This window comes from Nasonia vitripennis, chromosome 1 (assembly GCF_009193385.2).
Source record: "Nasonia vitripennis strain AsymCx chromosome 1, Nvit_psr_1.1, whole genome shotgun sequence".
Lineage (NCBI taxonomy): Eukaryota > Metazoa > Arthropoda > Insecta > Hymenoptera > Pteromalidae > Nasonia > Nasonia vitripennis.
This window is the reverse complement of record NC_045757.1, coordinates 11818055-12105586: the sequence shown is the minus strand read 5'-3', so window position 1 is coordinate 12105586 and position 287532 is coordinate 11818055. Positions and strand designations below refer to the sequence as shown.

At 42.9% G+C, this 287532-nt stretch overlaps 13 protein-coding genes, 1 long non-coding RNA gene and 1 other non-coding gene across 36 annotated transcripts in view; 6 read left to right on the top strand and 9 right to left on the bottom strand.

The window, feature by feature from the left end:
* Positions 1–3180, bottom strand: part of LOC100114326 — a 246066-nt gene extending 242886 nt beyond the window's left edge. Inside the window, exon 1 of one of the 2 annotated variants that reach the window (XM_031929427.2) lies at positions 2214–3180. In XM_031929427.2, the coding sequence (XP_031785287.1) occupies positions 2214–2297 (84 nt within the window). In that variant the 5' untranslated portion in view covers positions 2298–3180. The remainder of the gene's footprint in view (positions 1–2213) is intronic. The other variant, XM_031929430.1, reaches the window with a different exon arrangement.
* Positions 3181–29768: 26588 nt separating this feature from the next.
* LOC100114914 (probable cytochrome P450 6d5) lies at positions 29769–34614 on the top strand. The gene is made up of 2 exons (XM_008215969.3): positions 29769–29856; positions 31464–34614. The coding sequence occupies exon 2, from the start codon at positions 31986–31988 to the stop codon at positions 33483–33485; it is 1500 nt and encodes a 499-aa protein (XP_008214191.1). The 5' UTR covers positions 29769–29856; positions 31464–31985; the 3' UTR covers positions 33486–34614.
* Positions 34615–36355: 1741 nt separating this feature from the next.
* LOC100114962 (DNA fragmentation factor subunit beta) lies at positions 36356–47861 on the bottom strand. The gene is made up of 7 exons (XM_001599758.6): positions 47412–47861; positions 46257–46358; positions 39843–39972; positions 39072–39283; positions 38601–38917; positions 37799–38152; positions 36356–37697 (listed from the first exon to the last, which is right to left on the bottom strand). The coding sequence occupies exons 1-7, from the start codon at positions 47472–47474 to the stop codon at positions 37538–37540; spliced, it is 1338 nt and encodes a 445-aa protein (XP_001599808.1). The 5' UTR covers positions 47475–47861; the 3' UTR covers positions 36356–37537.
* Positions 47862–65304: 17443 nt separating this feature from the next.
* On the top strand, positions 65305–77326 carry LOC100114999 (elongation of very long chain fatty acids protein AAEL008004). Of its 3 annotated transcripts, XM_008215967.4 has the most exons (6): positions 65344–65799; positions 65983–66054; positions 74410–74485; positions 74581–74852; positions 74931–75266; positions 75347–77326. In XM_008215967.4, the coding sequence occupies exons 3-6, from the start codon at positions 74437–74439 to the stop codon at positions 75677–75679; spliced, it is 990 nt and encodes a 329-aa protein (XP_008214189.1). In that variant the 5' UTR covers positions 65344–65799; positions 65983–66054; positions 74410–74436; the 3' UTR covers positions 75680–77326. The 3 variants fall into 3 exon arrangements, with proteins under 3 accessions (XP_001599838.1, XP_008214189.1, XP_016845887.1); XM_001599788.5 differs by lacking the exon at positions 65983–66054 and having other exon boundaries at positions 65305–65799; XM_016990398.3 differs by lacking the exons at positions 65344–65799; positions 65983–66054 and adding an exon at positions 66293–66541.
* A 4767-nt stretch (positions 77327–82093) lies between these two features.
* Positions 82094–87370, top strand: LOC100115035 (elongation of very long chain fatty acids protein AAEL008004). Its single transcript, XM_001599817.6, has 5 exons — positions 82094–82582; positions 83507–83697; positions 83783–83863; positions 84140–84323; positions 85188–87370. Exons 1-5 carry the CDS (start codon positions 82522–82524, stop codon positions 85526–85528), a joined length of 858 nt encoding a protein of 285 aa, XP_001599867.1. The 5' UTR covers positions 82094–82521; the 3' UTR covers positions 85529–87370.
* Positions 87371–90719: 3349 nt separating this feature from the next.
* On the top strand, positions 90720–97773 carry LOC100115068 (elongation of very long chain fatty acids protein AAEL008004). Its single transcript, XM_003427958.5, has 7 exons — positions 90720–90912; positions 91610–91707; positions 94907–95097; positions 95212–95301; positions 95842–95898; positions 96345–96587; positions 96886–97773. Exons 2-7 carry the CDS (start codon positions 91647–91649, stop codon positions 97045–97047), a joined length of 804 nt encoding a protein of 267 aa, XP_003428006.1. The 5' UTR covers positions 90720–90912; positions 91610–91646; the 3' UTR covers positions 97048–97773.
* Positions 97774–98444: 671 nt separating this feature from the next.
* On the bottom strand, positions 98445–161903 carry LOC100115103 (elongation of very long chain fatty acids protein AAEL008004). Of its 5 annotated transcripts, none has more exons than XM_008215971.4 (7): positions 161795–161903; positions 114747–115057; positions 102131–102244; positions 101788–102059; positions 101460–101643; positions 101060–101175; positions 98445–100600 (listed from the first exon to the last, which is right to left on the bottom strand). In XM_008215971.4, the coding sequence occupies exons 3-7, from the start codon at positions 102222–102224 to the stop codon at positions 100271–100273; spliced, it is 996 nt and encodes a 331-aa protein (XP_008214193.1). In that variant the 5' UTR covers positions 102225–102244; positions 114747–115057; positions 161795–161903; the 3' UTR covers positions 98445–100270. The 5 variants fall into 5 exon arrangements, with proteins under 5 accessions (XP_008214193.1, XP_001599914.2, XP_016845633.1 ...); XM_001599864.6 differs by lacking the exon at positions 161795–161903 and adding an exon at positions 115287–115539; XM_016990144.3 differs by lacking the exons at positions 114747–115057; positions 161795–161903 and adding an exon at positions 108658–108679.
* On the top strand, positions 134608–164466 carry LOC100115131 (elongation of very long chain fatty acids protein 7). Its single transcript, XM_001599892.6, has 5 exons — positions 134608–135040; positions 151188–151568; positions 154801–154938; positions 156564–156806; positions 161818–164466. The coding sequence occupies exons 2-5, from the start codon at positions 151218–151220 to the stop codon at positions 162001–162003; spliced, it is 918 nt and encodes a 305-aa protein (XP_001599942.1). The 5' UTR covers positions 134608–135040; positions 151188–151217; the 3' UTR covers positions 162004–164466.
* Positions 164467–165683: 1217 nt separating this feature from the next.
* Positions 165684–169034, bottom strand: Ndufb7 (NADH dehydrogenase (ubiquinone) 1 beta subcomplex, 7, 18kDa). 3 transcript variants are annotated; one of them, XR_004344497.1, is made up of 5 exons: positions 168825–169034; positions 168666–168706; positions 166633–168495; positions 165990–166158; positions 165684–165914 (listed from the first exon to the last, which is right to left on the bottom strand). XR_004344497.1 is itself a non-coding variant. In XM_001599343.5 (4 exons), exons 1-4 carry the CDS (start codon positions 168904–168906, stop codon positions 167405–167407), a joined length of 744 nt encoding a protein of 247 aa, XP_001599393.3. In that variant the 5' UTR covers positions 168907–169019; the 3' UTR covers positions 167079–167404. The 3 variants fall into 3 exon arrangements, 2 of the variants coding, with proteins under 2 accessions (NP_001165791.1, XP_001599393.3); XM_001599343.5 differs by lacking the exons at positions 165684–165914; positions 165990–166158 and having other exon boundaries at positions 167079–167445; positions 167916–168495; positions 168825–169019; NM_001172320.1 differs by lacking the exons at positions 168666–168706; positions 168825–169034 and having other exon boundaries at positions 166633–166825.
* A 463-nt stretch (positions 169035–169497) lies between these two features.
* On the bottom strand, positions 169498–173539 carry LOC100114794 (ADP-ribosylation factor-like protein 8B-A). Of its 2 annotated transcripts, none has more exons than XM_001599266.5 (3): positions 172408–173539; positions 170770–171086; positions 169498–170691 (listed from the first exon to the last, which is right to left on the bottom strand). In XM_001599266.5, exons 1-3 carry the CDS (start codon positions 172528–172530, stop codon positions 170571–170573), a joined length of 561 nt encoding a protein of 186 aa, XP_001599316.1. In that variant the 5' UTR covers positions 172531–173539; the 3' UTR covers positions 169498–170570. The 2 variants fall into 2 exon arrangements, with proteins under 2 accessions (XP_001599316.1, XP_016836722.1); XM_016981233.3 differs by having other exon boundaries at positions 171821–172607.
* A 281-nt stretch (positions 173540–173820) lies between these two features.
* LOC100115199 (elongation of very long chain fatty acids protein AAEL008004) lies at positions 173821–220352 on the bottom strand. Of its 10 annotated transcripts, XM_016983137.3 has the most exons (10): positions 219794–220352; positions 216957–217062; positions 189915–190055; positions 186307–186497; positions 185494–185574; positions 182956–183039; positions 180045–180101; positions 179856–179961; positions 178962–179264; positions 173821–178538 (listed from the first exon to the last, which is right to left on the bottom strand). In XM_016983137.3, exons 3-10 carry the CDS (start codon positions 189970–189972, stop codon positions 178342–178344), a joined length of 1077 nt encoding a protein of 358 aa, XP_016838626.1. In that variant the 5' UTR covers positions 189973–190055; positions 216957–217062; positions 219794–220352; the 3' UTR covers positions 173821–178341. The 10 variants fall into 10 exon arrangements, with proteins under 10 accessions (XP_016838626.1, XP_016838624.1, XP_032457310.1 ...); XM_016983135.3 differs by lacking the exon at positions 216957–217062; XM_032601419.1 differs by lacking the exon at positions 182956–183039 and having other exon boundaries at positions 219794–220351.
* Positions 220353–224506: 4154 nt separating this feature from the next.
* On the bottom strand, positions 224507–224627 carry LOC116417669. Its single transcript, XR_004227917.1, has one exon. It is a non-coding gene; the product is annotated as a 5S ribosomal RNA (ribosomal RNA).
* A 2645-nt stretch (positions 224628–227272) lies between these two features.
* LOC100115239 (elongation of very long chain fatty acids protein AAEL008004) lies at positions 227273–258999 on the bottom strand. Of its 2 annotated transcripts, none has more exons than XM_001599967.6 (6): positions 257989–258999; positions 245188–245260; positions 239103–239293; positions 231373–231510; positions 229910–230152; positions 227273–229819 (listed from the first exon to the last, which is right to left on the bottom strand). In XM_001599967.6, the coding sequence occupies exons 2-6, from the start codon at positions 245246–245248 to the stop codon at positions 229454–229456; spliced, it is 999 nt and encodes a 332-aa protein (XP_001600017.1). In that variant the 5' UTR covers positions 245249–245260; positions 257989–258999; the 3' UTR covers positions 227273–229453. The 2 variants fall into 2 exon arrangements, with proteins under 2 accessions (XP_001600017.1, XP_016838697.1); XM_016983208.2 differs by lacking the exon at positions 257989–258999 and adding an exon at positions 256685–256708.
* A 2616-nt stretch (positions 259000–261615) lies between these two features.
* LOC116416650 lies at positions 261616–262698 on the top strand. Of its 2 annotated transcripts, none has more exons than XR_004226987.2 (2): positions 261616–261889; positions 261992–262698. It is a non-coding gene; the product is annotated as an uncharacterized LOC116416650 (long non-coding RNA). The 2 variants fall into 2 exon arrangements; XR_004226988.2 differs by having other exon boundaries at positions 261972–262698.
* A 15385-nt stretch (positions 262699–278083) lies between these two features.
* Positions 278084–287303, bottom strand: LOC100115278 (elongation of very long chain fatty acids protein AAEL008004). The gene is made up of 4 exons (XM_001599998.6): positions 284379–287303; positions 280325–280576; positions 279994–280237; positions 278084–279871 (listed from the first exon to the last, which is right to left on the bottom strand). Exons 2-4 carry the CDS (start codon positions 280574–280576, stop codon positions 279360–279362), a joined length of 1008 nt encoding a protein of 335 aa, XP_001600048.1. The 5' UTR covers positions 284379–287303; the 3' UTR covers positions 278084–279359.
* Between the last annotated feature and the right edge of the window lie 229 nt (positions 287304–287532).

Sequence of the window (287532 nt, the reverse complement as noted above, 5' to 3'; positions counted from 1 at the left end):
TAAAACGATAGAAGTGACATGTATTTATTTATCGTTATTATCAATCGATAAAAAGTCTCTCTCTCTCTCTCTCTCTCTCTCTCTCGACGTCGCTCTGAATTTCACTCGAACACGTACACCAAATATACACACGTGCAAGCAAAGCGCGCGAACGTATACACCGCGCGCGCAGCGGCGGCAGGAGCGACGGATGAGAAAAATATATACCGGCGAGTTAAATTAGCATGACAAATTCTTGAATTTAAACTGCAGTGTGTAACAGCGCAACAGAGCGACGATAAAAGCACTCTATAATGCACTTGACAACGCCGTTTACCCGCTATAATTTATTTGCACACAATGCAAATGCGCGTATACAGCTATATACAAAACGCGCGCGTGTACGAGCACCGACTCGGTGCCGGAGGAATTATCGATTTTCAAGTTGACGCGCGTGTGATTAGAAAGCTGCATACGCGCTTATTGTGACGTCCTTTTCACCGAGCATCGGGCGAAAATCATTGACGAGTAAAGAATACTTCTCCGCTGATTGTCAATTAATCATCACACCCCCGTAATCCTCAGCCTGAGAATAAAATCGTAACTTCTCGCAGTTCATCCGCCTTCACAGCGCAGCGAAAGAAAACAATTTTTTATCGAAAATCCGTGTCTCGCCGCCGCCGTGGCGACGTCTATATTTAAAGCGGGAAGCGAACTCTCGGGCGCGCGAGCCCATACACACGCAAAGTCCGTATTTACACTTCGATCAGCGTAATCGCCTTTAAGCACCCTCGGGGGCTTGCGGCGCGTCGGTGAGAGTGAGAGAGAGAGAAAGCCTGTCATCTCGTCATCTTAAATTTAGTCGAGACGTCGGGGCTTTTATATTTCTTCCCCCCCCCCCTCTCTCTCTCTGTAACTCGACATTGGCAGCCTGGCGCCCAAGGAGAGGAGAGAACCGCAAGTTGACACACTCGGGGGATTTTTTGGGCTTTATTGTGATGATACCGACTCTCTGCGTTTGATTTGCACGCGTATGTAGGACGCGAGAAGTCGGTGGTTAATTTTATTAGGAGGAGGCGTCTCCTATTGGAGGCCGATGGTTGGATAGGAAAAATGTTCATCTCGCCTTTATTCGCATAAATTCGCGCTATCAATTTTCCGTTTAAGGAAAAAATTTAACGCTATATTTGAATATATTTATCGAACACCATTATCATTATCGTGCGACTCATATTGGTTTCACAAAACGTTAGCGGATACCCGATAGAAATCAACGGGAGCATTGTAGATGATGTCATGGATATAATGACTTATTAGAGCCGTGCCATGATGCGCTAAGTTATGCACGCTCACAACGGGTGTATTATCTAATTACGCGTCTCGACGAGGCCGTATTCCGCATAAAGGCCAGAATAGATTTTTATTAACTTTATGAGGTTTCGCATTAAAACAACGATTTTAAACAGATGTAATATATTCCATCCAACAGCGTAACGCTTTTATCGGCTTTTATCATTGTTGCGCTGCTCAGGCTGTATTTTGCGAGCGAACTTTGTGCTCTGAATGTCAAAATAACGCTCTTTCCGAGTTTTATTCCAACTATATATTTTTCATACAGCTTTCAACAAATCTATGCCTATATTATGCGTCAATATTAAATAACGGCTTTAATCTCCGCATGCGGGTATTCAATATTTAATTCAATCATTAATTAACCTCCGCACACAACACAAGAGACCGTCGTATGAAAAAACTTTTAAAATTGCACTTGTCGAATTTTTAAAAATATAACGTAATGCGAGTGGCTTTGATCAAAGCGTTCGCCTGAAAATTCAAAGTTTTAGAGCACAAAGGAAAAACTTTTCAAACGATATAGCTTTTGTCAAACGTTACACTTGTTCGTCGACAGCGCTCTTACGACCATTGGCAAAGTAATCATCGGACCCGCTCGTACTTGCACTCGTAACGCTAAAAAACCTCCCCGCGCATATATAGTTACGTTTATATAAATGCAATGCAAGCTCGCGCGCAAACCATACAACACTCGAGAAGCAGATAAAATATACAACAATGTATAGGCTCGAGGCGCCTCCTCCAACAACTCTACACCGTGCGTGCGTTTGTCAAAGTTCGCACGCAGCTCCGGGGAGAGAGAAAGACTGCTCTGCACGTGCTTGCAGACGTGCCATACATCTCGCAAATGCGGGTATGTATATATACGTAAATAATCCTACCTGTTTGGTTGACGATGCGCGCAGCTTCTCCGACGCGTCCTCCTCGTGGCAGTTCACGTGTGGCGCCGACCGCAGCAGTATCATATACTCGTATACGGAGACAAACCAACAGAAGCACGCACTTATCACTCGTCTCGGGCCAGTGTGTTCGTGTGTGTATTATCGGGCCCGGACTTTCTCTCTCCAATCCACAAAAACCAACAAACTGTTATCTCGCGAAGGTCCACTTTAAGCGTAAGTACACAGAGGTATGTAAGCAGTATTACATCCGGGCTGCAGAGTAGAGCGTAATACCGTCGGCGAAAGTAGGAGGAGAGGGTGTGAAGACGAAAAGGTCCTCTCGGCGTTGACTTGGTTCTATCGATTCCGCAGGGCGCACGACACTCGCCGCCCGGAGACTAGCACACTCTAGCTGCAGCGACTCGCCTCGGCTTTTTCCCAGCCAGCGCACACCATTCGCCGGCTCCCGTTTGCGAAACTCGCTTTCTCGGAAAATCCTCAGCTTTCTCGCGTGTATACAGCTTAACCCGCCGCACAGCGCGTATATACGTTACACAGAGAGTCGCGACCTCTGCTTCGCTACAGCGTATACGACGATTCGCGGAAGGACGACAAAACACGCACGAAGACAGTGTAGCAGTATGGGCAATAATAACACTCGCGCGCTCGCGGAGGACCGATGTGACAGTCAGGCTCTCACGCGCGACGATGCGACGTCTCGGAGCTCCGAGCGAACACTGAACCGGGATGTTCGGCGCACGCACGTACGGGGTTGCGAGAATCTCTCTTTCTCTCTCTCTCTCTCTCGCTCTCTCCACGGCGCATACGCGCTCGCGCATGGGATGAGCGAGAGGTTAGGCAGTGCTGTAGTGCGCAACGGAGTTAGAGAGCGCCCGTGTACACATATAATACGTATATACATATACAACCGCGACGTCTCGCTCGCTCGGCTGTCCGGGTCGGACTGAGTCTATACCGCGAGAGCTGCTGCTGCTGCGTCCATCTCTCTGCAGTAAGTACGACATTGGTTCGCGCGCGTGGGTGGGAGAGAGAGAGAGAGAGAGAGAGAGAGAGAGAGAGAGAGAGAGAGAGAGGTTATCCTCGTCGCTGCTGCTCATACGCGCGCAAGGTGCGCGCTGCGCGTGTGCTGGAAGGGGATGAATGCAGTGAGCGAGAGGGACGGGAGACGAGAAGGTGCAGAGGGTAAGGTAGGAGTGTGGGGCGCCGGTTGTTGGCCGGATCGCGCGGGCGAGATCGAGCTACCCGAAACCCCCACCCCTCGAGAGGAGTGCGCTGCTAGCTGTCAGATCTCAGAGCTGCGGGTTTCTTTCGCTGGGGGCGCCGTTTTTTCGGATTTTCTCGACAATCATCACTACTTTTATCATCGTCGAATATGATAGCGCACGAAATTCGAATATCGTTATAGTAAAGATTTATAGTTCAACGCTTTATGTTTATCGTGTAGGAAATTCACGCGGCAAATAATTATAGTGTTCCGAGAGCTCAGATACGCGCAGCAACCCTTGTCACATACTGCAGTATACAGATGTAGTTATTTCTCCACGTGCGCGCGCTGCAGCTCTCTGCTCTCGGGATATACGTATAGGTAGAGCAGAGAGAGAATCGAAACTATTCAGCATAAGCTACTGGCCGCTCGCGGACTATCCCGTATAATCGTATACGTCCAGTGGAATTATACCTCGAGCGCTCAATGGCCATTATAACGATATTTGTTTGCTTCTCGGTGCTTTAAACAAAGCCGCTGTGTTTGCGCGAAGATACCACCCTCTATCCGTGCACGCCCTTTGGGTCCGTTATAATCCTTATGTGCTGTACTTTGTTGCTGATGCGCCTGACAATGGGGGCGAAAAAATGGCATTGTTCAACTTTTTTGTTCGATTCCGCTGCCGCCGCGTTCGAAAGCTGAGCTTAGTCGCGTAATTACTCGAAGCGCATCTTTTTTAGTTAAAAAGCAATCAACTCTAGCAGACGGGAAAAAGAAAACACTCGCGGTGTATACACGCGCACTGCGTCAGCTCTAAAAGAGTCCAAGGCACATCCCATTTGCTCCACACACGCGCTTTCTCTCATTCAACCCTTTATCCGTTCAAAAAAAAACCTTAAAGCTCTCCTCCCGCAAACGCATGTGCACTGCCTCTCATACATCGCGACTCCCTCGACTCGACTCTGTCGTCGTCGTCGGTGCTTCAGAGTACCGAGCAAACACACTCGAGAGGATCTCTCTCTCTCTCTCTCTCTCTCTCTCTCTCTCTCTCTCGTCGCATTTTTCGAACATCACCCCTCGCGACGACGACTTCCCAATTTCGACGCTCGTGCGATATTAACGAAACGTTCTCTCCCAACTTTTGCCATACCACCGGATGTTAAATAGCGGCGGCGCAGGTTCCCTATTTTTTTCGGGTGTTTGCTTAGGCAGACGCGCTTCTGTGTCACGCAGTCGCGATTCACATCTTTTTGCGCGCGCGCAGCGGGGAGTTTTTTGATAAACGTCTCGCTCTCTCACTCGTTTGGCCGTGTACGACTCGCGCATTCAGTGCGGGAGATTTGCATTTTGATAGCCGTGCCTATGAGCTCTCCCCTCTTTTTTATTCGGGGGCGCCAGTTTTTAATTTTTCAAATGGAATACCATGCGGATTGATTCGGGTTTTTTGGGTGTGTTTATTCGAGCGAGGAAATTATTATTTCCTTACTTAGAGTGAGTAAACGGATTTTTATCATGCGGATCAACTGAAAAATCGCTCCCTCTTGAAGAGGCACACAAATCGTCGATACACCCGAACGCATCGATCTTACGATTGCAGTAGAGACTTGTGTGCAGCAGCGCTCAAAGATTATCCCGACGCAGCGTCGCGGCATACGGCATGAAATTTACGATGCAACCCGAGCTTATAATATCGAATACAAGTCGAGATCGTCGAAGGGCCATACTTATATGCGAGCGCTGAGAAATAAATCCACCGCACAAGTGAAATCGCTTCGCCGGAGAATTTTCCAACTTCCAGCTCTTTACCCAATTTGCTCGCGGTTCCTATACACCGCGAAACTCTCCTCGAAAGTTGCTCCTTCGCTCGCTTTTTCCTTACATCTGCATCTCCCAAAACTCGAAAATCCGGCGAGACGAGAAGCTAGATATTTCGAGTATATATACACGCAGGCCGTTGCACACGTGTAACGCTCGTTTATTTGCAGTTGAGACCACTGGAGAAAAGTTCGCTGCGCGAGAGAAGAAGAAGAGAGAGAGAGAGAGAGAGAGAGAGAGAGAGAGAGAGAGAGAGAGAGAGAGAGTGAGTGAGGTGGAATGCGAAATTTCGCGCGAAAGGCCCGGAAGTCTATCGCGGCTGCTCGCTACTGGTTCCACAAGTTTGTAAGGAGCTCGCGGTATTTTCGTTCTGTTCTTTTTAATGCGTGCGCCGCGCAGGAAAGAAAGTCTACGCTTTTTCGGAGGAGTTTGCCGGGGGATTGAAAGGATTTCATTGTTTGAGCTCACTCGCGCGCAGGGGCCTTCTTTTTGCCTCTGATTGAATAATTCTCCTGCGCCGGCTGTAAAGTTGAATTGGCTTACTGTGTAGCTTATACGGAATATAAGAGCTATATGATACTGTATACGAAATTCTAGAAATGTTTATCAAGACCCCTCTGCGTCTCACCCCGTTAAAAGCGAACACGCCCCGCGAAGGAGGGAAGGAAACTTTGGCGCGAGTGCGTAAAAGCGATAGAATAAAAATAAACACACTCGAGCTGGGAACGGGGAAAAAAATAAGACACACATACTAGCACCCCCAGCTCTGCGCGAGAAAATTAAATCGCGCTCTCTTATTCTCGTGGAGCAAGGGCCGCCGCGGCGACGGAAAAAAATAGGCAAGAAGGAAGTCGATAAATCGAATTACAGCACGCGTTCCCTCCTGATCGTTTTCTCTCCACTTCGAGCTGGATTCCCGAGCTTGCTCCGCTGCCAACTCCTCCGCACATACACTGCTCTCGTGTCACGGCCCCGCGCCTTAATACGGTCGCACTGCGAAATTGGCCGGTCCCCAGGCTGCGAAAAGGCCGAAGGGGGTGCGAACGGACCTCTCTCATTCTTTTCCTTCTTTTTTGTCTCGATGCCATTCGGAACTCTCCTATACGATTTTTTTTGGCGCGAGGAACAAAGGAGATTATTTCGTCTGGAGCGACAAAGGCCCGCTGCGTGCGCGCGCGCGCGTGTGTGTGTGACGCGCCCGAGGGCACGAGGACTTGTGCGGAGGGGGTCGCGCGCGCGCGTGTGTGTTATGGAAAAGGGTGCAGAAGTTTCGCTGCCTTCGAGAAGTGTAATGGGCTGTGCGAGGGTTGGGTGAGCCGTGTGTATGGGAGTCAGTTTGTTTATTTTTATGTTGGTTTTGTGGACGAGTCCTCGGCGCGGCCATGATGCGTTCTTTATGGACGACGTCTGATTGGATTCGAATGGATCGGCTGTGCTTCATCGTGATTTATCGTTATCGGAGTTTCAAACTGTAATTATCGTTTGTTTTTTCTTTCTGATTCGCGTTGCTTTTCTGTGAAGTTAAAACGTTAGAATCGACGCGGAATATCGATGGCTCCACTATACTACAGTCTCCTGAATCTCAATGTAAACATAGGCCTCAAAAGAAACATCTTCAAAGTCCGCGTAGCCGTCGAATATCTCAGGACGGGTGACAGTCCGAGGCGACAAAGTGTTCTAGCGAGAGAAGCACAGTTACGGCGCCACCAACGAAAACGAGATAAAGCGAGTCCGAGAGTCACATATCCGGCTTGGAGCGGCTGACCCTCTCCATTATGCTCTTGTCATCGTTTGAATTTCGGCTTCACGCGCCTCAAACGCCTCCGGGCGCGACGACGCGGGACAACTCAGCGCACGTGTGTGTATGTGTGTTGTATGTACGTATAGCTCTCCGATACAATGGGCGTCGAGATTATTTCTGTCGCTCGATTTTTCGCACACAGCTGGATGCGCCAACTGATTGGAAAGTCTGCGTTTGTTTTTCGAACTTTCGATTGCGCGAGCAAAGAGATCGATGGGGTCCGGTCCAAGGATTGCGATACTTTTCTGATTACGCAGATGTGGATGCTATTGTTGTGTTCCGACTGTGACTATCGAAATCACGTAATTTTTTCTTACATCGTTCTACTCTCGAATTCCGTCCGAAGGCATTTGTTCAGCTCGATATAGTATACAAGCAAGAAAAAAGGAGCTCCGATTCCAAAACAAACAGCAGGATACGCACATACCTAACGAGCTTTCTGTTTCTAACCTATCCGACCGTGAGGATTGTCACTGCATCAAAATGTTTGTCCAAACCTCAAAAATCGATTCTCGAGTACACTTCAGCGCTGTGACTCGTTTTTTCACGCTCGACAGCGCCTTTTTTTACCATTTCGTGCGCGAGCGCGCATTTATCGCATCGAGCTTTGTTGTTGTTGTTTTACGTATACGTACACGCGGGGATTCGCGGTGTGTAGGTATGCGTGTAAGCTTCGACGAGTTCGCGCGATTTCCTTTTCGCGAGACACACCGGACCATTGTTTCACGCTGCGCGCCGGCGTTTATTGCGCGCGCGGGAAAAACATTTATTTTTTTGCTGTACACCGGTATGCGATTTTGGATGGTTTCGCTGTCGAGTTTTCGAATAATAATGAAGCTTCATTGCGGTAGATGTATAAGTAACGAGATTACGCTACGTAGAGCTAACTGCCTTTTGTTCTTATTCGGTTTGATTAGTTGCAAATCGGGGCTCTTCGGCGATTCCATTTTAATTAGCCTTATTTAATCGCTCAATGAATGTTCCTCAATCCATTTCTTGCATTGACACACCCGGGAGATAACCGTAGCTTTTTATATTCCATCGCCTTATAATTAACGCGGACACTCGGATCCCGGCACGAAACAGCCAACAAAAGTTATTTACACCGACATTAATGCGAAATCGAATTAAACGAGATTTACTCTCGCGCTATATAGCTCCGCAGAACAAAATCGAAGCGATCCGCCCTTGTACGCGGCAACGTTGCATCATTGACTCGGGAGTATAAATCAGTCGCGCGCAATCAACGTGGTTTATAAACGAGACGCGCCCGCGCTTGTGCCCTCTGTGTATACATATATACTATATACGTGCGTCGATGTTGTACACAACATAACTCTCGAGAAGAACTTTGGCTCTGTGTGTGTGTATACTGTATACATACTAGCTCGGCTTTCTCGGCGAGCTGAGCCATTTATCACGTCGGGGCTCACATTGGTTTCGGATTAATCGATCACAAAAAAAGGACAATATTTTTCACTTCGGACTGGCGAGCGCGTTTTATACGGATGCTTTATTTGTTCGTTTCCCGTTGAAGGATGGATTTTTGAACGCGAACTGCGTTGGCCTAAATTCGACGGCAGACGTTTTGTGCGTGCTGTGTAATGTATAAATAAATAATATAACGTGTTCAACAGTTTTGATTTGGGGCGTAATCCGTTTTACTATACATTGATCGAACGCAGGCCATTATTATCGTTACAGCGCGCAATTAGTACATTATGCCTGTTTAGCGCAGGCGAACGTTGTTTGTTTATTATAGCTTCTATACATAATATCATTTCGTGGAATCATTTGAATATTATTTCCGGGCCGTCTCTATTGTACGCTGTAAATTATTCGATGCTCGTTTGCGGAAGCGAACGCGTCCGTTAAAATTTCTGCTTGCATTTTCCTGACTTTTCTGACTTTGTGTATTTTCAACAGCGATAAAAGTGCTTCATTCGTCCCCTCAAAAACACGAAATCCACGTTCGCGGAGTAGCGCAAAACAAGTTACTGCGGCGACCACGTACGATTCATTAATTAAACAGCCAAAATCCACAGCTAAAAGCCGAGGACTAGCATAGTGTAGCTGGTCGAATCTCCACGCGCGCAAATATCATCGACGAGAGCTGCAACGCTTCGATCGCGGCTACATTGAGCGGAATAGAACAAACGCCCCGCTCGTGCAGTGAATGCTCCGCGAAAGGGCTTGATAAAGTGCAGCGCTTCCTCGGTGCGCAGCCTCTCTCATGTTTCGCCTCGTCGCTTCTGCTCTGCGCGGGAGAGCTTTGGCTTTGAAAACGGCGCATTTCGGTGTCCTCTGGCTTTGCGATGATATTTACTCTCCCGCGATCGAATATTCGCTGTGGGATAAAAATTTTGTCTCGGAAACGAATTGATAGAGGTGTGGGTCCCCCTGGCCGTCGGCAGGAGCGCGCGAAAGTCAAATTTGCCAGCTCCGTCGAACAATGAAATTTATTCATTCGAAGCCTCTCATTCGATGCCCCTTTATCCTCCATAGATATACCAGCACTCCTCTTTCCTATCCGGGCTCTGCTCGCGCAAGTGCACTTCCGCAGCTCTTACTCTTGCCTCCCTCTTTCTGTGTTTTCCGCAGCCGCGCCGGCGGCATTTCGAATGCACCGCGACGTCGAATCGGGACGGGAATAGAAATCAAACGACTCCGAGTAGAGAAAGAGAGGCCGGCGATAGCGTGTAGTCCAAGTGCGGTTAGGTCGTTGGAGAACGAAAAGGCCGCGCAGTTTGAGCGTGAAAGAGGCCACGCGCGCGAGTACGTGTAAAAATAAAGAATTAAATGAGGAGCGACGCTCTCTCGTCGTAAAGCGCGCGAGGATAAACATTGCCGCGAGGCTTTAAGAGGGGATTAAAGGGGAATTACGCGTTGCGCTCTTTTATCCCTGCAGCCTTGCGTTTATTAGATTTTTCCTCATCCGCGTGAATAATCGCCCACGCAAGCGACGGATTCTCTCGAAAGCTCGAGAATCCCTCAATCATTTCCCGTCGAAAAATAAGAAAAATATCGCACCTGATCTATCATACCTATAGCATAGGGGCCACTTTGTACCCCCCCGATTGCGCGTCCAAAGACAGAGCGCTCTAATAACGCACGCGCGTGTGGGTCCTCTCGCTCAAAGCCGAGGCCGGTCGTCGCGCACGTATGGAGCAGAGCTTCTCTCTTCTCGCGGATTCAGAACACACGGCACGTACGTCGCCCCCCCCCCCCGTGTGCCAATCCGAGCGCCGCGGCGTAAACGCGCTCGCTCTTCTGCACCTGCGGCTCCGCTGCACTCTTTTTTTTTCTTCGCCTTCTTCTTCCTCTTGTTCTTCTATGCTGCGTCTCGTGCGTTATTTTTGTCCGATCGAATCGATTTCCGGGCTGTGGGGAGTGTTGAGTGTTTGGGGAATAATTGCAGTCCTTGGAAGTTTTCTTCGTCCGAGCGGCGATTTCTGTATATTTTTGATTTACGCGTTCGTTAATAAATCTGCGGATTTCAGAGATTTATGCGGCCGTCAGCGAAAGTTTCTCGCTCATGGTATCTAATTATGTGATTTTAGAGATGGGAGTATAGCGGTAAACTAGAGCGGATTTAACTAATACAGAAACGCGTCCTGATCACATTCGTATACATCGAGCTGGGATAAATAGATGAATCATCCCGATACATCTCAATAACCAAGCGCGAAATTTCATACCGCACGTCAAACGCTGTCCAAACGACTTTCCACTCCCCGCTTAAATCAGCCTCGAGAAACCGGGCTAAAATGAAATTTAAAGCTTCCGTCCCAGATAAAGATGGATAAGTAAAGCTCCATAAGCAAACTCTTCCTCGAGGCGCGCGTATCAGGAAATAATATCATTTACCGATCTTCCAGAAGCGAGCGAGCGCGCGCGCGCGAGTGTAGGGGGTTACGGTTCACCCCAAAGCTGCGGCCGGAAAAACCGTACATGTGTTATGCATCCCGAGGGAGGAATCCGTACGTATATCCGATCTCTCTCTCTCTCTCTCTCTCTCTCTCTCTCTCTCTCATGTAGTTATCTCCGAAGGAGTAACGTATAGCCATGATGCAAGAGATCCCGCGGACCACAGCGAAGTAAAGTGGATGAATAGACGCGCATGCGGGGGCGTAAGCACACAGGTGGAACACGATGAGCGGTGTAATAATTCGCCGAGGCTGCTGCTTGCGGTTCGGTGATCGATCCGAGCAATAGTATGTTTGGCTGCTGTATCGATGTATCTTTTTATAAAAAACTTCATTCGACTCTATCATGGCGATAATAGAACGTATACAGCTTCGATACCCCTGCAGCCCCGATTTCGAGGAATAAGAAGCAGCGAGCGTGCCTTTTTAGCGCCTATAGCAATTCCAGTCACTCGCGCCTCGGGCGGAAGCAGTTAACGTGGAAGAAGGGGACGACGACGCTATGCGTTTTGCCTCTGTCTTCTTTATGGCCCTCGGATTGTTTTATGGCTCCGCGGGCAACACACGGAATCGGGAGGCACGTTTCGCTGAATTATTTAAAGAGTAATGCGCGGAAAATGGATTTATCGAGGAGTTTGCCAGAACCCCCGGTATAAGTCATTAATGCGCCGAGCAGCCCGCCGTATAGTCGTCGCGCGTTTTTTATCGCGAGAGAAAACGCGCACCCGCCGATCGATGCGTATATCAATATATCTGCAGTTTTTTTGTTATTGCGATTTTTCTGCGGAAGTGTGTATGTATAACAGATTCGATGCTTGTTCGGAAATGGCGTGTACAAGTAAAACACGGAGGAAACTAATCAATGTTCCAGGCGCAACTGACAAAACCAGATCGGATTTCAGCTCCAAAGCAGTCGTAGCTTTGGAAACGGTTTGCGCTACGTTATGCTTCTTGTTGAGTCTTAGTCGATACGTCACTTTGCTTTATAGCGCAAAATCTGCCCGAGGTGTATATTCAGTTTGCTCAACGAAGCGCGTTTGAGATGATACACGTACACACATATGCACATATGTCAATCGGATTCTCGAACGAATCTGACGGTTTAATTCGACTTCTCACCTTTTGTATTTGATTTTCCAGATTTGAATCTTCCAAGACACCTGTGTCTACGATGCTTCTGCCGACGTGCAATCACTCATAGAGCTCGCAATCTAAGTAAGTTAAGCTCATGCATCAGTTTATATCTTCTCGCGGTATATCGGTTTCTGCAAAACAGTTTTGCATCGCACAATGTCGACGTCAAAAACACTCCAAAGTCCGAAGCTGAATATCCCGGCATCGATCGACGACACCCCATTCCGGGACACAACGCTCGGTTATATTCCACAAGTGTCAGATAGAGTCCCTGTCCAAAAAGTCGAACGAAGCCCCCTCCCTTCGCGCACCTGCGAAAAATATTCCAAAGTCTCACCGTCGGCCCACGAGTACCTGCACGCGCCCCGTGTATAAAGCTCGTAATTCTCCAGTGGCGCGCGACGGTGATCGATAAGAACGAGCAATAAGTGCGGCGTACGCAAACCAGTATACTGCAGAGCGTATAGACGGAAAATGGTCGTCGTTCCCTTTTCCCCATAGCTGTATCCTTAATGCGCCCGCGCGTGCGGTTACACGCTGTTTTTGCGCTCTTCGGACTTTGAGCTCTGGCATATATACATGATGTGTATATAACGAATACGCAGGGATCTCCCGAGAGTTTATGCGCGGACGTCGGTTCGGAGAGTTATTGAATGCGATTCGGGGAGCGATCGCCGATGGATTCCATGTCTCAATGAGGCGCCCGCGCGCGCCTGCACTTAAGGAAATGCGTATGTGTTTACGGGCGTAATGGCTTTCGGGGATTGATTGGATGTGGGCCGGCTCTGTTTTTATGCTAATGGAACTCGCTCGTTACACGGCGTGCGGGATATATATATATATATATATATATATATATATATATATATATATATATATCGCGATAAGTTTCTTCGATAATGGATAATACACGCTCTGTGTTTTCGCGGAAGTTACATCGATCTATAATGTATATATTTATGTATGTATACAGAGGCGATCGCGCGTCTCGCGCGGAGGGATCGGATTCGAAGGAGCGAGCGCGCGAGAATCAAGCACTGCACATCTCTTGCGAACATTGATTTTTAAACGTAATTACCTCTTGCATATACGCTGGCGCAGGCAGAGCCCGGGATAAAATTTTCAGAGCGAACAAGCGTATGATTTATAAGCGAGCGGATGATTAAATTTTCATGTATACACATATATATATATATATATATATATATATATATATATATATATATATAACGCTGCTACACACTTCGCAGCTCCGAAAGTTCAAAATGCCAAGCGCTAAATTACGAATGATATATTCCCGTATTTAAGATTTTCCACCCTATACTGCGGACGAGCTCCTTAATTTCGGTTCAATCTTTCAATAGTTTCATCACACCCGTCTGCACCGCCTTGCATAATTCAAAAAATTTCGAAAATTGCATAATCTTCGCACCGCTCTTCGTTATCTATTTAAAATATCATAACTCGATCACACACTGCATACGTAACGTATACATTCATCAACGCGTTCTCGCGAGAACGTTGATTTCTTCATACGCGCACAGCTGAATAGTGCACTAAATCAGCTGAGAGAATCTCGACGACGAGTCTTTCCTCAGCGCCGCCAGGCTCATTGTGCTCGCTTGCTACCGCAGGAATAATACGTCCTGCATCGGTCCTCGATTATTGGCAAGAGCCACAGCCCCTTAATGTGTTGTGCTCTAGCTCGCGGCGGCGTCGCTAAAGGTGTGCTTACGAGCATAGTCGTAATTCACCCGTAATTGCATGCGTATACGTATATACATATATACATGCGAAAGCTTCACTGGTTTATACCTTTGGATCTACGTACATACACCGATGGTACACGAGGTGCGTTGGAGCAGCTCGATGATGCGATTTCGCCTTGTAATTCCAAGGGAATATTATATCGTGTTCGGTAGGCGTCGCCGTGTCTCTATACTCATCCGCGAAAAGAAAATAGAAAAGCGGGAATTATAACCAGATACAGACACACGTACACATGCATCATCGGTCGTAGCCACTTACGACACGTTCTCTCTCTTTCCCGCTCCCGCGAGCGCGTAATTCTCCCGTCTCATCTCTCGCCGACGCTGAGAGAAGAAGCCCAAGCATCGCAAGAGGAGTCATTATGCGATACGAGAACACCGACGACGATGCCGCCGCCGCCGCCGCCGCCGCTGTTCCGCACGTAGACGATCTCCGGCGCTCGTTAAGCGTTTAGTTGCGTCTAGGGCTGACTTAGGGCTCCCGCTGTACAGTCGGTGGAGAAAGGGCTCCTTTCAGCGACTGGGAGTCGGGGGTGAAATTTTGGTCGGCTGGTTTGGTCTTTATTATGCTATAGTATTAGATTTCAAATATTTTACATTGGAGACATCTATCCGTGTACAGAGAAGGCGACGTACATTTGAATTTTCAGAGTCGATAGTATACGCGTGAGGGATAGCGTAACCCTCGAATAACCGACTCTTTCTTCGGATTGTACACCCAATACGCCCTAAAGTTTAACCTCGAGCTTCCGCCTCGGACGTAACACAGCGCTTCGACTTTTGTGTCGCAAGCAGCTAGAGCCACCGCTGGCGCGCCGCTCTGGTAATCCGCTATTATTACTTTATTGTAACTGATTTACGGCGAATTTACATTTTAGCGTTGTTCCTCCAGAAAATAAGGATTCTCAAAAATTGAATCACGTGGCTGCATTTAACCGTCCAAATGCATTCCGTCTCTCGCACTGGCTTGACTCCGGGAAAACGAGGACGGAGTTCAAATCTTGATAAGTCGCTCGTCGCACGACGTTCGAAGAAAACAAGATTCGCCACATTTTACGAATTGAGCGCGTTCTGTCATCCTCTATCCCAATTTTTAGACGAATCCTGAAACTGATCAGACATTGAATAATGAATTTGTTAATTAAATTATGCGCATGCACGTAGTGCTTATTTCTAGAACGTCAATTATTAGTGCCTTCATCCTGGTAGAAAATTGACCCTATTTCTGGGCAGAATTTCTGATCAAAATTTTGTAAAATAAAGTACTATCAAAAATTCGTTTTAGACTATTTCCTGCAGATAAATCTCATTTTAACACATTGGTAGATGAGTCCAAGACGGAGGGCAACGATGTCTTGGTTTTGCGGAATTCATTGTATTTACTTAGTTTCAAGTAATTTTCCACCTTTCAATCGTAGCATTGAATCAGTCGGTAAAATTGGGCTTCGGACCACCTTAGATATTGGCTCCATTGTTTCTTGCGAATAGAACGCAAGATCTCAAACTCGGTTACTTTTAGCTACACGAAACAGTGTTGTGAGAACTCGTCACGCGAGTTTTTGAACTATACTGTCCTTGGCCTAATACCCGACGCTCGAGGCGCACACGCACACTGATAAACCTTCATTAACGCTGATATTCGGAAGGAAAGCCAGCGAATGTTTTCCTAGCGTTATACGTGCTGTGTACGCGGAGGCGCATTAAAATAGGAGAGCGGGAAAAGCCGATAAAAAGGAGAGCAAGAAAATTAAGGAGAATTAGAGAAGGAGAAGAAAATAATGGGGCGAGTGCCCTGGGTAGAGGAAGCCCACTTAAATCGGTTCGTCGTACCTTAAGACGCGCATTTTTCTGAATTATCGTGTGATATCTTCCGCTTACACTGGGCCGTGCGTTTATTTACAGTCAATTAGCCGCGACCAAACAGTCATTGCGCTAGAATCAAAGCCACATTTGCCTGCAACTTACATTATTTTTGTGTTTATACAAAAGTACTTCAGAAGCATGCGAATAATCCTCTTTCAAAATTGTAACCCAAGCCATTATTCGTCGAATTTTCATCTGATCGTGAATTTCGCCGAAAATGCGAGTAATCGGACCATTACTTCAAACAGTTTCAGAAATTTCTGTTGGTCACACTCGCTCGAAAATCCCATCCTCTCCGTAACGAAATTCGAGGCAAAAAGGTGAACCATCAGGTCGGTAATGAGTCTCCTTGTCTACTTTCGTAAAAGTAGACCGGGTTTATTTATAGCATTACGCCAGAGTTGATTCGACTGGTAAAAAAATCAAGAGAAAGTGGTCTCCGAAATTGAGAGAGGGATAAGCGTCCCGCTTGTTTTTCTTTCCCGAAAGGCTCATCGTTGTGCTCTTACTCTAACCGCGCGCGTCTTTTCCCGCCGTAAGTGTGTGTCGCGTACTTTTTTCCGCCAGTTTTTCCTTCCTCGGTATTTTTACAGAAGAGCTTCTGCTCGAGTTACGCGTGTTATTGCGTCTTGGATAATCCATTTATGACGTTTTTTTTTCGGGGACTTACTACCGTTTTTAATCTGAAGAAGAAGCACGCTTCGAAAGCTATATGCAGAATAATAATTCGTCCGAAAAAGGTATTCTGTGACAAAGCTTTTTTTTATACGTACGTCTCTTTCACACAGCTGCCAATGAGATATCCACCGGCCGCTAGCTCTACCCGCTCGCACATCTTCATCCGTCGCTCCGGACTTTTCCACCTATTTCAACCGGCCAGTCTCGCGCTGACAAGCTTTCAAAGTCAGTTAGTCGGATTAAGCCCGTCCGCAGAAAAAATCCAGTTTGCCTGATGTGGAGCGTGCGCGCGCCGAATGGAATAATAAAAGTCTGACGCACACACACACACACACACACACATATATATATATATATATATATATATATATATATATATATATATATATATATATATATATATATATATACACAAGCGAATCGATAAAGTTATGCGAGAGACGTGCGCTGACCCTAATTTCAGTATGGGATAGTTTCAGTATAGGATAGAATAATGCTCGAGAGCTTTGTTCTTTGCGATGTACCTTCTCTATCAAATCAACTGCCAAGGACGCTACCGTCAGGACAGCGACGAGTGTCGTTGGCTCGAACTCCGCGAAAAATCAATGAACCAGCTCCCACTCGAATCCCAGGAAAAATTGAATATCCCCTTCTCGCTAAACCCGTTCGGGCATCTCCATCGCCATCGACATTAACTGCTTTCCCTTCCCACTCCCGAGCTAGTGCTCTCCCTTATCTCTCCTCATTCTTAACTTTCGTGTCCCCGGCGTCGTTAGCACCTGCTCAAGCTGGCGCCTGCTGCTCGTAAAGGGCCGCCGAAGCAGCAAGTTTCCTCCGTCTATAACTGCCTCGAACACGACGTGCAATTAGAGATCTTTCGCGTTCTCGCGTGCGAGCGAATTCGCGGCTTCGCAGCCAATTGATTGGCTGGGATACCTCCACTCCCCGCTACACACGCACACACTCATACGCTATACACCTGCTGTTTCGCAGGGGAGGTGCGGGGGACGCGAGAGGTAGGAGCAAGTTATGTAATGGTTCCTTCGTTATCGCTTAGCCCCGGGGGAGTCGGTATAGTCTGTATACGGCGAATGCCTCGAGGCTTATTTACGCCGCGCAGCTCGTCGCTGCGCACAGTTATATCGTGGCCCACGGTGTTTTTCGGTGTCCGATGAAATCCCAGCGAGCTTGTAATGGAAATCCGAGCTTTTTCCAGTGGAAAGCTCTCGTTATGCTCGAGTGCGCGTGTTCGCTTTTGTGTATTAATTACGGGAAAGAAGGTCAGGCGCGATCATGTGTATGCGTTAGGTACACGCCGGCTCTATTGTTCCCGACGCGGAAACGATATATTTTCTGGTGGATCGCCTTAGATTTTTTCATAATACGCCTAATAGACAGATCCTTGTCTCGGTCGAAGTTTGCGGATGTAGGTAAGCGGGGAGCGGGAGGCTGAACGAAATTTTTACTCTATATTCAGGACCTAAAGTTGTAGCTGAACACGCGATCGTACACCTACACTTTTTCCCTATAGCTCTCGGGGCCACTCTTTCGTTCGGTTCGATATTGCGCGGTGGCCGTGCAATTAAGTCGAGTCCGGCAGGCGCACTTTCAACGATCACAGAGCTCGAGCTTTTTTCCTAAGGTTTCACTAGCCTTGCGACTCTTTTATCGGAACTTAACTTCGATAATCGTCATATTTTTCACAAAATCTACCGGGTTACAACGAAAAACACATTACGTTTGCACGCAGCACACTATATAGCTCGCGCGCGCTGCAGGCGCACATACGAAGCATCAGCGTCATAGTCGTCAGTCCCCTTCGTATAACTCGAAAATTCTTGAATTCGTCAAAACGCATATCGTCGTATACCCTCCTCTCCATTGAACCTCCCTTTCGTCGTCGTCGTCGTTCTTCCTCCTCTTTTCACCCTTTACTTCCGCGCCGGCTCCTCCATTTCCTCCGAAAGATCGCGCGCTTTGTCGAGGGGGAGCTTGCAAAGCTCGCAGCGGCCTTCATTAGGCGGTAGCTCGAGTGCGCGAGCGAGCTTTTTATCGTGAGCACAGTCGTCGTCGCCGTTGTAAAAACGAACTTGACTGTTTTTCCACGGCTCGCACGCGCCTGCAACGCGCGTCATTCTGAATGGGGGATGATGCGACAACTGCAAGCTCAATCGGCCGCGCGCGCGCATGCAGTCGCTGGGATTTAAAAAGGATGTTTTTGTTGACGCCGCGGCGACGGCTAATGCGATATGCTCGTCGTAGTAGCGACAACTTTTTTCATCGAGGATATGGAAGATTTGTCGGTTCGGCTTTTATGAGCATGAAACGTTTTTATCATCACGATATTTGTTGAATAAACTATTCAACGCTGGGAATTTTTTTTTTAAATTTGAATGATAGGAGCTTCAAAAGCCTTCAAAGCGACAGTCGATATAATTTTCCTGCGCCACGCTTTAAATTAAATTTTAAATCTCCCAAGATAAGCAATCAAATTCCGACGACCCCCGCACTCGAGTCAAACCCGATTCCTCACGCGCAATTGCCCGAATCATAACTGCATCGCATCAAGCAGCATAATCGCCGGCTCCGCTCCCTCAGCAGCGCTGCACACGGCAGCATCTGGGCGCATCTTATAATATATTTCCCCTTTTTTCTTTCGCGCGATTCCCCTCGACGCGGCTCGGCTCCTCCTCGAGCGCGTGACATTATTCTTTTTCTCTCTCTCTCTCTCTCGCGTGCGCGCGCGTGCAAAGAGATTCGCGCAGTCGACGGGAAAATGCTCCTGTCTCTGCTGTGCAAGCGCGACGAATAAATTACGATGATTAGAAAGACGCGCCGCGAAGCGAGAGAAGAGAAACGCTCTCGTAGGAAGCTTTGTGCAGCTTTCTTTTTTGTTCGTGCTGTGTTCCGATATGCCTGTCGCGTTGGTTACGCACTTGTATTTCTACTTAATTTCGAAAGACTATATCTGAAAGCGCCACTGTTTCGAATCGTTTCGTTAAACGTCCTTATAAGAAAAATGTCGATCTCGAAAATCGAATCATATTTAACGACTCCGACAAGCAGCTTCGGCTACTGGCAATTAAAAAGTAAACCCCTGCAATATTCACCTTAAGCTCCATCCAAATATTTAAAGACCGGCCGCGCACACCGTATAATCGAATCTCATCAATTCGACTTTTGTTCGTGAAAAATCGGGGAAAAAAGAAACAGCGCGCGCCCATAACGTTCAAAACACACACGCTCTCGTTGCGCGCGGCGATCGACTAAATTTTTCATTTTAATCGCCTTAGCCTTTAATTTTATGGCGACCGATTTAACCGCGCTGCCCGGCGCTCTTCTCCCGAGACTTTAATTAATTATACTTTAATACGCGCGCGCGCCCAGGCGCTCGGACCCCTCGTATAAAAAGGATAAATTGGGACGAGGGACAGTGCGGTGGATTACAGGGACAACGTTTCGCTCGTGCGCGCGTATATACGTCGCCGAGGTAAAGGGTGAAGTCAGCTGGAGTGCGAATTTTTGGTGGTTCTTTATATGTGGCTTCCTCAACCGCTTGAACGTTCCAGTTCATCGTGTAGTGTCTAGTTAGCGAAGATAGGTGGCGCGTAGGCACTTTTCCACTTCCCTCAGCACGATTTTCGCGCGGAATGTGCCGGGTCTGCTGCTTGTATCGTTGCTATATAATGATATCTATAGTTAAATTTCAGCCATAGAAAGCTCTCTTTCATCTTGTCCAACGAATTAAAATATGCGTAATTCGCCAGTTCTCGCGGCCGCGGTGGCGGTGAAAGCTCGTCCGCGCGCTGAGGAATTTAAATTCTTGCACCTCATCAAAAATGCCTCTATCCTCTTCCACTTCGCGCATACATACCCATATCCTCCATTCAACGAACCCCACATCCCTTCCCTCATATTCTCCTTGCCCTCGCCCACACACACACACACACAGAGCCGCAGTCGCACATCCTTTGTACTCTCGCTCATTCGCCGCACGCGCGCAAACGGCATTGCCGAAGTATAACGCAAAATTAATTATTCGGCTTTATTGCCGCGTGATGAGATATCGTTGTTATCGAAGCCCTCTCCGCACCGCCAGCAGCGTCAATTCCGAAGCAATTATGAAACCCCGAAAACATTCCGACTACATAACGACGAGCGCGGGCTGGCTGTGTGTAAGCGTGTATGGGCGAGTCGTCGGAGGGTTCAAAGGGCCATCTTTCTACATGTATATATGGCATTACGTACAGTCGGCCGCGGAGCGCTGATTTTGCGCGCGCGCGCCCCGAGCTTTTAATTTAACGCCCGTCGAGCGCCTCTCTCTCTCTCTCTCTCACTCTCGTCGGTTTTAGAGCGAGATCTTTATCGGGCTGGACGCTGTGGGACTGGGTATGAAATTGAAAAATTGCGTTATCTCCGCTGTGCTGCTGCCTCGTTGCGTTTGATGTTTCGCGATGCTAGGCTCGCGATTGTCCCGATTGAATATGTTTTTTACTTTTATTTAAGTATTTGTATTTATAACATCAGCTGCGGTATCGCTAAAAGGCATATCAATTAAAACTTTCGCAAATTTTCTGCACTCGAAATCGCTCGAGTTGCTCGACTTCGAGCCAGTTAAATCCTAAAATTCAGGAAGGCTCATTACGATACAGTGTATCAAGCGCAGGCGGATTTCAAAATCACTCGACCCGTAAACTTTTCCATCTGGAAGCTCCTCTCGAAGGAAAATCTGTGCATTCGCACACAGCCTCGATTCGAAATCAGCTCGCGAAAAACCGAAGCCGAGCGTTTACGGGTACAGCGCAGACGGGCCTGTGCCGCTCTAATCGTGGACTCCCAGTGCAACGATTTTCAAAGGAACTCGAGAAAGGCTCTGCTTTTCATTCCGTTCGCCGTCCGCTGGGTACAGTAGGTTCGCGTGTACGTATGTATATATAGGTACATTTGAATTTCCCGAGTGGCGCTGCGTCGAAAATTGCTCTCGGCCCGCACGCTCACGCACCGCCTATGCTATATAATGGACCGTGTGCTATATGTATACACGTGGATGCGACGGGGATGAGACTCGTCGATGCGGGAATTCGTGCATTATTTTTCATTGGTCTTCGAGGCGCTGGTTGTCCGATGCTTGGTGAAGTACGCTGATTGCGCGAGATGAGTAAATTCTTTGCAGGAGTTGTTTGTTCTTGATTGGTATTGACGTCTATATACTCTTGTCGGAATGTAAAAGTTACTTGACTCACAAATATAGTAGTCTGAGTTATAGCTGGATTATTGTTTCTCTACATAACAGCGGCCGTCTTCGTGTAGGAAGTCAGTCGAGCGATTGTTCGACAAAATACAATTGAATTCCCTTTTCAATAAACATTACCATTCTATATATCTTGCCCATCAAACAACTCATCACACTTATTAACAATACTAGGCAATCAGACTTGTAATCACTCATATTAAGATCCAACGCGCATAATAACATCCTCCTCTTCATTATCAACAACCCTCCGAAATTCGCATAACGCACACAGAGAACACTACACTCACAACACAGACACACACACACACACACACACACACACAGCAGCTGGTAAAATTGCATTTCCAAAACGAAATCGAGTTGGGATTCGAGTCTGCGTGCGTATAAGCGCGCGTCCTCGCGAATCTTTTCGTGCCTCGCGTTCGCGTCGCTAATTGAAAGCTGGGCGCGCATAAGGGCTCTATTTGCGTTCTCTCTCCGCTGTGCGTCGCTCCTTCTAGCGGGCTGTGCTCGTGATAATAAGCGCGAAAGTACTGCAATAACGCGGCCCGTTATAAATGGAGAACTGAAATAGATGGGATTTCGTCAGATAGAGAGACACGCGCAGCGGGAGAGCTGGAGCTGGGTTGAATTAATTAAGTTTATATTGTTGCGACGACAAATTGTTAATTGACGACGGGGTTTGATGGACTGCTGCAGGCGATATTTTATAAGCGTATTTCTATAGATTTGAATAATTTGATCGTGTTGTTATCGCGGAATACTTGGAATCGAGAACCGCCTTTGAAATATTTACTCGCTACCGTTTTAGATATAGCGTATCCGGTTTGGAAAGGCATTATTCACGACGTAAGCGCGAGGTACCGCTTGTTTAATTTCGAATTTCGGGCGTTGAATAAGTAAACACGCGCTACCGGATCCCGAACGTCGGTAAACAACATTTCGGACTCTTGAAAAAATCATGCTATCATGCAGCCCGATATCCTTCATTTTGTATATCACTTCCTAATGTGAAGACCTTTCGGGAGTAGCTTCACATCGATCGCAGAGCGGTGACGTGATTATTTATACACACTCTGCTACTGCGGCCCCGGATCACAGTTGTACGAAAGCTCTCTCTTGTAAGAAGAGAGCAAGAAAAGAAAGAAGAAAAAAGGGAAATCGCGCGACATCGAGCAGTAAAATTTCAATTCACCGATAAAGGAAGCTGGAGCCAAGGAGTGTCGGTGCAGATATAGGAATACGCGCGTGTATAGAGAGTCCGATCGGAAGCTCCCTTTTATGCTGTTCTCTCTGGCCAAGGTCGTTTGCCCTTTTTTCATTCTCGCTTTGTCAGTGCTCGCGTCTATGTGGTTGGACAGCATTTAACGTCGTCTCTCGCAAAGTTACGTCGCGTTTTTTATTTCATCGTTTTTGCTACTGGGCTTTGACGCGTAAGTTTCTAACTTTCAGCGAGGAATGTTTTTATGCATGTCACGCGGAAACTGTTTCGCTACATTTTATACAGCGTGCAGTGCTTATATTTACCGAACGGAAACGAGAATCAAACATATTACCAACAGGAAATTACTCTTTACGAGATATGATAGAAATAGAGCTCAGAACATTCAGTTATATCGCCGCGACGGAGCATCCGTTATTTCGGTACAGCAGAGGCTATTTTCCTCGTTACATACCGAAGCGCACTTTGGCTGTTCGATTGAAGAAAAAAATCAAGCGCCTCACGGAAGGGTCCGCACGTCGATAACGTATACGACGCCACTCCACTTTCCTCCGATTGATTTCGTCTTCTTTCCTTCCTACACATAAGCGCGTATATACTTTCCCCCGCGCGGCGAGCGAATAAGCGCGATGCTCGATCGACTTGGACGGGGGAGGCATTGTAATAAGTGGACAAGGTGGAAGCGTGAAAGATTTACTGCGGCGGACGAGAAGAAGGGCCCGAGTGTTATTGCGGGGATACGATGTTTTCTCGCGAGGGAGGACACCGGGACGAGTGAATGGAGATCGGTATTTTGGCCATTCCTGCGCGCTATTGTCGCACTGATGCGGATTCGTTATTGTGATGGTGCACGATCGTTTGGTTCTATATACATGGGAAAGAGCTGATTCTTGAAAGTAGAAAACTCCTTCAAGAAATATAAGTGCTTCGCCTAAAAAATCGCCGCGAATAAAGCTCCATATCAGCGCGGGAGTTGTTACAAATAGCGTCCAATCTCCGCCAATAAAAGGCCTCATTTTCCACGGTATAGCCCATTCCAAAACGGAGCACACTCTTACACATATACCGGCTGACGGATCGGCGCAATCGCGCGCACGCAACTCGCTCTCTATATTACACACACACATACGCACTGCAGCCGGCGCGGCGTGTCGGGCTAGAAAGTAATGCGCGTCCAGGCGCGCATCCGTGCCTTTTATTTCTCTGGCTCTATATTTTTCACTCGCCGAACTCGATGCCCTTTCGATTATCCTCGAGAATTTCGCGATTGGTTAATCGATGCATCAACGTATAGGTATAGGCTCAATATTCATGACGAAATTTTGAATATAAAGCGGGTATAGACGCGAAAATAATGAGGATTATCCATCACTTTCTCCGTCTACTTATATTCCATTGCCTCTTCGTGCACACGTATATAGCCGGTATAATCGCCGTTACTCTCCTGCGCGCAAGTCGAGGTCATTGATTTTCATGGACGAGTCGATGGGCTTTTCTATAGCACACGGCGACTGCGGCGAGATGGAGAAAAAAGAGCTACGTACGCACGTACGAGAGTTAAATATTTCTCTCCGCGAGCGCATTGTACGGTCCGGGGCGGTTTCCCCGCGATTTACGGTCCTCCGCGCTACTTGTTCTCCCATCGCAATGTTTCGTTAAGGAGCCGGGCGATCGGAACTCGTGAATCAATTTCAAGCTCGCGGGCACGAAATAATACTCTCTCGATTCCGACCTATACCCTGAACCGCCACTTATGAGTCCATTCAAATCTCCCTCGCTCCGAAGTATATTATACCAATTCGAAAATTCTATACACGAGAGTCGCGTGGCGAGGGCGAAAGCTCGCAAAGTGGACCTCGCTTAAGGGGATTTTCGTTTTGCCGCGCGGCGGGAAGAAATAACATCTCGCGTACCTATACACGTATACGTTGCAGTCGCGGAAGAAAGCGAGGAGAGCGTTTGTCAAGGGAGTCGACAGCGCGTGGTTTCTTCGTCGTCGACGAGCTTTTGCAACGAGAGCGTATGTGTCTGCGCCACCGTCGCCGTCGTTGCTGGTCCGGTGGGAGAGACTCTCCCGCGGGTCGGATGTGGGAGGGAAAAAACTCTCTCGCGATGGAAATATTTGCCGGATCGCGCGCGGCTTGTCGTCGATGCGCTTGACGGATTGCGCTGAGATTGGAGCTTTTCTGCTTTCTCTTGAATTGCCTCGATTGATGCTTCTTGCTCGCGCGCGGCTTTCGTAACGATAAAGAATTTCCTCGATTTGTCGTTGAACCGGTCAGACTATTGGATTTATAAAATAAATTTCGAAGCTCGACGTTGTATACATGCTGGAATACTTTACCTCTGCGCTCTCGCTGTTGTAATAATAGTCGATCGACAATACCAAAAAGCCGCTTTCTCCGCAACCATATTCGGACACAGTAACCATAAAGATCATCACACGCACACACACACATGTATAGGAGGACAGCAGAGAAAATTGAAAACATTAATTACCAAGCGCGTAACTGCCGGAACTCAAGAGCGCGGCTCACATCCGAAGAAATCTACAACGTCTCATAACGCGGAGCTCGGCGCTAAACAACTCCGAATAACTTACGACGAGCAGCCTCTAGCCCCAGCTCTCACCCCATTAGATTCCTCTTGTCTCGTGCGCGCAGGTGCCGCCGCGCGACTTTATCAAGCCGCCGTTAATCCTGCCCCTAATATCGAAGAAACTCCTCTCCGGCGTACCGCGTGGCTCGTTAATATTTAGAATCCCAGAAATCGTCAAGGAGCTAGGCGAGAGAGCGTCGTGAAAGATACCGCGCATTTCTCAAACTCTCCTCCCCTCTCTGGCGTATTTTTTCCCAGTATATATATATAGCACGGTCCATTTCGTTCGGAAAAGTTATCCCGCTTCTTTTTTCCGCCTCCTGCAGCAGGCGGCGCGGCGGACCCGTTTTCGCACTTGTGAAATTTGCTGCCGCGACCCCTTGCGGAGACAGAGAGAGAGAGAGAGAGAGAGAGAGAGAGAGAGAGAGAGAGAGAGAGAGAGAGCCGCATGATTTACGGATCGGACTGCACACGTGGAGCGTGTTGATCTATACCCGCGTATAGACGCGACGCTCTGTTGTGCCTGTATGAGTCTTCCGCATGTGTGTGCGGATGTAGAGTCGCGAGTGCTTTTGGGAGAACCAATATTAAGATATACCAGGGGTGAGGGGTCGGTGTCGAACACGGCGCGTATGCACGCGTTGTTTATTATAAGACCTGAACGAAAAGCGTCAATCGAGAAAGTTCCGAAAATCCAACTTCCAGCAATAGAAAACAATCTTATTCAGCATCGAAAGTAAAAATGACTGCGGCGCGTCGCTTTTAATAATTTATAAATTCCCTCTCTCGCGACGTCGTCTCGGCGTAATTTCTCGTTACAGCATCGGTGCGGGACCTTGCGCATATTTCGCTTAGTTTCGACTGACGGATTAGCATAATTCATTTGCATACTCGCCGCGTTTTACTCCCCCGCAGAAGACCGCGTATACCGTCGGCGAATCTTCATCTTAGTCCGACTTGAAGGACTACGGAGATATGCTTCTTGAGGAAATCCGCAAAAATAATACAAAAAAGGGCAGCTCGCGCAACCCCTCGCTCGGTCTACTGCGCGGTATACTTATACGCTTTGCGCGATCGCTCAGCCGTACTCATGAATTTCAATTTTCGTTCGTCAAGGCATTCATTTATCGAAAGCGAAGAATCGTGTTTCGTGCCTCTCCATCATCGTTCCTGAAAGCGTATTTTTCGATAATTTTCGCGACAACGACGTTCCAACGTCTCGCATTATTGCTATTCAATTGTCGAGAGAGGATCTAAATTATTGCGCGCGAGTATCAATTAAACTCATCCGCAAGCCAATCTCACTGCACCGCATAATCATTCGACGTGAAATACGCCCAGTCTATACTCCTAATGGGTTAATTCATCTCTTTGCTTCCTCTCCGGCCGCCTCTTCCCCCTTTTTTTCCTTCGAACGCGCTCGTCTTACTTTCAATTACGGCACAAGCTCACCCCCCTCATATCTCCCGGAACACCGCGATGCACAAGGCCATTAGGTATTCCGCGCGCTCTCTCTTTGGCCGCGATATCTATACGCTGAGCGAGTTCTTCCACCTGCGGCGGTAAATTACTGATTAGAGGCGGAGAGGCGCCGCGCGCAATTACAGTTTAAACGCGCGTAAGCCATCGCCCGGCATTAGATCTTCCCTCGACTGCTGCTGCTGCTGCTGCTACGCTCTCGAATAATTCAAAAAGCAATTTTCATGAGACGTGCGCCGGGGAGAGCGCGTATGACGTTCTTTTCTTCTCTTCCTACTGCCTGACGGTTCTTTTCTCGTCGTCGTCTTCGTCGTCGTCGTCAAGTTTTGAGGAGAAGCTTATTCCATACGTTTTGAGTTGTTCCCGACTGGGACAGGCTGACAGGCGGGGTATACGGCAGATGATTCAGTTTTCTCTCGGTGTATCGGAATTTCGCAGGGGCGAATTTAATTCGTTCTAAGACTACTCGACGGTGATATTTTTGCATACTCCTCAAGCACGTCTCTTCCTCCCTAAAACGCAGTTGCGATAAACTCCGGCGGCATAACGACGATAAATTCGGCTCAAGCTCGAGAGTGCGTGGCATCTCTCTCCCCCGTATTATAACAACATTTTCGCGCGTAACACTCACGAGCGTGCGCATTAATTTATGCGCGTCAAGGAAAAATGCGAGTATAAATCGCGCGCGAGATAACCGCCCGTCCGCGTGTCCTTAGACTCAGGATATACACGCGTATACGCGTCCCCAGTTCCGGGCTCCTTTGAACGAGCGAGAGAGAGAGAGAGAGAGAGAGAGAGAGAGACAGAGAGAGAGAGAGCTGTATTATAAGATCCTCAGGATCAGCCGACAGGCTTTACGATGCTTTACGAGGGCCGCTGCCTCGGTGTAACTCTGAGGTATTTTAAACGTCGCGAGCTTGCGACCTTGAGAGGAAGAGCGCCAGGATATCGCTTGGGCTCTGCGTTTTAACGCTGCGGCGAGTGTCTACTCGGTGATAAGGCGAGACGAGACATGCGCTCGTATTGCAGTTATGCAGTACGTGGGTTTGAGCCGACGTGTAAAAAAATAAGTGGCAGTACTGTAAATAGAAAAGCTCGTAGTAAATCCGCGAGCGAATAACGCGACCGTTGAACAGAGCCTCGGATATAATAAAATTACGAACGAGTCGTGCGTCCAGTTGTAAACGCTTTAGAGAGACGACCGACCACCAGCTAATCACCTTTCTTCGATCAAAGCTCGTGACCGCCGATAATCCGGATGAAAATTCGCGTCGGCCAATCCGCGCTGATAAAGCTCAGGAGTTATCCAGCCTTGTCGTTGTGCGCTGCTCCGTGCGGGAGGATGACGAAAAAAAAGTCTCGAGCGGATAAAACCGCTAGTGATAAATCCTGCGTATCGTCGCACGATAAAGGGTCCGAGCGTATGCTCTGATCAAATTTCATGGCGACCGCGAGGCGATTCGAATTTAAGCGGTCGGCGAGAGGAACGAGAGAGAAAAGCTCTGGGCAAAGGGGAAAATGAGTGGCGCGTATAGTTGCGATCGCAGCTGTGCGCAGGAATTTAATCTGGCCCGACTTTACGCTGAATCCGGACGTCACGGTGTGATTTTTCTTTTTCGCGCGTTTGCCAGCTCCGATGTTTTGGAAAATAATCGTTATCGGTCAGTGCGGAGAAATATTTCGTGTAAGATGTTATCATGTGATAAGTTTTTTATGGTTTAAAAATTTTTAAAACGACTGTTGGTGAATGAAATAAAAGTTTATAATGTGGTTTTTATGCCACAGTAAACGAGAAAGCGTTTCAGGAAAGTGACGAGGGTCCAATCGAGCGCAAAGACGATCCAATCATGTGTATATTATCGTGACACGCAACAATCTTCTCCGCGTTTCAGCGGATGTAGCTAAATATTGGTTTTTCATTTGAATAACAAAAAAGCTGCACGTGAGCACATAGTCGCAGACGCTAGCCGCACAATCGTCGTGTTTTATTTCATTGGTATCGAAAGAAGGGTCGACTTGGATAAATAAAGATACCCATATGATGAATACAAGCCCTGCGTAAATGATACTAGGGGACAACCAGATTCTAATTGGGATTCACACCGAGCCTTTATAGGGTAGATATTGCAACTATACCGAAATTATAAAAGAATAAGACGCAGTGCATTTACAAAAAATGTATCCTATTTTCAAAAATTATATGTCACGTGATGCTTCTTAACTTCATCTCAATAATTCACATTGTCAAGAAGAAAAAACAAAAATACATCTAATAAAATTTCAACTTTATCTCATAAACTACCAAAATTATGCATTACAGTATAACAACCTAAACACAGCCATACACCGGAGCCGCTGAACAAAACAAAGCACCGACCCCGAACATACACGTCCAAATCAAACAGCAGCATCACCACCGCCATCAGTCCGATTGATCCGAAATAATCGCCGGCCGATTGTGTTTCCTCGCGCGCACGCGTCCATCGATTCCCCGAGTCGAACTTTTCCAAACTACGTATACAGCGGAGTATAGCCTTGCGGAATCGGCAACATATTGCGGGATAATTTGCCGCGCGCCCATAGAGACGCACTCGGCTGCGAGGGCTCGAGCCAGCGAGCCGCGAAATCAAAATTTATTTAGGAGCGCGGGAGAGCTCGAAAAAAAATCGGCTAGAGAGACGTTAGGTTATTGGCTGACGTCTGGTATTTTCCACGTTCTCGCAGCTGCCAAATTTTATCGCGACTAGACGAGCGATACTATTTTTGTTTGCTCGCCCGAACGACTGCACTGTCACTCGCTCTCTGTGTGTTCGGGGGACTCTTTCGCTGTGTCGCGTTTTCTCTGATTTTCTTTGTTTGGGTGAAAATTGGGCAAAAGTGTAAGTGTTGCGTTGACAGTGGCTTTGGGTTATTAGTTACAGTTTATCAAGAAACTAATAAGTATTTTGGCGTGAATCAAAAATTAAATTGCTTGAATTTGTTCATGCTAGATAAAACTTCTATCTAGTACACGTGTGCAGAGTATCAGTTTTATTTATAAAAGTTATTCGCGTATTATCGTGGTGTATTTAGATAATCCAAGAGCCGTCTCTGCTTTATCACTATAATTATTTAATCAAAATCAACTGATACTTTGTTTGTAGTTTGTACACGTTTTCAAATATTTTTTCCTTGTTTTGACGATTTGGTCATTCCGTGAGAATTTGTAAATAATGACAAAGCATTTTTCTTATCCTGTGATTCCCCGATCCATTATAGTTGTTTCAAACTCTTTCAAAATATAACTATAGATACAAAAACAGCGGAAATTTTTTGATAAAGCTGGTATGCGTAAGTTTATAGCAAACAGTACTTTGCTAATACTATTTTCGCGGAGAAGACTCTGTTTATAAGCAAGTAATATTCATTAACCTTTTATGCAAAGCGGTACACTCCTTTTCGTTAAACGTAGCTTGCAGCCTGAAAACGCTTGTTTTGCGCCATCTCTGTGTGGAGATGACGCACTGTGTAAGATAATGAGGTGCTACCTACGCGTAGATTTTTCTTGTACCCGTAGTAAGTGCGTAGATTTTTCTCGTGTTGAGTTGCGCGACATTTTTTTCGCGATTTCACTCCTGATATTGGCCCTACGATTAAGAAATTTTGATACTAGAGCCCTAAAAATGTAAGGGTCAATTTGAAAATCATCAAGAGTAATCAATGTAAGGCCCAGCTATGAAGATTCGTGTTGTTAACGTTTAGTGCACCTCTGCGTAGAAACATATTGCTTACTAGTGTTATGCAACCGGATGTCCTTCATATCGTCATTGAGGAGTCAGTTCCCGTTTCAGTATGTGAAATAGTACATTACGCAACTAGTGCGAGGGAAACACGATTTGACTCGCTTCGCTCGGGCGCGAACTACCACGCGTGCGTAAATCGTGTTCCCCTCGCACTAGTTGCGTATACTATTTTTCATAACAAGTGTCGCGGAGCTCGACATTATACTAAATTAGTATATTGTACAAATTTAATTTATTTCATAATGCGAAATAGGCCATGTTCCTGTGAAAGCTTATTCATACAAAAAGTTTGTTAAATTACACATTGTCGCTATATACGAGTGCAATTATACTAAACTAAAATATTTTTGCAAATTTATAAATGAATTATTTTTAATAGAAAATTATTACATCTTTTATCAAAAAATATTAAACTGAAACACAAATATAGTGTATCGTACATTGTAGTTAATTATGATGATTATGTACATTAATTGTAACATTAGAATTATTAAAATGAAAAGAAATATTTTTGTCGATGCTTTCAATAGTAAATGATTGTTCGCTTTTTTCATCACTGTTTTGTCTACGTTTTTTCAACGGCGAACCACATGTAGCTTGCTGTGTTTCGGTTAATCGATAAAATTCATCCTCAGCGTGTGGTTCATTATCATCATCTCGACCTTCTGAATCAAATCTGGTTCTTTTTAACGAAACTGTTACAGATTTTTTGGGTTTATCAACTGTAATTTCTGCTCCAGAAGTAGATGCTACTTGATTGTCACACTGCGGTATGCGATTTCGGGTGGAACTTCATTTCCATAATCGGATATATCGTCTGTATCACAAGAACTGTTATCACTCATGTTTACTTTTCGGTTAGGTACCAATAGGTTATAAACAAGACGTCTTGCTCTAATGATACATAATTTTGCAATCATATATATGTAAAACAAATGACAGCGACAGGATAGGTATCCCCACGCACGCTTCAAATGTTCCCGCGCACGCTGTGAGAGAGCGTGCCTAAGTCGATGACTTTAGCGCCAAAACAAATGACTCTAAGTCGAGCTCCGCGCTAGCTGTTATGAAAAGAATATATCGCTTTGTTTGTATAATAGATATTGAAGTATCTTATCGTCACACTCCTATCAAATATTGTGTTTACACACTGATAAAAGGAATACCACATCTGCACGTGGCAACGCAAGAAATTATTGCCAGTCTCAGTGCTCAACTCGAGCGCGATGGATACATCGTGTGCACTGTTATTTCTCGTGGCAGTTCTGAGCGTCGTCTACTATTATCTAAAATGGCCTTACACCCACTGGAAGAAACAAAAAGTAAAGTGCGTTCCTGGCACGATTCCGGCTTTCGGACATCTCTTGCCAATTCTGTTTTCGCGTGAAAGCTCATCGGATCTCTTTACCAAAGTTTACAGAGATTATGAAAAAAGTAGTATGGTCGGGATGTACTTCTTTCGAACACCCGCTGTACTGGTGCGTGAGCCGGAATTAGTGAAACGCGTACTAGTTAGTGATTTTCAAAGCTTCCAAAACAACTTATTACTCTTGAATCCGAAGATGGATCCATTCATGTCGAAGAATCCGTTCTTTTGCTGGGATGAGGACTGGAAAGCAATGCGATCTCAAATGATCAACAACATGTCGCAAAAAAAGTTGAAGATCTTTTTCGGTATCATGCACCGGGTGTCTGACAAGTTTGATGATTATCTTTCTAAACAAGTTGGAAAAGCTGCTGACCTCGAAGTAGACATTAAGTATGTCATACTAAGATTGACCGGTGAGTTGGTAGCTAATACAGCTTTTGGGATCGAAGGTGGTGGCTTCGAGAGCGAAATCAGTCCTCACAGTTTCACCGGCAGAGTGGAAAATATGTTGAAGCCGACATTCACCACCATCTACAGGCAAATGTTAGTCTTGTATCTTCCGGAATTCGCTTCGGCTCTCGGACTAGGTTTCCTCACGAATTCGTTGGACAGCTTTTTGATAAGCACAGTTGACAATATCATGCGTCACCGAAAAGAACAGGGGCTTGTCGTTGATGACTTACTTCAAATGATCATCGAAGCATCCGATGATTTGGATCCTAAAGTTGTCGCTGGCAAATTGAGTGGATACTATTTCGATGCTTACGAAACCGCAGCCACAATGGCATCCTTTGCTTGCTTCGAACTGTCTCATAATTCGCAAGCGCAAGATAAAGCCCGCTCGGAAATCAAAGAGATTCTCGATAACTACGAAGGGACGTTGAGTTACGAAGCTCTGAAAGACATGAAGTACCTGGAGCAAGTTATCCACGAAACCATAAGATTGTACCCCATTATAGGCGCTGCTTACAAAGTCTGTACTCGGAAGATTACGCTCGAGGGATCTGATGGACAAAGTTGTTGTTTGGAGCCAGGTAACATTGTGGTTGTACCCATACTCGGTCTGCATACGGATGATGAGTACTGGGAGAATCCTCACAGCTTCGATCCGGACAGGTTCAACGAAGAGAAGAAGAACGTGACGAAATTTTCTTTCTTACCCTTTAGCGAAGGGCCGAGAATGTGTGCGGGTATGAGGTACGGAATAATGACTGTAAAGACAATTTTGGCTACGATAATTAAGAGTTATACAATTGAAACTTCACAGAAGACTAGTAGACCTCCAAAACTTGAGACTGGAAGTGTGTTAACTCTTCCTGCAGAAGGATTGTATGTGAAATTGAAGAGGATTGGTTGACAAATTTTATCATCAAAAATAATTTTACAGAATCATAGGCGATTTTTAAAGCATTTTTATTGAGTTTTCACGAAGTTATTCCATTGTTACATTTCATAGTATAGTCAACATTACGATTTAAATACCAGCATTACTTTATAAATATGTAAACAAATCTTGTAAAAAGTTTATACTGTCAATCAAAGCAGTACGCTTTACAAATAAACCCAAGTATGTACGTATATGTCTCTTTGTAACATTAAAAATATCGATTGTGAGTATACATAACATTTTCGTTATCGAATAGTAGGAATATATATATATATATATATATATATATATATATATATATATATATATATATATATGTTTATCATCGAGAAAAATACGCTTAGTCATCATATCTCATCAGCGTTATCCCACTCGTTTAATATGTGCAAAACATCCATCCAGAGCAAACGCTTATCTTGTTATACAAAAGAAATGTTTCGAAATAAACGTTCAGTTCTAAACTGGTCTCTATACGAAAAAACTCGTCTGTATATAAAAATAGCCTGAACCAACGACTCCGTCTACATCTTCATCTCGGATTAAAATTGCATCAGATCCCTAACCGTGTACAAACACATCCTTCCAAAAATATCCATATTTTCATCCACGCAATTTGACGCTCTAAAATCACTTCTATATAACCTACGCAACTTTTCAGAAACGTTTACAATGCACTTTTTAAAGGTTCGTCACTCCATTGTCTAGGAGCACGCGAATGCACAGTGTTCCGACGATTTGTAATATCACGCATATTTTGATAGTAGCCTCTTTTACATGAGTATTATACGCACTACTGTTATACATAGTAAACTTACTTTACGACGTGGACTACGTGGCTATTACACATTTTATCTGAACTCAAGGATGGAAAATTGAAAAAAAAGCTACGCTACAGTATAATGAATTCATGCCTGGACACGTAGGTAATATCCTTTTGTGTCGTCTGCCACAGTTGTTTAAGCTGACCCATTAGTTTAGCCACGCGGTACATGAATAGCGCTTGCAGAAGCGCGTCGCAGCTACCTCGAAAGTTTAGTATTGCCAGAGGAACGCTTGGTTCAAATTCAATTGGCTCTAATTTACCTACGGCTTCGCAGCGTTCTACACAAATGCCTTTGACGATTATGATAGAATTGCTACATGACGGTATATTTATTATCATCGATAAGAGTAGTTTGATTATCCATTTATCAATTGTATCAACGTAAATAATGTTCACGCGTTGTTTGCCTTTTGGAGAAAGAAGAAAATTTTCCTGATTTTTTCAAAACTTAAATTCACGTACAGTGTATTGATACTGTAAGGTCAAGTTTTTTTTCTTATCACAGAATCGAGTGATAATGAGATTTCAATTTCTATTTTGTTCATGTCAACGATTAGATTCTATTTTAATCTAGCAATCTAAACACTTGGTCTTACTCTAATATGTATATATATTTTTGTAACATCAGATAATATAACGTTATCTTATATATTCGTGAAGCTCTTCTGGTAATTTCCTTTTATTATTTTTGAAGCGGCAACGTTCAAGCCTATAATCAGCATAGCGTTTCTTTTATTTATTGCAGGCGTTAAGTCTCTAAATTTTCTTTCTTCATTCTTTCATCCGCAAAAATATATTCCTTAAAAATAGAAACTGATCTACAGTAAATTCAGAATAAAGTTGCATTGCAATACCTTTGTATAATCGAAACCAGAATATAATTTTCGCAACAGTTCAAACGTAATGACATACCGACGATTATACCAATCGCCAACAGTCTCGCAACAAACCAAAAAGTAACAAACGATTACACGCGCATCGCGATTCGGACAGTGCGCCGTGCGTCACGCATCGGATAAAAAACAATAACAGTTAAAAAAAAGTCACATCGTCGCAGCGACGCTCGTTAGCGCTTTGATCATCGCAGCTCATTGCGCCTATACACCTATATATATGTGTGTGTGTGTTTCGCTAGGAGTAGCTCCGCTTACCCTGTGTGTTAACGACACAGTCCAGCACGCGGCAGCTCTGCGTTTCTTTTTCTTTTATTATATCGAACGTTCGAATGCAAGGAGGGAAATTACGCAGTGTGCTTTTATACGCTTATTATCATCGCTTGCGCTCGCCGCGTGCTTTTACACTGGATCGAGCCGAGGGTCAACTTGGTCACTACTTCGACGCTGCTCCTTTTTCTAATTCTGTCGGCAAATTATCGATTCAATAATTCGTGATTAAGTTTGCAGTTTCCATAGCGCATTCAGAGTTTGACGCGAAGCGTTGAATAATCGCAGAATTTGCATATCATTCGACCGCGTGCAAAAGCAAACTTTCCCGAAAAGCTTTCCACCGGCAAACTGCCATAAATAGTCGGTCCTTTCCCTGCAGCCCTTGGCGAAAAAGAAAATAATATACCACGCTAACCGAAGGGGTAAACTCGCAACACTCGTGCAAAGCAGCGACGCAAGCGAGGGAAAGGATCTAACGAATTTGTCTCGGTGCCTCGCGCTGCGGTAGATTAATCGGCGCTGCCTGGAGCGCAGCAGCGACGAAAAGTAACCCCCGAGTGCGCCCTCGGCTTTGGATACATATATAAGGGAAGTGAATTATCCTAGGCAACATAGATCAAGGGACGGAGGCGGTTTGGGTGTGGTGCAAGGTGTATGCTGCGGCATAAATCAATGGCGCGTTTTGCACTTGGGAACTGTTTCGCCCCTTTCGTCCTTCCTTTTTTCCGCGAGAACGTAGAACTGACCGCCTCGCAGGGATCGGGGCTGTGTATATCGCAGACGTCCATAAAACTTTGCGTGTATATCAGAACTTATATATTGTGGTACTCTATATTTCGGCTGTTATTTATTCTCTCTCTCTCTCTCTCTCTCTCTCTCTCTCTCTCTCGACATCTTATTTTCTACTCGGCCGTCGCTCTTTTACGAGCGCAGTTTTGCGGAATTACAGCGCCGAGTTCCGAAGGTACTTCGGGCTGCGATGCGCGATCTCGGGAGGAAACATTTGAGAGAGAGAGAGAGAGAGAGAGAGAGAGAGAGAGAGAGAGAGAGAGAGAGAGAGATAGACCGCTCCGCGCCACATCTTTAATGTGAAAAATATTGCAGTCGAGCTCACTGCCTTTCAAGCGTTCTTTCTCTTAGCAAAACCTAAAACTTGTTTTCGTCCCCAAAACATTTTCCGTTCAATACTTCTCATATGCCACCCGAGCTTCATATGCACGTATTTTTCACACCCTCCTTTATATCGATGCCGTAAAAAGCAAAGGCTCTCCGAAGATTCGGATCGCGCGTTAACCCGGAATCATAAACGTAACTCGCGCGTGGGCGTATACGTGTGCCAGTGCGGATGTAGCAAACTTTTCGAGCGATCTAATCGATGAACGACGGCAATTCGCGCGGAACCCAACAAGTTTAGTGTTTCCAAGAAAATTACCCGGTGACTTTTGAAAGACAGTCAGCCGGAAATCGCGCTAAGTGTCGGATAAAGCTTCTTCTCGGTTCGCTGATTTCAACTGGGTCTTTTGCAACGTATCGATGGAGAAGGTTAGAAACGTAGTCAGAGTTACCGGTTTTTTTCTTTCGTAAAGAGATTCTCTAGGATCAGTCCAGAATTCATCACACGTCGTGTAACGTCCGTAAATGTGTATAATAAAGTAGAGTTTCGCGTTCTCGATGCACTCACATTTGCAAGGTCAACATTTGCTAAACTATGCGAGATATACATGTCTAAACATAACGACTCTATGCAATGTATACATTTTTTGCAGCTACGTATAATAGTATGCGCATCGACGTTTCGATTCAAGAGGACTTGCGCGTATATAAAGTCCTCTTAAACTGATGCAATAAGCGTCGATATTATATAGTATATTTTTGCATCCTCCTTAGTGTATAAATATAATTGCTCTCTTTTCCTCGCATATAACAGAGTTTCTTTCTAGAGTATCACGCTTGCTTTCTTTCTTGAGTTTGTGTTACGATTAGTCGTAGATTCAGTATAATGTATAGATATAAGTACGTATTGCCATGTCTGCTTATTTGTGCGCGCCCTTGTCATGGCACACGATGTGCACGAGCCTTAAGTTCTGCACGGTAAAGAGATTATTGTAGAATTCCAGGACGTCCTTCTCATTCATGTCGCCCTTCTTCGAAACCTTCAGGAGCTGTGGCACCAGAGTCCTCGATCTTTCGATTCTGCGAAGAAACGAGTGATTAGAAAACCGCGTGACAGTTTGAAGCATCGAAATGAATAATGAAAAATAATGTAAATATAAAATCGACTACGCGGGGCTCACTTATGATCGAGATTCCAGGTGGAGAAGAGCACGAGCTCCTCCCTGGACCTGTAGGGATTGATCTTGTGTCTGTCGGCGTAGAGGCATTTGTCGTTCTTCCAGACGCCGCTGCAGCGGAACTCGCCAGTTTCGTCGCACAGCGCCGTCATTTCCCCTTTGCTCCTTTCCACGAGCTCGTAGGGACATTTTTCTCCCGCCTCCTCCCGCAGCGGTTCTTTGCTCTTCTTCGGATCATCGCTCAACTCGTCCTCGACTTCCTCGGCTTTCCTCTCCGTCGCCGATCGTACGAACTTTTTTGCGTCTACCTCATCGTCGTCCTCGTCTGTACAGTCGACGCTCAGACCCAAGATGTACCTAGTGACAAATGAATTACTATTAATCCGCTCGGCCTTTTTTTGACCACACAGTGTGTGGAAACTTTTTCCGAAGATTTTACGCTGGTGCAGTTGCTTTTAGCATTATTACGAACCTCGTGGGAGAGTGTCGAAAATATTTGCTCGAAGTGAAAAATTAAAACAAAAAATCTGCGTTACTTTTATCCTCAGAATAAACCATTCCGTTTATAAATTCGTCCAATTTTAAGCGTAGACCGCGTACAGACCCTGCCGCATCGGCATTTATATTCATATAAATTCTGATGAAGCCGCATAAAAGTGTTGGTGCAAACGCGGCCAAAGCCATTAAATTGTTAATACACGAGTTCGAAACAAAAGTCGCGAAGAAAAGTCGTGAAATCAAATAGGCAATAGTACCGTATCGGTAAATAGCATATTTCTCGGGAAGCATAAACAAGCCGGCGTACCTCTCGTAAGACGATATGCTCAGTTTGCAGGGGCAATGCTCGTAAGGACAGTTCTGGGCGCTATCGGTTTCGTCGTCGGACTGGCTGCTGCTAACGCCTTCCTCGGGTTTCGACTTGATAACGGAGCGGGTGCGATCGAAGTAATGACCGAAGTAGTGGTCCTTCCGCAGTTGAAGCTTGAAGAAGACTATCACGCGCTCGAGTTGCCGACGAGCTTGGGGATCGGCGTCGTACACTTCCGACGATCTGACCTGCTCGATTGTCTTGTAGAGATAGCCTCGGATCCGGTCCTGGCAACGACGGTGAAGGTAAGCCTCCTGGTACGTAGAAACGACAAACTTATCGTTAATTATTTCAAATTAGCTTGCGAGTACCCTACGAAAAGTTCTTATACAGACACCGAGTTAAATGTTGAATTTGCGAGATCAGTTGTAAATCCGGATGAAGTTAACCCCGTGCTATAACACATACCTTAGTCGGCGAGTTGGTTTCTAATCCAGCGAACCACTCGGGATGATCCTCGCGCCTGCTGCAGAGCGTCTTCTTATCGTCGTTATTCAGTGCCCTGTTGAGCACCGCTATCTTTATTTTGAGCTTATCCGTGAGAAATCCGGCGGCTCGTTCCCCACTCTTGAGAAAGCTCTCGTTCACCTTCCTCAGCATCTGGTAAAGCACATCCGCTTCTGTTACAACGACATAATTCGACATACAGAAATGTGATCATATGCAGGCGAGTTATACGAACTAGGCCAATGGCAAACGTGTATACGCGCGCGAAGGTCATAACCTCGGCAATATAACGTGAATCTCTCTTTGCGCGCATTGTCTACAGTCATTCGCTTTGTATTGTACGTTTCCAACTTTAAGCGATACTTTACTGGGTCATATACGCGGCCTCGTGGCTATTCACTATTTATAATGATATAAACGTCATCAGAGAAAAACTAATGTTTTATACTCTATTCTTTTTAGTCTATTCCGACGCTTCGGTGTATTTATGTACCGCTGATGCAGGTGATTTTATTCTTACAGGCCAGCATTGAGATAGCTTCATCTAAATGTGCTCATCTAATTATACGCAGTACCGCTTTTCCAAGCGATAAACTTTATAATTTTGCAGTAAAGAGAAGCGGTGACTATTTCTGAGTGAAGCTATAGAGCCATAAACATCTTTGAGATGTTCTTCATAAGCAACGTCGTAGCAATTTCAAAAACAAACAAAAATTTCAAGTTATACTTTACCAGTCAGAAGTTTCTCCCCAGGTCGCCGGAGTATGAGAGTGGTCTGCGGCTCGAGCGTCGCAAAGTAGTCTTCGTCGATCTCCGAGCCATCGAGCAGGAAGATCCCGATTCTGGCCAAGTCGTCCTTCACCTGTAGTCATTCAACGCGCGACTTTAATTAAAATCTCTCACCTCATCGTACGCATATTAAAAATTTCTCCACGTCGAGCTACACCGAGAGGCCTTGAAAAAACTCGCGTGCAATAATCGATGCTTCGTGTCCCGGTCGGTGAATAAAAAATAAGGCGTAAGATACACGGCACGATGCAGCCTATATTTACACGTCAGCTAAGAATTAGTTATCGGATGACAGAGTCTATTGCAAAGTAAAAAGGTCGAGGTCGCGGGGATTCTCGGAAATTAATTTCTGGATAACTTTCAAAGCCGAGCGGGGCGCGTCCTTTGTATTCTTTTCGCGCCGTGCTGGGAGATGTACAAAGTATTTTAACGAAATTATAAAGTAATCAAGCCGAGCCACAGCAGTCGCGCTGGAACATGGCGGAGATCAATTGTCGCAGTCGACTGTTTTCACCATTTTTCCAGTAACATGCTACTGTGCGCTTTCATCGATTTCATGGGACGGCTTTACCGGAGCTTTTGTTTACGTTTCAAAGTACGCAGTTAGTGCATCAACAGTAGCGCGATGCTGCATCAGGGAAGCTCGATTGCGCGCAATAAGGGATTTTAATGAAAAAAATAAATAAATAAATAAAATGCTGTACATCGACGCAGAGATTGCTCTACGTCGAATTGAATGTGGAGAATTTAGCGGAGTATTCAAAGATTTTCCATAAACCTGTAATCGATAAATTTTTCGATATAACTGGATGTACGGGAGCTTGCGTGCTTTGTGCTCTAAATAATATCACATCGCGGCTGGTGAAAATTTATTGGATATCTATATTCGATCACACTTTTAACGCGGCATTTTAAACAAATTATGAACGCAAGTTTAATTTGTGTTTCTCCGTAAAAACGTTTTTGTTAAGTTCTGCAAAGCATTTTCTCCAACTCCTCGCAATCTTTCGAAGCCACATCGCTTACGGAAACAAGCGTATAAATCAAGACTAACATAAACTTCATCGCAGTCTTCATCTTGTATCTTATCAGATCAATTTAAGTAAATTTCCGAGAACTTTCCACTTTCCTTTCTTCCGCGCTTCAAAATTGTGTTACAACTCGTGTAAACGCAGCCCCGTTTCACGCTATGCTGACTGAACAAGAGTAAAGAAAAACAATCCAAATTTCCCTACATCGATTTTTCCGCTTATTGACTCTATTTCACATATTCAACTACTTCCAAACCGCATAGCTCCTTGTCCCCTTTCCTGGAATAGTAACCAGTCCTTCAAAAACAACTCACTTCCTCGAACAAAAAAAAAAAAAATCACAGCAGAATGACGAAGACGTCATATCTAAATAAACATCAGCCGAAAATCCTGTTTAATTCCGCGACGAGCAAAAAAAGCTCTCTCCGTCCCCGACACGGAAATCCTCGCAGAAATCGCAACCTCGCAACCCCGAACTACAGCTACACGAGCCTCCTATACACACCCTCTCTCTCTCTATATATACACGCAATAACAGACTTCCGTCCCTGGCATCACGACTTTATCCTATTCGCGCACACGAGACCTTGGATCTTCATGGCTCCTGATCTCAAAATTCCGTCGTAAAGCTGGACCTACATTTCGCGCGAAATTACAGAAGGCAACCGAGGCAAAAGAGGGGAATAGAGGAAGCGAGGAATTAAGGTCGTTGATACTCCCACGGCGAGATAATGCGGATGAGAAGGCGTCGACGATAGCAGCCTTGACCCTGCGGTATTGCCGAAGGCGAAGCTTTCGAGGTTCTTTCTGGTTGGCTCAGCGCTTTTTGCCTTTCTAATTGCGGAGGCGACTAATGAGATCGGGATGTTATACGAACGGGTGAGAGGGTGTGAAGTACTTTTGTTGTTGTAGAGGGTCGGGATTTAAAAAAAGGGTGACCCGCGAGAGATTTTCTATAAGAGGATTTTCGCGTCCGCTTCAAGCGTGGCTCGAGCTCTCTGGTGTGGAAATTCCTGCCACGCTCGATATTCCATCGCGAATGGTATAGATACAATTTTTAATGCATCTCAATTACTGTAGCGTGAAACTACCAACATCGAAATTACCAGTGAGTAGCAGTTAGAAATCTGAAAAGCTTCAATATTGATTGAAGCAGCGACGTTCAGTTAATTAGCAGTCGCATCACACACATCGTCCGAGTTCTACCGTTTCCTCTCTAATTAACGCAACCTTTATTTAAAATTAAGCTTCCGCGCGTAATTACAAAACCGCTATCTCATTACTATACACGTGTGATTTTCCTTCTCGTCATCGTTGGCCATTTTTCCGCGCCTGCTGGTGCAGCACAAAGAACCCAAAAGTTCTAAACGTATGTCAAGTTTTACGCGCGGTATTCTATAATTAGTCGATGACCTGTGAAGCGCTACCCTACAGGTGGCAGAGTCGAGTTGATGCTCGAAATGCAAACTAGGAGAAATCGAGTCCAAACATTAGGTGAGCTGAGAGTGGACACTCTCGTCGAGTCAACTCAAGGGTATCATTCACTGAGTGTTAGTAAATTTGTTTACCTCCCATTGTAGCATATACAAGCTAAAAAATGCGTTTTATCAGGATCTAATAATCAAGTTCGACAGACGAGAGAAGCTTCTCAGCTGCAGCTAAGAAGATCCGCCAAGTCGATTAAGGCAAGGATGCAAGGATGCTCCCAAGTTCAAAGTCGTTATGTACGCTTGCCGCCCGCGGGGCAATCACGGACATGCAGCGTTGTAGCTGAAAGCTCGACAAAAGCACCATCCAATCCCGACCAATTAACACGCGATATCCCACGCACAAACAAAAAATCGAATCAGCAATTCAAATCGTGCGCATACGCACCAAAAAGGGCTGCTGTTAGAACCCATAAACTGTGCTAGCGAAAGGAGAGGAGCAAGCGCCAGCTAGTGGCACACGCGCGCTCTGACCGTGACATTGAAAAGCGGAAGTGGCACGGGGGCATTGATTCCCAAGGTCGGCTGCTGCAACCGGGAGGACGAGCGAGCTCCGGTGCACGACTACGTGGCCCTGGCCTGATTCGCCAGACTCCGCTTTTCCCAGGCTCGCACGGCTGCCCGTTCGATAGAGCGACGACGCGCATCAAGGACGTCCGGCGCAATCAAGCGCAGCCAACCCCCTGATGTAGGGGTGCTGCATGGATCTCTGATTGTAGCTCAGCACCGACTTGATTTCCCATATGGATACGTCTCTCCATGATCGTTGGCGATTTGTGGATCCAACTGTTTCATGGAGTGCGCAACGGGTTATCGATTTTTCGAGAGGCAAGCTGCGAGGGCTGCTGTTAAGGGGACGAGCCGAGAGCGGTACCAGTGATGGCGTCTCCGTCGCGCGTGGGAGGGGGAGGCGGCTGCGAGACCTTGAGAGAGCTTTCAAGGACTGCTGAGAGTTGGACACGTGGTTCCTTGTTTTCGTGGACGGCCGCTGAATGGGACGAGGGCTGGATTATAAAGCGACGAGGTTTCCGAGTCTTTGGTGCTTGGCTCGTTAGCGTGTAGTATCAGGGTACAGTCGAGCGATATGAGCCTCGTTAAAAGTTGCCGCGAATTCGACGAACCAAAGTGGATGTTATTTGGGCGAGAAAAATTCGAAAGAAATTGAATCTCGCAATTGCAAAGTTTGAAAGGACTGATATGTTTTTCGCACGTCAAAGAAAAGGTATACAGGCAGCGATTCCTTTGAGGACAAAGTTCTATGTCTCGTGTAGAAGACTGAACAGCTCATTAAACTTTCAGAAGCTTCGCTTTTCTACCTGGTTTACCGTCCTCTTTGATCATTTTTCAATAGTTTTTTGAAATTTTTTTGAATATAGTTTTCCCGTATTTTCACAAACAGCTGGAGAAAATTCAGCGAATCGAATGCAACTTGAGAGAGTGTTATGCCAATAAAGTAATTCACGTCTTATATTGCATCGCTCAATGGAACTGAGAATAATTTCAGTTCGAGGTCGGAGAAAAAAATTCATCAATAACGCGTACACGCGCTTTATTGAATTTAAATTGAAAATTAAATTTTTCCGGTAAACATCGTATTTCTGATCTGCTATTCGAAATGAAGTTTCCGTCGACCATACGCGACCACATACATTAACTTTCCCAGAAAATACGTGGTGTCCCATTCGAAACGAACGTGAAAGAGTTGGAATTATACTTTAGAACATCAATAAACAAGCCTATGTTGTTAATTCACTCGAGGCAACCGGTGTACGTTCAGCGAGGATTTGATTGGATTTCAGGATTATTAAACAACGAGGCGCGCTCGCTAAGTAAATTAATTTACGTAACGGATAATATAGCTCGAGCTTATTATTCGCGAATAAATAGCGAACAATGCCGGATTTACCGGCTGAACATTTCATTAAGAAACTAATTAACGAAGCCGTTATTCCGAGACGCCGAGCTTCTTAATACTCATGCGACGCGCACCTGTGCGCGAAACTTCTCTGATTTACATTGGTCTATTTCCTTTTTGCGATTTTTCTTGCGCCGAAGAAAAGAAATGCCTCGATATCATGAATAATGCATCTCGCTGTACTCTTTCTCAAGTTCAAAATCTCTTTTATCGTGCGGCACCTTCTCGTTCGCGAGATTTTTCACTCGCTCGACTTTACCTTTTTCAGCTATAACGCACGCGATTCCCCATCGAGTTAATTTTCCCATGGAGACAAAGCAAGGGCTCATTAGCATAAGAGCCGCATAGCTCCTTGTTAAATCAAGTGCAGCAGCTGATTTGCACTTGTGCAGACGTGAAATATCCCTGCTGAACTTCGCAATCGAATTAGTACCCTCTGCGTGTATTATTTTCGGACAACAACGGCAGCGGGAGATATCATGATTAACGTCGCGTCCGCGCACTGTTTTAGTTTATCAATCTGCCCGTAAGTATGCCAGCTATATACGATGAAAATTACCGCACCAGCTGCATGAAATTTATAATGCATTCGAGCGCTGTTTTGAAGTCATAAACTCGGATTTCAATTTCCTCTCGTTGCATCCATTCAACGCTACGAAATCATTACGACGCTTTAATAAATAATGCTCACTCTTCCAGGATTGTTTTATTAAAATTAACGTACACCTATAAAAACAGCTCAGCCTCAGTCGTAGGGTTCTCTTGGAACTAATTGCCTTGCGTAGGTACACGCACCGTCGGAGTTGTTATCTCAATACACAGTGGTACACACTAGCTTCAGCAGTGTCGCTTATAATTGCACTGGCCGTCTGTATGTCGGAGGGCATAATATAATATATAGGATATTCCGATGGCTCGGGGGCGATGATTGCGATGGTCTTCCAATGCGTAAACAACTTCGGCACGTGCGATCAAGTATAATGGCGCGGCTATGTGTGTGTGTGTGTGTGTTCTGGCTTTGGAGCTTCATAATAGGGCTGATTTAGTCGATACGGATGTTTGCACACTTTAACATTTGATCGGATTTGCGCTTAATGCTAACCAGATTTATATGGATGCGCGTGCCATTTTCAAGGGCTTGGAAAGTGTGCTTAGGTGAAGGTTGTCTCAAATTTGATTTTATAACGTATATCTCACTGCGTGATAAAGTTTTTTTTAGCAGAAATACGACTGATGGACAATACTTTTATAGCGATCTGTTTTTGATAGCAGCGAGTATAATATGGGTGAAATCTTATTATAGTACAGTCTCTTTGAGATTTTCAGTGGAGAGATGTTGTTAAATGTCCAATATCGCTATAAAATTATACCACCCGCAATTTCCTTTGTGCTCAAAGGCAATGAGCTTTAGCGCATAAAGGACGCGTAGAGTGTGGTACTTTGACAATTGTAGACTCAAAAAGCTCAGTGATTTTAGTATTTGAATATCCATCGAAAAAGATAACAACAACCGAATCTCTTCACTCGCTTAAACGTATTCTCGTAATTAGTACATGACTTCTTATAAATATGAGCCAAAACCAAAATTTACTTGATATCGAATTAATTTTCTATGATTAGGGAAATTCTGTTTGCATCTATTATAGAATAAAAGCATCATTGAACATCGAGTACATTTTTAGAATACATTTTTGCGAGTGAATTCCAGAAAAATGAGCACATTCCGTTTACCCAGACAGTTTGCGCAAGATAATATCTGCCGACAGATAGATAGTAACCATAAAACTGATAAACAAAAGGCAAGCCATAAAAATCTTAGAGCGTATACAATAGCCCAGGCGGGATATTCATTCAATCAGCAGTGAAAATAAAAAGTACTGTGCAATTGCGTAAGACGTAAACAAGAGCAACTCGTATAACTCACGTTGAGTTTGGCGCAGGCCTTCCGCTTGAGCTCGTGCAAGCTGCGGCAGGCGACTCCAATCTTCCTGGTTCGGTTCACGTCCGTTACTTTGTAGCCTCTTAACTGGAAAAGTTTTGTGATTTCAAGCCACTCCGTATAGCGAGAGTACGTATATACAGTGTACACATACGCGTATGAATTTTACATCGGATGCAGCCTTTACTTTTCCCGCGACTGGTGAGCTTTTAAACTACCGAGCTTTCTGAATATCAATTAGGCTTTCTGCGAGGGGATTTTTTCATCAGAATCGAGCGAGCCGAGGCTCATTTTCACCGAGTGGAATTTTTCATTGTCTCGTCCTGAGGGAGAGAGCCTTTATAAGAGTATGAAATTTTAATTACCGAGGCTTTTTAGCTTTTTGTGGAACGCGCGCGAAAGCTTGATACTTATTACGCCGTGTAAAGTAAACAAAGAGCAGCGATTAAAGTTTTTGACGAAAATATTTGCTTGCGTGATCATTTCTTGCTTTTATTTATTCAGCTTGATTTACGGTGTTTGTTACTGAAAGCGCAGAACACTTTGGAATCGCGAAAAAGAAAGACTTTACTTCAATTTACTGTTTTTATATTATTTTCAGAGCACCTGTGGGAAACGCTGTTTCCGCACCGTTACACCACTATACTCTTGATTACATCCGGCGATAAATTTTTTTATTTTCTCGAGCAATCAGGTGGAGGAGAAGAATGAAGGCTAGACGTAGTATATATTTCTTCCGTCAAGTATAACATACTAGGATTCTACTATCGAGAATTGGAAATTATGCTTTCTATTTTTCATACCAGTTTTTTGCTTCGTCAGTTAATCTAAAATTTGTATCAAAAGTTAATAGAAAACCAGGACTGCTTTGTGAATGACTTTATTTGCAAAAACTTTTTTAATAAATGTTACTTGAATTAAAAGTAGTCGTTTCAGATTATCTTATAAAAAGTCAGTCTAAAATTCATAAAAGTCAGCGAACGCGGAAAATTTGAAAAAAAGGGTAACATTTATCTAGAAAAACATGCAGCTTATTATCTCGTGTACTATTTCTAGTTCATGCTTATTTATCAATTCATTATAGTTTTACACAAAACAAAAAAACGTGCGTAAAAATAAAAAAAAAGCAATAAAAATTACCGGCTTTTCGCTGGACGTAGTATCGGTAAGCCTCCTGTAGCACTCAGCAATGAGCGACGACATCGTGTCTTTCACCAGGCACTGCTTGCAGCAGCAAAACAGCTCCAGAAACGAAAAAGGACAAAAACTCGACTCAGCTTCAGCGTATACACACACAGTCGACCTTCTCTCTTTCTGCGAGTATAGAGCGCACGGATAGTCTGTCTCCCTTCTTCTCTCCAGCTGACTGTGCCCGAAACCGGCACGGCCGGAACGCGCACAGCTCCCCCCTGTAAAATCCTCTCGCTTTACTCACATCGCCTGCACGACAGTACATACCAGCAGTACTTATCACCTCAACTTCGACGGCGTCGAGGAATGAAAAAAAAAATCACGAACTAGAGGCTCGTCGATCGAGAGCCTCGACGACGCCACGGAAGAGAGTGCGCGGGTGGACTACTGCGTGTTGCCGGAGCTGCAGCCGCTGCGTTCGCGTCGATCCCCCCACTGCTCTCTCTCTCGCCTCGTCCCTACTACCTTCTCTCTACGGTTTATATATGTATGTGCGAGAGCGGCGCTTCCGTGTGTAAGTCTATGTATATGTACCCCCTTCTTTCTGGCTCTGCGTGCGAGAGAGAGAGAGAGAGAGAGAGAGAGAGAGAGAGAGAGAGAGAGAGAGAGAATCAACCGCGGCGGATTATTCGAATTTTATAGCGCATGTCGTGCTTGTTGTTCTTGCCTGCTCATTCGCGGGTTTCGGCTAATTGGGGATGTTTTGAGTGAGGACGATTGTTTGTTGATAGCGAGGTGAGGGGTTTCGTTTTGAATTTCAGTGGGAAGGATTCTCGTTGAAAATATCACTGCTGTTGTGCTCCATACGTGTAGTCAAACCCATTACCATAGCTATCGAATGAACCTTGAGTCTTTTCCCACTTTCTTTTCATCCCGATAAATTGTTTCGCGTCCGCCTCTAAATTCATCGGAATGAATTCTATGGACGATAAATAAACGTTGAATTTAAATTCAAATCCTGCCCCTATTTCACCTCGCGATATTCCATACTTATACACGTGTACGGACCGCAACAAAAAAATGCATTATTCCATCCCCCTCTCTCTGTGCTATTCCGACTCGTCGTGCTTTGTTCTTTAGAGTATCCTCTTCCATTGTCGTCGGCTCTCTCGAGTGCGCTTCGCGCTGGCCTGCTCTGTTTCATCGTTATCACCGCCGCTCGCATATTATGCGTATACATCGCTAAAAGCGACTTCTGTCTCTCTGCGACGATTATTCGCGCGGCTATCGCGTCTTTTCTTTATAAGTACTCGGCCGCGCGCGTTCGAGGCGATGCTTTCGAGTCATTCTTCGCGCGGTGGCTTTTTCTCGCACTAAAGAGCTTCGATGAACGGCTCAGAGATGGCGGTAGTCGTGTGCTTTGGGAATTCTTTTGGATGTGTCTGCGGCGGACGCGGTTGAGTAGGCGAGAGCTACAAGTGTGCATATAGGTACTCGAGCACACGACCGATGGAATGATTTCAATTTCATCCGGGATAAGTAATGAAGCAGAGGAGAGGAATGACGGATTTAGTTTGGTATCATTTGAATCCATTTATATCAATATAAAGTTTTACAACTGATTATTTATAAAATTAATTCTACAAGTAGTATTTACATGATTTCTATCTTATCAGCTGTTGTAAATAATTTTCTCTTTGCGAAACATAAAACAGTGCTTAGTATGCACAGGAGGTAGAAGCGTGGGAGATTGCAAGGATATTAAATCGAAAATTAACGAAATACGCGCTGCACATGCTCTTGTTATAAAGCTCGCATTTTACCTTATTCTCGAGTTTAAATTTTTGAATCCTCGCATACTTTTTAACAGTTTTATGAACACCTTCTGTAAAAGGCAAATAATTTCATTTTAATCCATCACAAAACTTAAAGAGAGAGAGAGAGAGAGAGAGGGAGAGAGAGAGAGAGAGAGAGAGAGAGAGAGAGAGAGAGAGAGAGAGAGAGAGAGGAAAAAAGTAGGACCGCTCGCGAGAAAAATGCCAAGGAACGCCGTAGGAATGTCCTTCCGCACAGGGGAATTCGAGAGCCACTGATATACGGTGTTCACCTTCGCTGAGCGCCTCGAAAGGCTATTTTCGTCGTCGAGTATAGTACACTCGTGGAACGGTGGATCACCCCGATCAGAAGCTGAGATTTTCCTTACTCAAGAAATGTAACGTTATATTTTGGTAAATATAATTTGTATAGAGCTGTAAGTCTATATGGGAGATAAGAGAACAAGTAGTAATATCTTTAAATTAAATGATATTACTGCTTATAGATGCAATTTATAGAGGTGAGTTTCGTTGTTGATTAATGTCTTGTTCGGTAAGTCGATATCAGATATAAATAATTTTCTTAAGCCAAGCGAATTGGCTAATCGGGCTATTAAGAAACTCGTTTGAATTAGAAGTCATTGTAGTGTTTGAAAATACAAATAAATCTGGTATTAAAAGTTGCGCATGGAATTTCATACACATACATGTGTGTATTGTCTAGTTTTATTGATAGACGGAAACTGCTGATTTATAAAATAACGAGAATAATAAGAAAAGCTCATAATATATGAACATTTAATTTCTATATTGAAATGCACACATTATTAATGTTTTTTATTTTTTGAAAATTCACAATTACTACGATTCTATAAATAGCATATTTTAAGTAAATTTCACTTTGATTCTTCTATCATTGATAATCAATCACATGTTGACTCACGCGCCATCTATCAACTTAACGAAAAGTTCATAATTCCCAAGTCCATGGGTTCTTTCATGACACTCTCAAGGCTCGCATCGACAGGCAGCGCATTTTAAAACGTTAAATTGCAGCGCGTGGTTGTCACAATTAACGATGGCGTTCAGCGCAAAATTAGTTTCCCACCATGTGCCTCGTGTTTGCTCTAAATAGAATCGAATGTCGTACAGGCCTGTATATATACGCGGACACAATCAGCCCGAAATTGCATTGCCTGCTGTCATGGTCAGTAATGTAGGTCCTGTCGTCTCTTCGGAAAATGTATAGAGGAATTTCTCTTCCGCCATGAACGGAATATTCGTATTGCAGAACATAAACCGTAAGTTTAGCGCAACAGTTTTGAAGGTCATATCTGATAACCAATTATTTTTTAAATTTCGGGATAGAAGGTTATTTGACGAAAAATAAGTTTTATCCAGTTTGTCAGGTTGCTTGTAACTCGACGTGTGTGATTAGAAACTCGATCGCATACATGTAGTACTTAAGCGTGTGTTAGGCCTTGTGTTCGTTTGGACGAATGATTAGCTGAGTTAATTAGACCGACTTTTAAATGCATTGTTTACCTATAGAATTAATTAATACTTTCGATGTTTTCGTTTTACACGAACTGACTCTATTGTGCACTGCAGATCTTTATCAAAATTGGGTTACGTTTGGGATTTCCTTCTAGAAACGTGACGGCTCAATAACAGCTTATTGACGGTAAACTGATAGAGTTTGCTTGCGTTTGTACTCTGTGTGCCTTATGACGTTAAATTAATCGATATCGGATGGCTTCAAAAGCAGTACATCCCAAGCTATTTGTTGCAAACCACTTTTTGCATTCAAGATGAGTTGCGCCACGACAGTGTTTGACGTTAGCGATTAACCTGTAAAATCACTAATATTTCCGACTACTCGCTATCTTTGACGTTGTAAACATCGACAACTTTGGGTTTTATGAATCGGTGCAGCGCGTTTGCATTTCCCGTACGCCGCATTCAACGAGAACAAGCTAATAAAGCGTTAAGTTTTTACTCTGGCGAAGTTGTGGTTTTTTTACTGTCAAATAAAAACTCTTCGGTGCAGTGAACTCGCACCGAGTCCACGCGATGCATAAATGAATAAACAAAAACAATCGTGTTTTACTGCAACTTACTCATGTTGTATTTCAGCTATATTATCTTATCGTGGGCATCTGCGTCAACGTATTTTTTTACTGCCTTAATCTTACAAACAATCACCTGTATTTAAAAAATTACAAAACGTGCATGTGATCTCGTTGAATGCAAAAGTACACCTATGCACATTTTTCGAGTACAGTATTCGTTCTAATGCCAATTGCTCGTGTTTCGATACAAGCCGATATTTTACTACATGGCATAAGAAGTTGATTTGTATATTAACTGTTCATCTCGAAGACTTACGTAAAAAGTTATCAAGAGTTACCGAAGCAAAAAAGAAGCATGCAGAATCAATAAAGAATTGCGCAATGCTCTAAACAATACCATTTCTGACTTAGTGTTACATCCTTTTATAAGATGCAAAATTTTTTTGTCGACGACTCAAACATTTTTTTTGCGCACACACTGAAAGTATAAAAATTGCTGACTTAGAGCATAGATAAACTAGTATTCCAGTAGAACAGGTAAGAATCAATAATTCCTATTTCTTCATCATGAAAGCCATCCTACGTGCGCCGGTTCCAGTTCCGACGACAGGACGTCGTTCGTCGCATTATCGGGAGATCTCTGCACACATACCACATTGCGACGCGAGTAACACGTTTCTACTCATACAGTCGTGCTATATCACCGCTTCTTAATGAAATATCGATCAGGATTTCCGTCAATTAATTCCTTTTACCATGTTTTTTAATGAATTACAAAATTTGAGTTTCATCTAATTGGTGCTTTACAAATCCTATAAAAACGTGTAACGTTGATTTAGTAAAAAAAGTGGACGGGATATTCCCATAGTATTCGTATCAAATAGATATTAGGAACTATCATATGTCATTCACAGACAGAGTCACCAGACGTATCTCTTTGATTGATTGTTTGCGCGGTAATAAGCAAGAATTTTGCCGGTAACCGCACATCATTATATACGTGCGACTGCCAGATTTTACATGTATAGTCTGCGGTAACAAGCACGTTTTGCGACGATTTACGAATGTGTATGGAATTGTCATCGACAAAGTATGCCACGCGATGCGAGTGGAAAAATTAAACGGATAGCTTTTTAAGTCTTTTACTATAGGTTTTTGTTATTGCTGTACAAAAGTTGTGAAGTTTTCGCAATATCAATTAATTCACCAATGGGTTATAACAATGAAGTATGAGGTAATTAGAGATTTGAATCAATAAATAATGAAAAATATATTCTCATCGAATAATGAACATCAAACTGATATATTTGCCAGTTGACTATTTGTTTCATTAGAAACAATCATAGGCAGCGGATTCTCTAAAGTAATTTCACGCTGCAGATCCAATCCTGGAAGAATGAAACATTGCAAATGACGAGTCTATGATATTTGCATTGCACGCAAGGGTTTCCTCGATTTTTTTCTCCAGTTTTTTTTTTTTTTTTTTTTTTTTTTGAATGCATGACTTATTTTTCTGTCATTAATTATTGCCACAAGCACCAAGCGGAATATCAAGTTTCTTTAGGAATCCTTTGACATAGATTACCACTTGCAGCGGGAACCACATTTACGGAACAAAAAGACTCACTCGGTATATGAACGCGTGGAATCAGAGATAGTTGTACCAACCTTTAAGAAAACAAAACAGTTTTGGTCTACTGGTTGTCCCCACCACTTGAACTTGCCGGCTCTTTAGTCTCTGGATAGCGACGCTAGGTGGCGCATTGGCACTTTCCTCTTTCTTTCATTTTAATTTGCGCTCTGCGCTACACCTACCACTGCGCGATATGTGTCACCTATGCCAATTCAGCCTTGTTTTGCTTACGGTTTGAGCCGGTCATGCTATATTAGGAAATAAGTATTCAATACCTTTTTGATCACCTTTGAATTGAATGCTACAGTAGCAGCTCAATGATAATAACATTCTGAACCGTATTCATTACCTTTCCCTTCTCATTATAGATTTGCACCAAAGTCCAAAGTGTATATCGCCTTACTCGATACTACCAAATTATATTCTCCTTTGCGCGCCATGAAAATCTCTTAATCCATTAAACTTCCTAACAAATCAAGCACGATACTCCTTTCCTTTTCATCTCCCCTAAGTGCAACGATCCTCTTAGTTCGTCGCAGAATAAAAATACTCGGAGGAAAACCACAGAACGAGTATGTAGCGGAGCAACGCTCTTGTCATCTTTGTATCTCTCGCCAATGACTCACCGGAACCATGGTGCGTATCTTCTTGATCGTTTTTCCGCTTCATCCGCGCGATGCACCATATTATCCTCCCTCGTTTTACGTCGCTGACACTCGCGCGTAAACCCGTTTACCGCAACTGCAATAGCCTCTCTTACGGGGATGGTAAACCTTTTTGCGCGCATCAGAGCCGTTTACTGTGCTCGTCTTAATATATGTATATAGCAAACTTCATGAAGCTGGAATTTCGCGAGACTGACTCGGCGAACGTCTATAAATAAGGCTCGTGGGAAATGGGCGAATAATTATAAGAAAGTGTACCGTGTAGCCGAGTTGCGCTGATTATTAACGATGCGGTTACGCTGTGCGCCGGCTACAGGTTGCTCGCTCGAGATCTATAATTCAGTCTGAGTATGCGCGCAAGGAGATATTGGTTGTGCAGGCAAGATAATGCCTTCAGTGTTAAATGTATTCTTGCTCTTATTGAGGCATAATTTAGAAAAATGTTTCTACTGGAATACCTGTTTCGCATTACCGATTTTAGATTGGTAAATTCGATTGGCAACAATGTTGCTCCGCGGTGTTATGCGTACAGCTAGCAAAAAAAAAATCATAACAAAAACGCACGTTATCCCTTGTCGGCGGTTGATCGTAATGGCATAATTATTTACAAACGATCCGATGTGTTACAACCGTCAGAAAAATCGGTAAGCGCGATTTGTCTTGCGAACCACTTAGGTGATCTACTACAGCGTCGCAATGTTGCTCATAATAATTTTAGCGCAACTGCATTAGACCATAATCAATTATTCCAGTCCAATGCCTCAGATACGTATCTCATGAGCTCTATTTTACATCAAGCGTCAGAATTTCACGCAATACTCAGCACTAATTTTTTTTCTCTTCGTAACGCGTAGATTCGCGCAATAAAACGTAGAGAAAAATACATTAATCGCTGATCCATTAAATTTCCCGGCCCTTAATGGGCACAAAACGTTAATTATAAAACGTCGGCAAGCTGGGAAATAAAAAATTGTACTTGGGCAATTGCGAGATGACTAGAAGCGTGTATTTGTTTATTGGGAACAGGTTCTAGACTCTTTCAAGCACTGCCTTTTATTAATGAGAGCCTCAAGGTTGCGGAGACTGCGTGTGCTCTTAATGCCCCGCGGGAGAATCTACCTATACGAAAGACGTCTTGCAACTGTTGTTGCTGCAAAGAATGCGTGCGTGTATAAAAGGAAGATACGCTACTGCGGCAAAGGCATGAAGAAAGTGGTTATGGCTATTGTTTTTCCTTTTATTATCGGCTTGGTTCACATGAAGATGGTGTATCTTTGTAGGATTCGATAAAAATCTGCAATGAAGTATCATTAAATTATAATCAACGCAAGAGTAACATTCGAGTACTTGTGTATTCAAAAGTTGGCAAAAAGCGATGATAAAAGTTGTTGCCACCGCGTTGACACAAAATAAATAAAGCCCACTGTCTTCCTCGCAATCTGAATAACCCATCCATCTTGGAGGCGTAATTTATCGCTTGGAAAAATTACGCATTTCGGAAAATTCTCTTTCCAGAAGAAAAAAACATTGTACCACGTCAGCGGAAGTGTCTGGTAATCCTTAACCATCATCAATGCGCAATACCTCGTTACCTATAATCCTAAATTGCACAATTTTTCAAAATTTCCTTTGATTTACGTACTTTTATACTTCGGAAAATCAACGACGGAGCAACGCTCCCGAATCGCTGAATCATCTGGCGCTCGTTGAGCTCGTTCACCTACTACATAAATCCGAGTCGTCGTCCTGCAGAGCAACTTCTGGTAAACCAAAAGACGTATAAAACGCCTCACTTGGTGGAGCGTGCGCCGATTAGATCCAAAGCTTCGAGGCGCTACGCTCTTAAGTATTTTTGTTTTGTTTTGTTTGTTTACGTTGAATCGTTGGCTCGTTTACACGAGACAGATCTCTAGATCTTTGTGGCGTGCAACTTAGCTGGTTCTCTGATGCACCGAAAGTGGCAGAACGAGATTTTCAAGTTTTTAAGAATTTGTATGGGGTTGCTTGTCTTTATTGCGTGAATCACAAGTCTTTTACCGCAGCTGCGTTCCTAAATTCAAAATGAATCTTGAGGTTTGGTGGTGGATAGGGTTAACGTTAACAAAATTTGAAGTCCAAATTCGAAACTAGGTCTGGGTCAGCGCAAAAATATCGTTATCCAACACTACGTAATATTCAACAGACCGATTTTCATTGCGAAAATCATATTGCACCTATCGCTCGGCCACAGTCTTATTAACCAAAAAAAGACACCACTTCCTGGATTGCATTCAACGAAAATTTTCTGATGATTGAAAAACCTCATTATTGCAAAACAGTGATAGGCCTGCAGTAGCACCACGCTAAGTACCCCACAATCTCCAACAAATGACGCCCATTTATACATAAGAATAGGCCTGATATCTGAGACAGATTACCGTGCAAAATCAATGATTCCATAGTCGACCTGGTATAGCACGCACGTTGGTATAGCAAGAGAAAATAACAGTATAGTCATACGCGCGCGCTTTCTAATGTTACATCAATGACCGAGTGTGTCTCACGCGTAGACGTAATACAATATGTATTGAGAGGTATTGCGCGATAAGGGTGCAGACATGCGCGCGCAGTGATAGTGGATATGAGGATTTACGGGGACTCTGACACGTGTGTGGCGAAGGAACGTGAATGATTGGGATGGGTATGCTTTTGATTGGAAGATTGATTTCGAGTTGCACGTGGTTTTGATTTTTTGGAGAGACTAATTAACTTTACTTTTGTTGCTGTACGTGATCTTTCTACATTTCTTTGAGAATAATAACAATGCAAGCAGTATTATACAGATTACGAGAACTTAAATTGATAAAAATACAAATCGAGTAAACTGATTAAAAAAGGTTAATCAATTCCCTTTCATTAAAAATCAGAATTCGATAGTTCTATACATAAAGATCTTAAACTCCCACGCAAACACAACCAACAGAGCGAACGTCGTCTTTTTTGTCATCGCCGTTATTCTGATCCACACTTTTACTCCTCCCGTTCGTTTTATTGGCGCATTTAAGTGCCCCGTGAAGGAAACGTGAGTGGATCCTTGGAAAGTGTGATTTTGACACACAAAAGAATTTGATGGATCCGTTGTTTTACAGAGCATTCCTCGGCCTTCTATTGAAGCAGCAGAAACATCAAGGATACGTGGAGGGAAACACTGCAAATCAAAAGTTACGACGATTGTGTCGACTTCTCCGTAAAAAGCTGGAGACTGCACTGCTGAAGCCCAATAAGAGAAAGTATTCTACGCGAGATAAAAATGAATCCGAGAACTGGGCTGTGGTTATACATGTCTGTATGCAATCCGCGCTATATATACTTCAATCGTATGCATCGCCGAAAAGTTCTTCGAGGTCGTAATCTCACCAGCTCTCATGGAAACTTTGATTAACACCGAATGAAAATTCATCGGCAATCCTTGTTGGACTCTCAAATTTTAATGAAGTGCCGGAGAATCACTGGCATAGCCCAGAAATCGCTCGGGTCTGCTAACTACAGCATATACCGTGCGCATGTAAATTCGAACGCGGACTATAATGTTCTGTAGTCGCCAAGAGGGTCGCAAACTCCTCCACGCGTTTGGAATATATTCATTATTCTTATCATCATCTCATCGTTCTCTTTGTTGCAGCCTTTTTTGTGAGAAAAGAACCGCCTGGAAAAATCACTGTGAGTTGTAGCCTTGAGACGGTTGAGATTTTTTTACGTGTGTTGTGATGATAATTCATTAGATTCAAGAATCAACACTTTTTACGTTGTTTACCAGCACATTCATACAGTGTATTTTTCTTTGATTTAGTTCATATTCAGAGTTTATATCACATGCTTGTATTTTGTAAGTTAGCAAGAAGGTATACTATTCATGAGTGATTGATTACGCGATGAATCGCAATAATGTCTTTGACAAATCTTTGTTGGTTTTACCAACTACCAGTCGATACATCTTGTAGTTATTGCAACGATTCTTTTAAGTTTCAAATTCGTCAATGCACAAAAACTATTATTTATGCACTTCAACTATTTGACCCGCAAGTTCCGACGCAATAAAAGCGCTTTTATACCCCGGACATTAACTATATAATTAAAACTTTTTTGCGTTATATAGCAAGGAATCATTTTTAACACCATCTTTCAATAACGACTCATTCAGATGTCAACGAAGCGCATAAATCTTCATCGCAAATTTATATCACAGGAAAATAATATGAAAATTACCCTGTCCATCTCTACGGATAATACGGATTTCACGCCTGTCATCAAGTAGCAATTGTAAAAAGACGGGAAAAGAACTTTGACGGTCCATATACCCGGTAAGTACCTAATTTTCCCATTACGTCAAATAAACCAACGCGCAATTCCCTCCCGGACAATCAATCATTAGAAAAAAAGTCCACATGCAACTCTTGATCCATAATTACGTACCACTACAGCGCATGTATCTAAACAACCAAATGGTTCGCGCGTTTAAAGTGTCAATTGGCAATCCGCTACAATAAGGCTGCAGAAAAAATCCCTTGATAAAAAGTGTAAACATCGTCTAATATATCAGACAGTAACGAACCAGCTCGAGACAGTACACGTAGTCGATATACCTTGCGCTATCTCTCCTTTTTTGCGGAACGCGGACTTGCGCGAATTCCGATTCAAGGACATGCACTTCACTGCCCGACCGCTGCCTCTTTTCATTTTCTTCTTCTTTGCTGCAGCTCAACTCGCGCCTTTTCTCGAGCACGCTGCACTTATTTTCTTGGCTCAACCTTGCGAGGACGAGTTTTGTAAGGATGTACTTCTAATGGAAGCGTGTAGGCTCTTCGGGAAACGAAGCTATAACGCTGATGAGTATGCTATTAGAAAAAATTCTAAGTTTCAGCAATGATGGATTCGTGAATAATAAGCGTAACTCCGATGATCGATGTAATGGAAGAAAAAAAACGTATAGGAGCGAATTCTCATCGACCGAATAGATCAGGAAAATCGATGTGCTTTCAACGCGCCCAAAATTTATCGTTCAATTTGGTTTATCGAGGTGAAAAGTGGCTGTATATCACGAGCTGCCGCTTCGTGTGATAATAATACTTTTGCCTTTAATCTTCCACTGCGGATATTCATACATTCGCGCCCTAGTAACGAGCCAATCGCTGCGTTCGGTTTTACGTATGAACTTGAATTGTTATTATGGAGCATAAAGCGAGTCGTGCATTGTTTTCATTCGTATGCAAAGTAAAGGTCGCTGTGGCCTGTGGGTCGCATTGTTACAGTTTTTTCTTTTATCGCGAGAGAATGAGAATAATTGGAAAGTTTGTAAAAAACGTCGATTACTTTGAGTCATCGGTGTCATCGTGTAGCTACTTAAACTTCCAAATTTTTCGGCGATGAATTTTTATAGAAGCCAGACGTTTATAATCCAACAGTCATTTGTTTTTCTCGCATACGTTGTATAGTTTTCCACTTTTCATCGTATCGTAACAAGATTGTTGCCGAGTCCACACATTATCCATTATGTTTGCGAAGTTCATAAAAAACGAGGATTTTTAAACAAGAAGGAAATTGCAGTACATCAAAGAAGCAATCAGTCGAAGCGTTAATTAATCTAAAATATGTTTCAGTAAGTAATCGTCGATCCATACAAGCTTCAAAACACGAATTGAAGACGAAATACTGAGAAGTAATGCGTATAATCAGTGGTGTATACGACGACAATTAACTTGATCAGAAATGTTAATGCAAAGAAACAAATCCGAATATCCGACTGACTACACTAAGCGGAAAATAAGTTATATACGATTTCTGCTGTAGTGAAAATCTATAAGCAGTGCATGAAAAGCTGCACAGTATAGGCGAGCTGACACTTTTAGATCACTTACGGTTGAAAACAGTTACTTTCAAAGTAACTGTTCTCGATTGTCGAGAATTCATTGAGTAATACCCATAAGCTTACAAACGTTATTGTATCAGTTACTAGTTTCTGGATCAGGAAAAAAAAGTTAAATAACGTCCAAAGAATCAGAGGCAATGACTCGTTAAACGTCCCCGGCAAAACTGTTCGCACGATAAATGCCGCACGTAATGGATTTTCACGCATTCATCGGATGCCAGTCGCTTGTGTGCAATATATTTTTTCCCTCGAGGCCTTGCACCTCGATCAAGAGTGAGAGCTGCAATTTTTTTTTTACGTGACATTTGGAACTCGAAAGTTCATCGCCTCATCTACGCAAGCCTTCCACGCTGCCCTATCTTGTGTCAACCCCACCCAAGATGCACCTCTCCGATCGAAACCCACCCGTCCTATTTCTACTAGATCCGCTTTTACGTTGTCCTCCCATCTACGTCTAGGTCTACCTAGAGGTCGCGTTACCATCGGCCTGCCCTTCATGACACGCGCTGCCGTACGGTCGTCTCCCATTCTCGCTATGTGCCCTGCCCATCCCAATCTGCGCGATTTTATTATTCTGTTAATATTTGGTGACGCGTACAGATTGTGTAACTCATCATTGTGTAGTCTCCTCCATTCCCCGGTTTCCTCATATTTCTTCGGTCCGTATATTTTTCGCAAGACTTTATTTTCAAATACCCTAAAACAGTTGTCCGCCTGCTTAGTGAGAGCCCACGTTTCGCACCCGTACAGAACCACCGGCAGTATTATTGTCCTGTATATTCTTATTTTAACATTTTTAGACAACAGCCTCGACTTAAGTAAATTACTCACGGCGTAGAAGCAAGCATTACCCGAATGGAGTCTCTTATTTATTTCGACATTAATCTCGTGTCTATCATTTATGCTCGTACCCAGATACCTGAATTCGCTAACCTTTTCAAAAGTAAAATTCCCAACTCTGACATCTTCCTCCCCTCTGCAGATGCCTAGCTTATCCACAATCATGTACTTTGTTTTTGATTCACTCACTTCTAACCCTGTATACTCCACCGCTTTTATGAGGATTTCCGCGTTTCTTGCTACCGTTTCCCTACAATCCCCCAATATATCCAAATCATCTGCGTAGCCTAGTATCTGCGTTGTTCCATTAAGCGTTGCGCCCAGCTGGCTAACCTGCATTTTTCTAACGGCATACTCTAACGTTAAGTTGAACAGCACCGTAGAGAGCCCATTCCCTTGTTTTAAACCATCGCGTATCATGAAGGGTTCTGATACATTACCGCCTACTCGACCTTTCCCGTGCTTCCGTTCAGACATATTTGAATTAATCTCACGAGTTTTTTTGGTACACTGAGAAGTACTAGAATTTGATACATTTTGCTTCGCTTAATAGAGTCGTACGCTTTTTTAAAATCTATAAATAGTTGGTGTATGGTTTCGCAAAATTCCCACTTTTTCTCTAACAACTGTCTTATGGTAAACATTTGATCGTTCATCGATCTGTTGCGCCGAAATGCGCACTGATAATCTCCTACTATATCTTCCGCGAATGGAGTGAGTCTAGCTTGTATTACGTTTGACAGAACTTTGTAGCACGTTGCTAAAATTGAAATACCCCTATAGTTATTGCAGTCTGTCTTATCCCCCTTTTTAAAAATCGGTATAATGATAGATTCCTTCCAATTTTCGGGTATTGTTTCATTTTTCCAGATGGCACATACTAGTTTATAGATTTTGAAACTGAGCTCGACGCCCCCATATTTGAGTAACTCAGCTGGTATAGAGTCATTTCCCGCGGCTTTGTTGTTTTTTAGTTTTTTAATCGCGGCCTCTACTTCTTGGTAGCTCGGTTCCTCCACGTGGGGTTCAGCAGTGTGAATTTCGTCCCCTAATTCTTCGCTATTTTCGTGCACGTTTAATAATTTATCGAAATAATTTTTCCACAGCGACAGTAATTCGTTGTCATTTGTTACGAGGTCCCCGTTTTCGTCCTTCATCAATTGCGCTCTACTCCTAAAACCCTTTCTGATGGCGTTAATCCATCTGTACATTTCGCGGGGATTATTTTCCTTACTGTTAGTTTCTATTCTCCTAATAAGATTCTTTTGATACTCCCGCTTCTTATTTCTGTAGATCGTGCTCGTCTGTTTCCTTACGTTAGAATACTCTTCTACGGTCCTATCGCTTCTATTTTGTAAGCTATCTAATTTAGCCTTTTTGCGCCTTTCAAACCAGAGTTCGCACTCTTCGCCAAACCATGGTTTGCTCTTTGGCTTTTTCTTTTTACCCAGTACTTTGTTCGCGGCCTCTTTTACCGTTTTTTCGTTGTCCCTCCATAAGCTATTCGGTTCGTCATTCCCCTCCGGCGATATGTTTGCTTCTTCAAGTGCCTGAAAGCTGTTATTAATTTCTATCTGGTACCTAATTCGCTCTGTTCTATCTTGTAGCTTCTCAATATCGAAGCTTTCTACCTTGTTTGCTCGCTTACTATTTTGATTCGCTACTAGTCTAGCTCTTAATTTGGCCACTACTAGGAAGTGGTCCGAGTCGCTATCTGCCCCTCTGTAAGCCCTTACGTCAAGAACGTTAGTATGACGTCTTTTTTCAATGAGGAAATGATCAATTTGGTTCTGTGTGGCCCCATCCGGCGATGTCCACGTTGCCTTGTGTATGTCCTTGTGCTTAAAACATGTAGTTTTGATTATAAGATCTTTTGCCGCCGCGAAATTTATGACCCTAATACCGTTATCATTGCTGGCTTCATGCAGGCTTTCCTTCCCTATAGTAGGCCTAAACATTTCCTCCCTACCTATTTTAGCATTGAAATCGCCTAATACTATTCTTGTGTCGTAAGACGCGAACTGGTCGATTACCTGCTCTAAAATTTCGTAATAGAGATCCTTAGCTTCTTCTTCTTTGTTCTCCGTAGGAGAGTGTACAATATAAATACATATCTATACCATTCACCTTCGATAATGATGTACGAGAGCCTATCATTGACGGATTTGAAATTTTAACCGAATGTATGATGCTTTTGCTTACGAGAAATCCGGTGCCTAGAGATCCCCCACTCCCGGCCCCATACAGGTACGTGAAGTTACCCGATGCTAGTACTCCGCCATCTGGCCACCGCGATTCCTGTATTGCTACCAAATCTAGATTGTACTTATCAGCTTCCTTTACGAGTTCTTTAAACGCACCAGCTCTGTATAGACTGCGAACATTCCAAGTTCCGACCCCTAAGTCCCTTTTGGTTCGGATTTGATTTTTTTGAGCCATGATATGTTAAACCCGCGCGCTTCGGATCCTGTTCCGATCGCAGGTGAGTCCACCGTTCTAGAGGTGATAACCCCCATACCTCTCTAGAACTAAGTATGAGGGCTTTCCGACTTTGACGAGGACAGTGTCAACTCGTCGTCAGACACACTACGGTTTCATTCTCGCATCCTAACGCCCCCCTGCAAGGCAGTGCGCCTTCGCTGGCATCGTTACCGCGTAAGACCAGGTGACGAATCATTCTACACATCCCCTTTCGGGGCAGTTGTCATCGCTCCCGCATCCTCCTCGGCAGCAGGATTTTTGCCCATTTTTGTAATGTGTGATGAAAGAGATAGATTGAGAGATAAGAGATAATGTGAAGTGTTTTTGTTGTTGTGATGCTTGCGTAGTGTTTCTAGATGAATGCGTTCGACAGTGTGGGCTCATCACACCCACGCCTGTTCCTATCGGCTGTCCGCAGCTGCTTATTCAATTTATTCGCAGCTAACCTCTTTCTCAGGGGCTGTTCCTCTATCCGCAACCTAAGGACGCGCTGTGTAGTGGTGATAAGCACCCACCGTCCGATCTGGACGACAACGCCCAAGACCCGCTTAGGGTAGCGGCATTGTAACAGGTGAAAGCTGCAATATACGGAAAAAAGCTGCAATTGTAAATTCGTTGCTGCAAATAACCTTTGGATTATGCTACTGCTTAAGTATCGAGGTCAGAAAGCTTCAAAGCGTATTGTTCATTAGGCAAACATTCACGATGCATCAGGAAGAGGATATAACGAATTTGAATTTTGCAAATCGGCCCGACGATTATTCTTTTCGAATTATACAAGCGATTCTAATTTTTTCTTTGTTCTGCTGCTGCGACGAAAAGAACAACTGCAGGAGGAATAACTGAAGGAGATAATTATACGCCAATGGTATGAGGAATCGCTGATTATCTAAGAGTTGATCTTGATCCAAAAAGCCACATGTTTGTTTTGATACATTTATTTGTTATGACTCTCTCTTCGTTAAACAAGCCAAATACACATCACACGTCCCTGACCCAACTCCATCCCTCTAAAGCTCCTTCACGTACATCCATATAGCCTGGAGTACAGAGCATCAACGTCACGCACAAAAACATCGAGTCCTTCGCAGCGCAGCTATCTCGCGTACGGGACAAGGTCGCTCCGCATCCTCTCTCATCCCTTTCTGCGCAATAAAGCAGAGACTCGCGGCCCTTCGCTGACCTAATTACGCACAATGAACTACCTGCGCGCGATCAATCGACGAGTGCGTCTTGACAAAGTCGTAATACGCAGGCGTATGGGTGTATCGCAGCATCCGCGAGTGAACATTATTCAAATTTTGCACTGAGGTTCGACGAGAATTTTTCGGCTTGCAACCAGCTCGTCGGCGCGCGTTTTTCCTCCGTTGTCGCAAGATTAATTACTTTATTTTCTCGCATGATGAGAGAGAAAGAGTTTCGAAATTCACGACGCCGAGATTCGGAATACATTAATTTTCATTGTCAGTGTCTATATTGCATCAAGAGAGCTGATTTCGAAAGCATCAGATCAAAGTTCGTATAGGATCACGTTGAATCTATCGGGTGTACAGTAATTAATAAAAAAGAAACAAAGGGTCATCTGAGGCGTAATATGCAAAACGAAAAGCAAAGTGTCATCGTTCCACGAAAGCGATCAGCGCGCACGCAAATTTCACACTCGCAATAGCACTGATTTTTCAATCATAATCATCGCGGCTGCTCCGCACGAAAATGATGGAGATAATTGCACTTTAACCGCGGCTTCTTTCCGCGTGAGATATCAACTTTTTAAATGCAAATAAGAAATAAGAAGAAGAAGAAGGACGTAAATGACAATCACTGCCAGAGACGAAAAAATTAGACGAAGGGGAGAGAGAGAGTGAATGCAGAGCGAGGCAAGGTCGTCGGATAATTTGGCTCGGAGTGCAGTGTGATATACGCTCGCGGAATATACTATATGCGCGCGGAAATAATGGGGAAAATGCGACGCGGGCTTTCTTTTACATATAACGTCCTTCAGTTCGCAAACCGGGTGGATCGATTCTGGGAAGAAAAAGTACACGTGGTACAAGGAAACTCAGTTTTGCGCGGCGGAATAAAGAATTTGTTTACGGTGATTGATTGGACGGGTGGAAGCGGGAAAATTGAATTATACAGAGGGAGCCATTGAACTGCTGTCAAAATTATAAAGCAGGTATTGTATGCCAATAACACCGAGAAAACTGCAGACCTCTCGCAGCCGAAAGTGCACGTAATCGCAAGACATACATAAGTATGGACGGTGATGGATCAGTGACGCACGCGTTAATGCACATTATAGTATCTCTTTACCGGCTAAAAAAAGTATTTTGCTGATAAAAATATATACTATAGTCGAGACCTCTTTCAAACGGGAGAATCCATGCCCCGATAAAGATTCACAGAAAGCACTGGCAACCTCTCTCCCAACCCTCGTAGAAGCCGGTCACACAATCGTCAAAGTCCACGGCGAAATCGTTCTCGGCCTCAGCCACCCGTTATACTCACAAACCCCTACTACCGATCGCGTCCCCCAACGTATCCGCGATATAGAGTGCCGAAAGGTTAAATTCGCCTCGGTCGCCGGCAAACCGGCCAGTAGTGTCTCTCGCTCGCCTGTCGTACGCATTCGCTGACGCGTGTCGCGCTCGTAACACACAGCCTGCGCTGCACCATACACACGGTCGTGTGTGTGAATATATACGCGACATACCGCGTGGGGGACTCGTCGCGGAGAGCCTGTGTGCCGATCGCCTCCGCTCTTGCCTCCGGTGCAGTAGCAGTCAGTCAGTGGTCCAGTGCTCGGACTGTTCGGACACGGGTGCTTTGTTAACGAATAGTTTCTCTGCGTTACTCTTTTATCCGTCTCTTCGCAGTCGACCATTCGGGGGTTGCGTTCGAGGTAAAGGGGGTGCCGAGGAATCGAAGGAGGAGTCTTTCACGAGAAGAGGGAGGCGGGAGGGTGGAAGGAGCTTCTTCATCCGCAGGTGAGTTCGGGGATTTTCTAAGCAGACTCTTTGGTGTGATTGGGACGAATTTGTTATTTCTGAGTGTGGACTGTTACATTACTCTTTGTTGGAAATAAAATACGCGTGCAAAAATAAATCGCAAAAACAAAAAAAAATTATACTAGTATCCAGCAAACTAAACTATCGCAATTTTTATCATAGAACAACGAATTCGAATCATCGAGGGCACCCTTATCTCATCGATTACCGAGGAACAGCTGAGACAAGTCAAAGGTGACAGCTCGCGCGACACACGCGAGGATGCAGTTGCGATATAGGCGAAAGCTTAATTGCGGGCACACCGGTGCACGACCATGCGAGCGATAAAGCAACAATGCGACCTTTAGTCCAAACCGATTGCTTTGTGTACTTTCCTTCCCCCGCGCGCGATAAAATTAAAAAACTCTCTCGTTATATTGACTGTAAAATTTTTCACTGTTCGAATCAACTTTAAGAATCAAACGAAACGTGGAAATCGCTGTATACTCGTATACGAAAAGCTTCAAGTCGCATCGAAATGTGCTCACTTGCTGGCTGCAGCCTGTTGCAAAATTCGTTATGCATACATGCGGATACCTGCGTCTTCGTCGTTACCCTTAGAGAGCCATAGAAGCGCGTGCGCTCGGGAACAAAAGCCGAAGAATATTATTATGCCTACGCGGATGGAGACGAGCACGTGGTCAGCTGGAACGGGATGTTGTGCGCTTCTGGGAACTAACAGGTAGCCGTTGATTCGGCATTTTGTTATTAGAAATTAAATAATCGAGAAAAAAGGCCTGCATCCACTACATAGATATTAAACTCTCGCTCGAGTTCGAGATATCGATCGCCTCGTAATAACACATCCTGGAGCTATCGAGACAACGGAAATCACGGAAATGTATCCCGTGTTAAGTCGTAAGGTGAACCTCATTCCACTACTCCAGATGCTTGCCTTGTTTATCCCGAACTTCCTTATTCCCTCTCCTCCGTGTCGGCGATCTCGCGCAGTCTATACTCACCAATCGAGATTTCAAGCATACTGACCAAAGTCATGCGAAAAGTCGTGTTTTGCCAATCGCGAGCGCCATAACCACGCTGGCTTATTAATGAATATCAACGACGAGTTTTTTCTTGCCGCGTACACTGAAAAAAAACACAGCCATTTTAACTGAACTCGCACCAGTAATCCGTCATTGTACGAAGACTAGCCAAGATTACTGTAGAGTTCAGCAGTTTTAAAGAATCAGTTCGGTCGTTTTTGCTGGTGTCCCGCGTAAGCGACCAATTTTACGAGTCGCGACTCGCCAAAACTACCAGTGGCACACCGTTGTTCTTACTGAACAGTCGTTACGGTGGCAGAACGGTTAAAACTACCGGACTTTACAGCAGAAACGACTGTGTTTTTTTCAGTGTACGGTATATTGACTAATGTATGCGCGATTTGCTTGTATGTATACGCTACACGCAGCGACTAAATAAATGTTTGCCGACTCGCGGCTTTATTTAATAAGTCGCCTGCATACGCGAAATTTTTCAATAATCTCCTTATACTGCAACGATTCGCTTATTCGCGTACAAGTATATGGTAGAATAATTTGCAGTGTACACGTTAAAGACGAGAAACAATACGAGGTATAAGACAGGCGTTAAGCGAACGTGAGAACGGCTCTGTAAATAAGCAACAATCGCCATCGGCTCTGAATCACTGCACACGCGCGTATCGGCGGCGACGACTTGAGTATCTATGAAGTTTGCAAAATTCGCGAAACTGAATTTTTGAATCGCGTAAATTACACGGAATTTTTCAATTAACAAATCGGAATTGTAATTGCCGCTAACGATCACGACGCGTACACCTCTTTAGCAACACCTAGGCGCCGTTTTTTTCTTTTCACGGACGTCCGAGAAACCCAGCGATGCGTCAATATCCTCGAGCTCACGCTCGTGCCTATCTATGCAATTACGCGCGTCTCGCGGAATAAGACGCGCGCTCGCTCACGGAAACTTATAAGAGAAGCCCAATTACTCGATCCCCAGCGATTTTCTGGAAGTTTCTCTGCTGTGTGTTCCATTGTACGAATCGGTGCGACGTCGCGGCGATGCGCCCGGAAAAATGGAGGCTAATGTCAATGTCGCCGCTGCGACCCTCTTTGTCTCGCGATATAGATAGCTCGATTCCCATGCGTTTTTGCACTGTGCGTCTCGGTTTTTCTTCTTTTGCAAAAAGACATGTATAATACCTCTGGTCTACTGCGATGTCCGCTAAATCATTGCTTTATTGAGTCGAGCGAACTCGGAATCGGCGGCGCTATATTTCGCGATTAACTATGCAAATCCAGCTAACGAGTTGAGTGCACTTATATCTCAAACATGCTTTTTTCTTGGTTTTTCGTCCGCGAACACGCACGGGAACAAATCAGCGCGGCTTGTTTGACTAAGTTTCGTGCGCTCGTACAAGCGGCATAAATTGAATGTTGTGAAACTGCTAGTTTTCGCAGGTGTGATATTGACGCCTGTGAAACATAATTCTCCGTAGGACGATGTGTTGCGAGATATTCCCCAAAACTGTGCGTCTGTTTGGCTTAGATTATGTTTGTCATTCGACTAAATTGCCGAAGGATGGACGCGAGCATATTTGCATTTTCGTCATTAGCGCGTTAATAATAGTTTTATGCAGTTTCACAAAAAATATGAACGCGCGAGTGTCCTTTGGTAATTATTCTTTCTGACGAGCATTTTTGCAACAATTGCGCGACGCCCGCTCGTTCTCGTATGTCGCTGCGACGCAATGGTGTATACGGGATCGAGTTCTCCTTTTGAATATAGTCGCGAGATAGAATGGAAGTTGATCGATTGATGTGAATACACCGTGAACTTTTTTGACCTTTTGAAATACGGCAAAGTATTCGGCAAAATGTGATTGATATATCTGAAAAAGCTCGAAGCAGCTGTTATATAAAGATCCAGTTTAAACGATTCTCTCTAATTTGAGTGCAGTTGATTTATTATGTATGGGGTCAAAGTCATTGTTGGGGCAACCTATTATTAACAGCTTTATCGATCAAAGCATTATCCGTTTATAGAGTCGATCATCATAAAATCTAAATCAGTTTTTTGTTCTTTTAATTTGATGATAATAAAGACACCTTAAAGTGTAAATGAAATCGGATAGTGGTGACTCTTTGTGCTTTTGCAGTTACAGAGCTAAAAGCTTGGTTTGATCGAAGTGACATTCAGCAAGCATGTAAATTAGATGGAAAAATTTCTTGTAACATTCCAATGATTAGCATTTTTAACAACGCTATTCTACTTATCTTAAGCCGGAAACATTGTAAAGTTATGCTCGTTCAATCAACATCGACTCGTAATGGTGCGCTTGCATTAAAATCGAAATCGTTTACGCCGAAGAAAACGATTGTGCGGAATGCAATTTTTTCCTTTTAATCAGAGTCGTAAAAAGCATTAGAGTGCGTAATTTCACTAATTCGCCTGTGATTGCTTTTCCTCGTCGCGCTGACTCGTTTGCACTCGAACGATGCTCAATCGATTTTGAAAAATCCAAACACTTCCATAAATTCAAACCGCATCTTCGTGGAAACGATTCTAAAACGCTTTGTTTACACCAGCTTCTTGCATGTTTTAAAGTTCGCGCGTAAATAACCGCTAATGCGCTTGTCAACCCTTCTTCTACATTCCTGCAAAAAAAAAACATCGCAACTCACAGTATTATGCTCATAATAACGTCGCTAATTGCATTTTAATGATTGTATTGCGGAGGCTGGTCGTGCACATGGGCTTGTTAAGCGTTTTGCGCAACGCAACTGGAGCACCGTGATTCGAACATTAATGAAGTGGCCGTTTTTTGCCGTCGATATATATTTGCGAATTAGTCCGCTCTTTTTACTCGCTTTGTCCAGTTAGCTGCTGGCGCAAGTCATGGATGCATTTTAATTGCGCAAAGCGCCTACTGATACTGTTTTGGAATCGAAGTAACATTTCACCGGTTGAATGAAATGCCGCGCGCGCGCGCGACGTGAAGCATATTTGAGAACGCTATATTTGATGGATTTGGTCTTCATTTTGTAGTGATCTTACGAGAGAAGGAATGTTGTCGGTATTTTTGTTGTATCGGGTCAACGTTATACTTGAGTTAGTTATGTTTGAATTTGTCGTTTCTTATTAGCTGGACGTATACGAGCATTACTGACAATATAACTTATGCACAATCGAGATGCACACGGAAGGGATTAATTTCAACGCGTTTAAGTGATATGTTCGTGTATAGATGTATGATTATATACGCATAACAAACAATACTGAATTTTTATGCCAAGCGCTGACTTAACGAGAAGACGCTATTATTAGTATAATCCGGTTATAAATATTCAATCACACATTCTTCACCCACAACAATAAGTCCTTATCCACAATATATCCTGATTTTGCTAATGCAAAAAAATTGATACGAACCGCAAGTGTATCTCTTATCCTCAATAAGAATTCCTCAAAAATGCATGTTGATATCTTACTTTCCTGCTCGACGGCATAATGCGCTCCTCGTCGTGTGTATAGGTATATACTGTAAACACGTAGTGACTCGCGAAAATAAAGTACTTTCTTCGTCTGGATGGCAGACGTCAAGGTGAGACCGGCGGTATCTGTCGCTTTTCATTGTGTATTCATCGAAACTCGGAGATTGACTTTACATTCTTCCCTCTCGGCCGTACATGTGTATTTTCGTTTTCTCGCATTTAAAAATAAGATAAAAATTATTATTTATTGCATTCCTCTGTATTGGAAATATAAATAACCGATGTGCGCATCCTCTTCAGCCTTAGGGGATTCACCGCGATCCGAGCGTAAAAAATTCATAAACATCGAACCGCGCATTGGGACATCTCCTCCGTAAGATTAGAGCGCCGTAATGCGACTACTGCATTATAATCAATGAAAACAATCATCATAAATTAATACTCGTCGTATGGCACACGAAAACAAAAAAAATCATTCTCGCGGCTTTAGTACGAAGACCATTAGTCCATTGACACTGAACTAGAACCGCACCCGCATACCGACAATCAGAGAAACAGGTGGATCTCTTAACGTACATGTATAGGTACAATAGCCGCGGTTGATTAATCCGTCGACTCGGCGTACACGCGCGTGCGCGCATCGATTTCTTCTCTGTTTACGACGCAGCAGGAGGATTGTAAAGGAGGGACGATTATTAGCCGCGATCGGGGGAAATTTATGGCAATCGAGTGGAAAATGTGAAATCATCGTTTTGTAATAATGAGTTTCCTTACGACGATGATAATAATTTTTTTTCTCTATCTCTCTCTCTTTCTCTCTCTTTTATGAAACTCCGATTCACATTGCCGCCGTGTGGTTCGCGCGCGCGCTCTCTCGCAAAATATAAACAGGGTTACATAAGCTACGAGTGATGCAGTCGTTAATTGATTGTAAATCACCGGTTTTATTAAATTAAGCAAGACGCAAAATATCTTTGATATTTGTGGCTTTCATTTCATTTTAAAATCTTGAATTTTCAAAATCATAACGACGTGAATATTCATGACGAGGTACGCCATTAATTAATAAGCCACCTACAAAAGGCGTTTTTTGCCACGAAAATAATTATGCACGCAATTAAACGAAAAAAAAACTTGAAACTATAAACCTCGGAAGTTGCGGGTATCTCCCGTTTAATGCGTGATTGATATAGTTGAGGAATCTGACGCGTGCTCTTATTTTGGCTAGATCGGCTACTTTTTTCCTGCGCTGCGACTGCAACTCGCGGGGAGATAGACGCATGCGAATTTATTTAATTCTGCGTGTCCTTCGGTGCAAACAGGCTGACGCAGTTCGCGTTTCTTCCTACTTCAAGCATTTGAGCCTTGTCTGAGCATGTCATATCCGTAACCACTGTTCGATCCAGTACGAAAAGTCTTTGTTTATTTTTTTAACGGAATTCAGACAACCAAAGCTGCTTGGCTTTTCACAATAAGTCACTTTACATATCGCAAAACAAATGATAAAAATCAGCGATAATGTAGATCTGTTAAAGACGGCGTGGGAGATAAACATAAAGTGATCAAAGATGTCAATACATGGAGTATAGGCGATTTCCTGATAGTTGTGTTAGCAATTAATCCTCGATCTGCAGTGCGATTAAAATTCAATTCGAGATTCTAATCGCGCGAAACAAGAATCGCCTTCAAAAGAAATAATCTACTGAATGTGAATTGTCGTATGTAACCTAGCGCTAAAATATATACATGTACAGCACCGTAATACCCATTTGAAAACAACATTACACCACAAAGAGCAAATTTCCGAATAATACTTAACCGAGCGAGGATTTCTAATAATTTCTTAATTTACTTACATATAGACGATGCGAAAGTAGGTCGAACCTCGATTCTATTAATTAAGCTACTTATATTACCTAACATCTATATCGGAATAATGATATAACTTATAAATCAAAAGTTGATGAAACCCAGTTACTAATGCTAGCGTACCAATCATAAAGTGGATTTTGGTGGATGATTGGAAAAAAATGCATGCGGAATATTTACAAAGATCAATAGATTCCTTAGCGAAAACAGTTGAGCGTGTAATCTGCTATAACTTTGCGAATTGTCGATAATGACAGCATTGTTCAGCAAAAGCTTGTAAATTCTAATAATATCTACAACACCGGCAATTATTGATAAGAGGACTCAATCGTTTTCCTCATTAGCACTTTTCGACTAATCCTTTATCTAGGCTATGCTTAACAAAAATTATAATTATTTTCTATGCGATGCTTTTAAAATGTCTCAAAACATAAGAATAGGAAAAAAAAAAGATCGTATTATGCAGTGTTAAAAGCGCATGTGTGCAGCTGACGAAGAAGTGAGAGTAAAGGGATAAGAAAATCGCACAACACGGCGAGTGTACGAAAGTAAGAGTATGGACAGGTCGGCGGGTATAAACCGATATTCGCGCGTTACACGTAAACTCGCTCACCTTGATGCGAACTTGAACGGCTATGTATGTGCGCGCTCGCGCTTATAAGCGCATGTGCTGCCGTTGATCGTTTGTCTATATACTTATAGCAGTACACGGGAGTCCAGATATGTCTGTCGAGTGATGTACTGCGCCTGTGTATACAGCATCCAAGAATTGCTACCGGCAAAGGTCGAAGTAGTTTGATGAGAGAAGAGAATTAAGTTATAATTTTTTATTTCTCGACCGAATGTTTACCCCGCTCAAAGTTTATTTTAATGAATTGAAAGTTTTTGAAAGATTATGCTATTGTAAATGTGAACGCGAAAACGGAAAGGTATAGGTTAGATAATAAGGTATGACGTTGTATTTGCGAATATTGCGTTGGTATAACCTAGATGAAAGGATCCGAAACGAAAAATGATAACGGAGACGTATCATTATTCGGAATTACGAATAATGCATACAGTTATTCTTCTGTATCAAACGATTCGAAATTACACTTATAGCAAAGGATTTCAAAAAACACAATTCGTAACAAGTCATAACAAGTACGTTGTCCTGTGAAGAATGTCGCTCTATGTTGCAAAATTAAATTCTAAACTACCGGGGAAAATGAAAACAGCTATAAAGTGTTACAGTGTTGCAAGTCTATGAAATAGAGACATTAAAATAATGAACTCGTTAGTCGCGTTTTATGATGTAGCACCGTATCCATATGGATTTTTTATCCATTTTTTTATTTATATTTATACAATACATAACTCAACGTTTGAATAATTTGCGAGTAATCTTTTTTAATTCGTGTGAAATAAGCTACACTGTATGAGATTTCAGCGAATCTTGATCAAATTAGCAATGAGCAAATGAACAAAAAATTGGCTTGATTAATGTTAGATAGTTTTACAATCCTCTATTTTATTTAGCTTTTAATCCTAACAAAAGCATAGTGACATTTTTTAGCGGTAACAGTGGATATTTGCATTCACATCATTCATGTGGGCCTCTCATGAATGAAAGCATCTTCGTCAATATAGAAGTAGTCTCTTTTGTCTGTATAATTTTGATCTTCTATATACGCTTAAAATCACATAAATTTTTATTATCGTAATTTTATCTTGCTTCTTAAAAGGTTTTAATATAAAATAATAATGCTGTATGTTTTTACACAAAGCACTGCATACACGACCACCGAATTCAAAACTTTCTGTTTCTGCATTCATACATTCATCAGCATTTTCGCCCATGTAAATACCGGTTTATTTTAATATATTCTAGTTTCAAGTTCTCGAGCATCGCTCAAATTCAAAAGGCCAGCAGTTGTTTGTTTTGATAAAAACCTTGATCATGATTTCTCAACAGACACATACACAGCATCGATGTATTTCTGTCGAATTTAATATGCTAGCATAAAAGAATAAAATGTGACCAAGAAAAAACAATAATTGCATGGCTCATTTAATGATAATTCATACATCAAATTTTACTAAAACGCTAATACATTTATAGCACTAAGTAATTCTTTTAAAACTAATTGTTTTATTTGAAAATTCGATGCATATTGCTACAATCAACTTCCGTTGAACAACATTTTTACTTAATTTAATTTTTCAGATCTGAGTAGAAATACACAAAGACAAGATGTCGGGCATCGCGGAGTATTACAATAATCTCATGTACAATAGAAATGGTAATAACAAATTTTCATAATAAAGATATAAATAACAAAGCACGAAAATGCAGAGTAAGCAATAATTTTATTAATCGATTAATCTACACCGACAGATAAAAGAACGGAGAACTGGTTCCTGATCACAGGTCCGGTTCCAATACTCACCATCATCATGACGTACCTGTACTTCAGCATATCGTTGGGTCCGAGGATAATGAGGGATAGAAAACCCTTTACCCTGAGAAATACCCTTATTGTTTACAACTTTATACAGGTGGTACTCAGCATATACCTTGTCTACGAGGGACTAATGGCAGGTTGGTTGTACGACTACAGCTATAGATGTCAACCTGTTGACTATTCTATTACCCCGAAATCTATGAGGGTAGGTTAACCATGTTTGAATAAATTTTGTAATTATAAAATGTGAACCGTTTGTAATATTAAATCCATGATCTTGCAGATGGCCAACGGCGTATACCTTTACTTCGCCTGTAAGCTATTCGAGCTCTTGGACACCGTGTTCTTCGTGTTGCGAAAGAAGCAGCGCCAGATCTCGTTCCTCCACCTCTACCACCACGCAATGATGCCCATCTGTGCTTGGATCGGAGTTCGTTTCGTTGCAGGTGGTCACGGAACTCTTCTGGGACTCATCAACTCCTTCATCCATATCCTCATGTATACGTACTACATGCTCGCAGCCTTTGGGCCTGAGGTGCAGAAGTACCTCTGGTGGAAGAAGTACCTCACCTCTCTGCAGCTAGTCCAGTTCACGATCATTCTAATTCATAATGCACAGGTAAGTGAGTGCGAATGTTATAAAAGTGAAAGCAATTTTTCAGTCGAGTAATTATCGTTCTTAAAATAAACTTCGTAAAGGTCTTGATGACGGATTGCAACTTTCCGAAGACTCTGGCATTCCTCCTCTGCATCAACGCTGCACTCTTCATCTACCTCTTCGGTTCGTTCTACGTCGCCAACTACAATAATAAATCAAGCGCCAAGAGCGATAAAGCTGTCCAGGACAAACTCAAGGCCAATGGCAGCCTTTCCAACGGAAACACGAAGACAAACGGCTATTCGAACGGCCACAACAATGGCCACACTAAGGGCCACAATGGACACACCAATGGTCACATCAATGGTCACGCCAATGGTCACACCAACGGCCAAACTAACGGACACACGAAAATCGACAAAAAGATCGAGTAATTTATGCGTATTTAAGGTTCACTTTTATAAGGATGGATAATTATAATGCTATATTATAAGGTTTTGTAAATTTGTCGGAATCGGCAAGTGGATTTGCCAATATCAAAAATTAGGGATTGACCGCATTTTTTTAAACGTGACTGTCAAGTGGTTAATCTGAGTCTGCAGTTGGTTTTCATGATTGAGCAATTGTTGATTAACAATCGGGACTCGAAAACCGCGTGCCTTTCTCAATCGGTAAGTGAGTGACCGAGAAAATCGTTGATCGTATGGTTCGATCGGCTACCGATCTTACCGACTCGTACGGCTGTTACCAGCGGAGGACTGTAACCTTGTATCCAGTGTACAAGAGCCTGTATTTAGGTGGCGGTATATTCTCGGAATCAGAGCCAGTGTTTTGTAGATATATTTTTTTTAACTAAATCTCTCCAACGGGAAAATTTATAGGCAACACAAATAATATTTTAAGTGACAGTGAAGAAGGCTTTCAAGAAATACTGCGCCATTCAAACACAGTCTTTTATTCGACACTAACAGTCGAATAATACCAGAAATGCCTTTGATTGTTAAAGACGCTCGATTTGAGAGGATTTTTCGGCTTCGATCGGTAAGACCTTTCTTACCGATCGCATCACGTGAAGTACTGATTACACATGCCGGAAATGAGTCTAAGTTTTATAACAACTATTATAATTCCACTCTGTTGATCGTCTCGAAGAAAAATATTCGTACCTTGACGAATTCATTGCAACGAATTCATTATTGGACGTTTTGTAATTTTACATTATCACTGTAGGATACATATCCGAACGTAGTGTATAGACGTTTTGGAAGCCAGATGTTTTTCGGTGCTATGCACCTTATTTTTGTACAGATTTTCACAAAATATTTGATACATAATTAATCGACAACTCACGCAATGTTGATTGTTGGATGGAAACGAAGAAATCGATTATTTTTGTAAAAATTGTTAATAAATAATTCCAGAAGCAGATGGCGATGTTGGAATAAGCATAGTATATTATCATATTAGGCCACATAAGTCTTACAGACAAAGTTTACAAACAAATGCAGTGTAACTTCATCGCACACTGTTCCGTACAAACGCGAAATTCACTCTCGAAAAATGTCTGATATATAAAAGTAAGCAAACGAAGAACATCGTGCATTTCTGTAACTCCTTCGCTAAGCGCCGAAAAGATGAACGTAATTTTACTGTTAAACTCGTCCGAGAGTTCTTTCGTACTATATATTACTATACATAGATAGATATTACCAAATCCTTTTTGTACTTTTGAAGGTGGGAGGAATCGCCATTTTAGAGTAAAATGAGAAGAAGGTGCCACAATCTCTCGAGCCCATAATACAATAATATGTACATAAGAGCTCGAAACTCGAACGTCGCTATATGTATAAAACGTTCTCTTCACTTTGTACTACAAAATTATTGTAACCACACATACACACACGTCGACACTTGCGCACATGTATCTCATCCACACAGAGACATATAGTTCGCTCATATCCACGGCTGTAACGACGCGTGCTTGGCGTCCGTATATTTTCCAGCTACTGTACTTTTTAAACATCATCTGTAATAACCAGACTCTTTCTTTCTTTTTGGTAATAAAAAACCATGAAAAGCCTGAAGAAACCGACGTATACACTCGTTGCCCCGACCTTCTCCAAAGATTCCCATTTGCAACTAGTGTACAACTGCGCCGTTTGGCGCATCAATATCGCGCGCGAAGCAGGGGGAGAAAAAAAGGTATATATAGGGGCGGCTCGTGCGTACAATCGACGCGGTTATTACTATGCGTCGCGCATATTCTGCTCGCTGGCGTACAGGCCCGTGAGGTCAGGATCGTGGGACCTTCAGGCCGCGGCCGATTTCCGCTGCAACGTCGATAACGTGCGCAAGTCGTTCTGCCACCGGCGCGATTCAATTTTGGACGTTTGACGCTGCTATTGTTACAAATACACGATCAGGACTTCGGAGCTGAAAAATGCACTCTTCAATCGAGGCATCCGATGTTACACGTGTTCCATAAACGAATAGATCATCGAGGCACAGAAACACGATGACGCCGGAATAATTGGTCGAAGTCAGAAAACTGCTCAACAACCGTTCGAAATTTTAAAAATTACGTTACACATTGTAATATACCCTTAGGCGAGCGAAAGAAATTATTCCACGAGGAAAAAATGCAGCTGGAATGGCATATTATATGCGTAGTAAAGTAGTCGTGTGTAGTTCGACGTGTACGACTGCGGGAGAGGTTACATTAATGCATACGCGCTCGAAGCCCGGAAACTGATTTGCATTGCAGAACTTTTGGTAATAGTGAACGGCATATGTGTTTGTAATAAGATTATGTCAGAGAATCACCGCGGCGTATAAGCAGTCGGGCCTCGATTTCGTTGATGACATTCGTTATTGTAGCATAAAATATTTAGGTCACTGCTGCGATCAAAAAGTTCTGTACCACTATAGGATATATTTATAGATTTAAGGGTAATTTATAATTCAAGCGACTACGCTTAACCCACTTGCATACACTTATCCGTGAACGCTTACTTTTCAAATATCGAAATTACAAAGCTGAAGTAACGAGCGAATCTAGACGAAAAAACAACTTCTGCGGAGACCTCGTGATGGACACGCGCAAGTAGATGTGCCTATGCACACTAGGGAAAATAAACTCGACAATAGAGTCGAGAGCTTTCACGCTGCTGATGTGGGACTGGGAAAAAATCGCGCAGCTCGATCACGTGGGCAGCAGAAGTCAACGGCCCCGAGCTCGCGGCCGCAGCGAGACCGGAGTGACGAAAAAAATCCAAAGGTTCTCTGAACTCTAGGTTCTAAATATAATGCAGCTTTATTAGCATCTCATTGAGTGAGGCTAAAATCGCCGACGGTGACGATTTACTTTCTAAAGCTCTCCGGGGGCTGTCATGGGTGTGTGCAACGAGCCTCGGTTCCCCCGTCGTCGCCGAGTAGCCACAAGTCAAGGATATGTTGGCCTAGTCCAAAAGTGAGTGGCAGAGTCTCGTGAGACCACATTATGCTATTTGGACGTTTTCTGTTATTCTTAATCGTACAGTGAAAACTTATGCAACAGCTTGAAATGCACAAATCGGTAAACGATAATTTAGTGTTAATTCATTACGAGGGAATCGGTTCGCTACACTTAACATTTCAATGCAAGACTTTTTATTTGAAATAGTTTTTTTCGGCCTTGAACGGCAAGCATACAAAGTTAATCGTATACGCGACGTGCCGTGCGATTCCGTGCAAGTGATAGAAAACAAAAGGCGTCGCAAGCAGCAGCAGCTTCTCTATATACGTATCGAAAAATGAAAAAAGTTCAAGATGAACGCGTACACACGTCCAGCCAGCCTGCACCAAAACGCGTGTCTTTGATTACAAGAGCCACACGCCTGGTTCACGCAGAGCCGATCCTTCCGCAACGATCCGTCCCCGCAAGCTGACGATAAAAGACCAAGCCCACCCCTGTGATTTTCCACTGGCGAAGAGAAGCCGCGGCACCCGCTTCTGCTTTTCTCTTACGCCTCGGTCAATGACGGCTCATTGTGTGCTAATAACCCGTGAGACCGACGCTCGGCGCAAAAGCGCGATGATGCAGGAACTATACATACCGGGGACACGCGTAGCTCGAGTGTGCTGCTGCTGCTATGCTGCTGCCAGCCACGGAGACGCCCGCGCTCGAGGATATGCCCCGCGTATCCTACTGCGCATTTGCATCGGCGCGTCGTCAAAACAGACGTAACACAGGCTCGGTTGCGCGATCGAGCTTTTTTCGCGGTAATCGCGAGCTTGATGTCCGCTCGCCAGCGCGGAAATGTACTCGTTTTCGGACTGGAAACGTTTCGATGGTTCGTTTTAATTTTTTCATCGTGTTGAGGGTTACATGGTCCGAAGTGGCAGTCACGTCGGTCGAATAATCGATGGTATAGGATTTCGCGTTTAAATTGATGCGATGATCCGTTGATTCATCACTGAGAGATGATGGAGTTGGGAGAGTAACGAGGTGCGCTCCAAAAAACAAAAATGACGCACATGCTATTCTTTTTCCACTGACCAGTGACGTCGAGGCGCAATATACAGCAAAATAAGGAATCAGCGACAGAGCATCGACGCCGTTGTGACGCAGATTTCTCGTGAAAATTACAAATCTCTCGAAACAATAGATAAACGATCTAGCAGACGGCACGATCTATTCGTGTCTATTTTTCTAATATATGGGGAATTCTAAGGGAAAAATGCCATTTTCTGGTTGCAGAAACCGAAAAAAAAAGTTGGGGCACACTCCCGCAATTTTTTTTTCTTATTGTACATGTTTAGAAATATGCAAAACCACGTTCCAATATCGAAAAAGTGCCTTGTGACACTGTTTTCTAGGCCCTTATAATTCGTCGAAAAATAGCCATTGTTCAACGGTATGTACCTAAAGAATTAAGGCACAAACAGAAAATGTATTACGGTAGGAAAAGAGTACGGGAAAAGAGCTTGAATTTAAAAAATAAGACGCATTGGAAATGCTTGGTTTGGTCAAAAGTTACGCACAATTGAATATGCGGAAAAATCATGTAAAAAGACAGTAATTTCTTTACTCCGAAAAATCGTGCAATTTTTATGACTTTTTCATATTTTCAATTGTGCGTAACTATTGACCAAATTAAGAATTTCCGACGCATTTTTTTTAAATTGAAGCTCTTTTCCCGTTTTTTCATTCTACCGTAATACATTTTCTGTTTGTGCCCTAATGCATTAGGTGCATGCCCTTGAACAATGGCTATTTTTCGACGAATTTGAAGGGCCTAGAAAACAGTGTCACAAGGCACTTTTTCGATGTTGAAACGTGGTTTTGCATGTTTCTAAACATGTACAATAAGAAAAAAAAGTTGCGGAGTGTGCCCCAACATTTGTTTTTTTTTCGGTTTCTCCAACCAGAAAATGGCATTTTTCCCGAAGAATTCCCCATATACTTCACATATAGTAGTACAGATACTATTGTAACGGGTCTAATGGGTTTCGGGCCACGTGGTACCGGCATTTCGTTGAACCCTAATTCTTTACATAATCGACGCTAGCCTCCATGGCGAGGCGGCGGCTCTTCCTGTATGCTACGTTCCAGTTGCATCGCTAATGCTGAATGATTTAAATTTATTTTCGTCTGTTGATTCCACTGATGAAATGCCGATTCGAGCTTCGCTAATGATGTACAATCTAATGATGAACGGCAGCAGCAAATCGTGCACGCTTAGATTTATCGAGTGATTTTTCATTCTTCTTTACTATGGACACTCTGTAGCCCCTACAGTTTGTTTCTGCTTTCCATATTACACTTTTGACGAATTTACTGCAACGTGTATTCGACGCTGCCAATTTTTTTTCCTCATTTTTCCAGTAGTATAAACTGGCTAATATCTCATGCCGTGAAACTTGCACAGGTCTCACCGTAACGGGACCTGTTCTACTTGCGACTAACATGTTATCGACGGTCACATTATTGTAGCGAAAGGCGATTCGTTAACTTCGAAATAAAATGTGTACCGAGAGTAACAAAGTCTAATTCATTGAAGTATAAAAATAGTCGACCTCCTTACGTTTAAGAATTAGGAACAGACCACTTAAATTCCAGCTGACTGCGCTCGTAAATACAAGCTTTACACCCAAAGCCGTAATGGATGAGATGCGAGAACTGCATCGCCCATGTGTAACTATGCTTATTATATCCTACTCTGATGTAAGCTACGAATCCCAAATTGATTGATAATAAATCAATCCATTGTCATCCGCGCCCTACATTACCATTTCGCGACACCGTATTGTTTAAATTTGAATACTCTGGAACAGTAGGGACCTCGATTAAGCGTCTCGCGAAATAGTGACAGCTTTCGTTTCTGCGCGACGTAATCCAAAATAGTATGACAGGATCAATAACAAATCGATCGATCTACGACAGAGGAGCAACTCGTCGCCCACACGAATTTTCCTGATGCATTCCTCGATGGCTCGCTTGCAGCGCCAGTTGTGCAAATCTAAGCGTCTTGCGAAAGTCCATACGAGAAGGAAAAAAAAGCTGCACACTCGCGCATTTCCTAACATCCGCGCTCAAGTTCCGGCCTACACGTCCCTCCCCTCCAGCTATATAGCTATATGTATACTCGACCACTGCATATCCCCTGCCGTCAAACTCCCATGAAACGTATAGCGAGGAGAACCGATCGCGTTTTGCATAAGCGCGTGCGTCCACGTAGTAATTGTCGGGTCGTCGGAGAGGGAGTCGAGTCTTATATAGATACCCCGAAATCGGCCAGCCGGCAGCTTTGCTCGAGCGCTACCCTCGAGTGTATTTGTTCTCTCTCTCTCTCTCTCTCTCTCTATATATATATATATATATATATATATATATATATATATATATTTCTCTCAGCCGAGGAGCTTTTGGCTCAGTGATACGCGAGGGACTTAGTACATATAGGTGTGCGTAGAAGCAAGGAGGGAGACGACAGCAAAGACGAATTAGAATACAATGGACGGGCCAGTTTGATGGAGGCTAGAAACCGACACGAGACTCTGTCAGTTGTCGCTGGTTCTCCACGGTGGTTGGGCGGGTCGGAGGGCCTCTTGAATTCCCGAAGACTCCCGACGCGGATGGAACATCCCGCGTGAGATAAGCTCTGCACTGCTGCTTCGTATCGACGTGAATCTACCAAGAGGAGATAGTTATTTAGTGCGACGTTGAGATAAGACACAGTGCCCAAATCGCAGGACTTTGAGAAGGAGTTTGCGTGGACAATAATCGGGCATCATCATGGCGACTATTATCAGAGAGATCATGAGGGGGTACCGCTACATGAACGAGGAAATCGCAGGTAACGTTGAATTCAACTTCGTTATGTTCTGCTTTCTACGTCAGCGCTTGATGTTTTGAATTAGACGTTGAATTTACTTGGATTTTCCGACGCCATGAATTTTTATGCAATACTTTCCTAATAGTCCTAACTTTCTATAATCGTTACCTACCTTTATGTTGGTTGTAGTGTCACTGTCATTTTCAGACCGTCGACTCTAAGAAGTTTCCCCAAATTTGAATGACCAAAGTAGCTTGATTCGTGAAAAATACCCTGTCTCACATACATCTTGGAAATGGATTCGGTATACGTGGAATTATCACTCGAGCCGATGTTTTGCTCGAACTCGATCAGACCTTTGAACCGTTAATATATGAACCATAATTAATTTTAGAGGAAGGTATTTCCTCGATTCACCCTTTAATTTTCATTCATATTTTCTGCAAGTCACTTATAAAAATTATACACTTAATAACATCGACAGCTGGAATGGCAAAGATAAAAACTAATTTTGACGACGGGCAGCTTCCAATAAGCTATTCAAAAGCTCAGCCAAAAAAGCTCGCTCGGTCAATCAACGGAATTATGACATTAGACTTCAACTTCGTTATACTGCACGTGTCGACCGCATAACAGGCTGATTCTCACCTCCCGTATATATTATGCATCGAAACGCTGCATTGTTACGTAGCTCTTGGGTTAAACGTATGTCGGTGACGACGTTAAAAAAATGACGATATTTGTCGAGTACTTTCCTTTGATGACTTTATAAATAAAAATGTTTCTTTTTCCAATTATTTCTCCAACCATCGCGTCTGCTGTTGCAAGCAGTTGTAGCTAGACGATGCTTTTTTGGTAAAAAATGAACCCTCTCGAATCTAAATGGATTAGCGTCGTGGATACTGGATCAACGAATCACTTTAACAATCGATTTGTACATTGTAGATCCCAGAACGAAAGATTGGTTCCTCATCGGATCGCCATGGCCGGGTTTGGCGCTTTTGGGTTTTTACTTGCACTTCATATACAGGCTGGGTCCTAGCTTGATGGCCAACAGGCCACCGATGAAGCTGGAGCTCGTTATACGAATATACAACATCGTGCAAATAGTCTTAAGTAGTTATCTCTTTTACAAGGTGAGCCTCGAACTGTCGCGCTGTATATTTGCAGCTTTTCATTGTTTCTGAATAATTCATTGTCTTTGCTTTTCTACGATTTCAGGCCTGCATACTGGGATGGCTAAAGGATTACAACTACTCGTGCGAACCAGTCGACTACTCGGACACTCCGAGAGCCGTCGAGGTAATTAATTTACTTATGATATAATAGTACCAGAGACGCTAAGAGGTCAGAAAATTCATGTAATCACTGTAGTTCAAGTAAACGTTGTAAATTATATTATGTTTTGAATTGATTAACATGTTTAAATGTAATTCGGAATAGTTTATGCTAGTTGCATTACACAATAGTTTAAACTGATCTGCATCTGTTCAGACTGAAAATTTCCCCGAATCACACAATTGAGTGACGTGCAAGTACGTGCAGTAGAACAAGTCTAACGTTGCATATTTTTTCCAGATTGCCGGCACAGTGTATCTATACTTCATCGTGAAAATCATTGACCTCCTCGACACGGTTTTCTTCGTTCTCCGAAAGAAACAGAACCAGATCTCTTTCCTTCACGTTTACCATCACACGGGTATGGTCATGGGTAGCTGGGGCGGCGTCAAGTACCTGGCTGGAGGTCATGCCACATTCTTAGGTAAGAAGCCAATTGATTCATTCATTACTAAAATGCACGCCAAATTGGCAGAATGGCGATCGAATAAAATATGGGCTATTCTGCTACGTATCGCGATCCGCAACTTCAGTTCGTTTAACCTTTGCTCTTGACGGCAACCGAGCAAAAGTGTGACAAACTTTCATTATAGAATGATTGTTCGATCGAATTTCTTCCCAATATTAGCATATTCATTGTGTACGTGTTTATAGATCCGTAGGTATAAATTACCGGTATAATCAACATTTGAAATTCTATTACTTGCCGGGAACGTGACTATTTGGGATTCACATATTAGAAGCCGGTTCGCAACGCATTGATCGAGATACTTGTGTTAATTATGTCGAAAGCTTTCTCATTGTTACTTTACTTTGGAATACTATTGTTATAATTGCTGCTCCTACTGTTAGAAACTTGTTCGTTGCAACATTATCATTGTAAAGGCAAGCCGAAAGATTCGCGGGTGATAAATTCCATGACGTCGCTTTCGCACATAATGGAAAAACGAAAACAATGAGGCTGTGCTCGGATTCTCAGCATTTTCCATTATACGATTTAACGCAAAATACAAAAGAATACATTTTCTTTCCAAAGAGTGATCAAATGCATAGAGCAGATCGTGCGTCACGACGAAAATTCGTAATTGGCTCGTAACACGATGACGTCGTAACAAATTGCGTTTATTTTTTTTTTCTCAACTACCCGCGGCTGAAGAACTTTTTAAATTTCAAAACCCATCAAAACACACGAATGTGATTCATTTCTTCTATTTCAATAATTGTGCAACAACTGTCTCAATCTGGGAATTCCTCTTCGGACTCAAACGAAATTTCGGTCTGCCCGCAGGTCTAATAAATTCGTTCGTGCATGTGATCATGTACACACACTACCTGGTGAGTTCGTTCAAGATCGCGAACCCCTGGTGGAAGAAGTACATCACGCAGCTCCAGCTGATCCAGTTCTTCCTCATCCTCGTGCACTTCTCGCAGCTGCTCTGGACCGAAGACTGCGGCTTCCCACGCTGGCCGGCGGCCATCTTCATACCCCAGAATATCTTCATGATTGTCCTCTTCGGGGACTTCTACTACCAGACCTACGTCAAGAAGAAGCCGCAGAAGAAAGTCGCGGTCGAGCAGAATGGACAGGCCAACGTCGAGTCGTCCAACGGAAAAGCCAAGAATCAGTAATTCGATGCTGTAGGTGGACGACACTCGAGATAGGTGTCCAGTACGGATTCTCAGATCTCGGATCATTCAGAGCCACTGAGAGACACCCCGTTGCTGTCGACGACGATTTTTCAAAGCTTTGCTTCTGCTTTGCACTGCGGACGGAATCGTCGTTTACAGCAACTCCGGGCAATACCATTGCTGCGAACAGTGAATTAAGACTTCGATCGCTTCGCGGATGTAGCCGCGCATTGTTTCATCAAACCGATCTACAACATGTTCTCTCCCTCATACGCGCATCTCGTCGATACACTTGTCAATTCTCTGATCCTATCGGAGAAGCAGAGGAAGATAGCCGCCAGCGAGTCGCACAATTTTCACGAACTACACCCAGAAGATGCTTCATTTGATACTGCGATTCTCGCAGGCTTTCATTCATAATGTTAAATAGTATACGCTGGTGCCTTCCGAATGAAAGACTTTTCTGGGTGTAGAGTCTCGATATTGTGTATAGTCCCAAAACACTAGACTGATAACGATACTAATGAGCGTTTTGGATGTGAAATACACTGTGTGCAATACGATCATTTATGCTGCTTGTGTGCATCGATTAATGACACAATGTCACTTAATATTCGCGTTGTGCAAGTCAATGTAGACTCGAGCTGAGTGAACTGAATTGATTGATACACCTGGCTAATTTCGAAATGTGTGTCAAAGAATTCAAATGAAGATAATATATGTATAGAGCCGAGAGTGCCTGTTTAATTTTTGTATACTTTTCAAACGATACTTATATATTGTTGCACTTCGAGTACGTGAGTCTGAATGAAAATCTTGATTGCATGATTTTTTTTTTGTTATTGTTGTAAATCGTACTTAAGTGTAATGGAGCGTTGTTTGACATCTTTAGTTTTTTGTAAACTGTATACTAGACTTTACGCGCAAACTTGTTCTCGTTGATCCATCGTTTGTCCACGACACTGTATCATTACTGATTTCGAGACGACGAATTGCAGTCTAATGTAATAAACGTCAAGTGCCATCTTTGTATACAATAGGAACTAGTTGTGTAACCACGAATGAGACGCGAGACGCTATTTTGTTGAAATCAAAAAAGTAATTAAGGCAGTATGTTAATTAAAGATCAAAATAAGTATGTGAAATTTGTAGATTTAATAATCTGCAATTTAAGATATTAATCACAAAAAATGTCTTATCTTTAAAATCTAATTGTAATAGTTATCGCTAAGAAATATACGTTTAAAATTAAATTAAATTTGATAAAGCCCAAAAAAGCCTCATATCGAAATGCACATAGTTGGAATCGAGAAAAACACCAAGTTATGACATTGTAAACACGTTACGTTTGAACATATTTGAATGTCATCCGTTATGCCTTACATTTATCAAAATGCGTTGACTGCTAGTCTGAACTTTCAGAATCAACGATCGTTGGGTTAAAGACATAAAAATCATTCGATGACATAACTGGTCTATGAAAAGAGTTTGGTCATAGACACGATGGAGAAATTCTCGATCATATATTATCTTTAATTGATTTCTTTGTTTACCAAAAAATCTATTGATTGTGCTTGCTGACCTTTGTTTCCTCCGCATTCATTCTCCCATTGTATTTAATTAAATGTTCATTCACCTATCACCTCACTCAAAGGACTAAGCATCGATCATGTTATATAAATACTTGCCAAGCTGTTTTAAACACGGAATATATATCTTTATACTGAACGATAAGAGCTTCTTTCTAGTTACAAACAGTGCTATATAAGAACAAATTTACTGTTGATCTATAAGAATTATGTTATGATTAATCAATTTTATAAAAATAGTGTTTAACCTCGATCATTTGAATTGCGAATTTTGTTATCCCTATATAAAAAAGTCATGATCGGATGAAGTGAAGCCAAGAATGCTTCAATATGATTGGCTCATGCAGTACGCATGCGTCAAAAGTATCGTTAGATTTTTTTGATTTGTTTTTGATTTCTAAAATTGATTCTAATATTAAAAATGTAATATAATACTATAATACATATCAAATTATAATTTGTATATTTATAATATTCTATATTGTAAATATTACTATTGTTACAAAAAGAAACATGATGTGAACGTTGACACGAACTGAGTTGAGACATACTTAACCTTAAAATTTTAAAAGGAAGTTGGCGACGAAACCGCGGCAATTTTGCAATTTATATGAGCGCGAAATGAATCATATATTGTAAAGTTTGATATATTTCCGTGATAGAAAACAAATATTAAAAATATCAATCAGTCAAGCATTTATATTTCATTTAATAAGTTAATGAATTAATAGTCTACTACAGTGCGCGCAGCGCACTGCGCCAAGTCTAGTTTACAATAAAAGATCGATGATAAAATTTACCTTCGACTGTAGCAATTTTTTTGTCACTCATGCGAAAATTGAAGCCTGTAAAAGGCAATTACAATTTGCGGATTTTCGTTGAATCAAAATCGAGTGACTTTGAGGCGCGGACCTGGAATTTAAATTTTAATTAGAAAGTTACGCGGTCTCTTTTTTTGGAGGAATTCACTCGTTGCATAGCCAAACTTTCCTCTTATTGATCATTCACGGCTCGGGATGTGTTCACTGCACGTGACACATTTTCCTTTGGATTTGTTAACTGATTATGTAAGCTCCCGTAATGGAATTAAGGAACTGATAGTAACAGTATAAGTATACGCAGATAGAGCAATATTGTAAGTTAATGAAACAATTTATACTGTGTAACAAAAATGTATTGGATCGGCTAATTTGTACGTTTACACTACACTTAGAGCAGTTGTGCGAAATGAAAATTTGAATCTTCAGAGAACGAGCATGTGATACTTCGATCTGACTCACAGATGTATTTTTTGTCGGTGAATCAATTAACTGTACACCGATTTATCTCCTACTTATCTCAAACTCGTGCAAAAGAAAGTTTTTAGTGTACGATTTGTATACGTTTTATTTCACTCTTTTTTTGTAATAGTTGCGAAATACATTATACATTTAAATGGTACACTATAATGATGTAAGGTTTGTGGATATACGACTGTCTGTTTATCAAGTCTTGGAGCATCAACTTTCTTGTCTACGAAAAACCAGGAATCTAATGATATAACCGAATACCAAACCCAAACATAATGCAATACTATATTTGCATATTATCATGTACGCGGATGCGTTATACATTTTTACATAATGTTTTTCTTTTTCCAGGAATCGCTGATATTCAAGCGATAATAAGCATCGAATTATGGCAACGAATATATTTGAACTTGGATTAGTAATTAAATTTAGTAAGTATTTGCCCACGCAACTTCTTCAAATGATCGCCAATTTTTTTCCACTTGATATGGAATTTATATTAAGGCTTAATTGAGATATATAATTTGTGCCATTCGCATCTATTCAGATACACATATCAAACCGGAAGCTTCCGATAAATATTCATCGCTATTTTCTCAAAAGCAGCCAATGTCCTCAGCTCGATCGCGCTCTTGTCGATCCACCAAAACCACAACAATAAAAAAAGCCAGCGACGCACTTTTAACGGTAACGCCGAAAGTACTCACACCGCGTAGACGAAATAATCAGGTCATATCTCAATCAAACGCTCTCACCGGTCGCGGGTCCATAGAAATCGAATTTCGCTTGTAAATCGCCGATTCATTAGCGCGTCTATACTCTCGGCCCTGACCCGCAAATTCTGCGGCCAAAAGAAAGTCAGTTTATACACATTACTCATAAACGTCCCACTTTTTTTATAATCTAGTAAGTCCTAGACTCGCCTACATTTTCGGAGATGTGTCCGTGAGAGTGTCTCTATAGCAGATCCCGTTGGAGCCGGTGCCGTTATAGACGCGGCCGGTAGGCTCCTCCACTTTTTATCTCGCCTCGCGAGAATATGGTTTCGTTTTCGACCGGTCGGATACCCGAGAGAGTCTACGCCTTCGCGGCAGTATTAGATACAGTGTATGATTTACGACTTTGGCTGTACGGCTGCTCGTAGATAGTTTCTGCGTATCCAGGGGAATTTGAGGTAATCCGTCGACCCCACCCGAAAATCGTCCAACAGATATATAGTAGAAACTCTGCCGATATTTGTCAAAAGTGTACACAGAGGAACCCACGACATTTTTATCACCTCGCGGATATACCGTTCGATCAGACAATCACAAAAAAGAAGCCTCGAAAACACAGCTGTACAGTCCCAGTAGCGCAGCTTTTAGGTACGTACGCAGTGAGAACAAAGCGCACTCGTCAAAGAGCCGCGCGCATTTGCCTCAAGAGCAGCGAGCTAGAAACCTGGTTCTTATATTTTTCGTTGCTCCCCGTTCCATTTCGTCTCGTCGAAATTCACGCTTACATGCACAGGCTCATTGATCTTTACGGCGCCGTTATGAATTATCTTTCAGTTGCGCGTCGGCGTTAAACTTGATTTACCATCGGAAAGACCTGGATGTATAGTCGGCGAATCTGAAATTCTTATCAATGAACGGAATCTCCCGGTAGTGATTATACGCGCGCGTCCTTACTGTGAAAAGCGCCGTACATTGTCGTCCCATATTTCGAGCCGGGAATTTAGGAGACGTCTGCTCCGGTTCGGCGAGGATGTATGTACAGTGATGAGCGGAGAATGATTTTTCGAAAATTTTAATTCGCAAATCGGAACTGTCGAATGCCTGTCTATACGAGCCATTAAGTAAATGTGCAAGTCCGCACGTGCATATTGAGAAGGGATTAAATAATGATAATCTCATGCGGTGTATGCATTCAAACGACTACGTATCAGCTCTACAAAAATTTGAGGGGTCATACCGCGGGCTTTGACCGTCTTACAGCGCTCGTCGATTCCTCTGCTTCCCTATACTCTACGCGAGCTGATTCCTCCGAAAATTCGGTGCAAAGCGCCGAAGCTCGCGCAAAGAAGCTCCTCGTCGTAATTACACTCCCAAAGCAACAAAGCCGTTTTTTCTCCCTCGCGGCGACCGCCGTGTCGCACACGAGGGACGTTCAACCGCGAGCAGAGCAGCGGATACGTCTAATGCAATGTATGTATACAGGTGTGTACGGGAGTACAGGTGTATAGGGAGGAGGGACGACGGGAGGGAGAAGGATCGGCTCCCTCTCTCCTGCGGTAGTAGCAGCAGCAGCTTTTCGGCCCGCTCTTCTTTGAAAAGCGTCAGTTTTTGACACGCGCTCGGGCCTATCGTTTGCCTACGCCGACGCTCTACTCTGGCTCTCCTGCATCCGGAGTGCCGTCTAGGAGAGAGAGAGAGAGAGAGAGAGAGAGAGAGAGAGAGAGAGAGAGAGAGAGAGAGAGACAAGTTACAGTTGGAGAGACACTGCGCTGACAGCCGGTTTCGTCGAGGTAAACCTTTTTACGTTGCTTTCAACGATCTTCGAGCATGCGATAAGTCTATTGGTCTCAATCAGAATTGTTAGATAGTGAAATATATTTTTTTATGATTCAAATATATAAAACTAAATTCGTTTAATAATTATATGTATTTGATTTGTCGTTGTTCATATTTTTCTATCGAATTACTTGGAACTATCGTAGAAGCAATAATTATTGACAGTTAGAAAAATTACGCAAACTGGCTTGAAGTATTTTTTGTTTTTATAAATTATTTAGAAAAGTTCCCTTCTCATATATCGCTAAGTGTAGATTGAATCCAATGAAAAATGAAACGGTACATCCAGCTCTGCCTCACAGAGTGGACCCACCGCTCCGTACCTAGCTCATAAATAAAAGTTGAAAAAATGCGGTCAGCTTTTAAGAAGATCTAACGATTCTTCAAAGCGCGGCGATTACCGTATCCTGCAGTCTCCTCTATATACGTGATTATGCAAACAAGATTTTCACTCCCTATAAAGTTTTAGCGAAGCTGTTAGATTTCTTCAAGCATCGGAGTTGAAAAATATGAATAAAAAAAGAACTAAAACGCCGACATACGCGACAAAGTATTCCTCGAAGACACAAATTGAGTAACGAGTTTTCGCGCGCGCACGCGCTAAGTGTCACGCTGCATCGACAATTTATGAATTTGGTTCTCTCTTTTCAGTTACGGCCTCACTACTGTTTCCGCATATCCCAGAAAAATGGCGAGCATAATCGGGCACGTCGTCAGCAATTACAATGAGATCTTGGAGCAGACCAAAGGTAACTAATCAATTATACGCACTACGTCTTTGCCGAACTGAAACTCTTAGTTTTTCAACGCTCGTCGAAACAAAAAAAAAGAAATCTCTTTCCGAAAAGTGTCACGCCGAAAGAAAGAGTATACACACCAAAGCGTCTGTTTGCTCGCGATAAACAGAGCCGCTCTTAGCTCTCTTTTTCCACTCCGAGTCCCTTGATTTACCGCGTTCGAACGGTACATGTCATTGTACGCGGCGTATTAACAAAGCAAAAGCTGTCCCCATCGTAAATCATGCGAGTCTATATAGATTTTCCTCTCAGACTCGCGACCGCCTCATCAAAGATTCATCGTCGCCACGGCTTCTCTAATCCAATTAGACGACGCTGGCTTTATAGCTATCCGCCCGTATCGAAAGTATGCAAATTACCCGTGGACGCGACGCAGTGTGTCCGGTTCTTAGAAGTAGATCGTATGCAACGCGCGTTTGCAGCAACGCGATTGATTATTTATGCCTCGCGGACGAAATATTGCAGTGCGCATATGCCGTTATATTCATGGTGATATCGGAGTGAAATTCTGGTTTCGATGAATTAACTCTGTGTAACGTTACACGCTTTTGTCAATTTTCCGTAGGGATAATGAGAAAGTCGGGCAGTTTTTTTAATTGCTCGAGACCACTGCACTCCTCGTCGGCTTTGTAAACAATGCTACGCCGAGTAAAACTGCAGACGCCGAAAATATTCGATATCTTGCAACATATTCGAGAATATCTCTCAGTTTAAAAATCAGCCGCCGAAAAAGTTCAGCTCGAAAAAAAAACTCTCGTGAAATCGAAAATTCACAACTTCCCACTTATTTGAGTAACAAATTTTTACTCTCGCGCAGGCGACAAAAGAGTCACCATCTTTAAAACATCACACATGCGCGCGTAGTTATTCCCAACTCTACAAAAAAAAAAAAAAAAAAATAAAGAAGAAGAAGACGTCGAGTACGGGTCACACGCCACGGCTTCTCACGTATATAAAAACCATCCGGCAAAAGGGCATACGAGAAATTCCGATCTCCGCTAGATTTCACCGAAAAATCTTTCTATGACCCTCATTAGAGGATGAAAGTACAAACGGCGGTGGTCCAGTCGAACCGGGTCACCTGTTTCTTCTCTAAATTATCCTATAGAAGAACGGGAACACGCACCGCGTAAATGCACTTTTTCTTTTTCCGACGCTTGTAATCGGGATTTACGGCGTGAATTTAATCATTTTCGCTGGCATTTATGGGAGCCATCTGCTTCCACGTGCGCGCGCGCGGCTTTGACGAGCGTCGTTCGGATTTTACGGTGAGCCGCTGCGTGACTTTTACTATGACGGTGTACGTGCGCGTCGTTTTCAGAAAAAGAGCGAAATTTTAATTAGACTGTAATCATCGGTTGTAATGGAACTGACGAGTAAATACCGATGTATTTATTAAAATAATTATAAAAGCGTATACTTTTTTTTGTAAAAAGGAATGAACATTTATGCGACTTTGCACGCGAAAGAGACTTGCGGCGTAAAAAGAGCGCCGGAGAGCGTGTATAATAACCGCGCGTGCTCGCATTTTGTAAATAGGGCGGAATGTGCTTAGGCTCGCGAGAAACCGACGAGGTTCCGAACGGCTCGTTCGCGCTTTACTGCGCCCGCTTTGTAAAACACCGAATGCGCGATGAATGAGTGGCCGGCCGATATAGTGCATAGCCGCATATTCGAATATTTACGAGTGGATGATTGCGCACTTAAGATACTTGGAGCGTCGGGAAGCTCCTTGGGCTTTGTCGCTTTACGGCGCTGATCTAATTGAATTCGATGCATCCCGTTTTTGCTGTCTTATGAGCGGTTACTGAATTTTTATTTTATGCTGTTATTTACGGATGATATAATATAACTTGATACTCGATAATAATTTGTTAGAAACCGCGATCGTATCATCGCAATTATCGAATGCCTCGCAATTATCGAGCCCTGGTAGAAAAAGTCCGATTTAAACTGGGTAAAAACCTAAGAACTAGGTAGTTAAAATATATAAAATTGTTCACATTTTACATAGCTAAACATTGCCGGTAACTACCCATTTTTATAATGAGATAGAAATATGCTTTATATACTCTGGTAGAAATTGGCCGATTTAAAATGGTGAAAAAGATAAGAACTTGGTAGTTTTCTTTGTCAGTTCTTATTACAAGATGTAACGATTTTTATCCTAGTTTTTAGGCAGTTCTTAGATCGAGCTGTTTTTAAAAACTAATGCCCAAGATAGTTGGTCAAATGACAACGTTTACTTGGCTCGGTTGGCTAAGGCGCGCGGCTATCCTTGTGCAGGGTTCGAGTCCCCGGTCGGTTGAAATTTTTCGAATGATTTTCCGCATGCAAATCATTATTTTATATACTTTCATTAAAAAAAAAACTCGAATACAAGCCTGCTAGTAAAGATATTCCAATTCTAACCTCGAATCGCCATTAACCTCGTGCATCTGTGTCGTATTATTTCACCAATTAATTATTTTCGGAAGAAAATAGTTAAGAATACTCAATCTAAAAACTGCCAAAGAACTAGGATAAAAAGCGTTACATCCTGTAACAACAACTGACAAAGAAAACTACCAAGTTCTGAGATTGACAACCTCAGAACTTCAAAATAACTTGGATACCGTTTCTACCAGGGTATGTATTGATAATTTAACAAGTTTGAGTGGAATAAGATAAATAATTGTCAGTATTTAGACGTTAAGTAAATAATGCTATTAATTTACAACATTTACGTGGCTCAAATGGCTAAGAGTTTCCGGTCAGACTCAATTTTTCGGAAACAATTTTTCGCTCAGAAATCTTTATTCAATACCTTCCATTAACGGAAACTCCCATTAAGCGTGTTAATACCGAGCTTCTCATATCTAACCCCAAATCGCAATATCCCACGTGTAGCTGGACTCCAGTTTTTTCCCCAACTATTATAGGCGGTTACTATAAGCATACTCAATCAAAGAAAAAGCGTTACGTCTTGTAACAAAAACTGGCAAGTAAAACTACCAATTTCTTAGATCGAAACCCAAAGAACTTGCCATTTACTATGATTCTGTTTCTACCAGGGAGGCGTTAACGATAAATATTAATTTTAATTGCCGTACAAACAACATTTCAAAATATCGCAAAAATATTTCATAAAAACGTACACGTGCGATTCCAGATCCCAAGGTGGACACATGGCCGCTAATGGGCTCGCCAGTGCCGGTCCTCGTGATCCTTAGCACGTACCTCAGCTTTGTCCTGAAAATCGGCCCGAAGATGATGGCCAACAGACCTGCCTACGAGCTCAAGTCCGTTATCATCGCCTACAACGCCTTTCAAGTGCTCTTCAGCATTTGGCTGACGATATTGGTGAGCCTTGGGCCGTTCACCCACTTTTCGAAAAATGCCTCCGTACACTTTACGGGTCTACTGCGCACTCACGATATAAGTGGCAAATATTAAAGACGTTCCACTTTTTCGCAGGCGTTCAACGTAGACCTGGTGTCCCTCGTGTTCGCCGACACCTGCAGCAACGAGAAGGAGCCGGTGACCAACAGCAGGCTGCAGACCGCGGTGAGCATCGACGAATTACTTCCTCTCCTTGTTCCTCGGTGCACACGTACACGCGGTTCGGCTACTAGTCGGCTGGTTTCGTTTCTTATGCAAAAATCCGCAACTTTCTCGCGGTAGCCGCGCCGCGGCCTTTTTCAAATTCAAATTGTTCGCGCGCGTGCGGATGTATGTATAGGATGTTTTATCGCCGGTTTATACCTGAGCGAGGTATGCTACTATTGCTGTGTGCAGTGCGCAGTGCGTTGTGAAAGAAATCGACTTTTGCGTGGCGCTTTGCGAGGGGATTTTTTATTTCCTTACATTCAATTGGGACGGCTACGCGATTACGCGCTGTTTCTGTTTCAGTGTGCAAGTGGGACGGGTTTTTATTTTTCTAGGGTGAGAAAATAGTTCAGTTTCATCTGTTACAGTATTTTTATATTTCTATAAGTAATTGTAAGGTGAAGAATCGATAGTAAAATCAAATTTTCAATATTTTTGTAAATTCCATTCCTAATTCCAAAGATATTTTACTTATACTTTTTCCATCTTTACTTACAGCTGTCGGTTGGTGGATGGTGGTACTTCTTTGCGAAGATTACCGAACTCTTCGACACGGTATGTATTTGTCGTCGAATATTCACGATCTAAAAACAAGTAGCGTGAGAAACAGACTTCTAATTTCGGAAGCAGGGACGAGCCTTACTTAACTTTTCTTTATTACATTTACACTATCATCACTGCATTTGAATTCGTGTGACGATCGGGCGTTATACAATTCCAGAAAAAAAATACGATTCCAGAGCTGATACTTTCTCTGAATAAATTTTGACGTCCTCACTAGTAACGCGTTCGCCGTTTTATTGGGCATTGAAGTCACGTAGACCGATGTTGCAGTAAGCGTTAACCGATGCTACGCTTCGTCAGTCTACTTTTACCTTTTGATGTCCTATTACGTGTCTCGTGATGTATTTCGATTTGATAACGACTCGTGCAATCGATTTACCATTCGTCATCGAGTAAACGATTAATTTCGCGTCAATGATTCGTTTTTCTGCTCTTAGGTATTCTTCATCCTCCGCAAAAAGTACAACCAGGTTTCCTTCCTCCACGTCTACCATCACACGATAACGGCCCTCTTCTCCTGGTGCTACCTCAAGTTCCTGCCTGGTGAACAAGGTGTCGTCATTGGTTTTCTTAACTCGTTCGTCCACATCGTCATGTACTCGTACTACCTGATCGCAGCTCTCGGACCCGAATACAGGAAGTACCTCTGGTGGAAGAAGTACATGACTTGGATGCAGCTGGTGAGTGATGTTAGCAGGTGTTATTGCGCAATTTAACGAGGTTTCATATGTAAATTGGTGTATTTTTCTGGTCTTTGAAAGGCTGGAGATTCTCGTTCTGATGGTAATCGATTTTGTCACGGATATTTACTAGCGTTTTTGCGACTTTGAACTCTATGTTTGAACTGTACGTCACTTCGCGCTTTTTCGAAGCTCATAAATATTAATTCATAAAATATTACAATACATTGACTGCTTTTCTGCCGCAATGTACTCTTTCGGTATTCAATTCAGTAAAACCATGACTCAAACTTTTCAGATCCAGTTCGCCATGATGCTTGTCTACCTGATGTTCACCCTTGCCATGGACTGTCGCATGCCAAAAGCGCTCACTTACTTCTTCCTCACAAATGTCGTCATCTTCATCTACCTGTTTAGCGACTTCTACCGAAAGGCATACGCCAAGCCCAAGAAGGCGTAATCCGCTAATCACAGCTAGTAGACGCGATACGACTTCCAGTGTTCCAGCTGATTTATATAGTTGAAATATATATATATATATATTTGTAATTTGCGCGCTTTCACAGGACCGCGTTACCTCCGGTGGAAGACGCAATCGTTGCGAAGGTTGTTATTTATTCGCAGGTTTAATTTATTGCATTACAAGTTGTTTCACGTTTGTAAATAGATTTTTATATGGCTCAGGCGAATATCCCGTGCGAAAAGTGCGATAAGCGGCACAAGATTTTACATGAATTAGAAATTGACATAAACAGTTTCCAATGTTTTTTATCTACGCCTTCTGAACAGTAATGAGAAAAAACACTTTTAGTGCAAGAGGTACGCTTTTATACAATAATGTTAGGTTGTAAAAATCATTTGTAATTATAATCGAGATAAAGAAGTGGATATCAAATAGGCATCGACCGAAATTTAAAAATTAAATGTGGTATCTCTTTGTATTTTGCGAAATAGATATCATTCTTGCCGATTCGGAAATTTATATTTTCTGATGATATTTAGTTCGCTTGATGCCTCATTTGACATACAATTAGAAAAACAATATAATACTGGAGTTATTTGTAAGTACAAAAAAAATTGTTATGTTACGCTGTAGAATGAATTTAGTTATAAGTGACAACCGGCAGGAATTGTATACTGAAGTTCAAGATGCATTTTAATTTTTTCTTCCAAGAAAAATAAAAAATTATATTCTAAATATCTTGGGCCATACTTCTAATTATTAACCTCTAATTATAACTTTAAATTGGCGAATCATTAGTTAATTTTAAAACAGTTATGCTAGTACAACTGTTACGGTCTCGAGCATTGCCAAAAAGCTGCTTGTTCGGTTACTGGGTTTAGCCTAAAATAAAAAGAAAAATGAATCATATGCATTCACGTTGTTTTGGAATGCGAATTTGGCTGCGTGCATGACAATCATGGATTGTTCGGGGCCGCTTTTCCCCTTCCTCGATCAAAGATCGGAAATAGAAGGGCACGTGGCGAGGAAACAAAAGGTTTTCTCGCGGACGGAAAGCCGCGATTCAATTGTCAAGGGAGCGAACTACGGTTGCCGGGCAAGCGGATGCACAAAAACAAAATTGTTTAGAAAAAAAAAAACAGTGTTGCTGGACAGCGGCGGGATGGCTGGAGGGAGTCGAGTGCCAAGCTTGAGCGAAAAAGCACTTACTTGTATAACATTCATTATAATCAATCTTTCTCAATAAAGTTTTATTTCCTTATCAGTCTCGATTAATTATCTCGTGCGCATTGCTCGATTTGTGAGCTTCAACAACTAATAACAAAAATTATGTTTAATTTGATTAATACGCTTATCAATAAAATATCATTATTTTACAAATAAATACTCCGAAGTATTAGGCTATCCTTTCATTTTATTTCACAATATTATGAATACATCAGTAGTATAATACAAAATGTTGAACGATTGAAAGTCGATTTCTGTTAGTAGATGTATTGCAATAAGATATCAGTGATACTCTTAAAGTTTATGTTTTCTTTCCATGTATATGATAATTGTGTACGTAGACATACTTAGCTGACAGCGATTCGTCAAAATTTAACGTTTTTTTAAAATTTCCTCGTCAATATATTATTAAGAGCACGTAAAAAGTCTTTGTTAGATACAAATTCTACATTCAAAATATAAGGAAGCTTAATAAATCATCGACAGAGTTTACAGCTGTTTTTATAGTAAAAGAGTAAGTGCGGCAATAATGTGCTGTTTAGTTTCTCTCTAAAATCTAAAGTATTTATTTATATTACAAAATCAGCCTGATGTTTGAGTCTTTCTATTGTGATTACAAAAAGGTAATACACAAACAAATAATGTATCCATCGGTTTTACGTTTCAATTTTCATTTTTACAAAATCTTTTTAATAAAATACGATTCTATGTAACAATAACGATTTGTCATTAGTCATCTTTTTACACGAAAAAGCGTCCATATATTCCTCAAAAAGTATCAACAATTATAGATTCCATACATTTATAAACAAAATTAAAAAAAGAAATAAAAAATACACTTAAACGTAATGACGATTGTCGGAGTAATCTAAGTTTCGTATGTGCATCCATACTTGCGAGCTATACGAATATAGCTTTTACATTAAAAAAACAAAATATGTATTTTTTTTCATCATCTCGCTTAAAATCTAGAGTTTCATCATCAACGCTACTTTAATTGACCCGTTTAATGCGGTTTCACGTACACTGTATGCATCTGGATTAACATGTACTAATTATATTTTTTCAGTATCGTTCGGCTCAAATTACTTGATCTTCTTAACACTTAAATAATACCTACTCTACGTCTATGTATAATATTTATAGAAACATCGCGATGTTAAAATTTACATCTAAATAAACGGTAACTGGAAACCGCTCTTATATTTCAATATATCGTGGAAGCATACGGTTATCAATTGAATTTAAGGCAACGACATAATAGACATTCTCCATTTTCTCACAGATAGTGAGAAAATGGAGATACAAGACAGAGATACAAGAGATACAAGAAAATAGATACAAGTCGACGTCATGCTGCAGAAAAATGAAATTTACAAAGTGAAGAGTAACAATGTGCCCAGAATATCTAAGATTTTGTATAAAATAAGTAAAATCAGCGACGTCGCTCTTTAAATTTTTCTTTTTTTTCCCAGGAAATTTTAGCTCGTCTGTTCTGTAAACTTCCTTATCGCATTGCGTCGATAAAGTCGATCAAGACCTTACCGACTCTCTCACGCAGATTCACACTGTTGAAATTGAGGATTGCTGCAGGGGCATCGACAGAAAATCTAATGAATAACGTCTCTCAGAGCATAGACAATAAAATTGGTAAGATAGGTCAGGTGTAGAAAAAGGTCAAGCGTGCGGTCGAATGTTTCATTCCTCCTACTGTGTATCTACATTATCTACAATCATTAATTTAACTATATATATATATATATATATATATATATATATATATATATATATATATATATATATATATATACACAAAGATATACGATCCATCGCGAAGTCAAGATAAGTTATACTGCGAATACTCTCTATGCTCCAAAAAACATTGCAGGCAGCGCGTAGTAAAAAAATTCCCGCGTCCTCGAGTGTGCACATCCATGATACAACACTCAGACGAATCTCCTATTTACAGTTGGACGATTGCAGATCGATCTGTCTAGGCCGATTTGGTTTTGCCATTGACGCTGGATTTGCCGTTGGCCACCGAGCCGTTGCCGTTCTGAACGATCCTGCCGTTTTGCGGCACACCATTGGCTTTGCCGTTGGTCAGGGTAGCCGCGGCCGCTGCCGCGTCGTCGTTTTTCTTCTTCTTCGCGGCGTCGTAGGCCGCCTGTTGCTCCGGCGTGTAGGCCTTGTTGTAGAACTCGGAGAAGAGGAAGTAGAAGAATATGGCGTTGGGAAGAATGAAGACGAGCGACCACTTGGGATACTCGCAGTCGTAGATCAGAAGCTGGAAGCTGTGCATGAAAGCCAGGCAGAATTGGCCCTGGAACGAAACAGATTCGTTGATAAATAACGCGCACGCGCGCACTCTCCCGATGTTCCCCGGTAATTTATACATCTATCTGAAATTATGCAACGCGACAAGCGTTTGCATCATCCGTAATTTTCGATGAAATTGTTTCTCATTCGCGTCGCATCCTCATTGACAATTTTTTACGCATTACCATTCGTTCCAGCACATCAAGGATTGCCGTAATTTAATAATATACGAATTGTCCGGCGCTCATTGCCCAAGATCGAATTGAATAGAGGAGGGCCGTGCACTGCAGTGCTAACAGATAGCTGCGCGGAAAATTATCGCAACGCGGCTGACATTACAGCTGACTTTCTCGAAAGCGACTGTCCGTGGCGTAAACGCAACTTTCTTCGAATTCGAGGTGAATTTTTCCCATCGTTATTTCGCGCGTCGATAAAAATTAATTAGAACCTCGTGGATAATTACCATCTGCAGCGTCGTGATGTACTTTTTCCACCAAAGGTACTTCTGCAACTGAGGCCCGACAGCCGCGAGCATGTAGTACGAGTACATGATGATGTGGACGAAGCTGTTGATGACACCTGCGAACAGCGAAGAGGAGACATTTGAAAACTCGGAAATGCGCAGAGTCACGATTTCGCCTGTCTCGGCGTTTGTGCAGCGCGGAAAGTTCGAGTATATCGCGTACACGCGAATGCGTATATGCCTCTCCGGTGACATAAACGATTGCGAGCAAGCTCGATACACCGAATGACTCTTATGTCATGGTCTTTTCCAAGTGACGCGCGCATGCACAGCGGCACCGCATTGTTACGGTTGAAATGTATATGTATATCAGGCAACAATTATAGTATGATATGCTCACCTATGAATGTACCGTGACCTCCCGGATAATATTTGGCAGCTCCCCACGAGATCATTGGCATCACGGTGTGGTGATACATGTGCAGGAACGTGATTTGCTTGTCCTTCTTGCGAAGAACGAAGAACACCGTGTCGAGGAGTTCCGTGAGTTTGGCTAGGAAATAAATATAGACGCCTCTCGCCACCTGGTCGCAGGAAAAAAAAGTCTCGATCACAATCGCGAATCTTCGGTGGATTTTAGATGAAGCGAAATCGAACGAACGATCTCTCTGACCGAAGGGTCATCAAGCGATTATGCGATGGCAGATGCAAGGAAACAAAAACGATACCCTTAGCGCATGGGGCGAGTTGGAGAAGTCGACGGGCTCGCACTTCCAGCTGTAGTGTCTGAGCCAGGCACCTTCGAGGCCTTCGTAGAACAGCCAGAAGCTGAGGAGGACTTGGAAGAAGTTGTAGATGACTAGAGTGTGCTTGAGGACGAAGGGCTTGCGGTGCTCCATGTGACGTGGTCCCCACGACAGGACGAAGTAGAGATAGGCGACCATTATGCCGATGCCGGGAATCGGCGACGTCAGCAGGAACCAGTCCCTTGTCCGGGGATCTAAGGTGCAGAGTGCGGCGTGAGAAATGTGCATCGTAAAAAAAGCTCCGTTAATTTTAATCTCGACTCACCGGACAGATCCCAGAAGACCTTGTGGTAAAATTTGACCAGCGAGTTGTTGGTCGTGCTGGCGAGATCGCCAGAGTGCAGGCTGCTCGTGTTCATGGTTAAGTCGTCGTCGTCGTCTGAAATCATATTGGTAAGTACCATGTACTCGTGCACTAGTTCCTCCATCACCTTCATCGCTTTCTCGCGAAGCACAGTGAAGACGAGAAGAATCTCTGTATCGTCGCCGAGAGACGATACGCCTCACTCTCGAAATCTCCCACTATAGTGTATTTGTGTAGGTAAGGATCGTCGTCGATTTAATTTTCCACGCGAAAGCACTTAAATCTTCGCTCAAGACGATATCTTTCCCCTAAAAGTCATACGAAGGCACACGGAGAGGTAGAAGAAAAGGTCAGCACGAAGGAAAAGCCCACTCGCGACCGGATAGCAGCGAAGACTGCGCGATTCTTGGGTACGTAGCGAATAAACGCGCGACGACGGCCCTCATTACCCGAATCAACCGAGCGCGCAACGCCGAGTTTGAGAAGCGCATGTGGGTTTTTCTTGTTTTCTCGCTATTCTCCTCGAGGCGGGGGATTAGAGGAAATGCCCCGCAAGGAGGTATACGACACTCGATTTTCCGAAAAATTGGGCAGTAACACGGAAAATTTTTTGGCTTTTTTTTTGTTTTTACTGTTATATTATTCATCGTCTGATTCATCAGAGTGGTGTATCCGATTTTGAAGCTGAAAAGCGACGAACTATCGAAAAGTGTAGATCTTACTGCCATTCGAACACACCATTCACTTCTCCCAACCCTAAACCTCAACAAGAACCAGCCGAGTCTCCTCTCCATGAAAAAGCTCAAGACCCAGTGTAAAAACCTCCGGATCAAATAGCACGTTCTCCTCTTCCAATATCGTCTACCGCGTCGACAGCGGCAGTAGTAAACGCTGGTCATAACCGAAGGCGCGCGTTTGCGAAATTCGAGCGCGCTTTTCAAATCGTGGAATGCGACTGACCGTCGATTTGTGCGCGTGTGCACGCAGGTTTTTTTCGCTTCGTTCTGCCCTCTCTTTTCTATACCTTGGAAAATGCCGGTCGCGAAAGTCTGGAGCCGAGTATTATGGGATCGATGCGGGTATAATTTCACGAGGTGCGTGTGTACTTACGCGGCGTGGTTGCGACAGGCTCGTTCGACCGCGTGTGTGTTTTCCTTTGTGGACATTGGCGCGAGCGTGTTTGTAGGTTGACGGATGAGTGGGTGGAGTAGCGATAACATAATTGCCGCTGGACTGTGAGAGGTTTGAATTTTGGGGGTCGCGGGTGTTCGAAGTATTGGAAAGTTTTTCGAAAATATTATTTTCGAAAGAGATTTATTCACGATGTGAAGAGGTCGTAGACCGATTGAGAATTCGAGAAATCGCGTAGGTTGTCATTTCTTTTTTTTTCCAGAACTCCCGTTACACTCGCGCTCTTTTTATCAGCGAATCGCGTACTCAGCAGAGAGACGATTGAAGTCATTATAATTTTTGATAGCCCGCGAAACGTGACGCCGTAAGTCGAGCGCGCAGCTTCTTGCGCGCCGGTAGTTTTTGCTTTAGAATTGAGTTCACCGCATCTATTTATTACGTTGCGGGAACTTCACGCAACCGACAAGCTACGAGCTAGCTATACCCACGCGTGTCACAAGGTTTTGGGGTCAATGCAGGTCAATTCAAGTCTAATAAGTGTAGAATCTTTGACTATTCCGTATTGATATGCGAACGGATGAATCGGTAATTCGATGGACCGAATCGCGTAGAGTTTTTACACCGCATGGCAGTTCGTAAAAAAGCCTTCGAGCAACACTTGATAATAATTTACGATAAAACCTGGCACTTTACAGCCCACTTACCGACATCACTCTCCCCGTATACAAATATCAAAGCCGCACAGACCTTTCACCTTCGGATGATAATGAACCGTTACACCTAAGCTCGCTCGATCTTGTATACACCATCGATCAAATCCGAGAAAATCCATACAGCCGCGCACCGTCGGAGCCAGGCGATATCAACGACCTCGAGCACACGAAACGAAACGTGCTATGCGCACGCAGCGTCGAATGTGTGTCATGCATCGGCTCTGGACCTTCTCCACGCGAGGAGAGATATACCGGTTCGCAAGTAAGCCAGCGTTGCATTCCGTTCGATGGGAAGCTCTTACAACGCCCGAGAATGGGATATACATGTATATATACATATACACGCGTGTGCGTATGTATAGTAATGAAGAGGCTTTTTTGTCTCTTGTACTGCGGGAAAGCTACTTCGAGAAAACGGTTTTTGGATGATTCATTGAGGCTTTTGTTTGTATTGGCTTGTCTAGAGAGTGTTTTACATATGGGTAATGAAGATCGCTGACAAATCGTTCGCGACGATCAGTGATGAGCGAAAATTTTCTATTTTTTTCGGGCGAACTTGATATAAAATTTTACGGACTGGTAATTGATGGTGCGTTCTTGTGTGACCGTTATGATTGCCTTTCGTATACGTACATTTATTCGATATACATTCGACGATGGGAGATTTTTTAAAGGTTTGTCAGGCTAAATGTCCGTGAAACACAATCAATGTTAAACAAAATATCATATTTGCAGGATAGAAAAAGGAAAATTGAAAGTACGGGATCTTCAATCGACGAGGTGCTAAAAACGATTCGATTAGTGATGCAAGATTATGCGCGATCTACAAGTATACAGTTGATGTATCCGCTTCAATGTTAAAACGTATATCCGATTTACTTTATCAAAAAACTCGAAAATAAATATAAAAATACTGCCCAATCGTGGATATAAGCGTATCATAAAAAAGCAATTTATCACTCAATTAGCACCTTCCTCGGTAGCTCGCAGCTGCCATCAGCAACTGCACCGTCCGCACAAAGAGCTGATACTCGATCTACGCCCGAAGCGTAAAATCGAACACGGAATACTATTGCGCATAATCGGACGATTTCAACGTCGTCCGGTTTCGCAAAAATTTTCTAGCGCGCGCGGCTTCTCCTTCTACCATTTTTTCCTTTTTTTGCCCCGCCGTACAGTCGTCTATTCAATCGCGCGAGGTATATGTGTAGCTGTTGCGCGATTTTGCTTGTGTACGAGAACGCGATCGGTTAGGTATTCGCGTAATTACATGCGCGAAGGAATATCGCCGATGGGGGAATCATTGTCGAGCGGAGAATGTGGATTGAAATCGAATATTTTAGAAAAAAAACAATCGATTTCGACAATTCTGAGCGCCGCGCGTATAAAAGCGCGAACAATTTAGCACGATCGAAATTACACGCACGCTCGACGAAACATCGACAAAGAGTCAAGTCGTATATCCTTTACAAATCGCGCGCACACAATCTGGTATTAACCTATAAATATCAATCAGTAAGTAGGCAAGCCAACGTTGATTTATCGTTCATAATGCTGATTGATGCCACGCGCATAATGCAGCCAGAAGGTGTATAATACAACAGCGTCTTCATTACGTCGCGTCATTAGAGAACAATAATTAATGGCAATCAGTCGGCGAGGAGACACCGTGAAAATTATCAACGTAACCGTCAATCCGCTACCGATACGTCCGCATGCATGCGCCATTCACGGGAAATTCGAGATGCGCCATTAAATTGCAAATCTCATTGAAAGAGTAAACATTCTCTCGCACAGGAAGGGATGTTGCGCAATTCGCGTATACTCCACACATACACACAACACGACATAAGCACGCGCGCGCCCGATCAGCGTCATAAAGCCGGACGCAAAAGGTTACTCGCCGCTGCAGGAATTTCGCGCGTGCGCGCGCAAGTCATTGAAATATAAAAGTGAAATGCAATCATATGGCAAAGGTGAAGACCGTGTCAGCGCTTCCATAAGCCGGAGCTTCGGGTGACTTCTCGAATTCTCGCGCTTCGCTATTTTTTTTAACTTCCGTTCTCGAATCTGTTGACGCTGCGGTACATGTATGACGACTGTGATCGAGCGATTTTCAAGATGTGCGTCAACTATTTTAATTCAGAGCTATAAACTTTTCGCGAAAAACTTTGCCTGATTTACATACGCGACTAATGCGGATAAGCTTTTCGAGCTCGATTATCAGTTACAAGCAAAAACTTTCGGTCGAGGTAAAAAATCGAAGCTGTAGACAAAAAGCGGCTGGGAACCACAACTAATATCGTCTGTCGAATAACCGGTCGGACCAGGAAAATGTTCGTTCGTCCAAGGGATCCCCCTGAACTCCGTCAGTTTTACACGAGCTATAAAGCATCTCTAATCGCGATTCCATAATGAACCAATATAAATCTACGTCGAAAAATAAAAACGAACGATTTCTCACAACCGCTGTTAATCCCAACGAGGAAACCGAAAAACCAAACGTAGTCTTAATAATGATTTTAAAAATGACATCAAACACCGACCTCATCAAAATTTTCGAACCCAATACGACGCGTTAAGTGAGTTTTGAGCGAAAGATGGAATACCGATCTTTAGTGAAAGCGAGAGGCTGCGCGTAAACCGCAATCTGCTGTAGTTACGCACGCCTCGATCACAAAAGTAATCCGCTAATTGTCGGCTCATGAAAATTGACGTCTCTTTGTGCGGAATCCCGCTGTTGTTTGATTGTATGTACGAGTGCAGAAATGAAAGTCTGTGACATTTATTAGACCGCAGTATGATTCGCGGAACGTTCTACGTCTCCTGCGTTTCTCGAAATTTTATATTTGCGAATTCGACGACTGTGCGTTTGAGAAAGCTTAATCGATATGTATAGTTTGCTGTATAGGTTATGCAATTCCCTTGTTGTTACATATTAACTTAATAGAGTACAAGTCATTGCAAACTCATTAACAAAATCCTCAAAAAAGCTCAATGTTCATTAAAACTATAAAGCAGGTATCCAAAAAAGTTTACATCATCTAACCGTTACTGACAAACTACAATTCTAAAACTACACGATATGAAAGACTATTGAGCAAGCTCGCAATCATCATCAACGCATCAATCAATCCGAGGGCAAAACAGTGTCCGCGCAATCATCTCCGATTTATTAGAAAACAAATTTCCCGCTCTTCGCGCGCATCGAATGCCAAACGGGAGATTCACCCGCAATGGCGCGTAATTTAAAATGGTATACGTTATGAAACTAGATGAACTCTGACAAAGCGCTAAGCTCAACGCATACATCAAACGTGTGAAAGACGCATTGCGCAACGGTGATAGTTCGTTTATGTGTCGTTCTGAACACTTTGAGGCTGCACGTAAAAGAAAACTTTTACGAGCACTGGCAAAAAGTCGCCAACGTATGGATGATTGGAGATAATCTCAAGCTCGAAATAGTGAATTATTTTTGCTCGTATTTTTATCAGACGTGATAGCGTGTAAATCATGCATTGATCGAGAATTAAGTTTCGATTAATCACAGACGCGTAGATCATCGGAAATTTAAATTTCGAGTTTACCGAGAATATCGCCTGACGTCAATGCGAGCCGTTGACTTTTTGCTTGCGTTGGGGATGATCGGGAGAGTAGTGTTTTCACGAATCGTGAAACGAGCGGGGAAAAACCTACGTATGCTTTAATTTGATCGCGTAATTCGGTGCTTCTCTGAAAAACAAGTCGCGTAGTGACGGAAATCCGTGCATCAGGTTGCTCGGTTAGAAGACTTTTGATTATTGGTTAGCCGAATGGCGCGAAAATTCGAATCGTTATATGTTACAGCCGTTCGATTCGGAGAAGCGAGGGTTCTGTAAGAGTGTATAGACGATGATTGTAATTAGGTTACGCGACGTCTGGATAAGTAATATTTCTGGTACACGTGTTTCGAGGAATTGCTAGAGGTATTATATACACACTACTTTGGAAGAAATGGTGTTAAGCAGTCGAAGAGCGTGAAATTACAAGATACGTGCGTCGCCGGTGCGTTAAGGGACTCGATATTTAGTGCGTCAGAGAAGAAGATTTGAAAAATGAGTTTTAACACAAGTTGAGATTGTAATGATTGCTTGAGTGGTATATGAGCTTATTAAAAATTACGGAATTAATCAAGTGATTTGTAAAAATGATGATTTATTGTACCAAAGTCGTTTTTGCTCGTTGGATTGTAATGCAAAACCTCTCTCGGTCAAATGGATTTGTGTGTGGTTATTTCCGAAACATTGACGCTCTCAAACAAGTTTTTACATCAACGATTCTATCGACGCCTATATAACGCGCGTGTAAAAAGACGGAATGTACGCGACCACGTAATAGCGACTACGAATTTAAAATTTCATTAACATATTCAATTTCTTCGATAAGCATCTGCGGCATCGTGATCCTGAATAAGTATATTTAAATTGACCATCTTTATATATTACTACTATAGCAAAGGTAGTCGCGGATAAATTATCTGTCCGCAGAGTAAAGTGCAAAACTTGATTAAAATTTAAAAAAAAAAAAATTTTAACAATCATTTTATGCATGACGTGAAGTGAATTTTGTGTCGAAACACTTTTATATGCAAAAACGCATACATACCGCCCATAAAATATACGCTCGTTAAGTTGCGAAATTCCTGGAATCTTTCCGAGACTTTTGTACACTTTTGATCCAGAAACGAAATGTTCGTTTTTATTCGAATAAGGAAGCGGGTACTTCTTCTCCGGGCATGCTAATTTTGCAGGTATTTTTTAGCCGCATTACGCGCTAATGAATTCTCCGAAGGGGAACACACATCGCGAAGCGATTTCTTTTAAACGACTCCATTAATGATCATACCGATGTGACAACACACTGAGACTCTCTCATTCATGCTGAGAATCGCGGAACTGAGCTGTACTCTCGTACTGGTGGTGAATCGAATCGAAATTTAAAAAAAGTCGGGCACTCGATTCACCTACTTAAACAAATGCGACGTGTTTGTTGTATGACGCTCGACTACCATAGCACCGGAATACCATTTTCCCGTGAGCCTATACCCACCGCGCCTTCTCTTGATTGTTACTCGGAAAGAGCGTCGCCACGCTTTCTTCACTGTCATTTCTCTACCTGTGCATCAGAAGAGTCGCGACACGTGTGTTCGCGCAGAAAATTACGAGTGTTACGTATGTACATCAGAGTGTCCCGTTGTGGGTATGTGGATCGCGAGATTTTGGCGAAGCACTACTTTGACGTACTACCGTCTACTTTTCAAAGCTACTAAATTCGGACTATTCCACGTGCATTAAAAATCAAACAGGCATACGTGAGATAAATTGGTACACGAAGAAAAATAAACGTTGAGGCTACTCAAAACTTCAGTAGAATCTACTTGACGACTTAGGTAAAGAAAATCCTGCGCGGTAGACACTCATCGTCCACTTTTCTCGCTCGGAAATTTTGTGCTGTGCGAGTCTATTCTTGCACATTTTTTACTCAAGTAGATCCTACTGAAGTCGCTTCGGTAGATTCAACATTTTTTTTCTCCGTGTATAAGAACCGTTATTAGACTCAGCACACGGAGAGAAATGTATCACTAAATATTCCTACAATTTTCATCAAAAATTTCTATACCAATATAATAAAGAGGTCACAAACTCGACTTATAGTAAATTTTAGTATACGGTGTAGTAAAATTTCAAATCATCAAATTTTACTATACTATATAGCAATTTTTACTATACCGCATACCAAATTTTGTGGATATTAAACTTTTTAAAAATATATTTTTGTCCCTTTCATTTTGTCGTCTGTTAATGTTTCTTCTTTCTTCTTTCATTATTTATTTGTCACATTCAATCTCGCAGTTTAAGAACGAAAGTCGCATCGCATAGAATTTCTTATATGATAACCTAATTTTTACATATATCGCAAGCTAATTATTATACATTTCACATGTCGCAACCTAACAACGCATCGCTAGACTAATCGCATTTATATTTATATATAATGTTCCGATCTGGAAGTTCCTTATATACTAACCGAACAGTTTTTCGTCACTTGCGAGTGGAGTTTACGAGACACCCCCTAACGGCAGTAAGTGAACAGGCTAATTTCTGCTTTTTACCGACTTTTTACCGACGGAACACAGCAAGTCAGAGCGAAGTGCAATTTTTACTATACTGGTATAGCAATTTTTGATAAATGTATAGTAATTGTTCGAGTTTATGCCTCGATTAGTATACAGTATAGTAATTTTTAGTGATATATTTCTCTCCGTGCATCCAAAGGTGGTAAAGTAGCGGCGCTCTATCTTCAAACGAAGCCGACTGATTAGGAAAAATTAAATCATCCTCGGCCGCGTCTCGCTTGTAATAATTATCCGGTAAGACACACACACACACACACACACACACACACACACATTTTGCGTAACTATTAGCGGTACGCTATGCGTACAGACGTACAAAATTCGCGAAGCAACACTGTACGGAATAAAAAACGCGCATCTGCTTCGCTTCTTTAAAAACGGTGCGCGCGCTACTTTTTACCGTCTCTTTTTTCCCCTCTGCTTGCACCGTCTTTCGCGTGATAACCGGCTTTTAAAAATCACATCGTTTTAAATATACGTGCCTGTTAGTCTTGATAGCGGAATATGCCGATACGTACGATTGTTTTTTATCCGCAGCAGCATGACGATGCTATATCTGTGATCGATTAGAATAACATTTTTTTAAACTGAAATTAATTTGAATGCGCGCGAGATGCTGTGATATTTAAAACACTTTCTAAAATCATCGCGCGCTCGCGAATTCTCGAACCACTAATGCGTTTTCATCGTTGATTATATTTTGATCCCGTAAGCAGATAAACTGGTTTATAAAGCACAGAAATCCTGTTTGCGAAGTAAGAGTATACACACGTGTGTGTGTGTGTTGCCGGCGGAACCATGAATATGAATCAGCATAATCGAAATCTACTGCCGGTTAAATAATGTAGGTCAGCGATCGATTATTCGGTCGATCCTGAAAAAATTATTCATCATCTCCTCGGCTGCGTTTTCACTTTTCAATACACACGGACATCGACGATGACATTGCCTTACTTATTTCTAGAAAATACATAAGTATACCCAAAAGTTCAACACCCAGTGTCACACGCAGACGCTGTCCCAATAACCTCCACATAAAAAAAAATGTCCCACCGAATCCTTCATTTCTATTTACGAAACAGTTTCTAATAAGTCGACGGCAGCACCTAGACACGACGAGTGAGAGGCCCTGATTCTGCAACCTATGCACCGAAATGCTCTCTCTCGCTCTCTCCCTCTCTCTCTCTCTCTCTCGCGCGCGCGCGCGCGCGCTCGCACGGCGGAATCGAAAGTGCGCGCGTGTATATGGTCAGCAGCAGCACAGGTGCGGTCCACTGCTGCAGCAGGTTTGTATACTCTTGCGAGAAGCGAGAGGCTGCAGTGGCCGAGACATTGCGAAACGAGGCGCCGGACACACACTTGCACATACACTCTTGCCGCAATGCGAGCGAATGCGGGCTTGTTTGCTAACATTCATGCGTGAGAGTGAGAGAGTTGCTTGGCTGTTTCGGTGTGGCTGAGCTTTCCGAACGCTCGGATATGTTTTTCAGTTAGTTGTCTATCTATATGATGCTTGGAATTGTCGCGAGTGTCGATTGAATCGATAAATACTACGTATCCTCGCACGTCTGGATGAAAATTGTGAAATAAAATTTGCCTGTGCTAACGAGTATAATTACTCGGTGACATTTTTATCCTACTCTACTGAGCCCGTTTGTTTTTTGTCGAAACGTGCGAACACGACTCATCTTCACAGAGTACAGACAATATCGCATATAATACTTATATCTGACCTGCATACATAAATATTCCCTCTGATGTTAAATATAAATTATTGTAAATAGCCGTTTTACGGTTCACCTCATTAAAAATGCGAAGGAATCGCTCACCAAGAGGAAATAACAATCCGCGAGGAAAAAAATTACCATAATAACGACCCACACATGTAATATCCATCTGTATCTCTGATCCCCGAATTTCACTTCCGCGGATCTCATCGTCCAATTCAGCCGCGACCCTAATTTTCACTTTTTTTTTTTGAACGCTGTTCAGCAAGTTCCCCGTCTGGATCCTTTTCCTCATCCTCCTGATTTATTCTCTCGTTTCGTTTAAAAAGTAGGCGCCAAAATTGTTATCTCGAAAAAGAACGCGTCTCATGTGGCTGTACAAGCATTCGCGTATATGATATGCAAAAATCAGAGAAATCTTTATCACTGTGGTCTGAGTGGCGAAATTCGCACGTTCTTCGGATCAGATTGAGCACGTACCGTTATTCACTGCAATGGTTCGTCTCCGCGCAAGACCCTCCGGGCACGTGTCTTTCTCCTGTCTTGGATAGCCGTATCATGAGTAGGTGCTTTAATCGCTGTATGTCGCGGTGGATAACGTTAAGCAGATGAGGGGTGACGATTGTTTAGAACAAGGCTGCTGTATGTTCTCCCGTTTTTTATGTAAATTTGACATCGAATATGAATCGCGAAAATCATATCGACGTGGATGACAATGAATAAGGCGGCTCTCGCGCGTATGTACTTATTTAGCAGAGTCGTGAACTTTTCCTCGATTTCGAATTCAAGAACGCATCGATAAACAGACTCGGCGGAAATTAATGCACCTTTCTGCTTAAACTATAATGCATTCCTATTAAAACTTTGTAGATAAGCCAATAAAAAATGCTCCTAAACCGCGCTTCCTAGCCAGCAAGTATCCGCACACAATTCCACCCAAAACCGCGAGACTGCATTAAGACTCGTATACTGTATAGGGGGAAAGTTTGACTGGTCTAAGCGGAAAAATTGAATTCCGCGTGTAATAACTCATTATGACAGGAGGCTTTTCGCGAACGTCGAATGCATATCTCTGATTCCTATTGTATTCGCGCGTTAACTCCCGACGTTGAGTTTAGAAAGGTTAAATTGCTATTAAATTTTTTTGAGGATAATCATGCGGTGACTGAATCATGTTTTGACGCTAACCCGATTGACCGGTAAACAGATTTGAGGAAAAATTCCTGCTTAGATCCTATGTCCTCAGAATTTAATTACAGCACTCAAGGCCTTCCCCTTGGCTAGACGAAAATATTTGAAGAAAGATACCAAACTTTGCTCCGAAAAGCTCCGGCGAATTCTAAATAACCGAGACAGGACTTTCGTTACGCACCGACGAGCATTGGCGACCATTCCCCTTTCGAATCTCCGCGCGTTCGAATTTCGCCGAATCCCGCGCGCAATTTCAACTGACCGCACTCCAGGCTCGAGTATCATGGTAAAAACTTTATACACACCATATAGTGGTCAGCTCGAAGAACAACAAACAGTTATACGTATTCTTCGGAAGCAACGGAGATAGCTATCTAGAATACGTCCTTATTACACACTAAGCAAAGAAAGTCACGTCTGGTAATTTCCTCGGCGCACGCGAGTTACGAGAGTATCCGAATGGAGCCATGTACGTACTCACGTGTGTATAGTCGCGCACGCGGAAACGCGGTGCGATAATATAATTCGTGCGCCGCCGCCAGTTCCGAGAGACAAGAGCCGACGAGGACGACGACTGCATCGCGCTCGGGTAATACATAAAAGCCGCGAGCATATAATGAAGAAGTGAAGGAGAAAACACGATGAAATCGTAGGCTCGGCCTATCAGCCGCGTTTCTTTTCGGCGAGTAATTTTCTGATTCGGGAAAAAAAGTTGACGATTCGAACGGCTTGTACTTTTTATTATCGATAGAAGTCGGGAAAGAGGCCGACGATCTGCGTGCCGATGAACTTGTACATTCTTTGAGGTATTCCGTAGATCTGTGACAGCATATCAGGTGTAGAGCTCGTGTCGGCGAGCAAACTTTGATATTATGTAAACGAAATTTTAAAAATCCTTTGTCTGCCTCGACTCGCTGAGAAAATGTGCGAGCCGTGTTGTTTTGCCATGAAAAAATAAATCCATGATAACGTCGATTATAGATTCAACGTATCGTCGTTGCATACGAATTAATTTAGTCACTTCTATTCGCAGTGACAGTCGCGGGTGATTTAAATCGCGCGACGCAACATTCGTGTAATATGCACTAACGTAATATACTACTAAACCTACTAAAAAGGGCTAAGCCGCGTATGCACACACACAACACGTGTCCGCTCGACATTTTTCATAACCGCAACATCGGACGCGCGTACCTGTAAGTGTGTGTAGCGGCTACTTTCGCCGGCCCTTTCCGAGCCGCGCCGATTGTGAGATTGTACTTTCATTTTTCAGCGACAGGCCGCGAACGCCAACTTTTAGAAGCTATACGTACACTCGCGGCGCGACTTTTTTTTATTCCTTTCTCGGGCAGTCGAGCGATCGAACGTGGGGAGCTCGAGTCGTGAGATCGATCGATAAATACACGATAGTGAAGAAACATCAATTTTTGACATAAGTACACTGAGCAGGAGATCAACTTTCGCGGTCGTTCTGCATTCGTCAATTTATTTCTTTACAGAAATATCATTGAACGATAACATTATTATGATTTTCTTTTATTAAGAACGAAAAAACCACGTTCGCAACGATTGTCACGCCGAAATTGACATTGACCGCGAAATTTGATCCCCTTTTCTAAAAATAAAAATTAACAACTCACCTTCAATAACCTAAAGTCACGAAGAGCGGATAACTCCAAAAAGATTCGCGCGCACAAAACAAATCTCGATAAACCGCTCCTCTCACTCTGGATGTCTTTCTCACTGGTTTACGTTGTGCATCTAACACGAAAGCTACTCGACTGTTAAGCGTATACTCGGACAAAATATCTTCCAACCTCCACCACCGCCTCCTCCACCCCTCGGTTAAGGTTTACGTTGTGGGCTCCGTTTCAGATCAGCTCGCGCCGATCCTTCCGGGACGCAGCCGCTGACTAAGCGAACAGGAAGCGCTAACCAGACGCCGAGAGCGCTGCAACAAGTAGAAAAGGGCCGAGTTAGTCAGGCGCGCAGCCGATGCTTATGCTCCAAGCTAGTGGTTAAATGTGCCGTTGAGGAAATCGCTCCTGGTAGTTTTTCACCTGAACGACGAGCTTACGGTTACACGTACGAGAGGAAAGCCTATTTCGCGGTAGAAATTGTAATTGTTTATAATATTTAAGCGTGTGAGCTGCGTTTGGAGACAGTCTCGCAATATTTACCTGATCTACAGCAGCGAAATTATCGTCGACGGGATAGCGAACTGAATGAAAAGCACGCGCCGGTCGCAGTCTCCGTATACTATCCACCGTGTGCACACTAGGAAGAGAAAGAGAGAAAAGGTTGTCGGCCGGTTGGCCGCGCGCTCGTCTGTCGGCGGCGTTTCCTCGATAACTGGGGCCCCGGCGCTCTTGACGGACTTTGCGCACCGCTGCGCTCCTTTGCCCCTCTACGCGATGCGCGACGACTGAGCAAGAAGTGGGGCCCGGCTCTATCGCCTCCAGATTTAAGGGGATCAAAGGGTGGTGGGGAATTTGTTGTTTATTCTCGATGGACAAGCACTGGAGATGCACTCGAGAGGTTCGATAGACAGAAAGCCAAGTGAATTCGATTGCGAAAAATGGAAATTATACGGTCACGATGATAAAATGACGTTATTGGGCTTCTTGTTGCACTTTTTCCTCTTTTTAAATTAATTTTAACGCCTTAAAACAGCTTCTTAGTCTACTAACGATCGATCTATGACATACTTAGTAACTACAAGTTATTATATGCTGTACGTAAGCAGTATGGAAAGGTTGTTCGTAATTAGAGCTATACATAATCTGCATGGCGGAGATGTAGTTTTATCCTTTGCGTACATTGCCTCGAAAAACGCATTATTTTTCGTAAATTAAACATTATGGTTTCTCCTCCTTATCGTTTCAGCATTGAAACTTAACATATTCGCTATTATATCTGCTTTCGAATTTATGATTGTAGAAAGAAAACATTCCAATTGAAGCACTCCATGGCATATAAACAAATGCTACTATTTAATTAATTTATTAAAAACTAACCATTCCAAATTATATACAAAATTGATACCACCAATAGGCGTTTTATACGCTAGCTTAGTAACTGTTTTTTTACTATTATATCAAAATACTACTCAAACACGCGTCTACTTACAAAGCTATTCGAAAATTTACTCATTTACATATAAAAATTAACATAGATAAAAAAATGTGCGTTAGAAGGATAATCTATAATACCAGCTTTCAAACGGTGGCACTCGATTTAGGGTCTCGATCGAAACTCAACGGTACTTCATATACAGTTATCACTTTTTCAGAAATCTGCATCCAAGCTCATTTCCTTCTATTACAAAACTTCCTTTCAACCGCTGAATCTCGTACATAAATCAAAATTTTTATTAGTTTTACCATTCGATTTACTAAACTTAATTATCTGAAAATAGACTGTTACTTAAAACAGGATTACGAATGGTGCTTTCGAAAATGAACGTTTACATCAGAAGTAATCAGCCGACTGCATTCTTCGCGTGTTTTTAAAGGTCTCATATAACCATGAAAATTGTTACTACTCGAATTTGGTATCTCGCAAAGATGCGATTGTCGCCGGAGTTAGATATTCATTTAACTGCGGAAGATACACCGGATAATATCGCCTTCACTCTGTAGTCAGCCGCGGCGTTGCGTTTTTCGCCTCTTCCGGATCGTGCGTCTTTGATACCGCTAGCTTTCCATTTCATCGAAGAGCTTCGCCAAGATGGATAATTTGCCACTGTGTACGTAAGAAGGTAGAGGATGGTTCAAATAATTTTATATTTCTATTAAAAATTATTATGCAAGCAAAGAAGCAGACATTTAAAAAAATAGGAGCACGATTGTTATTTTTGGACTTGTCAACCGCAGCTCTGAATTTACATATAATGTGTGCTGTTTGTGGTTTGCAAACTTTATGAAAACAACAGCGAGTAAAAATATATTTTCCAAGCAGAGTGTCGAAGCTTGAATATATTTGTGTTACTTATGAATACCTAAAAATTCCTAGTCGATCATTTTTCAACGGTTGACGATGTTGCCAGTGACAAAAAGCTTTATTCGCCAGCGCTTCTGACGTCTTTTCCCGATAATCAGAACATCTGCATTGCATTACTTTCAGTTAAAAAAGTGAAAATATGCAAGCCTCTAAAAGCAAATAACAATCTCGCGCGATTTTTTTCTGCAGCTCCGACTTCTTGGTAATTAACGCGTCTCAAATACTAACTGTTTTCGACTACATTAGTGCATCGCGAAGTGATATAAGATGTTTTGAGTTTCCCGTAGTACACATATCCATGAAAATCTAAAGAATACTCATGACAGTATCGAAATTTTCACGAATCAATCTCAACAACGACCAAACCGACGACTAATTAACGACGAATCATCAAACGTATCCTCCGTGATTGCACTTCCAATCAACGAAATCGCCAACACTTAGGATTCATCCAAGCTCCACTAAAACAGCTGTACGAGCTGCCTATTAATTCGTCGGCTCGCACGTCGCATGTACAGTAAGAGCATCACCTCTCTCTCTCTCTCTCTCTCTCTCTCTCTCTCTCTCTCTCTCTCTCTCTCTCTCTCTCTCAAAACGTGTGTCTCGTTTTCCCTACGTGCGCGGCAGCACTTCTCGCGTTTGAGTGCGTTATTCCGCTCCCCTGTTCATTACGGACACGTCTCTTTCTCTATTAGCTAGTTGGTATACCGTCTAGTACTCTGCCGGTACACTACTCCCCACCAGGGAGTCTCTTTCTCTGCCGCGAAGGCCAGTCGTGGGGATTTAAAGGAGCCGCTTCGACGGCCAACATCTGTACTCCAGCTGTGGAGCGAGAGCGGTGTGGATCGGTATAGGCAGGTCGCAGATCTCTTTTTGGCGTTCACTCACTTTAAATGACGTTTCACGCGGAAGGAGCTCAGCCTATCCAAAGTGTACAGGGGATATATTATGGAGACTTTTGGAAAGCGTATGCGAGATCGCGCCAGAGAGGATGCAGAGAGAGAGAGAGAGAGAGAGAGAGAGAGAGAGAGAGAGAGAGAGAGAGAGGGGGAACGGTTCCTTTCACGCATCGAAATATTCCAGCGCCGAAAAGTCTTTCTGGAAGGTTAATATCTTCGATCGGCCGGATCCGCGGTGCTATACAACGTACTTTCTCCCGCGGGACGAGTCGTCATCGAAACTAGATCAGGGTCGAAGGAAACGTGCGCGCGCGACACCATTTTTCTTTCTTAGGCCATGATGTTACTTTCTTTGCCTTTTTGCGGATCCTTTCCTGCGTCGTTCTCTCTTTCTTCGTTCGATTCTTTGGCCTTTGCGTTTCAGCTGGTACAATGGCAGAGCTGAGCGATTTCTGCCGTGTTTAAAATGCAAGTAAAAGTCACGCAAAATAAGTCACAAACTTTATCAAAAAGATCGAAATCGCGCAAACAACGTGAACTTCGCACGTACCCCTTACGATCACATTATCGTTATATCTTTCTTCATTAAACAACGATGACAAAGATGCTGGAACTGAATTAAATCGATACCAAGATACTTGCACTCATATGAAATATACCGCGAGATCGACGCTCTGCGCTGTCGGCATTAAAGTCAGTCGGAGAGAAATCGCGAGGACTCCGACAGCTGGCGCCATCGTGCTTAAACGTGAAAACTTCTTAGGGACCTGCCATCGTTGGTCCGATGCATGCGTCTTGTGGAATCGCTGATGCAGTCCGAGGCCGCTTACGACGATGATCCGGTCCACTCCTTTCGCGCTGCGGTGTTTTCGCAATCGACGGGTTCGACGAAATCGCCGAGAGGCTCGCCGTCTGGTAGTCATATTTATAGATCGGCGAAATATCTGGACGATTTGAGACATCTTGGATGGAGATTCGAGACGAAAAAGATGCATGGGCAGTCAATTTCTTTTAATAGAAGAAAAATGCGCCAATGAAATTCTTGCGAATGTTTGGCGTATCATACAATAAACATCATTCCGTATTAATGCTATGGTAAAAACTTTTTAGAATACGAGAGAAAATATTGGGTGGATCTAATTCCATGACGATGAGTAACGTGCACATCCTTTAATGAAACAAATGAGAGAGAAAAATACGCGAGACAAAGGTTTCGAATTCTAGTAAGAATAAAGGATGAAACATAAAACATTGAAGTCACACGACGCGGTATTATGAATGCAACTTACGCCGTACTCGCACAGAATCCTAACAACTAGATTAATTTTCTGAGAACAGAAGAAATGATCATCCCGCCAAGTAGCATCTCGTCCGCAGCGCGATCTTGACCTCGATGTAGAATTCGCTACGCGACCTTGAAGGACCTTCATCCTGTGAGTACGAGATCACGCAAGCGAGAGACAATCGTCGTCGTGTCCTGCGCCACGCGCTGATCCACTTTTCACCAGACAGCTGCCCCGGCAATTTCGTCGGCTGCTGAATGAAACCTGCCTGGTTACGTAAATCTCGCACTCTCCGAGACGACGACTTACTTTCCAAGATTTTAGCATTGAAATTTTAATGAGTTTGTTTACGTGAGCTAACAAGAACGATGTTTTGAATGTGCGCTTTTTTCCTGAGGGTGGGGCTTTGGAGATTCAAGATTAGCATGAAGATGTTTTACGAACATTATGAGAATAACATTATCATATAGGATAACCATTTTCATCGTAGTCAATGAAGACTGATATCATCGAGAAAACTATCTTACAACTTGTGTTACAACTGCAGCGTGTCAAGGTTAAGCGCGCTCTCGTTCTTTGACTAACACACGTGTTTATATGGTAAATATCTAGAAACTTTTCAATGGAGCTAGCTCCTCCGGTATTAACAATGTAATCGAATTATTCGTGCTAATGAAGTTTACAAGTCTTTGCACGATGATGGGACAACACAGATCGTAAATTTGGAATTATGGCAAACTATGAAAAATAAAAAATCAGCGTCTCGAACGTTCACAAAGAAAATCTATTATGCCGTGTACACACGCGTGTAAATTAAAAAGGCAATCGCGATAAATTAGCGCGTAAAACTACTATACAGGAGAAGAAGCCTCTGGTCACGTGATTACCTCGGAATTTATGGCAGTAAAAAAGAGGGTCTAGTCGCTTCCAAAATCGTATATTTTACTGCGCACCTCAACATTGATGTTTCGCCGAAGGAAAAAGAGATAATAAATAATCGAGCCGCTCAAAAGGAATTCAATCGTCGGGTGACTTGAGCAATACACCGTCACTGTCAGATTGCGTGAGATTAGAGCCTGGCGATTTTGTTTATCGCCCTGTCCTATAAAACACTGTATTTATTCTCAACGACACGGTAGGCTGTATATCATTCGTGGATCAGTCTGTTTTCCAAATCGATTCGTAAACAAAAATATTTATTCCTAGACCTCTTTTAAATATTCTACGCTATTCGAAAAGTTGAAAGTTGCCCACGAAAAATTCGATTCGAAGGTATTCTGAAAATTTTCGCGAAAGATCTGCGGTAGCCCAGAAGCACGTCGCACGCGGAAAATTCCTCTTCGGCTCGCGCTGACGTTTTTCCCTTTACCTTTGACGCAAATGCACGGTCGGTGCACCGACGATAAGAGCCGCAAGGCAAGCGCGTGAGAATTTGAGTTTGCAAATTGCCGCGCAGTAGGCGGCTATATACTGCGCTTATTCACTACCGGCCGGTCAAAATAGCGGCGAACGACGAGTCGGCAAATCGTTTGTTTACAAACGTTTCGATACGTTTTGGTAGGTGTGTAGGCTTACAGCACATGGATCCCATCCACGTGTAACCGAGTGATTGTAGTTTATGATTTTTCATTCGAATATACTGTTTCGATTTGAAAGTCATTTTATACTATATACTAATCAGGTTTATTTTGCTTCGCTTATCTGTCAAAGTTCGCATTGTCGTCACGCCACGTATGCAGCGCTGAAAGAGTACGCACATGATTGACCTATCGACATCTCGCTCGATTAATTAGGTTAAATAATCGTGTGCTTCGGGCACGTTGAAATTTCGATGTGAACTATTTCCTAAGCTCGTTTTTACTTAACACGCACTACTGATGATGAACCGATCATCTTCGGTGAAAGAAAATCGTGCAATTTCAGCGTGCGATTATTTTAGATGACCGCACTGAATTATATAAGCGAGTGTGACATTTGATTAATGATTGATGAAAATTTATATAATTGAATACTGATGATGGCACGGTCATTGGGAAAAAGAAAAATAAAACATTTCACTATTTTCAGTTAGCTCCTTTCTTGAGCTATGTACATACATTTCAGCAATCCAAGACGGACCGACATGGAATTTACATATTCGATAGACAAATGCTGATGAATTCTTTTGGGCGCATCAGAGAAGAGTTACGCTATCCATTAATTAATGTATTCGGTTCACTGTAGGGTTCTTTCGCTCTTGAACCAATATGAGCATGATAAAATTCATCGCAGCCAAATTTTCAATCATGAATTTATGAAGACGTATAATAACAGAAAATATAAAATTTCGAAACTAAAAATGAGTATACCTTATACTATAACGGAAAGCATTAGGAACATCTACCGCTGCCCATTCACTCTCTCCTTCTGTGCTTGCATTCATTCTCCCGCTCTCCATGCTTCTCTCTTTTTCTCTAGCGATAGAGAAGAGAAGGAAGGAATACGGGTCAAACGCTCGCACTGGCCACAACAAACCGTTCTCCAGTTCCCCAAACCGGTCACCATTGCACGTTAGCTGCAATCGCTGAACTTCTGCGTCCCAGCTTTGGAGTCTTTAAAATGCTAGCATAATGTAATTAATTCGTAACGAAAAATTTGACTACTAACGTACGGAAAGTTAATTAACTCAATTATAAATTTATAATCGAATCTAGCAACAAAAAACATAAACAGAGTCTTGAGAACGGCGGAGTTCGGTGCAATATTAGAGAGCGCAAGCAGCAGGTCAAGCAAGTTGTGTGCGCACTTGCGACACTCGGGAACGCAGCAAGTGTTTAGAGCCGGTCTCTTGTGCAAAAGCCAACGGGGCTCGGAGCTTGCTGATTATTAGCGGCGATCGATCTCGTACTTTGCTCGTGCTGCACACCTTCCAATGGGCACATTGTTATCGATCGCTATAATCATGGTATCGTAAGATTTTTTTTCCATCGTCAGAAACTACGCGCGATTTGTACGATTCTCTAACTTTAAACAATAATTCAAAAAACTGAGAATAATCACATCATTAACGCATCGATCGTACACTGGGTAAACTGCGCGAGAAGAAAAACTAGCGGCGTGGAAAAAAAATTGCCGACGACTAGTGGCCGCGCATGATCGCTCGTGGAGGCCGAACAAGGCGATGAAAAGTGCTAGGAGGGAAAGAGAAAGACGGGGCTGCTTGCCTGCCGTTTAGTAAGAGACTTGATGCTGCGCTCGATGCGGGTTTCACAACTCGCGAAAACGCACTCGATGAGCCTTTCTCGCTACAAGTTTATGTTTGGCTTGAGCATAATGGAAGCGGGCACGTTTTGCTTTTGTAAAGATTTGTGCGAATTGAGAGATAATTAATATAAGAGATGGCTGATATAATCACCTTTGCATTTGTAAAAACTCTTGAATTGAAATCATAAAACGATGTACATTATGATTGTTAACAAAAATCTGTGCGAAATTCGTGTGATATAGTATTTAAATATTACGTGCGATTTCAATGAAATACCGATCGATCAATGCCGTATTGTACAATCAGCTTTCTACGATGACTATCGCCTCTAAGCTGTATAATACTTTTCCATCTCTCCTCCCAAATCGCTGGCCAACTCGAAAATAGCAAAGAAAACAAAGTTCTAGAATGTTACGTCTCTCGGGTATATGAACCTGAGGAATAGCACGCACTCGATGAAAAAACCGGTCTGTCGAACGGAGCCGCGCGATTTTGACATTACAACTACAGAGTTGAGCTTTCATACTGCCACGGAATGCTAAAACTCGCGACAAGAAAAGGCAATAAAATCTTGGCTCGCGCTCACGCAGGTGTAATACACTTTGCATCGCGCGCATCTATATGCCTTGCCGGAACAACAAGTCTTTTGTATCAAGAGGAGGAAATAACTTGGAGAAGGAAGAAATATACAAGATGAGATCAGAGACCGCGTTGTTGTCAAAATGAGAACTGGTTGAGCGCAGGAATTGTGCATATTATGTGCTCCGACGCGTATTGTCCTTCGTAATTACTGTTTTTACAACCGCATTCGCTGGAAAGCGTGGCACGTAAGTCACCGCGATTTTTTTTTTCCGTCGGTATTTGGAGGAAATGTGAGCTGCGTAGAGCTTAATATAAATGAGAATAAGCAGAAAAAGGAAGCTTGTTGTTGTTATACGAGGAAATATATTCATTTCATACAGTATAATATATGTCCAGTTATTTATTTCAACGCTGAAAAATACATCGACACTACTACTGCGTAACTAAAAAGCAAAATTCTGTTACTGATTGATACAATTAGTATGTAAATTCATCATAATCCCAAGATTCACAATGTAAAATATCGCCAGCTTCCTCCAACTTTTGAATGCCGCGATTAATCATTTTCATGCCCGACGGCTCGGTCTTGATCTGATGAACCGAGTGCAAAGAGCTTTTATCAAACGGCGCATGATGCGAAATACCTCACGTCTCGTCAGAGATGAAATCTTTGTGCTATACCGTATATGAGATCTTTTACGATAGTAGTTGTACTACGACATTTGGTACTGTTTTGTGTATCTCATGTGCAATGAAAAATATGCATATGCTTTTAAATAAAATTTGTCGACTGCAACAGACTTCTACCATTTTTGATACATCCATCAGTTAAAAATTAATAATCTATAATTACGTATAGACTTTTGTATGTACTGCATTAAAGCAGAGATGTAGCTTGCTGAAGATAAAGTTAGACAAACAACAATTAGCATTTTAAACTAGCAATCATTTTAATAACCATAAATAGATAAGTGATAGGAAGTCGCAACGTATTTGATTCGTTGACAAGTGAATTGTGTCACACTTTTAAATAATGAATACTCATTACCATTGCTAAAATGCTTTAAGACGTAGTTATGCAGCACAGTCGTTTCAAGGTTAGACTAAATTTTGAATACAAAAAGATGGCTCGTGTGTAACCTGAGCACTTTATTAGCCCACTATACAATCGACAATTTTCGGATCTGACTCACAATGCTTAGTATAGTCTACAGCTGTTATCTCCTATGTGCCAATAACACCTATCATTCTCGAAAGATTCTATCGAGTTTTTATTACCCTATAACATATGCTTAAGTGTTTTTTAATGCCATCTCGCTATAAAATGAGCCGCACGTACCCCGTGCAGAGACGAGAAGACACCCAATCGTAAAATCAAAATTACAAATGCAACCCCATCCCACATAAAAGGCAAACTTTAAATGCCAACTTAAACTCGCTTGCCTATCATCATCATCTTCGTCGTCTAAAAGAACCTTCCATTTTTGAAGCGCACTCGTTCCACACACTCTTGCAAAAGCCGAGATGCATTAGCCATAAAGGAAAAAACGCGCGCCGCATCGCCCCAGGAAAAATATGAAGGTCCGCGGCGCGCGAGAGAAAAGTCGAGATAGCATCGAAAAGTCCAGCGACACTTTACAAGTTCTTCGTCCGCGTCTTTCTCTTCGCAAAGTTGTTGCGCACGTGCGCGTAACTTTGCGCGGGGATTTGTTAATCGGCGAGCGAATATAGTGGCGAAACGGCATTCCTACGCGCGAATTCTTACGCGCATGCGGATACAACCGAGAGCTGTGACTTTGTTTTGAGATTTTCGTGGATGCTTTTCCTCCAGTCGCGTGACTCGTTGTTATCGGCTTCACGCAAAAAAGAAGAAATTCGTTTATTAGAAGCATTTTTATTCAAAGAGAATAAAATCTATATTTATTTTTACACTCTGAATTTTTGCGATCATTAAATCACGTAACTGAAGCCATCTCGTAGTGCTGATTTTATAATCTTGCACTATTATGAAATCTCACCTCTTTTTCTCATCTGATCTCAACGAATGCAGAACGATTAAACATAGGGAAAACAATGCGCGCTTTTCCGAGCTACGAAAAATTTACGAGCTCCAAAAGAAACGGTCGTTAACTTATGTAAGACGCGTGAAAACACAAGAAAACTGAGCTAGTTACGGAGGTGTGTCGAATAAAAGGAGTGTTCAATTACTGGCAATCAAGTTGTTGAAGTATGGTTGTACGTTGTTGCATATTCATACTATTTTGTATACCTATACGAGGGCAGATAGTTATGAGCGCCATAACGGAATGAAGCCAAATGCCGCGCGTTCACGCTGGACAACAAAAGGGAAAGAGTCATTTTTATGTTTATCTGATAAGGACAAGTGGTTGAAATCTATTGCGAGTAAATTGTTTAAAAATTTAGTGAGTTTTATATCGCTATAAAATGATAAAATAGGTAAACAATGTCTGTAATTGATGATAGTATATAATTTGATACACGCATGAATAATTAAATAGTATTGATTCTCATCAAGATTGCTTGGTCAATTAAAACTCGTGTTTTCAGCGTTTGGATAGAAGTAATAAGCTGAACAAAAATCACGCAAGATACACACTACAATGTTATCAGGCGAATAACACAAAATTGCACGAAGTCATCTTTGGTTGCCAGACGCCAGGCGCTTTGTCGCGCATTTCGCTATCCCAATATACTTTCGACCCACTGAAACTCTGCATGCCCATTACGGTCATATATTATTAATATACAACTATTATTTGTTGAAATAAACATCTTATAAAAATTGATCGGGTTTGTATAAAAAATCACCTATATACAAAATGAACGAACCATCTTCATTTTCAACATTGGAAAACTCCTTAAATTAATTCACTCCCCAAACCTCAGAGCATTCCCTACTCCCCAACCCCTCGTCGCAAACGTCAATGGTTCACATAGGAATTCCCGCGAAAATCTCTTAGCTTCGGTCAGGGTCAGACCCACACGACACACGTTTGCGCCTTTCTTCGGTCTGTGTCCAGTCTCTCTTTCTCTGGTCAGCCTTGCCGCTGGGATCCCCGCGCGCGCAGCTGTCGCGTGTGGACCTTCACGTGCGCGCTCGCGACGCGTCGGATTTCGATTTCAATAGCACACCACACGCGTATTTTTTCATTCTTTTGTATCTTTCTTTCTCTCTCTCTCTCTTTTCGGGGAGCAATAAAAATTCCTTTTCGCCGGGCGGGACCGTTCAAGGTCGCGTCGCGAGGGAAATCATAGATTTCAGCTTTATGGCGTTGGCATTGACGACTATAGGATGCTTGTCCTTCTTCTTCATTTTCAGATGATGATGCTGATGATTATGCTTGATGTGGGCTTTGTTACATGCGGTACTTTTTCTTTTCGAGTTTATTACGCGTGCAACATTTGCGGATTACACGCGCGCGAGCAGCTTTGACGCGGTATATCGTAGGTCGATATATCAGCGACATGTTGAATTTCGCTAATGCTGGGGTTTTTTTTACGAAATGTCTTTGACCTCATCGAAATATATTTTGTGCGGGTGCCGAGGCGAAGTTTTGTAGAGACGCGCTATTAAGTGTTTGGATTAATTTCAATCGGTATTGATGTCAGATATTGCGAGGTTTACTTTAAATTTTGATGTGAGATTAAATTGTGATCGATTTGATCACTTCAGAATTTTGATATTACCTTCTTTTTGATTAACTATTTTCGTCTGCGAATAATTAAAGATTTACGTATACAAACAAAAATTTGTCAAAGATATTCAGCTCATACTGTGATAGCACTTTATAGGATTGGATAAACGAAACGAAAATCATGGACTTTTTCTTGGAACGTGTCCACGTAATAATATTAATTCCATTAGCTCATTTAAATTTTGCTTTTATCCTCATTGATGACAGCATAATCTATAAGCATTTTAATGTTTTGGCTGTTTATCAAGGATTTTGGGATACGCGCGTCATACTTGTGAATAGAAAATCAAGAAAATTGTTTTGGTAGGCATAAACTCTTAATATTAACCTCCTTTTATATTTCAGTGTTATCTATTATGATGATTGACCTTAAAAAGGGTACCCATACTGACATTTTAATTCAGTTGACTAAATATTTTCTCGTCTGTCAACATTTGCAAGGAAGTTATTTACGCATTAGTATAAAAGATCTATAGAAGATTATTTTGAAATCACTCCTCTTGAATCAAAACTTTCGTACACTTTCGTAATGAAAAACGCTGATGTAGCATTTTTGGCAGGATATGATATTTTGTACTTGTTTCATTGAGGCCATATGCACTATAATTACGTGAATACGAGATTTCTGAAGTCACGGATTACTTTGTATGCGTACATACATTTAAAGCTGATCAACCCTAAACGCGAAATCATTACTTTTCCTTTTCATATACTGTCGTTGCTGTTTTATTATGCAAAGTTGAATGTTATGTCACAGGTTTTTTATATGCAAACGAAAAGTACAAGATGTAAAAATGAAATTGAAACATGTAAAAGTTGTAGTGACTTTTAGAAACCACTCTCCACGAATTTATTAAAATTCAGCACTGCGTAACGTAAAATCTCATCTTTATTCCGGAAGAATGACCGTCAACTGTGCGCAACAAGTGCTTCTCTGTAAGGTTGTTATGACCATTGAAAAATGCAAGATTAAGTTTCGGTTGATATACGACAATGAGTCCCATGGTTCGATCGATACAACGCAATTTAGTAGGAAATATACGCAAATAACATATTTAATTGTTTTATTTTGCAAATTTTATATAAACACATGATTACAGAAGAATCAGAAGAGACATTCTGCGGTTTGTATTAATACAAATTTATAGACGATTCAAGGTTTGTAAAAATGTGAATATCGCCAATGGAACGTTTTAGTATAGAGGACTATAATCTTAGTATTCCATGTTGATTCATTGCATATTTTTTCTGTAATGAGTGTAATTACAATTGGTGAATATAACCTGAACAAATTTACTAGTAAAAGACACGTTCATAATTATTGATTTTTTGTTTGCGACAATGATAATATCTCGATTATTATAGTGACTTTCTCAGACAGCGAAGCTATAAGAATTAAAATTTATATCACAAATGATATCTTAATATTGATCGTCACGAAGACAATATTATTTAGCAACGTTGGATGTTCTTTAAACAAGAAATCATTCCTTATTTATTTCGCTAAAAAACAGACCATCTCTTTTCGATTGTCGTTTTAATCTTCACGACCCTTGAACAAAAGTAACTTGCTCGAACATCGCTCTTTTCGACTCCATCGTCGACTTGCGTCAGAAGTCATAATTTTCGGGCCCCAATGCGATACGCAATTGCGTCCCTCCTGCGCGTATACGCAAGAGACGTGTGGCTCGGACTGTCGCACAATCGTCTTCGTGGCGCGCTAAGTAATAATGGTGATAGCGCACTTGCAAGGAAATTTGAGGAAAAAATGCGCAAGAGACAACGAAAAAGTTGACGCTATGTTTGCAGTGTATGTAGTGGAACCGATAATTCATTAGGAAGCTCGAGTTAGCACAACATAATCACTTTTTGCTCTTATGGTCCTTCGATGCACGTACTTATTTCAATTGTCTAGTGAACGATTTCCGTGATTTTTGTTTTGACAAATAATTATTTCAAGTGCTGACGGATTACACATTAGATCATTGGAATAGTAGTAATGAAAATATTAGTGCTCTCAGCAGAAGTAAATGAATTGTAAAACTTTACTAAATAGCAGAAATTCAAATACGATGCTTAAAAACTTGCATACTATAGTAATACGCGGTATATGGTAAAGTATTTCATTCTTCTCACACTTTTGAATCACATAGCAAATTAAATCACACTTTAAAATAGCCATCGTAGTAAAACTCCCGAGGACCAGGCGAATAATTTTTTCAGAGGGAATCCCAAACTGGTCATCAACAAAAATCTGCTCGGGCTTTCCTGGCTGGAACAAAAAGCGCTAAACTGGTTTTAAGACGTCTACTATCATTAAATTTTAAATGTCTTATTGGCAGTCTTTTATTTTCAATACAGCATTCAAAATTTTAATATTTTATAACAAAACTTATAGGAATCACTCGCGTGTAACAAAGAAAAGTTTTGTTCGTTTGTAAAAAAGAGAAGTTTCTGACTTGACAGCAACCATGATATCACAAATTTCTAAAAATATAAGAACGCAACAACAAGTTTCCTCATCCTGTTATCAGACACCCCCAAGCATCATCCAGACATTAAAATATTTTTCGAGGAAACGATTCTTGATACAATCAAAAGGATGATGCACCGAAAAACCGGCTGGCGGAACATCCTCTTAAAACGTCAAAAGTTTGTAAAAAAATAGCTCGTTCACAAAAAACATTGACCGCATACTACGCAAAAGCTTCACTGCAGTGCTTATATTCCGGGAGAAATCCCCTTATAAATACGTTGACATTCGTCATCAGTGTTAACGACCGTTTTAATTTACGATTGGCTGGAAAAAATAAATGATTTTGAATTGTCAGCAATAATAAACAAGCTAAAAACGTCACTTATGAGCATTGTTATTGCAAGTAAGCGTCGACCTTTTTTTATCTGAAAAACTGATGATAAAAGGGTAATAAAGAGTGGCTAACGATGTGTTGAGAGGAAAAAGTCTTCCGGACAAACCAAAATGTCATGGCATATCAGGAAATACCGATTACAACTTTCGATCGTTGCGCCTTTGATAATCGATGAGTTTTTTGCATGAAATTTTTTTTCTTACAATAAATTTTTGTTTGATTGTCCAAGCAGCCGTAGTTTCGTATACAGACAGATTTATATAATGAATTACATCGGATGTTGGGTACACGCTAAGGAAAAAATCGCATGTTAATTGATCATCAATTTAAACTCGCAGAATTCGTCTTTTGTGAAATTCTATAAATCATGTATAAAACTTGAATGAATCTGATGAAAGATAAAATCTCTTCTAAATTTTCCAATACAATATTCCACTACAAATTAGCTTCAGCAAAACCTCCGAAATTGATCCTGGGTTCAACCATTATCGATTGACCCTGAACGCATGCATCTTTGCAAGATTCCGCTAAATCCTTGCTATAATCCTATTCTCGACCTCTCCAGAACCTTTGCGCAACCGTGATAACCTTCCCTATTTTAGCAAAAAGAACGTCCACACGGACTTGAGAAAAAATGAGCGCAGCGACCGACGCATGATAATTAAGTCGCAATGCGAGCAACGAGGCCTTGTCGATACTACACCCCACGAAGAAAAAGATCGGACTTTCACTTCGAGACTCTTGTGAATATGTGCTCGACATTTCCAGACAAACGAACAGATGCTCCTGACCTTGGCTCCGAAGACGAGTCAACCCTGTAGGGGAGGAGGGAGGTGTGGTTAAACGGATCTGGTAAATCATTTAGCCGTGGAATGGAAGTGATCAATTGAAGCATTTTTCGTCTGTGGCGGTTTTTTAGAACGATTTTTTACGATTGATCGGAGAGATTTTGTTCTTCAGATCATTTTTGTCCGTTTTGGTTTGTAAATGGTTGAAGTTGTTCTTTAAGAGCTGAATCACTATCGAACAAAAATTCCATCGCGTCCCGAAGAACCCGGCTTTCTCGCACACTATTGATGAGAATTGTCGATCATTAGTATGTTACCATGACGTAAGACAAGTCTGGTTCAAGTTTTTTCGGCTATTCGTTATGAGATTCGTGACCATGGCGGATTCAAACGTAAACTTGAATTGAATAATCTGTCTGCACATTGACCCCTATGCAGTCATCGGAGATTTCAAGATTACATACGTCAGAGATCAAACAAATATCGGAAATATACAGTTAAGTAAAAAATGCCTTTGTTTTTGGTTATTCTACAGGAGAACCGGCATCTTTTAATGACGATCGCAGATTTACATTCGTAAGCAAGTGGTCTTGGATAAAAATGAAACTTTTTATTATAGCTCATAAATAATTCTGTTTGTAAAAAAAGTTAAAAGAAATTTGAATGGTTTTTAAAAAAGGTTCTAAAATACTGCTCTGTGTTAGATTCCGAAATTTCAACACGCTTCGAGGCAACGAGATGATGGTCTTCAAAGATTATATCTCGAAAGGCTGTTCAAGTTTCAGTTTTATTAGACAAATTAAATTCTAATTTATTTTAGGCTAATTGAAGGTGAAAAGCCAATCTCTAGTTTTTCAAGTAAACTTATCAACAGATGTGTAACTCGATATCTTCTACTTAACTCACGTTATGAGCCCAATTTTACGACGATTTCTGAGACAGAAAATCTAAGCCAGCTAGCGTGACTTCACCTTCTCTCATCATTATCACCAACTTGACACAGATTTCAACGAATATTAAAACTCAATGTCAATCGTCTATTTTCTTTTTCAGAGAGAAATATCCGCAGAGGATATTGACCGTCCGCGCGAATCGGTTTGATTCCACTGCGTAGGTCATTGTTCTGTCGTCCTTCTGGATCTGTTCCGCGCGACCTTACCGAAGAAGCCGCGGAGAAATGAAATATGGAATGGGAGGATATCAAGGATCATTAGACTATACATCACGGTAGACTCAATGCATCTACCGAAAAACACATTATATACTTTAACGGAAGCGTGAAATGATGCCTTAGGCAAAAGTGCGCGTTCCTTCCTCCTTGTGAACTCAAGTACGAAAGTTCGACGGACGAACTTGAGAAACGATTGCTGCGCTTGTAAGGTTCAGCATATTAAGCTGAAGTCTTCGGTTGTTGTTTTTGATTGGCGTGGACTTGTTATTGGTACGGCGATAACTTATTTACAATCTGAGCCCGATGTTGCCGGCAGGAGATATTTTAATCTGAACTGATGCATGAGACATTGTAAGTGAACTTTGTGTGCACTTATTAGTTATGGAGATACATAAGGAAATAAAATGTAAATTTTTCTTACTCGAGTACTTAAAGAGACGAATTAAAGTAAAATTCATAGTTAGTCACGAAGCGTGTATTAAGAAAGTTGAAATTCCATAAAACAATAAAAAGCATCAGTCATTCAAAAACTCGTATAGTTGACTGACCTGTCTACTCCTAGAATCATATGCGCAACAAACAGACGCTACGGCCCATTCACCGAATAAAATATACTCGACGCGATTACTACACTCATCATTTGAATTCCGTACTAAAAGTTTAATTTTTATCCGTTTCATCGGCTTTAGACAGTCTGAGTGTACCCATGCGCACGAACTGATCGTGACCGCGGGAACCACCAGTTTACCTTGAACATTGCATCAGGTCAAAAATAAGGTCTCTCCCCACATGCCGAATATATCGCTCGTTTGGGCGAGTCGCAGATCTTGTTAGGAAATCGATAGAGAATTTTTGGGAGGCTTTGGGCGACAGGTGTCGCAGTTGTGCAAGTGGTGATTCCCTGTTTATTAATAGTACGCCAAAATGTTGCAAGTCGCTAAAATTAACTCGTACGTCGCCATAGAGCTTGCTACGTATTGTATTTTAATTAGTGAATAATATCTCAGGCATGTTCAAAATTCATACAGTGACGAAACGGAGACTACTTTTTCGTTAAATTTTAGTACAAACACCGATGCAGACATTCACTCATAAATAACGCACACTTGGAGAGTTTGAAAAACATTGCTACCAAATACGGAGAGCGTATTTTGCGAGAGAACAAATAGAAATACATTCACAGGGCCGAGAATTACCTTCCTGACGTAAGCGTGTCCAGAAGTAGGTAACGTTCTGAATGCAAAAAAAATTCCTTTGGACCAGACAGTCCACTAATTACGATTGCTACGTGTTCGCAATTAGGAGAATTCGCAGTCGCACGTCATGTAGGCGCGCGAGAGTTGAAAACAAAGAATTCTGCGCGCTCGTCCGACTCGACTCGGCCTTAATCTACTGAGTGGCAGAAGAAATCTGAATGAAACTCGGAGCTACACGGCGGCGGCTTACGCGCAGAAAATTTTGCCATTAACGCGTACTTAATTACGCGGAAGTCCAGGTGACGATGACAATTTCTTCTTAACCGCCAGGGGACACTTTCGTTGCATAATAAATGAGATTTTCAGTGGCTGTAAGTAGCGTAGGATTATTGAGGATTGTCGTAATGAAATTCGGTGCATAAGCAAAGTCTTAATTGAATAACAAAATGTGCTGCCGTAATTCTACGTCGATAAAGTCTGTATTCTCAATTCTGACAGTTATTGTCCAAGCTTTAAAGATTCGTCGTGGCTCTTACTACGTACGTAAAATTATTTCCTAGAGGTTTAAGTGTGACGTTAACGCGGTGAAAAAAGGTTCCTATAACCCAGTAAATTTATTATGTACCCGATACTACGTACTTTTTTGATTAATGGACGTAATGTAATAAACTCCGTGCTCTTCCATTAAGCTGTTCAATAAACTATGATCAAAAACACGGAGCGAATGGTAAACATGAAGTTTAAACGACTTTCAATACCAGGATGCTATAACAAATGAATCATTAGAGCATCGAAAACACGAGTAGCGCAAACAAGATACATGAAAACTATTAGTCACATACTATTTAAAGCGTTTGATACATGGTAGAGGAACCAATAACCAGATGTTTTTATTAAAGATATTAGCAATAAACTACGAACAATATGAAACCAGGCTACGATTATCCGTCCGATTTGCAACAGAACAGTAAAAGTGATGCAGTAGCTACAGCAATCCGCAACATTATACAATACTTTTTTCTTCATACACATCATCCAGCTAAGCCCTGTTTTTCCGAGGGACTAATTGCACAACTCACGATCCCAGCACAATCAGTTCGCCACGTTTTTACGGCTTTTGATTGTGCGACAAAGCTCACGTAGAGCCAATCTTGTTTTCGCCAAACTGCAATCACCAGAACTGATCAACAGAGCGACAAAAACCTTCATCGAATTAAGGAAAAAGCAAAAAGTATCAGGAGCATGCGCGTGTGCTCACACCACCTCTCGGTTCGATCGTCAAACCTTTGCCGCACCACGACCTTGACTTTCGATCTCCGAATAATAAGTTGCAGCACACACACGTTCAGGAGAAGGTGTGATGTATGTAAATGGCGAAACTGACGAATTATTGGTATCATGAAGATAATGCGAGCTTAAACTGCTGTTTCACTCTGAATCGTAAATTTTGAAAATGGGTCGGGCGTTTTGACTGAGATCTTTTTAATTTATCGAAAAATATTCTCTATCTCGATAGACTACTAAAAACCACCCTCAAATGAATTCATCCCCAAAATGTCCAGCATCCCATAGCCATGCAGAGCACCAGTACAGCCATAAACGTATCAGTGGAATCCAGCGGTCAGCATCCGGCGTTCCCCACTCTCTTTCTCTCGGCCCGCAAGCCCGTAGCTCCTCTCCCGATCGGCTATACGGCCGTCCCGCGGGGCCCGGGAGCGGGGGCCCAGTCACTCGGCGCTTAAAGCCTCAGCTCACGCGCGGCCCGGCGCACTATTCGCGCAGCATCGCATCGCGTCCAAAACAGTCCCGGCGATCTCCCTCTCGTAGATGCAGCAGCTACTCGCAGACTCCCATCAAATCGCCGGACGCTGTCATCGTCCGTCCTGACACCACCAACACCACCGCATCAGTTCAGTGCTCCCAACGACGCACCAGTGTTTTTTTCACGAATTTTTCTTCGTCTTCCACCTTCACCTTCGAATTGCGCCGAATCGACAAGCTTGTGAGAGAGGCCCGAGAGGATCGCAACGCTAGTACGCCGGCGTACGCGCAAAAGTGAAAAGTGTTGTAAATTGTAACATAGCAGCTGAAAAATTGCGGTGACTATTATATATCTCGCTCGAGTTGAAGCAGGAGGCTGCTGCTGCTGCTGACACACGTACGGCCGGTTTCCTGCGAGCAAGGTAAGAGAAGAGAGCAAGCGTGTGAGGTGAAATTGGAGTGACGATATCTCAAGCGCGTTCGCGACGGGCACATGTATAGGTACGTCTGCGCGCCGAGAGAGAGAGAGAGAGACAGAGAGAGAGAGAGAGAGAGAGCGCCGCAGAAAGCGAACTTCCGTTCGGCCAACGGAAATCGGCGCGGAGATTAGCGTCGTTAGGCGTAGAGAGCAAGGTTCCTTTTTTTCACGCAAGAACGTTCTTTTTTTCAATCGAAACTGACGAGGAGGATTCGGTGTCGTGCTTTTTGTGGATCTGTGCCGTTTTACTCGCTGAGCCCGCGCATATTTTCCGAGCGAGCCGATTTCGCAAGCTGCCCGCGAACGTTCGAGTGCATCGCTGCGCCCGATGCCTGGTATAATCAGCGACTCCATATTGATAATACCCTGTAATATCGGGTGCGCCGACGAAAAACCAGCGCAGGATTGTAGGTCACTCGGAAAACTCTATACGACGTTCTCCGCGGTGCACCTATTTAAAATAAACGGAACACGCGCGCGCCTATGATCATGCGGAGACCAATTTCACTTTTTATTGGCCTACTTATTAACAAGCATCTCGCTCTCTTTCCGAACTACACCTGCATTCCCATTAAATTCAAGCCCACTCGCGCGCACCGCACAATATACAAGTAAATCCAATCCAGCCGCTCGGCGCGTGTGTGACGAAATGTTAAATAAATCATTCCTACCCGCGCGCTGTACGGCTGGGAGTGGAAAATTAAAAAAAAGCCTACCGGCTCGAAATTTACGGCCGAGTATAAATTTTCTCGTTTCTATGTCTGCCAGATGCGCGTAATGGCTTCACTTGGCATTCCGCTCGATTGTCGCGGAGATGCGTTTTGAAATTTTGACGAAAAAAAAAACGAACGCGAGAGGGAGAAGGGAGGGAGAAAAATTAGCTCCTCGAGCTATGCACACACACAGGCGCGCGCGTTCTCGCATCGAAAGCGCGCGAACGTTGCACAATGTGTTTACATGGCATTTAATGTTGATATATGCAACTCAACTAAAACGATTTAAAGGCTGTACGTGCGCGCGCTGGAGCACACAAAACGGCGGCGAGCTTTGCGAAATTTCAGCGCGTTGGAAGCTTATGATAATCGTCAGTGAGATTATTCATTGATTTCGTATTCCATTGAATTCAATTTAACATCTTAATTGAGTACTCGAAAAATTGTTTGCATTCTCAACGAGCCGGAACACCGGTGTAGTGCCGGGCACGTAAAAATGGATCGCGTCGAATTTTTTGATGATAAAAGCGCCATTTCTGATAAATCCTCGCGTATCTCGTTGATACGTGGAAGCGTAAAAACGTGCTCGCTTGGTGATCGAGCGACACGTGTCGCGCGAGGGTAGTGCACTTGACTGATACATTATTTATGTTGAAAACGCGCGCCGGATGATGCAAATTTTTGAAAATTTCAAGCAACGATAGATTTGCATGGAAATTTGTCAATCCACGCGACATAGTCATCTTCGATATAGCATATACGGCTATAATAGCGAGGGTTGCGAAAGCAGTTTCAAAATTTTGCCTCATTGACAAATGTCTAAGAGTATAGCGTCGGCTATGTGTGTGGAAGGAATCGTTCGCATTATCGGATGTTTGTATTGATGGATACACGCGCGTATCAAGGTTATAATTGGGCAAGATTTATTCAAATTGTAATCCGATCGAGCCAGCGCGTCTCCCGACACAGGTGCGGACCGTGAAAAATGCCCGCACGACTCGGTTCTCGGGCATTCCTACGACGGACTCCCGGATTGCGCAAGTCCACACGCGTTCTCCGTGGACGTACGCGAGCACACGAAAACCAGTACTAATATTCGGCACAAGGTCGGCAGCGCACTGGACCGTTTTCTTTTTATTATTTTTATTTCAATTTCGAGCCGCTCTTTCCCAATTTCGGGGGCCCGCCGACCCTGCCCCCGACTTTGAAGGTCAGGCGAATTTGCGGCCGGGGTTGAAAGACTTTCTAACTAAGAGGATTTTTGCTAATTGTTATGTGCGATTTAGAGTAATGGTGGTGTACGTGAATAGATCTATTAACTGATTGTGCTTTGGATTTTTGACGAGAGATTCTTAGTTTTATGTTTTAAATATATTTTACTTTAAAGTCAACGGGAATAGTTCCATAAGGGTCATCTAAGATGGGACAACGAATTCCTGGCTTCACTTTAGATTAAATACCGAGAACATTCGCGTAAATTATTCAACGTTTATACGCTCGATCAAAAAACAAAAATTGTTTAATGCTATGTTAGTCGACTTTAAAATTATAGTGCAAAGTCAGAAGCGGAGCCGGCCAATTAATTCTCGATACAAAATCTAGTGCGGAACTGGTAGTCCATGCTATATGCCAGTTTCTTTATTCAAAAATCGGATGCTATACAACTTTTACTTTTCACTGGTTTACAATCCACGTAAAAAGCTATTTTCGATGGCAAAAAAGCTCAGTATAATTCAAACAGAAACGCAGACGACGCGATGAGTTTTCCAAAACAATAACCAAACCCGGCTAATCCAGTCCAACTATTGTAAATCTGACCCAGATCCGAGTGACATAATCCAGTCGCGACGGCATTATGTCACTTTGATGCGTGAAAAGTGCGCGGTAAACACGAGCCGCGAATCATTTTCACTCGCAAGGCACGCGCGCGAGCGAGTACCCTTTACCCGTCGACATCGTGGAAAATGTGCCTGCCGCGGGCGAGTGCAGAACTGGTTTGGAGCGTTTCGAGAACTCTCGAAACTGCAGTGTGAATGCGCTGTAAATGAAAATGCGGGCTGACCGCGCGGCTGCTCGAGTTTTATACGCACGCGATCGATTACGGGACTTTTCCGTAGCGAGCCACGAGTATATTTTAGCGATACATTGCAAAAATACAGTATAGAATCGTACTAGGATACGATGATGAGTAAGACGCAATAGACTCGTTACAGTAGTCGAGAATTGGATTTCTCAATAAAACTTCAAATAAGCCGCGCGCGAGCTTTGCAATCGCAGCGCTGATGCAGTGTATACGGAAGCCGTCAAAGATGATCATCGAACGGACGCGTTGCACAAAGCCCTCCTAAGAGCATTTGCATACGGCACGTGGTGTGAATCTTGCAAAAATCTCTCTTCATCCGATCGGCCGCGACGCAACATCCGAAAGCAGGATTTTCGCAAATGTTGACACACGCGCGGAGACACCTGTAATAACGAACGAGGGAGATGCGAATGAAACTGAGGCTTTTGCGGATGCAAGTTATCGCTACATCTGTTGAAAATCCGTTATACACGAAAATAGTTTAATTATCAGTGCTAACTATTTCACAATGATCGATTCATCATACAGAAAAATGCAGTGAAAGCACAATCGTATGAAAACTTTGTAGACACACCAGGCAAAAAACAAATCACTTTTAAATTCACCCGCGTGTATAATATACAAGACGGCGTATTTCCCCTCCTGCGCAAACGGCCGAGGGAAACTCGCTCGATTGCGTTCCTATTTCAAAAGCAGTTCGCTCGCTACACTTACTCTGTGCGCATACACACACACACACACATGACCTCGGGCGGATTATCGAAATATTGCCAATTATAAAAACGCAGTATATACGCGTTGATCGGCAGCGCCGTTGCTTCGTGAAAGCACACACAGCTGTGCTGTGTACGCGAGGAGCGTAAGGTCGGCTGGTTTCGGCGACCTTCGCGGAGCTTTCGCAACCCGCGCCGGTGCACGCGGCGAACGTCCGGTCAAGCGCCGTGTCTTTTACCGTTTTGCCGAGTGGGATAAGAGGGTATACCGAGTTGGGGTATGCAGCTGCTTCGTTGAGTAGAATTTGATGTTTCACGGGATGGATCTATTTTTCGAAAAAATAGTAGAACTTACGAGGTATAGTTATAGTTGCTATCTTTGATGTGGAACACTACACAAATGGTTGGAGTTGCGCGTGCACGTCTAATTGAGAAGGATTTCACCTTAACTGGGACGGTTTTTAGTTTCAGAGATGCAGTGTAACAACTCAAAATGCTAGAAGTGAAACTGCTCGTTCTGGGAAATGTAGAGTTTTTTGCTTTTCACCTCTGAAAATCGTGGCTTAATTGAAGCTACGCCGCGCTGTATTCATAATTCTGTATTTTGTATGAAACGATTCGTTCGTCGTGAACGGTTAAAAAGGGGTACAAAAAGATTGCATTTTTTATTATTTTAATGCTCCAATATATCGAATATTTTTTAATTTAGCGCACTTCAAATTGAATGGATCATCGCTCATATCGAATTATTCAGAATAGTCACATGCGCAGCTTCATTTCAAGCTTTCGAATTTTGATGAACGATCATTTCCGCATGCCAAATTTCCATGTACACGATTGACAATTAGAAAGCGCAAATCTTCTCCTCTCTTGTGCTTGAGAAATTAGTTTCCGAAGCGTGCACCTCGTTCCACCAAAGATTCTCCTATAAAAGAAAATCCAAAATTCTCAATTACCTCAACTCGCTATAATATGGAGCGCAGCTATTATCGAATACATTTAGAAACCTTGCCTTATCCGTGCAGCTTTCTAAACGCAAAACTCCATTCCGAACCCAATAATCCTCGCCCAGCCATCCCTCAATCATATACACACAACCCGTAACACATACTCTCCGCATCGCTCGTCGGCTCGTCACCGCGCCGAGAGAAACCGAAAATCTCCTTAGAATAAAGGTCAAGCTCGCGCACACTTATACATACATCCATACTCTATAGGCGCATATAGAAAACTCGAAGCGCGTCTATACACTCGCAGCTTCCTCGAAGGAGGACGCGAAGCGTGTCCCGTTTCGCGCCATGGGAGAACGCTTTGAAAGTAAACGTCGACGCGCCTCCGAGATATGGTGTGCGAGGAATTAGAGGAGAAAAGAGGAGAAATTTTCGAGGTGGGGATGGAATTAAAAAATTCGGCGGAGTCTCTCTGATTTTCGGGGGATCGGAGAAAAAAAGTGAAGGTCCTTTTTTTCGCTTTTAAAATACGTATCAAGATTTATCGGGATTCGTCGAAGAAAGCGAGTTGCTCTAAGGCGGAAATCCCAGACCGGCAGATGCGAGATGAGTATTTATAATTTTTCGGCGCGTCATCCGCGAGGAAATGAGAAAAAAAGTTACGCAGCGTAACCAACGGTAATAATGAAGTTTACAGTTGTTTAAACAAGTTTTTTTTTTTGTTGACGTCGGAATAAATTTTTTTACCTGCACCACAACGTGATAGGCGAGCTAAGGAGCGCGTGTGATTCATGCGCAAGTTCATTACTCTTCAATTGCCCCGGCTATCCTTGATTTTTTTCTTATTTCTCGTACATTGAGAATAAATCAGTGGAATATACGGTGTGCTGCGTGTACACCAGGAAACTTTACCGGAGAAAAAAATTAATCTTTTTGATGGGAAAGATCGAGTGGTCTTTGTGTATAGCCGTTCTGTACTTATTCATTCAAAAATGTAAAATGCTCACCGGTAGGAATTCATATTCTCTCCCATTAGTATGCGTAGAAAGTTTGCCAAAGACATTTAAATAATCGTTATGTATATATAATTACAAAAAGCGACGTTTCCGGGATGATGGATTTTTATAAATTCGGCGGAATCCGCAGAACCGCATGTGCTCTTACGTAAACCAGGACGATTTCTTCGAGACAGCATAACCTATCGACTGTGTTACACATTTCAAAGCCAAAAAATGGTTCCTTTACTTGCAGACAACCTTGAGCGTCCTTGACGTTTGCTCGAAAAATTTCGCAGCGAAATGACCTACTCCAAACCCTGTAGTGCGTCTTCCGCGATTTTCGCAAACGACAATTGCTATACAACACATTGACAATTAGTCGAAGAAGCACTAAAGCCAGTAACGCGATTACAGTTATCTCTATATCCAGAAAAGGCATTAAACAGTGACCGAGGCATCGGTGCGCGCACGCGACGACTCAAAGCCATGTACCCTTTTAACAACGCGAGGCATTTACGAGACTGAGCGAGTCTGCATATGTATATACGCGCAGCAAGTAGGTTAAGAGCTTCTTACGATATTCTATTGAGACGAGCAGGGAATAGGAGGTACGGAGAGAAAGAAGGTGTATTTCTTCTCCGGCGATGAGAGGGACTTTCATCTTGGACTGACTGGCGAGAGAAGGGACCACATTTTTTTCGGAGAATCGAGTGTATTGTTCGCATTGGTCACCGCTTACTGTATTTTGAAAACTGATCTTCGACAGACTTGATGATGATGATTTTTTTTAAATGTAGGTGAACCTCGTCCGGATCCATACGCCAGAGCGTAATTATGCAGAAGTTACGATTTATACAAACGAGTTTCTAATAATGTTCGATTCCACTTTCTAAAATTCATTCACAAGTGCCGTTTCAAGAGAAAAAGCGCCCGATAATCCATACAAGATATAGCATCCGTAATATTATGAAGACGTTCTTTTTCCTTCCAAATTTGTTCGGGCTATTAAATTTCCATGGGTTTTCCATATTTCAAACTCACCACGTGCTCGCGGCGGTCTTCAACCTTTGATCTTATTCAGAATCGAGAGCTGGGGGGTATTTTCAATTTTTGACTCGTGATCATCGATGCGCGTAATATAAACGTCGTAAAAGCTGGCATTATCACTTTGATTATTCCTAATAACTTGTAATGTCGGAGAAGATTTCAGTCCTCTCAAGTGGCGAATTCGATGTAAACGTGAAAGCAAAAAAAACGAAACCGGTTCAAACTACAATTCCGTACGCCTCGTGTTGGTTTATTATTTTTTTTTTTTCGAAAACCAACATCCCATTGCGCCTCAAGTATTCGTGTACTACGAAAAAAGTTCGCGACCACAAATTCGGCTTGTCGCGCTGAACAAACGAAAGTAAATTTGAAGAATCATTCGTCGATACAAAAGCTAATGAAGCATGTTGCAATATTTCTACTTTGCAATTCTGCACCGATGTAGCGATAACTGATCTCCAGACGCAACGGAATCGATCAAATACAGCTACATGAATAAAAACCGCCAAGTCACGCTGATCCGCGAAACCATAGGAACCATCCGAAAAAATGTCACACAAAGATAAACAAGTCGAGCAGTTTCACACACCCGAGAAGAAGGCGTGAAAGAAAAAACTCCAAAACTAACAGTCAAAGTCCACACTACGGTACTACTAGTCCTCAGAAAAAGCTCGCTGTCATCGCTCAAAAAGAAGAGAAGAAGAATAAGAAAAAATTATGTACACATAGAGGAAACGCGACTCTCAAGAGTATTATAGCCGTCCACTCGTGATCTCTATCCCGTACGGCCGCTCGAGCGCGAGCGCGCAGGTACCATTGAATTCGAAAGTAAAGAAGCAGCCTCCGCCGACTCGCTGGGCCGGATCGCGGAGAAAGAGAGTAAGCGAGCCGCTCGCGCACACGCGCGCCGAGGAAAAAGGAGTGAGAAAGAGAGGACGAGGCGAGAGTCAATGGTACCGGCAACAACGCAGCATCCGATTGATAATTAAGCGCGCCGACGGCACGAGCAGCGGCCCACTTACCCACTAACGGCCCCTGCGGACAGCTCGCGGTAGGCAGAGCGAGGGAGGGAGAGATTCTGTGCTGTAGCTGCTGATGCTGGCTCGCGCATGCAGAGGGGAGATCGGTATAGAGGATGAAAGGTTAGGTTGGGCGCGGGAGGAACAGCTGACGGGAGAAAGGAGAAAATTTTGGTGGCTGGAATTTTGATGACGCGCTGCGAAGCTCTTGCCAGTTTTACGCTGATGGATTTCGCAGCTTTTTGCGAGAAATAGACCCGCGAAAGAAAGCTGAAAAAAATGAGCTCTATTTACCGAGATGAATTTTACTACACCGAACAATCCCAAACGTTTCCTCCCTCGTAAAACGCAGCAATCATGTCATCGGCGCAAAACAACGCTTCGCCAAATCCATTTCACGCCGATAAAAACTACCAACTAATTGCTTACTTTCATCCGCGCACGTATACGTCGCTCTTCCTTTCGATAATCGCTGCGATCCCGATACATCTCCCCGACTAATTGAATAAAGCAAGCAATGTCGGGCCAGGCATTATTCGCGCCTGTTTTAATGGTATCACCAACAATATCGCACAAGCTCGCAATTAGGCGTCGAACAATAACGACTATCCGTTCGCACTTCCTGGCGCGTAGATCCGCTCACAGCTCAATCCTAGAAAATCCTGCCGGCGATCATAATAATCGACATCTCCATCGCACACATGCGCGAGTCTCGCTTGTATTGGAGGAGCTTGTTGCACCCATACGAGGCGAGGATCGCGTGAAAGCCGCCAAGCGAAACCCGAGAAAGGAAGAAATCCGATCCGAAGCGATTTCGGAACGAAACGTGCCCACGAATAGATTGCCATCGCAGTTTTAGATTTTTGACACGGCGGAGCTAGGGGGCACGTGTACTCAAGTTTCGATTATCGGTGCAGTGGATTTTAGGTTGCGGTATACTTCTGCAAATCTGTACATTCGAAGCGTTTGATTGAGCGATTCGATTTAATGTATTCTAATGAATGCGTTTTAATTCCTTTTTTTTTTTTTAATTTCGAGGCAACACTTCGAAAAGTACTACTAATTTTGCTTATCGCCGGCATGAAAATGGAAATTTCGTGCTCATTTCCCGGAGTGCGGAATAAAATTTCTCCTCTCGCCTATAAAGAATTTCCGAAGCGTGGATACATACGCGACGATCCGCAGCAGTTGCCCATTATACTTTTCTTATGTACAGCATCACGCGTTTCCCGTTATTCCGCGCGCGCGCGATCGCAACTTTCGCTATCCGCGACAAAGTAATGACCGTAAATACAAAGCATAAAACACCATCGGCCAATGAATCTCTCGCGGATCCTTGCGGCTTTAACGGCGAAAAAATTTGGATTTTATTGAAATTTTCTCCGCAGGCATCATCGCCGTGTGCTACATTGTGTTACATTTTTGCGAGCGTTTCACACAAAGAGAGCTTAATCCTATAACAGTATAATTTAAAAAATGCGCCTTTCGAATGTAACACTTTCGAGTTCCCAAAACATCTGTAAAACGTTTCAAAAATCTCTTAAATTTTTGTCCATCTTTTCCCTGCATTAATAAATTCCGCATTCTCGCACCTCAAAAAATAATATTCCCAGCCTACAAAAGCCTCGCATCGCTCCCGGCATGTAAAAGCCCAAATAGTCGAAGATGAAACGCGATGCATGTATACAGTACACACAACGAAAGCCCCGCGAGGGACGGATAAGAAAACGAGTATAGGCGAAGAAAGATGTCCCCCGCCGCATAGCAGCTCTCGGCTGAGAGAAAGAACTTTCTCCGTAACGAGTACCGTTTCGTCTACCATCTGCGCGCGTATGGCTTCTCTCGCGAGCTGCTCCGCTGGAGAGGAAGGGGAGCACGTGGGCAGCGTATGGATTTTCCAAGCTATACGTACACGTGTGCATTTGGCCAAGGGGAGAGTTGTTTTTATTGGATTTTTAACTTTAATTGATATTAATATTAATTTTTGTACCAATCCAGCACCAAACATAGTTACGGATAGCCATACTGGCCAACTCCCCCCTAATGAAAAAGGATTTTTAGTTTGTGAGTTTATAAATAATGGGGTATAAAATTAGTCTTAGGTAATCCGTGAATTTTTTTTTTTCAATATTAGGAAGCCACTACTTGAAGTTGTCAGGCATTTCATAATAACACGTAAAATGATATATAATTTTACGTCGATTTTTACAACAAAGTTACAATGATTCGATAACTTACTGTCTGTCTTTATGGAAAAATGTCACTTAACGTTCGTCACGAGTAGGCGCCAAGTTATAGCACTGATTCAATATAAGTTACGTTAGACCCTTCTCGGCAAAGTTTCATCGTAACATGGCACACGCGCTTTCCCCTATGCTTGAGCGAGAAAAATCAATGTTTCGCTCGACAAATACGAGCCCCATAGTCATAAGTGCAAACAAAGTGAGCCTCGATTATCCAACACAGAGTCGTCAATCAGCCGTGATTGCAGTCCATTCTCCAAAAGCGCAAGTCTCGTTCCGACGTCTTCAACTATGCACGCGCAGTCTTCCTCCGCGTCGCATAACCCGTCGTAACTGCATGCATGCATGTAGATGATTTTAAAAACGCCAAGTTCTAAAAACCCTTTATTATGCAAGCGGCTATAACACAACGTAACCGATTACCGATGCAAAACACAATTGGTATGGTCCAGCGCATCATCGCGCATGGGAAAAACATCGCAGGTATTACGTTGACGTCGCGTAACCGTTGACGTAAGTCGCTCGTCAATTTTGACGCACAATATGCGCGCATGAAGACGAAATCCCAATATGAACGAGGCTGACTTTTTACACCCGGAAATCGGTTTTACATTGTTGCTGGTTAATAACGGGGAAAGAATTAACCGCGTCGTGTGTTTAACGTCCGTGTGCCTGTGTGTATGTGTTTGTGTGTGTGTGTGTGTGTGTGTGTGTGTGTAGGTAGAGAGAAATTGGCGAAATGGCACCTGGTACTGGATTAGGCATCGCGACCGGAGAAAGTGAAACGGGAGGAGAAACGAAAGAGAGAAGATTCGAATCGATTAAATCAAATTCGCTGAATATTTTCCTCGTCCGTTATGCCTGTTGGCATTTTTTACATGCGTGATGAAACGAACTGGTTTTCGTGTATTCCGGTATATAAATTATTGTAAATAAACGAAGACTCACAGCAATTATCCTAAGCTAATTTTTTTCAATTTATCGCGAGCTAAAAGAAATCGCGTACGGATTGAATCTATTACAAAAGGAGCACAGCGATAATTGCGCGATTTGTCTTGGAATGCAATGTTTCCTCTATAAGAAAAAATTAACGGTTAATAGACCACAACAAAAACTCTTTACTCTTCTCAACTAGAAATTTGATTTACGATCATTGTCATCGCTAGCACTTTCTTGAGCAAACACACACCTTCACGGACGAAGTTTTTAAAGTATACCACACGGAAGCTTCGCAAAGTGTACAATCGAAACGCACTTTTTCTTTAATCGAGAATATTAACGTCGCTATATTAAAATACTTAGCACCTCCAACACACGTCGAGGTGAAAAAAAACGAGGAAGCGAGAGCGAGAAAGCGACGACAAACCAGAGACACATAGACTCGGGAGAGAAAGGATGAAGCTGAAGATCCTTTATGTGTATAAGTGTATAACATATACACAGGCATAAGGTGAAGTGGGACGCTTCGCAGATGACCTCGTAGATGAGAAACTTTTTAATTGGTAAAAAAGCGCTTCGTATACAAAATACAATGTATAGCTACCGCGAATAACAGGTCAATTCGGGATCGTATCGTCTCGAAAACGGGATAACGTCTCTGGCTTAAATCATTTCCGCGGATGTATCTGCAAATAGAGGCGCTCGACTTCTAACACTTTGTAAATCACTGCTGCACTTTACGACAACCACATCTGAACAAATTGTTGCAGCCATTTGAGATATTTTACGAGGAACGGGTAATATAAGCTCACCGAGATTCTGATTTATCGGAGAAGCTACTAGTACGTACAGGTAGTGGCGTGTAACAATTGGACATAAAACGTTGGAGAAGCTCATAATTACGCGCAATAAATTTCACGCTGCTGCATGCAGTGGGTTTTCTAATAATTTAGAGATATACCTACGTTTAATTTGATGCGCGCGTGTCTGCACCATGGGAATGTGAAAACGACCTTGTTTTGAGGTTCGAGCGCTATACTGTCTTTCCAGATATCGGCGAGTCGTAAATGGAAGAATTAGAGTAAGCTGCGAATTCGAGAGAAAAATGCATTTTGCTGAACCTTTGAGAATTCGAACGATCGGCCAATGCAAAAACCAAAATCGAAAATAGCATGACTTCTTTCACTTTCAGAAACGAAAATCTACTTTGCTAATCGCTTTTATCAGTTCTGAGTCACTGGAGGCGCTCGCCGATTCGCTCGATGTATCTAACGAGTTAATGGTTTATCGCTTACGCGAGAATAGTCGCACGCGAAGCCATTAATGCTAATGATAGGAGACGATTAAGAGATTCGAGCACAGCGCCGAAAACACGCGCGCTTGTATTTCGTATAAATATTCATCGGAAGCAGAGTTACTGCCTGAACTTGGAAAGCGATGAATGTCTTTCAGGGGGGGGGGGGGGCTGTAAAATCAGGTTCTCCTTTTTTTATCATCGAATTTCGTAACACTCGGAAGAGTATTGGGTTTCTTCGGGATGGACGAGTGTTTTTACAATCCGATGTTGATTTCGTAACTGCCTCAACTTTGTGAGAAAAAATGTGGACAAATTCATTGCAGACAACACTCGTAAAATTTGATAGAGGACTGAACTTTTCCTACGGTTCCTCCGAAAAAAAATTAAAAGACATAGACAAGCAGACCCACTGGTTATTCAAACGTGCAAATTAACGCAAGATAATAAAGTCTATTTAGATCCGATTCTTCGGAATCGGCATCGATAGCAAGTCGTCGTCGAACTATATTTATCTATCATCGCAAATTTACTATCACCTGCTATCGCACGGAAAAAGAACAAGTCCAGTCTAATATAATTCAAAATCATCCAACCGCATCGTAATTTCAACCGACGAGAAAAACAAAACCCCGACAGCCGAGAGAAGCTTAGGCCTTACAAAGCGAGCAAGTTGCCAATAGAATCGGCATCGCATAATGCAAGCCACAATTAAAAACCCCTTTGCCATGTGGAACTGGTTTCGGCGTCGCGGGTATAAATTGCGGAAAGCGCGATTTCTAGCGGCAGCCGCCCAAGCGTGAATTTAATACTGCACACAGCGCCTCGATAAGGCGAATAGATTCCATGATTGGCGTTGCCCTTTTTGTCCCTCTCGCGCTTTATCGATGGGTCCATATCGCGTTGTTTTAATCCAGTAATAGTACCTAAATAGAAGCTACATTATAGCGTTTCAATTTTATCACATAGAAACTACGTCGTCTAATTCAATTACACCGCGACGTTAGAATTAACGGCAGCTCCGAGAGAACGCTTACATAAAAAGGCATTTTTAAAAATCCATTAACCGGCATCCTCCTACTTTCTCGTTAAAAATGTGCACACCGGTCGTCTCTGCGGGTGTAAAAATCCAAATCGCGGCCCATATTCGGCCTAACCATAACATTTATAGAGTTGGTATGGCGCTGGAATTCAGCGACTTAATGGTCGCGCGTCGCTCGAAAGTCAGTTACACACAGTCACCGGTGATCTGTCGTTGTCGGGGGAATGAGAAAAAAAGCGACGCGGAGGACGTCGTAAAGGCGCATGAGCCGACACTTTCGACTGACTACGCGATGATGACTTTTGGTTATTACGGATTATTGTTGCGCCGGCGAAATCGGCACACAGGACGCGACATATCGGCGATCTACTTCTGGCTTCGCGGAATTGGTTTACGGCTGCGGGAGTGTTTGCGGGGAATTTTTTAATCGTTGTTAGTATGCCGGCGCATCAATTCCACAATTATGTAGAAGTTCACGCGAGCTGGTACCCAAAAACTCGCTGATATGGTATTCGCTTTCGGATGTGTACAGGTAGATTGAAAATATGGTGCAAATCGAATGGGCAGTGTACACATGCACACGCGATAATATTACCTTATTTCAGAGCGACTATAACTATAACCGATAACCGTGCGTCAGTCGTATATAGCCGCACGCACGTTCTCACGCTCTCGTGCACCGAATTGCCCAACCTATCAAGGTGCACCGGCGCGGGTTTTTCGTGTGTACGCTTGTGTATACTTATAAAGTATACTTATGAAGGTCGAAGCGTATAGGCCCGCGTGACATGTGCGACATCGCGCGAGAGATTACCTCACATTCGCGTATAAATATATGTACGCAGTTTGGGAAAAGATAGACGAGCTTGGAAGAGTCAAAACAATGATTGTGCAATCCAGCTCGCGACGAATTTTCCTCTCACGACTGATGCTTGCATACGAAATAAGCCCAATAGCACGAGTGCGATAGACGATAATCGTAAATTACGTGAAAGAGAAGCACACCCAGAATTATGTCATCAAAGGCGCGAGATATATTATCGGCAGTTCACACCTCGAAGCGACATAAACGACGACCTTGAGACGTGCCAGACGGTCAACATAGTCGTCCCTTCAAGAGATATTTTCGCGGTGAGTTTAAGTAGTAAGAGGCAGCGAATCGCGAGACGTGTGTATTGTGTTAGAACACTGCGGTGCGGGGCTGATGTTTATTGGAACGACAGTTTTATTGCTCAATTTAGTTAACACGTGGATGTCAGCGACTTACTATAATGAACTATAATGATGTATTTCGAAAAGAAGCGTTTGTGATAGCCATATATAATATTTCAATTCGCGAATCAAAATCATCAATAATTTACGAAGAATAATCGCATCGGCCTCCAAGCACATATTGGATACAAATTGATATACCTTCGCGTTACCATTCAAGAACTCTTAAAATTCAAAGTATTCCAGTCCACTTCCTCGCTCGCCTTATAAACATCTCATTCCCTCGCCTTTATTACGACGAGGTCCCGAAAAAAAAACTTTAATCGCCTCATCCCGTGACCAATACACTTTCATTTAATACTCGGAAGAAAGTTAATAACCGGCCTCGTGGAACCTTCCCTGAGCCCCTCGACTGGGCAAAAACACGAGGCCGTGACGCATTAAATCATCTCCCTTCAGGAAACAGGTCGACCGAAGGTTCCTTCCTGCGCTTTTTCGGCTTTGTTGACTCGCGAGGTCGCTCGCAGGAAGGGAAGCACGTCCTTCGGCATTAACTACCTCAATCGATTATCGTTTTCTCGCTTTCTTTATTTGCCGTAGGATCGCGCTGCACTTGCAGCGAAGAATCAAATTAAAAAAAAATCGGTACACTAGGTTATACAAATCTTCTACACTGCGGTAACGATCTCCAGTTTCCATTGACAGTTTACGGCAAGTCACGCGTGTATAGACGCGTCACGTCGAAAACCCGATCGCGATATAAATCAGGTCGCCCGTCCGTCGTCGCCGAAACGTTGCGCATACAGTTCGGGCCGAGAGAGCAACTCGAGAGCCTTATCGAGCGAGCGATACTTTTGAAAAACGATGATTCCGGCGAAACGGGGAAAAATCGCGATAGTAGCCCTTGAGATGTACGCAACATCTGAGTGACAGTTTAGGACGTTGATTCTGAAAGCGACACACACAACATGTGGGATATGGACGCATGCGAGGTATGTCCTGCTTAACTGCGAAACAAAAATGGAGTAAATCATTTTAATACGAGAGAAGTTCGATCGACTGTTTGCCGCTGATTTACACGCACTTTCTAAGCTATTTCGTAATTTGTAACAACGCACGCTTTCGAGTTTTTTACGAAGCTATTCTTCTTCGATCTTCTCGTTTTGATCTAGCGAAGTGAACGAGTAGCTTCGATTTCGCGAAGTCAATGCCTCGATGCTTCTTTTAAATCACCATATTAATTGCAGCAGCTTTTTAAACATAGATCTTTCAATCTTCAACGTGCTACCCTGCCCGATTTCTCTATAAATCTTTCGCTCTTAGAACCCATAATTAACTCGTCAAACGCAGCTATACACACGATACGAAGTTTCGTGTACGCGATTTAAGTATTCGTTTGTTAAATATTGTTATAACAATTTTGATGTGATTGACGCGTTACAACATTAAGCTTTATGTTGCGCGTGGGTTATTTGGCGATAGAGCGATGCTGCTCGAAGTGGGTCACGTATGATGCTATTAGAGTTGCTTTTCTAATAGAATCAGCTTTAAGTAGGTGCGCCTAATAACTCGGGATCGTTAGGTGCGCGAGAAATGCGTCTGGAGAAAGAGCGTGACAAAAGAATACTAATGGTGGAAGTTTGTGTATAATTGCACAAAAAAAAGTTCATTGAACGTCTCTAGCGATTATGATGAAATGAAAAGTAATCAAATAGACGTCAGTGTAAACAAATAGATACCTCCTCTCTATCTCTGTAGTCTGTATGATTGATTGACATGTGTTTCATTTAAAGAAAGAAACATCAGGAAATCTAATTTATCCTTTCTTCGATTTCCAGATAACCCACTAGTAACAAAGAAGCACGACAATGGCGTCGGCGGCTGCGGAGCTGGTGGTGGAGCGGGAGCCGGAGCCTAGAGTGGACGCGAGTAGCCTCGTGGTCGACGCCAACCGGACGTTCGTCGGCGCCGAGGGTCTTGTCCGTATGGCCCTCGACCAGTACACCGAGATCCTGACCACAGTCTCGGATCCCAGGGTCAGCAACTGGCCCCTGATGGACTCACCCATACCGACCTTCCTCATCGTCGTGCTGTACCTCTACAGCGTCACCCTTCTGGGACCCAGACTCATGGCCAACCGCAAGCCCTTCCAACTGAGGAATATTCTGGTCGCTTACAATGCGTTCCAGGTTATATTCTCGTTGGGAATGTTGTATGAGGTGAGTTTGAAATATTTTAACTAATCGTCCGAGGTCAAGGTTTCGAGTTGAAGGGGAAAACGTATTCAGGGTTATTGACTTTGGGATGAGGTGTTACGGTGATCATACCGCATTGCTTGTAGACCGTGATGAATAAACAATGGGTGCTGTCAGTGATAAGAGTTAGAGGTTCAAGAATTTATGCAGAGCTTGAAAGAATTTCAATTTAAATCGCATTTCGCTTTTGTTTTTTCTAATAAAAATTTAGATAAGCAATGCACTCTCACTTCGACGTGAATGTATTTGAATTTTTGAGACTTGAGACTCGAAAGACGAACTGGCGGTTTGATAATTTTTTTGCGTCACTTTCTATACGAAGAGCGCAGTTTTCATGACGAAGCAATAAACTCGGGACAGAGTCGATGCACCGCATTGAGAATTCAGATCAACGATCTTGAAATGAAGTATCGGAACGTCGGAAAGGAAAGTGCTGTTTACAACGTTCGTTTCTTCTAATTTTTCAATTTTTATTCGATCACTTCAATGAACGTCTTTCTTTCCAATTGCAACTTATTAAATACTTCTCCAAACATCATCCAGCAGCTTTTCAAAGACGTATGAAAACTCCATATAATGATTTTCAATTGGGAAACCAATCATGCTCCTTCGTTTTCTATTTTCTACTATACTCGTCATTTTTCAAATGAAAAAAATAAAACCAAAACTCTTCCAACACCCCTGGATATCGCTCACTCGTACTCACGAGACAAGCGCTAATTGCGAAAGATCAGTCCCCCCGTATACTCCGGCTCGTTCAAACGGAAGAGATCGAGATGCTCGGAATAGCTTCTTTCTCGATATACACCATAAGAGCAGCAGCCGGTCGGACGGCTTTTGCGATGCGTGTAAACGAAAGTAGGCCATGCGTTTTGCCGATACACTCACGCGATCACGATATGAGGATGAACCTTTCGAGTCTCCGCGAGGATCGTCTCGCGGATCGTGGAGAAATCCGTAAAAAATGAAAGTGACGCCGCTTCCGAGTTTTGGTGGGCTAAGTTCCGTTTTATGTTTGTACGAAGCTGTTTTACACGGCCGGTGTGGATGTTTTGAGACGCGACTGGTGACAGCTGGATTCTCGAGACTAAGCAGAAAGTTGCGTTTTTTTGTCGTTTCTTCGCGTGTGTTAAGAGTCAAACGACCTCCGCAGAAACGACGTACATCTTTCTAGACTTTATTACCGCAATTGCGCATGAAAAGCTTGTCTAAACTGACATAATTGCACACAAAAGTATTTACGCCTAATCACTATAATTCGGCAAGTGCATTATGCTGAACTCGAAGGTGAAATTAAAGCGTTACCGCCGCATTACAGGAGTCGATGGAGATTCCGATAGAGAACAAAACGATACACACTGTTTTCTAAGAGACCGTAAAACGCGTACGAAACTATTTCGAAAGACCACAAATCCTCGAAAATTCATACATCATAGCGCGAGATGTAGATCACTCGCCCACCTGCGGTTTCGTTTCAATCAATCCGTCCATATAGAGAGACTCGTCTCTCCCCATCGGAACGAAAGCAGCCCGTAAAATTCTCATCTTAACAACCGCATAAAACTTTTCTCTCGCGAGCGCGAACAACGGCTCTCGGCCGCTAAATCATACATATATAGGTATATATGCCTCCACACCCGACTTTCCCGCTCTTCACGCTCAATTAATCGCTGTTATTGTGGACGAGGAGGCGTTAAAAATCACGGCTGCTTAGGTGTAGAATATGACGATCGCGAGCTAGTCGCTTTTTTCGTTTGAGGATGAGAATTTAAGAGAACGTGTGCTATCTCGGAGATTCGAGTTAGATTATACGCGCTAAATTAATATATCCACTTCAATCTCGATGAAGTGCGAGGCGCAGTTATACACCGTCGCGGCTCGTTGCGCCGGTTTTCCTTAATTTCGTCAATATTCGCGGTCGATTTCGAGACCGACAGTAACACTGTATACCGCGCCGGCCATGGGGAGAAAGGAACATACCATATATATATATACCATATAGCGTAATAAAAACTGAAGCCTTGTATAAGTGTGTCTATATATCGGCGGTTTGTTTTATCGCCTGTTTCGTCGCACCGTCGTCTATTGTAATTGCCCAATGCTCGACTGATTTGTTCGTATACACACGCGATGTAGGCATATCCCATGAGCGCAATTTTTTTACAACTCACGCAACACGTGTGCCGAGGTTGTTAAATTCGATTGAAAAAAGAGATTGAAAAATACTCGAGTTTCGCTAGAGTGGAATGAATTAATCATATTATTATCATATTGGCTGAGAAACGATCTTTTAGCTCATAATACTTTCACTGCGTCCACATTTGGATAACACGCCGAATCGCGGCGGTAGTCATTTTCTTCGATTGCCGCGCTTGTCGATCTTTTTGAATTCCTCGAGTGAAACCTTATACTTCAAATTCATAGAAAGCAGTGCCGTTTCTACGTATAAATAAAAAGTTTTGAGCTCGTATATTCGAAAAATCAGCGATTCTACATTATTTGTTTCCAGCGTTATATGCATTTTTTTATGGTCCTCCGATCTTGCCAGCTAAGCGAAACGATTATTGACTATATGTATAAGCTTGTTTTCAAGAAATGTGAAAACGCCTTGACGGAGTAAAACCGAAATTAGCTTACGAAAATTCATTACACACATACTCATTAATAGCTCACAGGTTGCAAGAAAGCAATTTTTTCGAATGAATGAAAGAGGGACTGATGATTAAAATAGCGAATATAAAATTCATCAAGTCTATTCACGCCTCCTGCAGAAATGTTAATACCCGAGATTAGATTGCAAAACACCGGCTTCGTTCAATTTATAATACAGTAAATGAACATCGAGCCTCAAACTCTGCATACCCAATTATACCGTATCACCGAAAATACTTATGAACATTCCAAAAAAAAGGCGCGAATCTCAAGGGCGACTTGCAAAATTTTTCAACGACCGAAGAACAAAAAAAACAGCCTCACGCGTTCGCGCAAAAACGCTTGAGACCTACGGCAAGCATCGGTTTTACGAGCTTATTAATTACGCCGGTATGTCTCGGTCTTGCGAAAGGGTTCTATACCGCGCGAATCGAAAGCGAGAATCACGCCGAAACCATAGCAGTACCTTGACCTCGATGTATAATACGCGTAATTATTGTATACCTGCGCGCAGTGTGTCATGTGAGTTACGTGCATTTTTCAGCATCTGATGTCGGGATGGCTACTGGACTACAGCTACAAGTGTCAGCCCGTCGACTACTCGCACAATCCGTTGGCTCTGAGGATGGCCAACCTCTGCTGGTGGTACTTTATCAGCAAGTTCACCGAGTTTGCCGATACGGTGAGTTCTGATATACGATACGTATTATATGAAGGTATGCGTAGAAAAAATTCATGTTATATGCAGCGGTGTAGCGCGAAATGATGAATCGACTCCAATCGACTTCTCGCGAGCATTAAATCACTTAATAGCGCCTGGAAATATAACTGTTGATACATTATTTATTAATTCTCTGATTGATGACTAAACTGCCCGGTGTATACTTGTACGTCTGATGGACTGGATTTATTATTTATAACGAACGATTGAACGTACATTTATTTTTTGTTGCGGATACGTCGTAAATTAATTAATTAATCTGTATCTGCATGTCCGGATTTTACTTGTTTATGGAACGCGCGCGAGTTTGTTTCCGTTCTTTTGATTAAATCGTTCTCCGCGTACTTTATGATCGCTTGGAAAAATTACAAATATCAGATAATAACGCAACTTATAAAGACAAAGACGATTCTATTACAGTAGATATTTCAAGTGTCATTAATTTAACCCTCCTGACATCGAGCTTAATCGATATTACGAGTAGAGTCCATACTTCGTATCTACTTATTGCGACAACTAGTCAATCCGCCACGTTGGGCAAGACTTTCGTCGCACGTTCACGTGTGCGTCTAATACACCACGAGACGTCTCCGCTATTAGATGCATCTCGAAACTATATTCACAGAATGGCAAACACCACGCGATTTTATAAATCCAATTAAACCCTTCGGATCGAGAGACTATGTAAAACTGCAAGAAAGAACCAAAAGCGTTCGTACAAAGTAGATAAACACAGAGTACGACAAGACAACCTACTATCGTATTCATCTTCTAAGTACGTACGTCACATCCCAAAAACTTTTCCGAATCGCGAAAGTCAGCCGCAGCCGAGCGAGAACCGCATTTTGAAGGTTGTCCAGCACGTGCTCATAATCTTCCTTTCACTGAAGACAAGCGAGAAGAGCCACACATATTTCTCTCCTTTTAGCCGGCGAGCTAACGATAATCCGCGCGTGTCTTACACATACCCGCACTTCAGACGCACACACCATCGCCAATCGCTAATCGGTCTTTTCATTCCCAGGATTTGCCGCCGCGGTGGCGTTGCGACAACCGCGCGCACTTATACGACCTCTCGTTTCGCAAAATTCTCGCGCAGCAACGACATTGTTCGGCTCGCGTGGATTTTATAATACGATAGATGCAGCGATTTTCACGATCGTCGGGATGAAGCGCGTTGCGAAAGGCGACCTTTTACCTAGTCGCGGAGATCGTGACTTTTCATTTGTTATTTGCGTGGAGGCGCGAATTGTGGTTCGCGTGTCAAGGTTGCTACTTTTTCGGTGCTGATCGATCGATAGTTTGATTTACGATTTAATTAAGCCGTTCTGTGCCTCGAAAGATATTAAAATACCGACAACCGCTCAGCGTTCTCGGCATTGCAAAATATGCATAATTGAAGTCGTAATATGTATTCTTAGAGGATACAGCGTAAAAATTTAAAACACGCGCAAACAACGACATACAAACATGTACGAAAATGTGTAAAAATCCAGAGGCATAATAATTCGCAAGAATAACAAAGATCAACTGGTCTCGAGAAACAAGCAATCAAGACTAAAAGTCGTTCTCTCAATTCCTCGCAGATATTCTTCGTTCTGAGGAAGAAGGACAGCCAGGTGACGTTCCTACATCTGTATCACCACTCGCTGACGCCCCTGGAGACCTGGATCTGCGTAAAGTTCATCGCCGGCGGCCATGGAACCCTCGGAAATCTCATCAACAATGCCGTACACGTGGTCATGTACTTCTACTACATGCTCGCCGCCGCCGGACCTGAGTACCAGAAGTACCTCTGGTGGAAGAAGCACCTCACCACCGTTCAGCTGGTGAGTCTTGCGTTTTGAATGAAGATCCGTTCGAAACGCCACTTTTTAATCTCTCTTTTTCTCTTCTTTCTCTCTGGACTTGTGTTCATATTCGAATTTTCGAGGGAATGCGAATTTAGCCGAAAAGAATAATAGTTAACGTTCGCGGTGGAAAGATAAACTTTTGCCTCTGATAGAATACAAATTCATCTCTCGCAAGCAAGATTGAATGTGCGACGATTAACTTCCTGTGCTCGCAGTTCTTTGTGAGCGGATAGACCGAGAGATTGAGATCAGCTCGTAGAGCGCAAGGACGATCGAGTCTTTGAGATTACGAGAATTACGCTGATGGATGTAATACAAGCGTGAACCACATCAGATTTCGCGAATATGCCTGCTTGTTTTTACTTTCTTTCCTTTTGCACGTGCTTCTTTGTCTCCTTTACTAAAAAAGAAAAACTGGTTACTATAAGGAATTTTTGTGGTGATTTGCCGCGACGAGCTGTATGACGAACTAACGTGCACACATCGCGTGGAATCGTAGAACCGTACACGTACATGTACATACGCACTGTTTGCTTGGCTCGTATTGTATGCAAAATCTGTTGTAGCCGTTACGTTAAATAGATGAATAAATGCGAATAACGAATTGCGTAATTCGCGGAGCAAAATATAATTACGCTACGCACATGACTCACTCGCGAGTAGAGTATTATAAAACTTGCAGTTATATACTCTGAAGTTAAGCAGCAATTTGTTGTAATTAAACTTTGAGCCGTGTTGTAAATTGCAAGGGTAATTTGATTATTATTGCGGCACTCGGCGATAAACCACGCGCTCGGCTATCATTCATCTCGCAATGCTTCGAAACTTTTGAAAAAGCAATAGCTCCGCAAAATTGTTCGCGCACATATATACGTACATAACGAGGAGTTCATCCACATAAAAAAAAAAAAAAAAAAAAACGAGTTTAAGCGAATTATATACTCGTACGCGATGGAGGTTTCGGATAACACTCGTTTATTTTTAAGCGTGTTTTTAAGCGGTTCAACGACATCCACGACTACCTAATACGTCAGAGAAAATTTGTAACAGTCGGACTAGCTGAATTCCTTGTATCGCGTGCATTAAATTTTAAATCTTCAATTTAGAAAATTAATAGCTCGAGTAACGCGATTCACTGATAAATCGGTTACAAAATGATAGCCCCGTTAATGGGTAAAAAAGTACCAGACCATTCGGGTACAGCTCTATACTTTTCAGCGTTATGAGACCACCCGATAAGTTGGAGAACAATCACTATGATCAACGGCTTACACGATGATATATAATTTACGACCGAAATTTCTTTCAACGAATTCCTCACACTCACTTCGTCAAAAATTCACCTCAAAGCCGAAGAAATCACACCTCCTAGTCTACTTTTAAAGCTACAAATCGCCTCCCAATAATTAGCTGCGTCATACACACACACTTACATTCAAGCGCGCATTCCGGAGCACACCTGCTGACCCATATATCTCGCTACAGCTTTCCGGTACGACAACCATTGCAAAACAGCCCTCACACTACTGCCGCCCAATCTCTCTAATTTCGTCGAAAACAAAATACATTCGTCCTCGAGAAAATGCCAGCTTATTTTCACAGCTATAGGTATATATTTACAACGAGCGAAAGAAAGAGATCGGCGAGCCTTCTCCGGTATCGAATAACAGAGCCGAAAATTGCGCAAGGCCGGCCGGTATTTCTTTCTCTCCCTCTCGGATAATTCGAGCTAAGTACGCGCTCGCGAAAAGTGAACGGACCTCTCCGCGCGCGCCTGTGTAGGCCGATATATCGAAGCGGCGAAACGCGCGCAGGTATTATACGAGTGCGCGGATATATATAAATGTGTGTCAGTAGTCGCGCTCGTAATTTTCCAAACACACCGCTATACATATAACGCAACGCCGAACTTCTTCGGGCGTCGCCGATATGTGTATTATACTCTCATTAACACGTGGCTTGATTATTGCGGAACTCGACTTACGAAGCGATTTGATTGTGCGCGTATATGCTATAGGTACAGCTTCATTTTCACTTTTTTCCGATCGTTAAACCCCGATTTACTTAATCCGCCCGACTTTTGAGTAACTTGCGCCGCGACTGTTGGCCAATAATCCGTGATGTATGTGCGCACTTTTTTCGCGATGGGCTCGCACGTCGTTGTTTATTTTTTATTAGGAATTGCGCGCTTGGTGTGTGCCGCTACGGAAATGAAATTTTGTAATCGATTCGAATCAGTTTTCACACGTGCTCAGTCGTGTGCGTGTGCGGAGATTAGGAAAACGACCTTAATCACGCGAGTGCGAAGTCTCTATGTGTTTATCAAGCTTGCGCCAACATCGTGGCTGTGAGTGAATAACGACGGTTCGTAAGGATTGTGTTATTACTGAAATCGGTATGGTTTCTGCGGCTTCGGGCTATCTATCAGAATCGAGTCTTGGTCACCGGTACTGTCATAATGAACGAGCTTCAGTAACAACTTCGATAACGAGCTATCTACAAAAATAAGGATCGACGAAATGATAAACAAGGGAACAACAAAGAACCCGGTTCCAAAATACCGAGCAAAGCACAGAGACCGGTAAAAAAGCTAAACAACTCAGAGGCAAGAAATACGCAACGGCCTTCACCGCTCTCTCGCACAACAATCGGTCTCCGGACACCCTGTACACGCGCGAGCATGCAGGGGCTGTTGAATTTTTCAGAGGGGGAAAAAGTGAAAAGTACTCGTTGGGCAATTCGCGCGTCGTCGTCTGTCTTTTTCCTTCTAGCTGCGCGGGTATCGACTCTTGCGCCGACCGGACTGCAAGTGGCGCAACAATTTGGCATTCCAAGCTATGCGTGTGTTTGTGTGCGTTCGAAGCAGAGATAGATACTCAGAGAGATATAATAGAGATCGACTCGTCTATAAATCGGTTCTAGAGTGTACTTGTATATAGTTTGAATTTGGAAAAAGTGCGCGGTTAGAGAGGAATACCGGAAGTTGTGATCGCGCGAATATCGTTTTTAGGGGTTGTTTTAAGCTGATTAGTAAAGGGATTGGCTTTATGTTATTCTTGAAAGAAAATTACGAAAGCATCAAAGATCGAACTACAAATTTTGTATCCAAAGAAAAACGTATAATTTAGGAAAGCATCGTAAAACTTCCATAAAATTTGCCACCAATTAAGGGAAGAGGCATTAGCCAATTATTCGCATTGAGTAGCTCTTCGAAACGCTATCTTACAGGTGTGACGCGTCGATTTGACGATGAATAAATTGCGGCTACTGCGCCGGCAGCGACGATGTTTTTCTTCTCCGCGGCATATACAGGCGCAGCCGATGAAGAAATCGCTTTCCCGTGTGCTTTGCATTCACGTGCAGTTTCTATCTATCTAGGAGCATCGCGCGATCAAGTGGATATTCGTACGTAGCGTAGGTTAAGATAGAAAAGTTCGAGTCGTAAAGGACTTGATTGATTTTCGGATTTTTGCAAAGTCGAAAATTAAACAGAAGCTTTGTATATGCTTTGGGCTGGAATCGGTGTCAACGATGTGACTAAATCATTGCTCGAGGGTAGAAAAGGTGAAACTTAGTATTAACCGACCTGGAGATCAATTAATACTTATGTACATTATAAACTTAAAACGATCGACTGAAATATTATTTAAAATATTTTTTCAAGTCTAAATCACTAACTCAATGCTCATTGAGTTGTCAAACCCCATCGTGCATAATAGGTGCAATCGTCATCACGATTCGAGCGTTTCTACACCTCTTTTAATGGATTAATAACGAGAAGCATACGAGACTAGAAAACGACTTGTTTTCATTTTGGCTTGGCACGCATTTCATGAATAATAATACGTTTTGCGCGCACTCGCGCATTCGTTCATTATAAATAGGAATTCGCGACTTTCAATTTGTATAACACGCGCACCTGTCACTCGCGTATTAAGTGCAATTGACAATAAATACGCGCTTTAAAGTTTCCTATGCCTGTAGTGATTTCTTGGTGATTTCTTTGTTAGGTGTGCACATTTATTGTAAATAGCATGGAGCGTAATTTCATAACATGATCAATTTTAACGAAAGTTGATGCAGAATATAATACTAATTAAATGTAGTAATAAGGCATTGCACAATTGCGTTACTAGAAATTATGCTGATTAGAAAAACGTACGTCAACTTACGACTCTATACAGTACTTTAATACGCAGAAGAATGCGATCAAATAATTAGTCCTTTAAGTTATTCAATTATATTTACTAATAATTGTAAATTTTCTTAAAGAATGTTGTATATATTTTCAGTAACCAGTCGACGAATAATCTATCGATGACGCTCATCACTATTTACAAAGGATCATCAAAATCCCTTATTTTAATTACTAATTTTGCAATAGGATGTAAAAGAAATTAATTATCTCTGCGAGAATTTTCTTTTCAAAAAATTTATCCTCACAAGCAGATGCCTTTTACGATGCATGCGGCGATTATTTGTATCAAATTAGCAGTTGTCTATACATTTCAACAGAACTATTCATTATCTCTATATGAAAAATCATTTCTCTCGTACATTTAAGAATCAAGTAAATAAGATAATAAGTAGTTGTGTTCAGGATAATAGACGACAGCTACAAATGTGTCAAATAACTGCCATTATATATGAAAAAATTATAAAGAAATAAAAATCGGAATAATATATATATCAAGCGATTCATCGTCACGATAAAGGCAACGACATGTATGCTTATTATCTATTAGCATTTGTTCTTGAGACAATTACAATCAGGCAATTGAAAGGGCAAAAATGACAGGTTATCCTAAATTATTCGTTCAGTCGGTAAAACACAAACTCGGCAATACCAGATACCCGTTCTCTGTTTCATCTCTTAATATTTTTGTCCAGGTTCTATCGATCAAATCCTCTTTTACATCTCTATCTAACTAATAATAATTTTAAAAATCGTCAACATGACTAACCTTTACGATTGTCCGGTTCACAGGTGCAATTCTTCCTGGTGTTTGTGCACAGCGCCCAGGCCTTGGTCTTCGACTGCGGATACCCCAAGCTCGTCGCCGCTCTTCTCCTACTTCACTCGACGATCTTCTTCGTCCTCTTCTACGACTTCTACCTGCAGGCCTACCGCAGGAGGCAGCAAACCGCCAACAAGCAGCTCAAGTCCGAGTAGAGCGTCACTTTATCGACCAAGACCAGAAAAAAACAAGACAAAAGAGAAAACAAAATGACGTGACAGTAAATAAAAAAGAAGTATGGAGAGCTACGGTAACTCCATTCATCGGTCCCGTCGACGACCTGCAAGCGATAAAACAAACGCGTATACAGTTGAATAGCGAAATTTTCAAGGTTATGTAGGTTATGTTAAGAGGGTAGAGGGTGCGCGCGCCGCCGACGGGACCGCGCGCGGGTTTTTTTTTTACTTTTTTCGTTCGCGTGCAATCTAGTCCTCGCGCCGACGCGATTTTTTTCTGTACGAAGGGGGCGCGTCGGAGAGCTCGCGAATTTCTGGGATAGGAGGAACCACGGAGAGCGCGAAGGAGTGGCAGGGGTCCTCGCGTTCGCACTGATAATCTTTTGTGTACAATTTTTACTCTTTTTCTTAAAGTTTCGTATATATCATGCGTCTTCTTTACTTTTTGGGATCGAGAAATTTGTTGTAAGAAGATCCGTCTTCTGTCTGATCTTTTTCTTCACTCGATTGCGCCATATATATGAATTTGACTAAGTCTTATTGGGACTTTTCTGCTCTGATATACTATCTCGTGTAAGTAATCGTAAATCGCTGTTGCAGAAGAAGCGATGGAAATTATTTGTAGAAACCAAATAATTTTACATTGCTGTATCTGTGTTTGTCAAATGCAAAGAATAAATAAACGTCGGTAAAGTAGGACAGACCAAAGTAGCTTTGGTGACGTTCCGTTTTTACCGACTGTGCATTTCACCAACACATAATCGGGACACGCATACCAATCTCTGTGTGATTGAAAACTCAATTATAAAATTGTAAGAACGCGTGCTACGATACTTCTTTCGTAGAGTGGTTTTGTCCATGATAATTTTTCTTAACACGATGTAAATAGAGGATAAGGAGAGTTTAATGTTTTTACTATAGAGAATATAAATTAGTTTTATTGTCTCAAAAACTTTTGTACGATATCAAGTTATAAGAAGTACTTATTTGGAGAGATTTTTAAGCATACTCATATTTAATCAGTGTAATTAGAGAATATTTGAAGCGTACTATTTATTGTTTTGGATGTAAACTTCACGTTCCGCAGCAACGTAAAGTTAACGCAATCTTCGAATTCGATTAAGCTCAAATAAGTATCTAGAACATTATTAAAATTGTGCCCACATTTAATATCAACATATTATGTCAATAACCATAACAAAATCTTACTATTGTACAACATCCCTCGAAAAAGTACACATTTATCTTAATGTATCTTATCATACATAGCGATGTAAGGGAGCATAATTTAACGGATACAAAGTATATATAGAGGAGATCAAAAGCAACATATGTTAAAAATAAAATAAAAAAATATATTTATTGTTTGTCCACCAACGACTTTCTCAATTCCACGGACAGGCTTATTTCTTTCGCGTGCCGTGCATTTAGAGAAGGGAACAAAGAAATTAAATTCTCAATGCGCACCGATACACGTATTTAACTGTTGAAGACAGTAGTGAAGTCTCTGTGAATTCATACCTCAAATCAAAAGAGAAAAAAGTAACCGTATGAAAATCCTGTGGACACTTCGGAGTTTTGTCTTTCAATATTCAAATGTTTTACATGCTGTGTTTTTTGTAGAACGAAAAACTCACCAAGCTCAATAAGTGACAGTGAAAAATGGTATAAATAATGGATTAGTGAGGTTGTGTCTCGATGACAATGAAACAATTATTACCTTCTTTTATGTCTCAACTGTATTAGGTGTACGTTTAGCTAGTAGGATAAATTGTGTTTGGGTTACTTAATTCTTGGGGGTCGCTACATAAAAGGAAATTCTCCGTCGCGATTGCGGACGAACGTTTTTGTAGAGTGAGGCAACATCGTTGTACTTTTCGGGTATGCTAAGTGTTTGATTTGAAAAATTGCTCGTATACACAATGTGTGTATGTACAATGTAACTTGCGCCGAGGGAATTGAAAATTTCGAGAAAAAAATCATCAGCAATATCTGTGCACGTTCATAATTAATCCACTGTATTATTATAAACGTATCGCGCCGTGAAAGCCAAACTAAGTTATGCAATGTAACAGACATATATATATATATATATATATATATATATATATATGTATAGTGTATATAAAAAAACCCACTGTAATGATTTTTGAGGATAATAATTAGAGCAGGAGAATAAATTATGTACATGAATATGTTACACACTGGTTCTTCGAAAGAATGCATCTGCAATATATGCTACTGTGACATTTTTTTTTCGCTCAGAGCGCGCGTGGAAGTGATATCATCCTCGTGTGTGTATATCGTGCTGGAAAATGTGTTCAGATGTATTTACGATACGGATCACGCGAGTCTCAATGTATCTGATAGCCAACGATTTTATTAAATTTTTGTATGTATTTCTAGAGTTTAATTAAAAAATAATATTACAAATCAAGGATTCTTCTCTTTGCAATTTTTTTTGTTCGTCTTATATCTCTCGATAATAACCCTATCATAAGTATCATTCGACTTTCTGACGAATAAATATGTATCCGATGATGTAATTTTTTCACTCACTACTTACTTATAACATGTAGCGGAAGATCAACTGTCAAGCGCGCATCAGAGCGTAAACGAGATGAAAAACGGCTATGCTACCCTCCTTTCGTCCTCTACAATGTTAACAAAATCTCTCTCGCACACCCGGACACTGTTCGAACCACCACTACATGATAACCTACAAGAAAACCACCCCCTCGTCCTTAGGTCTGCGCCACTTCCGGTCCCCCTCGGATCTCCGAAACCACAGCCCCCTCGTGAATCTCTCAAGACAGAGTCGCGGCTTCAAACGACACTAAAGAGCAACTCGCGAGAACATCTGCAAAGCCAATTTAGGCCTTTTTTTCGGCGGCCACCCGAAGCCGCGGCGCGTGATGCAGGATGATGCACAAGTGCACGTAGTACGCGTGCACTCCGAGGGCAGAGTTATCGATCCTCTCTCGAAGTCTCGGCCGGGTGGCTGACGTCTCTCCGTCTCACTCTCGACTGTGCCGCAATGTGCGAGGGTGGTCTGCGCGATGCAGTGACGCTCATTTCGCCGACCCGATTCTCAGCCGGGTCATCGGGGGTCGATCGCGGCTGCGATTTTTCTCATGGCTTATATGATTCAGATGCTTTAAAGCTTTCTATAGATTTGAATAGTTGAATGATGGGGACATGATTTTTCTGACTTGATGTAGCTTTGATTGAATTTATGAAATTCAGTGTTTCTACTTCATTCGGTATATACGACTTTAAAATTTTTAGATCCTTTCATTTGTATGGTTGGTGCAAATATTCATTGACTGCAGATAAATGTCGATTGAATTTTTGAAATCCCCGCCTTAAATTAACGACTGAGGTAGAAATACTGTACGATAAGTAAATATCAATTTATAGATCAATTAATGGTGCAAATGCACTGGTTATTTTCCAAGATAATTACTAATAATAAAATGAAATCATAATAACGGAAAAAGCGTTCCCTGCTGCTTTTTGCATTTCTAAGAGAAAATTTTAAAATGAAATGAAAAAATAATAATGATTGTATATAAGTATGAGACTTAAAATTACTTACCGTTTTTTGGTGAAAAAATGATAACTAACAGAGATGAAAATGTGATTACTAAACAGTGCAATTTCATTCCAGGGATTTATTCTTGAACAAAATTGTTTTATATACAGCGACGGGTCAAAATCTATCCCCGCCTTTTATTTCTTCTAAATTTTTAATAAACAATTGATCATTTAAAAATCTATATGCTAAAAAGATTTATGCTCCTTGAGCTTGAGCTTGAGCCTGTTCAATGCGGTGCTTTCTGCGAAGTAATCTGCGCTCCCTTTCATACTCTTTCATTCTCAACAAGTAGCTGCAAATTTAATTTACCACATTAGCAGTATAAAATTGTATCTTCATGCATTTAATGCAATTTAATCAAACTCACTCTTCTAAATTACACATGCTGGCAGCATGAGCCTGTTCTTTGCACCTATAGACAAAAGGAAAGTGATCGGCTCTACATCTCTCAACTTCGAGTAGCGTGTGTGCACAAAAGTCCCACTTGTCCTTTGGTATTTTGGCAGCTCTCAGCTCTTCTTCTTTTGCTACCATAACTGAAAATCAAAACAAGCCATAAGTAATTATTAAATAACAAAGATAATCATCTACAAAGACTTGATTGTATATACACTATAGTCACTAGTCAGCTGTAAATATTTACTGATAATTTATGAAAACTAAGTTGATCTTGCAAAAGTTGTATGACAACAGATTGATCCTAATTACCCAAGTTTCTTATCTTCATCCTAATATTTCAATTTACATAAAGAATAACATTTAAGACCTAAAACTACAATGTTTTTTTACTTCAAAATACACATTATAGCTGACAATGATTATGTCATAATAATAGCGAATTTCTCGAAACAACTAAGTTCAATAAGTCCCGCAAACTAAAGAACACTTCACAATCTGCAACTATAAAGTATAAACCTCAACTGTCATCATTACAAATAATAACAATATACAAAAAGTCCTTGCTATATTCTTCAAAAACATATCGTTTCAGGTTAGAATCCCTAACTCACCTCTCTCCTTTCGCGGACCAATTCCAAAGAACGGATCGAAGGTAACTGGGCCATAGGGCACCGGGTTTAACTCCGGATTCCAAAAATTGTCCCAGGTACGCACGAACATGTTCCCCATCCTGGTGGACTGATGTTTTATCACTTTTCCACCTTTTGCCAACGATCTTTCTCTCCCGAACCCTTGCAGAAGAGCAAGAGTTCTGCAGTGCACAAGCACGTGCTGTCATCTGGCGGCGTTCTTTACATTATGTAATTGCATATTTAACTTTTTTTGTGAAATCTTTTTTAAATTAATTCTTGATTGCTCATGATTTACTAATTGTCGATAAATAATTTTAGCTCGACTAAAAATTTCAAAATATAGCATATAACTTTAAAAATCATAGCACGGTTAATAGTAAATAAGGAAGGAGTTAAGACCAATCAGGAGTAAATACACTTTAACATGAGTATCAAAAATTTATTAAATTCCAGCTGAAATAAGAAAAAACCAACGCATTAGAAATATTTCCAAGACGGTAGAATGGTTCGCTTCCAGGCCTGCGACTACGTTGGATTTTCTTATTTATTCTCTATCAATTATTTACATTTATAAGCCTATATATGCCGGATCAAGCAATCATTTGACTCAAAATATCACTAATTAATCAATCGTTAGTGTAGTAAACCGATTATGAGCTTGATATTTGAGTCAGATTACCACAATTTATTCAGTTGTAAATACTTATATTAATGCCTTAATTAATGCTCTTAAAGTAAATCTGAATAGAGTTTAGTCGTCATCTTCTTCCATTGGATCCATGCTTGAGTTTCCTAAACATTCAAAAGCAGAAATCATTAGTTTATAAGAAATATCAATGATCAGGGCTGGACAAAATGGGAAAGAATCAAATTAATTCTTTTCGCAGAACAGCTAATTGCAACTGCAAAAAATTGAAATATATTATTAATACCATCTGACATAAAATGAATTTATTTTTAAATTTAAAAAAAAAAATCGAGTAATTTAAATCATTTGCTACTAATAAAACGTTAAAGAACTTAATGATTATTTAGGAAGTTTGTTTAAAAAGAAATACTTTAAAAAATATTTATATAAAATTTTTCTAAATGAGGCTCAATCTTTGATTGCATACGTTCCAGCCCTGTAAAATAACAGAAGAAAATGTAAATCATCAAGTCAAAAGTAGTCACTGCTACTAACAAATTCAAAGATATTACACATGATTTGTTTCACTTGGAGTAAACGCAATCTGAAATTTAAAAAGAAACTCATCTAATACCATTTCGATGCCTATTATCTCCTGGAATATGTCCCGACTGCAGTAATTTGCTGAGCCTCTGTACTTCTTCAAGTGATGTGGCATTTGAAATGGCTTCCTTGATTTTGTCTCTCTCGTTTCCACTCATAGCAGGTCTATCCATTCCATTGGATCCCTGAGCCTGAGCCTTGGCCTTCTTTGTTATTTCTTTAGCTATTTCCTTGCCCTTCGGACTCTTAAAGAATGCTGTTGCCTCTTGACGTTCCTTTTGCTTAATTTTTTTGAAATCCAGTAATCTCAACTGTGGCAGTTTATACACAAGATATGGTCTGTAATGAGATTTCGCTGAGATTGGATTTTGCAGCAGGCAAAGATTAGTAAGATTTTGCAATGGAATAAGAGCTTCTATGTCCCCAAGTTCTTGAATCATGTTTCCTGTGAGCATTAATGTTTCTAGGTTGGGTATACAGAATTCCAAACCCTCTCCTATTCTGACTATGCGGTTGTTGTTAAAGAAAAGCGTTTTGATACGCTTCAACAGTGGAAATCCATCTATTTTCCTTATATCATTATCTGAAAAGTCTATTGTATCAAACTGGTCCTGTAACAAAATATTTCATAGTTAATAAGCTAGCTGAACCTTTAATATGTTTAAATCATTAACTAAAATCAAAACAAACAATCTTATCTTACAGATAGGCATAAACATGCTTTTGACTGTTACTAAATTTCGAATAAAAGTATAGAAAAACAAAAGTAATATACACTCACCAAAGTTGCTCCTAAGTTCTCTATCGCTGGTATTTTGTATCCTAAAAAAATTATAAACATGAATAATTAGAATAAGTCTAAACCATAGGAATGAAATGCATAATATAGGTTATGTCAGTAGATTATTAGCAAATCTTGGATAACCCAATAATTACTCACCTCTAAGATCCAGTTCACGATCCCTGACAGGATTTATATATTGCATAGATTGTTGTATCAAATCTGGAGTTAATTTGACCATCTTAAAGCGGTGAAAATAGTCGTGCAGCGGAAATTTCACGCAAGACGCGTAAAAGGATAAAATTCGTCGTATGTTCTCGTGTTCGAGTTCGACGCGGCGACTCCGTACGTTGTCCCGCTTGAGAAGTTTGTGACTGCGCATGCGCAAACAAAATGGTGGTTTCAAAACGATATTGATATATCATATACTTTATATAGATTATTATTATAATATTATCCAACACGATAATAATTAATATTGTTGAATCAATATTAAACATAAAACATTATTGTTTTATCGTAGTTTCTTTTTCGATTAAGTATAATATAAGTGTTTCAATTTTGTTCAGAATACTCGAAATGAATGTAAGAATTTTAATAAAATAAATTGAAGATGAAAATACAAAAATATATGAGATTCATACAAAATATAACGTAAATGAGCACACAGCCGCGAAAGGTTGAAACGCAATGCAATAAATAAAAAACAACCTTATGAAAAATTCTTAATAATTTAATTAAAATCAAACTCACATAATAATTAATAATTATATCAATAAACATGTGATTATAAACAAAAAATGCATTCAATAATAAAAACAGCCGCACAATATTTGTTTCTCATTATTCCATTTGAAAAAATGGTCTACAGAATTTTTTATTTTTTCTCATATATATATATGTATATACACAACACAACGGTCTTAAGACATTTTGCAGATCATAAAGGTTTTACGGCGATTTACTTCCTAAGTCACGTGAACACGTTACCTAGCTGCTCTAGTGACATACGATTAAGAGGCTCCCGAAGGCATATTACATACCTTTTAGTACCGCTACTTCAAACTTACATTATTTTACTCAAATAAGAATACATTTCAACAAATCCGTAATTCTTTAAAAATATTAATCATACATGATGGCCTACAAGTTAAATTATTGTCATCATCTGTGTCTAGATAAAAGTTTATTCTGTATAAATTCTGGGCGAAATTCTTGTCAAACCAAAGCCATGAAAATAAATTTCGTCGATACATGCTTTTAAAAGGTTCAAAAATTACAGATATGTTAAAACGTTCAAGGTTGATTGTGAAAATTGAAGTATCGGTAGAAAAAGAACGAACGCATCCGCGTACGTAACAGCGAACGCTTGTGATACATATTTTGCATTAAAAATTCATTTTGGTATTTGCAAATAGCTACCGTCGAATCTCTAATTATCTCCTCTTCTACTCTGATCTCCTGTACTCCATTATACATTTGTTGCGAAAAAGAAGATTTTACTGATACACTAAGTTCGATATACTTATAAACAGAAATATAAAAATTTCACCTCCTTAACGCTACGTGCTCGCATTTAATGTGCCTTAAACTCGTAGGTCGCATAAAAAGTCTTCATGCGCAAGCTTAGTTGGTAGTAGTTATAGTTTTTTTAATCATATCTTCATATATCTTTTCCAACACATCAATTCATTCCGGTTGGACTGAAGCTTTTAGGGATAAGGAATTATCTACTTTAATGACTTGACTCCAGTATGGAATCATAAAGAATGTTCCTTTTCTCTTGCTCACAAATCATCAATAACGATTCTGTTAATATTATTAATTTTTTTTTTTTTTTTTTTTTGAGTTGTCTCAGACTTTTATATATTTTTTTGTTGAAGACACCGTAAGCGCCGCTGATTATTAGCGAACTCCGCTTTTTGAATGTGCTATGAGCCATTGCAACGTTATGTCTATATTGTCTTTTTCTTTGCACGAAATGCTGTAACAGCATATCTCACGATCTTGAATTGCCGAAAGATTCCTGCAAAATGAAAAGAAATTGTATTAATGCATATCATTCAGTTTTAAATTTGATCTATTTATTTTCAATAGAACTCACATTCTATCTATAAGCCCATTTTCATCATACGCATGAGGTAGATCCCTTTTATTTCCTAATACCAATACTGGTATTCCAGCAAGTTGCGGCTTATCTAACAAATTGTGCAGCTCATTGCGACTTGCTTCAATCTTCTCTGGGTCAGCAGCATCTACCATATAAACTATAGCGTTGACACCTCGGCAATAGCGTTCCCACATAGATCTAAATCTTGGCTGACCACCAATGTCCCAAACTTTGATGGTTACATTGCCCTTTGTAATTTTACGCATGTTGAAACCTACAGTTGGAATCATGTCTTCACTGAATTGTCCAGACTGAAAAAATAAAAAGAAGTTGAAATTATTATCCTTTGAAAAACAGCTTTAATTAAATTAAAAGCAACCCTTTGAATTCTAACTCTGTTAACACAATACTTATATGTCTGTAAAGTCTTAAAATATATCTTTAGATAAACTACTATTACCCAAAGTACATGTAAATTCCATATTAATATTCTAATATATAATGTTCATAATTGAACATTCAAAACTTTTATAATTTTCAAGATAACAACAAATACCAAACAAATTTGTTCAACTTTTTCTATACTTTCCACAATTACTTCTACTTATTACCAGATGATTGAGTGAAATGAATTTATTACTAATTGAGCTTTTTCAAAAATAAATATATCAGAAAACTAAGCTTGTATGCAATGATTACAATATCAGAACTTGAACACAGAAAACATAGATGCAAGAGAAGTGCTGCAGTTCTTTAAAAGTCAGAGTCAGAGCAAGCCAAACAGTGCTATTCCACAAAGTTTGAAATACAAACTCAGTGGTATGAATATGACAATTGATTTGAATTTAATGCCGTATAAAAATAAATTATTTCATTCTGATAATTTGACATATTTCACAAAGATCATAAAACAATAAATATGCACGCTAATTAATTTACCCACACCAAAATGCTTGCTCCATAAGGCTAACTCATTGATAAACAATCAACAACACTCATGCAGCAAGCACTCAGATTAACTTTCTTTATTAACCAACAAAATTACCAACAATGTCCATTCTTGGCCACAATAGAAGCAGCTAAGCACCATTGACTCAGATCAAGCAAGAAAATATTAATCTAGATAGCATCAGACAATCGTCATGTAAACCTCAACGATTCAGATAAGCAGCCTGTCAGCCCAAACGCTCATTATCTTCCCTTGTGCTCCAAAAATTCCATCGACAACTCTACACCCACACAGAATCCCAAACACTCTCCGTTAACTTATAAAACAGGGCCAATGACGATTACAAAAGCATAGCAAAAAGGAAACAATTAAATGTATATGCACTCATAAAGCTAGAGCGATGAGTCACAGCGGCCGAGAAACACTCATCCGCAGGAGAGTCAGAAAACCGACGGAGGCACCGTCGATGCGCAGTATAAAGGAGCCACCCCCGCGAGAGAAAAGAAATCGAAGGTCGCCGATCGAAAATCAGCATCATCGGGGTGTCGCACACAGTCACACACTATAGGGGGGAGGGGCAGGTAACCTAAAAGCTCGCGACAGGACACACACACACACACACAGGGGCAGATTGCAGGTGTAGGCCACAGTGCACAGGGGGTGAGAACTAGCGAAGGAAGTACCGCGATGACGTTGACGAAGGTGGTCTTGCCGCTGTACTGGAGCCCGACGAGGGTCAGCTCCATCTCCTCCTTCCAGAAGAGCGACTTGAACCAGTCGAGGATACGGTTGATGAGCGCCAGCATCTTGGCAGCTTATTATACTGTGCACAAAGAGAAAGAGATACGCGCGTATCGAGTGTCCGTTTAATCCTTTCCAAGCAGCAAACAAGCCACAGCACAGCCGGACTTGATGTTGCTCTTCTCTTCCTCTCTCTCTCTCTCTCAATCTCTCTCTCTGCACTCTGCAGGTGCGCGGACACTCTTTACGCCGACTTTGACATGTAACGCGCTGGAGGGGAGGTGTGTTATTGGCTATACTGCTGCGCGCTATACGTTATATGTCGCGTCGCGGATCGGAGCAGTTCTTCGCTCTCTCGCCTATATGCCTTCACTGTTGCGGCCCGGACCAACGAACGTGTGGGTGTAGACTGGAGTAGGTCAATTCGCTAGCCAAGAATAGGCGAGGTAATGACGACATGACCGTCGCTTACGCTCCGAGACTGCCACGATTTCGACGCGGGAACTGACTGGTTATTTTGAAAACGCAAATAAGAATTTTTTAGAGAACAAAATTCAGTCACGCGTCTCGTCAAGTCGAATAGCTTTTTCCTCAAATTCAAAATGTTCTTATTTCTGTACTTTTGAAATTGACTTTAGCAAGGTACGACTCCGCGCACAACGTAATCTGCAGCGAGTTTTTGTAAAAGTCACGCACACGTCAGGAATAAAGATTTTTTTATCGAGTTATTGGAATGTTGAAAAGAGAACAATCGCGAGGCAGGTGAGCAATTTATCCCTGACTCCAAGATGAAATAGAGTTGCATAATAAAACTTAAATGTGAAATGTTACGTATACACCACTCGGGGAGAAATATTCTATTTCTAGGAGTACACGACTCCTCACGGTGTGCATTATGTGAATGCAGACTGCCGGTACTGGATAATTAAAATCCTGATTGGTTAGATTAAAAATCTGTAACACAGCATTTTAAATTACAAAATAAAGATTAAAATTATCCGTTATAATAATAGTGTCAGAAAAACTTAAAGTTATAGAATCGTTGATTTCGAATATTTCAAAGTATTTTGCATGTAAACACTTATTCTAACAACTTGCTTATACAGTAGTCCGACGATATCATAATAACGCCAGAATCATATTTGAAGTCGCGAGTGCAAGCACATGTGCAGTCGCACCGTATGCTGACATCGCAAAATATTTTCTTTGATAATATTCAACATTATAACATTGTTTTGCATTCCTCGACCAAAAGAATAAACAATCAGGCGGTTCCACATCCGACTTTCCATTTGTGCAATATTATTACTCAATACATATATACAATAATAAAGATAAATAACACGAGACGATAATTAATAATAATAATCCATTTATTTCTCGTAAGGTTACACATCGCACGCTAGAGTGCGCGCACGACTTCTATGATGATTTTTCCACATTTTCGGTAACTGCATCGAAGAATCATACAGCCTAACTTCACTTTCAGCATATTTATAATTCGTATTGCACGCAGCATCTCTCACATCTAGTTATATCCTACGTATACTTCGTGACGCCGGATCGACGGCAGCCAGAAAAGCCTGCAACAACGTAACTTCAAGTTTCCCGACTGCGGCGTTACACGTTTTATCGTCGTTCCGGCGCTGCGAAATATGCGCGACTCTCGCGCATATATACGCACATATACATAGAGACCCGAATATCTATATCATATAGTATCGTTAGGAAGTAGTAGTAATTGCTCTTTGCCCATCTATTTTGTCTTTTTTTTGTATTTCCATTCTTTCTTTTTACGAACTCGCGGATGACAATAATTATAATCTTCTATTCTCTTTACAATGTTTCTGTTACACAGTTTATGTATATATAATATACTCGACAAAAAGTACGTTAAAAAATAGCTCTATCAAATCGTTATTTCAAACCTTGTTAATATAATGTAATTAAGTATAGTAAACGTTTTTTTTTCTGCGACGCCGTCAAAACGCTACTTTATACGGAGCGACACACACTAATGTTTACAAACGAATTATCCGCCAAACTAGGTTTGTGCAAAAATTCGGGGTTCTTACATCGTCGATAAATCACTATTAGGCTCAGGAACAGTTTTTTTTTTCGAGTTTTGATCTTTATGCGGATAAAAATTTTTGATAATGAGAAAATGTTCCCAAAATTTCATAATTGCGCTCCTTAATCAACGAAAAATCTTCACCTAGATATATCGTATGTATAAAGTAGGCGACATGTTCGATACAATTTTACTTTGGATATAACAGATTAATAAACGGTAAATCTACTATTTGCTCACCGCATTTGATGGAAACGATCAACAAGCTTGATTCACTACGCAAACGATTTGGCTTTGCGAAAACCGCACACTAACTGATGATAAACATCGATCAGCTCTAAAACAAACTCGACCGATCCTGTCGCTAATTTTTCGCGGTAGACAAAACGAGAAGCTATGCACACAGCAACAACAATTCCAGAAGATTCAAGCGCGCATAAACGCACAGATTACAAAAAGAACTCGCACAGATCATAGTTAAAATTATCGGCCACTTTAAACGCTTGGCGATGACTTTTGTTTGTAATTCAGAATGTTTATCTGTAAGTTTATCGTGCGCGCGCAACGCTTCTTTCGTATTAACAATTAATTAATGTACTAAACCGCGTCTAGGACGATGACTTCACTGTTATTCAACAACTGCGTGTAATCGTTCGTACATGTGTATACAATATATTATATATGCATACTATACCATATAGTACACATGTATAATATAATTATACAGAGGTACGTGTACGCGTGAATGATTATGCGCTCGAAGATTGAACAATTCTCATGATTGTGGCGTTACATGTGTTTTCTTATCTTCTTTTCAAAGATGGATATCTTAGGTTATTTCGTTTATGCATCCTATAACTATAAATTATATAAATAGTTAGTAAAGGTATCAACAGATTATAGAACTCTAACAGAATTGTACCCGTTCAATCATAACTTCATGGCTGATGGAAGAAAAACTTTATTGAGAAAAAAGAATTAAAAAATTTTACATAATCCTCAACAGAACAACTAAAGCTATCCATATTCGATCGTCTCTCGGTTTGTCCGGCGAGAGATGCGACTAAAGAAAGAGACAGATAGTTATAAATATTTTACATCGAAGTTCGCAGTGCAATAGCACCGAATTCAGTGCAATGTTATTTCTTCTTGGATCCCATTGCGCTCGCAAGCTCGCCAAGGCCGGACCTGCAGGACGAGATGCGGCTTGCATTTCTTTTTAAGAATTGGTGTTTGTTTTTTTTTTCTCATAATGTTTTTTTCTCTTTAGGCACAGATTCGAGATTTTCCATTTTGCATTATATATTTATAGTACAAAACTAACCTATCTATGTACAAAATATTTCGACGCAGGGCAAGGCGACGGAAATTCTCGCTCGACTTTCTTGGTTTAAGATTATTTTTTTTTAACTTCAGAGAAGACCTTGTAAGCTTTTATACGTCGGAGAACTTTGGAGTACTTTGACAGAGGAAGAAGCGATTTTTGTGTAACTAAAAGCTTCCGACTGCCTTGCCCTCTGGTTAAAAAAAAAGAACGTCGAGGCGCATCGAAGTAGAACAAAAAAATCATATACATTGTATTGTATATTATTACTTATTATGATCGCTCACGCACACATGTTTTTTTTTCTCATTTATATTACTTATGTACAAAAAAATTTATGGTGTTCTACTACTCTCACTTCGGCGCGTGCCAATTCTCTCGCTGATGCTCGGCAGAATTTGATTTTTTTTCTCTTATGAAATCGAAGTAAAGGTATATAACGAAAGCCTCGACAACGATCGAGGTTCCTCTGATATGTTTTTGTGCTCGCGGCGACTTTGTGCCCTTTCTCGATACTTCGTCTCACAGCCGAAGGTTCACTAAAGTTCACAATGTGTGCTATTTTTGCTCTTTTATTGACTGATTGTCCCTTGGCAGCCTTTCACTCGTACGTTCCATGGGAGACCATCGACTTTTGCTGCTTTTTCGCGAATTCATTCGTGTAAAAGGAAGCCAAAGTTAACCGTCTCGACAAGCGGTATCTCGACACTCATTTTTCTAAACAAGGAGAACATGCTAACATTTGTGTACGAGAACGAACGAGCTCGAGCACGCAGTAGATACCACGCAATTGATACATTTCATATCGTGGTCCTGCGAAAATGCGCCGAGATTACAATTGTCGATCTCATGATTTCGTAGATCAACTAGTTGCGAGTAACGCACGGTTACGAACGCTCTAACGCCTCGCTGCTTTTGTCATGCGATTACTTAAACAAGTATTTAAGTACCAAAATTAAGAACTTTTAAAAATACTTCCGTTTGATTGATTCTCCGCAGCGTATAGTATTCGTAAGCGTTCGAACGACTCGTTTTACAGTACAAAATAATAGACGCAATCGTCGCGCATTTTCGTAAAGTTACTTCATTGGAAAAAGTCGCCTCGCTCGCGTGTATGTGTGCGTGTTACAATAATCGAATACAACCGGTATCACAGGTTCGCGATGATAACCAATTTTTTGTGTGCTTTCGTTAGCTTTATCTCGCAAGAGTCTCGCGTCTAAAAACGCAGAGTAACATCGAGAGCCTTGCGCGCATATTATACGATATACATTTTAAAAATTCTAAAATGAACGTAGACTGTCCCTTAACAAAAAACAGAAAGTACGATACAACTTCACCTACAAAAAAAAAACAACAGAAGAACCACTTGCTGATTTGTATTGCACAGGACAAGCGAGAATTCTAAATTTTTGTATCTTTCGTTTATTTACAATATTCATTTCTCCTAATGAACGACGAGCGTTGCAACGAATGTCCCCACCAGCGGAAATCTCGCGGTATATTACATAGAAAAATGCAAAACCCTTTTATTTTTTGACGCTAAAACACGTGGAATGAAAGAGAGAACTTTGATCTTGCTTCTCGAATGAAGAATGGAGACTAAAAATGTACATTATCGTATGTTTTTTCTTCTGCTTTAAAAAATACACGACGACAATCCTTCGATGTAGCAAAGAATAATCTTATAGAAACTTTACGACACTTTTTGGTTCTTACGCTCTAGGCTTTCTTTCGCTTTAAAAATGAAACGTCTCTCTCGCTGTCAAGACGACAAATTTGTGATTGATTGCAAAAGTTTTTATACACGTTCGTTTGATAAATTTGAAGACGTAGAAGCGAGCACAATATCACACGTGGGATACGGAGATATTAATCTTCTTTTTGAACACGTTATTGCAGAAGAAGGAAAAAAGAGGACGCGATAGTCAAACGAACCTATAGAAATACTGGTATAATCAATGATAACGATTTTCATACAGTTAATAATGCAACAATAATAATGCTCACTTGTACGACCTCCCAGACAACATTGGCACATATGTCTTCACGTCGACACAGACATTTCCCCTATTATTTACACCATATATTTTTGTTCCCATACATGTGTACGCACGTATATTTAAGAAAAGCGAGCGTGCGCGACAACTGGATATACATCAGAATATGCTTTTCGGCACTCGCTCTCTCTATCTATCACCCCATCGCAAAAAATAAACTATATTCACAAAACAATCGCTTGCGCGCAACAACAACGTCGCCGCAGCTACGCCCGCTCCCATAAAAGTATTAAAAATAAAAGAAAAACAAAAATCACGGCGTAAACGAATACGAAAAATCTCTCTCGCGCTCCTCCGTGTGTGTGTGTAGATTTAACAAGGGTCACCGGCGCGACTTCAGACACTCCGAGAACGACGTCATCGTCGTCGTCGTCGTTGTCGAGGACGTGGCAGTTGGTTGGTCGAGGTTCCGTCGCGCCGTTTATTCGCTGCCAGCCGCTGCGGCGAACGCGGGCTTCCTCAGGTGCAGCTCCGACGCAGCGATGCTGTCACCCTTGACGTAGTAGTCGGCAGCTTCGCGCCGCCTCGTGCCATTCGACTGCTGGTGCTCGCCGTTGCTGAGTTTGCCGTTGGAACTGACTCCGTTCGATGCTGCCGCCGCTTTGGCCGCTGCTGCAGCTGTGGAGGAGAGTCGAAATTAATTAGTTTTCGCTATGTGCTGAGGCAATATTTTACCGTCGCTAATTGAAAATTGCCAGATTTCGTTATACACGCAATGATACTCGAATTTACAGCTGCCCGGCGGATACATTAGCTGAATATCCTGCTGAAATTTATAACTTATATATACGCACGCGGCGATTTGGATAAATTATACCGCGGCACACGCGCGCAGGATATTTTGTAAACGAAATCCGTACGTCGGCTCAGGCCGGTTACGTAAAACTGGTTCTTTTAAGTAGTAACAGCTGAGTTCGAAAGGCCGAGCGACCGAATTGGCGACGAGAGGAGAGAAAGAATGTTCAAACTACTCGTATACTCGGCGTCGAAGTTTCCCGGTATAAACTTCTCGAGAACGAATGTTTGGAATTGCTTCTTTACCTGCCGCCTTCCTCGTCCTCTGGGCGTAGCTCTGCTGGTAGAACTCGTTGAAGAGGAAGAAGAACATGACGGCGTGCATGCCGATCCACCAGACGAAGGCCTTGGGGTAGTTGCAGTCGATGAAGAGCAGCTGGAACGCGTGGATCATGATGGCGACGAACTGGAGCATCTGGAAGGCGGTCAGGTACTTCTTCCACCAGAGGTACGGCTGCATCCTCGGGCCCAAGGCAGCCAGCAGGTAGTACGTGTACATGACGATGTGGACGAAGGTGTTGAGCAGACCGAAGAAGGTCGAGTGACCGCCTGTTGATTTTTCGTTTGTGAGATCATTATTAAAAAATTATAATGGACCGAGGTGATACAACAGGCGCGAGCGCAGTGGAAAAAAAGGAAAGGAGGCTACTACGGGAGCTGACAGCGTTTCGTACCCACAATTTAAGTATAATATAGGGGATAAAAAAAGTAATAATTAAATAAAACACGGGGGAATCGGTGTATTTTGTCATCGCCGTCGTCGTCATCATCATCGCCATCAGCGAACGCGCGGCGTAGGATTACAGCACTCGATTAAAGTTATCCCATCCGATATTTAGTCTTTTTGCAGTCTTTCCCGCGGGCCGACGGATTCAATTATCCGCGAATATCACCTACTTTCTAAATTGCTTTACATCACAGCGCGGGCGCGCGCGAGGCTAAAATGACGAGGAATATCATTATAGCCGCGCGAGGCGCGGTTACGGCTTTGACAGCCGCTTTATGACGACGCCGTAATACGCGATTCTTCCAGAACGCCCAAAACGCCGAGAAGATTTAGAAATTGCCCGTTGCGTAATATAGGCAGTGCAGCTGGAATGATTCGCCGCGTAGACGGAGATTGAGATGAAGATTTCTTACCGGGTGTGAACTTGACGCCGAACCAGACGGACATCGGCATGCAGCCGTGATGGATGACGTGGAGCGTGGACACGTGATCGTTCTTCTTTCGTAGCACGAAGAATATCTGGAAAGAGGGAAGCGAGAGCGCTAGAGAGATGCGTTGTGTGATTGGATTATTGAATTGTTGATGTAACAGAGTGTACGTACCGTGTCCATGAATTCCGTGAACTTGGAGAAGTAGTACCACCAACTCGCGTGGACCATCTGTTGTTCGTTGCGGAAAAGAATCGTCGATTAGTTTCATTATGTTATTGGTCTTGAGTTTGGAGGTGAAGACAGTATTAGAGGAGCAAAGTGCAAAATCACTAGCGTTTAGTATCTACTCGATAGTATTCGTATGTCAGAATAATTGAATGCAATGCGACGACGGTGATTTTGCATTTGGCTCTCGCGTATAAGTCAGTAGAAGTGCATCAAAAAAACGTGTTGTAAATCTGCGTGTCAGCGTCGTGGATATATGATTTGTATGTTTTGTATAAAGTTGATGTTGCAGCAGTTGTATGGTGGATTCGTTTGCTCGAGGGAAGAAGCGAGTTCGTCAAGGCAAAACTAGTTTTTCAATAAAAAATCGTAAATCATTAAAGTTTCATCCCATTAAACCGCATCACCTCATTCAACGACGTTACACATCTCAATTCCGACAAATTCGAAAAATCACCCGACACGTCCCAATCAAACCAAACTCGCTCGGTTCCCCCAGAGCAAAACGACACCGCAACACTCATCGGTATACGGCGCATACGGTGCAGTAGTAGAGGTATGGGTATATAGTACATGTACGTGTGTTGCTGTTGTTGGTGCACGCGCGTGTAATATCTGGCAATGGGTGCTGGAGAGAGACAGAGAGAAAGATAGAAAAGGAGACAGAAATTGTGTGTGTGTGTGTGTGTGTGTGTGTGTGTGTAGTATACAGCTATATGTGCGTGTTCGCCAGTGTCGTAAGTTTTTTAGTCCGGCTGTGATTCGTATGGGTAGGAGAGAATATGGCTCTTATTGCGAGTGACCGGTATGTGCGGTGTGTTACGCGGTGCTAATTGCAACAGGCGAAACGAGAGGTATGTGTGCGCGAGTGACACGCATGCGGTCACGTGTCCCCCTTTTACGAGGTCTCTATATTCTTCTTCATTTTTTTCTACTCGTGCAAGTTTTGAGTAATTGTCGAATTAAGTCCAACGAGTTTACGCGTTAATTCTCGGTGTTTTATTATCGGCTGTATGCGCGTGAAATTCGGTTCGCGATGCAGGTCGAGATTTCTTTGAACGCGCGCAGGAAACGTTTCCGACGAGTTTCCAATGCCAATGTCGACGAGGCTTTGGACAGACATCGTTATCTGCGAATGCCATTACCGGGATCTGCGACTTAGTGCGAAAAGCGCGCGCGATAACGATCTCTGGATCCGAACGTCCCTCTTAACGAGATGTATCCGACTGCTATGTAAAAGGAATATTTCTCAACGCGCTTTGTTAAAAATAAAGAGAACAAAAATTCTTCTAAACGTGCTATAATTAACTTCATTGATCTTTACGTGCACAGCCACGGCCTTCAAACGAAAGCACCGCCGCGACACAGAAAAATGATGTAAAAAAGAATTTTTTTATCCGACTCTCCAGCAGAGCTAGAAATGAATTTTAAAAGCGCTGCTTCGCGAAGAAGAGAACAAGAACGTATTCATAAGCGATATTGCGACTTCGCACACACGGGGTAGCTGCATCCCGCACGATGAGGCAATATAACCGCCGACTCGAGTTTCGCGTGAAATTTCGTAGGAGCAGCATATACTTTCTCTCGTCTGGTTCGCCCAAAGCGGACAGGTTAAACAGTCTCGTTTCCATCTCGCGAAATTCCCCGATACCGGTATATACGCGCTGCGCCGATATTCGCACCGTGCGTGCGCGGCTATCATGCATAGACTAGGCCAAAATCGGCGAACAGCTGCGAGAGACACAGAGCGGCGACTTATGTCATCGAGCTATCGATCGACTGGCGCAACGCGGCTTATTTATCCCCGAACAGCTACTGCTGCTGCTACAGCGAAGCCGATCGATTTTAACCGGATCGATCATGCAGTATAGTATATACATGCGCGCGTAGTATCGCCGGGCTGACGAGTGGAGTCTCCCTATATGCCGGTTTTCAAGAGAGCCTTTTTTTCTCCTTCTCCCGCCGGCTTCGTTGTGCTTGAGTAGGCTTTGGTTGCTCCAGTTCTGCCGCTGCCGACCTGGGTCAACTCGTTTTATTTTCCTTTTTTTTCTCATCGAGGCTTAGCTGCGCTGCGCAAGCGAGCGACGCGAAGGTTTTGTTTGGATTATTTCGTTGGTACTTTTGCGGAAAAAGACTAGACTGTAGCGGCAGGTGTATTTGCAATTCATCGCGTGCACGTATACTCGCGACACTAGTTTACGCCGCGTGTGTGTATAGACGGTGATTAGGACGGCGATTATTGCTTTTTGGAAGCATAGGTATGTATAAGGTATAGAGGCGACTGTTTATCGCTATGCCGCGATGTGTCGTGTTATACGTGTATATTCTCTGCATTGTTGTTAGTGTAGGTGCGAGTTATAGTTTGGTTTGTTAGTTAGCGCTAAATACAAATATATATATATATATATACACGGATTAGACACATGCTCGTCGCCAATGTAACTATATACAGCGTGTTAGGGTTGCATAAAGCAAGTTAGTACAAGACATCCAATTGATGAGTGAGTTATTATTGCAGTTAAGTAGTCGTTGTTTTCGGGTTCAAGCGCGTTATCGGTTGAACAGATCCGTTTGACTTTTTCTCCGTGTGAACGTGCGCGTGTTATACACTCGAGTGAGATTAGTTCGACATTTAACTGTATACACGTGATCCGTGCGAATGGCATATTTGCATATAAATGACGAGTGTGCAAGAGAAGTATAAAACGTGTGTTTTACATGAATCAATATGAAAAATCAGTGAGTCACACGTGTAATCGGATATAAGATGGAACAAAATAAAAACACAGCGTTATAAAGATTTAACAAAAAAAAAGCACTGCGAAGAGACGGAGAGCAAGTGTCTCGGTGAACCCACCCGTAATACTTGGGGCCGATCGCTGTAGTCTACCGGCTGACACCTTAGAGAATAGTCGCCCGTCAGCCATCCGGACATTCCTATCTGCAACCACAACCGCCCAAAGGCCATCGTACCGAGATCAGAAATAATCGCAATCGAGGCAATTTGCAGCAGAAATAACAAGGTCAATACAGCATTAAGATTATTATTGAAGAAAAAAATAAAGGATCGCATAACCGCAGCATCGGCACTCCATCCTCCACATACGCATTCTCTTATAGCTGTCCATGTATAAGGCTCGCCGCTCGCGACGATTAATCCATATATTATATTGAGTATATATTTAATTGTATAGTATAGGTATAGACCTTCACCGCAGAATTTGCGCCCAGCTTTTGTATACACTGCAGCTCCCTTGCGCTATATACTTTTGCATTACATTCTCATTCTTTACGCACATATAAATCGTATGCTGGATTAATATTCCCTGCAATTACTTCTCAGTTCAACCGCAGAGAGAGAGAGAGAGAGAGAGAGAGAGAGAGAGAGAAAGAGAGAAAGAGGCACAGCGGATAGAGGCGATGCGTGATGCACAGCGCGCAGCATTTAGCCTTGTACGTAAGTGCACACAATGCGCTTGGACGTATAAAAATCGAACGCTGAGAGGTCGAGGTCCTTCAGGAGAGCTGCTGGTTCTCATCGTTCGATTTTTTTTTATGGGGAACTCTCGAGGGCAGACGTCCCGACGGACCGACGAGGTGCACGAGTTCTTTGACACGTAATGAGATGCGACGTTGGACTCGCGCTTCCGCGATCATTATGCCCATTCTTATCGTCGGTCCGGGAACGTCTTTCGCGAGCAGCGGGTATGGGAGTAAAGTGAAAAATTGAATACATGTAGTTTGGGAGGACGTGTGACGGGTTCGGATATAGAGATAGTCGTAGAAACAGGCAGGAGGTTACCTTTGGTTGCTCTTTGCTGAAAAGCATAATGTTAGTTACAATAGAAGTAGGTCGTATTCTGGAGAGAGAACGGGCGTCAAATATCATAATGCAATAAGGCATTTCCTCGATTCGTAACCGGAAAAGCACCGATTCGTCGATGAAAATATCATAGTCGCGACCACATAATCTAATGCCAAGTACGAGGCACTGATGCAGGCCGGTTAAAGATTTATGCAACTCATGTGAATAGAAACCGCGCAAGACCTTCGACACCCAGAGCCATTATCGTTAGGCCTTCTTTTTCTAAGCTATATATATATATATATATATATATATATATATATATACCGAGTATATAATATACCGGGAGTCGCCGATTTCGTAATGCACGCGGTATAAATTTTCGACCAAAAACTTTTACATCCGATTCGCGATTCGCCGTGAAATATTCCACACGACGATTATGTACGAAATTCGAGAATTAATTTATACCCATCAGTGGCGATTTCTTCTTTTTGCAGAGAAACGCCGCTCGTGACATAAAATAGAATTCGTTAATTCTTTACATAAACACTACTGAATAAATATATACAAATATATACACAAGATAATATGAAAACGTAAATAAATTTGCGTTAGTTTGGGGGAAGGACCGTTAAAAGATATGCCACAGCTGCTCGAATACGCTTTGACAGTTTTCCTTTTCTCCCGTGACAAGCCAAACGCAATCGTGGACTTTACGTAACGAGTTAATTGTTTTCGCGAATAGTTTGGCCAAAGAACGCAAACGGAGACGCGCTCGCGGCAAAGCCATAAATCGCACTGGAATAACAAGTTATACAAATTTCACCGACGCTTATTTACTAAAAAGAAATCGATGATTCCCGCAAGTCCATTGAATAACGTATATAATGCAAATGTACTGCTTTGTACTTGCCAAGAATTTAAAAAATCTCAGAGCGTATTCGCCGCGGTGAAGAAATAAAATAGTGTACAGATATTAATATGGAGAAGAAGAAGAAGAAGATATATCTATAGAGGATAGAGAATATACATAGTTGATAGGAGCGCTAATAAGGCGTGTATACAATTATTATTAATCCATAAGCCGAAGGATTGTCTACCCCAGCTCGCGAATATAATATACAGCAGCTGCCATCCAATAATGCATCAGCTATACATCGATGATTAAGTATACATTCCAATGAAGAAATACCAAAGCCCTCGTCGCATTCGTCAGGCCAAGGCACAATGTACACGAGTCTACATAGTAAATAATCGGAGAAATAGCGTAAAGAGAGAAAGAGACAAATGATAAGCGTCTCGTTGGTCTCCGTCCTCCTATTACGCACATTGAACTCTCGTATACATATGTTTATACACATTATCGACGCACCCAGTGCATCTATATATACGATCGGTGATTCGATTTCATGTATATACACTGTCGAAAATGATGGATTTATTCATATATACATATAGGGGGGGGGGGATAGAAGAAACAGGTGGTAGTCGCAGTAAGATCGTCGTCGTTTTATAATAATAATAAGGCACAGCATCGGTCGTCTGAAAGGAGAATTGAGAGACTGTATTACATATCGACGGACTCACCCTTACGGCCGACGGACTGTCGGTATAGTCGACCGGTTGGCAGCGGAAGCTATACTCGCCCCACCAGCCTCCCATCAGGCACTGCATACATTTTACCAAAAGTTGTAGGATTTTGCTATATCTCGAGCTCATTATATTTTTACATCTTTATATTATAGTCTGCCCTTTGTCGCATGCGACAGAGCGAGCACGAGCGATGGATTTCTTAAACGATTTTGCACATCTCTGTATGATGCGGCGATGATTACGATATCATTGTCTTCGATCGCTTCAAAATGAAATCGAACTGGTTAACGAATTTGGTCAAACAAGACTGTGTAATGCCAAAATGTATTTAAGAATTCAATCGAACGCTTATCGATTTACCATCTAATTTTACTTAGACTGCGAAAGGAGGTTGTATATCATTTTCTCGAGACCTTGCTGAAGTTGGCGCTCGATTTTGAGCTTTCAGCAAAGTGACGAATAAATAACTCATGCATATGTCATCTATACGCATCAGCGGACTCTGCCTGTCTCACAATCATCGATCTGTATACGTTTTACAAAAATCCATAAGCAATCGTTGGTTCGGACTTTACACACACACACACACAATCAGTGAAGCAGACAGAGCCTCGACTTCATCATATATTCACAAAATACATATACGCAAGCACACCTCGAGAGACACTCTCGAGACAACTGAAAGAAAACGTGTACTGTACAAGAAGTACATGTCGATATTATTATCGGGTATGCATGGCGAGCACAACGTCACACAGCTGCACGTTAAGCTGCGCCATACGAACTGGCTCGTGGCTGCTTGCTTACCTCGTAAAAGAGCCACGCGGAGAAGATGACCTGGAACAGGTTGTAGGCTATGAGGACATTCTTGAGCTGGAAGGGCTTGCGGTTCTCCATCAGCTTAGGCCCCAGCACTTTGACAATGTAGACATAGGACAGGCAGATGAAGAGCGTCGGAAAGGGCGAGCTCATTAGGAACCAATTTGTCGTGCGCTTGTCTGGAAATTTGAGAGAAATCGTTTAGTACAATAATTACGATTACATATTTTATCGTAAGTGTCGTCTCGCGGAAGCTAACCGTTTCATCTGGCCGGAAGAGGATAAAAAACCGATTCCCAATGAGCGCATCGTTATCATTTTTGCGCCGCAGACAGCTTCCACATCGTCGATGATCGATAAAAATTTAACAACGTCGCTGAGGAAGAGAATAAGACTCGTCGGCCGGGACAGATATGCAAATGCGACGCGACGAATTCCAATGCTAAAACGCGAGATAAAAGCAGCACTCACAGTTCGACGCGTATTTATGCATCAAAGAATGTTTTTGGCGCTGAATTTTATGGCGACGAGATATATACTAGCGGAGTTATGTCCTCGCTAAAAAGCACCGTACTAGAAATTCTAATCTCCAAATTGACCTCTGATGGATAGAGTTTGCGTCAGGCCATTATCCGATGAGCTAACTTTTTTCTTTCTAACAGCTACTCAAGTTTTATAATGATACGCACGAGCTACCATTTAATTACCGTCGTATAAAGGGGAAAAAGAGCGAATCCTTTGTGAAAGAGAATGCTTTCGTGACTGCGGGGATACAGTCCTTGAATCAACATTTCGAACGATCCGGCGTTAATAGTATATGAGATCGTCGGAATCACGAACAAAAAAGCGCCTCTCCTATTAAAACCGACGGTAAACATGAAAACTAAATAAATTTCCTCGTCGCGTAACGCGTATCCAGTGCTCATCGCAGATTACCTCGCGATAACAAAGACACAATTCATCGACACACATACCCGCGAACAATAGTCGACAGCCGCAAAAGGCAAAGTGCTTCCCCTGCGCACTCGCTGCATCTACCATAATTCCATTAATCCCCTCGTGTGCGACGGCATCAGCTATATTCCCGCAAGTCATCGTTCGCGAGGAGTCGCGCGGAAAAAAAACTATCCAGACGAGTCCAACGTCCTGTGCGCTAAAACGATTTCAAGGGCGCGATGCATCGTCGCCGGTGAAAGGGAACGAGAAAATTGCACGTGTGCTAAGTGAAGACGACGAGAAGAGAGACCGAGGAGTGTCCATGGCAACGAACGCTACGAGGAAAACTAGTAGCTGCAGGACTGATTTTTTGAGAAATGATTCGCGAAGCTTCTGCAGGGAATTTTCGAATGCGCGTGTCCGAAGTGAATTGAATATAATCTGAATGAAAAATATAAGTTGGAATAAAACGCGGCGTTGGCAATAGCTTGCATCAACGTTGGTTAAAACATCTCGTTTATACCGAGGATCAATAATTTTAGCGACCAATCAGTGGCATAAATCACCTCGGATATGAGCGCAATTTTAGAGTCGCTTAAAGCACGGCTCAGATGTCAGAGAGCTAAGGCGTATACGGAGATATTAATCTGTCGGTGGAGAGCTGTTGCAACGGGAGCTGCAGTAACGAGCGCATATATAGAAATACAGGCCATTACCGGCGTATAGCTGGTACCCCGCCAAAACTTCATTCACTTTACGAAGATCTTGGGGTTTGATGGCCTCTTCATTAAGAGCGCGCTTTGATTCGTTCTTCGTCATCATCACGAGGGTATATAGCGAAATCGCAATTAGCTGTTGACGTGATTTACGTCAAAATCCGGACGTACGACTTATTTACGCATGCGAACAACGCGTATGACGCTCTCGCATATCCTTAACGAATTATTTTGTTTGTCACAATCGCGACTTTTACTATGAGGGTTGTGCGAACCGAGGAGCCAATGAGGAAAGTCGTAAAATTATAATGAGTTCCGATCACCGGCACCATAAATCCGTGCGGAGGACAATGTTTACACTCGGCAAAAAATCGGTTCGCGTATAAACATCAGCAATCATACACCGGCCGCGAGAGATTCCAAAGAAGCCGACGAAAATGCTCCCGGGGCTTGAAGTGTGCGGAACGAGAATGAAAGTCACCGATGGACCTTGCGCAGGTCAGTAAACTCGCGATCGACCCTCGGCGAAGGTCTTCGAAAACGCGACGGTGCTATATAGCTATGTTGAACCGATTTATTTTGCGTACTAGCATCGGAGTGACGTTTCGTCATCGTCGTCATCGATGCTCAGTACCTTAAGCTGGTGTGCATCACCGAGGGTAATTATTGACTCTAGGCTGACGTAACTTATTATGCTGTTTGTTAATTGACTCTATGTTGCATATGAATAGAATAATGCGCGCAGTGTGTGGATATTGGCTTTTTTACCGATCTTTTCAGAGACGCCTTATACGATGATTTTATCGCAAGTCATGCCTCGTCAGAGTCTCCGGCTCGAAAAGGCCGCTAAATCAACAGTTACTCAGCGTTTCGATTTCCAAACTGAGGACATTTTCATTCATGCTTCGCTTGCGCCAACGATATACCGAGTTCCTGATTCTCGAAATTCTCTCAACCAGCCCAGTCATCGCAGTAATCTCTCCCGCGAAAACATCCTCCCTCGCAGTCCAGAAACCCAGATCGCCATTCGAGCCGCGATTTCGCAAGCCGCTTACCGATTTTCCACGTCCAAGCCAAAATACGAGAAAAAAACGCATCGCACGCGCAACAGCACAATCGGAGATGGGCAATCCTGAGCATATATACGCGGTGCGCGAGCTGCAGGCATTACTTTCACTGCCTAGTATCGGGGCCCCGTTGAACGTGGCGACCGACTCGTGACCCCCTTGACGCGTGGGCTAACGTCCTTGATCGAGAACTTGCGCTGCATATCAATCGGCCCGAGGCAGCCGGCGGTGCCGAGTTTGTTATGTGCGATGTGTATGTACGAGAGAAGGACCGCGATGCGCCTCAAATGAGATTTCGTGATATTGGTTCGGACGAATTCCGACGATGTATTTGAATTTACAGCTGTGCCGTTGTAACGTTTGTGCTATAACTTAACAATACAAAAGAAAAGGAGGAGAGAAGCTAATTTGAAGACGTATCAAAATACCGGTGTGCCAAACAGGCGCTAAGACAGTCGGGCAATTAATTAACTCGTCAGCACACGCGCATTCAGAATCGCCTCTCCTCTTATCCATCGTGGGAAAGCTCGAGGGTATATATATATACCGAGAGAGAGAAAAAAAGTAGCCTGACACAAGCGCGTCTCTTTGCGCAAGCCGGCAAACGAGAACTGTGAGGATCCTCGCAACGCGCGTCGAAATCGCGGCTGCGCTCGCCGAGCGAATATACAGTGCGGCATTATTATAGGACAGCTAGTTTACCGATTTCGAGTAGGTAAGTGTGTATGCTCGGCTCGCTTCGGTCTTTCATATTTCAAACAACTGTCGTTGCCCCCTTCGAAAACTAACGAGAGAGTCCGGAGACAAATATATTTCCGAGTAGGCGCTAAACAGGGCCATTATTGTGTTTACCCTCTGTATCCCATAAGAGACTTACCTGCATGTGTGTTGAGTATCTCGTGGAACCGGTCCACGTACTGCATGACGATCGACATCTTGTCGAGGACGAGCCTTCCGGCGAGAAGGTCTGTAGTTCCGCCGAGACTCGCTGCGCTGTCTTACCCGGAAATGCTTCGTCCTGGAACAGAAGTGATGGAGAGGGAAAATTAATAAACCACTCGGGAGAACCTTGAAGTCTCGAACAACTACGACGTTTGGTTGTTAATAAGCTTATTATATTACGCCTGTATATTCGGCGATCGCTTCGCTCTTTTTGTCTATACCTTTTTCAAAAGCTATATAAATCGGTACAAAACCCGTGATCACAAGTTTCTAAAAAGCGAGGCGCGGCCGGTTTTTACCGATTTCCCAAATTGAAAATTATCATCTCAGACGCATTCCCGGCGTTGAAACAAAATCGTTAAGTACACACGCACACACGGAGAGAGAGAGAGAGAGAGAGAGAGAGAGAGAGAGAGATCGGTAAAGTCAAGGCGACGCGACATCGAGCCCCGCGCATCAATTATACCGCTCATACCACATCCGCACAGTTCACCAAGGCCACGAGAGCGACGGAGCTGAACATTTTCCAATAACACAAGCTCCTTCCCGCTTTAACGGATAATAAAATAGAGGGAAAAAAATCGAGAATAGTTGGCGCGAGCGACACGCGACTCGCGCACAATCGGTATGTCTGCAGCACGTACGTACGCGTATAGGAGAGCCCCCGCCTCTTGCTACATACGTGATCGAGGGCGTATTACTTAACGTCCTCGCGCCGACGACGGCGACGCTCCTGCACTGGCTGATTTGAGGTTAGGTGCGTACACGCGGGAAATCGAGGTCGGCCGAAAATTTCATCGAAATCGAAAGCTGTACAGCCGCCCCCGGATGGACTCGCGCGGCTTGACATTGACATCGAAAGTATAATGCTCTCTCGCGCGCGCACTGGGGAATCGAGGTCGCGATTACGCGTTCGCGATTGGATAACGGTTTTGCCTTTCCTGCGCGATTTTTTTTTTCGCGTCTGTCTATGGGATGAGCTGGTGGGATACAGGATGTGGCAGTGAGAGTGATTCGGCTGTTTTGCGCTGCGTGGGTAGTATACACTAACGCGCGTCAAATACGCGGTATAAATAGCAGAACTTGTGTATTTGAAGAAAACGCGAGTATACCGCGTGATGAACATTCTTGCGAATCGACCTAATTACGTTTGGAGGCAGCTGCGAGCGTTTACAACGATGCATCAGCTGCTCTACGATCGTCGCACATTGTGTTACGCAGCTATACGAAGATCGGCAAGTATACAACTGCACAGTCGCACGAAAACTCACGATCGATTCACTCTCGCTCCTGCACTGTACGAGCACCAAATTTAAATGACCGCACACACGGAGCTCGTTGTAGAATCCAGAAGAAGAGAGGAGTGATGGCACAGAGTCGGCACGTCGCGAGACAATAACATCGCACGCGCGTCGCTTGGGTTTGGTAACCCGTTGGATTTCGCTTTCGATGCAACTCGAGAGTGAGAGAGAGAGAGAGAGAGAGAGAGAGAGAGAGAGAGAGAGCCTCGCGCTCGTTCCTAAAGCGCTTCGTGCTTCAAGGCCAATAGACGACGATTCAGTAGGTGTCGCGCACCGCTATTATACAGTCCTTAATCGCGCGCTCGCGCAGGCATGCGTATGTGTGTATGCGTGTATATATATATATATATATACATATAGGGTGCCGATTTCTGCGCCTTTCCATCTACGCGCACATTGTTTTGTTTTGTTTGATAATATCGTTAGAGTTTAAAAAAAAAATATTTTCACGTCCTTCGAATCGTTTTGAAAGCTCGCGTTGCGAAAAGTTTTTCACAGAATGTTTGTAAAACATAACCAACCGACCTTCGGCTCTCGACGAACCGTTGTTGCATTAACGAATCGGCAGTTCGCGCACGTTCCGCCGTTGCAGAACGAACCGAAAAAAATTTCGGCTCCACACATTGCGACGAGTTTTCAGGAAAAAATCAACCCCCAAAGGACTACTGCAACTATTTTCCTCGCGTACTGCACACGCGACCTCTAAATTATCGACGAGCGCGCCTCAATTGCACGCTGCACGCGCTCACACACACAAGTCTCGTGCGTCTCTGTCTCTCTTTGTCCCCGCGCGTCGCGTCCGTCGTTCCCATAACTGCTCGGTCGCGTGCATCCGTCATCGAGAGCTGCAGTTGCGTAAGTGCACAGAGAGTGCATGTATATAGGTGTACAGAGGAGAATTGCCGAGAGCAAGTATAGAGCGGAGAGACAGGCAAAAGTCGAAGACGCTGTATTATATGCGCAGCGTCGCGTGCAGGTTAGAAGGAGGCGAAGATGTTAAATGACACGGAATATGCTTTGATGAATGGAATCGCGTGTTAGAGGTGAATGAGATAGGCAGAGACCAAAATTATCGAAAGTGTATGCGATTACCAGTCTGGGAATAAAATAATAGCCCATAACGTGCGCTACAGTGTACTATATGCACGATTGTCCCTATCACCACCGAAAAATGCGGAAGCGATCGGCGCAGAAAAAAGTCGTTCACCGCGTGTCCCGCCGCAAGAGATCGGGATAGAGAATAAAGAGAAGTCGGGCGACTCAAGGCCAAGGGATGTCGACTAACGACCTTGCAACGCGAGAATCCGGTTATAGCGGACGACGAGTGCGACGTTGTGCGGCTGCTGTGAGCCTCGATTCCGTTTTTCGTACATCAGAGGCGCACACGCGATGAATGGCATGTTACGGTTTCATTGTTCCCGAGAAAGTCTGCGCGGGATTTCAATGTTTGGGGTGAAATTTTAAGTGGCGTATAACAGCACTGGACGCTTATGCTCTATGCGACGATCGAGCGGAGAAAGAAACGCGCATATTGATTAATTTCGTCCGTATTATGTCGAGTCATGCAGAAAGGCATTTTCCTTTCACTCGTAATTCACGGGAATTCGATGTATTTATATGAAATCGACTGTTCAACTTGTTATGCTTTTACAAAAATGAGCTTCGCGATCTTTGACCGAACCCCGGGAATCAAAGTTTTCATTCGTAACACGACGCGAGAAAAACTGCAAAGTTTTGCAATATCCACGAGCAGCTGACATATCGACCTTCCTTTAAACTTCTTATTCGAGCCGCAGTTTCCGTTATGTCACAATTACGAGTATTCCAGCGTCGCAATTATGAAATTATATATATAGATAAAAATCGAATGATGGATTACTTTTAGATTTTTAATCGCTGTGCAGCGCATAGTTCAACACCTGCGCCGAAAAAAAACTCGTTACTCGTTCATTAAGGATAATTCATTGCGTGTCATGTCTATAAAGCATCTGTACGGACTCGCGAAGAGTTGCAAAATTGACTTTTTCGCCTCGATATTTAATAATATTGCCACACGCTAATTACCAAACAAGTGCATATCGAGCCTGGCGAATACGATTGTAAAGACTGGCCTGAAAATAAAAGCACCGCAGACCACTCGGAATTCCGTTTCACAAGCTGTCGTCGCGGCGCAAATGAATAACAGCATCAGCCGAACGTAACACAAACAGCTTCGAATGAATCTCTCACTCTCATCCCGCCGCGCGAACGATTAACGTAATGCAAATTGCAAAAACGTCGAATCTGAGGCCCTCGCTACACACCTAATTTACCGAACGCGGCGTTTCACTCGGCGCTCGACTCGTCGATTATATAACTGATAAACGCGACGATGGCACACGGAAGCGCCGGGGCTGTGTGTATAGTATTATACAGTGGCGCAAGAGCGAGAAGAAAAAATTATTGGAGGCACGCGCCGTTGTCGAGAATTAATCGCTGAATAATTGATGGCCCGCCGGAGGAGATGGTTCTGAAAGCGCAGGCCTCTTTCCGGACGATTTTACCGTCGCGATTTATATGTGCTATATTAGCTGCGTATGGGTGGAATGTAACGCGATACATTTACCGGGAGGAGACTTTGTCAGGCGCATACATTAGCTAGAGCAAAGACGCGTCGTCTCTTGCTCAAAACCTCCGTAAACTCGAGGATCTGCCCCGAGCTTGTGTACCCGAACCAAACCGCGTGCGGGCATTAGCCAAGTGTAACTGTTCAAACTCGTCCCCCAAAGATGTCGAACGAAAATCGATCGGTTTCGCCATACCGATCTAGTGCACGAGAGAGAGACCGATACTCGTATGTACAGGCGTTGCAAAATCGTCGCGCAGGACCTTCGAAAACGCGGTAGGCATAAGCGAAAGGCGTTGCGAAAACGCTCGTAGAGCGCGCGCGACAGAAAAATGCGGGTCTTCCGCTCAGGTGGTCCTCTCTCATGTATATGTACAGATTGCCAAAGAGCGATTAGGCTCTAGAGTCTACGGTCGCGAATCCCGAGTTATATGTCGTGATTTGTTGGGAGAAATTAGCAGGTGTGTTATGTTATCGATACGGCGTTTCGAAAGTATTAATTGTATGCTCGATCGCTCGCCGATAAGCGCCTCGCTATGGATGTAACTCGTTTTGCAATCTTTCTTTTTCGAATTTAGCGAATGTTAAGTTCGATCGCGGGTTGAGCGTCGAAAATCAACCGAAAGAAAAAAAAACTAAACAAACGCCTCCAGAAAGCGAGAGCGCGGTTATCTCACCTCGCACGCGACGGCCAGAGCGTTAAATAACCGCCAATGTCTCTTAATAACAATCCGCGCTGCATCGGTGCTCGAGAAGCTCTTCGTTCTGTTTACATTGTTGCCCAAGTGCGAAATTACGGTCAGCGAAATGCCGCCTACGCGACTCAACGGAAAAGCGCAGCTCTCAGTCGCCGGTATGATGCTGACTTACACACACACACACACACACACACACGCACACACACACACACACACACACATATATATATATATATATATATATATATATATATATATATATATATATATATATATATATATATATATATATATATATCACTGACAACCGCAGAGCGTCGCGTCTTCCTCCTTTTGCGGCGGCCGATTCAATCAGCGCGACCAGACGACGTTCCACTATGAAAGCGATACGGGATAAAGGCGTCATTATCGTGAAGCCGCCGGAGAGCGGATTAAGTAATGCCGCTATCATCGCGGCGGAATTCGAGAGGATGGGCGCAAAGTTGACGACGATTTATATGTGTCTGCGCATCCGATGGTAAATCAGCACTGCGAGAAACACGATCGATCGAAAAAAAAAAACAACAAAATCGATCGCGCGCTATAGAGTCGCGTGGCGCAACGTGACTCGTTTTCCGAGTAGACGTGAACTAATGGCACACATACGCGCAGACGCGCACACGTCGACCTGTATAGCGCAATTTCAAAATAATACTCGGCCTTGCGTAATTAGAGAACAACGTAATAATGGCGTCGTTATCGTGCGTACGAAGCTCTGTCTGTACGGGAGAGTTCATGACCGACCCTGAAAACTCGAAGAAAGTTTGCGATACAGCCTCAACCATACGCCGATACACGATCATCATCATCATCATCTCGTTCTCGTATATTATCCATACGTAAATATCTTACGGCCTTGGCAAACACTACGTTACGTACGCGGCTATCCCGCGAATAATTATGCAAAAATCGTCTCGTCGCCGTGACGTACATTGTACTTTTCACCGTTGGAAGAGGTCGGGACTTCATTTTCCCCAAAGACACGGCGCCTCGCTGTGGTCCCACGAAAAATCGGAGCGATCTTCGACCCGCGCGTCAATCACTGTATAACCGTGCGCAAACACCAGGCTTTTGACACGAATGCAAATACGGGCGTTAGAGCGACGATAAAGACGTTTCCAGAAAAAAAAGGACGACAGCGAGTGTCCATATTGTCGACGCGCGACGTTAAATCGTTTTGGTATACACACACACGAGTGTCGAGGCGGTGGTGGTAAAATTCACTTGCGCCGCGGATATATATATATATATATATATATATATATATATATATATATATATATACATGTGCGTGCGTGCGCGTGTGTGTGTGTATGTGTGTGTGTCGAGCGCCACATTCGCGCGCGGCCGAGTATGCAAGCCACTCGCTTGGACTGTGCAAACGAGGACTACATTATAATAACGAATTCGAATGGGCCTTGTGTGCCGTGTGCGGACGAAGCTCGCAACGATTGTCAACGTATTTCGACTCGTTTTTAATTAACATCGCCCGAGATAATTTAATTAAAAGAGGAGCAATTTCACTTCGGAGCACATTATTATAAATCTCCTCCAATTAGTCCGCGCCGCGGTGTGATATACTCTAATACACGCATTACCCAATGGAGTATAGCCCTCGTCGTTGAACAGTAAATCCGAGCAAGCTATTCCTACAGTCGCTCATCTCGATCCGAGCGCTGCGCAGAGCTGAAATTTGCTTTCCGCGCACCGGGCGGCGGCGAAAGTGCCACCACGTAACGCATTAATGCCGGACGCATAGTCAAAGTCCGAGAGAGAGAGAGAGAGAGAGAGAGAGAGAGAGAGAGAGAGAGAGAGAGAGAGAGATGGCGAGAATCTCTGCGGTTACGCAACGAGACCGTCAGCTTCGCTGTGTGTGTGTGTGTATATACTGAGGCAACCGGCACTTGGCGGCGCCTGCGCTATTATTTTCGGGGCACTATGCTTTTTTTTAATTTCTCATCGATCCCTTTTTTCTAATCTAGGTCGATTCTGCTGTTATCGTATTACACGCGGTATAAGTATAATCGTTTCACACCGCAGACACGCCGTTGCACGAGCGATGACACGAGTCGCGAGGAATTCGACGTCGACATCGATTGTTTAGTTGGAAAGCGCGCGCCGCGCGAGCTTCGCAGCGCCTTGTTATTAATTTGCACTCTAACTCGGAATAATGAATTCTCATTAACGTCCGCGGGAGAGTGTAGTCAAGGCCCTCTACATGATTCACCCGACGCGCATTAAAAATAGGACTTTGATCCTCCGGTGCGCAGGTGCGGGTGGATTTCGTCAAAAATAGACCCGCGAACTTCTTATAATTACAGTCATTGCCATCCAGAGAATCTTCCTTCCCTCGTGATCAATGCGACATGCGCCGCAGTATATACGAGCGAACAATAAACATATACAGCGATCTGTCGACCTAGACCCGGATAGCCGGCGCGCATGTAGCTGTTGCTCGAGCATCGCCCCGAGGATAAAAGGATCGCAACAGGCGAACGCTCGCCGCTATATGTACGCGGAGCTTGCGCAAGATGTGTATAAGTGTACACTTATTTTTTTGTGCGACGAATTTTACACGGCCTATTATTATAACATTATGAACTACCGCCTCGGGGGGCTATTCTTCGGTGAATGAAAATTACGTCTTTTTGCGCCTGCCATTGATTCGTACCACTGCCAGTAGTGTGAACCGTCGGGAAACGTACATTTTGGGATAGTGTACAGGTGTGTGTGCGTGCGTGCGACAGGATTTTTTTTTCTCTCGAGCCATCGTGTATACTCGGAACGTGACGAAAATACGAGATCGTGTGCACTATCGTCGCTGATTGACGAAGCGAAATAAACAATTATTTACCGGGAAAATCGCGGCTCATTGTTATGTGAGAACCAGGAAGGAGTAAAATCGGCATAATCACTCCATCGAATACACAGTAATAAGCAAAAACTAATTGATAGGCAGGAGTCCGCTGGTAAAAACTCATCTGACATAACAGCCCAAGTCCTGCGGTGCTGAATTTTTCAAAAGTCGCCCGCGCCAAAAACAAAGGATCGAGAGAATCAAAGCGATTGTGTTATAAGGTTTTTTCGTTTTCAAACTGCACACATCGTAGCGAACGGATGTAAATGGAGTAGAGCAAAAAAGTAATTGATGGTAACTGATATAAAAAGAGACATCAATTACTCGCGGGTATATACAATTATCGCGATGCTCTTTTCCAGCACACGTGCGCCTTACATAGCACGGAAATTTATTCGCAGTTTTAGATAATTATAACAGCGCGTTTGCATGTACGCTGTTCTCACTGGCGCACGGTGCATATTTTACTATTTTTTATACGCCCGTCTCTATATTCTTATTTTTGATCGGACGCGCTGCACACATACTGTCTGGAAAAAAAGATCGGACACGTGCATCATTTGCGTTCGTGTAATTCCGCGGAAAAATCTCACAGCCTTCGCTGAATTATTCATGCGCAGATAGCTCGTCGAAATCGGTACAATCGAGATGTATCGATAAAACGCACTAGCGCTGCTCCGCAGCATAACAAACTAATGAAATCCTCGTTATTATTGCAGCTCGCTCGAAACTAAGCAAACTACCCGCAAAACGCGCTACATTCCGCATCATCGTTTTCGTTCTCTCATATCCAGCGCGAGCGCGCGCCGAATTTGAAAGTCAAATTCGCGATGAGTTAAAGATGTCACGTCGTTGCAGATCTCGCCGAGAGAGAGAGAGAGAGAGAGAGAGAGAGAGAGAGAGAGAGAGAGAGAGAGAGAGAGAGAGAGGAAGAGATTTACCGCTTGGTTTAGGAAATTTTTTTCCACAGCCGCGCGCACTCCTCTCTCTGTCTCGGAATTTCGCGGAACGCGACGTTATGCTAGACGGTTTTTAATCGACCTCTATCGTCGCCGCGAAAATAATAACCAACTGATCTCTACAGCAAAAATTACCCTTTTCACTTTGTTGTTCTGCTGACGCACGCGAGCGATGGACGGGAGGCAAAACGGTCGAAAAGAGACGCGTGTGCATCGCGATGATGGAAACGCGAGAAGAGAACAAAGAGAACGAAGCGCGGAAACCCTCGAAGGCTATATACTACTACGACCTTTTAATGGGAAGCGTAAACATTTGAATATCGGCGCGTTTTCTGAATGTGGAGAACAGCCACTGGCTTCGCTATAACGCGGGAGAGAACGTGGCGATGGCTCGTGCGAAATTCCACACGTGCATGTGCACGCGGAAATAACTCGCGTAGGGAAATAATGTAAGTTACCCTGGCGGAGGCCGACGGAAGGCAGCTCCATAGCCAAGCAGAATGTTGTTTAAATTATTCGAAGCAAATCAATGGTATCAGCCTGCGAAGCTACTTTGATAATCGAATGAACTCGTTCTGCTCGGAAAATGCAGTACACCGCGTCGATTTCCGATACACCCGCACGTGTATGTATTCATATACCTCGTTATCTCATCCGCTAGAACATCTGGTTTCGCGCCAATAACCGCAAGTGTACGACGAGATATTCAATTTTTTTTCAACGGCGTTGCACATAAAAGCGGATGTGTCGTGAATTAAAATCGGCATCGTGACTTCGATTATCATCGATCGGATGCTACTAATACGCCCGTTGCGCAATGCCCCGGGAATTTATTACGAATGTTTATCGGTTATACATACAAGTTTTTGCCGTTTGTATAATAAAGCCGCAGGCGCGATTTCGTAATTATTGCAGCGCGTCTGGAATTTTCGCTACGTCGAACGCTCGAATTTTGAAAACATGAAACGCGCTTCTAATATAAACTTTCAACTTTCAGGACAAGAATGAGTACGCGTGTATATATAGCGATCGATTCGCCATCGCAGCGCACGTATATAAGCGTCGACGATAAAAATTTCAACGCCGCTGAGGAATAAAAACGTCCGATAGTGCCTTTTTTTCAATGTGTATACTAATGCGCGTATAAAAACATTCATTTACAATGTACGGCGATGACGAAGACGAGGAATCTCTCGAACTGTGCTTGCTCGATCGGAAGAAGCATTGCACGCGCGGCCTCCACCACGTGAGCTCGAGTATCTCCGCGGGTATATACTAGGATTGTGTGGACAAATTGAAATTCCAGCGTTTCTTTTTTTATATAGCCATAGTAGGGGGAGCTACTGCAGCACGAGAGATTCCTATCTGCGAGGCGCGAATGCAAAGGAGTGGACGGACCTTGAGAGGTGTATGGTCGGTCGCTTTGTTGCTTCGGATCGATGAAAGTCGGTGATGGAAATTTGAAAAAATAGATAGTACACTATCAATTCAAGCCTCGAAGTTGATTTCGGTTGCGATAAGGAAGATTGGAAACAAACGTCGCCGAATGATGGACTTATCAATTAGTTCGTGATCATCGTGCCGAGCAAGATCCTTTTCGATTGCAGAAACCGAAGCGACTGCACGCGCCTCGAAAGAGAAAGAGAGTACACTCAACCACGAGGCAGGCCTTGACACCGCGCGCGGCGCAAGTAGTAACATTCCGGGGGTGGTCGGCCCTGCGCGCGACTTCACTTCCCGCTTCGATCGTGTAGCACACACTACGCCGGTTCGCTCGCGTATATACTTCTCGAATAAATTGTAATCTCAAAAGCCACCATGTGCACTTTTATTATTCCTTATTGTCGCTCTCGAGAGATTAAACAGGCACTAAATTTAACAGCGGTGCACACTCCAGCCCGAAATTCAAATCGACACGCGCGTCTTGATACAGCGCGAGAACATTTTTCGCACTTCGCGAATCCAAAACAATAATATACGTAATCCGTTTCGAAAAAAAATGTAATACTATACAGCGGGACACGGCGTGAGTCGCACGAGGATTGGACATCACGTCGTCGTCGCACGCGGCAACAGCGTCTCCTCGATTGCGCAAAACCGATTGTGTCGACGCAGAGCTACGCGATTAGAAAACGTATTTATATATATTGCGAGTACTGCATCAGAGCGTGGAGAGGAAAAACTGGGGGGATCGGCGCGAAACGACGTGGTTGGAAGGCTCATTAGGTGCTCGAATTTTCTGAGGATTTGGAGAGGGTATAATCGCTGTGATTTAGGACGCAGTTGGTAGTTTTGAGAGAGGCGGTTGTAAAACTGCGCGTTCCGGGAGACTTTTCGAGAAGGTTTTTAAGGAGCCGATTACACTTCGCGCAAGCGCTGCGTTATGAGTATGGTTTTTGCCTAAAGAGACGATTAACGCTGTAGATTTAGTGAAACGAGGAAAGGTTTGTTGAGAAATTAAGACGAACGGTTTTCGGTAACTTCAACGATGCTGATGGGCAAATATTTTAATAGAAACATAAATATACGGGATAAGAGGTCCGAAGCTCTCGCCGGAATATTATTTGCCAAAAAGCCGCGTGTGTTTACTCGGTCCCGAGCGGGACCAAACGTGGTGTTACGAAATGCCGAGAAATTTATCCTCGCAAAATTGAGCGATATACCTGCGTTTCTCGTTAAATTTAATTAGAAACAAAAAAAAAATAAATAAAAAATATCACTCAACACCATCCAAGACTTACCGATCTGTCGAGGGACGCAGCAAGCGCTGAAATTCGCGCGTCGTCTATCGCTAGCGATCTCTTCCCAAAGATCAGCTGGTCGCGCGCGCGGATCCACAAAACACTGGCCCGATGCGCCCGGTGCACACTCAGTCTCTTGTCTCACTCTCCTGTCTCTCGACAATCACGCGAGATTGGTCCGGCACGACGAACGAGCACCGAATGAAGAAGAAGCAAAGTGGAAAAAAGCCGAAAATCAATCGGTGGTCGAAATCAAAAGGGGGACGAAACCAAGAGAGGAAGGAGCGAACGTCGTCGTGCCCGAGAGCGATGCTGCTCGGTGGTTCTCTTTGCGCGGACTGTCTGCGCGCCGCGGCGCGCATTGCTTTTAGCCGAGCCACCACCGCCGATCCCCTCCGCGCGATTCGCCCCACCCGCGCCGCCGCCCGGTTCGCTGACTTGACTCTGGCTACAGCTCTGCGATTGGCTTCACCTACGCATCGGCGACTTTGCCGATCTGCCCTCGTGGTACATCGAGCTGTTGTTTTGCGATTGAAGGGCTTTAGCGGGGATTCACTCTCCGTGTTCAGAGATCGGTAGGAAATAATGACGTAGGATCGTCGAAGATTTATCAGTCGCGCGGAATGACAACTCATTGATCGATCGCACAGTAGATCGGCAAGTCGAAGATACACTGCTTGCACCGTCAGCTGGAAAACCGGCATTTTACTCGGTCAACTTCACACTGAATACACGTGCCATCGTGACTAAACGATTTTCCGCAGTGCCGGCCAGTCTTCCCGAATCTCTCGCTCGCCGCAAGAATCGCCCAATACAAACAAGGAAAACAGCAAACGCTTTCGAGAATCCGCGCGGCTTTCGCATGCAAAACTGGTCAACAGGACTCGTCTTGGAATCGCGGCTCGAGAATCCCATTATAAAAAGGAGAGGATCGGCAAAAAATCGGCACCCGAGAATGCCGGCGGCGTTGCATAACGGCGAGCTACGAAAAATTCAAAATAGATCGCGAAGTCAGACTTTCAAATGGGCCGCACGTCGCATCATAAACACCTAGCAAACATATTGTTCCACGGCGGTTTACGTCCAAGCTCTGCAAGTCTAATGATCGTCGCCACCGAATTATATTCGCGGCTCATCATCGCGGCACGAGAGGGATATACCGTATACGCATCATCTTCTCTGCTTTTCGTGACGTCAGGAGTGGTAACGACGTCACGGACCCTCGGCCTCTGTGAGTACATGTACACCTGTATAATATAGTAAAGCAAGCATTGTGTACAACCGATCGAAACAAAAGGCATATCAGCATAAGTTCAATGCGCGTGTATGTGTGTTTTGATTGTTCTTTTAGGGAAATCCTCGATGCTCAATTGCGCATGTGAGATATGTGGCAAGGGTTATGGGAAAATTTTCGGTCACGATATTGGCGAGTGCGGCGCTACTTTTAGATCGTATTTGAATTCGAACGATCGTGGGACCGGTGTATGCAATCTTGTAAGGTTCACGTGCGGTCTTTATTGTGTCGAAGCTGAACCCGCGTATCATCGATTGGTATACGCGAACGAAAAAATGCGACTAAATATAGGTATTCCACGTACTTAATTTTGTATAATATCATAATGTTAAAATGCGCTAGGAGAGAAAAAAATGCAGACGGCCTTAGTTTGCGCATACTGTCACGAATTCAAATTAATTGACAATCGCGAGCGCGGATAATTCATAAATCTGCGTCAAAGTATATATAACCGTACGTCGGGAATCTCACGTCTACCACAACAAACAAAAGCAGTTCATCGCACACCTTCTCGAACGGACACGACTTTTCACTCTCGATCCTCTGTATATGCCATATCTACATGCTCCTTTATCGTCGGATCGCAAACTCATTCACACATCGACCAAGTACTAAATGGCTCCGGGCGTCGTGTGCGTGACGCATTAAATGTTTGACTTTTACGACGCTGCGCTGCGCTTCTGTGTGCAGCGTGTGACGTAGCATACATTACACATGCGCATACACATGCACGTGGTAGAAATAATTTTCGAGAAGCTACTCTTCGTTATGACACCTGCATCACCGGAATTCCTGAGAGTTGTGCTATATAGCGTCGCCTCGTCGAATCTTCTGGAATACACACGTGCACATGCACGGAAAACTGCCTTTTAATTACCGCGCACGCGCGCGCTCTCGACGCTCTGTCAATAATATATAGAGCCTCTCGGTGTATACTTCTAGCTACGTCATAGCGGCGAAAAATATCTATATACGCTTTTTGCGCGTCCGCGGAGGATTAGGATGCCGTGAACTCGTAATTTATGCGGCAGACCTTTGCAGATGAAGCGTTAATTCGGAATGAGAGAGAATTTTTCACAGTTCCTCGTAAACATATTATAGCGCGATTAAAGTGTCAATGTCAGATGCTTGGCCTCTTCTCGCACGCACGCAAGAGTTACTTCACTTTTATTAGCGTCTAATGAAAAGAGTAGGTCGGCCGGAAAACAGTCCCCTGTGCGCGTCTACACGAGGATTATGGATTCATGAGCTAGCGCTTATTCGGCAAATAAACACTTGATCATGGCGACTGCTCGTCGCTCGTACTGGTGCGATGATGTGAGAAGCGCAAACATGTGTGCCTCGTTTAAGTTCTGAGTGTTTTGGGGACAATCATGCGCGATCGTAAAATGCAGGTTATGTCCTTTTTTCAAAACTTCAAGTGGAATCGAAGCTTTGTTGTTGGATTAGAACGATTTCGATTAAAATTTAAAAGCGCTTGTCGCATAAAAAGCTTATTCAATCGGAAACGAGTATGCAGATTTAAAGTGCAAACTATCACAGCGTTTAGGTCATGGCAACTTATTTTTCCATCACAAACATTGGATGACGATAGTCGCTCGTTTTTTCTCAGCTACGAAAATCACTGTTTACATCCTTACAGGATATGAACCGATACAAACACCCGTTCATTGCCCCAGAAATTTGTCTCCAGCAAAAAAAAAACTGTAGCCAGGAAATTGCCCTCGCCCATATATCATACACATCCCACGAATCGTATGCCGAATTTCGCTGCGTCGATCATGTGTATAGGAAAACTTCCTAATAATCAATTATGCGACGCTGACGTCTGTTTCCGAATCAATTAGGATTTTTCCACCGGCGTCAACAATCTCGGTCCGAAAACTCCATCAGTCGGTCAAAAAAAACGGGAATAGCAAAGTGCGATAGAGAGAGAGAGAGAGAGAGAGAGAGAGAGAGAGAGAGAGAGAGAGAGAGAGTATAGCCTTTCGGAATATTTCCAAGACACGCGCATCGATATGTGTATTATAGAATCGGAATTATTTATCGCACGAAGGTCTCGTTCTCTGACCGCAGCGTACCGGTCGCAAGGAGAAGAGGCGAGGCATACAGGAAGAAAAAACGAGTTCCGATCATTAGGGCCGTTGACCAGCTACTGGTGTCGTCATCATCGATACAGGATTGATGGATTTACGCGTTGTGATATACGTATGCGACGATAAGCGGTCATAAAAATCTACGTCACGAGGATGAGGCTTGCTGTATTCCTGCTCGACAACTCATTAAGCAGGTTGCTTATAGATATTAGCCTAGCGTGGATAAGAATGAATTTTCGAACAATGATGAACTTTTCGGGAGAGAATTGCGCAGGAAAGTCCCATCAGTAATTTCTTCCTTTGGAGGAGAAAATTTTCCTATAGCTACATTACTCGTGGAATATATTTAGTGATGAAGTTGTTGGGATTCGACGACGGAGATATGCAAAAACAAAAGTGAATTAGGCGGCTTGATGAGAGGCTGAATTGATTGGGATGCAAAAAATTCCCATTGAGTGGTCGACAGAATTTCGAAGTTTACTGCACTTATGATAAACAAAGGTTATCTTTTTTGAATACATATTTACTCTCAATAATTCATAATGGCCATCAAACTAAACAAATTAATTAAAAACGTGTTGTGCGTCTTTCACGCTCGGTTTGGAGTAAAATATGAGATTACAAGACTATAATAGTTGTTTAATGAAATTTGCGAAAATTTGCCACATTAACTATCCATTTTGAACGAATACGAATCAATCACTTAACGCATTAAAATCTTTCCACTTACATGAATTAACAGCTCAAGTGCCAAAATCCACTCTCAGGGTAGAAAGAGTCTAAAAACTATCGAATTCAACTGTTTGAAATTTTAATAAGCTAATAGATTCAAAGTATTCGGAATGAATAGACAGAAAGTGAACTAAGAATTGACTTAATGCACTGTTTCGAGGGCAATTGTCACTGGATAATCTATATAGAGCGCAAAGTAGCGGAAAGTTTTATCTGGATATATTGATCAGCAATATACTGTTCGAGAGCTAAAAATATCATGGAAACCGGAAGAAATCGAGGAAGTGAATGTTAATCAAGGGTGAATGACATCCGATTGAAATTTATTACCGATGTTAGAGACCCTGTGCAAAGAGAAATATAAATTAAAATCGAGTTAAGTCGTCAAAACACAGCAGATGATGATATTTTTAGGATTAAGTTTGCTATAGATCCAGAAGTAATTATGAAACAATATGAATCCAGTAAAGATAATTACGCTATAATTCAAAATCCTTCATCTCTTGCACAAGAAGCACCGAGGATCGTGGGCCTTGAAAACCTCAAGCCAAGCCCGATGAATCATCGCTTTACTTTTTTTATGAATGCACCGATTACAGATCCGAAAATCGCCCGCAGCATCTCGAAACAATTGTCTTGATACAGTCGGAGAACAAAGCCGATACTGCCGAACCGAGCGTAAAATCGGTAATAGCCAGCAAGAGAACTGCGGAATCGTAAAAATCGCAGTTCCAAATATTTATTTCGTCCACCTGTCGCCGGAGTGTCGAAACTGTTACTCGGAACTACGAGCGGGGTCCATAATTTTTTTCTTCTGCATCCGCCTCGTAAATTTGCCTTGTGCAGGCTGCACAACTTATGAGCGTTGTTTTTCTTTCTTTTTCAACGGATCGAGCTTGTTGCTCGCTTTTTAATGAGTCCTATAATCGTGTCAGTTTTGTCTACGAAGTATTATTCTCGGCACTCGGTGACACTGAATTATGGATTGCGTCTGATAATTTTGAAAAAGCGATTTCAATAATGCATATAAATTTAATGTTATCTCACAAGTTCTATTTAGAGCCTAGGATTATATCGAAGAATAAAAAATGCTAAATAAACATCGTACTATTGTGGGTAAAAAATTATATTATATCAAAAAGATGAACCTTCGAAACAAACTCAAGAGATGATCGTACATGCAGATGTGTTAAGTAGTGCTAGAGGACATTCGAGCCGGTCGATGATCTTTTGTAAGAGAAGAGTACTCTGACAAACGAAAAATTCAAAGTCAAAAGCCTCTACAGACTTATGTGAATGAAATACTTATGCGTGGACGCTCAAGTAATATGGAATCTGCACTATGACATTTCTGAAACATGACACTTTGAAGATATCCGTCATCAGATTGTCTAAAAATAATAGATTTCAAAAATCACAAAAGCTATTGCGGCATTTCGTAAATTTTATCGCAAAAATATTCGACTTTTATTGGATTTAGACAAGATTTCTACGCAGTTTCCAGGTCAATAGCAAAATCGATAATATATATATATATATATATATCGTAGTGCGTTTAATTAGATTCCGATCGACGAACGCATTCTTGAATCGCATTGAGTTGCCGGTTTTTCTGCACAAATCGCACGCGAAGCCATAAATCTCGATGTCCAAGGACGCGGCACGCGGCGAAAGAGAAAGAAGTCGCAAGGATTTTTGGCCGGACGCCAGATACACACGACGACTGCTCCTCTTTTCCGTTTTGTCGCGCGTGCATTGCGAATCCCTCGCTCTGCTCGTTGCGTGCTTGATTTTTAAGGCTTTGTTGATGAAATGCATGGGTTTAAAATTTTCCGTACAATGATCGTTTCTCGTCTTATAAGCGATTTTTGAAAATAGATTTGGGATGGAATAATGCATACAAACGATTCAAGGCTTCCATTACTTTAATATATGGAACCTTCAATTCGTCTGATAGCGAAAAAATATCAATAGCAAGAAAGTAATAAGCTGCAGCAATAAAGATAAATTACAAAAGGAATCCGCGCGCGAGCATCGTATTAAAGTCCAGATTTCAAAACCAGACACAAAGAAGGCTAAAATCATTATGTCAATCCACGCCGTGGAGTACACTCCACCCACTATAAGAGACTCTCGATTTGTTCATTCATCGGTGCGGCTATCAAATACCGGCATTAAAGATACACAAGATTGACCGATGAGTCACAACACACTTATATCGCCGTAAGCCGGTCGAACTTTTACTTCGGTTTACTATCGCTTATGCCTGCACTGACAACAATTCGCGGTTGCCGATTTCATCGGGACGATCATAAAGTCGCGCTAGTTTCCACGGATCACTAACGCTCGTTATCAAGGGGCGCGAAAGCGCCGCGCTGGCAAGAAAAAGTACGATTTGTCGACAGCGCAACCCTATATACTTTGAAATTGGGTTTTCTTAACCTTAAAAAAATCGCGAGAGCATTTAAATGTCATTACTACTGCGCGTATGCGCAATCTGTTGGTATCTACTTGAATATATTAACCTAATCTTTCATGATTAAAAAGATTCATCCAAAAATATTAAGTTATTAACTTAATATTGCAAGTTGAAAATTTTCTCGGTATATTTCTTTTCGTTCAGAGTTTCCATCCTCTCCCGATTTTTTTCGTCTCCTCCGGTCACGTGACTTCCGGTGAGGTTAGGTATTATACACCAGTGGTTAAAGTGGTTCATCTACTTTACCGACATTCGTCCGCTACTCGGCGACACACGCGATTCTATGCATATAATAATGCATAGAATAAGATTATATGCGCGATGCGATCAATGTCTAAAGCAATAGTAGCTTATTGTCTATCGAATAGATCAAGATTTCATGAAGTGCAATAGCAACGGGCATATGCTTTGTAAAAGATGTGAAATCTCCCAAAATAATTTTTTGGGAAAACTAATTTTAACTTTAATTTTATATCTTAATGCGTATAGCAAAAAACATACTTGACATTTTAATATTTAGAGATTTCACTACGTTTATTAGTCTTTTTCTTGCCACGTTTTCACTTTTGAAAAAAGTTTTTTTGGGAGATGCATTATTCCACTAGATTGAGTGCCCACGACTTATTCATGTTTGCGGTGAAAATGGATGCAATGGATCTATCCTGGTTATCTAGCGAAAGAATCATTTATTTGGAAAATCGCTATTTCGTTGCTATGAGGCTGTAGAATGGAAACTGAATGTTAATTATGGATAGTGTGATATACATTTTACTTATGTTGGTAGATTTTAAATTTTAAGTATTTGATTCAGACGATTTCACCACCAGGATTTTCCCCCTCTAAGCTGAAAAAATCAGGAAACCGCATACTTCATCGCACCGCAAAATTGAGAAAATAAGAAACTTGTGATTCTTACTATAACGTAAGCTTGTGACAAGTCATATGCAATAAGACACACGTGCTCACGCGGCGACATCATCCGAATTTCACGAATTTCTCGCGACCTTCTGCCCGTTCCGCTACTACATCTTATACACTACGGTGATTCCGTCACGTATGAACTGTCGCTTTAGAATCATAACTGACTGAATCATCGACTGGTCGTGCCCTGAGTGTGCAAACTCCGCAAGATGAATTCATCCGGATATTAAACGATTTCTGCGGTTTTCGGAAGAACTTATCCCCGTTTATAGGTGAATTTTGATTTAATTATGAGGAAGATGTAAGATGCTTTTGGGGAAGTACGTGCTTTTTCGGATTCTCGAGGTCTTTGTTCTCCGGGACGAGTTTTTATTAAAGGATGCTAGAACGGATGCGGATTTCGCAAGAAATGGCGACTTCTATGTTGTAGAGTCGACGTTGATTGTATCGCTAATTGGCATTTTTGATCCGCATTTATCAAACAGAAATACTTTCAAATTGCTCTCATTTCATAAATTAGCAAAATTATTCATGTTTACGTGTTCAAGAAGAATTAACGATGTCAATCAGTTGCTTCATCAATATTATGTCAGATGTATGGCGTGGACGAAATAATTGTATACTTATTACGCGCCTCTACACTTATGTAATTAAAAAAATCAACCGGTATTGTTCGTGAACAACACGCAGATGAAAAATAGGCTGAAATTAAATATAAAGATTTAACAAATTCATCCACTTTTATGACTAGATCGGATTCGAATGTTTGTACTATAAAAAAGTACAACATTAAAAGAAATCGCAAGTGCTTGCATAAATGATCAAATAAAGTACTGAAATCAAGGCTCAAATTTTAAAACAGCAGAAAGCTTCTGATACTTAGACCTGATGAGTTATAGAAGTTAATTAGCTAACGAGCACTCTATTATAGACGTTCAACTTTAATGCAGAAATGCTTTATTCATTTTAGCATCCTAACTTCTCTACAAAAACAACTCTGACTGCTTATTACTTTAGCAAATTATCAAGGAATGACGCGGAAATGATACAGCTTTTTACAATCATAGTTGGTATTCTTCCAATGTCGTATGAGCATATTTGCGTCAAAGATTCCATAAATATCAGATGATCAGATAGATATTTTGAGTTTTTATAAGTAATGTTGTCATTTATTTTCAAACATTTAGATATTAGTGACGAACAAGGTTTAGATATTAATCATGTTGCTCGCTCATTGTCATCATTTAAATAATTAGCTGATCGTATAACAAAAATAAAATGTATATTGTTACTTATGGTAGATTTTATATTAATTTTTTCTAAAGAAAGTTTTGAAACATGTTCATTTCTGCTTTACTCAATAATAAAAGGAACATCTACATTTCCAATTAGCCTACATTATAAATAATTTTAAATAGAATATGTTGATCGTAGAAGAAAAAATTTTTTTTCAAACCTATATTATCGTTTGAAATCTATTCGGTACTCCGCACAAAATTAGTACAGGGAAATTATCGCTAAGTTCTACGGCCTTGGCCTATCTACGCACTACTTTGTGTCTCGCATCCTTTTTTCAACGACTCCCATTTAAGTTTCAACATAAAAGGAAAGGAGAACCGGTACAATTAATCGGGTATGTAAAACTCATATATCTGTTTTCTGTTATTGTCTGTTGTCTACATTTAAAAGAAAATATTAATATTTAATAGCTGTGATTATTTTTGGAATCCATATGAAATATTTCAGAAGTGTATTAAGAAACAATAATAAAAAAAAATTGTTTTAAACAAATTATAACTGTTCACAATTCTTCATGATCTTCTTACAATAATAAATATACGAGTTAATCAATTCGAACATGAAACTATGATTGGATCATAATTATAATCGCGATTGAAAGTATGTTAATGTAGAATTTTGCAGTGTCGCATCGATACTAAATGTATAGAAATGCGCAAATTATTATCTAGTCACGTTTTTCAATTAGATAACATCCTCGGGCTATATTAATTTTCTATTCATATATACCATTGGAGCATCGCAATCACTACGAAATTATTGTCATCGGGCACAACGGTGAACCCATTGACGTTTTCATTATAGAAATGTTAATATATCTTAAAAGATCTACTCTATAGACAACAAAATTAGCAGCGTTAAGAAAAGAGGTGCAGTTAAATCCAATCATCTATGAACTTCTGCAATCCACCAGTATACAGTATCTTTTTCTTCATTTCTTTCCTCGCATTCCAGATACCCATCTTCCTGCAATCGAATACGTCTTACCCGAGAGAAAAATAAAATATTAACATGCTTCCAACAATACGTCGAGCCAAGCATCAACTGTCGTGGGTCGAAATGAATCAGTGGAGCGAGCATTACAATATTACGGCATAATTATACAGGAGGCGGCGGCAGCACGCGCTCGGCTACAGCCATTACGCAATCGGCTGGTTAAGGAGATATCCGCAAGAATGCAATAGTGACTTTCCCACAAGAGAGCGGCCGGCTGATGAGCCATCGATATATTTTTTACCGGGAAAGAAGGAGGTTAGACAGACGAGACGACGGCCGAGAGCTCATTATTTGAAAATCCGGTGATTTAGAGAGTCGGTTTTGTTTTAGCTTATAGAGAAAGAGAGAGATGGGAGAGTCAAGGATGGCTATCGGCCTTCGATCAGTCATCTTTGGCTTATGAAGGTCTTGTTGACATTTTCGCCGAAATTCGGAGGTTAGATTTTGCAAGTCCTTGTTACGGGGACCTCAACTTTTTCTAAGATTTATGTTTGTTTTAATTGTTTGCTACAAGACAATGTTGGATTCAAGGAGTAAGCTGATCCTGAAGCTTTTAAAGATAAATCAACAGATGCAGAATTTTAAATTTCATAAAAACTTGACTACGATGGGACGTTATTGCCCTTCAGAGATCAAGTTTAAAGGTGTTTACTCAGGATCTTGTTATATCGTTGGTTTCAAGGATGAACAATAAGGATAGAGATCGCACTAATTAAAACATGCTTGTATATTTTCCAAGTAGCGTCAAATATTATGGAATGAATCTCCGAAATTTACTCATACGCGCAAAACCGCAACAAGAAAGATAATGGAATCGATACTGACAGGTATCAATTCTTGAAAACATCTTTTTATGTATATATGTTGCTTCACAGTATATGTTCTATATGTTTAGACGAAAAAAACAACGTGCGTAGGAGACCTATGTAAGCGATCGATTTTTTGTATTTTTTCCTTATTACGCGCGAAAGACTAAATAATCAGAATACATTTGAATAAAATAAACGAACCGGACTTACGGTTACGGTCATTAAAGTTTTCGATACTCGGATGTATTCTCAGATGTATTCTCAGTGATTATTTAAATTTACACACTAGAAAAGAGTGCCTTTTATGAAAAATTTGCTAAAAATATGAAATTAATAAAAAAATTTAAAGCTTTCACGTATGAATACGTATAATTTGGATGAAGAAATATCAATTAGTATATTGACACCATATATAGCTTATCTTATAATCAAATCCTTTATCCCAACAGGCCACAACTTCTCCTAGCTTCCAATTAGTCTTTTCGCCTCTAAAAAAACGAAGAAATGCCGAACGTCAAGTAGTCTACGACATTACTCAAAGTGATAACTGCTATGGCTCTTTGCACAAGGATAACATATAATGTATACGGTTATCTCAACGAACGTCTTCGTAGCACATGCGTGATAGCGAGTATACGCAAACTTCGTAAAATTTTACAAAGACGATAACACAGACTTTATGGTATGTCGTAATACCTGCTCCTGGTCGTTTTAAATTTGTTTTATGACGTATTTTTTTGAGGATTATACTCCCGTAAGTTAAAACATTATCAAGAATCAGCTAAAAGCTATAGATTTTTGATAATATTCAATAGGACAATAGGTCGGTACAATAAAGTTTCCATTTATACTTTTATGGATAATACTATACTAATTGTAATGTTGTATAACGCTGTTAACTATACATATATTCCCTTCTTAAAAATGTTGTAACGTTGATCACAAACTGGTCGTTGAACCAAAGATTAAGTATATACTGTAAATGAAACAATGGCCTAAATACAATCTTATTGACCTTTATCAATATTTAAGTGGGTCATTTGAATCGCAGTGATATAATCGAACATATCGATTTAAATAATAGCCTCTCTCGGAATACACCAGCATCATGGCCCCATACTGCCACGAACTTCCACGATCCTCAATGATTTAGACTTTTTCTCACACGTTTTGAAAAGTGATGCAACCTCTTAATTTTCGAGAGGACAGAGCTAGCAATCATGCCAAATCACACGTAATATAAAATAATGTTAATCGGGTTCCGTATTATCTCTCCGATAAATCAGCAATCAAATGGTCCTCGATGTGTATAAATAGCCTTTATAGCACAGTGTGGCTCAAATCCTCTGTTAAGTCACGCCTATCTGTGACTAAAGTATTCCTTTTTTGCACCGTGTTTATCACACTCGCTACGCCCGTGCGCTAACCTCGCGGTGCAAATAAGGACTACTTTAGTCACGAATTGGCGAGACTTGAGGATTTTAGCAGTCTGTGCTATACAATTTTATACGATACTCTTGACTTAAATGGTTCAGTTTTACACTGTAAAAAAGAACCATTTAAGTCACACGTATCGTAATGTACTATTGCGTCGATGATCGCTATTACGCACCTATACACACGAGACACGAGACTCTGAGCACGTATACGGAAAAAGGATGACATTCATAAGGCCAACTTCGACGCAAACACCCTCGACAATAAGGCAGATGACGGTTTTTTCGTTTCATAGTGAAAAGTATCCTGGAAGTAATATCTTTCCCGAAACTCCTCATTCAAATGCTTCAAATACGCTACTTAATTTCTTCTATAAAAAGCCAACCTCGCTCACGGTCTAAAAACGGCAAATTTTCAGCACGCACAATCCGACTCTGACGTAAACAAAGCCAGTGATCAAAACACGCGCGCGCAAAAATTTCGTGCGTCAAAATCTCGCCCAAGTTCTTGACCCGCGAGTCGGAGACGACGGAAGCACACACGCACACCTCGTGTGCCTCGGTTTTTGTATTTAAATATATACGCGTGTTCGTCCTCCATCTTGTGACTCGGAGTGTAACTACCGTTGCATAATGAGTCGACCCGGCTGCGACAATGTGTGTATGACTACGTCTCGGTGAACCAAGTATGCGAAGAGGAGAGAGAGAGAGAGAGAGAGAGAGAGAGAGAGAGAGAGAGAGAGAGAGAGAGAGAGAGAGAGAGAGAGAGAGACAGACAGACAGACAGAACTGGCGGGTACTCGCGAAGTTTAAGTTGACTATTAAGTTGGAAGGGAGATAAGTGCTGCGAAGAGCCAAGTGGCACTGTCCTATTAGACGAAATTGCAGTTGGTTTGTTAGTTGGAAAATCGGGCTTGTGTTATAAGTTCCCGCACTGCACACGCGACGGATAATTCGTAAAATTGCAAAAAGAAGGAAAAGTTGGAATTTTTTTTCTTCTTGTGGTAATGTGAATTTTTTTAATTCGCAGTGCCAGCTATTAAACCTGATTATAGTACTGATAAGATGCGTGGCGTCCGTGTTTAATTGAAAAGTATTCATACTTACGAAGATCTGATACTTCTCTTTGAATAAATTCAATGTTCAGAAGTGACTCCCCGAATTTAACGATGCTAGGGACAGAGCCCGTGAGTAAGAATTACGTGTTCAGCTTGAACAAGCAGGAAACCAAGCGAAATTCAGCGTGCTACACTGAATTTTTAAATTTAATAAACGTATCGGACGGAGGGAAGTGTACTGTAGAAACTGTTTTATACTGCGTAAATTCAAAGCGACGAGTTTACTTTTTCTAACTATTGTTCTACGAAAGATTTTATTTTTCAAAACTCCGACTTCCGCGCGGCTTCATAGCCAAACCTGAAACTCTGGTAATTCAATCTCAAGCCCGGTCAGTGTCTTTATTTCCACGAGCGGCGAAGCTCAGAGTTGTCTTCCTCGCAAAAACCAGTGGTGATAAAACATCGTTCTTCCTTAGCGCCTCCGCGCGAGATAAGAATGGATGAAATATGCTCGGCGCTCTGTCATAACTTTGCTCGCTCTAACGAGGTTAAATTTGCAAACGCGTTTAATTTGCCCACTGTAATCAACACGTTATAAAATGTGTATAAAGTTGAGGAGAGAGAAGGGTTTGATCGTCGATTATGGTTGAGCGCTGTATTTGATTGTGTTACTCTGGGCGACCCAATTTTCGATTCTTCGATGTAATGAGTTGAATTAAGTGCGACGGAGTCGATGACGCGCGGCGTTTGACAAATTCAGGTCATTTGGTATAAAGTGTGTGCGTGTTTTTCTAAGACGCTCAGATTGTCTGCGCCGCGAGCCTAATGGATTCCAGAAAAAGAGAATCATTTGGAAAACGTGTTTTCGTACCTCGAAGGAGGAAGACACTTCGAAAATTCGAAATCGCCTGCAACACCTATCAAACAACAATGATATTATCGGTTGCGTAAAGAAAGACTGATGAATTTCCAATGACCGCAGAAAATTTGTCAGGAAATCGATTTTTCCCCCATTCCACTCGTGATTAATCGCGAATTTGTTTGCATAAGTCCTCTTTATAATTACCGCTGCTCAAACATATCCACGAGAGGGAAAATTCAATCGAGACGATGACTCGCGCATAATAGCCCAAACAGCCATGCTCGAACAGCGTGACAGTGTATACAGAAGTAAAACAATCATTGTCAGAGTAAATAAGTCAGCAACAACGAAACTATTTTCACGTCTCGAGGTGCTTATGTCACCTCCGTCGGTGGCAGTAAAGAGTATTTTTCTGGATTCGCTGCAGCTGGCAGTAAAATTCAATCGCCGCCGCAGTCGTAAAGTATAACGCAGCTGTGATTCTCGGACGCGAGACTGCCTATGGCTATACAGGTACATCCATAGAACGAGTATAATGTATCTATGGCTTTACGACGGAAGCGTGTGATTTTTAGCGTTCTTTCATATCGGCGTCGGGAGACGCTAATTTGATTAGGTCTGCAATCTAGGAAACTTTTCGCGCGTATATTTTTGCACGCGCGCGCGCGATGGACGCGGGACTTTTGATTGAGTGCATATGGAGAACTAATTAAGTTCTTTCAGAGGCGAAATTGCAACGCAGCGATAATTTTTCTCCGATGGCTCGAGAATTTATAGACCAATTAAGAATAATTCAGTGGGCAGCCGATTAAAATTACAAACGGCTTGGAGTCGCGATTTTTTCGGTTGACGCGTGCGCGCAGCGTATGCATCCAGAGTGTCAAAGAGCGCCAATTACCTATTACAATAACTATTAGATAACTCTAGGATCGTTTCAGTGCAACGCCTCCGAAACAGACTCCGAAAGAAAGAGCCCCTCACAACAACGGCAGCGACAGCCCCAAAACAAATCGCTCAATCTCGGTCCAACTGGCAGCAGCATATAGTACCGCCCCTGGCACTAGGCAGACTAACTGGCGGTCGCGCAGCACGTGTCGCTCTTCCTCTTCCTCGCGACTGCGACTGGCGCGCAGGCGCCGTTCCTCGATCCACGTGCGTTGGCTCCTTCTCTCTCGCTCTCAATCTGCTCTTTTGTAATTGCCGCGAGTCAGCCTATATATCATCGTAGGCAGACACGAGCGGCTAGATAAGGCGAGAGCGCAGCTGAAAAACTCCGCGACACAGCCTTGACAGACAAAACAAACAGAGCAAGAGAGAGAGAGAGAGAGAGAGAGAGAGAGATAAGGGGAAGCGATCAGCTGACCGCCCGTGGACCGCGCTACAATTCGCGCAGATCTACGGTATAGAAGCTACACTGCTGCTGTGCAAGAGACGTACACAGATCAATCCCGGTGTACGAGCAGCGCGAGCGAGACTCGCGGAAAACTCTTTGCTCTCTCCGTTCGCGCGGACGACCTGCTTGTGTGCACAAACCCGCGAAAGGGATCGATGCCGATGGGAGAATCTCTCGACTCGTCCGTCCGGTAAGCTAGAGCTTGGAGAATCGATGGTTTTGCTAATCTTTCGCGTCGGCAAACCTGAAAATCCAGCGAGTTTTCAGAGCTTACGCCGATTCACGACTACTCAAGACGTACCCTTGCAGCACCCACGGACGGCGAGACGAAGCTATATAGGATGAACGCAGAGCTTGATCGTTGAGGTAGGTCGCGCACACACCAATAACACACTCTCTTACCTGTTGCCCGCCTATGCTGGACTACAATCGAGGGAGTCGTCGATACCAGTAGCAGTGGCAGCGTCGACGAGGAACCCGGCAGCGATGATACTTAGCACCTGCAACACTATTCAGAGCCGTGTGATCGTTCCGCGCGCCGAGTCTCGTGACGCAGGCACGAGAGCTCTATTGTCGACTCCTCCCGACTATCTCGCGCGCGCGCGCGACGACTCGTGCTGTGTACTCGTGTCTATACGACCGTTACGAAGACGTCTTCGGGACGCACTGCGTATGGAAGATCGACGACGCTCGCGGGACGCAGGCCTCGGGAGAAGACGAGGATGGCGATGAGGGTGACGAGGTCGATCAGCAGCCGCGAGTGTGTACACCTACACAGTACACAGTCGCGCGCGCACCGACTTATGCCGCCGACGGCGCGCGAGCGGGGGCAGCACCGGCGGGAGGCAGGGGCCGCAGGGAGACGCTATGTATATATGTGTATGTAAGTAGGTGTAGAGGTATAGAAGGATGCCAGATTTTTCGCGGGAGGGGGAGTGGGAGAGACAGAGGCTGCACACACTGCACACACTGCACACACTGCACACACTGCACGCGACTAGGGAGGATGACCTTTTTTCGCGCGCGACTCGAGGGAAGAAGTTGGTCGGAGAGAGGAAGACGTATGCGCCCACTAAATTCCCCCGACTTTGCACGGGAGGAGAAAGCTCGAAAGCTCGCGGTGGCGGTATTTTTGAAAAGTTGCGTAACTCTGTCCGCCGTATGGTCGATTGCAGTCGCGCGAATCAAGACGCACCGTTGATTTCCAGGACGAGGAAATGGAAAACGTTGCGAAAAAAGAAGCGCCCGCGAGTGTCACTATTTTCGAGGAAAAGAAAGCATTGCGGGCACGAGTATTACGAGCGCGTATACTCAGTGCCGCCGCCTGCGGATTCGCGGAGACAGAAATACACTCCTCGCTCGGTGCGCAAGCATGCGGGCCGCTGCTGCGCTGGTATACTGTACAGCTCTCAGGGCCGGTGCACCGGCTCACATTTTTGCGCAGCCCGCGAGACGAGGAAAATTTGTCAAAAGTCTTTTCCCGCGATGAAATCGCTTGGCGTGATTATAAGCGCAGGACACCTTATATTCGAGCAAACTCTTCTCAATCGCATATCGCTGGACACAGTCGGCCTTGTGAAAACGAAGCTATCGCGGATCTAATCTGCGAAACGGTAAAAGAGCTGATGGGTACGTGACGCAAACGCCTTAAAAAGCACGCGGTGATTGTCGACCCGCTGTATATACACTTCGTGACTTATTTCACTTATCGCGAGTTTTTACAAGCGTGTACGATGCTCGTGCATCCATGTGTTTTGGAAGTTTTATTTTGTTTCCAGTATCTCATGACTGTACCAACGTAGCCTCAAGATACTCGAGCCAAGCAGCGAAAATCAACGAAATTGAAGTTTAGCCAGATTATGCAAATTTGATGAAATCGAAATTACAACCCATGCGAGAAATTAATAATAAATCAAGCCTTGAAAACTCCGAATTCCTCTTAATTCTAGCTGTCGTGTATACTTCTATGAGTCTGTACAATATCTGCGCGGGTTACGCGTTCGAAGCGCAAAAGTCCCAAGACGCTATCGAGGCAAGGAATAAAACGAGCAAAGGCGGGGGCGCCGACGCGCACGAGTGTATGCACACGTGCTCGCGTGCTCACGTCGGGCCGACATCCGCTTCCGATGCAGCGGAGAGACGCGTAAGTAATTCTATGGTGTGACGAGGAACGGGGATATATTCTCTCTTATTGCTTCGGCTCCCGCGTAACGACCGCCTCGATAAATTTTTTTCAACTTGCTCTTTCACGCTCGTCTCGACCGAGCGCGACCGTTACTACTTGCTCGATTTTTTTTTTTAGCATTAATATACTGAACAGAATCTTTTTTTATATAAATTCTGTGCAAAATACGCTCATCTTCAGTGAGCATATCGAGTTAGAGAGAGGGAGAGAGAGAGAGAGAGAGAGAAGCGAACGCGAACCACACGACCACCGAATTACACACACAGACACACGAGAGACTGGCACACTCCGAGATTGGATCGAGCGAACCGCGGCGTCTCTTTATTATTAGTCCGCTTTTCCCGTCGTCCGTGCACATGTACTCTCCGCATTGCAAGACTGACGTTATAGCCTTACATATAAGTATATAACACACCCCGAAAGTTAATCATACTCGCTCGTACAGCGATCGGCTATCGAAATTCGAATCTTGTCTCTTTTATCGAATATACGTACCGGCTTATATCAAAGCACGCTTAGCCCCTAAGGAATAAAGTTTAAATATCAGATTTTAACTTCTCGACGTGGCTGCATCGAGGTGAAAGATATTGCAAATCAGTGGAAAGGCTGCGATGTCTGTACGAGAGATTAGATTGACGATGAGTAATGAATAATTTTTGCAGCGCGCGTATGATGGCACTCGCGGTTCCTGCTTTCCTTTTTTAATAGGCGTTTATTGTTCGTAGGAATATTATTTCTCCGTACGTCCTGCGCGTGCATTGATAAACACCCTTATAAAAATCCATAAACGCTACGATCTCCATCCATGACAGCCGCGCTCGAGTGTAAATAAGGTGTCTTTTAATGGATGTATCGGTATAATATTATTCCTTCCTTCGAGAAGACAAACACATCAGATAGAAGCTCGAGCGAGCCGGGAAAAGAGAATATCGCATATGAGCCGCTTTGAATCCGTGTGAAAATCGAGGCTAAAATTGCGCGGTTTCATTCAGTGCCAAAATGATTAAACTCGAAATAGACTGACGAATTCGATTCTTCACGGCACGCCACTCACCCACTGCGATCGAAGCTCTCGACGATCTTCTCAGCCTCGTTCTTCAAGTCACTGATCACTTCAATTTTATTTCGGCGAAATTATACGAAGCACAGAGTTCGCGAGCACTTCGCGGGCAGCAGGATCGTCGCGACACGTGCATGGGGCTCTCTCGGCGGAATATCGATGTTTCCTCGAAATTCTCTTATTTACTCCAAATATGTACGTGTCACTCGCGACGTAAACACTGGCTGCGACTGGGCTGTGAGCGACTCGAGGCACTATAATGTATATAAAGCTTACGGCTTTGGCGCTTGATGTGCGGTATGTCCTGTAAAAAGGTCTACCTTTCCTGAACTTTTAATCGATCGACGATATGCTTGGTGAGGATAACAATTTTTCCAGTATAATCACATTAAAATCTTTCCACGCGAATTAAAGCCAATTAAAAGGCAGCGCTGTACCAATGTTCTCTATGCAACACTGAAACGGAATCCTCAAAAGCAGAAAGAAGCCAATCGACGCGTTTGCGAATCGACGTTTGGAAAGCCAAGCGCCCCGGAGCCGCGGGGAAACAGCACTGAGTGCGGGGCCGTAGAGTGTGAGGCAGGCCAAACGCCGACGAGATAAGCCGCGTATAGTCTGCTCTGTATACTCGCGTGTCATAGGCGGTAGGCGAGTGGTTCCTTTCCTATAGGAGCATGCTATACATAGATATATTATACAGCTGGGAAGGAAAATGCAGTGTAGATTTGACGCCTACGGAAAGTTGTTCGCTGATTAAAATGTGGGGGGATTGCGGTTTTCGTTCGAAGGACATGCATATGATGTAACTAAAAATTCGCCTTTCTTTCTCCAAAGTTCAGCGGTGGAAGGGAGTAGATATTATTAAAACGAGAATAAATGTTGCGTGTATTTTCCCAACGTGAAAATTCCGACAAAACCCTATTACAAAAAAGTTTTCCTTTCGCGTGTGGCTCCGCGACCAGCGAACATATTTTTTTTATCTTCGCTGCAGCGAATAATCGCCGGAAACGAATCGTTAAAAAAGCTCGCGATTTCGACTAATCGAACGGGGAACGTTGAAATTCCGCTCTTTGGTAGAACGACGTCGATTGATAAGATAGCGCACGCGTGCACACACATCGCGGAAAGCCTCTCTAAATTCATTCGGCTCGACAGACTGTCTCGCGATTTATACGTAAACGCGCCGTGTGATAACGGTATATCTCGAAGCTGTGTTTGGTTTATTAGGCAAACCTACCGCGCGACGACACTGTATACACACTCGCGTCGTGCCAGTTTTACGTAAGAGCTTTTCGACGATTTTGCGCCCGATGCAGTCATGTGGCTCTCGTTTGTCATACGCTGCAGGATGGAAGAGGAAAAATTCGCCGTTTGATTTACTTATACATGAGCCGACTCTCTGTCGATGAGGGATTCGCAGTCAATGGCGAGGAAGGTCTATCTGTCCATCAGCGCGCGCGCGCGCGCGCTTATTTTCAAAACAAACATCAGGTGATTCGCGCGGCAACGGTCAACGGACATCGCTCGAGATTGATATCGATTCTGGCGGTCAATACGAAAGTTCAATCTTCGAATCGCTACACACGCTGATGATGAATCTGCACTGACATTATGAACTCGTTAAAAATCGTTAATAAAACGAGAAGCTCCGATGCAAAATGACACTTCGCGTAAACGTACGATCATCATCAATCGTATTTGCTCTTATAACGATTCGTTCGCATGTAAATCCAAACACACACGTAGGTAGATTTAATAAACCAATACGATCCACACGCATGCAACTGTGTCACGAACGAGGAAGTTGGTTCAGCTGACGGTTATATATACAGAATTTTATCGAAGCTGCAAATTCGGGAGAGCCGATCGCGCACACGTCTTTTAATTGATTCGTTTACGAGGCGATAAATACCCTCAGGCCCGAGATACCGATCATACGAGGTGCGAGGGGATCTCCATTTTTATGCTGATTCGCGCGACGGACACCGTTTTGTTTTTCGAGGCTGGACGAGATTCTTGCCGATTTCGAGATTCTTTGAGGAAATTACAATCTTACCGGTTCTTCGACATCCTTTCTAGGGTTCCCCGTTTGCCCAGCTACTGATATGCTCGTTGCATGAAAAGTTCGCGCCATCCGTGAGACAAAGTACCGTATACGCGCGCGAGAATCAAGGAAAAAATATCATCCCAGCAGCCACCGGTGACATAAGGCTAAAAAGTCGGAGCAGCAGCACGTGAGGCCTCTCCAACTACTCCGTTTCCCTCCTCGCGGCATCGATTTCCACGCGTACAAGTATAGCTCATGCGAGCGAGCGAGGCAGATCTAGCGGCGCTCCGCTGACCCAGTCGCCGAGCGTTATTATTGCAGTAAGCTTCACACGCGGCGGTCCAAACGAGTAGTACAATATATAGAGCGTAGGGATCCCCGAGGGAGCTTGCGCGCCGTTTTCATTTGGAAGCGAGCCACTTTGCCGCAGCTTTGCGGTAATGTACCTATAGAGTGCGCGCGACGAGCTTTACGGTTCGCCGGTTTTTCGGATGCTCTGCTCTCCGGAGATTCGAAGATTTTTTTTTAATGGGTTTAGAATAGATGGATTTGCAAACTGCGTGGAGTTATTGTAGTTACGTAATTCTCGCTTTTGAACTCTATACACTGGTTCAGAATTCCAACCGCATGAATTATTCGGCGAATTCCATGCAAAATTCAGTAACCGGGCCCCGCGAGCTCGATGTTCCGTTCGGATACGTGACACCGACTACGCGTCTAATGTACTCGAAATTGGAAACTACGTTATAGTACCTCTATGTGGAATATATATAGTTCCGAACTTTGAATTCTGTAACAGTCGAAAATCTAATCTCCCCCTCATTACGCCAGCAGCTCGAACAATTTATTACTCCAATAGTCATCGTATAAACATTTGCAAAGCCTCGGCGGTTTCTTATCTATACGCGCTGCACTTTGTACTCTTTGAATACAAGGCGCATACAAGACGAATTTGTGATTCAATAACGCGCAGCCGCAAGCGATAATGCGCTTATCGAGCTTCCGAGCGCGCGCGATTGCAATATTAATACGATTTTTTGCCTCGTGTCTATATGTCGCGATAATAAGGCGAATTATTAATTCGTTATCGCTCGCGGGCGAGAGCGTCAAAACACTGATTGGGAGCGGTCGATAACTTAATTGATATCGGTGGAAGTTTTTTTCCCTCTGCATACCATTTCACGGATGTGTATGACGGATCATCTTTCGTGTATCAGTAGTAGCTGTCTCGCTGTATACTCTGTCTGGCAAATCGTTTACTGATTTACGCGTATTTGGACTTTCCGGATCGTACGAGCGTGAGTTTTTTGTGCGGGTCTACGTAAAAAGGCCATATTTTACACCGAAGTTCGACTCCCTAAAAGGAATGGTTAATTAGATTCAATGTCCGTTCCCGCGCTAGCTGCGCAAGTTCGTCGCGATTAAAATACTGCGGCATAAAACAAAGTATCGAACTATTCAAATTGAAATATCCATCGTCTATATTACACTATACCAAAGAAAAAGCCAATTTACGCTGTCGTCTGTCCAAGCGTGCGCGTCTCTCGCTACTGGACCAACGTCACATTTAATTAAGCGGATCAAAAGCTCTTTAGGGGCTAATTCAAAAAAATATCATAAACCTCTCGATTTTCCTCCAATTTTCTCCTAGTATATCTTATAATTCTTAAAGGTAAAAAAATCCTTCCGACGTCATGCTAGTGAATCTATCGATCCCAGAAACACGACCGACTAAACGTGTGTATATCATTTTATTACGCAGGCAGCACGCGAATAACGCGCTCTCGGCGTGTGTGTGTGTGTGCGTGTGTGTATACATATATTGTTACATGTCCTGCTCTATCTCTCGCGTGTATATACGTACGCGGGACGAGTTGCGTAAGCGCGGAAAATGCTTTCCTACATATGTGGGTGACTGGGTTTACGCGTTGGAGAGCTCGAGTGAATACTGCACGTTGCTATTCTCATTAGCGAGACCTGAAACGGCCTTTTGAAATGTGTCTTTAAAAGCTTTTCCACTTTAGCTTATTATAAGTATACGTATACCCGCCCGTTTATTTATTATAAAAAGAGGCACGCCAGATAATTGGATATTTTCAAGCAACGCATTTTTCCATTGTCGACTGTCGTACAAGTAAACGCGCAAGAGGCGACTGGTTGCGATAGTAGAGTGCAAGCAGAAATTGAAGACAACGAGAAAATGTACAGTGATTCATCGGGCGTTAAGTATATACAAGTACCTACAGATGACGTGAGCGAAAGCTTATCTCTTATGCGACTTTGTAGCTGCATTAGATTAGAGTAGCTACATAATATATACACTGAAAAAAAAACACAGTCGTTTCTGCAGTAAAGTCCGGTAGTTTTAACCGTTCCGCCACCGTAACGACTGTTCAGTAAGAACAACGGTGTACCACTGGTAGTTTTGGCGAGTCGCGACTCGTAAAATTGGTCGCTTACGCGGGACACCAGCAAAAACGACCGAACTGATTATTTAAAACTGCTGAACTCTACGGTAATCTTGGCGAGTCTTCGTACAATGACGGATTACTGGTGCGAGTTTAGTTAAAATGGCTGTGTTTTTTTTCAGTGTATGTGAATGCTTAAGCTTCTTTATAGTTTTATTATTTTTGTAGGGAATATAAAGCAAAAAAAAAGGATGTCAACGGCACGCGGGGTTCCCAAGCGGTCACCCATCCAAGTACTAACCGCGCCTAACGCTGCTTTTAACGTCGGTGATCGGACGAGAACCGGTGATTTCAGCGTAGTATGGCTGTTGACATTTTTGAACAATATTATACATCTTATATTTTTATTTTGATTTAAATTCCATGAATTAAACTCAAAAACGCAGGAAAGAGTGAATGACAAAATGCACATTTTTCACTTCGTGAACCAATAAGCGTTTATTATTAGTATTAACTTTTTCTCTTATATCATTAAAAAGATAACGAACCAACGTTTCGTATAAAATTGTCCACCCACTCAGCAAAGCTTGCCTCCTCTTCTCGAAAAGTGTATTTCATTTATATTCACGTGTGTATATATATCGTCACGTGTATATATATAGTCTCACAGAAGAAAACTTTGCAAGTCTTTGATTTCCTTTGTAGAATTATTTAAGTTAAAAAAAATAAGAAGAAGAAGAAGAGAAGACTAACGGCAGAATCATATCGCAAGATTAATAAGGAGCAGCTTGTGTGAACACTCTCTTGTGAAAAAAAATTTCTACGTAGATCACAATTTGTGTGTGTGTGTGTGTGTTTGGTTTACGTGTATATATATAGATGCGGGCTTCTCTCCTTCTCGTAATCTCGTTCGTTTACAACGAATAAGTTTTCGCACGCGCTGAGAAGAAGGGCTCACGCGCACGAACTTCGCACAGTATTATCTCTCTCTCTCTCTCTCTCTCTCTATCTCTTTCTTTCTAGCTTATATATATATATATATATATATATATATATATATATATATAATATCATGTAGTAATCGTAGTACACAGTGTTTAGTTTTTCTCATTTTTTCATAAAAATGCGCGCACAGTAGACGAAAGCAACGGGAAAACGCTCGAGCAGCAATTACAAGGCGGACGAGTGTTTTCTCTCTCTTTTTTTGTCTTACATTTTTTCCCTTTTTCTCGCCTGTATCAATATGTATCATCGGTATAGCCCCCCGTCCCCACAATTTCACAATATTATATGTACAAAAATATAATAAGAATCAATAATCGTTACAAGTGTCTTGTCTTTTTCTTCGTGAATCTCCATTAACAGTAGGTACAATGACGATGCGAGTGTGTTTTTTCTCTTTACCTCCGACATTTTTCCGGCTCACAATGCTCGTCGACGCGCTTCGACGCGAGGTCAGAGTTGGCTGTGCGACGCCTCGAACCTCGCGAACTCGCGGATAGTAGCGACGGTGCGTGTTATTGGATATTTGAATTTTTTTACAAAAAAGCACAATAAAAATCCTATATTTCGATAAAATACGCTTTTTCTTTCATTAGTTTGACAGAGCCTGTGAATATAAGTCTGAAAGTTCCTCCCTCACGTGAAATCGAAGATTTGTTTTCTTTTGTTTACAGCGTAAGTGTGCTTGCGAAAAAATTTGTACAGATTGTTTGTGTCGACTTTTTTCTTTCTTTTTTTTCAGTCGACGGTGATGATTGTTGCTATCGTTACTTTGCTTGAGAAATGCGAGTAGGAGAAAGTTTCAGAAATCGGAGCAGACTTATTGTTTGATTCATATTAGTTATTCAGAAAACAAGGCGACAGTACTTTATTATACATCGGAATAAACAAAGAGATACAGAATGAATAACTGCTAAACTTTTTGTTTATTGATTAGTAGAAAAATCAGCTTGTTTGCAGTGCAAATTTTTCGCTGTTCCACCGCTGACGAAATAAATAGGATACGGTAGTTGTATCAAGTACAGCGTGTATTCGACAATCATTAGTAAATATTGTCGCTATGTTTAAAAAAATGAAAGTATGCATTTGTATACAGTACGAGTTTACTTTTGTGCAGAATCACAGCCCCTCGAATGGGCGAACGAACATTAATATGTACGAGGATAGAAGGACAATCCAATCAATTCCTTTATCATAGACTTTGGAAATGTTGAATCGATTATCGTAGTCTTTTCAATCTTTCTATTTTTGTTTTATTGGGTTCGGCGAAAGGGTCGAGAGCTCGGTCACAAGCAGGGATCATCGCGTTTTTGTCTGTTGTGTCCTCCTCAAATAGAAATACAAAAAAAATGCATTGCAATGCCGTATAATGAACGTTTCAAGCAACAACCTCGACTCCCCGTTGTGAAATCCTTCATTGAAAATGCCACTCTCGATGTGTGATTACGAATCATTGAAACGTTTACAAACATAACTGATAAATTATGAAGATTTCAAATGTTTACAACAATGAGATTCGATTTAATTTATCACAATCCGCTTCAACGATTAATAATTCATCGATTCGATTCCAATGAAAACTTCCAAATACAGGTATATAAAGCGACCGTAGAAAAGAAACGTTTTTACTTACTCATTTTCGTCGTTCTATATGCAAATATCGCATATACCTATATTACTAGATATCTTGATTTATTTTTTTTTATTTCACCTAGCAAGCGGTAACAAGGTTTCTCTCGAATGTTCAGAACAACGAAGAAACCACGCTTATAAATGTTTTTTTTATCGAGGTAATCGTCTCGTTCTCTTTCTTAAATATTCTTGCACGTCTTGGGATTGAATCAGCGATATTTCGTCACTTTTTTTACGTGTTTAACAGTAAAATAGAACTTTATACGAACTTGACACAAGTCGACGATCACCAATCAAGTGTTGAAATTTATTATGATTTACTATTTTGTTTATCTAAAATCAATGTGTAAAAACGCTAACAATTCATAAACTGACAAAACAAAATATAAGTCAGATATTTTATTACTGTTTTTTAACTATCGATTATAATCAAAAATAATGATTTTCATTTTCCCGAATAGCTAGTATTTGGGATTCGATCGTTTTGAGTGTAACCAACAATGGTATGGTAAACATTATTTCAAGTCCATATAATTCGCTTATGATAAAAATCAAAACTATTTATTACGTCTCCATCACTAACAATTGTACAAAATTGTATAAAGTTGCGTTTCACCATTTTCACGCCGTAAAAACATGAAAACCATTATCGAAATTCACTTTGTTCGCACCACAGACTAATTTACAAAAGTTTACAAGTTCGAGCAAGAAGCAGCGAAGTACGAGTTCGATACGTACGAATAATCTTTTGGAAAAAGAAAATAAACAGAGAGCACTCTCTTTTCTCTTCGAATAGCTCTAGTTTCTAGGACGAACACCAAAGCTTAATGATTTTCTTGTTATCAACTATTATTATTACATTTTTTTTCTTATAATCCATTTTTGTTGATGAACACATTCGGACCAAGCGATAAATCGGTCTGTCTCTCACACATGCACATATGCACTCGCGCACATAACTCTTTTTTCTCACGCCCGATGCTGTTTTCTTTTTTGTTTCAACAAGCAGAGAATTAATAAACACACGCACAACGAGAAAATTACGCACACTTATAATATTTATAATGTATATTTATAACTAGCGCACGAAACTGGACGCACTCGGACAGGCACTCGCAGTTATAAACGTATTAAAAGTAGATGACAATTAAAAAGAAAGGTAGCAATGTATGAAGAATGTACACGTCGTGCGAGGCAGGAGAGTGTGGCCGATTCTTTGCTTCTTGTTTCAGCAAGATGATTTCTCAGACTTTTCAAAGATCGGTTGGCTTTCTTATATAGTTAATGGCTACAATTAGTGATAACAACGTTTCTAATGGATTCGACGAGCTGAGAAAAGTATAATCAGTCGTCCAATCGAATAATAAAGATATCTGGTTTTTACAGTTTTTTAACAAAAAATAATTTTCAATTTTACTCTCTTTCTCACATTTTCTGACCAACTGAAATTATTGTTTTACGGTCAATTTACAATGTATAATTGAAAGGTATTTAAAGTTTAACAAAGGATCAACATGCTTTTTCTTGTAAATATATTCTTTCAACATGCAAAAGTAGTCTTAGATTTGTACATTAAGGATGTACAAATCATTCGCTCAGAAATTTTTGTTCGTAGCAATATCAAATAAACTTTCTTCTTTCGCACAGCTCCTATGTACAGTTTGATAATTTCCGACATTTCAAGATCCCACATGCAAAAAAAAATGAACATCGATTAAGTACACGTGCGTATACTCTCCAACAAAACTAGCTTAGACATTCTCTCTTGGATCATCAGACGCAATGATAATTTTGCAAATCACATAATTTTGTTCATCGACTCTCTCGTCACATTTTTCGTCGTTCGAACGGTCGTAGCAGCACAAACTCTATAGCACTAGCTCTACGGACACGTCCAAAGCGACGTCCCGCCAGTCCGCGAGAACCTTCCACACTCTCGCGTAGCCTCGGCGCGTTGAAAAATTAACGCCTAAATATACAATAATGATAATAATATAATAATAATAAAAACAAAAAAAAATTAAAATAAAATAGTGTAGAACCGCATAATAATAATAATATTATAATAATAATAGTAATAAGAGTTAAAACGGAAAAGAAGTAGAAGAAGGTAGACACGAAACTTGTGTGAGGGAAACGAACAAGTATACAGTAGCAGTAGTAGCAGTAGTAGTAGTAGTAGTAGTAGTAGTACAGAGTTCTTTCTTTCTTTCATTCCTCTCGCTCTCTACTACGTCGTTACAACCGGCTGCAACAATAGCGAGCCAGCCGGAGGCAGCATCCCTCTACGTGTGCATCTGTCTGTAAAAGCCCTCGGAGTATATCAGCACGTCGTACACGCACACAAACATAGACGTCGTTCCCGCTCTACATGGAGCGATCTTTGGAGCGACGTGGCGTCGCGATAAATCAGACGAGAGTCGCCGATCAGGATGACTTTGCTGCCAGGACAAGCCTCTGTTGCCTGGCGCTGCTCGTCGTCGTCGTCGTCGTCGTGCCGCTGACGCGTCTGCGCTTGCCACGTCGCCTGCTGAGCTGCTGCTGCTGCTGCTGCTGCCCCTGAGATTAGGCGAGCTTCTTGTCGCTGGCGTTGTTGTTGGCCACGTAGCCGTTATTGGTGCCATTGCTATAGCAGCTGTTGTACTCCTTGTTGTAGATCGTCGCGTAGGACGAGACGCCGTTCTGCTTATGCCTGCTCGTCGTCTGGTTGTCCTCGTTGAGGACGGGCATGCAGGCGCCGGGGTTGTTGCCGCGGCTGCTGATCGCGCGCCTCGGGCTCTTGCCGCCCGTGTACTTGGCCTTGTAGAAGTCGGAGAAGAGGCCGAGGAAGAGCAGGCCGTGAAGTCCGATCCAGATCATGAAGCTGCGCGGGTAGTCGCACTCGGTGAACAGCAGCTGGAACTGGTGCGACATTATCAGGACGAACTGGACCTGTTGGATCGAAGGAGATGCACATGGTTAGCATAATTTTCATCGTATGTCCGGTAATGCGTGTACTTGATAGAGAATCAAGGATATTACCATTTGGAAGGTGGTGAGGTACTTCTTCCACCAGATGTACTTCTGGTACTCGGGTCCCATGGCGGCGATCATGTAGTAGAAGTACATGACGATGTGCACGAATGTGTTGAGCAGCGCGAAGAAGGTCGAGTGGCCGCCGGGGGCGAATTTCAGGCCCATCCACACGGAGAACGGCATGATTCCATGATGAATCACGTGGAGCGTCGAGACGTGCTGGCTCTTCTTACGGAGGATGAAGAAGAGCTGTGGATTTGATTAAACTCGTTAGTCAAAGTGCTCTCGTACTCTCTCGTGTATACTCGTGCGTCAAAAGCGTCAAAGTGCTTTTAATTGATACAAAAAGGAAAATAAATTCAACGCCCACAATTTCGCGACTCGAAACGCCAGATAAATCGAGCCAAGTGCAGATACGGGGTGGGTTTAAAAATAGACGCGACGACGTTATCTCCTGCGTCGTCAATTGAATTTTTCTCGGTCTCTCTCGCGGCGGCGGCGGCGGCGATTTCGCATTTTACTATACGCGGCTAACTGCATTTGGACTGACGCCGGCGATGTCTTAGGTAACGGCGTCGACCTTGAGATTTTTTGTTTAGCATCAATTCAAGAGTGCCGTTCTCGAGTCTCTCTCTCAACGTGAGCTGCCGAGCAAATCGAATCACTTTAACCTCTCTCTCTCTCTCTCTCTCTCTCTCTCTCTCCGCTGTACTGCACGTCGACCTGCGCGTTACGTAATTTTTCGCGAATAAAGGTGCGACTCCGTTGAAAAATCGCCACATCGCAAGGTGAATGTCTCTAACGATCTGTCGTGGCTACTCGTCCTTCCACACGTTGCGCAGTTCGAGGATTTGAGGTGATGCAAACAGAGAGAGAGAGAGAGAGAGAGAGAGAGAGAGAGAGAGAGAGAGAGAGAGAGAGAGAGAGAGAACGGGAACCCATTATCCCTCGATCGTTATAACATTCCCGAATCCTCCGACAGTCAGCGTGTGAGACGTCGTACATTATACAGCAAAGAAGAAGGAACGCGCGAGCAACGGATTCGCGGTCAGGGTGAACCGTAAGTCTCGGGTGCAACAGGTGCAGCGCGAACGAAACAGGAGAAAGAGGAGAAACGCGCACGCGTGCACGAGTGCGGCTATAAGTATATGCGCCGAGTCATCCGAGACGATTGATGAGGGGGGACACGACTCGGTATTTGAAAAATTGCGCGGACGAGAAAGAAGTGGCGTTTTTTAATACAGGAGAAACAAACTGCGCTCGAAATTACATAAAACGCTCTACGCGCGTATACGAGAAACCAGAAAAACCAGCTTCACTCTGTCTACTATCGTCGTCGTTATGTAAGCCGGCCTAAGCGCAGCTATCCCGCGAACACTTGCAGCCCGCTTATAATACGTTGGAATAAGTGCAGCGGATAAAGAGAAAGAGAGCAAACAGTGTGCATATAATAATGATGATCGACTTACCGTATCGAAGAACTCGGTGAACTTACTGAAGTAGTACCACCAGCAGGTCGCGGCCATGCGAATCGCCAGGGTATTGTTCGAGTAATCGACCGGCTGACAACGGAAGCTGTAGCCCCTCGCCCAGCCGCTCATCAAATACTGAAACATGCAAGACGTTTGATTAGTTGCCTGATTCGATTATACACCTGTACGTGTCGTGGCCTGTGTATCTGTGCTTGCTTCTGCAATAAGATATTGATCGACTGTGTGTGTTTGTAGTGAGCTTTATTTTATCCTCTATCTCGTTCTTTGGGATCATTGATTCGAGCGCGGATGAGGCGTGCATTATTTCGCAGCGCCTGGACAGTTGCTGCGTGTTTGCTTTGTGTTCGCCTTCAGTTTTCGAGGAAATATAAAGTGAGAGGAATAGCGCGCTCGAATATCGGCTAATTCAGGTTAATTTATTGAGGAACCCGCACACGCAGCCCGAGGAGGAATTTTCAAGGAAATGGAGTCTATCAGCAAACAGGTGCAATTTTTCCATTTGCCCGCGCTTAATTGCGCGGCGTCGTTATACTCGATAAATTTGCCGTTGATGATAATCTTAAGCAGGAAAATTGCTGGACAAACATAATACGCGCGCACGTGTGCGCTAGGCCTACGAGCCTTGAATTTTTTCCTCAGCAAATAACTCTCTATACAATAGATCCCCTTGTTCGGAGGAACATCAAACGACTGACCCGCAGAATTCAAATTTCTGTCGTTTACCCGCGAGAAGCCAGCAGCTATCGCTGCTGCGCAGTAGGAGAGACTTTATTGTCCGTAAACTCTCGGAGTGTAGTTTGCGCGAGTGAATATGCGAAGAGAGACGCTGCTGCGACGAAGGACTTTCGAAGAAAAGACGCGAGTAATATGAATTCCTATACTCATCCTTGAGCACATATTCCGCTTTTGGGAATCGCGGCGGTTCTAATACAGACGCGTTGCGAAATCTCCGAGAGGTGTGAGGATGGTAAAAGATCGGATATCCCCAACTACATCCTCGTCGCGTGTGTGAATCGACTGTCTGTACTTGGAAATGATGCTGGTTACACTTATAACACGCTCTAATAATAAATCACCTTGTAACGCAATCTGAAAATTTCTCAATTTTCCCGGTCGTCGCCGGGAGAGAAGATAACTCGTCGCGAGCTTTTTTTCTCTCTTTCGCACACAGCACGTACACGTTTTAGTGCACAGGCGCTCGTTTCGTCCGAGTCATCGCTCGCGCATAACGCGAGAGGCATTCCCGAGACGTGCGTCTCGATGCCCCCGCTGCATTCCTCTCTCGGCGAATTTGAATTTGAAATTGGCGCGCGCACGCGCGCACTTAGCACCTCATGGAAAATTCGCGCGTGATTTGCAGTGGCTCGTGCGTAAATTTAAATCGTATTTTTCGTTCCGTCGACTCATCTGGAATTTCACCACACATGCTCGCGTATAGCTTCAGTGTAAGAGAGCAATTAACAAACTCAGAGAAAATATAACGAACATTTGATCTCGGCTGAAGTTTCGCGCTGCGGTTGTGAAGCGCGCATATACTACACAGAGAGCGCGCCGAATTTCGAGGATGATACTGCACACAATGGCAGTGCAGTATATCCTATTTCACTCGACTTCGAGTTTCGACTGCAACTTTCCTCGCGTATTCGCGACGCTGTTCACAGTTATATCGCGCACATGTGTTCGAAGTGCCTTTTCGAGCAAGTTACACAAAACCCCCTCAGCTTACGCGGTAAATCTGTTGAAAAGAAAAGTGCTTCGCGATCGATAACCATCCACGCCCAATCGAAACGATCAAAGCAGCAGAGCCGCCGTCTAACGATCCCTGTTACGATAGCTTCCGTCAGCACAGTATACAACAGCTCATCGCCGGCACACTTTCCATCCCCTCGCGACTACAGAGGCAGAAAGAAAAACAGGCAAAGCTCCCGCCTTATTTTAAACTGGCTCTCATCCTCTTTCTCTCTGTGCATTAAAGCTCAAGCGAGAGCTTCGCCGCTGCGCGAGGAGGAGAAGAAGCACACGGTTATCGAGAATCAATATCGTTCCGCGTGGCAACTCGCTCTCTTTCTCTCCTATTCTCCCTGATATTATATATCCACTGTGTACAAGCTACTACGACGCTCTAATTGCGTGCGTGTCTCCTTATAGCCATCGAACACTCGCACGAAGGAGGAGATTAAAAAAGCCGATGCGAATCAAAAATTGCTCATTTTTCTTCACAGCCGTTAATTTACTCAAACATATACCCGTCAGAGCTGCAGTGTGCAGCTCCTAAATTTCAACTCTTCGCACGATGATTCGCGCGAAACTTACACTCGCTGAAAAGTTTCACGGCTCGCTGTGTATTGCATTTAGCCGTACAGCGTATAGCCGGTCTCAAAAGCCACTCCTGCGCATGCAGCGTATGTACTCCTTAATTGCCGCGCGCGCATGCACTCATTTACTCGGCTCGCGCGCAACTTCCAAACGAGATAACACGCGTGGCGAATAGCTTCGCGCAGCCGTTTTAAACTCGCGCTAGGATAAAAATACATTATATTCATAGGTAAAAGCCCACGCAAGCTCGCACGCAACGCATTATGCGCATATACATACGTATTGTACGTATTGTATTGTACATCGCAGCTCGTGCGACACGCGATGATCCGCGTCCGATATGACTCACGCGTAGAACGTACAAAATTGAAAGCTCGTTCACGAACTAGACGTACGACGTGGCGAAACGAAATTCGGAGAAAGCGCGACGACGACCTTGAGAAAAGTAGGTTGTCGGTGTGTTTTATCTGCGCTGTATATCTAAGAATGAGTGAAGGAGACGGAATAAGAAAACGCGCGATAAGGTTATATTTCTGGAGCGATTCCGTGCGTGAGTATATCGCGTACACTCTATACTTCAACGTAATACAGCGGCGATGCTAGATGCTGATTTACCCCCCGAGAGTATACAGGTGTGCGCGCGTGTTAGTTTAAAAATGGCCGGGAAAACCAGAATAAATCTCTCGTGCGCTTGTTCCGAGAATCGTTCGATTTCACTTCCCTTCGATCGCGCCTGTGTACGATACACGTATAATACGCAAGTTCTTCGGTTCGCTGATGCTGCAGCGGGTGACTAACATTTAATTATATAAAACTTTGGCAAGTCGTTGCGCAAGTCGCTGCGAAGTTCGTTATGATTTTCCCCAAATATAAGTCTAGCGCATACTCTATTGTTCGTTATACGCTGTATACATGTGGATACTCTTATAAACGCGTAATTATTTATAAGACGATGCAAATCGAAGTGGCATTTCACCGGCTTTCGCAACCGAATTATATTCCGCGCTGGGAAATCAAGCTAATTCGCGCTAATGAATAAAACGTAAGCGTATATAACGCACGGCTGTTTGCGCAACGAGTGTATATATTTGGTGTACACGCACTTTTCACCGCGACGTAACACCTATCGCCTGCTTTTATCAGTGAGTACACCTATAACATAATAAGCGCGACGGATATATAGTCGAAGAAAAAAAACCGATCGATATAACGTACAGACGGTAGGTATATAGTAAAACAAAGGACAGATGCGCGGGCAAACGGCCTAATTTATCAAACTTTCGCGTGCGGCCCTGCTGCTCGGGTTACATTCACCCCGCCTAATTCGAGCGTCGTGCGCGCGCGGCTAAGTTGGCATCGTCGCCGCGAAATTTCTCCGATATACAGCTATATACAGCGAGCGAAATTAGCGGCAAACTCGATTCAGGGGTTGCCTCGCGCTGGCCATTGCACTGCATTGATGCGACGAAACCGCACGCGAGCGATCGAAACAATAAGCTGCTGCTCTGTACAAGGTAATGCGTATGTATTATATCTGTGATTATTGCGTTTGCGAGATTAAATCGGTCTCGACGAAACGATTCCTCTTGCTTCGTTGTAAATAAAAAGCGAATAACTCGACTACCACACGCTGCGCATGTTATTTTCCATTTCGTGCAAACAGACGAGAGCTATAGATTTGTATACATAGTATCGAATCAAAGCAAACCGCCGACAGAGAAAGCCTTATCGATGCAAGAGAGAGAGAGAGAGAGAGAGAGAGAGAGAGAAAAAAATCCAGCACCGTGTTTGATAAAAATATCGATATATATATAACTCTGCACACACCAAATTCAAAGGCTATAACGACGCACTTCCGGCTCTTTTTCCTTCTCGCATACGCACACACATTGTGTTTTCTCGGCGCTCGTATTCTACTTCTTCGCAATACCAATCGATATAGCTCCATCTCGCTCTGGCGCTGCTCCGTTACGGATTTCATTTAAATTCAATTAACCGAGAGATGGGCCGCCGCCGTCGACGCTGCCGTCGGCGCATGAAAGTGTCAGCGACTCTACTGGCGCGCCGCACCTGCGCGGCAACACGTATATACGTATACACACACGTACGCGTACGAGAGCGCGTGGGTGAAAAGGCCGAGGGCCGGTAATGAAGTTCCTGCGAGAGAGACCGAGCGGATGGCCTGGCACACATATAGGTATATATGTGGATGCCTTTCTTTTTTGCTTTGTTTTTTTTCTTTCAAGGGGAACAATTCTTCCTTTTTCACTCTCATCGTATACCGCGGCCTAGATTACGCTGAATCGAGAATTCGATGTGCGCAAGCCCTCGAGATCCCGACGCTCTTCCGATGCAGTCGACTGTCATCCATCTCCGTCAAAAGTTTCCGCGAAAATTAAATAATTCAAGCTCTCGCAACAGCAGAGTAAACTCAACGGTGTATACAGTGTAGCGTGTGTTCACACGCTTTATCAACGCAGCCGTCCGTTAGCGTATGCGTACTTATACATATATGGCCATGTACATGATTCACGAGGCGATAATGAACGGTGACGGTAAACCACGCCATCGGGCAGATTTTGGCGCCGATAACCGCTAATCCTACCTCCCCGTCTCTCTCTCTCTCTCTCTCTCTCTCTCTCTCTCTCTCTCTCTCTCTCTCTCTCTCTCTCTCTCTCTCTCTACCTAGTCTCTGCGTACATCCATTCAATCAACGCACGTGCGTGTCCCTCTCTCTCTCTCTCTCTCTCTCTCCGTCTGTCCCGTAGCTCGTTTGTACGCACGAATGAAAACTGAAGATAGCCGCGCGTAGCCTAGTATATGCATGTGTTTTTTGCAAGTATAAACAAATAAAAAACGATCACGCGCTGAAAATTCCACCTAAAATCCGATCGGAGCGAAAAGGTGAGAACGGCCAGGAATCATCGTCGTCGTCGTAGTCGTCGCTGCGCTGCTGTATACATAACTGTATACGCGTGTTGCGGCGAGCGCACTGCGCAGACGAAATACTAATCGTGCGCCGAATGCGCGTCGGCATTCCGCTAAATACCTCGCGTTCGGATTATGGGTCAGCAAGCGGCTCGTCAGCGAAAATTACGCGCTCGAAGCTCTTTTTTTTCGGTTCCTTCCTGTCGAGCCTCCTCCTCTTTTGCGCTCGTTGAGCAGCTCCCTCTCTGGCTTAAAACGCTTTGCCGGTAATGTAAAATTTAATTTTTCCGTTTTCATAGTTCGATGATTTTGCACGGGCATTTGGATGAAAAAAAAAATCGAGGAAATTTTATTAGCGAGGCGGACGCCGCGGCGGAACTATACACAGCCGCGATGCAACGATCACGATGCAAATTTTGAATCGCTTCCAATTTTCCGATGTTTGCGCCACGTTTCTGAATCACACTCGTAAAAGCATTTGTTCTACGCACTATTCGTACTATATCCGATGCGGGAGCGATTGAAAAAAAAGTATAAGATTCGACGTACGCGAGTCGATCAATTAACGCCACAGGCTTGCCATAAACTCGTCGTAAAACACCTCGTTCGCGTCAATGCCTCGCATATGTTTACACAACAACGTCGGTCTAAGCTTATTGACTCTCGAATCTTTTTCCAACGCCAAAGTTCCAAGTTGAAAATATAACACACGATTCGAATTATCCAGGCTGCAGCGGGTTTTATTGGAGCGATATTGCGGTCGTGTCAATTTCACATTCTTGCGGTTCGACAATGGACTGCCTGCTGTCACTGCGGCCGGCATTGAACAGGCCAAAAGCGGAGACGAGCCGCGGCTATTCCGCGGCTATTCCGCGTCTATAAGCCTCTGTTACAAACGCATGAAAAACGTTTTTTATTATAGAAGGGAGAGGATGTCGACACGCGACAAAGTTTGCGCTGGGTGAGATTTTTTTGCGCCGTGAGAAAAAAAAACAGTCAAGGTGAATTCGACGGTTATCCGTTTTTTCAGACGTCAGGTGTATCTTGAGCAACGCAACGCATAATCGAGTGCGTTTGTGCACAGCTAATATCTTATCACAAACAGAGCGTATCGAGAGTGTGGCTGATAATTTTCTCAACTTCGAAATTGTCGTCGGGGGATAAAAACACATACTGGGGCTCACACCGATATGGTTGTACGAGATTATTGATCGATTTGTAACCAGGGCAACCTTCATCGTGTATTTGTTTATATGTACGAGACCAAAGGGACCTCGAGCCTTCCACTCGAGTGTATACAGGTGAGGTGTAGGTGACGAACGAGTTCGAAACGAAACCTGTAATAATAACCGATTGAATAAAGTCATCGGGTTTTCGAAAACCTCGAATGGCTCGGAAACACGCGAATTCGAACGGCGATGCGGAAGGCGATACGAAGAACGTGTATTGATCGGGAAAGTATATATTCGCGTCTTGTTGGTCGCGACTGTTACTACTTACACCGATGTTTAGTGAACGAGAGACCTAAATTTTTCGTGACTATAAGGTGATGCATATTTTAAGACGATCGAAGCTATCGGAGAATCGACATCGATCAAAGGGAATGATGCAAGCTGTGCGTCAAGATCTCATTGTCAATTGAAATATTGAGTTCAAAAGCAGTATTGTAACATCGAAACGGTACGATGTTTTATTCCTATCGTCGAGAGTCACGATGTAGATACGAATTCAAAAGATGGCTATAAATCGACCATTAAGAAATCAAACATCATTCCGATGAAAACTTGTTAGCGCGGTTGCGCATTTAAAATACTTTTTTTCGTATCATCCAAACGGCTTTCACTTTAGACACCCTGTTAATTGCAAAAATCGTGCGACGACTGGCTCATAATTATTCAGATTGATAACTTCACAAACACGAAAAAAACTGGATACCCGCGCGTACGGGGCAAAAAATTAGCGAGGAATTCTGGAGTTCTTTTAATGCAAGCGATTAATGCTTGTAAGAATTGCAAGAATTCAGCTTTCAAACAGCGGATGCATTAGTAAAGACATTGGACGTTGGATAGTTGCCAATTGAAAAATAAAATCAATATCAAAACGTTGAATTATTGGCGCCATTCGAACCGAATCCTATGAAAGTGGTAGTATAGAAAGGCAGTTTGGGCTTTGCGAGTCACATGGATACATCATTAATAACGTCGTCACCCTAAAGCAACTGAATAGATACGGCTTCCATATCTCATCGAGAATCAAGATATTATACAGCATCATCAGGTCAAGCCTCAATAAAGCAGATCACGCGTATCTTTGATGCTTCATTAGCAACCAAATCAGCAATAGCAAATGTCCAATAGCTTAGAACTGCGCATGACGTGATCCGCTAGCTCGATCGGATACACACACACACACACACACACACACACACACACAGGGTTGTATACCTGAGGAGAGACACTTACCTCGTAGAATATCCACGTGGAGAAGATGGTCTGCGCGAGGTTGTAGAATATAAGGATACTACGCAAGTTGAAGGGTTTGCGGTTCTCCATAATCCTCGGGCCGAGAACTTTGCTGAAGTACGCGTAGCTCAGGCAGATGGCTATCGTTGGGAACGGCGAGCTCATCATTGGCCATTCGCGCACTCGGGGATCTGTGGACAGTTGGAAAATCGAATCCGTTAGATTTTTATGGAGCAGTAAATAAAAATAGTCTTATATTAAAATTAAGAGAGTAATATATATATATATATATATATAATCTGGCGCAGAAAAGGCCTTGATGCAGCGTCTGTTTTTTTTTATGGCGCATAAATATCAGCGATTCTCGATGCAGCGATTATTATCTAAGAGCTATCGTAAAAATATTCCGTTATAATTACACTTCATGATATACTCCTTATCAGAAGTTATATTTGAATGCAGTAGATCGTTGTTTAAATTATCGCGTCAACATTTTCAAGACGCTATCTAAAATTAAAAAATATAATATACAGGTCCTGAAATCTCCCAATCTTACACAATAGTCCTCGACAAAAGGCATTCCTCTTACAATGCTCTCTCCCTGCAGTCCCATCGCCTCAACCCAAATCTCTATACCTCTTCAAACCTCGCCCAACTTCCTAAATCTCCTCTGACCCACAAAAAAAAAGAAGAAGAAGAACAAGAGGCGAAAAATGAAGAAAGCCACGTTGTCCTCCGACAGGGCGCTTAATTGAGCGCCAACGAACCGAAGCAAGAAGGACGTTTAAAGGCGAGAAATTCGCCTCCGGACTGACTGCACTGCACACACCCATACACACGCTTTTTTCACCTAGTGCCAGCGCGCGCACACAATGGCGTAATTAGGAAAAACGAACAATGGCCAATCCAGCAGTTGCGCTGCGCGTTCGCCGGGCATTGAAAGAGGGGGTAGAGGCGAAAAAAGTTCGCTGACCATCGGTAGCACACAGCTCGGAGCGCGGTGGCAGCTGAAAAGTTTTTCGGCGGGGCTTCGTCGATTTTACCCGGAGGAAGAATTGAATGATTGGTCGAGCTGCGATTGTTGAGCTGTTGCTGCGATTGAAGTCCTGTATACGCAGCTTTGTGGGGAATATTGCTTTTTCTAGACTGCAGACAACAAAATCGAAAGAGTCTAGACATCTCTTATTCAAGCGATACAATAGATAAATCAAACAGGACAATATTTAAAATCGATAAAAAGAGTCCCAGACTCATCAAACTCGTTATCGGAGTCTGTCTCGAGGCGGTTATATAGAGGAAAACTCGCACATTAAAGACACACGCCGGCGTTAGAGTCGGCTCGCTCGCGTGTAAGAACGAAGATTAGGGGCGAAAGTACTTGGCTCTCGTGTCTATCTTCCGGTCGCGGGAGCGATTCTTCGGGCTGTCGCGCGGATCTCAAAGCCGCGCTGTGAAGCCCTCACCGGTTTAATCGAGCGACGAATGAAAGAAGGGCGCTACACGCCAATTTTGTTTTACTGCACCCGACAGACCGACTAGTATACCGAGGAGAGATTAGTTTCGCGCGGGAAAAAAAAATAATGACCGTCGCGCAGGTTTATAAATGAACAAACTGTCAATAATCAATAAACTACGAGTGCCACCTTCCCTCGCGCATCATTAAACCGTCTCTCTCTCTGTCGGCAGATTATCAACCCTCCTGCAGCAGCACGTACGATAAGAAGCGTGTCAAGAACGCATAGCAGCACACCACGAACGACGCGTGTATACGGCATCGTGTACCGAGAGGGCATGTAAGAAAAAGCCTCTCGGGCGCGCGTCCACACCCCCGAAAAAAGGGTCAACGCGCCGTTAATCCCTATTGGAGTAGCTCGGAGAGCTGCTGAGCGAGCACTCGACGCTTTGTCGCTCATCTCTTGAACTTATGCACTCTCTGAATAGAGAAAGGGGGATACGGAAGAAAAAAGCAGCAGCAGCGGCTAAGCGCAAAAAAAAGAGAGCGAGCGAGTTATCGGGTAACCGACTAAAAATTATGTAAACGCGGCCGAGCGCGAGGTGTGTGTGGGTGCGAGACTGTATATTATACACGTTGTACACGTGTATATATATACTACTCTCGCTCGTTTGCACGCGCTCTCGCGAGAGCTAAAGGATATTACGGGATATGGCTATGGGCGGAGACGCGACGCATAGCATCTCGTGCGAGAGACCTTAATTTAAAGCGGCGCAGCAGACGGGAAGGGAAGAGCTATAGGAGAGAGAGAGAGAGAGAGAGAGAGAGAGAGAGAGAGAGAGAGTCGAGCGGGAAGAAACTCGTGTCTGTGGGGATACACATGCCGCTGTGAAGCTTCAGAAAATGTAGTGAAGCTCCTCTCTCGCTCTCTGTTGTTGATGCTTACCCTTCGGAGCTTTATAGTGCTCGCGAACTGGTTTATGAGCGAGAGGCTTTTTTGAGAGTTTATATGCTCTCGTGGGGGCGCGGTTTTCACGCGCTTTGATGAAAAGATGCATATCGACTGGTCAGTTAATTTTATCGTTTTATTGGAAGCTTTCATCTTTTTGACTTTCGAGGTATGAATTTTTTTCAGATTTTGCGTCCGAAGCTGGAGAAAAAGTAAGCAGTACTTATATACCGCCGCAATTTTTCTCCGTTTAAAAGTAGAAAGAATAAACCGTCCGCGATAAGCGTCTCTCATCTCTCAGCGCCATCTTCCTCATAACGTTTTTTCCTATTTATTCCGTCCGCCCGCTGTATAACAAAACCCAAAAGAAAAGCTCAGCAGCGCGGCGTTGCGCAATTACCCGGCGACTCTAATGCGGCGAAACTGTAGCACTACCGGAAACGCGCTCGGGCAGAAACCGGCGCAAATCAGCTGGCGACGACGAAATAAGTCTCTCTCTCTCTCTCTCTCTCTCTCTCTCTCTCTCTCTCTCTCTCTCTCTCTCTCTCTTCCTCCCAAGCCGATTAGCATAATAAAATCGCTAATGCTCCGCATAAATCGCGAGCGTGGCGGCAGCAATTTTCGCGATTAAATTTCCCTCGGCGCCTTTTAATTAGCTTTTTTTCGCGTGTACACACTGCCGAAGTGAGAGAGACAATCGGACGATTCGACGGCCGATTAATTGCCGCGGAAAGTTAGTTCCAGGGAGCGAGTTTACTTTCGAGAGCTGCCAGCCAAAGTCGAGAGGGCTTGTTCTTTTTTTTACTCCACTTCTGCTACTTGGACTTGGCGCCCTCTCAAATCTCTCGAGCTTTTTCATCTCCATAGTTATAGCGTAACTCTTGTCGGTTCGTATTAACGCTCGATAGCTTCGATTCACAGATCGATATTCGACTCTACAATAGTGTATCGACGCGCAGAGCCACGATGAATCCCTCGCTGAAACGATTTCGCGACGACGGCGCTTGCGCAAATGGTGATTCGAATTAAACATTTTTGGCGCGCTTTCGTCAGGCCTGCCAATCATGAGGCAGCGGCGCTCTTGCGTGTTCGCGCTTGGGGCACATATATAACTTTTACTGCTTATTCATTCAGCCGGTCCACACGACGACGACGCTACACAAAGCCGATACGACGCACGACTGTTATACACACACGCGCGCGCGGCGGCTCTGAAAAGAACATTTGGTAACGAGCAAACTTTGTCTTCTTTGCTGTCGTGGAATTTCGCGAGCGCTAGCCGCAGGCATTATGCGAGCGGTTCTCCGATGAAAGAGCTTTGCCATTGAAGCTCGAGCGACGAGAGGGAGGGAATAGACGTGAAACTGATATTTAGAAAGTACGCGCGGATATTGGCAGCTTTTCATACACACGCCGCTGAATCATTCTGCTGGCTGATGTGTTGTACGTGCATTGCACATTATGTACACTAAGGACTTTATGGACTGTTGGATGCGGGCGTTCAGCTCTGCGTCAGAATGCCAACCGTTTGCGGATATTCCAAACTTTGCGCGTACACCGATCGATTTCTTTTTTCAGATAATTCAATCATCCTCGTAAAGTCGATCGACGAAGAGTGACAAGCTCGTGTAACGCGTAGTCGAAAAATCACAACGACGCAGTTGTTCGCGCAGAGGAAGAGAAAGAAAAAAGTGTTACGCAGCCGCGACGACACGAGCATTTAAGCGTGTCGCAACAATGCTGACCGTTGGCAGAGCCTTATACGTTTTGCCACACCGCGAAACCGACGACGAGCTACTTTCACACGCACGAGGCTGTCGCTGCCGCCGCCGCCACTGCTTTGTGTAACGAAGAGACGAGACGCGCTAAAGGAGTCGTCGAAACGTCGCAAATCATCGTTCAATTACCACCGCGAACTTGCGACGGCGAAGGTTACGGCTGATCTTCTCTCTCATCTCTCTCGTGCAAAAGTTTGACGTGAAGGTTTCTTTCTTTTTTTTTCAAAGACCTTGAACATTTTTCATGAACTCCTTCCGAGTCTGCTTTGTATAATGTAAAAGCTTCATCATCAGCCGAAACTCTCTCGGAACTCGATTTCACTTTGAATAATAGACTCCACTAGTTATATACCTACAGAGTCTTGATTTATACATTATCGCAATAACTGACACCGCGACGCTGCCGATCTGATATCTTTATGTATTTCGCCAACGAATTTGATCAGTAAACTGAATTCCCCGCGCTATTTGTCGTCGCGCGAGTCGACCAGTAAAGTATAAAGTACTTTTCTCAATTTAAGTTTGCCACGCGGTATCTGGAGCACACTTCCTCGATATACCTATACGTTATACCCTCTTCCACCAGTTCGCTAATTAAATTGACAAAAGCCAGAGCTAATCATCGTCCCTCGAAGAGAAAGACTCCTCCCCGCGAGATTCCTTCGTGAAAAAGTATATTCTCCTCGGAAAAAAGGGAGGGAGATTAGACACTGCAGCGCGCATATTGCGCAACCGCGCGCGCATCGACCTAAGACGGACGAACTTTTACCAAGACAAACGCAATAAACGCCGCGCGCGCGCGGAGGAACGCGGAAAACTCTCTTTCTCTCTGCAGAAGAGTCTATATGAGTTTCTACCACGGCGAAGGAAAAAAAATATGGAAACTCGGCAAATGGATACGGAGATCTTGCCGCGCTTATTTTTGCGATGCTGCGAAAGTGCAAACGACAATATAAGGGCCGAGAGAGAGAGAGAGAGAGAGAGAGAGATACGCGGTGTGGACCGAGCTGCAGTGTTTGGCGAACGTCTGACGCGGACGATGATGTTTTTTTCTCGGACGTCGCAGCTACTGTTTTCATATGGTAATAATGCACTCTTCGACGCGTCGGTTCGGCAAAAACGACCGCTTCATGAATATTCACCATAATAATGATCGAATCATTCCGCGCGGCAAAAACAAGAGAGACAAATTTAATCGAGCTAATTTTACGTCGACGTGTTTCGATCGAAAAAAGGCGGAAACGTGTCGTAGTCGAACAAAAAAGCAGTTGAATCGCGGCGGAATTGCAAAATTGAATTCGCGCTAACGACATCGTCGATCGTATTTACTCCCGGCAATATTGCTATCACCGCGTACGCGCGCGAGCTTTTACGCGCTCGCGAAGATCCGAGATTAATTATACACATACACCTTTTCGCATTTACATTCGAATTATACCCGCTTATGAATTATACATCTAGCAAGCGAACAGCAGCTGCGAATGTAATGAATGTATAATTCGCGATGATTTTTTGCATCCGCGTATGAAATTGCGACGGCGCCTGGGACAAAAGTGCGCGCGACGAGACACACTGAAGAGAGTGATCCCGGAACAAGATAATTAGCGTCCGCTTCATTCGTGCCGATACACATGCGGGGAAAGACTATATAGGGTTTCTTCTCCTTCTTCCTGAATCCGCTGAGTGTGTAATCTACATTCAATTAGGCGCGTCAATTCCTCGGCTTCGTTGATGATAAAATAAGCGCTATCTGCCTCGTTGCGTCTCGGCGATTTAAAACTAGCTGGGAATTCATGCGGGTTTACGTAACAGTGAGATAAATGTGATTTCATTTTAACGATATCGCAAGCGACGTATGTTTTTTCTTACGTATATATGTATAAAGTGTATTGGCTGAGTACTTACCGGACTTATTGTCCATCATGTCCCTGTAGCCGTGGACTATCGTTGCTACCACACTCGTCATCTTGACTTATGTCTGAAACAAAAGAACGACGATGCCTTGATTATTAAACAAGTCAAAAATGTAAAGGGTGCAGGAGTAATCATCGTGACGCTTCGCACTCGGACCGTCGCTTTTAGCAAATTGGATTGATCAGTGCAGTATATGTATTATATAGGTCGAAACAAGCTCTGCTAACTGTATACACATACGCGTCAGTGATAATCTCTCGACCAGGACACACGATGCACAGCGTGTAAAGGGCGTTTAAGAGTCAGAGAAGCGTGAGTGGATAGCGGGTGATAAGAAAAAGCGCAGCGCATTGGGTAACGTGAAATTCCGAAAGTCGTATATACACGCCTGCCGCTAATTGTTTACGTAAATCGCTCATACGTACATTGGTTTTGGCAAAGAATTACGTGTACAATGTGTGCGCGTAGAAAGTTGCGCCGAGCCTTTCTCGAAATATCATGGATCTGTTTTCGTAGCGAGACGACGCGGAATGTGCGGCCATATCGCACGATTCTTCAAACGAAGCTTTCGATCCGCATATGCGCCAGGAGGTAAAAGGGTCTGAGCTTTACGGTGTACGTCTCTATCGATATAAATTACGTACCAATAAGAACAGAAAATAAAACGAGTTACAGGTCCGTAAAGCCCACGATAATACACCAACCAATTCATCCGGTCCCGATATCCAATAATTCGAGTCGATCACACACACACACACACACACACAGAGGCACATCCCCCACCCTTGCATGACCGCAGATCAAGCGACGGTCAATGTATTTTTTACCGTCCGGGCATCAGCATCGGGACACTGATGCGCGCAAACCATGTCCCGCGGGCTCGCGATAACGAGGCCGCGGTTTAATGCTGCCAGATTTTTTGCCGGGCTCGCGGAGCCTGCCATGCATGAAATTGGAGTACATGCTATCCAGGGCTGTGCGGGGGATCAGAAATATGTGCGCGATTGACGCTGTAAAGCTCAAGGAAGATTGTTTGTTTTTTTTATTCCGTTTCCAGTGCAATCAGTGCAGTTTTCTCTACAAAGTTATATCCGATAAAGCCGCATTAGATGGTTATTATCAGGTGATATGCTCAGACACTGGCCGGCGACCACTCAAATTAACCAACCGCCGAATTACAATCATGCTGCAGAGTCCGGCTCGATCGCCATGAAATTTAAAACCACTACATCCCATCACGCAATACGTCAACCCTTCGAGAGTAATTCGGCCCTTCCGACCGCGTAATTCGGCGTTAATCAGGCACCTGGAGCTTCGCGAAAAGAGAAGAGCCCAGAGTGAAAAAGGGATAGCCAGCGTACACAGATGGCACCACGAGAGCACATTTGGTCCAACTCCAAAGGAAGCTTCAAGGGAAAAGCTGGGGCAGTAGCTTAACTTGGCAGCCAAAGGCAGAGAGCGCGCAGTAAGTAAAGGATAATTAGCGCCAAGAATGTTTTCTTTCGCGCCGCCGCTGCCGGCGAGATTCGCATCGCGTGTCCTTTATCCTGGCAACGGGGTAAGTCCGGGTCGTACTTTTCCGAGGGCTGCAATAATGGCTTGATTAAATAGAGCCACTGTGCAGCGTTCCGTAAACAGAATCGTGGATGAGATTCGCGTGTTGAGTGGTTCTTATTGGAATTGTCTACTTTTGATTTGAGCAGCAGGATTTTATAATATTATGCGTCTTAATTCCTGAAGCTTTTCCTCTCACAGCGCGGGCTAATTAAGATGCGCTTTATGAATTCATGGAAGCGTCGAGAAACTTCATTTTCCAAATTATAATGTTAGTCTTTAATCAAACTAAAAGCTCGCTCTCCTGCTACATCTAGTAATAAGGGGACATAATCACGTTAATAAGCTTAGAAATCGTCTTTGCAAATTGCGTTATGCGCTAAAATTACAAGCGCCGCAGATGCTCGCGCAAAGCCCTGCTATCTCGTGTGCATACGCGTATTTTTCTATCTATACCCACGTGACGATTCAATGCGATGCGTCGCTTAATTTTCTCGTTAAAAATTTTAAAGCGTTCTCTCTCTATAGGCAGACCAACAATCGTTTGCATGCAAAGCTCGTGACGTCTATCAGCGGGATAAATTAATTCCCCGGGATAAACAAGACAATCTGAGCCTAAATCTACCTGCACTCGTGAAGGAGATTATGCGCACGGCCTTATCTATGTGGACTATCGCGCTCTGTGTGCAGTCTCGTTCTACATTTTATTCGTTCCTCTATCTTGTGTATAGTCGCGAGAAATTGCCGGCTTTGCAATTTTGAACGTAATTTACTTCCGCGTGTAAAGAGAAAACCCGATCGGCGGCGGATCAAAGAAAAATTTGAAAAACCATATACGAATATATTCTTGTCAAAACTCTGGCATCGTTGAATCTTACATACGCCGCTGAACGTTCAACGGTCTGCGCTATCCCGAAGCTCCGCCGACAGCCGCGCGCTCTCTCTCTCTCTCTCTCTCTCTCTCTCTCTCTCTCTCTCTCTCTCTCTCTCTCTCTCTCTCTCTCTCTCTCTCTCTCTCTCTCTCTCTCTCTCTCTCTCTCTCTCTCTCTCTATCTATCTATCTATCTATCTATCTATCTATCTATCTATCTATCTATCTATCTATCTTCTGAGGCCTCGGCAAATCCTTATATCCGTTTTCCATAATTTAAGTAACGCGTGGCGCCAGCCCAGGAAATTCCCTTGATATTGGCCGTTTTAGAAATCTCCGAGCCGTTAGAGTGTGTAAAGCGACCCGGATTTGGGAGGAGGCTTATTCCCCGCGCAGAGACGACTACAGTCTGCTTTTCGACTGTTTCATTGGAATGTTACAAAAGGTACGATAAAGTGCGAATTTGGAAGGTGACCCGAGTCGTATACCGTTGTGAAATCGGGAAGAGTCTCGATTTTTACGTAAGTTCTAGGATGTTTGATATTATATGGACAGTATCCGAAATATACTCCGACGACTGGACCATATCAATCCAGATTTAGCGCGACAAGCTGCATACACGTGAAACGAGTGTGTATTCGTACAGGTCCTCGCGATTTGTACGCACCCGCGGAATAATCTGTGCAATCTGTGCATTATACAGTGCGACGAAATTGATCAAAATCCGCGTTTTCATTCGGCTGACCCGAATAGCCACACGCGTTTCTAGGATATACATAACACACGCGCATAGTCCATCAGGATGAGTCGAGAGCGCGTTATATGAAAAATCCATAAGCTCACGTTGCCGCACGGGAGACACGCCTCTGATTACGAAAGTAATTAGAGTCGGTTACGCGACGAGTCGATCTTCCGATCGGCGCCGCGAGCGCCCGGGTAAAGGAAGGCTCGTAACGTTATATAGGCGAGACGAGACGAGAAAAAAAACGTAAACTTCCGAGAGAATTTGCATACAGCCGGCCGTGTCCATTAAGAATTTAAATGGCACGTGGAACGACGGCGACGGGTCGTATATTTTATATGACTCCTATATAGTGCGGCGATTGTATATAGCCACACACGAGATCGAAAGGAATTCTTGCGTACATTGGCCCACTGGCGATTTTTTTTTACAGGAGCTCTAGGCGAAGAACGTTACACGCGTCAGGCCTTTGTTCAGCGTTCTTTTAGTTTTATACGGATTGTATAGTATCGATCGTTTTCGATCTCTGTGAATCTGTGTTATGTATAGGTGACCCTGCACATTTACGGAGCATAAATGAATCAACTAATTCAATTAAAGCAGACACACGTCCCATCCTCCCCGCGGCTCTCGAAACTCCGCGCGAAAAGGAAGAGCCGAACGCCGCTAGCGTGTGAGCTTATGAAATTCCGCGCGCGTCCTCACAAGTCATCGTCATCCTCGGCCGCCGCCGGCATTTCTCTCTTCCCGGCGCTGAATCCGGAGAGGATCTACTTATTCCGGATTACGCCGCTCGCGCGTCACTTACGTAAGCCTCTTTTCCCTCTCTCCTACTGGTTTTATAGCAGTAGTTGTAGTGGAAGTACAGAATAGAGAGAAGACGCGACGGCGGCCGAAGATCGGCGAGAAAGTTACTCGGGCCGCGCGATTACGACGACTCTGTGCCCGACGAGCACACGGCTTTATGGCCGCGGCGACGAGCTCTGCCTTACATATTGGGTTATTGGGTGGTCCGATCGAGCAGCTTTATTTTTCGCGTTTTGTCTCGGAATCAAGACTGAGATTTATGCGAGTTTTTATATCCGCGTGTGGCTATATATAGGAAGGATGAGGAAAATTGAGAAATTCTATCGAAAGACGGCATCTCGGATTGAATGATTTTTCGAGTAGGCCTGATAAGAGAGACGCAAAGAAGCTCTCGAAACCGATGATCCGATATCGACCGTCCACTCGTGTGCCGACGACGACGGATGACAGAAGAAAGACAAACTCAGAATCTCCCCGTTCTGATTCATTCTGAATATGTGACAAACTCATCGCCCGAAAAACCTTGAAATAAAGAAAAAGAACAAAAAAAGAAAGGACGTCCATAATCGCGATAATATGGCCTGGCAGAGATAATGTTTAGATGCATAGGCAGCATCGTCGTCCTATTTTTATCGCCGCGCACTCGCGCTGTTGAATCAGTTTTCCCGCGCGCTTGTGCATATAATAACGAGGTGGCGCACGGGAGCGAAAAAAAGAGAAGAGAGAAAAAATCGCCAAGCGGGCAACCTACATCATCATCATCATCGTCGTCCCCCTTTTGAGAGAAACGGAGTGGCGTCGACTCTAAAGACGCTCTATACGTTACTTCGCCGCGAAGAGCGTGAGCTGCGTGAGAGCGAGGGACGTTTTCTTCTCTTAAGACACCACCACAAAAGTTCCTCTCCTGAGAAAGAAGGAAAGAGAGATGGAAGTCGAAGCTTTTCGCGCCATGCAAGAGGACTGTTCAACAGTTTCTATTATACTCGCGTTTTTTTCGCTTTTTGAGACGGCTGTTTTGTTTCGCGGAATATATTGTTGCGATTTTAGCTGCAGGGGTTTTTGTTTCGGCAAGAAACTTTTTAAACTTTTGCACGTGTATTGCAGACAGCGTTGATTTTCGAAAATTTAAATTCGAGCTGGCAAAAGCTGAAACGTATTTTTTTGAAAAAAAAAACTGACATCAAAAACAGCGAGTGCGCACAAGGTGCACGCGATTAGCACTCGAGCGTCGAGAATAGTCTCGCTCGGTGGCGCGCGATATTGTAACGGTTCTCGCGGGAGCGCGCGCGTAATGATGATGGCGAGGCGGTCGAGGACCAATTTTTGCCCTGGCGTTTACGTCAAAAGTAAAAGGAACAGCTGAGTGCACGAGCAAGATGCGCTACGCGACTTATCGGCCTCCGGCACCTACGGTGTATTTTTGTGTATACACGTGCTCTACTCTATCGTAGGCTTTTATTTTCTTTTCATTGCACTTTAAAGTCGTAATGGTCCTGTTGACCAGCCGCGATGTTTTTATTTGGATGAATTACACTTGTTAATTACTTAGCATCAATTTGATTCGATCAATGAATTTTAATTGAACCAATTAAATTACAGTATCACTATACTCCGATATAAGATTATTTCAATAATCAAATTAAATATAACTTAGATTTTAATAAATATGTTTTTACTTCAAACAAATGTTTAATTATTCCTGAAAACTCACCAATGACAGTAACTAAATATTCTTTTTGAACGAAACATTTAATTGAATTGAACAATTTTTGGGGTATTATGCAAGTTGTATCAAACTTTTATTTAATTGAATCCATTGCATTATTTTCAATGAAATTGATTCAATTGATTTTATAATTTTCTTTTTCCAGTGTAAATCATGCGTCGTTGCGTCTGCGTATAAATAGCACACGAGGTTAACGAATCCTGTTATCGGAATTATTTAATTTAGTTTTATACCCGCGAAACTTCACTGTTCATCTGTCACGCTACAACTTCCCCGAGCAGCACTGATGCAGGCTTGAATAGAAATAGTACATTACGATACGTGTGACTTAAATGGTTCTTTTTTACACGGCGCAGTTAGCACCCGAGCGTAGTGAGGGCGCTAAGCGCCGTGTAAAACTTAACCATTTAAGTTAAGAGTATATCGTATACAATTTTATAGCACAGACTGCTAAAGTCCGCAAGTCTCGCCTATTCGTGACTAAAGTAGTCCTTATTTGCACCGTGAGGTTAGCGCACGAGCGTAGCGAGTGTGATAAACGCGGTGCAAAAAAGGACTACTTTAGTCATAGATAGGCGTGACTTAACAGCGGATTTTAGCCACACTGTGCTATAAAGTTTTATAAGTCTTAAAAGAAAGAAAAGAAAATGTGGAGCAAAAAATCATCTATATCCTCTCTATTTCAAATCCCAAAAAATACAACAGCCCGAGTAAGTCCAAGAAGCAGTCATTCAATACACTAACATGCGGCTGTATTATACCCGTTCGATTACCTGCGCAAGCTCCCGCGCAGTTAGTCACCCTCGGCTGCTGCGTGCCACGCGATAATTATCGCCCTCTGGGCGGTCACCGCGACCACGGACACGTGCACCTTAATACACTGCGTCTGCACGTAGGTACACACATAGGCGTTTTGCACACTCGTGTGCATTATAGCGTACGCGATACGCCGGCAGATATCGCGCGAAATTGTGTATCCAAAGCTTTGCCGGTCTGCACTTCTACTATGGGGTATACGATTGAAATGCGAGATAACCTGAGATAGAGAGACTACTCTCTAATGGTGTACCGTTACTATTTTTCGAGGGATATCTCGGGGATTCACTCTCGTTATATTTCGAGTCTTATTGAGATTCGTTGCCGACGCGAGAATAGCAAAGGCACAATCATTATATCGGTACATCTCTATTCTGGCGCGTGTTTAGTGCTTATTAAAGCTCGACTTCCGGGGCGCGGTCTTTTAGATATTGATTTTGCCTCGAGTTCTTCGGCCTTTTTTCCCTCTTTCCTCATCGGCTACCAAGCTCACGCTGTGTGTGCTCTGCTCCGCTCGACGAGACGCTCTGGAGGGATTACCAGCCGTCCATAGACCTGCTCCGCGATAAAAATAAAACAAGACGAGCCACTCCGCGGGCTGCATTCCGCAATCGAAATTTCGCGGCGGTCAGGAGACTTGGAAAACAGCTAGCTAGCGGGATTTTCCCGAGGAAGTTGCATCGAGATGTTACACGATTTCGCCACCTGAGACATTTGGTTATTGCGCACGAAGAGAGCTTTTAGCATCGATATTTATTCACGTGTGCAATGCTTTAATGAAAAATGCATAGCAGCTTGCAACTAGGCGAGGGGAAAGATTAATCCGAAGTGAAGCAATCAAGAGATTTATGCAGCGATCAAGCTGACGTTTTAAATATTCTATTAAAAAGACGCCGCGCGAGCTCTATTATACGGAGTGAACAATACGACGACATTTTTTTTAGAGAAAGTCGGCATTCCCGAGAAGATTGAGGAATTTCGTGTCTTTTCTGCATGCGCAATGAAATTTTGAAAGTATAATTTATATCGACGTGCGCGCTCGCCTATATTACTACATTGCTCATCTCATCATAGTAGCGGAGAAGCATTACTCTCGGATATTCCCGTTCGAGATTTTCGTGTCACGAACTACAGTCGTTTAAAAGTTTCAAAGGCTTTCGACCCTAGCGCGAACTTTCTTTTTAAAGATGTGACACTATATCCAGTCTCTCTCTCTCTCTCTCTCTCTCTCTCTCTCTCTCTCTCTCTCTCTCTCTCTTTCTCGTCGGGGAGGAGACAATACAGGCGACTCGTAATGACGCTTAAGGAGTGACGCAACGCCCATGAGCATGATTCCTCCCGAAAAAAATACAAATTCTTTATATCTGTCTTTGTTACGAAAGAGTCTATTATTCAGTTTGGCTGGATTCCATTTTTAAGTTCTTCGCGAAGCTTTATCTTCATAACAATTGAAAAAAAAATCAAGCCAACCTTGAACGATAGCTAAATCCAGACAACCAATTAGTCCCGCCCATGTGACCGGCGAACATAACCTCAATTCGCACGCAGACCGACTCTCCGAATCTCTTTCGGGAAACCATAATCCACGCCGGCAACGCAGAAGGCACAGTTGTTGCGGAAACGCAGAAAGTCGTTTTCTCTCTCTCCCACTCGCGCGCATTCCCTCACGTACCGCGTATATACAGTGAAGTATGTATACGGATCCGTTCAACTGTGGGATTTATATAAAGAAGCGATGATCTGGCGAATGCCTTCCCACGTTTGCTGATAGATGGAGATACATGGCTTATCAATTTATCAGAAATAAGTGCGATATCGATCTATAGCCGAAGACACGATTCTTTCGGCACAAGATTTTCGCAATTTATGTACTTTTGTGCAATTTAAATTTGCGTCTGCTGCATACATGATACTCCGATTGATAGTTGAGCTATGAGCATAACGATTTTTTTTAGGATATTAACTCATGCGAAAAATACCCAGAGAATCGAAGCAGATAGCTTATCATGACTCACTCGAGACGCCTTTTTAAATTCCACTGGAGACTGACAGACAATCTACTCATTCTGATCTACATTTATGATGTCACAAGTTCAGGAAAGCACAAGCTATTTATTTGCAGATTCGATCGGATTGGATCCTGTTGAGATAAAGAGTTTTGTTGTATGTACCAAAACAAACAAAAACTTCGAACTTTTCCAAGCATCATACTCTGCACGTCATTCTATAAGTTTGAAAAATATGTAATTACAGCTCTGAAGTACGCACTCGCCGCATAATCACCTCGCCAGTTATCTTAATCGACATGAATTTTATTTTCCGCGACGGCTAATACCGTCAAAACAATGTTCTGGAACGCGAAGTTTTTACTTCTCTAGCCAAGAGTTGAAACGGCATAAAAATACCGAAAGATCTTTCGCCTGTCTAAAAACGATTGATTTTCATTCCAGTTCACGCGCTGGAGCTATCAGCACGTGTGTGGCACGGTCTCTTATACAACGATTACGACTTCCTATTTTAAGCTTGATGGCTACGATTTGCCAGTCAAATTTCCGATCGCGGTGGTCGACGTCTTCGATGAGAATCGACGCCAATTATGTATTCAGGTATTTCGGAATTCGGAATTATAAGACAAGTGTGTCAATGGCAGCTTATGTAATACCGACGTAAGAACGATGTTGCCGTTAATTGAAATTTCACGCGATTATTATTCGCCAGCGATCGTGATTCTCATTTTAATAATGTAACGTGGCTTTCCTCCTATGAGCAATTACTGTCAGGCTTTTTTATACCTATTGTCTTACTCGCGGAAAATTGTAATAAGTCGCTGTTAAAAAAATTCTTTCAACTGGAATTGAAGCATTTATTAAAGTTGGCACATACTGATAATATTTATATTAATTCAGACAGAATTGACGGTTAAGGAATTTTGCAAAGCAACATTTTGAACAAAATTTTGAACGTCTGACATCAAGGAAAACACGATAATTTTGTTTTCGTAAAAATAGAGTACACTCGCCTCGTCAAAACAACAACAAACTACGGAGCAATTCTACGGCCACAAGGCAAGGGATTAGATCAACCGATGGTCGGGTAAAAAAGCCGCTCTAACCGCTCCGTGCTCGCGCGCGAGCGCGGATGAGAGAAAGTGTCGTCGTCCGTATCTTGGGAGAAGCGGAAGCGCGATAGCGAGCGAGGTAGATCTAGAGGTGGTAATGTGAGGCAACGAGAGTTGCCTACCTATTATTCACTCTGCAAAACGAGAGTTACGACTGTTTTTCTTAATGTTTATGCTGCCGTTCTTGCGCATCGATTTTGTTAGTGCGGCTGTACTCTGCACAAACGAGTATCCGATAGAGTACGTATTCTTTGTTGCAGCTGTATAACGATTGAAAAAAAAAAGCTAAATGCGTCATTTCCAACGGCGACGAAAAAAGGGTATATTTACTGCAAAATAGTACATTTTCGCTGATTTATACCCTGGTGAAAACCGTTAAAAAGTTAAGTTTAGTTGACCATTATTATCAAATTTGAATGTAAAAAATAAAGCAAAATGTTGCTAATATTTTAGTGATGCGTGTCTATTATACCAACACATTATTATTTTTAAGTTAAAAATTGTTTTTTCCTTTTTTTCTTACATTAAAACGTTTGCATGTTTTGTTATAAATATTTGGATTTTTCACGATTGCAAGATATTTTTCTATAATTTCTGAATTTTAACAGTCATTTGACAAATTTCAAGCAAATGTTCTGTTTTATCTTGAGTGAATGTGTATATCTATGCATTTATAATGTTTAAACTCTTATTTATTTAAATTGTCAACCACAACTTAGCTAAGTGGCCCAAAACTTAGCTTATTAACCGTTAATGTTTCTACCAGGGTATCGAAGAGAATTTTACGCAGATGTGTCTCGGCACAGTTTGGTCTCTTTTGTTTCATTCCATTGCTGACGTACGAGCGAACTGATGAATCTATAGTTTTTCTGAACGCAGAGAGTTTTCGAGCGCAGCGAAGGTGAATGGTTTTTTCGAATCAATCGTTATTTCGAGCCGCGGAGAACATGGTTTATCGTGTCATGCAGTCCATCGAAGTACCTTGTTGATAATGCATTGGAAATGAATAACGTGTTTCAACGGACTTTTAACGAAATACGACTTTTTATAACGATATTGGGTTATGCACGTATAATTTTGTCAGTGCTAAATTTATCATTTTAGAACGAAAAAAATATTAAAAGCAAATTTCAAAGCTTCATCTTTCAACCCAACACCTCCTCGAGTTCTTTTCGCCCCCGTAACTCAAGCCTAGACACAGTGTGCTTACCGCTGCGTAACTTTGTAATTAATTTAAAAAGAGAGCCAAGGAACGAAGAGAAAAATCCCAAGCACCTTCACACAATGAATTAAGAAGAGGCAAGTGTTGAGGGCGCGCGGCACATGGTGGCAGTTAATGCAACAAGGTTTCCTCGCTCCTGTTGCTCCCTACTTTTCCTCTAAATTAAGCATATAGGGGATTCGACATGCACCGGCGAGAAAGAGAAGGGCTGCGGCGCTTTTTGGATTATTGACGGACCCGTATGACCATTGTTCAAAGAAGCCTGAGAGACAACTTGTGAAACATCGAAAACATCGCCGACAATGCGTGTTAATTGATCATTGGGCATATTAATTGATGACACTGAGTAATTGTCCTGATAAATAGAAGTTTATCGGGACAATTTATGCGGAATGTATAGCTCGTATACCGCGAACGGAATAGATAAGATTCTAAAAAATGCGTCCTTATCAGAAAACGCGCGGGGCATTAGAATAATTGCGAGAGTCCGCGCACGAGGTAAATATTTTCCTGGCGAATTCAACCGCCCGTACGTATATCCATGTATTTTAATCGATTCATTTTTATCACCTGTAACATTTAGATTTGACAGTAAGAAAAAATTATTCCTCGAGTCAACTTAGTATACTTACATACCGCAGAAACGCACACGCAGACACGCGAGCGCGGAACACTCCTCTCCTCTCAAAACACGCACCATCACACCCACACAGTGACGAAACGGCGCCGTTCCCCGGGCTTTTAGCATTATCAGAGCTGCGAAAAAGACAGCGGGTCTCTTTACTCGCTGTCTTTTTCGCGCGTATGATGTGTGCGCGATGCGTCTGGCGTAAAAGGCGCTTACGCATCGCACAGTACCTATATATGTATAGAAAGAGGAAGAGAGAGAGAGAGAGAGAGAGAGAGAGAGAGAGAGAGAGAGAGAGAGAGAGAGAGAGGGACAACTCTGAAAGGGGCTGTACGTAATAACGCGAGGACGGATCGTAACACATATACACACGCACGGTCCGAAGCTGCTATGCGTATATGTGTCGGCCGCCGGGAATCGATCCGTCCTTCTCGGGAGTCGCGCGCGCTTCGGCGTCCTAACCTATACGAGTGCCGACGAGCGGCTGGTGCTATTCTTTTTTCCCTCAGGCTTGGATTTTATCAGTCGGGAGACGCGAGCTCGTCTTTCGCTACGTCCGATCTTCGCGTTTACGCTCGTTTCTACGGCTTTCGTCGACATTTTCATTCATGATGATGCGCACGGAGCCTTGAGACGTTCGCTCGCGCTCTCGCGAGCCATATCCCGCGCGAATGAACTCTATTTTCGTCCACCTCGAAAAACTCGCCGCGGAATCGTCTATTTTCGCTGCGTGCACGCGAATTCCCCGCGCGAAGCCTCCGCGCACTCATACCGACAACGAGTTATGCTTTTGTGCACCATCAGCAGCTATATACTTAGGAGTCTCATCGGCACATAACGTTATTTCGGCTGTACACGCACACGCGTCAGCGGCGTACGAACGGCTTTAAGTAATACATTATTATGGCTGTGTACACGGCGCAACGGTAGTGTATACATATACAATTATACAAACACTCACACAGACACACACGACATCGCAGGAATCTTGAACCAATCCACTCGCACTCACACGACGGGCTCTATATATAGCAACGAAAGTAACATAGCCATCGCACGTATATGCATCGGAGTCCAGGACGAGTCGCGCAGCTTCGTTCCGGATTCCGCGCCATAACCTCAAAGGTTCGCGAAAACTCGCGATGCCCGGAGGAGCCGCACTTTGTACGCCGAAGGATCATATGGACGTGGGGTAGCGCAACGAAGAAGCGCCGTCGAAACGATCTCGAGTCCTCGCGCGGAAGAGTCGCGAAAGGGGGACAGTCGCGCGGCGAGATATATGAGGGGGCACGAGGAGACTACACCCACCTGCTCGTTCTCGTTCGGGTTCCGCTCGTTCCAGACTCTCTCCTCCTAACCTCCTCTCCTGGCAGTGGTCAGCTCTGGGCCGTGTCTCTTTCTGTCCGGGATGTACTGTCACCTGAGCGATCGCATAAATGCGATTGTACGCGGAGCTCTGCGTTGTCTACGTCGCACGTGAACCGCAAGCGTCGAGGAGTCGAGTAAGCTAGCCCTGCCAGGCACTAGCTCGCGTCGTCTGCTATGCTCCTAGTCTCTCTTCTCGCGGATTGCTCGCGTGCACGAGGAAGCTGCTCTCCCGCTGCTACTTCCGCACCGGCAGCAGAGCCAGTTGTCGCAAATGCAGTCGGAAGCGCTTCTCCTCTTGTATACACGCGCACGTTTCCTTGGAGTCCAGCGCTGCTGGATGCTCAATGGCCAGAGTGCAGGGAGAGAGAGAGAGAGAGAGAGAGAGAGAGAGAGAGAGAGAGAGAGAACCCTTCGATCGCCGGGGGAATGAGGAATTGCGTGCGCGTCGACGCGTTGCTTCCGCCGTTGTAAGTGTATCCTCACTGAGTGTATTATGTAGTCGCGAGTGTGCGTGAGTGTGTCTATCTCCCTCGCCGCCAACAACGACGACGACGACGACGACGTGTTCCTCGTGAATCGCGCACTTGATAGGTAATGCGATGAAAAGTTCACTACTGTATACTCTGTGTATGTATATATAGGTGAGACAGAGGCGAGTCGTCGCTGAGCGCCGGCCGATGATGCCGTGTGATGTTAGTCCTGCACGCGGTCGCGCTCGACTGGCGGTCCCCGCCTTTTAGCGCGGCAGTCTATTCGCCCGATTTTCGTGCCGCCGCCGCTAGAGTCTCCTCGTCGCTGCTGCTGCTTGCTTGCTCGCTCGCGCCGCCGATGTATGGGAAGGAGAGGTTGCGCGCCGCCGCTGTACAGTCTGCCATATCCCCACTCGCCGAGTCGCCCCACCGGACTTTGAGGTTAAGGCGCGCGCTCACCGTTGCCGAAGCTGCCGAGAGAGCTGTTGCTTTTAACAGAGGATTCCAATGAGGTACTTACTTTTAAATTAAGTATGTGGTGATTTGCGTAAGATTTTTCGTGGTTGTTTTGGTCATTTCTGTTGAATGATCGATAGTTGATACACGTTACGAGTAACTGAGGTTAGGTAAAGGATTTGTTTTTGTTTGCGCTTCGGCGATTCGATTGTTTTGATGGAAATTCTTAAACAGCAGGCCGGTGTATAAAAAAAGAAGCCAAAGCCGATGGATTGGATAAAGTAACGCTTTCTGAATCCTTCTTCTTTTGTTACAGGTTTGTGACTGCACTTTTAGCATCTATAAATCTATAAACAATACGATAAGTCTGAATGTAGGATGCACCGGCATGTCGTACGTCCACGTCAATCACAGCAAATTAGGTAGGATTACTTATTCACTGTTTGATCGGACGTATAGGTGCATCGTTATTTTATTAATAGCCAGCGATTGACTCGCATGAGGAAGCTTCCTACTTCCCCTCCAATTATAATCTTTCAATTTGCAGCAATGAATTCAGCAAACGAGCTCAAAACACCCCAAACGCTTGAAATTCAAAGGTATAATCCAGGCACACCTCGCGATGGCAAAGCGCGACAATCGTAAACGCAGCATAACAATTCAATCCGCCCCACCGCCTCAGCCTCGCTCTTTCTCTCTGTCCTTCCTGCACCGACGAAGCATCTCGTGCAATTTCCATCCCGCTTCCTCCCGCATAGGCCGACGGGGATCTCTTCTTGGACTCGTCTCGTCTCCCCTCTTTCTTACCACTATAGACATATATTAAATGAGCTCCGTCGGCTAAACAGACGAACGCCGGGACTTTCTGAATTTTGCACGCGTTAAGATGACGCAAATTTCGGGAGTCTTAATCATTCAGGCTTATCGAGTGCGTGTGCGCGCGCGCTCGAGGGTTTAACGAACGGACTATATGAACTGAGCTGATAGGGGTGCGGAATGTGCAAATATTTGTTTTTATCCAAAGATAAAAAAGAGAGCCGCACGTTTCCGCGCGATTGCTGCTAATATATCAGCTGGATGCTTGACGCAGACGCGGACGTGTTGCAATTCTTATACAAATTTGGTCAAGGAATTGTCGTTCTTATAGACGTATAGGTATACCTTTATACGTATACTCTTCGAATGTGATGCATGCAGAAATTCAAACGGAGCATATACACCAGTGTGACATTGCCTCTGCAATGTCAAACGACGCTGCCGAGGAATTTTGAGTATCCACGTGCGAGACTGTCGCTCACGATCTGTCTTCATTAAAGTCTCATACGCGTTCCTTTTTTTTTTTAATCAAAAACTTGATCGTCCGTTGGCTATTACATTATACTAACAATGGATATCCGCGAATCTTACTGTGCTTAGCTCGAGAGGGAGAAAAATAAAGGCTATGAATGTACCTAACAATCACTGACATCGTTGACCAGGTGACATCCGTGTCGTATAATTTGCCTCTATCATCTTCGCAAAAGCCAAGGATGACATAGATACAGGAGATCACATCGGGGCTAGTCCTCAAGCTTCACACACGCACCTGCCATAACCGCACATCGACTGAGCGAGAGGGAGGAGGGCAATGACTGTACGTCGTCGGGATTCAAAGGCGAGACTGCGTCGACGGGCATAAAAGGCCTGTGCATGTGCGTGTATATTGCATACCTATAGGTTGTGCTCCCCCCTCCACCCGTCGACGAGGGGGATCGTTATTGTTGAAAAAAAGTCGACAAGGTGAACTTCGAATTTAGACTCATGCGCGCACGTGCACTAAGTAGTTTACATAGTTTTACGCACGTTATCGCTTGCGGATTGCAAGGTCGGTGACTTTTTCCTCTATTTTATTTATACATATTCGAGTGTATCGCTAAACCATTAAAGAGTTATCTTCAAAAATATAGTTTTCGATGCCATTGAAAGGGGTAATATTGCACATACGGAGGCATCCGATAACTTTTGGTTATTTCGTATGCGTAGCATTCGGCCGTCGCTACATACCGGTTTGATCTTCAAGTCCATGTGCTGCTATTATGGGCGTATATGAATTTTTTAAGGTTCCTCGTGATCGTCGAGGAATACGCACATCGGTTGGCGATAGTGATATCACATTCGCCATTTAACGCCGATGGATGTGGATAATACATCATTATACTTGCGAAATTTTTTCCTACGACGTCCGCCACCACAAAAAATAATGATGAAATTATACTTTGGACTTTGAGCTTTGTGATTAGCTGTAGTCTAGGCGCTGAGCACTTTTCGTCGGACTTGAAGGCCAGTAGATCACCAAGGTATTTTCTATGTATTTTTGCCTCCTGAACACGGATTTCGAGGGTGGAATGCCCAAAAGTGGTCAGGTAATTTGTTATTAACAAATTAATTGTTAATATTTAACAAAATTATGTTATTTCCCAAAAACTTTAACCTAAAAACAGTTTTCTAGATTCTTTACATGATTCTAAATCAAAAATGTTCTTATAAGATTTTTCGAAAAAGGCTTTGTTTTTGAGTGAAAGAGTACTAAAATCCGGTCAAAATCGTGATTTTTTCTCAATTTTATCAAACTTTTCGATTTAGAATCATATAAAGAATCTAAAAAAATGTTTCCTGGTTCGAAATAATATAATTTTGTTAAATATTAACAATTAATTTGTTAATAACAAATTACCTGGCCACTTTTGGGAATTCCAACCTCGATATTCGTGTTCAGGAGGCAAAAATACATAGAAAAAACCTTGGTGATCTACTGGCCATTCAAGTCCGACGAAAAGTGCTCAGCGCCTAGACTATACTGCGTGTATACTTGTAGGATTAGTTCTTACTTTTTGGCGTGGCGGCAGTTACGTTGAAAAACTGAAAAGTTTCTGTTGGTTGGTGAAAATTCATGATCGCTTTTATTTTTGTTTTGTCGTTTGCTCGTGTGTTCTAAGTACATACACTGGCTGATAAAAGGCTCTTATCGTATATTTCAGAATTTAATACGCATCGATTATTCAAGCAGTTATTAAAACGAGGTGCTCACAGAATAAATTATTCCCAAAAAGTGTTCACAAGCAAATTTTCGAAAATCAGCGAATCCTTCCACCAAACGAACAGATGAAAAGCAACTCTCTCAACAGAAAAAGCCTCTAATTTGAACTTACAAGTGCATCGGCAAATGTAACGTCAAAGCGCTCCCGAACGGCCTTCTCCAAACTGGCAGCAACGTCAGCCATATCACACGCGCGTGCGCGCGCGCACACACACACTGTCCGAAGTTCAACATTGAGAAAATGATGAACCCACTCTGTTAATAATGCACTTGTTTACCCGAATGAGCACTCGCGAAGCGCTAGTAGAAGAATTTGCAGCGTTCGCAAATTACCATTTTTTGCCCACGTTGACGTTCACGCGCTGCGAAATTTAATTTCCCGAAAAGAGACTGCAGAATGTTTTCGCGCAAGTCGTGAATTTTTCTGCGGATCCTAATTTTCGGACGGATAACTATTGACTTTTTCACGTGATTTTACTGCGATGCGACGCTTTAGGCGTGCGGGAGAGCTAGTTGATTTGTACTTTTGTTAATTGCATACGCGTGGATGTGGTACAAGATGAAAGTAATTGATTTTCACGAGAGAGTTCGACTATTATAAATGTATATTTATGTGGGGCACGAAATAAAGAACACAGGGCCATCAAACGTGTTTATTACTGGAACCTATTGAGAACCGGTCTCTATTATCGTATCATACACAGAAAAAGAATAGCAATTTCTTTTTCAATAAAAACTTTTGATAAAGCAGATGATTGTGATTACGTATAGGTATACATGTATAGGTACTCCGAAAACTGCCCAATCGCTGCTAGAACCTTCGCGTTACGCCTTATTCCAAGTGCACGTGCACCGAATCTCCCAACTGTAAACACTATGTACACGGCAGCGAGAAAAATCTCGCCGTTAACACGGTCCCTGAGCTGTAGTTTATCCCGGACAGGCTATGTAGCAGGCGTTCGGTGAAATCGCTCGATTATTCATTGCGTCACGCGGTATGCGTGTTACGTGAATTATCTGGCGACTCTTCGTGCCTCCAGTTGCCGCCGCTCTCCCAACTTCTCTCTCTCTCTCTCTCTCTCTCTCTCTCTCTCTCTCTCTCTCTCCTCTCTCTCTCTCTCTCTCTCTCCTCTCTCTCTCTCTCTCTCTCTCTCTCTCTCTCCTCTCTCTCTCTCTCTCTCTCTCTCTCTCTCCTCTCTCCTCTCTCCTCTCTCTCCTCTCTCTCTCTCTCTCCTCTCTCTCTCCCATACTGGCGGGAGCTGCAGTGGCTTACCACTGCCGGACGCAGGAAGTATTTCACTGCTTGTTTCTTACGAAAAATGTTTAACACTGCCGTATCATCATACGTACTGGCCTACTTCGACTTTCGCGTAGCACTCCGGCCTGTTAGGGGGGAGGTGACACCTCTGGATATCCCTACTTTCGTGACGGAGACGCTGAGGAACTCGTTTCATATCATGTAGTTGAAGTTTGCAACGTTTTTACCAACGAAAAAGTTTTTGTAAGATAATCACTTATTAACTATTGCTAATTGTTGATTGGCCTCAAGAAAGGTTAAAAATGAATTTTGGGTATGATCCTCGAAGAGGAACAAGATTTAGAGGGCGCTGCCGAAATCCAAGCCCAAAAACGATAGATTTCGCAATTTCGCATCTAAGTCCTCGGATCACAAGGAGATTGCTCACTTTGTTACAACGGATTATTGTTTCTGAAGTTATAATCAATAAATACAGCAAGTTTGGTCTAGATCAAAGGTGGGGAACCCTGTCAGGAGGGGGGGGGGCGCTAAGGGTCAAAATTGCACTTTTCGGCCTTTTTCGGAATTTTTCTACTAAGTGCCCGACTCGCAAGGGGATAGCTTGTTCTTGCGAGTCGGGTATTTACTCGAAAAAGTCCGAAAAAGTGCGCATTTGACGCCTTCTGGCGCCCTCCAGACAGGGTTCCCCACCTTTGATCTTGACCAAACTTGCTGTGGTTATTTATTTTAATGCCAGGAACAATAATCCGTTGTAAAAAAGTGAGCAATCCCTTTGCGAGTCGGGTACTTAGTCGAAAAAGTCCGAAAATGGCCGAAAAGTGCGATTTTGACCCTTTTTAGCGCCCCCCAGACAGGGTTCCCCACCTTTGATCTTGACCAAACTTGCTGTATTTATTGATTATAACTCCAGAAACAATAATCCGTTGTTAAAAAGTGAGCAATCTCCTTGTGATCCGAGGACTTAGATGCGAAATTGCGAAATCTATCGTTTTTGGGCTTGGATTTCGGCAGCGCCCTCTAAATCTTGTTCCTCTTTGAGGATCATACCCAAAATTCATTTTTAACCTTTTTTGAGGCCAATCAACAATTACCAATAGTTAAAAAGTGATTAAATTATAAAAATTTTTTCGTCTGTAGAAACGTTGCAAACTTCAACTACATTTCATATTAGCGCCTCATTCCTATGGAACAACCTGCCATCACACCTCCGTAACACTACATCCATCGCAGTATTCAAGATGCTAGCTAAAGATTACTTTTTCGAACTCGAAAACGCATAAACACATAAACATCATGTACACAGTCACGCACACGCACACACTTTATCACTCTCGCTTAACCCATCTTCACCTCAGTATACTTTCACACTACACACCTACTAAAACAGATACCTCAAACTTATTATTTTTGTACTTTTACTACTCTGCTGTACTTATTGAATCGTACAACATAATGTACGCAAATAAAAATTAATTAATCTAATCTAATTTAATCTCTCTCTCTCTCTCTCTCTCTCTCTCTCTCTCTCTCTCTCTCTCTCTCTCTCTTCCTCTCTCTCTCTCTCTCTCTCTCTCTTCCTCTCTCTCTCTCTCTCTCTCTCTCTCTCTCTCTCTATATATATATATATATATATCTTCCTATATTATATAGTCATTTTGGCAAGACTCCCCCCCACCAGCCCTCCACCCCCCCCCACCACCCCTCCACCACCCCCCACCTTGGCCCCCCCACCAAAACACGTAAAATTCTTTCATTTTTCTGTTATTTTCGAAAATCTCAAAAACCCCCCCACCACCCCCCATCGCCCCCCACCACCCCCCATCGCCCCCCCACCAAATAACATGACTGCTCTCTGCGTTATCGGGCTTGAGACCGTCATACTTTCACAACGCTATTGCGTAGTAAAATAAGGCCGCATTAACAGTCCAATTAAATACAAATTTATAACATATTATGATTAAATAGATTTAAATTGGATAATATTAAATAGAATTAAGGTTTAGGTTAAGGTAAGAAGTATCAGTTCCAAGAGAACCAGATATTGAAGATCTCTAATTTTATTTAAGTTATAAGATTAAAGTTAATTATTAATAACGTGTAAATAAGTTAGGGAATAATTGAGTTCAAAGAACTCAAAGAACCATCAGAAAGTATAATCATTATAGATGATTCACTGATTGAATAAACAACAAAATGGACGAGATAAGCGAGATCAAAGACCTCGATGAATTTTCAGGTAATATGAGTAGTCAGACAGAACTAGAGAGACAGAATAAAGAGACAGTTTTCCAAATAATTTAATTTTCAGGATCACCTCACGTCTCCCAATGGCGCGCAACTCGAAAAGTCTATCATTTTATAGATGCCTTTTGCGGCACAAAGATTTAAACATTAAGAACATTAAAAAAAATTAAAATTAATTTTAAAAAAAGTATATATATAAATTCAAATGATGAATTTCAAGCGTCAGAAAACTTCAAAAACTAGCTAAAACTATTTTAAATGCCATTAATAGTAGAAGTTCAATGTTAAACAATACTTTTACTTCCAGTAACAGGTTTTCTTATACAATAAGATCGATCATTTTCAACCATCCAGAACATAATTATCAGTTCATGAAAATAAAATTTTGAAGATAAAATCACACAGAAACTACAATAGGGGGTTGGCGAGCGAAGCGAGCAGGGGGGCGGAGCCCCACTAGTATATATATATATATATATATATATATATAGGTGCTTTTTCGACTGTGTTGTCGAGAGACTGGAAATACTTAATATCGATGAGTTTTGACATTGCAGTTGTCATTAATTATGTAAAGTTTTCCTCTTCTAATATACACTCTACTTATTCCTTGACGCCGGGACGCACTATAATGGCTGCGATAATAGACTGCGCTGCACTGTACGTGCTATATATATATATATATATATATATATATATATATATATAAACTGTTTTCAGAAAAATTCAAGGTTCCAACGAAGAACTGCTGCATATATCTTGATTACAAAACGATGATAATCCATTTCCAAAATGACGTAATCCATGCGAACGTATCCTCCCGACGGCGATTTCTAGGTCAATAAGCCGTCTTCCCGGTAAAGCAGGCTGACCGATTTCTGACGCATTCCTATGCTGTCGTATATTATACCAACCTTTCGTCGATCTTCTCTGTAATTATAAATGATGCACGTGTGTGTATAAGTACGCATACACCTGCTGTCGACGCTGGAGTCCACGCATAAGTATACACGTAATAAAGACTCGACGAAAGCGTCGATTCATTCATGTACCGGGAAATGTATTAGCCCCAGTATATTAATGCGATGAATTCGAGTTAGGCGTTAGATCAAACTTTTCCGCGCGCGCGTGTAAATTAAAGTGTACAGTGTCACAGACGCACACGTCTGCAACGCGAGCAGCGAAGACGAGTCAGCGATAAGAGTCCGCCGAGCCGTACTACGATGCATAGCGTCCGAATGCATCGTAGACGTTAGCTCAGTGGTTAGAGCACAGGCCTCTGGCTCTCGGATCCGCGAGTTCGAGTCCCGTCGTCTACTTTTTCGCTTTCGACTCTGTCTCCTCTCCGTTTGTAACAACAGGTATAATTATCGGCTTCGGTATACACACCAGAGTGCGTTTTCCCATCGATACAAACACATATACGATCGGCCCAATTAATCGCATTGTTTTATTCGATTCGAAGTCAGAGTGCAGCGCGACTGTTGCATCGTCGGCTTTTTCTCAAAGTCATGCTCATATAGGCCCCCCCCCCCTGGGCTTTCGCAACCAGCCGTGCGATCATCGCAGCTCCTTTGCTCGTATACTCATGCGTGTGTGCGTCTGTTATTTTCACCGTAGAATGAAATTTGAAAGTGGTTCTTCTGCCGCGCCGTCGATTGTAGCTTCCTTCGTTTGCGTCACACGCGCACACACCGTTAATTTGTTTGTTATCTCTCGCGCAAGTACGTGTACGTGCGCTGCTTCTCTGCGTCGTATTGTTAAAAGTTGACTGCGCAAGTTCAAAAGTTGCATTGAGGTATATATTTTTCTTTGGGGACCGGTTAATATAATTCTTGCAGGAGCTGGTTAATTATATGGTGTTTTTGAATTTATTGAAATTGCAGGTGTGATCTATTGTACAATGGATGGCGTTCTACTTGCTAATTCGCTGACTGTCTTGTTGCTCGAGGATTAAATTCTTAGAGTTTTCTGTTTGCTTTGAGTTGAAGCGTCGATTGCTGCAATTTGCCATTTTCACATCAGTATGAAATGCTTATTAGGAGCTAACTTGTTTTGTCCGACAATCTCAAACTTTTTCGAGAATCCTGGAGAACTTTCGAGATTCGCGATTCTTGAGGGTGACGAGATTTTGTTCTCAGTACCTTGCACAGCCTTAGGAGGTAGTGCAGTAGTATTCGGTTCGGCGCAGTGAGATGTTTACTACACCTACTACCTTCTGTAATTGGACGAGACGATATCGACGTACACCTTAATTAACTACCGGAGCGAACCAAAGCAAAAAAATTCGATAATAAAAAGAACATCGCTCGCTCAACGACCTCGAAGCATGCATCTCTAATCGACGAAGAACAAATATAGGGCATCGGACTACTTCACCTTTTTTCCACGCGTCGGTATAGGCACGTGATTTCACATCCTGTGGAATAAGCCTAGCCGAAAACGACGCGGACCTTGCTTAACAACGTCACGGAAAGCTCGAGCGCAAGCGCTGTCTCCGTAAATTAGGCGTCGTTATATACCGATTCAATGTTTCACCGGGGCGCCAGGTCTGGCAATGGAAATTATGTGCGCACGGGGTTTAACGATATCAATATAATAGCGTTACGCCAGGTATTTTCCAGTCTTCCAACATTTTTCCAGATTTTCCCCGTATACAATACGCAAGAGATGATTCATTCACCATCCGTAGACGTGGAAACGGTTTCGGTGCTCGCGAATTAATTTACATACCCACGGTGTAAGTAACCAATTGATCTCGGAGAGATCATCGACAACCCATTATTTATCGGTACGAAACAATCTTCGATATCCACGCAAGGATGACGCAAATGACTGTCGATTATCCGAGGAAACGAGGATCAGCGCGAAAATTGAGACGCATGTGCTTCTGGATACTCCCCGATTTACGGTTTGTTATTTTCCGATTGATAATACGCTCCGTGGCATCGTGTACGTAATTACCGCGCCGGCAGCCCATAGAGGCACATCATATACATACGCGCTCTCTCGAGCTAATTGCATAATTTGCGTAATACGCGATAACTAATTCACTCGCGAAGATAATGGGGTAATTTAGGACGTGACGCACACCTATGTGTTTTTCTGGATTTCCACCGATTGACACGTAAAAACGCATACGTATACATATATAGATACACGATACTCCGGCATATATACTATACTGACAGGTATCGAGTCGCGCGGGATATATTAATAACGAGATTGGACACGAGCTGCCGGCGAGAGGTCAGTCTTATCTCTATTACTCGAGCTACATAATACGCTTACGTAAAGGAGTTTACAAAGTATGAGAGAGTATAATTTTATCGAAGACGCACTTTTTGCGGATGATTCCATTGCGAGCCGTCGATTACAGTTGGCTTTTTGCGTGCATTAAACCGTGTTGGTTCGATGATGCGTTCCTTTTGCGATGCTATAGTGCGTGTGTGGAGAGGGGGGGGGGGTGAAGACGATTAATAGATTCGACCTTCTGGTATTTTCATTACTTTTATGTGCGGAAACATTTATTGCTCTTCATTATTTTCATTGCATAATTGGCATTTATTTATAATTGCCATTAATTGCTGAGAGAACTCATTATAGAAATATCGTATATATACGAAATGGAGATTTAAACGAGATGGAATTTCAGCGCGAGCATCTAAAGCATCCAATTATTTTATCATTCAGTTATGCTGCGATTCTTTAATTATCCATCGCGAGAATTTCCCAGTTAGCGCGTATATAATTGCATTGTATAAGTAAATAATTTTACAACATTTATGCACTGCGAGCACAGTAACATTGTCAATATGATCTGTCGTACTAGGTCATAGGCTTGACAGGCTCTTTTCTTTTGAGCCGCGTACAGTACAGACGAGAGCTGCTTCCGCACGTTCGAGATGTCACAATATTTCTCGAGACCGGTGTTTTATCGCTCGTCGACGAAAAAGTCTCCCAAACTCGTTAAAATGAAGAATTGCATAGGACTCACGGTTGACTATAAGTATATTATAATTCATAGCCTCGCATCGTTATCATTTGGATTTTAACCAAATACACATGCGTCCAGATACATTTGTTAATTTTTTATCGAACGCAATGATTCTACACTAATATTTCCTCCGAGACGAAGTATATATACGACCAGATTGCCAATCGACTGCTCGACCGCCCATGACAAGATCCCACTCTCCATCGCCGAAAAACCTGCACAATCATCATCACCCCACATCATGCATCCGCTCAAAAATCGTCCGAGCCAATCTCACCTGATGCATACCTCAACGTTCTCGTACAGACATCGACGCACACACACACATTCGTACATATCCCCGAACGAGACACTCTATGCTCTCGCGCAATCGTCAAAGAAAGGCGCGGGCAGGAGAGAGAGAGAGAAAAAGAAAGAGCCGGAATCCGCGTAACCGGGTATAACAGCCTTGCCGGGAGGTTATGCAAGTCATCTCGAGCCAACCTCGCAGGCAGATAGATATATACCGCGCTGTGTGTGTGTGTGTGTGTGTGCAGGTATGCGAGTTAAGTGAGAGTGAGACGGAGGGACATTAAACGGCGGTCAGCGAAAGCGATCCTACTTGTTTTTGAATGGCTGCCTATATGCCGCGACGCCGTCTCTCTCTCTCTCTCTCTCTCTCTCTCTCTCTCTCTCTCTCTCTCTCTCTCTCTCTCTCCGCGCGCGCGCGCGCGCTGTACATTATTGCAGCTTGATGAGGTGGAACAGGTGGAACCTCGGGGATTCCCGTCATTTCGTCTCGTGGATAGTCTGGAAGGTTCGATTTTCCTCGCAGCCGTCGTGCCGTTTTTCCATAAAAACGATCCAGTATATAGCTATACGTATCCTCGATGTACATGCGCACGCGTACATCCTTTTGCGCTCAAGTACCGAGTGGAAAAAGTACAGTATGCGTCGCGACAAAGAAGTCCAGAGGTCATTCGACTTTTTGCCTTCTGTCGAGGAATCTTTCAACGTGACGTCAACGTTCGGGTTTATCGCCAAAAACCTGATGCTGCTGCTGCTGCTCGAAAAAATCTCGAAATTTTCCTAATTCATTAGAGCTTATCTCCGCGGCACTTAACGACTCTTTAATGTTTCCATCGCTCCGCGGCTTTTCTCGAAAAAGCCCCTAAAGTGCCGATGATATTTTGTCGCGGTGACGTATACAAGCTCTGAGAGAGGATAATGCAAACAGAAGGAGAGCAAAGCAAACGTCGAGTTATGGGTGTATCAATCTCATTTGAATCTCGAGCGTCGTTTATACGGCAGTTCACGTCGATTATCTCATCGTTGGCTCTCGGAACTGCTGCGGAAGATCAGAATCCGCGGCTTGCGCGTTTCCTCGAAGCTGCCTGTCTCTGTTTACCCCCGCGGTATACGTATATATAGTGGAGCCTGAAATTGACACAGCCGCAGAGGACGTTTTCTCGAATATGCAGCTCTGCGTCAGACGCACTGCGCCTTTCGGAGAGATCCGTTGTGTGTATTTTTTTTCTGCGCTGCAGTTGAAGCACACTTATGCAAGAGAGAATGAGCTAAGCGCGATGTGCGTTTTAAAACGTCGCTGCGATCATATACGTTGGCTGATAGGGTTTGTTTTTGGTGAGCATCAACGAAGAATTGATGATTTTTTATTAAAATAAAAAAAGGACAGCTATAAGTGCTACTGTCTTATCGAATAACGAAACTCGAGAAAAATTAATGTTGACATATTGATCATCAAAGCCTTGAACTAGTCAAACTTATCGTGTGCAAAATTGTCACTGTGTTTCTAAACATCCTAATGTAATATGATAACAAACGACTAGTTTTTCTCATTGTTATTGCTATCGCCGATTGCATAAACTCGTCCACAATCAAGCCGAATTTCTTCTGTTTTTCCTGCTGGAATATCGCGCCGTTATCGGGTCTAGACACATAGCGGTACCGCAGACTTTCGGCAATCGGTTCTCGGCTGCGCCGCTGGTTGTTGGTCAATCGTGACTAGATGAATTTCGATGACAGTTGATTCGGTAGAGGTTTGGCCAGTCATTGCTGCGAATTTTCCAGAAGAAATCGTTGGGTATATAACCTTTAATCCTTTTACAGTTTTATTAGACGCAGAGAGTTTATTGAAAACCTTAAACGTGACAAAATTTGCGAATCGAATAATTTACGACGCATATTTTTTATTGGCATTCTAAAAGCGCCTTCACTTATCCTGTTAACGCTATACCTACATAATATCTAATTGAATCATTTGCATTCGCTATCTACCCGCGGAGTAAACACACTGGGATCGATGCTTTATTGATTTTCAGGCGCAAAAGACGCGTCGGAAAATTTTTCTCCACGTGGAATTAATTTCAAGCCTTCGATTGCCGGGAACTATACGATTCTAATATGTTCCAACCGGCAAAAAAGAACAAAACGCCTGTCTGCATTAGCATAAATCCTTAGAATGACGCCGTCCGAACGAAATAACGAATTTTATCATATCGCGTACCGTGAGTTCAACGCTCACCAAGAAAGAGAGAGAGAGAGAGAGAGAGAGAGAGAGAGAGAGAGAGAGAGAGAGAGAGAGAGACAGAGAGACGACTTGCGTCAATCACCCACTAATGACTACTGTTTTGGTATACGTAATTGTGTTGTACGTCAGTGAGCTGGCAAAATTTTGCCATAAACGCTGCGGTGATTGTAAACAAGTCCGCGAGGTGGAAATGAGCGAACCCGCGATGGAAAAATGGAGCTGTAGCGGTGAAATTCTAAATCTTTATGATTTATGCATAATAGGAATAGGCTTCAGTCCAAGAAGGTCGAGTCAATTTTCATTGGCGTCACAACAGAAGTAGTAGATCGGATTGATAGTTTCAGCTCAAAACACGCATCAATCTGTTCTGCCTCTATTATGAGTTCACAATTTTTATTCATCCAGGAAGTCGAACGATCGGCGCTTTATTACGGAAGCCCAGCTCGCTCAATAAAGTTGTTCCAAGCACTTAACACACACATAGGCATAGCCGGCGCATTAAATGCAAAAAGGAATTCCCAGTACTGATCCATAATCCGCACTCTCGCGAATGATTTTATTGGCCAAATCGGAAAAATTAGCGAATCGTTTCATAAGCGGGCGATAAAAACGATCGAAAATATGACGCGCGGGTTCATTACGGCAGCTTTCAATGATAATCCGATCGCACAATCGCTCGTGTTATGCGCGACTTTTGCATTGTTTCGTTCGACATGAATGAACTTGAAAAGGTTTCGTTTGCATATGTCCCACAATAGCCTTCTCGCAGCGCGTCAAAACAGTCGGAAAGTTTTGTCGAGGCTGCTACGATTGTTTTTGGCATTACAATAAGTAGATCAAAGCATAATAAACGTCACGGCATCTCTAAACCAGCAGCTGATGTAATTTATCGAATCCTGTACAGGTAGAATATATCCCGTGTGCGGAGCTTCGAAGATGAGAAATAGTTTGGCAATTCCGTACGCGCACGCGAGCGGCGCGGTAGTAATGCGGATGTAAAATAGTTTATACCTCCGCGTGACGAAAGAGACTTTTCGAAATTCCCTACAGCTCACGAATCCCCGGCTCTATTGCGTTCTCGTCTCGCGCTTATAATTAATGCAAAATCTCAGCCTCCGCTCCTATATACGCGGCATGTATCTCATCGAAGCATTTTCCTCGTTTCACACTCAATATATATCCATATAGGAAACGTAAACAAGAGATGCGCGCAAAAACAGCTCCCCCGTGAAGAAGAAGAAAAAAATTTGCGAATTTGCACGTGAAAGAAAAGACGCAGCGAGTCTCATGCTCCTCTCGCGAAGCGCGGATGAATATGTATAAGAAACATCCTCGCGATTATTCGAAAAGGCCGCGGGTAAATATTTAACATATACACGCTGGTTTACGCACGCGTTCCAGATTTCGTATAGTGTGCGGTGTGCGTGCTTTTTCGTCGCGCGCGCATGGTGTGACATAATAGGGGCTGTAGAGAGAGAGAGAGAGAGAGAGAGAGAGAGAGAGAGAGAGAGAGAGAGAGAGAGAGAGAGAGAGAGATGCGATCGTTGAATTATGGATGCGAGCGAAGTTCGCGCGCGTGTCTTGTCGGTCAGCCGCGCGGGGACGACACGACGTCGACGTTTATATTTTTTATACGGCGATGTAATATGCGCATATAAGTTCGGATCCGAGAGGGACAAGGTCGTTGCGGGTCTAGCTCGCTCTCTCGACGTTGGGCAATACGCGGAGGTGATTTTCGGCTTTTCCTGAAAATGCCGGCCAATTTAGAATGCTGAATTGTATCCGGGCTGATGAAAATCGTACGATTCTGGCGAGAGGAAGAGGAGGAGGAGGGAATTTCGAGACGTTGCGCGGTCGGTTATAGATCGGCTTATGTAAGGGGTATGTGAGCGTAGTGGAAAGGAGCAAATCGGGCCTGATATTTTCGGAGGCCTGTGCCGCTTTCCTTTTTGAATAGAAACTTATGTCTGCACGCGGTCGCGGGAATACGTGTCGCGTTTTACAACATGCGCGGCACTATTATTGTCATCGTCGGGTTGGACTTCGCGGCGAATGAATTTATATTTATTTAGTAATTTATAAGTATTTTTCGAATGGAAAAACGCAGAGAATGTGAAAACAGCAGATTGATTGAAATTATTATATATTAATATATTGAATCAAGTTGGAGAGCGACAAGTAGAGCAGCCCAAGTACGGCGGAAGAGATGCCAAATAGCATGAATAGCATTTACAGCCAGTTATTACATCGGCCGCGCACATCTCGAACATTCTGACATCACAGCTTTCGTCGGCTTCGTAATCGATGACTCGCGCGGCGAGTGAAAGGTGCGGAAAAAATGAAAAACCATTCTTGCGACCGATTCCCAAATCGCAGCATTTTCATAAGCCAGCATTCTATATATCGAAGAGCCCCGAATCACAGTCGGAAAAAAAATCGGCTCTCCAAATATGATTCTCTTGACACAGTTCATTAAGAGTCCCTCCATCGTAATCCGCGCACAGTCGCGCGAGCCCGGCTCTATCGCACTTTCACCCCGCGGCTCGCGCGCGCGCACTTTCACTATTGAAAATTAGCCTCGCCTCGCGCAACTTTACGCGCGCGAAATTCGTACTCTTCCTCCGGAAAGAAGCGAGGAATCGAAGGTCGCGCGCGTGGCCGCGGATGCTGTAACTTGCTCTCGCGGGAGTTTCGGAAATGCGTGAATGCTATACGCGCGGAGAAATCGCCGGCTGCTCGAGGTGCATAACGCTCTTGAGGAGCGAAGGTCATTGCTGGATACTGATGGTGTCTCGAGGATGCTCGAAGAAATCGGGCTTTTTTGCCTTATGCGGTGTATTATGGGTTTCTTGGAGAGTTAATTTTTTTATACTGTCAATAATTCACGGATATTCTAGCCTGGACTGGTACACTACGTATATAATTAATCTGCGCCGCTGAACATCAAAGACTGGCTTTGAACCATTCGATGACTTTGTAAACACATCAGAATGGATCATTTGCCTGATGTTAGTTGATGATAAAAAGTTGTTTAATCGTCAATTATAAATAGCTTTAGCAATTCGTTTTTAATTAGTGCCCTTTTTGCCTTTGCATCGAAGTTCGTTCGAGCACTTCAGCAAAAAATACAAATTGATTAGTATGATGATAATTCACTTTCCGCGAATCCTTGAATGCCTTGATGGATCCGTATTTTTCACAAAAAATGTGAATTCAAGTAATTTTTGGCATTGTTTGGCAAGTTCGTTGTTTAAATTGCAATTTTTGCTTCTAAAGCTTTTATCATACACACTTCAATGACGCCTGCTTGAAAACTAATGTGCGCTAATTAGAGAGCTAACTTCCGTAAACTTCGTTGGCATTCATTACCGCGAAGCACTTGTTTACAGATGAAAGCATATTTTATATGTAAAAGTGTTTTATAACTAAGAGAAAATAATGAGATTTGAAAATAATATCTATCGTGAGAAACGTAAAATGCTTTTTCAGCAATATTATCCAACTCTGCCCAAATACAAAAACCGCTGCCAATTCATTGACACGTAGCTTCCTCCAACGAAATTTATTGTTCCAATAAATAAAATATTGTTTTAAAATACAGTATGTGAATGCTATTTAAAATATTTCAAAGCTTAATTATTTTGCTGTATGAGCAATTTTCTTATAGCAAAAGATATATAATAATCAGTAAAATTCGATCAAAATCTCTCAAAATCGCGAAAAAGAAGAGATTGATGAAAGGACAACTCTGTAAAAATAAAGTTATCGTATTAAGAGAATAAGATTGTAATATAAAAAAACTTACGTATAATTTTACTATAAAAAAACAAATATATATTGTGCCGTATAATTCTACTTTCAAAACATGTTGCATAGGAACAATTCATAGGGAGGGACTTTAACGACGTGCAACGACACCCCTATAAGAAGAAGAAAAAGTTTTGAGAAAAATCAGGTTTTACATTTTAGCTCTTTACTTGAGAACCGCTCGACGAAATCATTTAATTTTAGCAGGAAATAGCTATTTTTTGTGGTGAATCAGCAAATAAAATTTTGATGCATTGTTTAGATATAAGGAAGAATTGTTAGAGATATAAAAAAAAAATTGAAACCTTGATATCTTAAGAACCATAGGGGTTTGAAAGCTGCGCAATGAACTTAGCCCAAGACACATAAAATATCTACTTTTTCCCAAAATCTTAAGTGCAATAAAGCCTTTTTACTTCCGTAATTGAGGCATTAAAAAACTCATTTTTTCCAGTTTTCGATTTTTTACTGAAAAAATATATAGTTTGACTCGTGATCCATCGACATGATTTTTTTCGTGAGGTTATGATGTTTAGTTTCAGAGATATGAATTAAAAAAAAAACACCTTTTTCATCTTATCTGCCGAACAAAGCGGTCGATCCCGAGGACCAAACGGGGAAAAGTAGGTAATTTTATTCTCTTTCAAATGCATATTAGCTGAATTGTTTGTAACGATGGGATGATTGAAAACAACGCAAAATAGTGTTTTTCAAAAATCAAAAATTGGCCATAAAAAAAATAGTTAGAAAAATAAAAAATATATTTTTTTCCCGAATTCAGAATCCAAAAATATACATGCATGTCAAATTTTAATGATATTGACGGAGTAGTTCCAGAAATATTACGGTATACATCCGAACACACACGCACACATCCACACACACATACACACACACACACACACACATCCATACGGACATTTTCTAAAAACACGTGATTTGAACTTCTAACACATCAAAAAGTATTTTCTAGAAGTTTTGACGAAACTCAAAATTTTACTATTACAAAGCTTCATCTAAGAGGAATCAAAAAATGTTATGCAGTTAATTTTGTACTGCATATTTTTGCTTCACACATAAAGCCATTTATAAGGTAAACATTGCGACGGAGAGAACTTAATACAGGCGGCTCCATCTATACTTTCACAAAATAATTTATCAGAGACTCGAGCAGCTTCGCGGTTGCAACCGCAGACCGCAGTGCATGTATCGACGTGGGCTATACAGCCAGAGCGATCGGTAAAGAGCCGATCGTTCACTGCTCGTATCGACTGAGTTTACGAAAATCAGAACAAAATATTTTTTAATAACACACTTCGCATATTTATATTTTTGCAACGATTAAAACGATTCTATTCGATAATTATTATGTATAAAAGCATCAGTATTTGTTTACAAACATTAAGAGCATCATGGCGTGCATACAACCGGTTTACCCCTCGCGAGAATCGCATATCTCTTATTATACTGCACTGTACGAATGCAATATATCCGTAAATGGATAATATATACCGACTCGCAAAACCAGATTTTGATGATAAAAAGCGCAATTACTCTATAGCTGAATATTTTTTAGCTTTCCGAGATAGACGCTTGCCCTTTGGAAATCCTTAAAAAATCAGCTAAACGAATCACAAGCCGCGCGAAATCACCGCATCCTGCATTAAAATAATCAACGAACTCAAAACGTCATGACTCTCCGTATATGTACATAATTGCCATTCAATTGCGCGCGCCACAATGTGAGCAGAGCGCGTTTCCTCCATTTCACCTCCACTTTCCCGTACTAAAATTAAAAGTCGCGCAAAAGCCGCCCCTTTGTTCGCCGGCTCTCAAACCACGGCAATCACTATTTGCGTCATTTCGCGCGCACATCAGACCGCCTAGCCTTCGCCAGGACAAAGGACTACCGGTTTCCCTTCGACCGGCATTTTTCTCATTCACTTCTACCGTATAATATCATTCCACGCAATACTTGTTCAATTCTCCGGGTTACTTGTACATTGTGCAGACTTATGGGAGTATATAGTGAAAATCACGCAGAGTCATGTGCGGATTGGATATTGTTAAGGTGCAAAAATTGATCAAGAACCATGGAGGAATGTGCGGTTTTTGTACGTTAAACGAAGAGATAAGTGTTCGAAGCATAGAAGCGCACGTGGGACGCATGCTGGGAATACAAGTGTAAACAGCAATGTAAATATAAAAGTATTGTTCTTTAATGATAGTTTCACACAAATCGTTACAAACAAAAATTCGTCTTTTAAAAAATCATGTTATACTTCATTATTTTAAAACTAGTTAATTAAAAATAAAAACAAACAAACTATCGTGATCCGCTTGTAAAATACAGATTGTCCACAACTTAAATTAGATCAACAAAGGTTTACATATGTGTATATCAAGAAATAAATATAAATGCCATCACTGATTCGGCGCGAAGTTCTAAGAACTATAAGGAATTCTTGTTAAAAAAAACAGTGAAGACAAATGGGGTATATAGGGTTAGGTTTTCTAACTATTTCTATACACAAATCTTGCTCGTCGAAATTTCGGATTGAATCGAATAATATTTTTCATGCGTCACTTCTATCTCAATTAGACGAAATATCGATGAAAATATACAGAGATCGAAATTGAGAATCCGGGTGAAAATCAATCGAACGGCGTTTCAATCCGAAATTTCCCAACGTGGACTACAGATGTATACACAATTTTGCTTTGCTCTCCACTACAACGATGTCCTGCATATCCTTAAAAAGTAGTTTTCTTAAAACATTAATTTTTGGCACTCATTCATTGTGAAATTGTCGTTACGCAAACTCTGCTACTCGATTTATTTATTTTTTTGACGATTTATTCTTGAGTATGTCGGGTCGCCGAGCAACGGACTGCGCTGCTATACACCGCGCTCCTGAGAATAGAGCTTAGAACATTTCGCGTCAGCGGTCGCTTGGAAATCGCGAGGAGCTATTTTTACAAAATAGTCCATTCTCCAAAGGACCGGTGTGCTGGAACCAAACAATCCGTTGTTCGACGAGCTGCATTTTCAACTCTCGAAACAGCCTTTGTGTGCGCGATCCATACTCTCGTACTCCGCACTCATTCACTCGGTCATCCGCACTGAAACCTAGATAAGAGGACAAGAGGCAAGCGAGACATACTCAAAAAAAGTCTTTACGCGATTCGTCCAACGTCGCCGATTCGCTGCGTGCAATCTCTCCCCCCTGTATATGTCGTTGGCGCTACTGTTCCTATATCATAACTGTACACGGGCTTATTCTTCAGTCTCAGAGATTGACGACGGGAATCGCGGCGGGCTGTCCGGATCCAGAGTCCAGAACGTGTATTGCCATGGTCAACTGGCTGCGCGAGAACGTCCCGAAAACGGATGCTCCCGTGGCGCGCGAAAGCCTGCAGCGACGATGATGCGAAGGAAGGTATTAGGAACGACAAGCCGACTCTGCTGGCGATCACTCGTCGAAGCCGCCTCGCTTGTCGATGAACACCCTGTTCCTGAGGCCGCTGTCGCTTATGTAGGCGGTGGCCATCTTGTACTGGCTCGGGTATACCGAGCCGTTCTCGCTCTGCTTCTCCGACTCCTGCTCCTTCAGCAGCTTCTCGCTCTCGAGCTTCTTCTCCTTCAGGGCTTCTTGCTTGGCCGCCTCCTTGGCCTCGGCCGTCGCCTTCCTCTGGGCCTTCTTGGTGTAGGCCTGGTTGTAGAAGTCGCGGAAGAGGAAGTAGAAGAGCACGGCGTGCATGCCGATCCACCAGACGAAGGCCTTGGGGTAGTCGCAGTCGATGAAGAGCAGCTGGAACGCATGGATCATCACCAGGACGAACTGGATCATCTGCAGCGCGGTCAGGTACTTCTTCCACCAGAGGTACGGCTGGATCTTCGGTCCCAGAGCTGCCAGCAGGTAGTAGCTGTACATGACGATGTGGACGAAGGTGTTGAGCAGGCCGAAGAAAGAGCTGTGACCGCCTGGAACGAAGGCAACAGAAATTTTTACACTCGCTTATAAAGCGCTTTGTGCTCTCCGGTTTGGTCATTTTGCGCGCGAGCGAGCGCCAATTAAGGGCAGGGATTGGACGAGGAGTACGTACCTGGCGAGAACTTGACGCCGAACCAAACGGACATCGGCATGATTCCGTGATGAATCACGTGCAGTGTGGAAATGTGGTCGTTCTTCTTACGGAGCACGAAGAAGAGCGTGTCGGCGAACTCGATGAACTTGGAGAAGAAGTACCACCAGCAGCCGCGCGCCATTCGCATGGCCTGGGGACTGCGCGAGTAGTCCACCGGCTGACACCTGAACGAGTAGTCGCCGCCCCAGCCGGACGCCAGGCACTGCGAACACAATGGACATCGAGGTGTGTTAGCGCATCCTCCACAGCTTTACATGTATATACCTTATGCTGCGCGCGCAGAAATTACCTCGTAGAAGAGCCACGACGAGAATACGACTTCGAAGAGGTTGTACCAGATCATGACCTTTCTGAGATCGAACGGCTTTCTGTTCTCCATCAGTTTGGGCCCAAGGACTTTGGAGAAGTAGGCATAGGAGAGGCAGATCGCCAGAGTCGGCCATGGACTGCTCATCAAGAACCAGTCGTTGACCCTGGGGTCGCTCTTGTTGTCCATCAGGTCCCGATAGCCGTCGTACGCCATTCGCACGAGTTGCGCCATCTGGAACAAAGAGAATTCCTCGCGGTTAATTCGCTGCACTCGGCGACGACTCGGCAAATTTTTGCAGTATACACGCGCACTCGATAAATCGCACAACCGGAGGCGATCGGCGACAAATTTATGCGTGTTTCTTGCACAAATCTTAGGCGCGCACGAGCACGCGGCTAATCCGTTCTAATTTATCGCGGCTCTCTCGCTCTCGGTCTCGGTCTCTCTGTCGCAATCGCGACCGCCTCTCGCTGCACCGGCCGTAACGTGCAATAATCCCCCATCCTCATCCTCCCCTTGCATTATAACCAATCAAACCCTGCCGCCGCCGTCTCGTCAAATATCTGCATAACCAGCTCCATACTGCAGTAGCGGAGAGGAGAGAGAGAAAGAGAGTCCGGCGCATACGCATCCGGCGCTAAATGCATAAAGGCGCGCGCGGTCGCGCGGCAGCGGCTATGTGTACCGCAATTACTTACGTACGAGAGTGTATACGCGAGCGACGCTCGTAATTACCTTGTCGGGAGGTGTACACGGACTCGAGAGCCTTCGCTGCCATAAGGCCGCCCGGTGTTTCCGTTCGAGCTTCGCGCTCCGACGACTCCTCCCGTCTGCGCATGTGTGTGCCAAAGCTCGCTCGCTCGCGTCTTTCCTTTCACTATCACCGATTCGAGTTTTCCTTCGCGAACGTTCGCGCGACAGCAACCCCTTGCGAAAGGAATTCTCTCTTGCGAGGAGAACTGGATTGCCGCTTGCTCTTGAATCGAGCAAGAGGTTGCTGCGCTCTTGATTATTCGCTGCGCTTTTGCTCTTATTAGGCCACTCGCGCATCGACCAAAAGGGACGAAGATTCAAATGTTCGAGGAATCATCGGATTATCGGCATATCCGGCGAGATCTCGAGCGAAGCACGTATATGATATCGGCTCCACTCGGCGTTTGCGCAATCTTTACAGAACGAAAGGAAAGAGTATTTCTCGCGCTCCGAAAACTCGTTTCTCTCTCGAGCGCGCGCCCAGGAAAAATGCCGACCTATATCCATAGGCCTACACACACGATGATGAAAAACGATTAAGTTTCGCGTGCGCGGTGTACACGACAATAGAAAGGTTGCAGAGTCCGTCCTTCTTTTTCAATTTCGTGGATGGGATATGTCTCTTCTCATTAGCAGCGAGACGACTAGCTCGCGGGATTGTTTTAAAATTCTCGAGAATTGCACAAGTTCTGGAAGATGCTGATGGCGTTTTTTTCGCGCAAGAGCCGCTCGCGTTCATTGTGATGCAGAGTAATTTTTTCCTTTTTTTCGCCGCCGCGTAATTGTCGTGTGAGGTTCGCTACGCTATCGCGCGCGCGCGCGTGTGTGTGAGGGTATGTAGCGCAAGTATATCTTAACGAATCGAAATTCGAAAAGGACCTCGATTAAGCGCGCGACGTAACGCCGCTCTTCTTTTTTGCAAACGATCAAGACCGGCTGCGAATTTTAAGGATCCGATTAGCAGGCATCAGGTGCTGTCCTGTGCCGGGCGATGCCTCGCTCGGATTTGTTTACTAATCGCCGCGAACAAAGCGTCGTTATGCAATACCGAATTATGCAATTTCGGAAGAATCAACGAAATGAAAACGATAACGAAGCATCGCATAGTGATAATCGGCGATTGATTAAGCGAACAATTGCAAAACCAACAACGAAGCTTTCAAGATGGTAGCTGCAGCAGCGAAAAGGAGAGATTCTCAGAGCATCGAGGACGACCTTGGCGACCGCGATAGTCGCTCGCGCGTGTCTCTCGGAAAATCCTTTAATTCATACCGCGCGCACAAAGAAACCTACAATTTTTCTGCGTGTCTCTATTCTCGAGAGAGATTGCAATTAATATTCGTATAATTAAACGTAGACACACGGCTGACACTGTCTTGTAGACCTATACTCCCCCGATAACTACCGATTAACTGCGTAGGACTCGCGACGAGAGCTGTTTAGCTACTATGTGCAGTTTTTAATGCCGCGCATTTTTTTTTGTTTTAATTTTCTCGATGATTTATACACTCGTATATGCGCGACTCCGCGCAATGTATATCAATTTGCATTTCCGCGCTAACGACAAAGAGAGGGAGAGTATAAAAATATTGAAATTCATTGTTTAGCCGAGTTCTATAGCGCGATGAATATTCAGCCGGCTTTTATATATTATAATACGCGCCGCGAGTCACCTCGGTGTAAATATGCATTATTAAATATAGCCCGATCATAATTGCCGTTAATATTTTCCTGCTTCGCGCGCGCTCGTTTCCGCGATTATTTCCTCTATAATATGCGGTATAACGGAGCTGCTCGGGCACGAGAAACGTATAGGACTAATTTAACGCTATGCATCGCAGTGTCGGACAAAGGAAATTTCGATTTCGACGATCGTCGCGTACATCGGCATGCGCGAGCCGCACTCGCAACGGAGTGATTAATTTCGAATACGGGAAAGAGCAGGCAGTTTTTATAGCACAGAGTTGTGCGACGACGGACGCTGAACACAAAGCTCGCATTATCACGCGGGTGAATCGGCCGAGAGCGAACAATTTTTTATTCATAGCCAAGTAGACTTTATAGGTGCATGACGGTTGAGGTAAAGAAAAACAGGCGTATCCTGTTGCGGATCGAGGGAAAAAAAGGCGAACCGCGCGCTAATCACACCTGCGCGATTAATCACCCCGCGGAGCGAGCCACGTGCTGGCCGCGACGAGTCACGTGTGCCTGGCGCTCCCCGCTCGAGAATCGCGTGTATTGTGTACATCTCAGTCGCGATTTACTGTACTATATCTACGTACCTATAGACTGTCGCGCGTCTGATAATATTCGTGGGTAAATTCGTCGAGCTCCTAACGAGGAAACTTGTCAACCAGTTCGCTCCTATTGTTAGTATTGTAGCAATAATAATAATAATAATACCGCGACGACAATAGCCGGCTGTTTAAAGATAAAATAACGAAAACTAGACCGAGCGCCGACGACGGTGAAAATTGTCAGAGTACACGGTATACTTGTACACGCGAATTAAAGATAGTCTCGATGAAAGTCGTCGCTAGATTGACTATTATTATACACCTATATATAATCGCGCAACGTCGGTGAGCATTGCAAAATTGTCACTCGCGCAATCGCTTTTCCATTGTCATTTTTACATAAGTCTGAAATCCGCTCGCGACGATCACGATGCTATATACATATAGCATGATGTACGAATTTCTCGCTGTATAGGACACGATATCGAATTCAAGTCTGTATATTCGAACGGACGAGCACTCGAGTGTCTAAAGAATGGCAAAAGGGGGACAATTGCATTTATATCTAATCTATATAGACGCGAGGCGAGCGAAGGATAGAGAAGAGAGAGAGAGAGAGAGAGAGAGAGAGCAATTTAGCGGACGAAAAAACGTATACACTCGCGCGATTGTGTGTATTATAATACACTTACGTCGCGTGGCATTGAGTAGCGAGCTCGCGCGTCAGTTGGCAATTTTCGCGAAACCAGTTTGTGTTCCTTTTCACTTAATTGCCGTCGATAGTCCTCAAGTTCGCGCGCCGATACAGGCCTACATACCTGCAGCGACGTCTAATGAGCCGCGTATTCATATATAGGTATACATTCGAGTAACGCACGCGCGCGTGCACTCTTTGCGATCCTTCGGAACGAAAAAGAATACGCGCTCGACAATGAATTCGAGCTTTATTCCGACGGGCCGAAACGAAAACACACTCGTGTATGTATAACGTAAACATCGCGGAGAGACGGTGTATGTAGAACATCTCGTGATACAATACTCACTTTAGCCGTGCGTGCGTATAGAGGAGTCTGCGATACCAGGCAAGCGTAAATGTATATAGAGCCTCAGCCGAAGGTTATCCCGAGCTCGGAGCACTGGCTTCACTCTCTCGGAACTGACCGTTTTTTAAATCGTCTTCGGCCCGATGAAGAAAAAGCAGCTGCCGATGCGGCTTTCCAGATCCGGACCTCCAGGAGCAGCGTGTATAGAACGTGTAGTGTCGAACAATGCGTGTTTACGTCTGCGATAGCGCGAGTGCGCGCGGCTATCTGCCTGTCTCCTGTTGCGTCCAGAAACTGAAGTCTCCGCGTGCTCGGGCCAGTCTTATATATCGCCTTAGCCGTCCCCCTGCGCGCCTTGTTCCGATTATCTATCCTTCCTTCTCTCGCGCCACCGGCTCCGTATCTACCTGTCGGCGCTGTTGTTGCTGCTATATACACTATGTGTGTATACGCCTCCGCGCGCGCTCGTGTGTGTGTGTGCGTAGTGCGTGTAATAATATAGCGTGTATGCGAGCGTGCGGCGGGACGATCGGCGAAATGTCACTCGATTTTCGCACTCCCCGAGCGACCGATGTCTGAATTATTTATGCGAGGCGGATGGGCCGCCTGGCTTTTCTTTCTCTCTTTTTTTCATTTCGGTCTCGACTGCAGTCGGGGGAAGAGAAGTGCATTATGATTGTGGGAATGATGGGGACGCTTCGTTTGGAAGTCAGTCGTGATCTAGTTGACGGGAGGATGTGCGTCTGTTTGTCTGTGTGTGTGTGTGTGCGCGCGCGTGTGTGTGTGTGTGTGTAAGTGCATCGCTGACACGCGGGGCGACATTGAAGATATGCTAAAATGTTCGGCTGGATTATATTGTGCGAGAGTGCATTGATGCGAAAGTGTAGTGGGTGATTGTTTTTCGTGCTGGCGGGTTCGATCGACTTGGCTTTTATCGCAGGATTCCATCAGCTTGCGATTTTACGTTACAACGTATAATGGACCATTGATTCCCCGCGCATCATCTCCTAATCGTCACGAGTTTTCAATTCTCATCTCCGTGATTGTCGCGCATTTGCCACCAGACGCGAATGAGAACGTAACGAGAACCGGCTCGTATACACGCGCCACGTGCTCGCATCGTATCTTCGATTATCCCAGCGACGATTATACAATCGCAACGCGTCTCTATATATGACGTCAAGTCGCGGAAGATTTGTTTCTCGCTTGCAGTTTTGCGAATTTCCACTATTTTTTCTATACTCGTCTGACTTTTCGCTGTTTTCGTTATGGACTTTGTCGCGCCGCCTGCGTTATTTGCAACGCGATCAGACTAATGAGATTTTTGCCGGGGATCGCACTCGTCATGGTGATTGCATGTTTTACCTTGTCGGCGATTTTTTGTTCGATCAATTGCGCACCCCTTACTCTACTAAACGAGAAGCTCGAATTTGTCGATAAAATGCGTGCTTTTTAAGCTGGTATTTTATAGCTTGGAATGACACATTTTATAATATGCAAAAGCGAAAATAAGAATGAACCGTTACTCCGATGCTGATTCGTATTTAAAATGAACAATTTGTAACAAATGTGTTTAAATAATAATGCCACTGCCCGTTAACGCCGCGATTAATTGAAGTAAATTCCTTTTTAAACGTTGAACGATCGGAAAATCGATAATTCGCAAAAGGCAATCTCAGTCTGCCAGTTATTAGGGTATGATTGGCAAGTCATTACTGTTCCCGATTGTCACATCTTTGAATCCATTCACTTCGCTGACAAGTAACATATAAAAAATAAAATTACTAGCGGCTATCGCACTTTCAGTATCGATCGAAATTCTATCAAATTTAAACAATCGTGATATCATTGCTCTCAAATTACACGCCCGATATTATTGTTTGCATTCACTATTCATATGACGCTTGCACGTTGGAAACTGAATCGCAAAGGTGAATTAACATAGTAACTATACTAGTAGCGTTGTGACGCAATAGCGATTCCTTCTCGTTATGATACGCGAACAAAGTTAAATAATAACTCGCGAGTTGACGTTCGCGCGTAATTCGCAAATTGGGTGTATTTCCACACATGTACTGAACTTGGACTTTTATTCGTCGTGCGTCTAATCACGACAAATGAGTCGTCGAGAAAAACCGTTTGATGAGATTCCGCTTTTTTTGCAACGATTGCGTTGGTGTCATAATGCCTCGTTTACGGCCTACAAAATAGAAGCGTTTTGATTGGAAAACCAAACAAAGTAATGTATTCGTCGGTGTGTTTTTCCGCACCCATCCTCTGCGTGATCTATTTAATAATAAATCTCCGAGTGCGCAGGATACTTCGGTGTTGTTATGGGCGATAAATCTCCCCGTAATAAAATTTCGAACGGATTACGATGACGCATCGTCCAATAGTTGTTTTACGCGAAAGTATACACAATGATGACGCCGACTTTCGAGCCTCAAAAATATAAAACAAAAAATTAGTCTGCCATGCGAGAACCAGCTACGTCCATTGAGAATCTTCGAAGCCGGAAAAATTACCATCTCATTGGCCCACTTGGCTCTAACGCACATCTCCGGCGACGAGAGAGTTCGAATCGTTAGATCATCGAACTTCTAGAACTCTCGTTTCCGATTTTACGTCCCAATAGTGGTATCACAAACATCATATTTAACACACAAATTCCTACGAACCTTTTTTGTTGCCAAGCTTCGAGAAGATATCGCCAAATGATCGCGGTTTAATCGCCTACGGAAGTTTCCACGGTCGCCTTGAGACTTGCGTTCCCACCTTCATTATGCGCCGCGGATAAATTTTATTAGCTCTCCCGCGCTTCCTTTTTCTCGATCAAGTTTTTTCAGCTCGTCGAGCGAGACGTCGATCTCCTTTTTTTGCTTGCATTGGAGCTGGCGGGTAATGTCCGGCCGATTCCCTAAAGATTGTTCCCAGCATTGAGAGGATCAGTTCTGTTATTTTTGTTTTTTTTTTTTCGACTTCTTCATGCATAGGTATTAATGAATGAATTTAAAAAATAACTGTTTATTGTCTATTTCGACATTGCATTGAAAATAAATTGAAAATACAGCTCTCTGCTTTTTATGAATGATGCGCCTCGCGACCGCTGTAGGCATTGTGTTGCTCTTACAAATGAGAAAAGAATTCTCAACCG

Coding starts and splice junctions, on each gene's coding strand:
- LOC100114794 (XM_001599266.5), bottom strand. CDS start 172,530: ATGCTGGCGCTCATCAACCGTATCCTCGACTGGTTCAAGTCGCTCTTC. Junction 171,087..172,407: donor CCTTCGTCAACGTCATCGCG/GTACTTCCTTCG, acceptor TTATTTTTTCAG/TCTGGACAATTCAGTGAAGA. Junction 170,692..170,769: donor AATGGGCTTATAGATAGAAT/GTGAGTTCTATT, acceptor TTCATTTTGCAG/GAATCTTTCGGCAATTCAAG.
- LOC100114962 (XM_001599758.6), bottom strand. CDS start 47,474: ATGTCGTCGCTCATTGCTGAGTGCTACAGGAGGCTTACCGATACTACG. Junction 39,973..46,256: donor AGGCCTGCGCCAAACTCAAC/GTGAGTTATACG, acceptor GAATGACTACAG/GTGAAGGACGACTTGGCCAG. Junction 39,284..39,842: donor TGGGGAGAAACTTCTGACTG/GTAAAGTATAAC, acceptor TCGTTGTAACAG/AAGCGGATGTGCTTTACCAG.
- LOC100115199 (XM_016983137.3), bottom strand. CDS start 189,972: ATGTCGATCGTCATGCAGTACGTGGACCGGTTCCACGAGATACTCAAC. Junction 185,575..186,306: donor CCGCGTGGCTCTTTTACGAG/GTAAGCAAGCAG, acceptor AAATGTATGCAG/TGCCTGATGGGAGGCTGGTG. Junction 178,539..178,961: donor GAGGACGAGGAAGGCGGCAG/GTAAAGAAGCAA, acceptor TCTCCTCCACAG/CTGCAGCAGCGGCCAAAGCG.
- LOC100114914 (XM_008215969.3), top strand. CDS start 31,986: ATGGATACATCGTGTGCACTGTTATTTCTCGTGGCAGTTCTGAGCGTC.
- LOC100114999 (XM_001599788.5), top strand. CDS start 74,437: ATGTCGGGCATCGCGGAGTATTACAATAATCTCATGTACAATAGAAAT. Junction 74,486..74,580: donor TCTCATGTACAATAGAAATG/GTAATAACAAAT, acceptor CTACACCGACAG/ATAAAAGAACGGAGAACTGG. Junction 75,267..75,346: donor TTCTAATTCATAATGCACAG/GTAAGTGAGTGC, acceptor AACTTCGTAAAG/GTCTTGATGACGGATTGCAA.
- LOC100115239 (XM_001599967.6), bottom strand. CDS start 245,248: ATGACGAGTGTGGTAGCAACGATAGTCCACGGCTACAGGGACATGATG. Junction 239,294..245,187: donor CATGATGGACAATAAGTCCG/GTAAGTACTCAG, acceptor AACTGTCCACAG/ATCCCCGAGTGCGCGAATGG. Junction 230,153..231,372: donor TCACCGAGTTCTTCGATACG/GTAAGTCGATCA, acceptor TCAAATCCACAG/CTCTTCTTCATCCTCCGTAA.
- LOC100115278 (XM_001599998.6), bottom strand. CDS start 280,576: ATGGCGCAACTCGTGCGAATGGCGTACGACGGCTATCGGGACCTGATG. Junction 280,238..280,324: donor CGTCGTGGCTCTTCTACGAG/GTAATTTCTGCG, acceptor TTGTGTTCGCAG/TGCCTGGCGTCCGGCTGGGG. Junction 279,872..279,993: donor CGGCGTCAAGTTCTCGCCAG/GTACGTACTCCT, acceptor CCTTCGTTCCAG/GCGGTCACAGCTCTTTCTTC.
- LOC100115068 (XM_003427958.5), top strand. CDS start 91,647: ATGGCGAGCATAATCGGGCACGTCGTCAGCAATTACAATGAGATCTTG. Junction 95,899..96,344: donor TTACCGAACTCTTCGACACG/GTATGTATTTGT, acceptor TTCTGCTCTTAG/GTATTCTTCATCCTCCGCAA. Junction 96,588..96,885: donor ACATGACTTGGATGCAGCTG/GTGAGTGATGTT, acceptor CAAACTTTTCAG/ATCCAGTTCGCCATGATGCT.
- LOC100115035 (XM_001599817.6), top strand. CDS start 82,522: ATGGCGACTATTATCAGAGAGATCATGAGGGGGTACCGCTACATGAAC. Junction 83,698..83,782: donor GTAGTTATCTCTTTTACAAG/GTGAGCCTCGAA, acceptor CTACGATTTCAG/GCCTGCATACTGGGATGGCT. Junction 84,324..85,187: donor AGGTCATGCCACATTCTTAG/GTAAGAAGCCAA, acceptor GTCTGCCCGCAG/GTCTAATAAATTCGTTCGTG.
- LOC100115131 (XM_001599892.6), top strand. CDS start 151,218: ATGGCGTCGGCGGCTGCGGAGCTGGTGGTGGAGCGGGAGCCGGAGCCT. Junction 151,569..154,800: donor CGTTGGGAATGTTGTATGAG/GTGAGTTTGAAA, acceptor TGCATTTTTCAG/CATCTGATGTCGGGATGGCT. Junction 154,939..156,563: donor TCACCGAGTTTGCCGATACG/GTGAGTTCTGAT, acceptor AATTCCTCGCAG/ATATTCTTCGTTCTGAGGAA.
- Ndufb7 (XM_001599343.5), bottom strand. CDS start 168,906: ATGGTCAAATTAACTCCAGATTTGATACAACAATCTATGCAATATATA. Junction 168,496..168,665: donor AGAACTTAGGAGCAACTTTG/GTGAGTGTATAT, acceptor ATTTTGTTACAG/GACCAGTTTGATACAATAGA. Junction 167,446..167,915: donor AGATAATAGGCATCGAAATG/GTATTAGATGAG, acceptor TTGAATGTTTAG/GAAACTCAAGCATGGATCCA.
- LOC100115103 (XM_016990143.3), bottom strand. CDS start 105,010: ATGGCAGCTGCGAGCTACCGAGGAAG. Junction 102,245..104,984: donor GCTGCGAGCTACCGAGGAAG/GTGCTAATTGAG, acceptor ATATGATTTCAG/ACGACGACGACGACTTAACC. Junction 102,060..102,130: donor GGTCTTCTGGGATCTGTCCG/GTGAGTCGAGAT, acceptor TCTGCACCTTAG/ATCCCCGGACAAGGGACTGG.